Here is a 262,068-nt window from a genome sequence, read left to right as displayed (position 1 = left end):
CATGACCTATACATATATTACACATACATTGGTGCACTGTAGTATAGCATTTTAGCAGTGCCATATAGTGCAGGAGGTGAAAATACATACTTTGTAGCCAAGTAGACCTGAGTTTGAACCAATTATTAGCTGCCTGATCTTGAACCCATGAGATAATTATATAAACACTGTATCTAATGTCGAGCGAGTGCATGTGAAACCAGTGTTCTCACCATTATCACGACATAGTGGTGGTGCCCCTGCCAGAATTGCAAAAGCAAAGAAACTGGTTTTATGATGTCTGCAGATTGTCATGCTTATGTGTGAAAATACGAAAAATAATGTTAGAATGTATATGGCATCTCATTATCATTTATAAATACTTTGAGAAAATTCACGGAATGAAAAGAGCAGAGGATTGTCCCAAGCACATAAAACCCCACCTCTGCTTTTGCTAGTAAATCCCTCATCACCAATTGTTGAAAAAGGAAGGCTTCTCAGGGGAGAAGATGTGTAGAAGGAATACTTATTTGACCTCAGTGGCCTGTGTTTTGCAACCTCAGGGAGTGCTAGAGATGTCTGGGGATTTGCTGTTTTTGGAAGGGGACAGTCTAGTAATTTGAATCTGGGCACTGGGAGCGCCTGAGTTCTAATATCAGATTGGCTAGTGATTCTACCAGAGGCACTTGACGGGTACTCACATTCTGTGCTTGAGATTCCAGTAAACTGGGAACAGCCATTTCTCTGGCCTTGGATGTCTTCCATCCCAGATCTCGCAATGAGATTTAAGATAAAACTTCTTGGAAGCAGCCCACAGTGTTGAATAAGGTAGAAGGTGTGGAGGGCGCTAAATGTGGTACTTACCTTGGGATTGAGTGGGTGTGAGATACCAGTATCCGGTTCTTTCTGTTTGAAGTAAAGTCGGCACTGGCTTCTCAGGGAAAGTATTTTCTTCATGTTTTGTAGAAGTCAAATAACTAGACATGACATTCAGTGGTCAACAATCTATGTTCCTGAATGTCTGAATGCCTGTAAAGATATAGTTACCCCAATTGGTTTAATATTGTTTCAGTGATAGTTACCCCAATTGGTTTAATATTGTTTCAATGAAGTGGCAATTCTAATCCCCTTTGACTGGAGGATGGTAACATTTGCTTAGGTTTGACTCCTGGCAAGGCCCTCAACCCAGCTCAGCTCTGCCCCCAGACCCTTCATCAGGGTTCTGCTCTGCACAGTTACCTGAAGTACCCAAGAAGCTATATTGAATTATGGATTGGAGGCTTCCCTGATTAAACCTGAACTTCTGTTTTACTGAGTCCAACTTCTACAGTGATTCTAGCATAGCTGCAGATTTTCTCTTCAACAATAAACAAAACCTTTTGTTTGACAATCAAAAGTAAGGTTTAGAATGCAAGTAAATTTAAGAGAAGTGGAATGATATTTAAAACCTTTCTCAACAACAGGCTTTAGTAAGGAAAAGATCCCAAGTCTATAGAAGGAAACACTAAATATTTCCTATAGCTCAAAAGTTTAATCATTCATTCTATGAATGTGGAAAGACTCTTGAGAAACAGCTCATTTATTTTAATACATTCTAGAAAGATGACTTTAATAACAACGGCTTTCACTTGTTCTGTTTTACAGCTCAAAAAGCATTCCACATACAGCATATTGCTTGATTCTTACAATGATTTCAGGAGCAGGAAAGGGATGGTATTAACCATTTGCACAAAGGAAAACAATCTTACAGTTAACTAAGGTAGTAAACACCAGAGCTGAGACTCACCTGAAACTCCTGTCCAAATCCCAAGCTCTTACCACCCCATCATTTTTAGTTCAGATTAGGAGAGCATTGTTCAAAACAGCCAAAAAATGCAATCTAAATGTCCATAAACTGATGAATGAATAAATACAATATGGTATACGGCATACCTATACAATGGGATACTGTTTAGCAACACGCTACAACATGGATGAATCTGAAAAACATTAGGTTAGGTGAAAGAAGTCAGACACAAAAGAACACTATTGTATGATTCCAAGTGTATACAATGCCCCGACAAAACAAATATATTGAGACAGAAAACAGATCAGTGGTTGCCTGGGGTTGGAGGTGGGAACAAAAGTTGACTGCACATGGGATCTTTGTGGGATACTGGAAATGTTCTAACTGTACAACTTGGTAAATTTACTGAAAACCATCATTGAACTTTATGCTTACAGTGAGTGAATTTTATGGCATATAAAAGAAACTGAATAAACTGCTTTTTAAAAACAGGAGGCGCACATCTCTCCCTGACAGGCGATGCCGTGTTTACAATCTCACTGAGGTAGCTCAGCTAAACAATGGAATCATCTGGCTCAGAGGGAAGCACTTGGTTCTTGTGCTAGCAGCACATGATTTATTAGTTTTGTTCTGCTGATAAGACCATTAAAAGCAGATGACACAGCATTCAAGGGCAGTGCCATGCTTGCTACCTTCCTTCACCAGTCTGACAGGCCCTCAACCCAGGCAAATGTAGCCTTTCTGCCAACCTCTGACATTGCATGCTGATCATAATACGACTTTCCCATCTCTTATTATCGTTGTTGTTGTTGTTGTTGCTACTTATAAAACATATAGAAAAAAAAACATATAGAAACATACAGATTGGATAGCTAAAGATGAAGGTTTCCTATTCTGCTGGGGGCATGAATTGGCCAGGAATCATGTTGCCATTGGGCTGGGTCTTTTGTAACACCCTTGAAAACTAGCTCTGATTCTCTGGGGAGCCCCAGCGGAAAGGGGAACAGGGAAAAGGGGCTGTGGCATTTGGCAATGAGAGAAGACAAATTTTCAAAAGGTGGTGAATCTCAAGAACACAGGGCAATCCCTGGAGGTAAAAGTCACTGAGGAACTGTGAGTCTGTGAAAGGACAGTGCCTTTGGGTTTCATGATAAAATTGCAAATGAAACAGCTCAGCAGCCAGATAGCAGCTCTCCAGCATTAACTGTCCTGTTACAGGGTATACCGAGTCCCCATATTCCTGGACTTTCACTCTGAATTTATCATTTAGCCCCTCTTCATAGCAGGATGTCAGCTTTTCTACCCTTTAAGACACCACTACCCTGCAGGACTCAGAGTCCAGGATCAGGATAGTAGGCTTGAACCTGAGCCGGGAGCCATCCCAAGGGAAAGATCCATGTCTTGGGAGCAGGCCCTCCATGCACATCCTTCTTCCTGATATCACAGTGAACAAATCTGTCCAAAACGGTAATGTAAACACTCGAGGTAACAAATAACTAATTGCTGGTATGAATGGGAGCTTCAGACCTTCCAGGACACCCCAGGTTCAAATTCCTTTATCAGAACTTTATATAATATATAGCCAATCTGCTCTTGTTTCACAAGTGGAATTCCACACTCACGATCTGCAGCTTAAAATGAAAGACCTGACAAAGTTCAGCTCCTCATTCCTCACTTGGGAATTTTTTCTGGAAATCAGTTTTTATCTTCATGGTTTTCACATTATCCATGCATCTGTCCATCTGCTTGCATGGGACACATTTTTACATGTCTGAATTAGTTCAACAAACGAAAACTGAACCTCCTCTACATAAGGCAAAGCATCAGATGCTCTATTAAAAATTTCTGTCTTTCATCCCATCTGTCTTTCATTTGGGTACATTTTAAAATGACAAATGAGTAAATCTCAAAATGAGAAGCAGCTTGGACTTCTGGTACATAACCACAATTACCACTCACTGGCTGGGTATGCCTCAAGATCAAGAGATTTTTGGAACTTCTCAGGGCCTCAGAACCCACTTCCACCCTTTGTAAAGTGGTAGTGATAGTATCTATTTCACCAAGAGCTGAATTACACACAGTAAGTGGTAGCTACACACAATGATGACATGGAGATCACAGTAGTACATAAGACTGCCTGGCACATTGTATGTGAAAGCATTCTGCGAACAACAAATGTTATACAGTTGCAAGACAACATTTTTATAAATAGCACTAATAATTTTCAATTTGATTCATGGTTACTACCATAGGCAGGCACAGCTTGGAGATTTGCTTAGCTGCCAGGCCTCAGAGCGAAGACTTGATAAGGGTAGCACCAGTTCTCGTCTGAACGCTGTGGCCTGTTTGGTTGTTGTGTGTCCAGAGCCTGACCTTTGCCTGATATTCCCCCAGGAGCTATATGAGACGCTTCTAACACACAGGCGGTAAAGTCGGATGCTCCACTTTCTTAGGGTTCATTACATTAGTTCAGCAGCTTTGTGACAAACTGTCTGCAGGAAATGTTGAGAACCACAATCCTTCTGTGTAAGTGGGAAATATGTTAGATCTCATTCAGAAACGAATCTTGCACCTGTACATTGAAAGGAATTAGATAAGCCTTTAGAAAGGTAGGGGGGAGGCAGGGGTAGAGGAAGGGTAAAAGTGAGGAAACATTTGTTAGCAGTAGATAGATCCTTGACATTTGCAAGAATAAGAGAATTTCCAGTTTCCCAATTTTGCAAATGACACTAACACATAGGATTTCCAGGTTTCCTCATCAGCAAATTGAAGACAATTTAAACAAGAAAGGTACTCATGAAATGAGCAAGAATGCCATCATGAAATACAAACACTTCTGTGTCCAGCTGGGCTTGTTCATTGGTTGGAGACCAAACTCAGGAGATGACTGACCATAAAGCAGGAGCTTCTGGGCCCATGTGAGTATTGGGGTTTACAGGAGTAGCAGAGTGCTGTGGGGGCAGGGCAGGGGAGCTGAGAAGCTGGGTTACAATTAGGCCACCCTTCTCTATAAGCATTTTTGGTAAACTGCCTAAGGGACCTCAGAAGAAAGAAGCTTAAATCACCTAAGACCTAGTAGCTTGTCATGATTCTATTATTGTTTTAAATATAGCTTCACTTTGATAACTAATTCTGTAGTTACAGTTTTAAAATATGATTCTTAAAGAGGCTCTTAAAGAGTCTTAACACTGTATAATCTTCAAGCTCTATAAGACTCATATCTGCTCCTGCTTATACAGTAATTCATCTGGCTTGTTTTTTTATACATACTTCTCGAACACCTTATAACTATGCTAAGCCTTGGTGACAGTGAATGGGGTAGGCATGGCCTTCAGAAAATGCCTTCAGGGCAAAGACCAATTTGAAAGGAGCCATCCCAAGTGGGATGCCGCATGGAATGCAGTTTGTGGGAACTGGGAAAACTAAACTGGCCTCTGGCATCATCAGAAGCCTCTCCTTGGGAGTGTCAAGTAAGACCAGAGCCTGGTAGAAGAAGTAAAGGCATTCCAGGCACAGCAGGCAGCATGGACAATGCTTGGGGACAATGGAGCAAGTGTGGGTGAGCTCAGAAGCACAATGTGAGTGTTGTAGGAAGTGACTTCAATGGCAAGTTGTGATGTAAGCAGGGCCTGGTCCTAGAGGAGACACAGGGCACATTAAAGATATCAAGGACAGTGGGAGCCAGTCAAGGATTTTAAGCAGAGAATGACCCAAGGAGATTTGTGTTTTTAAAAAGTTACTCTGGGGGTTCCTGGGTGGCTCAGTGGTTGAGCGTCTGCCTTTGGCTCAGGTCATGATCCCAGGGTCCTAGGATCGAGTCCCACATTGGGCACACCACAGGAAGCCTGCTTCTCCCTCTGACGGTCTGTGTGTGTGTGTGTGTGTGTGTGTGTGTGTGTGTGTGTGTGTGTGTCTCATGAATAAAGAAATAAAATCTAAAAATAAATAAATAAAAAAGTTACTCAAGAGTAGACTAATCTTGATGAGCACAAAGAGTAATGTTCAGAGTTACTGAATCACTATATTGTACACCTGAAACTAATATAACACTGTAAGTGAACTAAACTGGATTTTTTAAAAAAAATTACTCTATATTGTGAAAAAGGGGAAAATGTCAGTCTTCCAAGAAAATGAGGACAGCAAGACTCAAGTTCAGACAGAGGAGAATAGTCAGAAATGAAGCAGGGGATTCAAGGGTTGTTTAAAGTCCAAGAGTCCAGGCTTGTGATTGAACATACCCATGGTGGCAAGAGAGGGAGCCAAAAGGTAACACACAGGCTCCAGCAATTGAGGGGGTAGGGATGCCACTCGCAGAAATGTGGAGGTCTGCATGTGGGGTAGGGGAAGCCGAAAGAGGGAAATCAAAGTATTAATTTGGGGCAGGTTGAGTGTTAGGTGCAGGCAAGGCATCTAAATGCAGATCGGTTTTAGCTCAATAGAATAACACATCATTGTAAAGCTGGACCTTTCATATCACTGAAACTACTCATATTAAATCTGAGACTGAACAGGGCCTCTTGCAGAATAAAACAAAGGACCTGGAGATATGAGATTTTTCTTAAAAAGGAGATTCATATAATACATTCATTTAACTCTGTTGTGTGGTTATAAATAGAAATACCTATATATTTTGAAATACAAACAATTCCTGAAATTACAAATTCTTCCTGAAATTTGGAAGGTTTTTTTAAAGATTTTATTTATTTATTTGAGAAAGAGAGAGTGTGGGAGCACCAGCAGGAGGAGGCGCAGAGGGAGAAGTAGAAGCAGACTCCCCTCTGAGCAGGGAGCCCAATGCAGGGCTCAATCCCAGGACCCTGAGATCACGACCCGAGCTGAAGGCACCCAGGCACCCCTGAAACTTGGAGGTTATTAAAACAGAAATAATTGGTAGAGCTTCACAACACTTCCAAACATTGAGAGCCAAAAGCACATAAACCACAGGCAAAGTAATTAATTCCAGCCATGCAGAGTGTTAGGCTGACGTAGTTATTACTCACGAGAGGAGGTAGGAGGTCTCCGATGACTGCCTATAAACACTATTTACTCAAATACCAGGTCTGCCGGCAGGGCGGGTATTACAGAGTTTTGAAGGTGCTGATGAGTTTTACTTCTGTTGAGTTTCCATTAATATTAAGATACTTGCTGGGATTAACTGTGGCCTGTATTGAAGAGGTCCAACTATGGCTAGGGAAACATTGAAGTTTTCCATTTAACAGTAGATGATAACAAAGTCCAAAACTCCTTGACATGGCCTTTGAAGTAAAAAGTGTTCAACATTTATATGCGTCTACCATGATGCTGGTGGCTGTTAAAAACAAGAAGAAGAGGAGGAGGAGGAGGAAGGAGGGGCAAGATAGGGGCATTCTATTGGAAATAGTACATGAGCCAGAGTCCGTTTCTGCCCATCCCTATCTCCTCCCCACCCCTATGTGGAATACTGCCCCAGGTTTTATTTTTCTGTTTGCTTTCCTACCCTTGTGCGTTTTCTTAGAGGCTATCTCTGCCTGGAAAGCTCTTTATCAGCTTCTGTGCCTTCTCCAACTCCACCCACGTGGCTGCGTTGCTTCTTCATCTGTACTCCATGTCTCTCCTTTTACTGGCACGGTGACTGAGCTGTCACTGCACTGTGTTACTGTCAGCTGTGTGCCTCTCTCCCAGGAGTGTGAACTTCTGAGGGTAGGGACCAGATCAATTTCTATTTTTCTGTGTGTATTCCTAGCTTCCAGCACAGTACCTATCTACACAGCAGGCACTTGGTAATGTGTATTGAATAAACAAACAAACAAACAAACAAACGATAGCATTTTCAAGAGGAAACGAAAAGAGAAAAGATTGAAAGAGGAAACTCTGTTTTCACTAAAAGGAAATTGCCAATATAATGTGAAATCGTGTATATCTGATTGTGAATCGAAAACCATAAAAATAATTCTCCCCAAAATAGGTATTTTTTAAACAAAAGATGCTAATCATTAAAGGGCTTGGATATTATTGACTCTAAAGGCAATTCTACCCCAAAACACAATGTAATCAAGCGGGAAAAAAATCCTGAAATAGAAAATGCTGATGCCTAGAACGCATTTGATTGGATTTTTTTTCCTCAAGGGAAAAGGTCTTTTTTCCTCAAGGTGGATAAAGTTGCAAAGAAATTTAAATTTCTCATCATACTTAAGTCTGGCCAGGCCCAGTGGCCATGTTTAATTGCTCAGCAGAGTTTCATCCAATGGATTTCAAGTTTGTAGAGAATACTTAGAGAGGGGTCCAGCGAACTAAGATTACCCATGAGTTGTAATTATGATGGCAATCAGAGTGATTTGTAATATATGTACTAGGATATCTAAGGACCATTGTTCTGAAGGTACTGTCCTTGAGAGGCCATAATTTTTTTTTCCAGTGATGCTGTTACAGGGCAAAACTCTTCCAGATTCATTTCCAAAGTCATGTGTCAGCTATCCAAGATTTGAGAGAAGAAACTCACATAAGACTAAATGTATTCTGGGTTGTTCCAATGAGAACACGAAACTATCTGGGGTGATTTTTCAAGAGATAAGTTTCAACGCAATAGAAAAAAAATTTTTTTTAAAGATTTGACCAATCCAACAATGAAATGGGTATTTCCTAATGTATAATTTTCACTGCAAGTGTTCAAGTAAACCCTCGATAACCACTTAAAGAAGTGATGAAGAGAGGATTAATGTATTTCAAAGCCCCTTTGAAAGCTGAGAACCTGTGATTCCAAGAATATCTGGGTAATTATTTTATAGTCACACTAAATGTATATTACAGTCTGCATGCATCAAGCCAGGTGTGTGCTCAAACATCATCTTGTTACAGAGATCTTTATCTATATGAAATATTACACACACACCCCGTCTCCTTTCTTCTCTCTTTCTTTCTCACCTTCTCTCTTTCTTTCTCTCTTTCTCCTTCTCTCTATTTCTCTTCATAGAGCTTTGGTCTGATATGTTTTTGTATTTATTTATTTATTTGTATATTGTTTCCCCTGACTAAAGAATGTAAGCTCCACGAAGGAAGGGATTTGGTTTGTTTTCTTCACTGCTCTAACCTCAGCACCTAAACTGGAATCTGTCATAAAGTGTGTGTTTAATATATTATCAAATTAAAATACTACTAAAATGTTACAGAAAAATTACACACGTGAGAGAGACAGTGAGAGGAAGGAAGGAAGAGAGCAAAAGCCATAATTCCACTATTTTGGGGTACATAATTATAGACTCTTTGTAGTTTCTTCTCATCTCTTTGCTTTCAAAGAAGTTTTTATATAGTTGTAATCATCATTCATCGTTTTAACTAAAACATTTTATACAGCTGAAAAATTCTCATCTCATTCACCAAATGTGACTTATAGTGATTTGATGTCATTTCCAAAAGCCAAACCCATTTTCACATTAAAAAAAGATATGTAGGGATCCCTGGGTGGCGCAGCGGTTTAGCACCTGCCTTTGGCCCAGGGCACGATCCTGGAGACCCGAGATTGAATCCCACGTCGGGCTTCCTGCATGGAGCCTGCTTCTCCCTCTGCCTATGTCTCTGCCTCTCTCTCTCTGTGTGACTATCATGAATAAATAAATTTTAAAAATCTTAAAAAAAAAAAAAAAGATATGTGACCAGTAAGGCTACACAAAAGACATATGCCACAGCCCAAAGAAAACCAACAAACTCACTATTTCTAATTTCATAATCATCTCATCAGTATCATTGAAAAGAGTCATAGTTATTTTTGGAGGCAGAATAGCATCATGAGCTAAGATCATCATAGCCAAAACACTCTAGAAAAAAAAAAAAAAAAGAAGAAGTTGGAGGACTTATACCTCCTGATTTCAACATGGACTACAAAGCTATAGCAATTAAGACAATGTGGTATCAGCATAAAAAATAAACACATAGATCCACAGAACAGAAGTGACTCTCCTGAAACAAGCCCTTACATTATGGCCAATTAATTTTCCACAAAGGCAGCCACGCACTTCAGTAGGGGAAAGTATAGCCTTTTTCCCAAAGAGATGCTAAGCCAATCGGATGCCTGTATGCAAAAAGATGAATTTAGGCCCCTACGTTACACATATGCAAATATAAGGTGATATGGGTAACAGACTTAATTATGAACACCTAAAACTGTAGAACTCTCAGAAGGAAAACATAGGAATGACTTGAATTAGGAAAATATGTCTTAGCTGTAACACCAAGAATTCAAGTGGTAAATGAAGAAAATTGATAAATTGGACTTCATCAAAATTAAAAACATTCACTCTTCAAAAGACACCAGTAGACAACTCAAAATTGCAGAATGGAAGAAAATACCTACAAAGCATATACTTGCTACAGTCCAGAATATATTCTAGAACTCTTACAGGCCAATAAGAAGAAGATGATTGAATTTAAAATGAGTGTAAGATTTGTTCCAAAAAATTTTTATCAAAGGAGAGACGGACACATGAAATGATGCCCAACATCACTAGTTATGGGAGGAATGAAAATTAAAACTGCAGTGAGATATATTTCACACCCACTAAAATTAGGCTATAATCAGAAAGACGGGCAGGAACAAATTAGGATGTGGACAGTCCGGAACTGATGTCATTGCTGATAGGAACGTAAATGGGACAGCCATTTTGGAAAACAGTTTGGCAACTTCTTGAAGAGTTAGATTTAAGTGTGCCCTTTAGCGAAGCAGTTCCTCCATTATGTAGCTACCCAAGAGAAATGAAAACATACGGCTACACAAAGACTTGCATGTAAATGTTCACAGCATTATCTGTAACAACCCAAACCTGGAAACAACCCCAATATTCACCAACTCCTGAATGTAATAAACAAAATAATGGTATATTGCACGTGTTAATAAGTGTATACTTTTATGCACACACATCTGAACAGCTCTTTATCTATCTGTATGCTAAGATGATATATGGATGAAAACCTGTAAATCATTTATATATTTTTCACACTCAAAAGAATATAGACATATATATAATCGCATGTTAGAATCTCTTCAGTTTTCAGCCCAGATACAAATCTGGGTTCAAATTCTAGTTCCACACTTTTTTAGCTCTGTGGTCGTGGGCTAGTTACTTAAGCTCTCTGCGTCTGTACTAATAAAATAAGGATGATGATATACACCTTACAGGACTGTGGCATTAAATGCAATAAAATATATAAAATGCTTAGCACTAATAAGCCATACCCAGTATTATTATTTGTCTTTTTGGAGTTTTATTTTCAAATCTAATTGTTTACTAATACCCTCAGCTGAGGAGAAGGAAGCCATTTCATGAGTGGAGAAAGCCACTTCTGTACGTCTAGCTGTCTGACTTCAAAGTTTTCACTTAAACTCTCAGAGCTTCAGTTTCCAAAATCTGTAAAGGAGGACAATCACCTCGCAGGACTTGATATGATTGGTGCCTTGTAAACTGCAAAATACAATAAAAGTTTAAAGGTGCTGTATTATTACAGCCTTCTGCTACCATCACTGCCACCCACAGTATGTTTCTGGAAGAACCCGAATAACCACTCATAACAGAGTGATGTATAGTCATTTCTCAACCTCTGAGACTATAATCAAAGCATCTTTTCATGGCCCTGGTGGTGGTAGCAAGTCCTTTACAAAATAAGTCTTATGCCCCTGTTGTTTGAATACAAAGTGAGGACTGTGTTACTCCCTATCTGAAGCACTCTCTGCCTGTCCTCATGAGCTATCGGGCTCAGCTAAATATGTCCCTGGCCAGTATGTTAATAATCCCCACTGGTTCTGAGACCTCCATCCACCGCCGATGTGACATTCTTTGTGTTCAAATGTCTAGCTGACGTCTGCTGCTTAAAACAGCCCATGCTTTCACCCCCTCTCTGCATTGTCACGGCCCTGTCTCACCGCTCTTAAAAGGCCACTCCTGGCTCCAGTTGCCGACCAGCCTGCCCACTTGCCTCCCGGCCTGCCTGCCGGCTGCCTCGGATGCCTGCCTCTTCCAGTTCCGTGGGGGTCTAACAAGGCAGGACCATGTCTACCTTTGGCTACAGGAGAGGACTTAGCAAATATGAATCCATCGACGAGGATGAACTTCTGGCTTCCCTGTCAGCTGAGGAGCTGAAGGAGCTAGAGAGGGAGCTGGAAGACATTGAACCCGATCACAGCCTGCCCGTGGGGCTAAGGCAAAAGAGTCTGACCGAGAAAACCCCCACGGGGACGTTCAGCAGAGAGGCACTGATGGCCTATTGGGAAAAGGAGTCCCAAAAACTCCTGGAGAAGGAGAGGCTGGGGGAGTGTGGAAAGGTAGGCTCTCGGGTTTTTCCTTAGCGGCTCCCACCCTCGGCCCCCCACCCCCAACCCAGGAACCTGTTTTCCCTAATGTTACAGCCTGCTTCACTTGCCTTTTCTCATAACCCATTTGCACCTGCTACTGAAAGATTCCTCAGGACCCCCACCCCCACCCCCACCCCGGTGGATCAAAGTATGTAAAACTCTTAGCTGGGATCCTTTGAGTGACTTTAATCAATCAGGATGGAAAATAATCCACAAGCAAGACATGGGTTTAGATATATTGCCAAACATAAGTCTAATTTAGGCTGTAAGTTGCTAATGCGGCATAGTATCTGTGACTGTATAGAGAGAGAGAGAGAGAGAAAGAAAGAGGGAGAGAGAGAGAAAGACATATGTATACATATATGTGTGTAAAGACAGAAGTGAGTATACTCTGGTTGCTTTGACTGTGAGGGTGGCTACAGTAAAAATAATTCTTTGACTTCCAACACCAAGAAGTGAGCGGAGGTGGAAAGGACATGGCAATGAGAGCCGGTTGTTAGGCCTTGAACAGGGAGTCATCTCTGCAGAGTTCTCTTTTCCATCCATCCATCGAGGGAGTTGAATCCAGGATTTCTTTTGTAAATCAAGAACCCCTTTGAGATTTTGATAAGTTAGGGGCCTTCTCCTTAAGAACGGTGTGCTTGTGCATACATACACAAACTTTTACATGGAATTTCAAAATGGCAACACACATCCTGACGCCCACCTGAGGACCCATGTTAGGCACACCTGGTAGGTGACCGCTAAGATTCGTTTCTACTTTATAATGGTGACTCTGAGACCAGGAAATATTCTTCTACTAAAGCTCGGGTCTCTTAAGTTTTGTTTTTTGCCCAGGAAACAGTTCCTTTGAATTTTAGGTTACTTAAAGTTACTTTGATTTTGCCTAATAAGTCATTATCAGAAGAAAGTTCAAAAGACTATGTTCTGGGAAAATAGTAATGGCAATAACAATGTTAATACTGTGTAATAAAGTCCTGAGTTTGTGTGAGAACACAGGTCAGGAGCAACGGTTTAAAACCTCTGGGCTCCACTAGAATCATCTAAAATCAAAATGGTCCGAAGCCAATGGCAAGATTTCCACAGTACTAATCTAGGCACTGTTAGATGATCTTGATGATAGGGTGTGTGGGCCACATTTGTAGCAAGATATGTGTGAGCCTTGTTCATGTCAATCACCACGGGAAGGGCCACTGGGATCAGGCCAGGGTCTGCCAAGGCCACGGTGGCTGTCTACACTGTGGGCAGAAGGGTTGGGGGGGGGAGGCCAGAATTGGGCTGGTCAGTTCCTCCACAACCATGATTCTTAGAGGTCTTTTTTTTTTTTTTCCTGATGTGACAATATGTGTCAAAAGTCTGACAAAATATGTAAAATATAACATTTTTGTTATGGTCCTTAAAGAATTTCCTTGATAAAAAGATGAAAATTGCCACAGAATATTCAGGGAGACTGCTATCGTAGCAGTAACCCAGCAAAGGCATTTTCACGTCTTAGTGTCTTGAGATCAGTGGGAGATCAAGGGCAAAGCTTGTTGTCAGTTATGACGGGACGCATCCTGATCCTGCCAAAGGTTTTGCTGATCCCTGCCAATGTCTTATCAGCTCAATTAGAGAGGCTGTGTGTTGATGAACTTTGATTCCTTTCTCCTGAGTTAACTTTTCTCCCACTGCACTCTCCCAGCTGGCCAGCTGTCTCTGTAGTCACAAGGAGTGCTGAGCAGAAGCCTGGGGATAGAGGGTGTAAACTCATCCCCACCACAGGACAAAGCTCAAGGCAGCTGGCGGGTGGGTGGGGGCTGGAGTGGCCATATAAGGGAAGAGCAGTGCAGAACGGACCAGGAGAAGGAAATGAGGGTCTTTGTTATAAGGCTATTGGCTCTGTAAAGACTTAACAAAAATCATGTTCAGTGCCTATTGAATGACGGACTGTGCCCCTGTGGGTCCACACAGATTATGCTCCCTTAAGCTCCAAGGGGCCTTGGAGACCAGAGGGTCTGGCTCCCCTAACTTGAGTATCTGCTGGGTGACAGGCAGAGAGGCCAGTGAGTTCACTCACAAGATTACAGGGAATTGTCACCTTCTGCACATGAGAACTGAGATGAGGGGAGGTTAAGAAATTGAGTTGAAGTGAACAGCTTATAAGGAGAGCAGACATTCAAAGGAACGTGTGCTGGTGCCGAGATTGCCATTCTCAAAATGTGGGTGCCCAATCCTTCAGCATCACCTGGGAATTTCTCAGAAGTACTCATTCTCGGGCTCCCCCAGGCCTCCGGGGAGTGGCGCCCAGCATTCTGTGGTCTCACGAGCCCCCAGGGGTGATTATGACACACACTACAGTTAAGGACCACGCAACTGTACCATGGCTTCTCTGAGACTTCTCAGAGCTTTACCGACTTGACTACACAGTCAACCAGCTCTTCCAGGGTAGACTCAGAACCAGAACTAAAAATCAAGCACTCTCCCCTCCTTGTTTATGTGATGATGCCAGGGAGGTGATCAGGAGACACGGTTGGCCACCCCTTCTTGTTGCCTTATATATTCCCTAAGAGTGTCAACATTTGCCTTCTCTATACTCACCCCTCAGGCCGCACCCGATCCCCGCCCTCCCACCCCCATTCTGACAAGGATCAAGGTTAACTCCAGAGCAGTGGCAGATAGCAGACCTGAAACAGTACAGTCAGTCCAAATGCCAGATAATACAGGAAGTAGGCAAAGCCTGCTTTTTCACATCCTCTTATTTCCCTCTCTAGATATTCCGGTATCCTCCTAGATGTCCCCCACCTGGGGCAGCTAGCCATCCCAGATTGTCTGGGACTATTCAGGCTTAAGAACTACAAATCCTGCACCCTGGGAAACCCCACAGTCCCAGGCAAGCCAGCACAGTCACCCACCTAGCCCTGGCCTTGTCCTGACTCTCAGTGGCTGGTAGCCAATGTCCATTTAGATCCATTCAGTCAACAAATATTTATAGAACCCCTACCACATGTTCAACACTGTGCTAGGTGAACAAACCAGACACGATCCTTGTCCTCACCCAAATAACAATCTTTTTGGGAAAATGACAAACAAGTAATTAAAATAGGTACCTATTTAGTGGGGGAAGTAGAATGCCACATATGACGAAGAATATGAAGAGATAATGTGAGGAGGCGTCAAAGAAGGCTTTCTGGAAAAAGTGTCATTTGGATGTTACATAACAACTCATCGCTGGATAACAGTCGCAGATAGTCTCTCTCCAACACGTTTTGAGGGAAAAACATCTCTTGAAACCGGAGCCCAAAGGTCTTTTAAAAAGCAAAGGGGATAAAATTTAATAGTGGCATGAAAGGCAATATGTCTTAGATTTTGAGACAGGTAGGTCTCTTTTCTCCAAATATTGAAACAGCTAGAACTTCACACAAACACAGCATGCACGCACTATCCCCCTTCCTCCTGCTCCTGAAGAAGTGAGTAAACAGAGACCAGCCAACCATCCCAGGAGCGGCTGACCCCTGCCCCAGGCCATCACTTGGTGCCTGCCACTCCAAACAAGTGGATAACTGGAGGCTGTTTTGTGGTAGCAACTGGGCAAACAAACCTGGAGACACAGTACAGTGTTTTCCAAAGCTCATTCCACATCTCTCAGGCAGCAGAAGCCCTGGGGGTTAAAAAAAAAAAAGTTGCCAATGTAGAGGGAATGACCTAGGCTTTGGAGAAAAGGGAAGGATTGAGGCTTTAGAGGAGACAAAAGAAAGGACTAAATAGATGGCATTAGGGGAAATTCGACTCTATCAGCAATTTCCAGAATTCTTTTTTTATCAGAAAAGATAGTAAAAAAGAAAGAAAGAAAGAAAGAAAGAAAGAAAGAAAGAAAGAAAGAAAGAAGAAAGAAAGAAAGAAAGAAAGAAAGAAAGAAAGAAAGAAAGAAAGAAAGAAAGAAAGAAGGGGTCACTTGGCATCTTAGTACAAAGTCTCATAAGCAGGAAAAAAGACAGAATTAAGGCTGTGTATGCCCGAAAGTCTTTCATAATTGATACATGGTAAATAATTGAAGACCATCAGGCCGGGGCAATGGCTTGCCTCAAGATTTCCTACTGGTCTCTGCTGTTTCATGCTATGGTTAGAATCTGGCTAGTGCCAGGGGCGATTATCTTTCCCACCCCGTGTCTCCTGCAGCCCGTCTCATTTAACCCTGCGCTAGCTAGCGTGAGCTCTCGAGTCAATGTGCAGCAAAGGGTGACCTGAATGTTTTTCTGCGGAGCTAGGTTGTGACCTGCTGCTGCCATGAGCAAATGGCCCCCTGCCCCCTGGGCTTCCCTTGCCACAGCAGCAACAGACACAGCGCAGCTCTCAGCTGGTGGGGGGGGGGGGTGTCTCTGAGACCCCGAGCCAGGCTCTACCCGAGAGGCACATTAATGTTGGAGAAACGAAGGACGCCCACACTAGCCATCGACCAAGGGCACAGAGCACTGGGCGACTGTCCCATCTGCTACGGGAGGCAAATTTGAGGCAGAGTTTCTGAACTTTAAAAAAGGGAATCCATTTCCATGTTGTGTATTTTTGTTGCCATTTGTTCATTAGAGATGGAGAGCTAAGGAAGGACAGGGGAGGGATTCCAGAGGGGAGGGCTGGATTTGCTCAATTCTAAGCAGACAGGGAGTCAGGGAGTTCTGAACAAGTGGTTAAGGGAATGGAAAATGGGCCGAGGGTGTTCCAAAGCCGAAGTTCCCACTCGTTTGTTCAAACTGGCAAAAACGATTGCAAATGTTAACATAATACGCAGAATTCCGGATATTTATTCCTCAGGAAAGAAAAATGTTTGCCTGCAAACAACCGTTGAAAGTTCTGCAGTGAAGGGTTTACCCTGCTGGCCCCGACCGGGGAGCTCAGAGGCGAGGGCCCAACCTTTGCCTCACCTGCTTTTGTATTATTTGCCACGCGTCGTTTCCCTTTTTTATTTTCCAGGGATACAATCGGCGTAGAAACACCGTTTGGGTTGTAGATGTGAAAGGCAGTGATTTCACATGTCGCAAAAATCATGCGTTACTTTTGTAAGGCTAAAAACCTGGTGCTTAGAAATGACCGAGTTGACGCTGTCGTGCTCTCCAGGTGGCCGAGGAAGAGGACAAGGATGAGAGCGACGAGGAGCTGATGTTCACGGAGACGAACAGCGAGGTCTCCGAGGAGGTGTACACCGAGGAGGAGGAGGACGAGGAGGACGAGGAGGACGGGGAGGACGGGGAGCGCGAGGAGCGCGAGGAGGGGGGGGAGCAGGGAACAGCGGCAAAGGAGAAAAGCATCAACGGAACAGCCAGGCCCGGAAGCGGAAGCGGAAGCGGAAGCGGAAGCGGCGGTTCTGACGACGCCAGGCCCCCGGCGTTTCGGAGCCAAGTAGAGAACGTCCATGTGACCAACGGCCACGGTGGAGGGAGCGCAGAGCCCCCGGCGGCCGCTCACCCCTGCGGGAACCCCACGGCGATCGAGGAGACCCTGGAGAAGATCAGGAACAACGACCCGGACACCACGGAGGTCAACCTGAACAACATCGAGAACATCTCGCCGCAGACCCTCGCCCGCTTCGCCGCCGCGCTCGCGGCCAACACGGCGGTGAGGACCTTCAGCCTCGCCAACACGCGCGCCGACGACAGCGCCGCCGCCGCCATCGCCGACATGCTCCGGGTCAACCGGCACATCACCAGCGTCAACGTGGAGTCCAACTTCCTCACGGGCAAGGGCGTCCTGGCCCTCATGAGGGCCCTGCAGCACAACACGGTGCTCACCGAGCTGCGCTTCCACAACCAGCGCCACATCATGGGCAGCCAGGTGGAGATGGAGATCGTCAAGCTGCTCAGGGACAACACCACGCTGCTGAGGCTGGGCTACCACTTCGAGCTCCCGGGACCAAGAATGAGCATGACGAGCCTCCTCACGAGAAACATGGATAAACAGAGGCAGAAACGGAGGCAGGAGCAAAAACAGCAAGAGGGCTGCGACGGGGGAGCCAACCTGAGGACCAAAGTCTGGCAAAGGGGAACCCCTGGCTCTTCGCCCTACGCGTCTCCCAGGGACTCTCCCTGGTCGTCCCCCAAACTCCCCGCGAAAGGCCACTCGGCGGCGGCGGCGAGGCGTCCTGCGTCCCCCGCGGCGCCCCCCGCGCCCCCGCCGCCCCCGCCCCCGCCGCCCCCGCAGAAGCTGCCGCCGCCCCCGCCCCCGCCCCCGCCGCCCCCGCCGCCCCCGGAGAAGAAACTGATCACGCGAAACATCGCAGAAGTCATCCGACAACAGGAGAGCGCCCAGCGGGCGTTACAGAATGGACAGAAAAAGAAAAAAGGGAAGAAGGTTAAGAAGCAACCAAACAATATCCTAAAGGAGATCAAAAATTCCCTGAGGTCAGTGCAAGAAAAGAAAGCGGAGGAGAGTTCCCGCCCTTCTACGCCCCTGAGGTCAGCTCACGAGAACCTCATGGAAGCTATTCGGGGAAGCAGCATCAAGCAGCTGAGGCGGGTAAGTGTGCCCCAGGGCAGCTTGGGGGCGCACGTGCAGTAAGTGACTGAGCCCCCGTGGCTCGAGGGCACGGGGCGGGGGGGGGGGGGCTCTAGAAATGTTGAGGATGAATGTTTAAGATACTTTGGTATGCAGGAGCGAGCCTCCAGGCCTGGAGCGCGAGGAGCAGGTCAGCAGGGAGCACGTTTCCAACGTCTGAGAAGGGCGCCTGGGCCACCTTCTCAGCACCTCGGTTCTGGAAGGGAGGGCAAGGCCGATTTTAAGACACTCCGGCATGTAAACATCCTGATTTCCTTAATAAGAGAATTGGGGAATAGGATTTACATTCCGAAACAGAGTCATCACTTGGCAAAAATTTTACCGCAGAAGTTGCAAGTGATTTACAACCTCATTTATTTTTTTTTAAAGATTTTGTGTATTTATTCATGATAGACATAGAGAGAGAGAGGCAGAGACACAAGCAGGCTCCACGCAGGCAGGCGCCAAACCGCTGAGCCACCCAGGGGTCCCTACAACCTCTTTATGTTACACAGTCTGAGTATCGAGTATCACACGGCAGTGACCGGTCTATCCGATCCGAGGTTGTCTCAGAGAACCCTGCTAGAGACATGCCCTACAGATATTTTTCACTTTCTCATTTGTGTTGTTTTATTGAAAGAAAATCCCTTATTTTTATAGGTGGAAGTTCCAGAAGCTCTGCGATAAAAACATGATCTTTAAAAAAGGATGAAGAACCATTCGGTGGTATTAAATAAGATGCATTGTGAGATGTTTCTATGATCCCTTCTTCAATTTGAAATGTTTCCTGACTTTAATAATAGCCTTACCTGTTAATCCCAAAAAAGAATTTTAAGAAACAATCGGCATGTTTCTTCTGTAAATATGAAAATAAACTACTTTTTTTTTTATGTTATGAGATTTGTGTTGGCAAAAAGCGGTTTATTTAAAGATGCGCTTATATCTCTGGATATGTTGATAACTCCGAGCTGTAATGAGTTAATGAAATGTGATGTTATTTTTGTAATCCCAATAAATTTGGATTGGAGTTTTTTGGTTTTTTTTTTTTTTAAGAACAAACCAGTTTTTGTGTGTGTGAGTTGATACATCTGTCAGGTATGTATGTAACATTGCCAAATATTAAAACTATTACATTCTCACCCTAAAAGGGTTTGGGTCCTTAGCATTTTCCTTTCTTCGTTGTTTTCATGTCTAAGAAAATTCAATCAGAGCTCTTTCTAAAAAGTCTGAAATAAAAATTTTCCTAAAAGTCTTCTTGGCAGTGAGGTAAGAGCTCTAGAAGACCCCAAAGTGGCCGCTATCATCGTGGATGCATTGATACTAGACCCAGGGTGTCAGCTGACACCCCCACATTCCCCGAAAGGCTGATTTGTACCCAGGAGTCAACTGATTATTTACAACTATTTCTGGAAGAAAAATAAATAAAGGAAAGCTTCTTGGTAGAGGAAATAGTGTTCGGGGAATTCCTAGAACATAAGCCCTGAATTCAGAGCTATCTTGTGGCTGGTACTAAAGGCTCACTGCGCAAGTCTCCCTTTGAACTCTCCTCAGTCCGGTGGGCCTCCGCCGTCTTCTGCCCTACACAGGTGGTGACGCGGACATCCTTGACACACATCCCAGGACAAAGGCACATGCGTTTCTAATCCCCAAATATCATTGGATTCCCACCACCTCTCTCTCACTCAAGGAAGGTCTGAATTCAAATAAGGCCCCAGATTACCCTCATCCCACCCCCGTGCTCCACTCCAGTTTATGAAAGCTATAAATCTCTTCCAAAGTCCTTTGTATTAACTAAGATTAGCAATGTTTCCCCTGTGTCCTGCAGAGTCTAACAGTGCTCCTGGCAAAGCTCTCTGGGCCACCCATTCAATAATTGTTTGTTCTACTTACAAAGCTTTGGATTATCTCCAATCAAGAGGATTGTATGTCACTAGGAAATTTGTCCAAAAGTTCTTGGCTTTGTTTCTTTTAGTCGGTTTCTATCATTCTGCCATTCTCTTAACTCTGTGAGCACCACCTATGTGATGTCTTACGGAGGGTGCCAGAGGCCTGTGAGCTGAGTCAGGACTCTGGCTCCATGTGAAGAGTGATTGACACTTTCTGAGCTATCTGAATTTTCTCATGTATACTTTTCCCCAAAAGGTGAAAAGGTGAAAAACCAAACATAATGTTATAAATAGTCCATGATAAGACAGGTAAGATGTGATCAGATACTACGTGGGTACATTAATCATTCAGGAAAGACTTTGCTAGAATGTTATTTCAGAATACAGCACTGTAAACATTTGAGGTGCTCTGACTCCATTCAGCACAGGACAGGGATTCTTATTTCATCCTTCCTGCAAACTCAGAGATTAGTTCATTCTCTATAAAGAGCTTTCAGCTCACTGGGAGAAGAGTGTACAAGGCCAGATGAAGTGTTTAGGCTGTGATTTATATTTGCACATTAATCTCCTGAAGAACACATCATCCTGATTTGAAACGGGGCCAGGATGCTAAGTCTCACTCTGCGTCGGGAGCCCTGCCGCCCCAGGCATTTATAAGTCAGTGTCAGCACGACGTTGATTTAATACCTGCCCTGATGTTGTTCCGAACCAGAGAAGGGAAGGGGGTAATAACAGGCTACTAGGCCTACGCGGAGATGCACCTACTGAGTAGGGCAAATCCATAGGTTCTGGAAAAGACCTCCTACCCACTGCCTTTCATGACAGAGTTAAAACTATCTTTTCTTTAGTCCTCTGAGGCTTGGAACGTGGAGTTTTATTTTCATTAATCATCAAAGAGCTTGACCTAAGAGACTAAGAATTGAGCTAAGGATTACCGAACTCAGAAATATGGTACCAACGTGAATGCACCTGACAACTCCCACAAAGATTTTCTAAATGCCTACCGTGTTCCAGGAGCTTTTCTGGGTGCTGAGGATATACAGGGAACGAAGGAGATACAAATCTCTCCTCATGTAACTGACATTCTCATCGAGGAAGCTTCCACCATTCCTGCCAGGATCATGCCCTTACTTATCAAGTTCCTGTGTATGAGACACTCTGCTTGGTGCTGGGGGAGACCAAGTCACATTAGAAAGTGTCCCCTATCTCAAAGCAGTGGGAATCCCGAGAGAACAATCCCTTCCCGAATACGTGATAAGAACTGACTTAGAGACAGGTTTAGGGTCCTCTGTGGACACGGAGGAAGCCTAATCACGTAAAGTTAGTGTGAGCAAACTTTTTCTGTAAAGAACTAAGGAGTAAATATTTTAGAGTTTGTGGGCTGTTTGGTTTCTGCCAGAACTAGTTAATTTTGCCCCTGCAGGGCAAAAACAGCCATTGGCAATCTGTGAATGAGAAAGCATGTGTGTGTCCTAATAAACTTTATTTATAGACATTCAAATTTATGTAACATTCCAGAGTTAACGTTCCTCTTTTGATTTTTTCTGACCATTTAAAAATGTAAATGATTTTCTTAGTTCACAGGCTCTACAAAAAATAGGTATTGGATGGATTTGATTTGTGAGCCACAGTTTTCCCTGTGGACCCTTGACCAAAAGCAGTTTGGTCAAGAAAAGTTTCTCAGGGGAGGTGCCTGGGTAGCTCAGTGGGTGAAGTGTCTGACTCGTGATTTTGGCTCAGGTCATGATCTCAGGGTTGTGAGCCCCAAGTTGGGCTCCATGCTGGTTGTGGAGCCTGCTTGGGATTCTCTCTCTGCTCCTTCCCCACCTCTCTCTCTAAAAAAGAAAAGAAAAACAAAACGAGAAAAGAAAAGCTTCTCTGAGACAGCGACACATGATTTTTTATCCAGACTAAAAAATGAGTCAATTGATGGGGTTAGGGAATAAGAAAGGGTACATATTTTTTAAATTTTATTTATTTATTCATGAGAGACACACAGAGAGAGGCAGAGACATAGGCAGAGGGAGAAGCAGGTTTCCTGTGGGGAACTCGATGCAGAACTCGATCCCAGGACACCGGGATCATGCCATGAGCTGAAGACAGACGCTCAACCACTGAACCACCCAGGTGTCCCAGTAAAGAAGGGTATTTAAGTTTGAGGAAACAAGGCAATATATAAAACAATTGAAAATCATAGGGCTTAATGTAATTCTGTAAGAACAAGGATTTGGTAAAGAGTTAATATTTCAGTCTTTTTTTCTAGTATTGATAATTTTGGTGAATTAAAAATAGAACTGTATATTTTCTGTATGGTCTTTTTTTTTTTTTTTTTTTTACAAAAATAGTATGTGATCATTAAGAAAAATCAGAATATACAGTTAAGCAAAAGGACGTAATGAATCCTCATATTCCCACCCACACAGAACAACCACTGATGATCCTTTAGTGTATATCCTTTTAGGTTCTCCTTAAGGCATATCTATATATACAAATTACTATGTTTTCTACAAAAAGGAGAAGATAGCATATATACCATAATATAACCCACTATATTTTATGTAAGAAAGTTCAATAATTGTTGGATATTTAGGTTATTTTGATTAGTCCTCTGATGTTGGATATATAGTTGTGTCAGCCTATCCCTTTGAGTTATTCTGACTTGTGACTCTTTCAGAAGGCCCTTAGAAGAACTGATGAATGATTGACAGCTACAAAGCCATCTGCCAGATGGACAAGAGTGGTGAGCCATCATTGTGGTACACCAAAACTGGAAATTAGGTTTCAACCAAATTGTCATTTTTACCAACTTTCTCTCAGCCAAATTATATGCCTATCTGAACCGCAGATGCATGCATTAGTTAAGATGCTTTCAAAAAAGTTTGTACAATTTTCTACTTCTGAATACAAAAGGCTGGGATGAATTAAGAGTTACAGAAGCCCAACCTGAACAACTTGCTGCAAGTTAAGGAATGTGGACTTAATTATGAAAGTCCTGGGAGCATCAAAGAATTTCAAGAGGAGGAGAGACATGATGTTTATATAGGTTTTCAAAATATGACCTGTGTAACCAAGAGAAGGATGGACTCCATGAAGTCCAAGCTGGTGACAGGAAGACCAGGCAGGAGACCATTGTAATCATTTAAGAGTGAAGTGATACAAATTTGAACTGTGGACACTGCGTAAGTGTAAAGGGGTCCAAACAGATAGAGCAGAGACCAAGAAAGCACCTACTCCACCGAACTTAGTAACTGGGTAGGTGTAGGGCAGGAGGCAATGAAAGGAGCCTATGCTGACACTTGTGTTTGAAAGTTTGCATTGGGATCCCTGGGTGGCGCAGCGATTTGGCGCCTGCCTTTGGCCCAGGGTGTGATCCTGGAGACCCGGGATCGAATCCCACGTCAGGCTCCCGGTGCGTGGAGCCTGCTTCTCCCTCTGCCTATGACTCTACCTCTCTCTCTCTCTCTCTCTGTATGACTATCATAAATAAATAATAAAAAAAATTAAAAAAAAGAAAGTTTGCATTATGCCACTTCGCTTTTATGGAACACATATATTGGTACCCGTTTTCACTGACCAAAGGGACTCCAAAGAGGATTTTTACCTTTACAGAAGTGAGGATAACATGCAGTGTTTGTTTTGCAGCGAGCTGTTACAGAGGCAGCGTGCACCTCAACCACCAAGTCCTCTCCCCAGGACCTGCACTTGGCATCTCAACATCAAGCCTTCTTGGCTTTGAACCATGTCTGTGAGCATCTGTGCTTTATCTCAACTTATTTTGTGCATCTCTTAGGAAGATGTGTAACAGAAGAGCCTCGGAGAGGTTATTTTGTGGGTCTGGGAGTACTCACAAGCTGTTCCATATAAATTAAGTCATTGCTGCTTTGCTTTGGGCCCGTTCTGCTTACGGAGGCTTTTATAGGAATGCTCTGCTTTAGGATAGTGAGGGAAACTTGTGTGTATATTCTGGAAAAGTCAGCTGGAAATCTCATTCCATCTCTGTGACAGGCCATGGTCTTCTGCAAGATTGCTGAGAATTCCTGGGATGGAAGAGTATTCCTGCTCATAGTCCCTGCACCTTGCAAACCCATGGACTTAATGGCCTTGCTCCAAAGTATATTCACCTAATGTGGCAATTGACCTGTGGCAGTCAGCCCTCTCTGCCCTTTTCCACAGACTCAACATTGTATGAACATTTAAGGAGACAAAGGAAGGGTTGACATGGCAGCAACACAAACGACTTCAAATCAAACATGAGACATTACTGCTGTGAAAAGTCCTCTGCCTGACGGTCGGAGATTCCCCCCCTAACCCCCCCCACCCCGCCACTGGCTATTTCGTCCCACTTAGTTGTCTCTGTTTTCTTGCTAGTGTATCACTTCGTCTCCCCCTCAGGCTTCTGCAGCACTACTGTCCTCCTATATTACCCTGAGGAATTCCAGATCCCTTTTGCTCTGCTATGCACAGCAAATTCAGCTGTCTCTGGTCCTCTCCCAAGGTGCAGATCCTATCTACCTTTGCACCTCCAAACTCACGAGTGTGGTACAGATGCCACAAGCCTTTTATTTACCAGGAGCCGCCCCTAGACTTATGGCTGTGAAAAGAATCCCACCCCCCGCCTCCGCCTGCCCCAGAAGATGGCATATGTTCTCCTCAAACAATACAAAAATGCTCAGAGTCACTCACGACCTGTTATCAGGACCGCTGCTCCTGAGCTGGTTTCTTCCAAACTGGCTTCTCTGCTTCGGTGTCTTTAATAGGCTAGAGAGATAATCTTTCCAAAATGCAAGCCCAGTCAAGCAGTCACCTGCTTGAAATTCTTCAGGGGTGGCCCATCTTCTCCAGAATAAAGTTCACATCCCTTAGCATGGCAAACATGGCCCTGATGACCTGTCTGCCTCAGCTTCCATCAAGTGTCCTCATGTACCGTGTGCTCAAGCCACACTGAGCAACCCGCAGCCCACGGAGCAAGTGGTGCCCCCTTGACAAACACTCTTTCAGGAAGACCACTCCCACTCCTTAAGTCTGGTGAGTGCCTCATCCCTCCCCTAAAAGGGGCCTTCCTTGAAACACAAGTAGCATACTGACCCAAGTTGAGAAGGAAAAAAGCATTCTTCAAAAGAGCCTCTGTTCATCTCCCTGTTCTCCTGGATGATCTCATTCAAAGTAAAATACTATTCATACCACATGACCCCCAAATCCAGCACAAATAAAGGCCCCCATGATTCTGAACGCACACATCCACATTGAGACATGATGTTTTTAAAACTGAACCCATCTCCCTCGTTCAACACTTGCTCCTGTTGTAATCTATTTTCCACAGTCTCACAGTACATTTTGCCTTGCATTATATACTACTTGTGTACCTGTCCTGATCTCCCCACTATCTTTACTGGACTGTATATCTGGAGATCGGGGACTGTATCTTATCTTTATGTCTAATAAACACCAAGTACTCAATATATGTATTTGGGTAGACGGAGATAGTAGCTACTCAACAACAATGAAGAGACATGACCATATCTTCTCATCATTCTTCCTACAGTGGCCAACAGTGGTCTGGGATCAAAAAGGAACATGGCTGAGAAATGAAGTTCTAGAGGCAAGATTGGTCCCAGGTTCTAGGACAGGTCAGGACCTACACATGGGAGGCTAAGGGGCTCCAATGAGCACCAAGGGACACCATTTCCTCTGTGCACATTGTAGGGCCACAATTCTAAGAATATTAGTCTCCACTTTCCCTGCGCCTCCTCCCTCAAAGCCTCTGCCCCTTTCCTACATGTCATCTGGGAGCAGTGGTCAGGCTATAGTCACGAGTGGCTCTGCTACCGTTAGGAGTGCATTTGAGCTAGCCAGGGGCGGATAACTGGAAAACGAAAGTCCTGTTCTCTAAATGAATGATCCTGAGGTAAAATTAGCCTGATCTTCAAAATCCTGAAGACAAATTTGCACTCTAAAGCAGAAGTTTTTTACTTTAATACATCACCTATTTGCATATTAGCTATGCTGCACTAATTTTCAGGTGACAAATCACTTGTCCCAGATTGAAACATGATCTAATGGACGCCTGGGTGGTTCAGTGATTGGGTGTCAGCCTTCGGCTCAGGTTGTGATCCCGGAGTCTGGGGACTGAGTCCCACATGGGATTCCCCACAGGGAGCCTGCTTCTCCCTCTGCCTGTGTCTCTGCCTCTGTGCCTCTCATGAATAAATAAATAAAATATTAAAAAAAAGAAACATCGTCTAATTAGCTATATAATTTTTATTATAAACTAAACAGTTTTTTGGCAACACTACTTTTGTGGGGTTATATATTTTGAATTTAAAAAAATTAGACATGTAATTGGAAAGCATACTAATCTGTGGTCAAAATACTGTTGACACTAGCACAAACTGTTAAATTTTCTCTCTTCCTAAATGAAATTTCAGATGATCCATCTGAGTGATCACTGTTACATAAACACAGAAACAGATGATCAAAAGTCAGTCTCAGATTACAATCTGCAAGTTGCCCTCCCTGAATGTATCCTGTATTAATTCCTTTGCAAGCCAGAGGCTGAGGGGTGGCAGCACCCCAGATTAAAAACCAGGCTAAAACCCCAGATTAAAAACCAGGACATCCCAGTGAACATAATCCAACACATGGTTGCTCAGAGGAACTTTTTGCAAACTGCTCGGCAAAAGTGGGAAAAGTAAAGGACATTTTTTTGAACATTTTTTTTGGACATTGGAAGAAAGAGTCAGAGGGGAAAAAAACATGTATTTTTTCATATTTATGATTGCCGTTTTAGAAGTTATCCTTTAGTCTTCTACAGCTTTATTCTATCCACATGGTACCAGTTGGGAGTTGTGGGGCCTACCCAGGAGACCGGCAGAAAGCTGTAAATAGCACATTCAGGAGGAACAAGGTAATACTAACACCTTCATTTATTTTTCTCTCAATGCTGCCAAGAATTTTTTTGTGACTCTTTTTGGAGATACTGACAGGAAGTGGAACAGGAATCTTGATTTGTTGGGATGGGTAACCATGCTTTTACCTCAGAAGCTATTAGTGGTGAACCTTGTTTTTAAAGAAATGCACATTTTTTTTAACATAAGCCAAAAAAAAAAAAAAACCCTACAAAACAAATCCAATTCTGTCTCCACATGTGATATTCATAGATTAAAAATCACCATTGGGATGATAAAAATATGAAATAAGTGAAAAATGCTTAAGGAAAGGAGACATTCAATATACGTATTTGAATAGACGGATTACTTTGGGTTCAAAGTGAGGACTCTGAGGTAATTCCAAATAAATTCTGGTGTCATCATTTATTAAGCATTTGGGATTACTCAAACATGTTAGTTACCTAATCTAATATTTCAAATGGGAAAAAATATTTTAACACTGATGGAAAGCGGAAGGGGGAGTTGGGGATGAGCAAACCAAAGACAAATGATAAAAGTACTATATTTTATTTACTGAATACTCCCAGAATATGAGCCTGTACAAATCTCACAACTTGCTTTGGCTTGCTTCAGTGGCTGCTGTTTTAGCTGCATGATCATAACATATTTTCCTTTCTGTTGAATTTTGCTGTTTTTTGTTTGTTTTCTTCTGGAAAACGGAGAATGACAGCATTTCCCTTTGGACCTTTGCACGTGCATAAGCAGAACAATCCCAAGCCTACATTTGAAGTCAAGCTGTTGGAGTACTCTTTTTATTTCTTACCCAAACTATCACCAATGATTTAATGCACCTGGGAGGCAAGGAACTGGACTGGTTCAAGGCACATCCTCTGTATTAAGACAGATCTAAGTCTGAGGCTCAGCTCTGCCAGGTACCAGCTATTTAACTTTGTGCAAATTGTATAACCTGTTTTATTTGCATTGGCTGAAAAATTGCAACAACTTCCTCATGTAAACTATTTCATGCCATGTCCAACTGCCTGTTTTAAGTGTTCTAATAAATACTGGTTTGTATGAAAATGGGTACTTTATTTTATTCTTTAAAAAAAGAAGGGAGGTATCCCTGGGTGGCTCAGTGGTTCAGCGCCTGCCTTTGGCTCAGGGTGTGATCCTGGAGTCCCAGGATCGAGTCCCACGTCGGGCTCCCTGCATGGAGCCTGCTTCTCCTTCTGCCTGTGTCTCTGCTTCTCTCTGTGTCTCTCATGAATACATAAATAAAATCCTAAGATGAAGATGAAGATAAAATCTTAAGATTTTATGTATTCATGAGAGACGCACAGAGAGGGAGAGAGAGGCAGAGACACAGGTACTGGGAGAAGTAGGCTCATGCAGACAGCCCGATGTGGGACTTGATCCCGGGACTCCAGGATCACGCCCTGAGCTGAAGGCAGGCGCTCAACTGCTGAGCCACCCAGGCGTCCCTAAAATGGATACTTTTAAAATATGACTTTCCTCAAAGGAAAAATAAATGGGCATGGAGTAAGCACTGCCATGGGGCTTTTGGAAGACCCCTTAAGTGGCTTCATCATTATTATCAAAGAGTAGCCCAGCCTGAAATTCGATGAGTGCCCATATTATAGTTCCCCTTGCAGAAAGGAGACAGGGTTGGGGGTGTCTCTCTGAGGAAATCAGAGCAGGAGACACTGGGATTTGCAAACTAAGTGGGCAGGTGTTGACTGTGCTGTCTGGGAAAAGTGTTTATTAGAAAAACACTTGTAGCTATACTGGAATTAAAATTAAACTTAATTTTAAAAAGTGGAAAGAATAAAAAAACCAAAATATTTGCACGGGCTGGTAAATGTATTGCCAATATCTGAATATTTGAACATGGGCCGTATTTCCTATTACACAAAGTCCATGGGATCTTCACTGTGCTATTTCCCAATATCAACTCCCAAGTTTCAAAAACACACACATGTGAACCCAGTTCTCTTCTGTGCATTTTATACTTTCAGCCTCTTTAATTATCTGACAATTACTATTCATTTCTGTGACAAGGGAGAGAAGTAGAAGGGAATGACATGAAACAACAAAAAAATTGTATTGGATAATTTCTAGGAGGGCTAAGCACAAGGGAGGTTATCACTACCATACTAAGAGAAAGAGTAATGCTGGAGGGTGAGTTAAGAGGACAAATGCTTTCAAGAGAAACAGTAACTCAGATGGGGAAAGCAGCCTTCGTAATTTTCTGAAACCTGTTGTTTCAGCATGGTGCAGTAGTTTCTATCTTTGGGGTAGATGCTGTGAAAAATTGTCAATGGGAATTTAAGGCTGGAAACCAAACCAACTTAGGAAAAAATGTTCTGTATTTTGAACTTTACATAGCATCATTTTTGTTTCTCCAAAAGACTTATCAGAACTGCTCTGGTGAGTCAATCAATATCATTGTCAAGGTCATGTTAATTCAGGTCAGTTATTTTGGAAGAAATAGATTATTGTCTATGTGTTACCAGCACGAACATTTCACTGAATAGTAAATTGGATACGGAGAATCTGCACGCCCAAAATGCCATGCCTAATGGTTGGTCCTGTTCCCCAAGTATAAGAGAAAAACCAGCTGTGGAGAAATTCTGACTTAGCATTGACGACTCTTGAAGGATATCCGTATATTTCCTATGTTACATCAGTGACCTACTTAAATTCTTGCTGCATTTATAAATTATACAGCAGTCTATATTAATCAATCCTGCTTTCAGGAGCCTGTAGTCAGCAAATCTTGAAACTAGCCTAAGTTTTCACCATTCAACCCATTGCCAGTCTTGTGAGTAATGATTACAAATATAAATCTTTTCCTTATCTTTTTGTAATTACTCCCAAATTTTCTCAATAGATGTTGAGTGCATAAATGTAAACCTTCTAAGATTCAAGACCTATGGCTAAAATGCTATTTCTCAAACTAAATGGAGGCAGTCAAGTACTTGTGCACTACTCCCCTCCTCCTTGTATCTGGGCAGGTTGTTCTAATTACTGCAGATCAGGGTGGTTCCGTGAATACATTTTGTATACATCAATAGACATAAATGTTCTTGCTCATGCACACTAAGACAATTTCGTAAATAAAATTAAGTGGCTGCAAGGCTACATCTCCAGTGACCTGCTAGAGCAGACCTTGTATTTTGAAACAGGCTTGGAAGTGGCTCACATGCACTGGTAGACACACAAGTGTATCTCCAGCATTCAGCGTCAAGGTTTTTCCAGCCTCCTTTCCTGTTTCACTGATGCTTGCCTTTTGGCCATTCGTTCATAATCACACCTTCTTTCTATTCCTAAACAATGTCAAGATAATTTAATAAACTACAAAAAAAAAAATCTGTTACAAAGCTGGCAGGGGAGGTGGGGAGCCTAATTTCTCCGTAGGTCTTAGCTTTACGTGGCCACGTGACTTTCTGTAATCCTGATCTAGAGATATATTAGTACAGAACAACATATTTGTTTTATTCTGGGGCCTACTTCCCACCTACAGTAACGTTAATTCATTTTAAGGAGTTTGGCTAAATATAGGACATTAGGATAATAACACTTGCATTTAAGTGCACTCCTCTAGCAGCTCCGAAAATAGGATGTCTGGGAATTTTTGAAGACTCGGAAAACATTCCTTGTTCCTGTTCCTTCTTGCTTTACTCGCCAGTTCCTATTAACATTTTTAAAACTTGTGTATTTGAAAGCTTTTTGAGAAAAACTAAAAAAATTCCTTCAGTTTTTACACTGCCCATCCCTATCCTCAATTTTGAAGCTTTATAACAAAATGTGTCTACATAAATCAGCTGTAGCTGCATATGTTGGTAACGTGAAGATACAGCAATGGTTTCCAAATGTTGAAAGCTACTTGCTTTATTATGTCAAGCCATTTGCGTGTGGAGTCATTATTGCAATTCTAACTTACCATGCATCACAAACTAAGACCAAGATACAAAGACAACGCTACAATTGTTAACCAGCCACGTGGTGGGAAGAACACATTTGCCCCCTACAAGTTAGCCTATCTTTTCCAATGACCCTTTGCTTATTGGAGTTCAACTGTCCCATTGGAGTTCAACTGTCTAAATAGAAGTAAGCTTTACAGAGTCAAAACTGAACTCAAATGCAGAATTTACTTGTTTCTCCTTACTTTTCTTCTCAGTGGCATGATTCTTGGCTTAATATTTAGATAGTTGGGAAATAAAAGAAATATCTATGAAAAAATACAGTGATTTCCCATCAAGCCAGTGATTTCTGTTGTTCTGGAAAGCCAAGTATTGCAAGTGGAAAGAGGAGGATGTTGAGAAGGCTCAGGGGCACATGGAGCCAGGCTCTGCAGTCTCATGGCATAAACCACATCAGACTGACCCAGACACGGTGGCTGTAAACTCTTGGGCTCTGGTGCAGACCTAACACAATCATCTGGCTCAGAATCAACTCAAATTTCCTAAATATTTTTAAGCAGCAGGTCCTTACAAACATATTCTATAGCTTCCAAGCATTCAACCAGGGACAAAGCAAGACCACTTAAGTAGAACCATAACGTGCGTGCTCTACTTACCAGTGGCTTAGAAAGAAAATGGTTGCAATTCTAGGATTATGCTTATTAAATCAGACTCTTTCATAATTCCATAATTGTTCATGTTAACTACATCACAGCCTTTGGCAAATATCCACGGCAAAGTTCAGAGAAATCTTTTAAAAAAGGAAAAACAGTTGAATTCTCCATTTGAAGACTGATGTAGATGGAGTTTTAGCTGAATATACAATTAAGAAAAAGCTGGCCCCTCTGCATTTATAGCCTTTTTTTTTTTTTTTTAGAATAAAAAATTTTTTTTGAAGATGTCATTTTAGAAAGAGAGAGAGAGAGAGGACACAGGAGTGGGAGGGCCAGAGCAAGGAGAGAGAATCTCAAGCAGACTCTAAGATGAGAGTGCCTGAAATCATGACCTGAGCCAAAATCAAGAGTCAGACGCTTAAACAACTGGGCCACCTAGGTACACCTGTATCCTTGCTTAATAAATAAACAAAAGCCAAACATCCGATTTCATTAGCTTCTTAACTAGTTATCACTTTTCAAAATGAAGATTTTGACACACTCCATTTTACTTGCTGAATGTTTTCCCAACCCCAAAGACAAAAAGTCTGCTTGCAAAAACAAATTCTTTCTATTCTCTGCCTCCTTAGACTTCCACCCTAACAAAAAAGTAAATAAATAAAATAAAGGTTGTTTCTTCTTAGAGACAGAAGCTGATTTAAGGAGCTAGATCCTTAACAGATCACTATAGAATTGAGACATGAACAAAGGCTTTGCTTAGGTCTCCCTATAGTTAACTGGACCTGATGATGCCTTTTCCTTTCAATTTGTTTCTTTCAACACCACAAGCACTGGAATATAAGCTTTATTTTCCTGCGTTTTTTTTTTCCCCCAGTAAGGGTGAAATACACGCCACTAAATTAGAATCTCCCCTCTCTCACTAATAAGAAAACCAGGAAGTTGGATTGAAAGTGTTCAGTTTGTCCTTGATCTCTTGGAAGAACTCCCAGTCTTTAAATTCACACTGCAGCTGTTGACTGAAAATTATACAGAAAGATTAATACGTTCTCAAACTAATTTTCTGTCAGGCAAGTTGAGTGCTAAAGGCTTACAAAATACTTATGTCTAAATAAAGGCAATACCCTGTTACATCCATAGGAAACTAACACAAATAATTTGAGTGAAGAAAATAAAGCTCAATTTTATTTTAACCCAGTACTAAATGACTGTGTCCTGTGATGACCGAATGCTTGGACAATGTAGGGTGTCCACCATCACTGAGCCAAAATACAATCACATGCTTCAGAGTCAGAGGCCGACTCCTCAAAGCAAGCCAGCTTTCCCAGGCAGAGAGGGGAACAGGATGCTGGTGGCTTCTATCAACACCCAGATGGCAAATGAGAAAGAGTGAAATTTATAGCCATAAATCTTTCAGGAACAAAGTAAATCTGTAATTTATTCATAATTTAAGAATAAATACAGAGGGACCCCTGGGAGGCTCTGTGGTTGAGCATCTGCCTTCAACTCAGGGCCTGATCCCGGGATCTAAGATCGAGTCCCACATTGGGCTCCTTGCAGGAAGCCTGCTTCTTCCTCTGCCTGGGTCTCTCTCTCTCTCTTTGCCTCTCATGAATAAATAAAATCTTAAAAAAAAAATTAAAAAAAAAAACCTTTTTAAATCTTAAAAAAAAAAAATCTTAAAAACGAGGATAATACAGTATTGTGGTGCATGAAAAAAAACAACCGAACTAGTAGTCAGATCTGAATTCTAGTATAGCTCCTTCTAACATCAGGCTTGCCCCTCTACTGAAGAGAGTTGCTTTGATGAAACTCAGCTGTCTTTCAGCTGTGAAATGAGTATTTTAGATTTAAGGAGGAAGGAAATCTACTTTATTACAATTATATTTTAATGTCCATTATCTATTTAGTCTTAATACACAATTGTTTAAATATGATGATATTGATGCTTAAAACTTCTTAGAATCGGGTTTGGATGAAAATCCCCACACATCTAGCCATAATCAAGATAAAAGTGAATTTAGGTCAAGACATGCCAACCAGTCCAAGACAGAAAGCAATGTCAGTATGATACCTGGAAATTCCAGTTCCATAATGTAATTTGATACTGCTAAAATGCAACTTCCTCTTGAAAATTTTAAAAAATTTCTTACTAAAATGTAAGAAATTTTTGTGGTTGTTAAAAAATTAAAGGACTTCAAAATACTAGAAATTTCCCAATATGCAAATATTTGACTAACCTGAAAACACATATAAGCTACTGTTACATTTTACTTAAAATGATTGTGTGCAATTCAGATCTTGATATGTCAATCCTGATGGTGGTACATACGACCAATTTAGATTTACACTGGGCTTGTGTGAAATTAAATACGGCAGCAATAGCTAGGATGACCACTGATATATTAAAAAAAAAAAAAAGCTACAGCTGATTTATGTAGATATGTTTTGTTATAAAGCCAAAATTTTCAATGGACTCCTTCATGCAAGGATACCACATAGCACATGTAGAAGTGAAGGCAGTCGTAGCATTAACTGCAAAGTATGTTCCTTGTCATATTCATAACAGCCAATTTATTATACCTTTTCCCAGTGGGTTCACTAAAAAGCAAAGGTTAAAAAAAATCCATCAATAAAAGTGTGCAATGTAAAATTTTTTTTTTCATAGAGAATTTTCTATTGTACTATAAATAGACTTTATCGCTATACTTGTCCTTTAAGAACGCCATTTCTAAAGGAGAGTAAGTTATTTCAGGAATTTCTCCTTTGATTAGATAAATACAATGCGACAAGGGCAATTCTGATGCATTTGTCTCTCAAAAAAATTTTTTTAAAGTTTGATTAATACATTCTTTAGTGTTCACATTTGCACAATAGAAACAAATTTTTAATAGAACATATTACTGAAATGTTTAAATTCAGCTAAAGCTCTTAGGAGGCGTTTTGTAGCATCCTACACACTAGATTCCATAACTCAGTTTAATCTTCAGACACCCACTTGTCCCAAAGTCAGCGGCACAAAAAATTCTATTTATCAAAACTGAAGTTCCTGTTTAAAGTTCCATCTTGGATACCATTTATTTAAGTCCCACATGAACTGCTATATTTGGCTTTTACTGAAATGACCAGTAAACTTCAGTTTCATTCTGATTTTAGGGAACTTCAACATTTTTGGTATGCCAAAGAGCTTCAGTTTGACCTTGCAATGTGAATGCTCTGTATACCACAGCAGTGGCTTCCAGGGAGCTGCTGAGCAGCTGTCACGTTTCCCAGCAGAACAGGGTGTAGCATTCTTTTTGCTCACTGTGTTTATTTAATGGCACACTCTCTTGGGGCACGCAGTTTGCTGAAGACTTCGACCATCATCATTCACTGCTGTGTGCCCTTTACTGTAGTCTACAGTAAAAAAAAAAATGATTTTTTACCCATTTTAATCTCTTAACAATAAAGAAAAACACAGCTACTTTAGTCTATTTGGGTCAAATTAATTTTATTATGCTCCATGATGAATTGCCACCAGTGCAACATCCTATCACTATACATTTCAAAAAAATTCACATACTAAACAAAATTTCAGTTGATAAATGGAAATGAATGATTGAAAAGTCTTTATGAATCTCACGCATACAATATGTGGCTAGCTGAAATTGTCTATCACGTAGCATTTAGATATAAAAAGCCTCATGCTAGTTTGTTAAATGCGAAGGCTATCGGACAATCATTTAGCTGCAGTATACACAGGAGGCTTTCAGACAACGCGCAGATACAGTGCTGCCCACAGTGCAAGGTGGTGGAAGGCTGAAACATGCAACCGTTACATCTACAGTGGATTTAATCTTCATGCCTGGACTCAACTCCACTGCTGCTGTGTTTCAACCAATAGTAAATTAGACTTTGTGCAACAATAACAGAAAGCCTTTTTTTCTTGAAGAATAAATTCAATTACCTTTAGCAAATTTTATACCCATCTTACATGTTGAAAATTGTGTTACCAACTCAAAGATTTGATATCCTTTCCTTGGAGCTGCTCCTGATAAATATTTATCACACCGAAGTTAGCTGGAAAACCTTGAATTCCTTGGCCAAAAGTTAAGAGAGATCTTAAATTGGCATACCTTAAGGACCTTTCTAGGATATTTAAAATGTTTTTCATTATATCAAAAAAAAGGGAGGATGTTTAATATTTACTTAAAATAATTATAATGTTCTATTTACCATTTGCACAAATTCCTAACTCTATTGGTTAGTAGTTGTCCAGCCTCATCCACACCAGACTCAGTGTCACTGAGTTCAAGCCACAATAAAAATGAGAGTAAGCAGAAAAAGGTTTCTAGCAGCAGAGGGCACTGTTTTCGCAAGAAACAAAAAGTCTAGAATCTTTCCCATGTGTTTAAATTACTCTTGCAAGAAAGGTAACATTCTTTGAATAACTTAACTATCTTACTGTACCACTTACTGCTTTCAGGCAACAAAACCTTTTAAATTATTTCTTATGATAACTAGATGCATGATCACTAGAGATTATGTGATAACTGGTTAAAATTCAAGCCATATCTTGCAGGGCCAGCCTGTCAAGATCATGTCAATACTAGATTTTGGTCGGTACAATTCTAGAGAGCTTAATTTTTAGTTGGATATTGTGATTATAGTATTGAAATACATTTGGAACTACATTCTGTGTATGACTCAATGTGAGAAAAATACGTGTCTGTATTTAAATCAGATCATTTCTCTACCTAAAATTTAAAGTAGGTAGGTCTGGTAATTAGCACTATAAATATGAAAACAACCATCTTTAGGCAGATTAGTGTATTGTAGAGAGGCAAGGAAACCCTAACTTTAACACATCATTTAGTATACATAACAAATGTGCAGGTTGTAAAGTTTTATTTAAAAAAAAAAAAGAATCTATCATTCAGTTATGTATTTCAAGAAATATGACACTGGGACCACTAATCTTTTAAGAAAAATGTAACCCTTCACCTGACATTTGACAAAAACCTTGAGAAATTATTAAAAAAAATTAAATAGCGTAATAGGTTCAGCATTACAGTGTTTACCTTTGCCAGCTAGATTCTATTTGTATGGCTGGTATTTCTGAATACCTCAATCCATACACATTACACAATAAAAATAATTCCACATCATTTTTATAATGTTCTGATTTTTATAGTATATTTAACTAGATACTGAAGTAACCATAATGTACAGCCTCCTTCAGTTCATGTAGAATATTACCCCAAAAGTCCCCCAAACTGCAAAAACTTAATTGTTTAAGAGTAATACCAAAAATATTTTTAAATTTTTGCTAAAAAGAGCCTGCCACATTTGCTATAGCATAAAAATAATCTCAGTCAAGTAAAGGTATGCAAGGTCTCCTTATGATTCCAGCCTCCAAATACCACTTCTGTACAAGAACAGGCAATATTGTTGTAAGAGGTGTGTCACTAATTTTCCCGACTAGTGTCTCTGTAGTGACATAATGTAGAGCATACTGCTACAACTTAAAAAACTCCATCAGTGTAGTGATGTCTAGAGAACTGTGCAATGTGTCAGCTTCAACATTCATGTAGCATGGTGTTCAAAATGAAGGGGCTAAATAAACTAAGGTCTGTATCACTTAAAAAAGAATGTAGTGCTATACTAGATTTTAATAAGAAAATTTAGGTACAGAAAAAGTAGGGTATGAAAATAGTGTTTTCCTTCTGGCATTATAACTAAATTACATTAAGGTTTTTGTCAGTCTCACGTATAATATTTAAACTCCCCTGCTGATGGAATGAAAAATATTCACAAATTAAGTGAGCATCCTGGTGTAAACTTGCACACAATAACAGGGAGTAGCTTTGTAGAGGATTTTGACAAACCTTTACAGATTAAATGAGGTATTGCACAGATTAATAAAAAAAAGCAAAAAAGGCAACAAAAATATACAGCAAATTGGTAGAACATTTACATGATAATTTTACAGAACCCATAGACAGAAAGTAGTGTTTAGTATTTCACCTTAAAAATATATATATATATATAATATATAGATCAGTCTTCCCATTCATCATCATCCTCAAAATCTTCTTCATCATCTTCATCCTCATCTTCATCTAGAAGAAAATCATCAAGATAAACAATCTAAACATATATATATATATATATATATATATATATATATATATAAATAAAATAACATTACATGATTCTTGGATGATTTCTCCAATTATTTAATTTCTGAAATAAAACCATTCGATTGCTGGAGGAATCTGGTTACTAGGACAACTTAAGATGAAACAAATAAAATACACCTAAAGAGTATGATGGTCAGTTGAAGATTACAACAGGAGTTAGAAGACTTGGATTCTAATTCCTTAGTATCTATGTAACAAATTTCAACCAGTGCTTCTTATGTGTAAACCCACATTTAGGTTGGCCTCTGAATTTTCACATATCTCAAATCTAAGAAATGCCCCTTTAATAACTACCTTTAAAGAAAATTTGTAAAAAATACACCTGACAAGATTGTTCAGCTACCAGTTCCTGCTATAATTCCAGCAATAGGAAGGAAACTCACTGACACTAAGCCACTAAGGAAACACAGCAGGCAGTTCAAAAGCCAGCCTCTCTTCCTACCCTCCTATTCTCCCAGCCAGTTCTGTAACTTTAAATACCTCACCTATTTTAACGGCAGGTAAATTTATATTAACAGTCCAGACCTCGCCCTTCGATTCCAGGCTCATAACCAAATGCCTGTACAACATCTACATTTGAATTTTTAGTAAGTATTCAATATTTTAAAAAAACAAACTCCTGATATTTCCTCTCAAACCTTTACTCCTTTCATGCTCATGTCAAAAATCTTGGGGAGTTATCCTTCACTCCTTTCTTTTTTCCAAACCTCACTCCCAATCCATCAGCAAACCCAAAGATCTCCAGATTCAAAATATTTCAAGCATCCAACCCCTGCTCACTGGTGCTACCAATCTGATTCAAACCTCTACTGTCTCTTTCCTGGCTCGTTGCCATTCTTCTGCTAAGGACCTTTCAGTGGCCTCCCATGACACTCATGGCCTCCAAAGCCTCACTACTGGCTTCCTACTACCTCTCACACTTTATTACTTTACTGTTCTTTCCCTCCCTTTCTTACTCAGCCATACTGACCTCACTAATGTTCCTCAACCTTAGGGACTTTGCACTTGCTGTTCTTTCCACCTGAATGAACATGTTTTCTACATGGTTTACTCCCTGAACTCCTTCTGGTCTTCTTGCAAATGTCACATCAGTTATTAGGTCTCATCCTATTTCAAAATGAACTTCCCTCATACATCTTAGAAGTCCCTATATCTCCCTTTTCTGCTTAATTTTTGTCCTCAGTACATAATCATCACTTACCATATATTTTTCTAACTTAATTTTACTGTTTGTCTCTCAATGGAATGCATGCTTTATGGAGGGCAGGATTTTTGTTTTTTTTTTTTTTTTTTTTTTTTTTATTCCACGATAAATATTTGTGGAATGATCTAGCCTATTCTATCTTTATTACATAGTATGAGAAGAAAGAGGTCTATTTAAGGAAAACAAATATTGGTAACAGATCCTAGATATCCACATCCTTACAGAGAAACAAAGAGAAGAAAAATGACACTTACTGAGCACCTACTATGTGCTATGTAATCTGCTGGTTACTTACAGATTATTTTATTCTTCATATCAATCATGATTCATGAATTCTCTCCATACAACACGTGAGAAAATTGAGGTCCACAGAAGGTAAATAATAGATTAATATGAATAAAGAACTGATTCTGGTCCATCATGCTGGGTAAGCTCTTTAGTAAACCTCAAGTATTACATCAGCAAGACCCACTGCTTTCTCTTTTGAAAGTAATATCCACTTATATGGTGGTGCACATATGCTTTATAATGGCCTCAGAATAGGGACTAGTTTATTCAAATAAACCTTTTAGGACATCCCAAAAAAAAGGACACAAAAAACTTTAAGATTCGTTAGCAAATCCCAGAAAACCAGTTTCTCAGCCCTGACTCTCACAAATCAGGGGAACTTGAATTTCTCATGTCACAAGAATGCCACAGGAATGAAATCCAGAATCTCAAGCCTCGTTTAGAAGTTTGCCAGGCATTCTATTAGTATTTCTGATATAGGAGATGAAATTGACATTTTTCTTAAGTCGTTCTTCCAATTTATGGTTATGGCTATGGTGTCCTGGAACTCATTAGGCTTCAGATAGATTAGTCACAGTGGCAACAACTTTTAAAAATTTGCCCTAAAATCCACATCAGTGTTATTCAATAGCAGGGAAAAAGCTAACAGACTATAACAACAACAACAAAAAATAGAAAATAGAACTTCAAATATTAAAATTAAATATACATATACACATGAAAATATACCTGAAGAATGAATGGCTTTGCTCCTTTTCTGCATTACTTCCATTAATGCACCCACAATTCCTGAAGTGGGTGCAGGTGTTGGTGGTGTAGATTCTTGGCCATCAGATACCTTGGGGAAAAAAAAGTTAGCAAAATTTAAAAATAAATTCTTAGCAAAAAAATTTTTGTCTCCAAAGTCTTACTTTTTTAGAATCACTTCCTATTAAAAAAAAAAAAAAAAAAAAAAGAGCAAATAAGCAAATGACAGGATTAACTAAGTTAAAAAGAAATAAATTGCTGTCTTAAAATAATTATTCAAGATATATTTCATTCTCCTTAATGTATAAAGCCACCAACATATTTTATAATTTAGAATAACAAACCTTTCCCTAAATAATACTTGCCCTTACAGCAGCTGATTACTTCTGTTCATTTTCATTTTAGTACACAAAGCCTTAGCTGATGAAACTTTAAAACTATTATCAAGGAATATCATTTTATAAAACTATAATACCCAGATTCCTGGAGTTGTTAAGTGAGAAGGACACTTAAGATGTCTAAGAGCAACTGAAGAGACTTCTGCTCTCCTAGGAAAACTCAGCTTTACTCACAAGCTTTATAACTTTATATACTTACATTCATACCTCATATGAGATTAATATGTAACATTACACACACATAGATATGTGTGTGTGTGTCTGTGTATGTGTATATATAAGCTTTAACTCAAAATAAACTTTCCTTCTCACTGCATATAACTTCTCTTCAAAGAGGTCAGTTAGGTTAGGTAGCTTTCAAAATGTACCTACCTCACAAGGCTTGAACCAACTATCCCTAACTAAAGTACTTCTATCTAGTATAAACTACATTCAAGGGGAAAAAAATCAACCTCAAGGGGTCTCATTAAAATCTAATTTCTGTACAAAATATTCTCTGATCTTAACTCTCATTTAAAAAGAGAGAATACAGAATTCTGTAGAGATTCAGGAAAAAAAATTCGAAAGTACTGCTCTAAGTGTACTTTAACTAAACTGAGCAGTCATTTATACAAAATACTTTTGTTCATTTTGTCTCTGGAATTATATTACTTATGTAATATACTGGTATAATTAAAAATGAAATCACACAGTTGTTTCATTTCAATTCTAAATCATTTTCAAAAGAAAAAAAAGAAAAATTTTCTTAGGGCAAACTTTTTATTTTGGTCTTTACAACTTTTCTCCTAATACTACTACTTGTCTTTCTGGACTTACAGATCTTTTTCTTTTAAAAATATTCAAAGTAATTCTCCATAAGATACTGACTCATTCATTAGTATTTAGGTGTTGGCCTCACGTCAGCATAAGGCCATCAAAGGAGCGCGGCAGCCATAGGCAGAAAGACTCCCTTGAAGAAGCTGGCAATACCAAGCGGGTAGCACGGTAGGAGCACAACACTACCATAAATACGTCTTCTAAAGCACTGACTTGGACACAGTGCTGTTTAGGTACTGTGAACATGGAATTCAAAATATATGTAAGTGAATACCTATACCCTTTCTGTCAGCTCTTTAAGTAAATCTGATCTTATGCTAGTCATTTTCATCATTGAATAAATGATTTATATAGACAGTTTAAAGAAACACAGCTAGAGAAATTTCAACCACAGAATGGTTTCTTAAAAAATGAAATAAAATTATGGTCTCAGATCACATATATAATATGCTAATAATTTACTGACTTATGCCCTTTAGGATATTACTCTGCAGCTAATTTTTTAAAAAAGTGATTATTTAGGGTAAGGATGGCCTATGCTTAGAATGGAACACATTTTTCTCTCTAAAAAATGTAGAGATCTACTTACAAGGTGTTTTGGGCAGGGAGAGAGTGGGATGGGATGGGATGGGATGGGATGGGATGGGAAGAAGTAATGACAGGGAAAATTAATAGGGAATTTAATTCAGCAACTTTTTAAATTAGGAAAAGATGACATGGGATGTGATTTTAAAAAGAGAACACAACTTCATTAAAAATAACAACTTATTAGTCTCAGTAAATGAGAGAAAGAAATAAAAGGTGATTGTGGAAGAGAGAGAAAATAGTAAAGAAAAACAAAAAGGGAAGTTAAGAGTGGCAGATATGGGAATGAGTGACACAGCGGGAGGGGGCACAGATTCTAAGCTACACACTGAAAATGACTCCATTAAAACCTGTTACTCACCTTGGCTGTGGTCATTTTGACACTAATTCTTCCCACTAACAACTATTCAAAATTCTTCAACTGTTCCTGAGAAACCTTTAGTCTAAACTAAAGGGGGAGAGGGAACAGAGATGGCTGCTCACAGGTGGATCACCTGGCAGAAAAAGCTCTAGATACACTTTAAAGAGAGTTTTTAAAATCTGTGCTATGTCAATGTTTAAATGTTTTCATTCAATTAGCTGTGTTCCGTATCCATCATTCTCTTCCTAGCCAAAGCTCTGGAGATTTAGAAAGTTACCATAATTCTCTACGTCACAAAATAATTTTCTATTAAAATCTTCTTTCATCTTCATTTACTCCATAGAAGAACTACCATCCATACTCATCTGAAGCCCCACAGAGCAAATGTTCCTGTTGGAACTAACAGACTACATGTACCCGGAAGGAAGTATGTAAATATAGGCAGTTTAGGTTCTAGAAAAGGGGTCAGCAAACTGCCATGGGCCACATCTAGTCTGTCCTATTTCTGTAGAACTTTTTCAAGTAAACAATTAGTTCTACATTTTTAAATGGCTAGAAGAAGATCAAAAGAAGAATATTTGTGACATGTGAGAATTACATGTAATTCAAATTTCAGTGTCCCTAAGTAAGCTTTATAGAACACAATCATGCCCATTTGATTAGGCACTGTCTATGCTACTGCTTTTATGGCTCAACAGTAGAAATGAGTAGTTGTGACAGAGACCCACATAGCTTGCAAGCCTAAAATATTTATATGTGGTCCTTTAAAAAAAAAAAAAAAAACCATTTTGCCAACTTCTGCCTCACCCAGTACAGAGATTCCAAAATTATCTACTACCACTATCGAAAATTCTATTAGAACTCTTTCAATTCTCTGCAGAACCGGATTCCCTACTAATCTAAATTTCAGAACACAGGAACTTTAGAATACCTTAGTTTCCATAAAGGTAATTAATGGTTTGAACTTACCAAGGTACTTGTAATTCGTTAAAGGCAGGGCTTACTTCTCCACGGTTTAAAGATTTTTCTTTAAATTTAGAGTAAATTTTATTCAGAAGTGAAGCAAACACGTTGTAATATTCCCCTTACATGAAGTTCTAAAACAGGCATGAGGGAACTTTTTCTGGGGTGATATTTCGATTACAAAAGTATGGGTTACACAAGAGTAGGTATCAATGTGTGTGTTTGATGGTATGTAAAACTATCAGAAATTCAAAGGGTTACATGAATGCCAAGAGAAAGAGCAGAAAGTGAATTAAAGACTTTCCAAGTTGTCTTATAAATTACTTTAAAATTCCATAAGACAGATAGTCTAAACTGAAAGGTACAGTTTACTTACAGATTTCAGCTGAATACCCTGTCGTATCTGGTCTAAAAGTGCATCCCTTCCAGAGCAGGATACCGGTCGACTGTTTTGTTCCACTTTTTTTAGCTGAGCACCCTCTCTAATTTGATCTAAGAGAGCTGCTTTGCTTCCTGCAGGAGTTGGAACTTGATGGTCACCATCAGAAGGGAGGCCAGGGGGAGGTGGTGGCCCCGGGGGAGGTGGAGGTGGTGGTGGAGGGGGTGGTGCCGCTGACCCCGCCAATGACAGGGGTGGAGGCGGTGGTGGAGGCCCTGATGGTGCTGAGGAGGGAAGGGCTGGAGGCGGAGGAGGGTACATCCTATTTGGTGGCGGCGGAGGGACTCCTACACCTGGCCTGGACGGAGGCGGTGGTGGTGGTGCAGCTGTGGGAGCTCTAGAAGGTGGTGGTGGAGGAGCGCCTCTCCCCCGGGCAGGAGGGGGAGGAGGGCCGGAACTATGTGGAGGCGGGGGAGGAGGTGGCGGCCCTCCCCTAGAGGGTGGTGGAGGAGGTGGTGCTGAAATAGAAACAGAAAAAAGAAAGCATGCTTTTTCCCTCCACAAACATCATACTGAAAAAAAAAAAAACACCTTACTTCAATGTGTACAAAAAAATGATACAAGAAAAAGAAGGACTCATCTTTGCATTGTATTTGACAAAGTTGGTGAGCACAGATGATACAATTCTATTTAGAAATACTCAACTAAAGATCATCTTTTTGTTTCTTAGCTAAGACTGTAGAATTCGGTTTTTAGGAATCAGCACCACTTCTGACAGTAAAGGAATAAACACTTTCTTATATAATAACAAAAATATCACAACAAAATTAAACAGTTTGGTCAATTAGTCTTATTTAACATTTTAATAAAAATGGGTACCTTCCCTCTTTAAAGAATCGAATTCTTTTAGTTATTTTATAAAATTAATTTACACTCAGAATTAAATAGCTGATGTAGCATAACCTATTAGAATTTATTCAAGTTAATCTGAGCTAAACTCAAATTGAATATTTTTCTTTTAAAAGTTAAACCTTTGCCACCTTGTTTATATTTTGTCTTATATTCTCTAAAAAAATAAAATATATATACTATAATATATAATAATATATATAAAATTCTGTATTTCTATACAATGGTAATTCTAGTGATGGCAGTAAGGGAGGTTGGTTGCTCTGGTAAAATATTCAACTATTTATTCAGGAGACACAATTAACTATTAATACATTAACTGAGAACTTCTACACACTGAAAAGCTGAATTAAAGTTATTAATAAAAAATTAATATTATTCTAGAATTAATGATATTCATGTTCTTTTTCTACTTACGTAAAAATGTAAGATACACTAAGGAAACAAATTCAAAGTACATTTATTACATTTCTGGAGGCATGATTTTACCAACAGTATACACAAATTTAGATAATAATGAACTTCATTATTTTTCCATTCATTTAAAGACTGGATAGAAAAATTAACTATTTTAGAAAAAAAACCATTTTAGGTGTAGAGAAATCCTAGAATTCATAAAAACTATGTATATTTACTGATATAAACTATATTAGTGATGGGTAGTTCTACAATCTTACAAAATACAAATACCAACCTTAATTACAAATAATAACAACTACCTTTAGATGTTCAATAATACAGTGATATCAGAGAGGAGGGATAAAACCCTCATTTCAAAGGAAATACTTTTTATTTTATTTTATTTTTTATTTATTTATGATAGTCACACAGAGAGAGAGAGAGGCAGAGACACAGGCAGAGGGAGAAGCAGGCTCCATGCACCGGGAGCCTGACGTGGGATTCGATCCTGGGTCTCCAGGATCGCGCCCTGGGCCAAAGGCAGGCGCCAAACCGCTGCGCCACCCAGGGATCCCATTTCAAATGAAATAAAATGGTATCTTCCAATTTAATTTGGGACAATCATGGGAAACATGCTATAAAAAATCATAAAAATTAGATAATATATGCAGAAAGACCAATACTCACAGGGTATTGTCTCCCTGCATATAAACTTTTTTTTCTTAAGATTTTTAATTTATTTATTCATTAGAGACACACAGAGAGAGAGGCAGAGACACAGGCAGAGGGAGAAGCAGGCTCCATGCAGGGAGCCTGATATGGGACTCGATCCTGGGACACTGGGATCACACCCTGAGCTGAAGGCAGATGCTCAATCACTGAGCCACCCAGGCGTCCCACCTTGCATATAAAATTTTAAAAGTGGAAATAACATCTATCTGCAAACAGGAGGGTTCCCCTACTTAAATGTCCCCCATCACAGGGTAAAGGTCCTATGATTTACAATTCAAGGCACGCTGGAGGTCTCAGTGTTGCAACTAAGATTTGCTCGATTTTCTCACTGGATCCAAAGTGAGGAGACTTACTAAACTTGTTATAAGCAAAGTCCTTTTCTAACATATTTTGTAATATAAGAGCAAAACCAGGAGGATACGACATAAATATATTATGTATACTCTGAATAAGACAGTACATTAAAGCTTTCAAGCAATTTTAATCAGTCTAAGGTTTATATTTCAAATATTATTTACTTGTTTGTTAATCAAGAGGAAAACACCTACCCTATCCTTCTATAAAAAGCAGTAGTAAATCATTTCTCATGGGCTCACTGAGAACTCTGGATCTACAATCTTTTATATGTAAAATGATGTATTTCTTCAATAGAGAGAATAAAGATTCTTTCAAACTTCCAGTAAATACATTTATTGGAATAATTTGGGCTCTAGCTATTACTCATTTAAATAGACATTAAACCATTGCCTAGGGAAAAGGGAAGACTTAATTGATTGTGAGTAAATTATTAACTGCATCCAGTTTGGGTATAGCACAAGTTCAGCATTTCTATTATCTTGAAAAATGACTGGAAATGGTCTCTATATTTTTATGACAAAAAGCTGTATTAACAACTTTCTATTTTTGTATAATATGTATTATTTCTACATAAAAAGTATCTGAAAAACATGCCATATCTCAACATAAAAATGTGAAAGAATTAAAAAGGAGAGGACAGAACAGATGGCACAAATGTGAGTTAGACATTTACAAGCACAAAAATGCTTGCTAAGCAGACACCACACACACCAAGAGAAAATCTGATGGCCTATAGACTTGCAAAACTTTTAAGTCACCACAAACACCAGAATCAGAGTGACAATAGTTCTTAGATTTCTCAAAAGGAAATAAAGTGAAAAGCATGAAACAAAGGTTACAACAAATAAAACTTACTATCAAAATTTAGTTAAAAAGGAAGAAAGACTGATGATCGTCTTGATGTTATACTACAAAAAAAGCTCACATACTTAAAAATATTATTGCAAATCAACATTAAGAATATAGAGCTCTCTAGATATTTGATATTTACAGGAATTCTAAGCAGAAACTATAAAGCAATATAACATTTAAAAGAAATATAGTATTACAGAATTCGGGAAACTAAAAGAACTGCTCTCATGCACTCTCATCAAAGTAAAGCAAACAGAAAAATGCTATTCAACATAAATTTAAATTTATGAGAATACCAACAACTCCCTGAGTAGGCATTTATAGAACTGTGTATTTATATTTAGTACCCCCTCCCTGACCCAAATTCATGTAAAAATCTAAGTATATTTTATATAGGTTACTCAAATAATGCCAAATGTGAAAAACAATCCCTAGGAATAAGTATAATAAGCAAAAATAAAAACAGTGGTGGCTATGGGTAAGAGGGGTTTTTAAAAAATCCAGATGAAATAGGAGTTCTGACTCATACAGAAATAAATTTTCTCTTTACTTTAGCCTCTATATGGCAAAAACATTCATTTGAGTAGAGGGCAAATAATATCACTGGATATTAGCTTTGGAAGCAGGATAAATGAACTCTTAACTTCTTTGAAAATAAACATATGAAAGCATGCATAATTTAGAGTACTGGGCCAAATAACATTCCACATACAACCACTCCATTGTGATGGACCTATATAGCATATTATTACGAATTAATGGTCTTCAATTGCAAAGAAACACAAAAAACATGTTGGAAATCACAAGTCTACTACTTTTAAAAATCTGAATACATAATTTTACAAAACAAATTTCAAGAGATTTGATTCAGTAGATTTTACAAAGTATATATAATTTTTTAAATAAAATATATTAAGACAACTTCATAAATTTCTTTTTATGCTTCTAAACACATTATATGTTCTGCCTAGAAAACAGTTCCTTAATAAATCATTAGTCTTTTTATTCTTCCTTTAAAAAAACCTTCTATAATGTCATTCTTTGGTATCTAAAAGATTCCACATTGAGAGAGAAGTTCTTGAGTAAGAAAAGAATTTAACTTTGTTCCCAAAGCATGTTTTTCTTAATGCCTGTATTATTTTTTTGTTTTAGGTAACTGAGTTAAGAAAAGACCTTGCTTAAAGCAGCTAGAACAAAAAGCAATCATGATAAAATTTTAAAAACAAACCCAATCACATTAATATAGTCAACTCTTAGTACAGGAATTCAGGTATGACAGCAGGTGTATGCATGACCTACTAAATGTCAGGAATGATTTATAAATTTATAGATTCAGGGAGCTCAGAGAGACGCCCGGTGACATTTGATAGAGTAATGTCAAGGTGCATGGTAACAGTGCACAAAGAGAGAGGCAAGAAACACACTAATAGTAAATGTGACTTACTCTGGGAGAATTTAAAAACAATGGTGCTATGCCCAAGATGTTTTTATTAAAAATCCATAGAATCTGGAAATGTAATTTTTTCAAAAAATAAGATAAATTAGGATCATAGTAGTTTCATTAAAACTAACATTGTGTTTCTACAATAGCAATTTTTGACTGTATGCTTGTTTACGTATCTGTTTCCACACTACAGTATAAGATTTTTGAGGACAGAAACCTTTTATTTACATCTAAATATCCTGAATGAAAACAGTGCTGGCACAAAAACGTTTACAGAATATCTGAATTAATGAAAAGACTGAATGAACATCATTAGTGAAAAAGATATAGGTAAGTCAAATACCTAATTTAAAATGACAGTTAAATTCTGCAGAAAAAATGCTTTGATTAACTAAAGCTTTTGCTCCTCCAACACATAAAATCTAGGAAGAACAAAAGCAATCCCAAATGAATAAGGTGGCAAAAAGATGATACTCATACTGGAAAATTTAATTATTGAGTTTGTATTTTATTGTGGTAATTATTAAGACACAACTAAAATACAAGGTGCTTTAAATAAAATATCAGATCTTAAAAGGATGCAAATTGTATTCTCAAGGTATTAAATGATAAAGTTTATACTTCATCAAGAAAAAAATGTTTGTATTTCAAATTAAACAGGTTTTCATTATTTATATTCTGAAAATACTTATACATCACTGACTAGACAATGATTATTTTTAAATTACTACTTCTGAGCTGTAATAAAAACAACTTTAATGGTGGTTTCTAAGGTTCATTAAGTAAAATACTAGGCAGCTATAATTTTTTATTCTAAAACAGAATAGTCAAAAGATTTTGTATGGATATTCATGAATTTAATATAAGACTTCTTAAATTTTTTTTTTTACGTAGGCTATACACCCAGCATGGGGCTTGAACTCAACTAGAAATCAAGACCTGAGCTGGTATCAGAGTCCGATGCTTAACTGACTGAGCCACACAGGTGCCACCAGGTACCCAATGTAAGACTTTTTAATATTTAAGAAGAAAAATCTTATCAAATTTTTTGGTTACAGCAAAATAATGCAAAGCAGCCAGACCAAACTACTTATCTAAAATTTTAGTATTTTGCTTAAGGAAAGTTCACATGAGTATGTGTAGCTGTCTTCATGAAACTGACCTCAAAAGATTCACAAGAAAAAAAAGATTAGAATACCTCAATAGAAAAAAAATATTACCTTGCCTTCGTAGTTCATTCTTAACAGCTTCTACACCTCCTGTTTTTTCAATGAAGTCATATATAACTTTTGATGTTTCTCGGTCTTTAAGTTGTGCCTCTGAGATTCCACACAAATCAAAAAGATTCTTCAATTCTGGATCCAAATTATTCAGCTACAACAGATAAAATAACTATTAACTATAAAATGTATCCCAATTTTTAAAAACTTAGCACATGATCACATTCAAATTTAGTTCTCACCTGTGCCCTTTATGAAAGTATTTTAAATTTATATATTTTTAACATGGATTATTTATAAGCCAACTAAACTCCCTTATTTAAAAAAAAAATAAAAAAGATAAGAACAAAGAATAATTTTTTCCCTTTTTGTTCCCTAATCTTCAAAAAGAAGGAATCTCACTCATTCATGATTAAGATATCTCTCCAATGTTCACCTATTTCTAAATAAGATTTAAATATAACCACAAATTTAAAAAGTAAATCAACTTGAAAATTTGAGGAAAGGGCCTCCTTACAACCTCAGCATCCTGTACAGAGCCCAACACAAAGAAGCATTCAATAAATGTGGAGTTAACATTGCAGTTATAACAAAAATAAGCAGAAGGATTTCTGCCCCCAATCACAAATCATATTTCTCTTCAAAATAATTTTCCCAAACCTAGATTATCAGTCAAATGGGAAAAACATATTACTTAAGCAACCAAAATAGATAAAAATGTTAAAAACACTTATTTTTGCCAGCAGTTTTGCCTACTTTGCTCATGGTACTATAAATTAAATAATGGCAAAAACTGCCACAAAGAATGAAAAGACCTAGATAATTTAATAACTGGATATTCAAAATTTGATTATAGTACTTTCCAGTAATTTGGCATACATTCCCCTAAAATGATCAGTTAGCAGAACTGATTTTCTTCTCTTGGCTTTTAACACCCAAGAATTTTATATCACGGTATATAAGACTGATTATTTATTTATTTGAGAGAAAGAGAGAACGTCCATGTGCAAGCAGGGAGAGGAGGCAGGGGGAGAGGGAGAGAGAGAACCTTGAGCGGACTCCATGCTGAGCACAGAGCCAACTTGGGATTCAATCTCATGACCCTTAAGATCATTACTGGAGTTGAAACCAAGAGTTGGACTTTTAAGCAACTGAGTCACTCAGGTGCCCCTATGTTATAGTATATAAACCAAAGGAGTATAAAACCTTTGTCTAGGGACACCTGGGTGGCTCAGCAGTTAAGTGTCTGCCTTCAGCTCAGGGTGTGTCCTGGTCCCGGGATCAAGTCCCACATCGGGCTCCCTGCATGAAGCCTCTTTCTACCTCTGCCTCTTATGTGTCTCTCATGAATAAATAAAATCTTTAAAAAAAATGAATTAAAAAATAAAATCTTTGTCTTTAGAGACATAGCCATAAATGACAGAACAACACTAAGACTTCCAACCTCAGTGGAATATATACATAAACACATTCAAATAAATGCTAGAATTCACAAAAAAAGAATAATAATAAAAACCTACACAAAGGCCATAGTATTCCCACATATTTAGAGCAATAACATTTATGGCTTGCAAAGACACTTACATCAAAGCCAGTATTCGGATCCCAACCAACATGTCCAATATGTCTAAAGAAGTAGACAAAAAAATACATATAAATAAAAAACAGAAAATACATAAAAAACATTTAAAGCATAAAATATATGAAATCCAATCCAACCAATAAATTTTGAGCCTGAACTAATAATTCTCACAGACATACTCATATTCAGGGAAAAACTGTGTGAGGAGTCAAGAGGCCAGGATTCTAGCAGTGGTTCTGCTAAATGAATTTTAACATTTTTGCACAATCTTTCTGAGCGTCCATTTCATCAACTGTCAAACTAACAGAAGAATACAAGCATTATATGAGAGGATGAGAGGATAGTTTTGTAATGAGCTAATGAAATGATGTATTGAAAATGCTTAAAATATGTCAGATAAATACCAAAGGTTTGATGCCTACTATAAACTAAATGTTTGTGTCCCCTAACAATTCCTATGTTTACCTAATCCCCAGTGTGATAGTATTTGGAGGCAAGGATTTAGGGAGGTGATTAGGTTTTGAGAGTGGATTCCTCAAGAATGGGATTAGTGCCCTTAAAAAAAAAAAAGGGCCCAGGGAGCTCTCCTGCCCTCTTCCAACGTAAGAGGGAGACAGCCAAAAAAAACAGCTGTCTATTAACCAGGCAGTGGGGACCTCACCAACACTAAATTTTGCCTGTCTCTTCTATAGTCTCCAGAGCTGTAGAAATAAGTTTCTGCTACTTATAAGCCACTCTGTCTATGGTATTCTGTTATAGCAGCCCAAATGAATTAAGGCAGTGCTTCTAAAAAATTTCCAAATACCATTTATAGGAAAAAAGTAAGAAATCATTACGTCCAACAATTATTTAAAGAAACGACTTCCATCTTTCTTTCCTGATGGGTAGAAAAGTAAATAAACTGTAAGATTCATAGAAACTCTAGTGAGCTATAATAGCCTTGGGGGGGGGAGGGGGAGCTTCCACCAAAATCTATAGTGAAAAAGGTATGCAAATAATACATGTAAGGGTTCTCCCAAAGAGAAAACAAAATTTTCTAATAAGGTAAAACTCAAAAGCAGCAATGAGTAAATCAAGATAAGAAAAAGAAAAAGAACTCTCACTGGAAATTGCTTGGTGTTCCAATATCTGCCTTGGTTAATCTCTTCTTTTTAGCTTTTCCTTTTTTCTTTTCTTTGGTATGGGAGATGTTATTGACTTGTGGACCATAAAATCTATTGGTTGTGATTTCTGGATTTTTGATGTCAACTGTTGCCATGGGTAGATTAGGACCTGCAAAACAATATGAAAGGGATATAATTTAAGATAACTATTATATTATTAATATTATTAACATTATATAATTATTATATAATATATAATTATATAATATAAATAATTATATAATATATTAATATTATTATATTAATAACTTATAACAAATATCTTTCTCTGAAGTAGGACCACTTCACATATATATTTAAATTTTGAACTTGCAGGTTAATTTTTTATAAATAAGGATAAAGTACTGCCTAAATTTCAAAAGCCTATCATAAATTCTTAAACATGTTAGCATAGATGTTATTTCAAAGCGAACTTATAACACTAAATTTCATTGAAAATATAAATTTTCAGTAAGAATTGAAATTTAATTGGTCTAATGCCTTAAATTTTGACTATAATAGCCTCACATGCATCATATTACTTGTTGGTAAAGTGGTATGTATCATATAACAATAATAATAAAAATTAAAAAGAGCATATACTTTTTTAAAAAATCTGACAAATCTAATCTTATTTCAATTTTATTACTCCATGAGGGGAAAAAGTACTTATACAATTATTACTACTATATTTTCCAAAACTACCATATGTAAGTCCAATAATATTTTCCCTATCAACATATATGCACATTGACCATTCTAAGTACAGGGCTTAACAAGACTGAAAAATTCTCAAAACACCCATCTTCCACAAAAATCAACAGTGAAAATATCTCAGCATTTTCATATATTATTTAATAGAACCCTTAGGAGTGACACTAAACATAATATACAAAATCTGTTCTAAATTCAGAAAAATATTCTTGGTCTTAAAAGCATGAGAGTCTAAATGAAATGTATTCAATTTAAAAATTCCTTACAAATTTAACTAAATGGTATCACATATTATGTAGAGTCCACTTTAATATAGGATTCTCTGATAAAACCTCTTATCAGACTAAATTTCTGAGATGAGTACGTTAATGACAACTTTTAAAATGTTGGATAAAATGCAACCAAAATTGCACAGAGAAACAGTTAACACAGCAGGTTTGAGACTGCCATCCTTAGGCTTAAAGGTTTGCTTTGAGCTGGCATCCGGAAAATAGAATTCCAAGGTTTTTATCATTCTCTAATAAGATGGGCTAGTTGTGCCTCAACTATTTGTGCTAACAATGTACTTAAGGCTAAATGCCTACTTTTCTTCTGGGAAACTAAAACCTTGGTATGTGCTAGACAAAGGAGGACTATGTGAAAGTAGCACCCAATAAGCTCGGCACTGAATCCCTACTGAGTTTCTCTTTGGGACAACATTTCACATGTGTTGTAACAATTTATTAGTGGAGGAATTATGTGCATCCTTTCTGACTCCAATGGAAGAAGATCATGGCAAAGTTGTGTACGGTTTCCCTCAGACCTAACCCTAGCTGTCTTTCCCTTTGTTGATTTTGTTTTATATCCTTTCACTGTTGTGAATCTTTGCCATGAGTACCTCACTATATGGTCCTATTGAGTTCTTCCAGCAAATCAACCATGGGGTGGTCTTGAGGACTCCTGACACAATCAAAAAATGGCAAACAAAAATCCCAAGAAATTACAGGCTACCGTACATTAGGTGATAACTAAATGCCAATTTGACTTTAACTCAATTTCACTGAAAACCTCGAATGTAGCTTATTCATTAAATTTACCTGAAAGAACAATGTTTAAATGGGTAAATTATATATAACCCATGTTCTTTCAACTCTATTAAAGATGATAGAACTAAAATAAATTTACAAAAGGCATCTTCCACCTTATCGGACAAGTAAACATTTTGGAAAGATTTGTATTTTTAATATCACCAATATTCAGCTATCTTCCCTTCATATTTGAAGTCTACTTATATATAAGTGTCTAAAAGTTCTATTTGTATTTTCATGTAAAATTCCATGGGAAGTTGCTCATATTGGCAAGAGATAAAGAAACTGTTATTTGAGAAAAATGGATGCTAGTGAATAATATGGACAAGATCATTAAAATGAGCTGATTCAGTGTCAAGGAATAATAAAAATAACTGGATCAATAATTAAAGATTAGTTGTGCAATACAGAAGGCTAACTAAATAGTTGATATGCTTAGATTTTTCACATTCGTTCAGGTATCAGATTTCAGTGTTTACTGTAGTTTCACAAAGTAAGGGACTTACTGAGAATTCCCAGAATTCAAGTGTTAGAGGATTAAACTGGTGTCATACTCAAAGGCTTATCTACTGATCTGTTTTTACTTCTCATCTTTCCTTTTCGCCTTCCCTCTAATAATTTAGCTTTACAAATTAGTATCAGCAACACCACCCACAGTAAGATGCTTGCAAATTACTGTTTACTCTTTTATGTTTATACTTAATAGAATTTAAGAAGTAACTTAAGACAGACTTAGAGGAGTATCAGTGAGGCACTCTCCTTATACATTACCACCCCTCCTGAAATAGCTGGTATAAACTATAAAGCAGCAACCAGAATCATCATCAAAAAAAAAAAAAAACTATTACTAGTTTTTAGAAAAAAAATAAAAACATTTTTTATGCCGTTTTAGGTTACATAAAAATTATTATACCATGGATGTTTTAAATGGTAATAGATTTGGGCAAAGTGAAGTTTAGTAGTTGAAATTTCTCGGAAATTTGATAAAGATTCTTGTAAGCCTGATTCACAACTCACTACAGAAAATAATTCAGCTATCTCTAAAGAAAGTTCAAGGCTAAAGAAGACAGGAACCAAACAGAAGTGGTATGCGGAATGAATAATAAAGTTTAATTCACACTGTAGTCAGATTTTTTCCCCTCCTCCCTCTACCCCAAAAGGAGGTGTGGATATACTGTTACACAGCTGCCAAGTAGTTTATAAAGTCTTTGAGTTAGCTATTTAGTGTCATTACACATGAATTTCATTAGTATTGGTTAAAACATTATTTAAGTCTATATAGGAAAATCCAAATTATAGAGATGTACAGAAAATTAACATTATCTGGGAAATTAGAGTGTTTTTCTAAACTTTTCATCTTATAGATAACAACTAAGGATGAGAAGAGTTCAGGTGACACACAATTAGTGACACAAGCAAAGGTGAATTCTGCTACCGTGGTTCCTAGTCCACTACCCTTTCTTTAACTACTGCTGTGCTATTTTACACTAAAGTCAAACTATAAGATGATTGATAATGCTAACTTTACCAATGTTATCATATATCACTTCCTTACCAATTAGTTCTCTCAGTTTATATATTTTAACAGTTCATCATTCAATAAATATTTACTAGTAACTTTCAAAATTTAGGAAAAAAGTTTCCTACATAATTAAGAGATTAGGTACTTGGTTATTTCTGTTGATAATAGTCATTTACTTTAGAATTTGAAGGTGTTCGGAAATAAGTTTAAAATGGTGTTCTAGAGCTCAATTAAATATTTGTTTCAAAAGTGACAAACTAAAAGGATTGACAACCTGTGGAGGCCCAGTCATTTTTTACAAGCTTATGGAAGATTTGGTAATGGAGATACTCTTAATTCACTTCTCGTAGAGATTTATTTCATTTATGAAATTATACTTATCCTAAGAACATATACTAAATACATATATAATGGAGGGGGCTGTTTCCTTTCTTTCTTTCTTTCTCTCTCTCTTTTTCTTTTAAAAAAAAATAAAATAAAATAAACACCCCAAATGACAAATTATCATCTTCTGGTTAAAGACAACTGTCACAGAAAAGGCTTTTTAATATTTTCACTGAACAGCATTTCTAGTTAATTTTAAAACTAAAAGAACAAACTAAAGTCTTCCCCTTAATTACGTAAAAAGCAGAGAACTCTCACCAAGGTAAAATAGTTGAGAAACAGGTGGCCCAGAGGCCTCTGATGTCAAGCAGTCATGAAGCTGAGAACAAATCATTGGAAAGCGTCTAAGCTAAAAGGTGAGACTGACCGATAAAGAAAAAAGAAAGATGTATGAATTAGGAGTTAGTGAGGAAGACACTGAATTGCATTTCAGGAATATATGTTACTTCTACATAAAGTGTCTTTTTAATAGTTACAATTTGAAAAAATCTGCTAAACTGATCATCCAAATGAAGATTTAAGACAAAGCACCTGCATGGACATTGCAAGGTGGTTAAGGTGTCCACTGCACCTCCTAGCAGTGTATCAAATGCAGAAAAGTAATAATGCTGTCCTTAAAACAGAGGTCTTCACATAGTGAAGAGAGCAAGACAAATGACTGCACAGCAGGAAAAAATATTAAAATTTCTATTAATAATTATTTCATCCTTTACTGTGTATGTAATATATTAATACCATATTATATGTATATTTTATAAAGAAATATACAAATGCTGGCAACACATGCCATATAATTTTGCCTTTTAATAATACTATTTTTTTAAACTCTCACTTAATGAAAAGAAGTCTGGAATCATTGTGCCAAAAAGTTAAAACTACAAATCTAAAGATTTAAAATCAAGAGTAATCACACAAAAGTAACTCTCTTTGAGTACCTCTCCAACCAGGAGTAATAAAATTGTGAGACTCCACTGACACATAAAGAATATCCAAACTCATGGTGGGGCCTGGGTGGCTCAGTCAGTTAAGCGTCAGACTCTTGGTTTGGGCTCAGGTCATGATCTATCTTATATCTTAGCACAGTCTGCTTGTCCCTCTCTTTTCCTCCCTTCCCCCTCTGCTCCTCCCACTCAGAGCTCCCTCTCCCTCTCAAATAAAATCTTAAAAAAAAAAATACAAATTCTGTGTATTCATGGATTAGGTGCCTCTTCAGAAGTACATTTTATATGTATTGAAAAGATTAAAATTTTGAGAACTCCATAAAGTATTTATATCGTTAACTTTAATTATATTATTTATACAACATCTGCACTTTAAAACCTCAGATTACTTTCTCATACCACTGCTAGGAAGCCTTCCCCATTGGTACTCAATACCACTTGCAGACTGCAGAATAATAAATTCAAAAGGATTAAAATATTGAGCACACAACAGGGGAAAAAATCTAACACATCGTAAAAGTTCACAGATCAAGGACTTCTGACTCAGCAGCTCCTGCATCCTTTGTCTCTGCCATGTATTAGTTGTGTAACTTAAGGCATGTTATTTACCCTTTCCAGGTCTCAGCTCCTCCTTCAAAACCTTATGGATGTAGCATAGTGATTAAGGGGCCAGGCTGTGAAGTTAAGACTTCTTGAGACTGCATCCTGCTCTACCACTTACTAGTTTTGTGATCCTGAACAAGTACCTACCTGTGCCCATTTGCTCTTCTATAAAATGGGGATAATAGCAGCCACTTCATTAGACTGCTGGGCAGTGCCTGGCTGGTAGTAAATGATCATTAAATAGTAGCTGCTATAATTATTGTTGTCATTGTCGTCTTCATGATAACAAGTATTTAGTAAGTACTATGCTAAGTACTTTGATTACTTCGTTTAATCCCCACAGCAGTCCTATTAAGTATTAAAATTTCCATTTAAAGACAAAGTATATAATACCTAGCACAAAGTAAGCCCTACTGAAGGTAGTCATTTTTTTGAAAAATTATAATAAGGTAAATAATCCAAAACTTAATACAGCAATATTTAGTTCATGTTTTTATAACAGGAAAACAAATTTAAGGACAAAATCAGAAAGCAATGTATCTTTTTAAAAGAAATAAACCCTAACAATCACCAATAGTTGTCATAGATGATATGTTTCCCTGAATAATTCATCTAAATTCTGATGAGAGGATGCAAGATGCTTAAAAAAATAATAAAAATAAAAAAGCCGTATTCTCCATTATAATGTAGGTTCCTGAAGCAATGATTCCTTACATCCAAAGTCAGGGACCTCATTTAAATGTGATGAAAGCTCCGCATCCTCTACCTTCAGAGAAAATATATACACTTAAAAATTTAGCAATTTCAGGGAGGATTTATGAAGTCCAGGATGAGAATCTCTGCCCTAAAGATCTGGGACTTTTCCTTTTTATTTTGGATTTCTGCTTTTACTTTCCAATATACATGTTTGGTTTTTTTAAAATGAATTCTCAATACCTCAAGTGCTCATCATCAAATTAAGGAAGGCTATATACAGCTATTATTAGTTTAAAACACACTATTAAAGTCAGTGCTCATTCTTATAGGGGCCAGTTTCCTATTACCAGTGTGAAATAATATTTTGAAATAAGAAAAAAACATAAATCTTAACATAGGAAATGAACAAGTTGCTACACAAAATTTACCACCTTTAAGGAAGACATTAAGTCAGGATTATACAGATTCTGAACTTAATCAATCAATACAAAATGAAGATATAATAGTGATCATTACCCTCTCTAGTCCTTCTTCATCCTACAAAAAAAGCCAAAGGATAGTATATTTCTAAGAGTCATCTTTGTTATTTTAAAATGACATAATAGTATTTGATGACAGATATTAAACATTAAGTATTAATGTATGATACATGTTTCTAAAGGGATTAAACTACAATCTAAAATCTTCTTGATCAATAATTTGTATCAAAGAGCTTACCATTTGGGGGGTCTCGCCTCTTCTCTGTTTGAAAATAAATTAAAATAGTATTATTAGACATGTAATACAAACATCAACATAAAAATCAATTAATTCACTTAAATTTGGTCTTATTCCTAAGTCAATGTACAAGTGGTTAAGAAAGGTTTCTCTGAGGAACTGACATCTGAATAAAATGAGAGTGAACATTTTTAAAGGCCCTAAGGAGGAACAGCACGAAGGAACATCATAAAGCCTGGACTGGAGTGAGCCAACAGAAGAGTAAAAGGAGATAAATCAGAAGGAGAGCCAGGGACTTGGATCACCACGTAGGGTCCCACAGGCCATGGTAAGGAATATAGACTGTATTCTATATATGATAGGAAGATCCTATAGGGTTTTCAGTAGGGCAAGTGACATAATCTATGTTTTTAAAAGTTAACTTTGGCTACTATGTGGAAAAGAGGTTGTAGGAGGCACTGAGTGACAGCAGGGAGACTAGTGAGGGAGTTACAGTAGTCCAGTTGACCAATGACGGTGGCTTAGATTAGGGGAGCAGCAGAGGCAATGAGAAATAGATTCACATTATGTTTTTGAAAGCAAAGACAACAGATTGACTGGATTTATAAGAGACCATGGTGAACCAGAATGGAGCCCTTTACCAGGTTGGGGAAGATGAGGGGAGGAGTAGGAATGGGTCTAACTGGGGTTAGGGAACATGGATCAAATGTTCCGCTCAGACATGTTACGTTTGAAGGCTATTCTTATGTCCAAATTAAGTAAACAAGCCTGAAGCTTGGGGGAGAGGTCAGCAATGTAGATAAAATTTGGGGAAGCATAAGCATATGGACAGTTTTCAAAGCCACAGGACTGAATGAAAGCACAAGGGTAACGAGAATACTGAGGAACATCTGATCACTGAGGCAGATCAAATAATAATAAAAAGCTATAGCAGATCAGGAAGGAGTAAAACTAGGAGAACTATCAATCTTTTGCACTCTTACATACCAGGTTTGATATCATTTTGGCTTTAAGAAATTCAAAAGTGGTTGAAGAATTTTTTTAAAAATGTAATTTCCACAGATTTTCAAATATGAAACTGTCTAAAATTATAAGAGAAATACCCATAAATAATGATATAATAGTTTATAAATAGATATAAACTAAAATTAATAGGATTTAACTGAGGAACAAGTTAAAAAACCTTGGCAATGGGAAACATAAATTTATTACTCCATCTGGTGGTCTGATGAAGTAACTTTCTAAAATATTTGACATAAGCAAGTCCTATCTATGTCAATGAATGTCAATCTCCCATTTCCCAGGTGATATTATCTCTGCAACCAGAGAGGAAAAACTTCTTAAGCTGATGATAATACAGATATGGAAATATACTGAGATAAATATAAAGTTCAGAGGTTAAGTTCTAAAAAGTAATTTACAAATAAGTCACTATTCTGGCTTGAGAGCCATTCATATGAAAAAAGGGGAAGATCTGGTGAACAAAGAAGAATGGGAGTTACTGGTGTGAGGGTACTGGCTAGAAACATTAGCAGAACAGTGTTTAATCAAATCAAGAGGTGTTTTAACATCAAAGAATAAGTAAGACTAGTTTGTGGAGTACTGTGTTCAAATTTGACCACAGATTTCTCCAAATCTGGACCATGTGAAGAAGACATAAAAATCTCTATAGTGGATTTGGACCACAGTATTCAGGATGATGCATCTATAAACTACACCGTGTGAGGAGTAAGAAACTGAAACTGGTTAAACTAAGAAGTGAAGGCATAACACAATAGATGGCTTCCAATATTAAACGACTCCTGAGAGGAAAAGAAAAATAGACTAATTCTTCGTTGCTCCAAAAGTCAGACTCTATACATCTAAGTAAGAGAGAAGCAAGGCTGGAGTTTGACTTAGCATGAAGTGCTACCCAGTGATGAATCAGCTGTCTCCCTAATGTGATCTTTCTGCTTCGGAAACACCATGCTTTTAAAAGTTTAGGATCTACATAAAACAAAATTCCTGTACCAGCTGAAAGACACCTTTAAGTGCTTTAAGTGACCTTCCTATTTCAAAGTCAATTATTATGTATTTTAAGAAATATTTTTCCTTGTTTTGATTTGGAAATGTCATATATTCTAACTAAAAGGTACCCCAGAGAGCACCATGGCTTAGCACCACATGTCACTGAAATAGGGCACTGAACCATAAATGATTCTGTACCTTTAAACCCTTTCCTAGCATGGAATCAAGTAGTAAATATCCTTGGTCCCAAATAGAAGTAACAAAAAATAGGTCCCTAATAATTCTATGTACTCGTCAATTGAGATATAATAAGAAGGCAATTGTGAGGCAACAACTTAGTTCATTTTATTTTCATTTCTACCTCACCACCCTCTTGGAAACTCATTAAAATAACAATAAAGATGTACAAAATGGAATACATGATTTTACATTCCTGTTTTCTGGATCCAATGTCTTATTTTTTCATGGCTTAGTCCCTCTTGGTGGTAAAGCACATCCTGAAATATACTGATCTTCAGAACTATGGTAACACACACCACCAGATATACAGAAAAACTTTTTAAGGAGTAAACAGCTTGGCTAGTTTTAAGGGGATCTATTTGCTGATCACATCTCCCATATGTTCTTTCTTCTCCTAAAACTGATCTGCTTAGGATGATGATTTTAGAGAGGTTCACCTTTCCTAATCATCCATCTTCCACTTCACAACAGAAAGGCCTAGTACACTGTTGTCAAATATTTCTATATCAATAAATTTAAAATTCTATACTCTCCTGCATCATTCTCTAATTATTTCATATGTATTACAGTCTCATGTGCTAAACTAAGTTCCTTATGGTTTTATAATAGACAACAGTAGAGACAAAATAAAGACAAAACAATGTTCATAGATTGTGTTTGCAACTGCTTATTTGCTTCTATGCTTGCCTAAAAGTCTTTGTTCACAAAGTATTTAATATTCTAAGAATGTAAGAACAATGCCATAAAAATGCAAGAGGCAGTATTTATGGAATGTTACAACAAAAAAAAGATTATTAGAATGAGTTCTTCAGTAAACCTGAAGAAAATTAGTTCTTAATAAAAATATTTCTCTTAAGTAAGGATCAGCACATTTTTGGGGGGGACAGAGAATAAGTATTTTAGGATTTGCGTGCCATATGGTCTTTGTTGTAACTATCCAACTATTGTCGTGACAAAAAAGCAGCCATTAGATGTATTACACAGACAAAATGTAAGTCAATGAGCACAACTGTGTCTCACTAAAACTTTATTTATAAAAATAAGTGGTGGGCCAGATCTGTCCCATGAGCCATACTTTGCCATCTCATGTTTTAAAGAAAAAAAAAAAGTTTACCAGATTTCCTTTGTCGCCGGCCCAACAAGTCTGTAACTGCTTTTCGGAATTTTTTTGCTTCTTCTTCATTGGCAAAATTAAGAGCAACTTGACAAGTCTGAAACATTTTTATTAAAAAAGGCACACAACAAAAAAACATGAATTTAGCTTATTTAATGAAAAAGCTGATAACCAATAAAGTACATTTCTGAAGAAGGAAAGTTGAGTTTATTAAGCAGATAAGCGCTTATTTAGCTTAGTTTTAATTCTATCTGAATTACTTAAGAATGGTAAAGGCATGGAGAAGGCAAAGTAAAAGACTACTATTAGAAAGGCTGGCTCTCATAGTGGACATTCAAATATTAAATGGAATACTCCATCTTCAACAAAAAAAACACAATAGCAAATTGAATTTGATCATTCAACAGAGCTCTGTAAAATAATTTAGATTTTAGAAAAGGCAAACACTGGAAAAGTTGGTCAAATGCAGGTCAGGTCTACCTTTACTAGGTTATATTTTTATTTTACAGCTTAATTGTAGATACTATTTAAATTATTATCTTAATTCAGATAAATTAAAATGTGGAAACACACTGCCATTAACAACAATGGCATTTAATGCACACACACACACACACACACATATATTTATATTTTATTAAGGAAAATGTGAAAAAAACAGCTAGAGAAAAAAATACTTTTTGAAAAGATGTATCATCTAATCCAACCTTGTTTCTCATTATAGAAAATTTAGGAAATACAAATATGAAAATAAAGAAAATTAAAATCACCTATAACCTTGTCACTCGAACAATCCTTGTGAGCATATGGTACGAAAATCTTTCTAACACCTTAAGTATAAGCAATATATTTTTAAAAATCTGTTCTCCCCTTACACACATTTATTGTATTTTAGCACTTTTCTAGGCCATGAACTATTCTTTCTCTCTCTCTCTCTCTCTCTCTCACACACACACACACACACACATTTTGAATTGCAATTTAATATTTAATGTTTAAATGATACTATAGTTTAGTGGGCAATGAAGATTTCATTTTTATAAATAAGAAAACTAAATCCCAAAAAGGTTAAGCTATTTGCCCAAAGACAGAAAGATGATGAAAAAAGAAATTTCTTTTCTACACAGCAAATTATATTTACAGTACTCTTTGAAATCTTTTTTTTTTTTTTTGGCCCTTTAAAATCTTAGCCATTTCTTCCAATTTAGCTATACTATCTATGAAGAAGCTTTGAAAGTAAAATAGTTCTTTTTATTTTATACAGTGTTTGCATAAAAAGCTCATAAATGCTTTCCACAGACAAATGTAAAAACAATAACATTACACAGGGCTATAAAAATATATGACTTACATCTCCAGCAAAGGTATGAAAATATCCTCTAGGACTATTATATACAAAGTTATTGTATAACTCTTGTTCCCACAATAGTTTCCCATCCTAGAAAAAAGTTAAAATAAGAGTTACCAAGAAGAATCTCCAGGAATAAAACAAAATAGATGACTCATATTCAGGGAATTGCTTATATTAACATTAGCTTTTAAATGTACAGAAAACACGTGTATAACATAAATAACATAATTTAATAAGTAATTTCTTAATAAAACAGTAAATTCTGAAGTTTCTTTCGTATAAACTACATATCAAGTTGAGTTTAATTCAGTATGCTAAGATATAATTTCATTAGATTTATATTCCCAAATATAGTTACTCAGTCAAATATAAAACTAAAACAATTACTAGATCATCAATGTTAGACAAGAGTAGAATACTGTTGCACATGCACTGATTATCAATGCATAGTTCCATCAGCAATAGACTGTGTGCTATCAAGTCTTACAGGAACATTTCATGCTCTTTTCCTCAACCCTACAGGTGATGGGAAGGTCAAATATACCTTCTGTACTGTTCATTAATAATCTTTGAATTCCTAACTTTTACACACTGGCCCTCTAATTAAATACTGGTACAAGTAGTTAGTATCAATCATGTGCAGAAAGAGACGGATGATTGAAGTGCCCGAAGGTTAAAAGTATGATTAAGAGACCCATGGATGACTGGACTGTCATATCTACGGCCACAGTAGAAGAAATATAATTAACCTTAATACCAAAGGTGGCTAACTGCAAGTACTCAGCAATGGTTACCTACAATTAGAAATAAGTGGTTAGAGAAATATATAAGTATTACCCTATTTTGAAAGCAAAGTTCTACCTAGACCATGATTTAAAAATATCCAGAATATGCTATACACACATATAATGCAATTCCTTTCTTCTCAGTGGAGTTATATGTGCACTTGATTTCTAAAGAGTGTTTCTCACTAACAATGAGAAATATGTCAAAAAAACTAAGCAGTTTCTTTCAAACTATGCATATGTTCCCTATTTCCTAGAATCACTGCCGGGATGATACTAAGCCACTGATAACAGCAATATGCCACATTTCTCAGCTGTCTTGTAGAATGGAAAAGTGGATGTTAAGAAGCGCTAAGTTACAAAGCACAGTAACTTAACTCTTATTGAATCTCAGGAAAACACTTTGCAATAGACCCAGATGGTTTTCCATTTTATAAATTAATAAGCCAAGGCCCAGAGAAGTAAACAGTTTGGCTACAATCTATCTACCCTTAAGCATCCCCCAGGAGAGTTCAATTTTTGGGGGGGGTAATTATTCCACATATACATATTACAAAAGTCTACCTACAGAAAAGGTTTTAAAAGATAAATGGAGACGTCATCTCTGCAAAAAGGTAATCAACATCAACTATAAGAGATGAATACCTGAGAATGGGCATCCAACCTAGGACAATGTGGATATGTGTTTAAATGTGAGAGATACAAAGCTGTGAAAATCTGAACATACCTATGTTAAGAAACAACATAAGGAAAAACTGGTAGCAAATACATTATTATAGGTATTGTATAAGGCTTTAAACCTAGGCTGAAGTAACTAACAGTACATACTAAACTAAAATATACTTTTATAATTCCCTGAAAGAACTATATATGCTACTCTGTAATGGACAAAATGGAATAAAACAGTATCATCAGAAAAAGAGAACATAGGGAAAGCCCAAGATGTAAAGGTATTTAAAAAACAAACAAATCCTTTAATGTGTGGTGGCAGTTGAAAGATAAAATAGGAAGCTATTAATTCTGGCTTACAACCTATTCCTGTTTGCTTGCAATGCCCAAGTTTCATTACCTAAAACCAAGTTTCATTCTTCTAATATGCAGGATGAATCAAAATTATATATATATAACTACATATATAAATTATAACTGAGGTTAAAAAACCTATTCACCCACCATTTAAATTGGAAACAAAACTCACCTTAATATCAAATATTCTTAAAAAATAAGATCTCTGTGGATTGTCCTTAACAAGACAAGCAACACCGCTACACTTCTTTGACCACATACAGTTACGATCTGCTGCATATAACTGTACCACTGCTGAAGACATAGTCTGAAAAATATAAAATTTATAGCCATTAGGTTCAAAATAACATTCAGATGACCACAGCCCCTGCTGACATCTTCACTGTAACCTCATGAGAGACATTCAACCAGAACCACCCAGCTATGCTGCTCCTAATTTCCTGACCCATAGAAACAAGAAGATAACAAAACATTTATTGTTATTTTAAGCCATTCCTTTTGGAAGTAATTTCTTATGCAGTAACAAATAACACAATAACTACACTAAAAATAACTAAGGAGAACAAACATTTACTGATGCTTAGAACGTGTCAGAAATTGTGTTAAGATTTAGAAATAAAGTTGTTTTGGGCTACTTAACTATGGCTGGGGAATGCCCTCCTCTGATAAGATTCCAAAGAACTGCATGTATATACATGTCTTCTATAATAATAAAGTCAAAAAATGTAAGATCAGTGTATTTTGGGGAACCAAAATTGTATAAAGACCCCTAAGAAATACTGTTCCATGTTTTTAACTTGTGTATACCAAACTCATCTTTGAATTTCAGAGTCATGAATAGGACACAATAGGACACAAAGCAGCAGGAAAATATCCACAAGAGCCATTAAAAAATTATGAAGATAGCTTAGAAATTTTAAAAATGTATATTCTAGGATACTAAGAATGCTGAGTATGACTTTGGCCTGGTCAAAACATACTTTGTTCTTCTGAAAATATAATACATATCATCATTTGCTTGGGTTCTCTGACCCCAAATTCCTAATATTAAAAACTTTTAAAAAAAAAAAGGATTTTACATTCATTATCCAAAGGTATTAAAGACGAGCCAAAGGATTAAAATATCAGATGAGTAAATTTGTTTTCTAAGGCAAATTCATATAAATTACAGCTCTTTTAGTATGATGCTATCAAAATGCATTCATTTCTACAAAAAAAACATAATTAGGATATCAAGAAAAAAAAACATCAAAAAATCCTTTTAGGGGTACCTGGGTGGCCTAGTAGGTTGGGCATCCAACTGCTGATTTCAGTTCATATCATGATCTCAGGGATCTATGGGACACAGACACAAGCTCCCGGCTCTACAGGTTGTCTGCTGGTCTCCCTTTTCCTCTGCCCCTCCCCCATCTCACACATGAGAGTGGGCATGCGCCTCTCTCTCTCAAATACATAAATCTTAAAAAAAAAAAATCCTTTTTTAAAACCAAAAAACAATAAGTAACAGACTGCAAAAGAAATAGCATATTATCAAATACAGTCTGAAATTCCATTATGGGAATTCCCTTACCAAATGTCCAAATGTTAACACACAAAACACTGAATGTATATGTGAACTCAAAAAAAAAGTAACAAAAAGCTAAAAATCCACATTTAAGCATTTATATAAATTTACAACAAATTCTTAAAACATCTGCTTAAGAAATAAAGACCAGTGAAACAGTTCAGTTACATTCCATATAAAAGTGGTTGGCACTATAGACCTTATTCTAAAACAATTTATAAAATTTTAATACTGAAGAAACCACCTTATCACAAGCTATTTTCAGTAACTAGATTTTCAAAATTTTGCTACAGTCATATTATCAGTCTAAGTATGCCTCTTTCACTCCTTTTTATCTTAAACTAGCAGTCTAAAAATTATACAAGGCTATTTCTGATTAATTCAGGAAAATTATAGTGAATGTGAGAATAGCTTACATGTATAAAATTTAATATATAAATGATAGAAATATAAAAACAGTGACTATTCCTTGTGCTCTAGATTGACAGTGGCTTCATTAAGTTTTTAAAAACATTCCTTCCATTCCTTTAAGGCAATTACAGCTCACCAACGCCATTACTTCTTGTCTTTAATAACTGAGAAGATATTATTAAAAAAACAACACAGGGACAAGTGCTTAGGAAAGGAAATCTATTTCTTATTAGCCCAATAAAGTTAGGTTAAAATTTATTAATTAAAAGGAAAAAAGCACTACATCAAGTTCCATAGAAATAGAAACTGTCCTATCTTAACATATTGCTGATATTTCAGTATGAAGTTATTGCAGTAACATATTCATCCTCTCAGAACTTTGTCAAGGGCAGAAATAAGATAAAGGATGAATTCTGGGATGTGAATCTCTCCCACTGTCCTTCCACAGGGCATTTTTATCTCTTGGGCTTACTCAGCACCATCAGGAACTATTTCACTGATTCCCTATGTTAAGTGACTGCTTTTTTCATATTTCTAGAGTACCTTTTTAAATACCTTGTGTAAATCTCATTACATCACAGATCTTATTTTAAAATAGAGTAATTTTCTGTAATTGATTTATTACCCATTAAGCAGACTGTAATTTCCTTAAGCAACTAAATACTTTCTATATTATAGAAAGTATAGTTTCTAGATTATACTTTCACTTTACCTACACTTTGCTCCAACTAAGCAAACATTTGCTAAATTAAAAATTACATATTCTGATTTTGATAATAATACTATGATAAATGCCCTTTATTTAAGGATATACATCTTGGGGATGAATGGGTGGCAGAGTTGATTGATCTGACTCTTGGTTTTGGCTCAGGTCCTGAAGTTTCTCTCTCTCTCTCCCTCTGCCCCCCCCCCCCCCGCCATATAAATAAATCAACAATTTTTTAAGAGGATACACATCTTAAAGTATTATAAAGGGGCATCATATTGGCCATTACTCTCAAGTTGATTCTGAAAATAATAATACGCATATGTATACATAGAAGAAACCCTGGTAAAATGTTATAAATGGTTGACAAATCTGGATGAAAATATGCAGGAATTCTTTGTTACTGCATCTGTAACTTTTCTGTATGAAATTATTTTGAAATTAAAAATATTAAAGCCCATATGATTCACAAAAGCCTAAGACTCTCCACCTACTTGCACAGTCATGACAGCCTTGGGAAGTTGTTTCTCTTCTCAGAGCCAATGCTACATGTACATATATAAACCACCACCCACACTGATCCAAAACTACGAAAACTACCACTTCTTCAAATTCCTTCTATACTGATACAAACTTTGTTAGAACCTTCATCCTGAGTAAGACTTAAATCACAAATATCCACTACTTTTATAGTTCAAATTCTTTACACATTATCACAACCACATTATGTAACAGGTCAGAGTAAGAATTTTAAACCAGGAAAATAGATGCTTCTTTAATAAAAGAGATAGAATCAGCTAATGACAGGAAAAAGACTGGAAAATACTAGGTCTTACAGATCCTTGTTTGACAAACAACTGCCTACAAGTACTAAGGGGACTTATTAAGTGAATTAAGTGAATATTAACTATTATTATTTTAATATTCCAATAAATACACAATATTGTTAAAGGAAATAATCTTTAAAGATATATTTTTAATTAATATCCAAAATACACTGAGTGTGGGAAAAGAAACCACAGGATTGAATAAAGAAATCTTTTTTATGGTCACAATGGCCTAGATTACTAGCCAAAACACTCCAGCTTCTGTGTATGTGTATGTACCCAAATTCCTAAAAATCAAACCAGGAAAATCCATCCTAAGTTTTCTCATTATATAAAGATATTTTAAGTATGTTCCTAAATACTCTGATGATATATTCATGTGAAATGTCCCCTTAGTATCATGAACGTGAAATTTAATTACGAAACATAAAAGGAATTACAAAAGTAAAGAAAAAAATTTGGTTATACGTCAATTAAAAATTGAAAGTACAGAAAAAAATTTGGTTATACTTCAATTAAAAATTGAAAGTTATTTAAACAAGGAATTTGGCAGAATTCTTAATTATGCAGTGATCTCAAGGAGCAATTTTTAAAAACACCTCAATTACATGGCCTCCTAAAAAACCCAATACAGGCGGGGCAAGATGGCTGAGGAGTAGGGTCCCCAAGTCACCTGTCCTCACCAACTTACCTAGATAACTTTCAAATCATCCTGAAAACCTACGAATTCGGCCCGAGATTTAAAGAGAGAACAGCTGGAATACTACAGAGAGACGAGTTCTCGCTTCTATCAAGGTAGGAAAACGGAAAAAAAAATAATAATAATAAAGCATCCAAGGGGGAGGGGCTCTGCGAGGAGCCGGGCTAAGGCCAAGCAGCGAGTGCCCCCAGGACAGGAAAGCCCCAACCCGGAGAAGCAGGAGCTTCACCAAGCAGGAGCTTCACCAATCTTCCCGAAGGGAAAGGTGCTCCCAGGGAGTTGGAGCAGGATCCCAGGAAGGGCGGGGATGCCCTCAGGCTCCCAGGGGCACTAACTGAGGACCTGCGCCCCAGGGGGAGAGCTCGCCACACCGCCAGCACCAGAAAGGGCTGGAGCGCACCCCTGCAGGGTCCTGGGAGGAGCCCAAGCGTCGGTTCCGGCTCCAGCTCCGGCAGCGGCTCTGCACAGAGGGGGCTGCGCAGCTCGGAGCAGCTTGGGCAGCGGCTCAGCTCAGGCGGCAAATCCGCACAGAGGGGGCTGCGCAGCACCGGAAGCACGATTCCAGAGGCACAGGCCCTGGAGCTCAGGGCTCCGCGGGGACACAGCCCAGGATCCAGCGCTACCCCCAGGACAGGCGGAAGCCGGGAGGACACAGGGCAGTGAAGGCGCTCCTGCCACCGGGTGGCCCTGAGCTGTGCAGATCAGTGCCACCCTTCTCTGGCGCATCCAGGCCCCTGCGGACTGGGAGCTGCGGTAGTTACTGTGGGAGCTGACGCCAGGGATGGAGAGCTGGCCACCACCAGTGGTGGTATTCCTCTTGGTGTCACCCTGTGCCTGGGGCTGAGCGGGCCGCCAGGGAGCAGGAGCCTCACAGGATAAACAGCTCCCACTGAGCTGTACACCTGGCAGGGGACTGACTGGGCAGCTCCCCCAGGTGCACACACCTGAGAATCAGCAAACCAGACCAGAAGGAAGGACAGGAGAAGAGAAAGTTCTTAGCCTAGCAGCGCTGGAAAGTTCCAGGGGAAGTCGAGGGATTTACAGTATATAGAATCAGAGGATACCCCCCTTTGTTTTTTTTTGTTTGTCCCACCCCCCTTTTTTCTTTTTTCTCTCTTTTCTCCTTTTTCCAGTACAACTTATTTTTAGCCACTCTGCACTGAGCAAAATGACTAGAAGGAAAAACTCACCACAAAAGAAAGAATCGGAAACAGTCCTCTCTCCCACAGTTACAAAATTTGGATTACAATTCAATGTCAGAAAGCCAATTCAGAAGCACAATTATAAAGCTACTGGTGGCTCTAGAAAAAAGCATAAAGGATTCAAGAGACTTCATGACTGTAGAATTTAGATCTAATCGGGCTGAAATTAAAAACCAATTAAATGAGATGCAATCCAAAGTGGAGGTCCTAATGACAAGGGTTAACGAGATAGAAGAAAGAGTGAGTGACACAGAAGACGAGTTGATGGCAAGGAAGGAAACTGAGGAAAAAAGAGAAAAACAATTAAAACATCATGAGGATAGGATAAGGGAAATAAATGACAGCCTCAGAAGGAAAAATCTACATTTAATTGGGGTTCCTGAGGGCGCCGAAAGGGACAGAGGACCAGAAAGTATATCTGAACAAATCATAGCTGAACTTCCCTAACTTGGGAAGGGAAACAGGCATTCAAATCCAGGAGATAGAGAGACCCCCCCTCCCAAAAAAAATCAATAAAACTTGTTCAATACCTTGACATTTAATAATGAAACTTGGAAATTCCAAAGATAAAAGAAGATCCTTTAAGCAGCAAGAGACAAGGGATCCCTAACCTTTATGAGAAGAAGTATTAGGTTAACAGCAGATCTCTCCACAGAGACCTGGCAGGCCAGAAAGGGCTGGCAGGATATATTCAGGGTCCTAACAGAGAAGAACGTGCAGCCAGGAATACTGTATCCAGCAAGGCTCCCATTCAGAATAGGAGACATAAAGAGCTTCCAAGATAGGCAGAAACAGAAAAAATATGTGACCACCAAACCAGCTCTACAAGAAATATTAAGGGGACTCTGTAAAAGAAAGAGGAAGTCCAAGGAAACAATCCACAAAAACAGGGACTGAATAGGTATCATGATGACACTAAATTCCTATCTTTCAATAGTAACTCTGAACGTGAATGGGCTTAATGACCCCATCAAAAGGCCCAGGGTTACAGAGTGGATAAAAAAGCAAGACCTATCTATTTGCTGTCTACAAGAGACTCATTTCAGACATAAGGATACCTACAGCCTGAAAATAAAAGGTTGGAGAACCATTTACCATTCAAATGGTCCTCAAAAGAAAGCAGGGGTAGCAATTCTTGTATCAGATAAATTAAAGTTTATCCCAAAGACTGTAGTAAGAGATGAAGAGGGACACTCTATCATACTTAAAGCATCTATCCAACAAGAGGCCCTAACAATCATGAATATTTATGCTCCGAATGTGGGAGCCACCAAGCATATCAATTAATAACCAAAGTTAAGACATACTTAGATAATAATACACTTATACTTGGTGACTTGAACACAGCACTTTCTACAATCGACAGATTTTCTAAGCACAACATCTCCAAAGAAACAAGAGCTTTAAATGATACACTGGACCAGATGGATTTCACAGATATTTACAGAACTTTACATCCAAACGAAACTGAATACACATTCTTCTCAAGTGCACATGAAACTTTCTCTAGAATAGACCACATACTGGGTCACAAATCAGCTCTTAACCGCTACCAAAAGATTGGGATCGTCCCCTGCATATTTTCAGACCATAATGCCTTGAAACTAGGACTAAATCACAAGAAGAAGTTTGGAAGGACTTCAAACACATGGAGGTTAAGGACCATCCTGCTAAAAGATGAAAGGGTCAACCAGGAAATTAGAGAAGAATTAAAAAGATCCATGGAAACTAATGAGAATGAAGATAAAACTGTTCAAAATCTTTGGGATACAGCAAATCAGTCCCGAGGGGGGAAATACATCGCAATGCAAGCACCCATCTAAAAACTGGAAAGAACTCAAATACAAAAGCTAACCTTGCACCTAAAGGAGCTGGAGAAAAAACAGCAAATAGATCCTACACCCAGCAGAAGAAGAGCGTTAATAAAGATTCGAGCAGAACTCAATGAAATAGACCAGAACTGTTGAACAGATCAACAAAACCTTGCAAGAGCTGGTTCTCTGAAAAAATTAATAAGATAGATAAACCATTAGCCAGCCTTATTAAAAAGAAGAGAGAAAATACTCAAATTAAAAATCATGAATGAGGGGATCCCTGAGTGGCGCAGTGGTTTGGCGCTTGCCTTTGGCTCAGGGCGCGATCCTGGAGACCCGGGATCGAGTCCCACGTCGGGCTCCCGGTGCATGGAGCCTGCTTCTCCCTCTGCCTGTGTCTCTGCCTCTCTCTCTGTCTCTCTGACTATCATAAATAAATACAAATTTAAAAAAAAAAAAATCATGAATGAGAAAGAAGGGATCACCACCAACACCAAGGAAATAAAACGATTTTATAAACTTATTATGAGCAGCTATACACCAATAAATTAGGCAATCTAGAAGAAATGGACACATTTCTCAAAAACCACAAACTACCAAAACTGGAACAGGAAGAATTAGAAAACCTGAACAGGCTGATAACCAGGGAGGAAATTGAAGCAGTCATCAAAAACCTCCCAAGACACCAAAGTCCCAGGCCAGATGGCTTCCCAGGGGAATTCTATTAAACATTTAAAGAAGAAACCATACCTATTCTACTAAAGCTGTTTGGAAAGATAGAAAGAGATGGAATACTTCCAAACTCGTTCTATGAGGCCAGCATCACCTTAATTCCAAAACCAGGCAAAGACCCCACCAAAAAGGAGAATTACAGACCAATATCCCTGATGAACACAGATTCAAAAATTCTCAACAAGATACTAGCCAATAGGATCCAACAGTACATTAAGAATATTATTCACCATGACCACATGGGATTTATCCCGGGGATGCAAGGCTGGTTCAACATTCGTAGAACAATCAATGTGATTCATCATATCAGCAAGAGAAAAAACAAGAACCATATGATCCTCTCAATAGATGCAGAGAAACCATTTGACAAAATACAGCATCCATTCCTGATCAAAACTTTTCAGAGTGTAGGGATAGAGGGAACATTCCTCAGCATCTTAAAAGCCATCTACAAAAAGCCCACAGCAAATATCATTCTCAATGGGGAAACACTGGGAGCCTTTCCCCTAAGATCAGGAACGAGACAGGGATGTCCACTCTCACCACTGCTATTCAACATAGAAGTCCTAGCCTCAGCAATCAGACAACAAAAAGACATTAAAGGCATTCAAATTGGCAAAGAAGAAGTCAAACTCTCCCTCTTCACAGATGACATGATACTGTACATAGAAAACCCAAAGGACTCCACCCCAAGATTGCTAGAACTCATACAGCAATTCGGTAGTGTGGCAGGATACAAAATCAATGCCCAGAAATCAGTGGCATTTCTATACACTAACAATGAGTCTGAAGAAAGAAATTAAGCAGTCAATCCCATTTACAATTGCACCCAAAATCATAAGATACCTAGGAATAAACCTAACCAAAGAGGTAAAGGATCTATACCCTAAAAACTACAGAACACTTCTGAAAGAAATTGAGGAAGACACAAAGAGATGGAAAAATATTCCATGCTCATGGATTGGAAGAATTAATATTGTGAAAATGTCAATGCTACCCAGGGCAATTTACACATTTAATGCAGTCCCTATCAAAATACCATGGACTTTCTTCAGAGAGTTGGAACAAATCATCTTAAGATTTGTGTGGAATCAGAAAAGACCCTGAATAGCCGGGGGAATATTAAAAAAGAAAACCATAGTTTAGGGCATCACAATGCCAGATTTCAGGTTGTACTACAAAGCTGTGGTCATCAAGACAGTGTGGTACTGGCACAAAAACAGACACATAGATCAATGGAACAGAATAGAGAATCCAGAAGTGGACCCTCAACTTTATGGTCAACTAATATTCGACAAAGCAGGAAAGACTATCCACTAGAAAAAAGACAGTGTCTTCAATAAATGGTGCTGGGGAAACTGGACATCCACATGCAGAAGGATGAAACTAGACCATTCTCTTACACCATACACAAAGATAAACTCAAAATGGATGAAAGATCTTTTTTTTTTTTTTTTTGGATGAAAGATCTAAATGTGAGACAAGATTCCATCAAAATCCTAGAGGAGAACACAGGCAACACCCTTTTTGAATTTGGCCACAGCAACTTCTTGCAAGATACATCCATGAAGGCAAGGGAAACAAAGCAAAAAGAAACTGTTGGGACTTAAGATAAAAAGCTCCTGCACAGCAAAAAAAACAGTCAACAAAACTAAAAGACAACCTACAGAATGGGAGAAGATATTTGCAAATGACCTATCAGATAAAGGGCTAGTACCCAAGATCTAGAAAAAACTTATCTAACTCAACAGCAAAGAAACAAACAATCCAATCATGAAATGGACAAAAGACAAGAACAGAAATTTCACAGAGGAAGACATAGACATGGCCAACAATCACATGAGAAAGTGCTCTGCATCACTTGCCATCAGGGAAATAGAAATCAAAACCACAATGAGATACCACCTCACGCCAGTGAGAATGGGGAAAATTAACAAGACAGGAAACAACAAATGTTGGAAACGATGTGGAGAAAGGGGAACCCTCTTGCACTGTTGGTGGGAATGTGAACTGGTGCAGCCACTCTGGAAAACTGTGTGGAGGTTCCTCAAAGAGTTAAAAATAGAACTGCCCTATGACCCAGCAATTGCACTGCTGGGGATTTACCTCAAAGATACTGATGTAGTGAAACGCCGGGACACCTGCACCCCAATGTTTATAACATCAATGTCCACAATAGCCAAACAGTGGAAGGAACCTCGGTGTCCATGGAAAGATGAATGGATAAAGATTTGGTATATGTATACAATGGAATATTACTCAGCCATTAGAAACGACAACTACCCACCTTTTGCTTTGACGTGGATGGATGTGAAGGGTATCATGCTGAGTGAAATAAGTCAATCAGAAAAGGCCAAACATTATATGGTCTCATTCATTTGGGGAATATAAAAATTAGTGAAAGGGAATAAAGGGGAAAGGAGAGAAAATGAGTGAAAACATCAGTGAGGGTGACAAAACATGAGAGACACCTAATTCTGGGAAATGAACAAGGGTTTGTGGTAGGGGAGGTGGGCGGGGTGTTGGGGTGACTGGGTGATGGGGCACTGAGGGGAGCACTTGGCAGGATGAGCACTGGGTGTTATGCTATAGGTTGGCAAATTGAACTCCAATAAAAAAATAAAAAAATTAGAAATTAAAAACACCCAATACAGAAACCAGCAATTCAAAAAAGAAAAACAACAGTCCTGATTGGTGACTACCAGTGAAAATTATCCAGGAGAAAAAAACACAATTTACTATAGAAAGGAGAGATTTTTTTTTTTTAATCTCTTGGTAACTTTCACAATGAGAACCAGAAAAAGAAAGAAAAATAGAAAAAGGTAGAGATTTAAAAATACATCAAAGACAGAAGACTCCACAAGAAACAGTAATTTTTTAAAAAGCAAAGTTGGAGGATTAGAAGAGGAAGAAGACAAAAGCAGTAACAGAATCTCAACAGTGAATAAAAGTGGTCACGTGGTAACAGTTGCTGTCTTTCAGATCAAGTAGAAATGGTCTTTTAGGCCTAGTAGCTGTTTAAGAAAACGACTGTTAAGGGACATGTTACGTATATTCATTTACCAAATGTTTACTGAGTACCTACTGCATACATGGAACTGTGATGGGGGGCGGGGTGCAAACAAAAGTGAGGTTGAGTAAAAAGATTTATTACACAGACATGATCCTCATGATATGGGGCGTGCAGACGTTAATAACTATTACAAATGCTAAAGGAAAAATTCAATATGCAGGAAAAATATAAAACTTACCCAGCCTGGGAAGGCTTCCTCAAAGTGACAATTTATCTGGAGGATGAAACTGAATGAGTCAGGTGAGCAAAGGAATGAAGAGGCGAGGAAACAGCATTCTTTGCAGACATATCAACAAAACCCTACCTATGGGAAAGTGCTAAAGGAGTTTGGGGAGCTGAGAAAGGGAAGAGTGGCATGGAATGAAGTTAAAGATTTCATACTAAAGTAACATCAAACACAGCTCAATTCTGTGGTTTAGAGATAAATAGCTACGTGTAGTTTGGAAACCCTGTCCAGAGATGTGGTATAGTGGTTTATCATTCCTCTAATGTCGTTTGATTCCTCTTAGTATCCCAGTTCTGGTATACTCTTCTCCCCCAATGACCCTGGGTTTGTCCATATGACTTGCTTTGACTAAGACGACCTCTGCAAATCTTGAAAGAAGGTTGAAAACTACCTGTATCATCTGAGAACTGCTGCACTAAAATCTTGAAGTGCAAGACGATAGGAAGAGCAAGGCCCCTTGCCTTTGCTGAGGCCAGTTCCTATTAGATCTGCAAGCTGAATGCCACTGCATGAGTGAGCACAGGTGACAAACTAACCATCCTGTCAATCCACAGAATCATAAAACATAAATCAATACTGCTTTAAGTCACAGTCTTTAGACGGTTTCTTTGCAGCTATATGTAGGAGATTATTTTTAATATAATAACCTAGAATAAATGGTGCTAGCTCCTTCCTCCCATTCATTTATACTGGGCATATGTTTAAAATTACCAGTAAAGTCACCAAAATTTTTTATCTAAAAATCACAAAAGTTTTAGAGCTATCAACGTACTTTCTTTTTTGGAATCATTTTTAAAATGCATTTTATATCCAAAAGCCTTACTAAAAACTAGGTACTGTACAAGAGACTAGGCTCACTCACTAAACCACTCATAGCCACACATCAATCTCATATGGTGCGTGTGATTTAAAATCATGTATCAGAAAATTGTAAATTATGTGGCAAAGACCTTTAGCATGACCTATCATCAAAATTATAGATGCTAAAACCACAAATTCCAAGGTTTACCATACTCTTAATTTTCTACTTGAAGGATAACCATATATAGATAAAGGTGAGAGTGATACTGATCTCATTACAGACTGATTTATGTTTGCAAGCAGGTGAGAACATTGTGCTAAAAGGGCAGCAAATAGGTATTGGCTTGCTCTCCTCTGCCTCTCCCCTCCCTGCAGGATAAGCAGACCTGCTTTCAAAAGTTTTTCTTCCTTCCTCTTGTCTCCTCTTCCCTTTGTATGCCTCTCTCTTACAGTCAGCAAAACCTATGGTGAAATCTGAAGTGTTCAATTTTCAGGGATCGAAGATGGAGGTGGGAAGGAGGATCCCTAGGATTATGACCTCAGCTGACCGAAGTTTAATATTTACCAGCCAAGACCCATGCCCTGATAACAATATGAGTGTATAAATTATAAACTATATAAAGTATATTATACATAAAATGTTTCAGAAAATATATATCTATAAAATAGTATATATTTTATGTATACAAAACATAAGTATATTCATTATATATTATTACAAAATATACAAAATTTATATATTATACACACACACAAACACACACACGCACACATATATTTTATTCTGCTACCACTTTTCCTGTGCAAATAAATAACAGTTTGGGAAGAGAGGGGAAGAGAAGGTAGGTACTTAACTGCTGGATTTCCGTGTTCCTGAACCCAACACCATTTCTCCATAACTTTTTATTTTTAATTTTTAATCATTTATGATAGTCACAGAGAGAGAGAGAGAGAGAGGCAGAGACACAGGCAGAGGGAGAAGCAGGCTCCATGCACCGGGAGCCTGACGTGGGATTTGATCCCGGGTCTCCAGGATCACGCCCTGGGCCAAAAGGCAGGCGCTAAACCACTGCGCCACCCAGGGATCCCCATTTCTCCATAACTTTATCCAGAATATAATCCAATCCCCTCATTTTATAGAAGAGGTTAATTTATTTGCCAAAAGTCATCTTAGTCAGCTCTGGATGAATTTCACAATCAGATGCTCATTTTATATTCCCTATACACTACTCACTGGTTCATCCCAGGTCCTAATTTGTTATACTTTTGCCCTATCCCATTTAAATGATTATCAAAAAACTATATATCCTTATTATAATTTTATTCCTCTACTGATCCCATTTGGCTTACTTTATTTGGGAGGAGCATAAGGGAAGGTTAGTGGTGGTGGAAAACAGAGGTTTGCTAGTATATGAGAAGAAAGGATCTTTATGAAAAGAAAAACTTCAAACAGATATAAGTTATATGTCCTGGGACAAAGGTAGATTTACCATGAAGTCAATTAGTTTAAGTTTCAGGGTCGTTTACCTGGAAGAGACCCTTACAAAGTTTGGCTCATTCTCCTTTAGGGAGCACATGAGGTAGCAGTAACCCCAACCTCACGCTTAGGGGCTTCTCTCTAGCTATCCTTGAAGGTGATCCTGGTAATTCCATCAAAAATGCATTACTTCAACATCTGTCCCTCTTGGACCAAAAAATGCATCCAGACCCAAACTTTAACCCCAAGGAAAGGGTCTGAATGAGTACTGTCTGGCTCCCTGCTGGAGGTGGCATACTAAAACCAAACTTCAGGAACACTTCTGGGAATGGGGGAGTAGTCCAGTCAATTGAGATAAAAAAAAAAAAAAAACTGGAGTTTTCCCCAGGCAAGAAGCACCCTCTCAATAAAGTGAAGGAAATTAAAGATGTACCACCACCAGTAACTGCTTTCAGGAGATTTCCTTCAGCTTCACAACTATCAACATTTTCATCAAACACACTACAGCAGGAGTCTTTTTCTGTAAAGTGCCACATAGTTAATATTTTAGGCATCGTGGGCTATTTGATCTCTTCTACCTCTGCCCTATGCTGTGTGCAAAAGCAGCCATAGATAATTTGGAGATGCATATGTTCTAATAAAACTTCATTTTCAAACACAAGCAGGCTGGATTTAGTTAATAGGCTATACTTTACCAACCCCTGTTTAAGAGGAAAGGTTCTCTCTTAGAAAACATAAAATTGTTGTCATGTAAAGAGGTGTTCAATGAATTATGTAGCCAAAATAGGAAAAAATATCAAGAAGGTGTATCAGGGTGCATGGGTGGCTCAGTCAACTGTCTGCCTTCAGCTCAGGTCCTGATCCCAGGGTCCTGAGATTAAGACCCACACTGGGGTCCCTGCCACTCAGGGAGTTTGCTTCTCTTCTGCCCCTCCCCCCACTCATTCTCTCACTCACTCTCTCAATAAAATAAAATCTTCAAAAAAAGGGAAGGCGTATCAGTCAATTAATAATAACAGAAATAAGTTATAATAAACTATTTTTCTGGATTTTGTGATGTTTATGGTATTTTTTTGTTGTGATCTTTTCTCATAGTAAGTAAGCCTTCATTTTTATATTTAATTTTGGATTCTCTTTTTTTAAAGAGAACCTCTCCAAATTGTCTAAGGTTCAGGCCACAAAACCTGGATCAGCCTTACTTGGCGTAAGAAAAATCATGCATCAATTGCAGCAACAGGATTCTATATCTTGAAAAAAACAAATTATCTAAGTTAGTATACTCCTTTTGCCTAACCAAACTTAATGTAGTAACCTTTTAACATATAATGACCTTATCCATATAAGAAAACTGTGGCCAAGCAACTTTTAAAAACCCACTCAATAAAAAACATGTGAAAGGTCAATGGCTGTGTGTGTGTGGGGGGGGGGGGGGGGAGATGGGTTGCAAGTCTTTTATAGTCAACCTTCTATCCAAAGTAGAAATCCTTCATCTGATATTCTTAATAGATGATGAAATAACATTTGCTTGAAAGCTTGCTGTAATGGAGAGCTCACAACTCAAGGGGAAAAACTCTTATTGTTGAGCAACTCAGAGAAAATTAATACTGAACCTAAACCTGTTTTCCTGGCAATTTCTACTCATAGGTATTCAATTTTTCATCATTTATTTAAATATCTGTTGAACAGTTGCTAGGCACAGGGCTAGTTACTTTGGCTACAATGCTGCAAAACTGGAGATGTAAACTGTTCCCCACTAATTAAAGCATACTTATGTCTGTGTAGTGGTAGTAACACGTTCACTTCCATAAAGATCCCCAGTAACCCAACTTCTCAGGTCATCTCTTTTTCAGTAAGAATTTATTTTGATCATTCCTCATTTGACCTGACTTACGGATTCTTTATCAGTCTGGTAAAATAAAATAGATAGTTACATGTGGCCTAAACAATGCAGAATATTCACAAAATGATGTAGGAAATAACTTGTTCCCAGTCACAAAAAGAAATGCATGTGCAGCCTCATTCTCCTATGTTACACTGTATACTGAAAACAGATGGGACCTTCTATCTCTAAATCATTCTCTCTCTCACCTCCTGATCTTTTCAATTCTGTGCTCACAAAAACAAAACTCTCTCTCATTTTACCTAATTCTGCCCACTTTTCAAACCTCAGTTCAGATGTCACCTATATTCCCTTCCCTGACTCTCTCAAAAAAGTGTTACAACTTAACCAACTGTTAATATCATATTATTTATGAGAATAAGCAACATGAGCTTGCCTCACAAGACACTAGTTAGTTTCATTCATCAAAAATCAGAAGAAGGAAAAAAAAAAAATCAGAAGAAGGAAGCACTTTTTCTTTCACTGGGCCTCACCAAGAAGATTCTTTTCAAAAGTCAGTGGACTGGTTAGGTAATTAGGGCCTCTCAAACTACACCAATGGTCAGGCTGAACATTTTTTAGTGGACAGGAAATGCTGAAGAATAAAATGAAATACAGAATTAAGTCTATAAGAAGTAAACATACTGAAAAACTTAGAGTTCATTTAAAAAACTACAGGGAACATAGTCAATATTGTATAACATTGTATAGTATCTACACTTTTGGTGGTGAGCATATGTTGTACACACCTGAAACTAACAATGTTGTATGTCAACTATACATCAACATACATACATACATACTTGGAATAGGAAAATTATGATCTCTGATGTAGCTGGTACAAGAGTTTTCCTACTAGTATGCACAAGTACTAATAACAATTCTCTGAAAGGAAGTCCATTTGAATGCTTCCTGGACCATCTGCCATACATCCTCTGCAATAAAGCCTACATACTCAGAAAATAAAGGCAAGCATTACTCAAACAATCTTGCTTATGCAAAACAGTAACAAATCTACAAAATACTGAGATAGAAGTACCTAATCATTAGCAGGGATGAGAAATATTACATAATCAAAGATAATATAACATAGAGAGTGAAAGAAGAGCTACAACTGACCAGCAATAACCCTAAAAAACTTAAGTCTTAACCACAGTCAAAATGAATAAATTCATAAGATGCAGCATGATATGACAATTTGCATCCTACAATAATGATATATTTCCTTTGGAGCAAGGAAACATAGCATGGTAAAATATATGGTACCCAAAACATTCAGAGAGATAACCTAGTTTACCATACAGAAGTTAAACTAAGTTCAGAAATGTGCTTGGTCTATTTAACTAAACTATGGCAAAGGTACATACTTTAGAAAGTCTTCCATCAAAATCACTGGAATACTTCAAATCTTACATTTATTAATTAAGATCTTCAGAACCTAAATATTATTCAAAATCATTCAGGCAACTGGAATTTTTAAGTCATCAAGAAAAATAACCACTCATTAAATTCAGCTATACACTGAGATACAATACAGCAGCTAAAAAAAAAGAAAAAAGAAAAAAAAAAGAATGAAGAGGCTCTAAGTAATGATAAAGAAAGATCCTCAAGTTACACTGCTGTGAGAAGAAGGTAGGCTGTAAAATGAAAGGTATAGTATGTTAACATTTCTGGACAACAGGAGCAAAAATCAATAATTGCCTCAGTATGCATAAAACTGGAAAGGGACACAGTTACTAGATATTTTGTGTATGCATAGGTGTTCTGTCAGGGAAGCTTCCTAGGCAAATGCAAGATAGGTTGGAAAAAAAAAAACTTTGCTTTCATACATTTTGATTTTAAAGCATGTGACTCTTTTAGCTTTTCAAAAAACTAAATATTCATTTGAAAATACACAAAAGAAAGAAAAAGACCTACTTAAGTCATATCATGGCATAAATGTGGAGGGAAAAAGGATCCTTGAATTTCTAGTAGCTTTAAAAAGCCTTCCCCTTAAAAATGAAAAATGAACATTGCTGAAAATAACACACTGCATTAACATAACCTACTATCATATCTGAATGCATAAAGTAATAAAAAAGCAAACTTTGGCTACTATAAAGAGATAGCCTATGTCTGTAATGAAGGCCAAAGTCTATGATTTCTTTCAAAAACTTTCCCTTAGAGTTTTCTGAACTCTTAAACATGATTAATCAAGACAAGCAAGTTTAAATAAAATTCAATTGGCTTTGTCTTCCCTACTTGTTCCTCTATAGGCAGTAACTCATAATTATCCAAATTTTTAAAGTCAAAGGATGTGTGTACATATTACATATTATATATATATTGTATACATTATATATTATATACATACACACATTTAATTTGCTTGACTTTTGTTAAGTACAATCAAGGTGGGGGAAGGACATACAAAGAGAAGGTTTATTGGAGAGTAAAGTGATAGCTTAAATTCAACATACAACCTAACTAAGGACTTTAAATTCAATACTTGAGGCTCTCTCATACATTATGTGTAAGAATTAGAAGAGAAAAAAAGGAAAGGCAAGAACCTTTCTAAAGTTGTTTTTAAGATTTACATGTTATGGTAACCAGGGAAGGGGATATAGGTGATATGGTTCAATATAAATATTGAATCACTATGTTGTACCCTGAAACTAATAGAATATTGTATTTCAATTATTCTTCAGTTTAAAAATTTACACTTTACTAGCAATTTCAGACTTATAGTGTAAAACATTAACAATCTAATCAATAACTTGAAAAACCATTTATTTAGTAAACTAGGTTTTAAATAGTTCCTCAGAAAGCTCAATGTTGCTAGTTTCAAAAGGCATTTTTTACTCAAAATGCACGAACCAATATTTCTAACTCTAGTTATTACTGAATGAACACACCTAACTAGATGTTTGATTGCAACTACCACAAAGGAGAAGGAAGCAGACTGTATTTTTTAAAAAAGGTTGATCATGCTATTTTTTCTTTCAAAAGATCTCTACCATTAGTAAACCATAAACTTGGGAGGCAGGGGAAAATGTTAGGATTTTATATAATTCTACTAATATTACACTAAGTGCTACAAAAGCAAAAACTAATGATTTTCTCTCTAAATGGAATGGGTGGCTTGCATACCATGTAAATATAATAAATATATTTAGTGCTTAAATTATTTGGAAATTAATTAACTTTGAACCAAATAGATTTTACAATGTTACTATCCTCTCCAGGTGAGTGTCTTTTCTAGGTGACTAGGCAGGAGATAGAAGGGTGCTATTTAGGTTCTAGACTCCTTTCTGCTTAATGGAGCTACACTGATAAGGAGGTCAATAGCCACATATAGCTATTTAAAGTTGAAGATTCAGTTCCTTGGTCATACTAGCCACATTTCAAAAGCTCAATAGCTATGGGTGGCTACTTATTAAATGGCATAGAATATGTCCACTATCATAAAAAGCTTCATTGGACAGTACTACTCTGGAAAATCCTAGGGAAGAGATTTTATATAAATACTTTCTTAGAATAAGACATGGAATTTATAAAGTCAAGGGTAGAACAGAGTTGGGATCATCAGACAAGGAATATTCATATTAAAAAGAATTAATAAAATCCTATTTAGTCACAAAATATCTAGCTAATTTAGAGACTAAGTTTGAATAGGGCATTAAATTCAATTTAACAGATATTTATTATATCTGAAAATAGAAAAACAATTAAAGGTTGGTCTCTGTCTTTGATAAATTAATAACCTAGTTAGGGAGATATGTTTAAAAAAATAACAAAGTATGCTATCAAATAAAAATGTACCAAATGAAAGCAGAAACAAAGTGCTCTGGGAAGGCTGAGAAGCAAACCCTGAGTTCTCACTGGGGACAAGGTGAAGTAGAGAATCAGAGATGTCCCAGGGAATAATACGAAGACTAAAGAAAGCACAGACTCTGGGATAGATCCCATCACTTACTTGCTAACTGTTTTTTAGGTGATTATGTATTCCTCCTCCCTATCCATTTCCTGATCAGCAAAATGAGGATAATATTACTAACTTCATTTTTTGTTATAAATTAGTTAATACATGTAAAGTGCTCTGAACAATTTCTTCATCATAGGGCGATTAAAATTGAATAAAATAATACACAGAAAGTGTATTGTAAAATTGCTTGTCATTGTATACACTTATCGAATGTTAATTATTATGACACTGGTATTACCATAGTATCAGTTGCTCTACTTCCAATCAGATCATTTTAAAGCTCTACTACTAGCTTACAGAAACTAATTAGAGGATTATTAATATGTCCTGTTTTCAGCAAATTGGTCAATTAAAAGGAGAACCTAAGCTTGCAAAAACATGAAAGACAACCTTACACCTTTATGGTCTGCAGATCTAGGATCAGAATTATAACTAAAAAAGCACTTCAGTATAGTAAATATTTTTTAAAAGATTTATTTTAGAGACAGCGTGCTTGTGCGCACAGCCGGGGGAGGAGCAGAGGGAGAGGGACAAGCCAACTCCACAGCAAGTGCAGCACTGACTCAGGGCTTGATTACAGGACACTGAGATCATGACCTGAGCCAAAATCAAGAGCTGGACAACTAACTGATTGAGCCACCCAGGCACCCCTAGTAAAGGAAATATTTTTAATGATGGCACCTAAAGCAGGTTTAGGCCAGTGACACACCAAATAAATAATCATGTACTATATCTTAATAAAAATTTCACTAATTTTTATATACATAGTTAACCTATCTTAAGCAGGCACTGCCTGTCCCCGATTCCTAATACTTCTGATGTTAGAGACCCACAGCCTATCTCCCCTGTGCTGAAGCTCAACAGAGATTCTCTCTTAAAAATTCAGAATTCCAAACTGAGTCATAGGACTGAAGGTTGAAGAAAGAGATGACTGGAATTGAGAGAAGTTCCGCCAACTCTTGCTATTGTTCTCACAACTTCCCAGCCTCTTGCTGTTCCCTAAGTTTTATTCAATTCTGTTCCAGGTTCCAAGGGATCTCTGATAGCCAATAAACTCCTTTTTGCTTAAGCCAGCCAGAATTAGTTTCTGTTATTTGTACCAAAGAACCTTAACAATAAACTTGTTAAATTTTTATTTATTTATTTATTTATTTATTTTTTTTTTTTTTTTAAGATTTTATTTATTTATTCATGAGAGACAGAGGGGGAGACGGAGAGGGAGGGAGGGAGAGAGAGAGAGAGAGAGAGAGAGAAGCAGAAACACAGGCAGAGGGAGAAACAGGCTTCATGCAAGGAGCCTGACGCGGGACTTGATCCCAGGTCTCCAGGATCAGGCCCTGGGCTGAAGGTGGCGCTAAACCACTGAGCCACCTGGGCTGCCCCAACTTGTTAAATTTTTATAATAAATACATTCTCATACCTCTGAGTTTTAATGGAAATCAATGAGAAAGGACACTTTTTCCACTGTATGTATATGCACAATTGTATAAATGGGGACCTGAAATTTATACCTTCCTTTGGCCTCAAGTATTTGAAAAGCCTAAGAGGACGTCTGCCTTTATTTTATTTTTATTCTCCATATATTTTTGTCAATTATCTTTTAATGTATAGATTCATGCTCAAAAAACATAGTAGATTCCTATTTGATAAGAATAAGGTCCAACTGTTTGGCAAGGATTCAAGCTCTTTCTTAACCTGAGGCAATTAACAACTTTACCTTCATCTCCTGCTATTAACCCAATATTCATCAGACAGCAACCAAATAATGTGCAGATGCCCATATTACCATATTTCTCATCTTAACATCTTAATGATGTTTGTTTGCTGTATTACCTAAAACTTTTCAAATTCCATATACCTAGTTCAAATATCCAAGTTTTCCCCCTACTTCCTCAAATACTTCTCCCTCTGCATATCCCAGTGTTTCATTTACACATCCAATGAAGCACATTTCATTGAATGACTTGTGATAGATCGCTACATAGGATCTGCTTCACCAATACACCATACATCCTCTGAAACCAAAGGCCACATGTACATAATCTCCAATTATGTACACTTAGCCCCAGCACAGTATTTTAAGTGCATTTTGTACTCATTCATTAGCTCAATTAAATTGTCTTTTTTAGAATATTACTGCTAATTATAAAAATTAATTTAAATACTTTATCAGAAGCCACATGCAGAAGAATGAAACTAGACCATTCTCTTACACCATACACAAAGATAAACTCAAAATGGATGAAAGATCTAAATGTGAGACAAGATTCCATCAAAATCCTAGAGGAGAACACAGGCAACACCCTTTTTGAACTTGGCCACAGCAACTTCTTGTAAGATACATCTATGAAGGCAAGGGAAACAAAGCAAAAAGAAACTATTGGGACTTAAGATAAAAAGCTCCTGCACAGCAAAAGAAACAGTCAACAAAACTAAAAGACAACCTATAGAATGGGAGAAGATATTTGCAAATGACCTATCAGATAAAGGGCTAGTATTCAAGATCTATAAAGAACTTATTAAACTCAACAGCAAAGAAACAAACAATCCAATCATGAAATGGGCAAAAGACATGAACAGAAATTTCACAGAGGAAGACACAGACATGGCCAACAAGCACATGAGAAAATGCTCTCCATCACTTGCCATCAGGGAAATACAAATCAAAACCACAATGAGATACCACCTCACACCAGTGAGAATGGGGAAAATTAACAAGACAGGAAACAACAAATGTTGGAGAGGATGTTGAGAAAGGGGAACCCTCTTGCACTATTGGTGGGAATGTGAACTGGTACAGCCCCTCTGGAAAACTGTGTGGAGGTTCCTCAAAGAGTTAAAAATAGAACTGCCCTATGACCCAGCAATTGCACTGCTGGGGATTTACCCCAAAAATATAGATGCAGTAAAATGCCAGGACACCTGCACCCCAATGTTTATAACATCAATGTCCATAATAGCCAAACTGTGGAAAGAGTCCCGATATCCTTCAACAGATGAATGGATCAAGATATGGTCTATATATACAATAGAATATTAGCCATTACAAACGATGAATACCCACTATTTGCTTCAACATGGATAGAACTGGAGGGTATTATGCTGAGTGAAGTCAATCAGAGAAGGACAAACATTATACGGTTCTCATTTATCTGGGGAATATAAAAATTAGTGAAAGGGAATAAAGGGGAAAGGAGAGAAAATGAGTGAAAATATCAGTGAGGGGGACAGAACAAGAGAGACTCCTAACTCTGGGAAATGAACAAGGGGTCGTGGAAAGGGAGGCGGGTGGGGGGTTTTTGGGTGACAGGCACTGAGGGGGGCACTTGACGAGATGAGCACGTGGGTGTTATGCTTATGTTGGCAAACTGAACTCCAATAAAAAATATACAAAAAAAAAAAACTTTGTCAGAAAGGTAGAAATTGCTAATCTGTAGTATTTACATTATTTTTAGAACAAGTTCTCTTCTTGGCATTTCAATTAGTCATAAATATGAAATGGTGAAAACTCTAAGTTAACGCATCCCCATTCCTAGTATTTTAAAGCCACAAACCACAGGAATTTGCTTCCATCTCAAACTCCATTCATAGAGGCAAGTCTCATTCTTCATCACTGACTTGACTTAGAACCTTTTACATAGTGCCAATATAACAATGATTTGATTATTATAGCTTTATCAAAGTCTTAAAATCAGGTATGGTGCACCTGGTTTTGAGATTCTTTTTTCAAGATTGTTTCGGCTATTCTAGGTCCTCCGAATGTCTACCTAAACTTTAAAAAAGTGTTTTAACTTTTCCTTCTGGGATTTTGATTGGGATTGTGTTAGATCTATTGACCAATTTGGTGAGAGTGGGTATTGTAACAATATTGAGTTTTCCAAGCCATGAACATATCTCAATATTCATGTATTTCTAGGTATTTTCTTCATATGCTATCGTAAATGGTATTATTTAAAATTTTTATTTTCTAATTGCTAACATATACAAGTATGTAGTACATTGACCCTGTATCCTGAAACCTTGCTAAATTCAATTATTAGTTCCAGTAGCTTTTTTTTTTTTTTTACAGATTCTGTAATATTTTTTAGATTCTATAATATTTTTGCATACAACCATGTCTTCTGTGAATAATGGAAGTTTTATTTTTTTTCCTCCCCATCTTTATGCCTTTTATTATTCCTGCCTTATTTACCTAGCTTAGATCTCTAACACAACCTGGAATAGAAGTGGTAAGAATAGACATTCTATCTTTGTTCCTGATACTGGTGGGGGACAGTAGGCTTTTTTCACAGATGTCCCTTTACAAATTGAGGAAGCTGCTGTTTATGCTTAGTTTGCCGGCAACTTTTTATCATGAAGAAGTGTTCGCTTTTGCCAACTTTTCTTTTTTTGCACCTAGTAAGATAATATGATTTTTTTTTTCTATTTTGTTAATGAGGCAAAGTACACTGATGACCCCACTTGGGTCATGATGATTCTTTTTTTTTTTTTTTTTTTTTTAAGATTTTATTTATTTGACAGAGAGCACAAGCAGGGTAGTGGCAGAGGGAAAAGAAAAAGCAGGTTCCCTGCTGAGCAAGGAGCCTGACATAGAGCTTAATCCCAGGACCCCAGGATCATGACCTGAGCTGAAGGCAGACACAAGTGACTGAGCCACCCAGGTGCCCCATGATGATTCTTTTTTATGAATTACAATTATCAAATGGGTAAGGAACTATATGGAAAAAAATGGACCTTTAAAAAAAAAAGATTTATTTATTCACAAGAGACACAGAGAGAGGCAGAGACATAGGCAGAGGGAGGAGAAGCAGACTCCATGCAGGGAGCCTGATGTGGGACTCAATCTCGGGACTCTGGTATCATGCCCTGAGCTGAAGGTAGACGCTCAACCATTGAGCCACACCCAGGCGTCCCAAAAATGGACCTCTAAAGAGGAAAAAAAAAAAAATCAAATGATCATCTCATCTCTTTCTGCACTCCATATAAAACAATTAGAGATTAAAAAATTAGAAATGAAACCTAAATATAAAAAAATTAGAACTACAAGAAACATTTAACTATCATTGCAACCTTGGCATAGGCAAAGACTTCTTAGAATACAAAAAACATTTTCTGGAAAAGAAAAACAAATTATAAATTAGACCTTATCAAAACAAAACAATTCAACCCATCAATAGACATCACTTAGGAAATAATTAGGCAAGCCACAGACTGGGAGAAAATATTTGAAGTAGATAAACGACCTTGTGTCCAAAATATATGAAGTCATTAATAACAGATAACTCACTAAATATATGAATAAGGTTTGAAAAGCTACATAAAAAACAAAGATACTTAAATGGATAATAAACACATGAAAGGTTGTTCAACATCATTACCTGTCAGGAAAATGCAAATAAAAGCCACTCTGAGACACTAATTCACACCTACTAAAATGGCTAAAATCAAAAAGACTGACCATACCAAATGTTGGAGAAGACATGGAACTAGACATCCCATATGTTGTTGGTCGACATGCAAAACAGCATTAGCCACTTAGAGAACTATCTGTTTGTTATAAAATATGTCTTCCTACAATAATGTAATTCTTCTCCTAGGTATTTATCCCAAAGGAAAAAAAAAAAAAAAAACTTGTGTGAGACATAAAAAAACTTGTGCCAGAACATTAACAGAAGCCTTATTTTTAATTGTGCCAAACTGGAAACAACTTAAATATCCATAAATAAGAGAATGCATAAACTGTAATACATTCTTCAATGGAACACTACTGAGCAATAAAAACAAATACCTATGCAATAACACAGAGAAATCTCAAAAACATGCTGAGTGAAAAAAGTCAAAACAGGCAAAAACTAAGCCATAGTGATAGAAATCAAAAAGGGATTGCTAAGGACTGGGGTGGGGGAGGGTGGGGGGGATGGGTAAAGGAGAGGTTAAGAATTAGAAAGTAATTGGCTGGATAGAGACATAGGGAACTTTATAAGGTGTTAGAGATATTCCTAATCTTGGTTTTTCTAGGTGTTCATTACACAAGTGTATCACATGTCAAAATTCATCAATCTTTGTATTTAGGTATATAAAAATTAAGTATACAAAGATTTGTATCTTTGTATTTTATTGTATGTAAATCATACTTCATTTTAAAAGTGAAAAAAATTACCCGTGATGAGTTATTTTTTTTAAGATTTTATTTATTTATTCATAAGAGACACAGAGAGAGAAAGGCAGAGATACAGGCAGAGGGAAAAGCAGGCTCCCTGCAAGGAGCCAGATGTGGGACTCAATTCCGGATCCTGGGATCACACCCTGAGCCGAAGACAGAAGCTCAACCACTGATCTACCCAGGTGTCCCTTGTGATGAGTTTTTAAAACAAACTACCCAACTAATTACTTTTATGTTTGACACAATCTTGTTTGTAAGGTGGCTAGGTAAAGTAAGGGGAAAGTTATTGGTGACAATAAATATTAATGCAACCTTCTTACTTGCTTTATTTGAAAAACCCATAATATCCTACTCCTACAAGGGAGATACATAAAACTTTGATTGTAAAGCACCTGGGCAGCCTGGGTAGCTCAGTGGTTTAGCACTGCCTTCGGCCCAAGGCATGATCCTGGAGACCCAGGATGCAGTCCCATGTCTGGCTCCTTGCATGGAGCCTGCTTCTCCCTCTGCCTGTGTCTCTACCTCTCTGTCTGTTTCTCATGAATAAATAAATAAAATCTGTAAAGCACCTTGTTATATTTACCTTCTCATTCATTCACTTTCATCCTATTTTTATTTTTCCCCAAGATTTTATTTAATTTCAAATTAGTTAGTATATAGTGCAACATTAGTTTAAGGAGTAGAATCTGTTGATTCATCACTTTACCCAGTGCTCATCACCAGCACCCTCCTTAATGCCCAGCACCCATTTACCCAATCCTCCTTCCCTCCACCTTTGGTTTTTTCTCTATAGTTAAGAGTCTCTTATGGCTTGCCTCCCTCTCTGTTTTCACCTTATTTTATTTTCCTTCCCTTCCCCTATGTTCATCTGTTTTGTTTCTTAAATTCCACATGAGTGAAATCATACGGTATTTGTCTTTCTCTTACTGACTTACTTAGCATAATACACTCTAGCTCCATCCACATCATTGTAAAGGGCAAGGATGCCATTCTTTTTTGATGGCTGTGGAATATTCCATTGTCTATGTATAACATATCTTCTTTATCCATTCATCAGCCAATGGACATTTGGACTCCTTAAAATTGAAAAATCTCAGGCAGCTCGGGTGGCTCGGCAGTTTAGCGCCACCTTCAGCCTGGGGCGTGATCGTGGAGCTCCCTGCATGGAGCCTGCTTCTCCCTCTGCCTGTGTCTCTGCCTCTCTCTCTCTCTGTGTCTCTCATGAATAAATAAATAAAATTAAAAATAAATAAAATAAAATAATAAAATAAAATTGAAAATCTCTAATTCTTAGAAAAAGCATATCCAGGACTCAGGAAAACCACATTTAAAAAATCAGAATATTTTTGTGGACTTAAATTTAAAAAGTTATGCTAATACTTGCTTAATATTATTTAGCATCAATAGTCCCATAGGTACAGTTACATAGGAATTGGGCACTTTCAAGAACTATAAAGAATACAATAGATTATCATAATAAAAGGCACAAATTATTGGACAGCACAATTTGGACATATAAAACCAAATTTTAAATGTGCTTATATCCCTTTAAGCAATTCTATTTCTTCAAAATTACCATAGTAAAATAACAGAACAAGTCTGTGAAGATAGATGGAATATATGTATACACACACAAACGATAGGGAGAATGTTAGAAGAAATAAGAAGAAAAAAGAAAATTCACTATCTCTAGGAAACTGGTCAATCTTCCATAATGTGTCTGTCCACTGAAAACAGTATACTCACTGACATGAAAACAATGTCAATAAAAAATTAGTATCTATGTTTGTCTGGGGGTGTTTGTCGAGAGTAAGTACGCCTGTTCATTTATCATTCAGTAATTCAAGAAAAATAAAACCCAGAAAGATATACACAAAAACATTCATGAGTTATTCCTGGGTGATGGGGTTCATAGATGATTTCCATTTTTATCATTATTACCTTGTAAATTGCCTAAGTCTGTGCTGTCCAGTAGAAATATAATGTGACATAGGCAATTTCAAATTTTCTAGTAGCCAGTATGTAAGTAAAAAGTAGATGAAATTAATTTTAATAAATTTTATTTGACTGGATAGGTTTCTTAATCATTTCAGCTTATAACCAATATTACAATCTTTTAAAAAATGTATTTAATCTCTACACCCAACATGGGGCTCAAACTCATCACAACCCAAAGATCAAAAATCACATGCTCTTCTGAAGATCAAGAATCACATGCTTCCTGACTGAGCCAGCTAAGCACTCCAATATTAAAATCCCAATGAAATATTTTGCATTTTTGCACTAAGTCTTAGAAATCCAGTGTGTATCTCACACTTACTGCATATCTCAATTTGAACTAATAATACTTCAAGTGCTCAACATATGTAGCTAATAGCTACCAGTTACATTATCAGGCAGTGAAGGTCTTAATCTTCGTAATAAACACTGTATTTTTAATGAAAAGGAAAAATCATCTTTTAAGCAGTCACTTGACTGCTCTCAGAAACCTTTTTCCAAAGTCTCTCACCTGAATATTACATAATCTTTTGAGTTACTCAAACTGTTTCTAGCATTCTCTGGGAAAATTCTGTTTTTAAAATTGAACAGGTTGGTCTGAGCTTGTGGAAGAAAGAACTACAATACAAAAATTAAATAAAAATGTATATAGGTGGGTGTATGCATAAAGCCAATTCCCTGATTTCCACATGTTCTAATAGTGAATTCCTGGTGGTCAAATTTAATAAATAGTAACTGATTAGCTATATACTATGAACATTATTTTGAGGTCTTTTAATGTGAGATTTAGATCATTCAAAGTATGTTTAATCAAAGAATTAAAATAACTTCTGCTTCGCAAACCTGAGTTCTCAAAACAAGAAAAAGATCATAATCATTAGATGCATCAAACATAGGTTGGAAAAATTAAGGATTCATTCAGTATATCTTTAAATAAACCTGAGAATTTCTATTGGAGCAATTTTCTCCTCCTATTAAAAGAACTGTATCAAAGATCTCCTCAGAAGCCATACAAACGAGAGTGGTTTAAATTCTCTAAAATGCTTAAAGAAAAACCCATCAATCTACAATTCCATATCCAGCAAAACTGTTCTCAAAAGTGGATTAGGTACTTTTTAAGATAAACAGAAATTGAGAGACTTTATTCCCACTAGACAAGAAGCCTACTTGGAAGAAATGTTAAAAAATCCTTTAGAGTGAAGCAAGTGGTACGTCAGAAACTTGAATATACTTGAAAGAAAAAAGTGTTAGAGAAGAAATAAAGGTTAAATAAAATCTTTTATTTTTTTCTTATTTTTAATTGCTCTAATGGGTAACAGCAACAATGTATTCAGTGATTATGGCTTATAGATCAGTGAAATGAATGACAGCAATGTTATAAGGGATGACATGGAGAACTGGGAGTACTCTGTTATAAGGTACCTTTACTACTCATGAGGTTATAGTGTTATTTGATAATGGGCTTTGACTGACTGTAAATGTATATTACACAATACAGGAAAACCACTAAAAATGTTTTTTAGGAAATGCAATTGGTATGTTGAGAGGAAAAAAAATGGAATCATATACTCAATTAAAACCAAACGAAGCATGGGGCACCTGGGTGGCTCAATTGGTTAAGCCTTTGACCCTTGGTTTCAAATCAGGTCATGATCAGGCATTGTAAGATTGAGCTTCACGTTGGGGTTGAGCTGAGCCCAGAGTCTGCTTCAGATTCCCTCTCCCTCTCCCTGATCACACGTGCACATTCTCACTCTCTTGCTAAAATAAATACATAAATAAAATCTTAAAAAGGGGGGGGGAGAGAAAAAAGAAACAAAGAACAGGGCAACAAATAGAAAACAATATAGTAGATATTAATCCAATTATATCAATAATCACTTTAAATGTAAATGGTCTAAATATACCAATAAAAAGATAGTGACTGTCAGAGTGAATTAAAAAATACAGCCAAGTATATGTTGTTTACAAAAAAACCCCACACATTTTAATTATAAAGACACGGATAATTAAAAGAAAAGCAATAGAGAAAAATATACTATGCTAACAGTAAATGGAAAAAAAATAGCTGCAGTAGCTATATTACTCTTGGACAAAGCATGCTTCAGAGCAAGAAAAATTATCAGGAAAAAGAGGGACATTATGATAAGGAGGCCATTTCTCCAGGAATATATAGCAATACTTAATATGTTTGCATTTAACAACAATGCATCAAAATACATGAGGCGAAAGCTGATAGAACTGCAACAAGAAATAGATGAATCTACTATTTAAGCTGGAGAGTACAAAACTCTTGAACCAATAATTGACAGATTTAGCATGCAGAAAATCAGTGAGGACTCCATGCTATTCATCAATCAGCTGGATCTAGTTCACATTTATATAATACTCCATTTAACAACAGCAAAATTCACATTCTTTTCACATTTACATGGAATAATCACCAACGGAGACCCCATTCTGGGCCATAAAGCACTACTTAAATTTAATAGAAGAGGGGGCACCTGCACGGCTCAGTCAGTTAAGCATCTGCCTTTGGCTCAGGTCGTGATTTCCCAAGTGCTGGGACGGAGCCTAGCATTGCTTTTCCCTCTCCTTCTGCTCTCTTTCTCCCCCCCCCCCCTTCACCTCAACCCCCTGCCACTCAATGCTGTTTCTCAAATAAGTAAATAAAATCTTAAAAAAAAACCTTTTTTTTTTAAATAAAAGAACAGAAAACATGCAAAGTATGCTTTCAGACAACAATGTAGAAATCAAAAGAAATTTTGAAAGTATTTAAGGTCTTGAAAATGTTTTAAACATCTGGAACTAAATGAAAATATAACTTATCAAAATTTGTGAAATGCAGCAAAAGCAGTGCTTAGAGGCAAATTTATAGCATTAAGTGAACATATAAGAAAAAAAAGGGAAACAGTCAAATCAAACCATTAAGATGAACTTTATATAGAGCCCAATTGTATCGGAAAATTGGGTAAAGGGTCATTTTAACTTTCGACACTGTATAGTGCAATTGTGTGTGTGTGTGTTTCAAACAATGAGTCTAAGTGGTTATCAGTTTTACACTCTAAAACATCTTTAAATGGCTCATAAATATGATAAAATATTATAAAACTAAAGAATGAGATAACATCTAAAAGTAAATAAAAGAGATCTGCTTTTCATATTGTGGAAGCCACAATATGTCAAATTCTTCCTAAATTAATCTAAAAAACTCAATGCTATTCCAAATCAAAGCAAATATTTTTTGGTGAGGGACAGAGGTAGGAGGTAAGCTCTTGAAAAAATACAAAGCATAGTCATATAAAAATAGCCAGAAGATATTGAAAAGGAGAGTAATGAGGAACTTAATGGTAATCAAACAGTACCATCATTATAAAGCTACATTCATTAAAAATTCTGAATATAAGCAAAGAAATAAACAAATGAAATAAATTTAAGAGACTGCAGAAATACATGTAAGTACGTCCGTCCAGAAATTTAGTAAATAATAAAGGCTGCATTTCAAATAGATCAGAGAAAAAAATTATTCAACAAATGGTATTGGGACAACTAGCCATTTGTAAAAATATAAAGCTAGAATTCTACTATACTTATTTTCCAAAGTCATTTCCAGAAAGATCAAAGAAAAGATGTTCAAAATATAACCAAAAAGCACTAAGAAAATTGAGAAAATATTTTTGCAACTCTAAGCTAGTACAGTATTAAATAAAAACTTGATATAATAAAAAGATTATTATATCTAACTATACAAAACATCAAAACCCATGCAATGACCAGAAACACCAAGTATACTTCTGTCAAAAGATAAATGACTAACTGCCAAAAAACCCTGTAATATACAGTAACTATCCCTAAAAAGTTCTTCAAATTACTAAGAAAAAAAACCAACCCAATAGAAAAAAATGGTCTAAAGACAAGAACAATTCACAGAAGAAATATCATAAACAGACATAAAAGGATATTTAACTTCACTAAAAACTATAAATCAAATAAAATTTTTTTGACCAGTAGAAGTGTCAAAATGGAAATGATTTTTAAATCCTAGTGTTGATGACAATATATGGAGTTTAAAAACAAATGCTTTGGAAGACAATCCAGCAGTACATGTTAATATTTTTAATGTTCACACCCTCTAACTTCACTTCTAAGAATTCACTCTATAGAATTACTTGGAAAGAATACCTAAAAATATATACTTCATTACAGCACTGTTTCTAACAGGCAAAAACTTGGGAGAGTAAAAAAATACCTATTGTTCAGGACTGAATTATGTCTCCTTAAAAGATATACTGAAGTTCTAACACCTGTATCTATCTATGAATGGACCTTACTTTGAAAGAGTGTCTTTATACACAGAAGGCGAGGTGAAAGGTTAAGGCGAGGTCATTAGGGTTGACATTAATCCAATGACTAGTTTCCTTGTAAGAGAAGACACAGACAAGTAGAGAACACCATGTGATTACATAGGTAGAGCTTAGAGTCATGAATCTATAAATCAAAGAACATCAAGGATTGCCAGCAATGCCAGAAACTAGGAGAGAGGCATGGCACAAATTCTCTCAGTGCCTCTAGAAGGAATCAACCCTGCTGACATCTTGATTTCACGGACTGCTAGCTCTCCAAAGAGAGCAAGAATAAATCTGCCTTTCAATAGTTAAAATAAGTTACAAGAAACTAACAAAATAGAGGATGTAGTAATAAAAAGTATGCAACACATATAAATGGAAATATACGATACATTAATACAAATGAAAAAATTAAGTTTCTGAATAGCATGTATTAATACCATTTTTCAGGTAAATTAAAAAGAACATCTTTCTCCTCCAGCTACTCACCGAAATCCACCCTTCTCAAGTGCTGGCCGAGTCAAATATGGGTTAGACTACTTCCCTCTATAATCCTGACCTGTACTGATACCTTCATAGATCAAATTCACATCCAAGGCCTCAATAATCAACATTCTGCAAAGGATTCCAAAAGCTCTACTCCTACAATTCCCGCTATCTAGCCATTACTACCAGGAGTTTCTGCTGCAATCTGGAATTCACACAGCTAACTAAATATTGCCAATTTTTTCTTCACAACATTTCTATAGCCTTGGAATGGCAACTAGATTTCATCCATGTGAACTTGGACTGACTGGCAGTGCCTGCCTGTAGGGATATGCTGAGTACTCGAGACCAGATCTGGACATAGTAGGAAAAAAATGCTATGAGCAATAGGTAGTATCTGCCATGTGCACAAAGACCAAGGATACCTCATAACCCTTTTTTTGCTCCAGATGCTGCTATAATTCAGGTTCCTTAGCCAGGCCAGGTCAGCTGAGATAAGGAATATGAAAATGTTTACTAAATTTTAAGCCATTACTGAATTATTTCCATTATGGTTACAATTTCCAGTTTTCCCCATCTCTAGGTCCTTCCTATCTTTATACTTTTTGAATCAAAAATCTTTTTTTTAAAAAAAAAGAGAGAAGGGGAGGGACAGAGAGTGAGAGAATTTTTAAGATTTTATTTATTTATCCATGAGAGAGACAGAAAGGCAGAAACACAGAGGGAGAAGCAGGCTCCTCACAGGGATCCAATGGATCATGCCCTGAGCCACAGGCAGACGCTGAACCACTGAGCCACCCAGGCGTCCCAAATCAAAAATCTTTTTGACTCCTCACTACTTAAGGACTGAAACTCAATGTCCTCTAAAATCTGGCCTCAATTTACCCTTCAAACTTATCATTCATTATATTCTTAAGCAAATCCCATTCTCATTTCTAGCCAAGCCAGTCTATTTAATATTTCCTACCAGCCTATTTAATATTTCCTAATGCTTCATGCAAATGTTCTACCCTAAACTGACTTACACCTTTCCCTCTATTTGAACTGAGCTGCTTCCTTGTTCCTGACTAAATAAGGGCATGTAAAGTCCTTATGTTCAAGTCCCACAATGATGTATCAAATCCCACTGTGATCTATCTTTCCTCTTTATTATTTAAATCTTTAGTATATAATAGTTTATGAAACATATGTCTTTTTGCATGATTTTTGTCTTCCCCAGCTACTTAATAAGTAACTAAGGTGTAAAGACTAAATAAATCTTCCTTACTATTTTCACATAATCCAAGATACTGAGATGGTGTTATTCTCAGTAAGTCCTTAATACTTGATCATGATGACATTGCATTAATAAAAACAGAGAAAATCATCTGGGTTTCTAACTAGCTCTGTGCATTACATAAAAATCAATCAGCCCCTTTACTACAATGAAAATTTCTTAGGCATTTAAGTATCCCCTAATATTTTATGGCAACAAAAGTATTTGCCATAGTGGAGGGAGAATTTCACTTAAAATTTTTTATCTTGGAACCAAAGACATGATAAACAACTTCACCTCTATTTTAATAATTAAAAATACTAGATAGTTTTTGCTTCTCAACTTGAAAAACATTTCATTGTCCAAAGGTTATGTATGTTTGGCTTATAATTTTGGTCTCATCATTTTTAACAGCATTTTATATTCCTAGATATCTTTCATATTTCCGTTTTCTTTGTAGTTGTCTGGTGCTTAATGAGTACTCTTTTTACACACATTTCTACAGTAATCCTTAGGTCGAGTTAAAAATAAAAATACGTTTAAGAAATCACTATGGCAGAGAAACCAAGTGGCCAAGGAAACTGAAAAAACAAGTAAAAAAACAGAAAGGTATAGTAACTGAACTATGAAGTTACTACAAATCTTTCATTTGATTCTATTTTCTAAAGGAGACTTTTCTAGATTTGCCTCTTCAATATTACTCTAAAGCTAATTATTTGGTCTCTTTAAAAAAGGGTCACAATTCCTCTACACATTAACTCCAAAATGAAACTAATATCTAATTAATTTCACTCTCCTATACTGACATTATAGTCAAAAATCTTCCATAATCTCTAAGAAGATATGATAAATAAAAACAATATATTTCTGTTACGCTATATTTGCAGATAGAGTTAAATACACCAAGCATCTTCTAATTACTAAATAAAACATAACCACTCAAAAATATTAGATTGTTCAGTCATAAACCAATAAGAGTTACCTTTACAGTTAACCATATGTGTTACTGTGGACAGACAAGAACGTATGAATTTGTTTTGCTTCCAAAATATTTACAGTGAAAAGTGACTTCTATACTAATATACTGTACTAATGCTGGGTTCTATAAACTTCTAGACAGATTAATTTACAATTAATTATCTCTATCTGCTCTATTATACCTCAACTTTGAATCAGTCTTTAAAATGACCAAGTCAGTTTACTATAACTGCTCAATCTAAGACAAAAACTTCTAAAAAATCTTTTTTACCTTCTTTCACATGTTTCTCCAAAAACAGCCAGAACACTTTAGAAGTGGCAGGTACTCCAAGTGCTGTACATACATTATAGCATTATTCTCTGAAATCCTTGAGTAAGCCCATTTTATAAATCTAGATATTAAGGCTCACACTGGTTAAGAAATTTCCTTATAAACTAGGAATAACGAGAAATAGGATTTAAAACCCAAATCTGAAAAAAAATAAAAAACCCAAATCTGCTAGATTCTTCTCAATCTCCTCCTATATTTATAATTTACCCCTTATGACCCACACTTTTATATTCACCTTTTTCCTCTGTAGTAGACAAGGTTGCCTTCCCAGCTTTGTATATTCCAAATCTCACAAATATTAATCTTCTCTTTCCATACTCATATCTCACTTCCCTACTCAAATACATTCTCAGCCCTAACTTGCCACCAGTGCTGCTTTAATTCAGGCCTTTATCAAAACAATGATCCATCTAGGCATCTCTCCCTGTAAACCAACTTAAGATTTTAAAACAGAAACTAAGTACCTATTGGACAACTACTGTTACAACCTATATTAGTTCAGCATCTGACTTAAATCATTTTGTTCTAATAAAGGAAGACTTAAGCCCAGATACAACCTGCATCAGAAACTGAAGATTTGGGGATCCCTGGGTGGCTCAGCCGTTTAGTGCCTGCCTTTGGCCCAGGGCGTGATCCCGGAGTCCCGTCATCGGTGGAGTCCCGATCGAGTCCCACATCGGGTTCCCTGCATGGAGCCTGCTTCTCTCTCTGTGTGTGTCTCTGCCTCTCTCTCTCTTTCTCTCTCATGAATAAATAAATATTAAAAAAAAAAATTTGAAGATTTTAATAACCTGACCAAGCAATGAGAAATGCTAAATGAGCTCCTAAGAAATAAAACAGTTAACAATTAATAAGTATTCAGTGATCTGTATGCTAGATATTATAAAAAAAATATAGAAAACTACACAGGCATAAGGTCTAATCTCCCAGAATTATATATACGGTGAGAAAACAAAAAGAAACAAAAGAATATAAGCAAGTTAAAACAAGTGCTGAGCAATCAAAAGAAATGAAGATTAAAGGTGGTTAATAAAAATGACTTCTTGGGGATCCCTGGGTGGCGCAGCGGTTTGGCGCCTGCCTTTGGCCCAGGGCGCGATCCTGGAGACCCGGGATCGAATCCCACATCGGGCTCCCGGTGCATGGAGCCTGCTTCTCCCTCTGCCTGTGTCTCTGCCTCTCTCTCTCTCTGTGTGACTATCATAAATAAATAAAAATTAAAAAAAAAATAAAAAATAAAAAAATAAAATAAAAATGACTTCTTAAGCACCACTAAATCTTGAAACAAAACAGGTGAGCATGGAAAAAAAAAAAAAAAGTAGCAGTCAAGGATACTAACCTCAACCATTTGGACCAAAGATGGATGTAGAGAGCTAGTATGAGATTTTTTTTTTTTCTCAAGCCTTAATTTATTTTTCAGGACTATATATATTTAACTCCACTTGACAAGTTGGCCTATACTCTATAGAAAATTAAGTTAAATCACAGTACATGAAAAAACAACAGAACTACAAAATAAGACCTGATAAATCTTGTTTTTAACTCTTCTTAATTGTCCTAATACTACCAACTAATGAATTACATCAGAACTATTTAAGTGCAAAATATATATTTATTACATAACTTTAATTGAAACCTCAATTTTCACTAAATCTATTTTTTTAAAGATTTATTTATTTACTTATTTATGATAGACAGAGAGAGAGAGAGGTAGAGACACAGGAGGAGGGAGAAGCAGGCTCCATGCCGGGAGCCCGACGTGGGACTCGATCATGGGACTCCAGGATCGTGCCCTGGGCCAAAGGCAGGCGCTAAACCACTGAGCCACCCAGGGATCCCCACTAAATCTATTTTTTATAACTGTGGCAAAATAGATTTAAGATTCATCTCTTCCATGAAACCAATCACCAACCTAGAGTAATATACAAGCATATTTCCATCTAGTAAAGTATGTATGCTTCTGCCTACTTTTTCTGCTGGTGGTTTTACCTTTCTTTGACCTAATTCTCTTCCCTCACCCACTCACTAAACCTAAGGGGAATGAAATCCTGCTAAAGGCTAATTGTCCTGGAATTCCTATCAACAGTGCCTTAATTTAGGCCTTCGTATCTTATGTGCACTATTGTGAAATTACTTGATCTCCTTTGTCTCCACCCTTACAACCCTCAATCCACCTTCTATAGTCCCTTCATCTTTCTCCAAAACTTTCTAAAAGTTGTATCTGATCTTGCGCACTAACTAGTGCAATACTTCCTCAACTGTATCTCTTATACCTATGAAATATACACTGATATCTTAATGGGTTAGAGAAAGTCTGTACTAAAAAAACAACAAAAAAAAAAACCTTTGTTTTAGTTTAACCTTAGCTCACAAAATATACACCTAAAATTGAAGGGAAACATATAAATATTTCAAATGTGTTTCAAGACTACCCTATCAGAAAACAGTAAACTTCAGTTAACTTCATATATGCTAAAGTCTCCTGTTAATAAGCTTGCTAAAAATAGAAATGCCCAAGTTCCAACTCAAACCCACTGAATATTATCTAAGAATTCAGGCTAGCAATATTTGTAATCTCTACAATGTTTCTAATGCATATCTAAGTTTGAGAACCCAAGCAGATACCTTCGTTGCTCCATAACTACTTGCAGGCCCCCGACTTTCCAAGCTATTTCATTCCTCTCATCATAACCTTAAATATTCAGGTATCACCCATCCTAAAACACTTCTCATCCTCTCTCAATCTCCTAAACTTTTGTGAAAAACAGCAACATCCATATATTTAACATAAAGTCCTTCTAATCCACAAAATTAGTCGATAATATCCCTATTTTAGAAATACGAAAACCAATTCTACTACAGGAAGTAAAACAAAAGAAAAACTTGTCCTAAGTGACCAAATCAGTTGGAACTCTGGCAGGCTGACGACAAAGCCAAGATGTTTTACATTGTGACATGCAGCCTCTTACACATTACTCTGAAGCACTTACTCATCAGTTTACATATTTGTTTCCCTTTTTAGACCTAGTAAGTTCCTTGAGGGTAGGCATCAACCCTGATTTTGACCTCAACATTTAGTTACTCAATATTGTTGAGTCAAAGAAGGAATGCAGCTCCTCCAGAACTCGGACTGTAACTATTTGTTTCATTTCTTGAACTCTCAGGGCTCTGAATATACTTCTGTCCTAACAAATTCGGTCTGACTCGTAAATGTTATTGCTGATGTTTTTAATGAGATAATGTATTTCACTATAATTTTAAACTACAAAAAGCGGCATAGTCAGCAAAGAAAAAAAGGATTTTTCAAAACAAAATAGTCTTTACTCTCAAGTAACTGGAGACTTCAAATATTAATCTTCACAATAATTTCATACCACAAGAGTGTGGTTTTAAATGCCAAATTCAAAAGGTAAAGGTGATTAATAATAGAGGACATAAAGATACTGAGCACTGAATACTGATGGCTTATTCAGCAATCCACTTAAGCTAACCAGAAAGCAAGGCTATCTTTCTCAATCACAGTATTCTCTCATATCTTTCATTTTTCTGAAACCAGTAAACATTACAGGTAAGCACAGAGCAATTAGTCAGTGTACTAGTGTTTGAATATAATGTCCTTCCTGCCTAAGCTTAATGTGTCTGGTATGTAAAACGTAAAACAACTATTTCCTTTCTGATACAGATCATATAGCAAATGAAACTAAAACAACAAAATTTTAATTTTTTTTTCATTTGCAGATATTGTAACAGTTTAAAGAGCTGGAGATTCTCCTAAATCGAAAATATACAAAAATTAGTGCTGCTTTAAGAATCTCGCACACTAATTATATCAAGTTTTGGTGGAAAAAAAAAAAGAACTGATTATTCCTTTTGCACCACTTTTTGAAATAAATCAGTAACAAGTAAGAAAAAACCCTTCTAAAACAACAGGATGTAGTGGAAACTACAGCAGACTAGGCATCCAAAGTCCTGGCTTTCTAGTTCTGGTTACACTACTAAACTGCTGTGTGACTTGGGGTTCACTGGCTCAGTTTTCTCATTTGTTCAAAAGCAAGGGAGGGAGGGGACACGGACACACAGGACAGTTGATTGTCTTTAAAACTGTTGCCCAAAATTTTGATTTTAAGCCAGTCCTCTTATTTCATTCTTCTAATCAGTAAAATACGAGACACATCTGAACTGAAGGTAATGATTCAATCTCCAAGAGGATACAAAAAGGCTGACTCCTATAAAGTTAACAATTAACCCATAGAGTAACTTTCCAGAAATTGTCTATCCTAACTTCTTAAACAGATAGATGTAGCCTAGTTTGACATATTTAACACTAAGAGAAGCTGTAAAATGGTACTGCTATGTTGACATTTCAGTAGGGGTTTCCTGGTTTCCAGTGGCACACACTATGCAGGTGCTAAGACGCAATAAGGAGAGACAGGGACCCAAACAGCATTTCAGCAAACTCGACTACAGTTCAACGGAGCCACCGCAGTAAGATGCAGCCAGACGAGGCCTACACCACAGAGCAGAACCTCCCCACCCCCAGAAGTGCCAGCAGCCAATGTAATGAATGCTTCCGTCAACAACACACATTCCCCTTCCCACAGCAGAACTGCTTGCTCCCAACCGGCCATCTGGGGTTGGAACAGGCCGCACAGCACCAACCTAAGAATCACTCTCAGGCCCCAAAAGGCCACGAACTACTAGAGACTGTGGTTCCCCTACGCATGGTCGTGGGGAGAGCAGCACCTCCTCCCACCAATGAAGGGTTAAAAAAAAAAAAAATCAGTGGGGAGGAGAGCAGAAACCAGGCCTGTTGAGGCTGCTGGAGGAAGAAAAAAAAAAAAACAAAAAAACAAAAAACGCCGTTTCTCTGCAATGGGGAGCAGCAACATTCCCTGCCCTCATTCTGAACCGATGCAATCGACTTCATTTTCTCCTGGGATCCTAAACGGGGATCAAAAACCCCCAATCTGGCCCGCTTCATTCATATCCGGGCTTCATTCCCCGATCTACCCACTTCTGAAACCTCTGCCATTGTGGAAGAAGGTAGCCTCCTCCCCACCCCCAGATCAAGCGGCAGGAGGTGAAACAAGGGCCAGTACAGACGCCCGGTTTTTAGGATCCAGCAGCTCGTGCAGGAATAAAATCTCCTCTTGGCCTGAGAGCAAAGTTTGAGCCAGCAGCAAGGGCGCAGACCTGGGCCCGGCCAGGAGGGCTTCCAGGGCGGGCCTGCGGAGGTGACACTTCCCTGCTCGCGGTAGCTTCGGGAGGCGGGGTGCGGCGGCGCGCGGCGGCGCCGGCCCGCACCGCCCGCACCGCCCGCACCCGCCGCGCCGGGCTGGCTGGAGGCCTGGCCGGCGGCCGGACCCTCCCCGCGCCGCTCCCGCCTTCGTCCCCGCTCCCGCTTCCCGGCCCTCGTGCCCGGGCCCGTGAGGTATCGTCGGGGATGGCGACGCGGGTCCCGGCCACTGACCACACATTTCTTGCCGAGGAAGGTGAAGAGAGACTCATTCTCCTGCGGGGTGAGCAGCAAGGACCCCACGTTGGTGACCCTCCGCGGCGGCGGCGGCTGCTGCTGGCCCGAGCTCATGGTTTCGCCGGCGGGGCTGAGCGTCCGGGGCCGTCTGCGGCGAGCAGGCGAGCGCTCTCTCCCCTCTCGGTGACAGGGGTGGGAGGAGGGGAATCAGAGGCGCAGCATCTCGCAGCTCCTCGGGCGCGGGGAGGAGGAGGAGGAGGAGGCCGCGGGGAGGAGGAGCCAACGACGGGCCGCGCAAAGAAAGGGAAGCTCCCGGCTCCCGCCCGGCGAGTCCCAGGCCGGATGGTCGTTGTCCTCGTACTCGGGCGGCTGCGCTAAACTCCCAACTCCTCCTCCAGCCCTCCTCCGGCGGCGGCGGCAGCGGCGGCGGTGGCGGCCGCACAATCCAACATGGCTGCGGGGGCGGACGAGACCACAGGACGCAGGACGCGGGGGAGCGCGCCGGAAACGCGCGGCTGCGGGCCGGGCCCGGGAGAAGCGCCCCCCCCTCCCGCCGCGGCCGGCCTACCGCGCCGGCCCAGGCCCCGCCCGCTTCCGGCCGGGGCGCGGGCTGCGAGGCGCGGGCGGGGGCGGGGATCGCGCGTGCGGGTCCCCGCTCCTGTGCTCCTTTCCGCGGGTTTGGGCCGGGCGGCCGCCGTCTGCCCGAAACAGAAGTGGCCCGCGCGAGTTCTGCGGACGCACACCTTTGCGAAGCGTTTGTGCGGCCCCAGGGCCCCCCTCCCCCGGGATGGCTCTTATGTGGGGGGCGCAGGAGCCGGACGTTCTTACTGCAGGTCCAAAAGATCTGGGGACGGAAGACGGGGAAGCGGTGACGCGCTCCCCTGTGCTCCTGGGTCGGAGCTGCAGGTGCCTGGGGTTTCTCGAACTTTGTGCAGACTTCAGCAGTGGGTGTAGAGGAACACACAGGCCTCTCTCCCGGTGTTGTGAAAGAGCTTGCTGATGGATGTTAACAAAAACCAAACGCACTTAAAATTTTCTGCCGCTCGCCTGGAGTGTTGCGTGGGATGAGTGTATTGAGAACATTTAAATTCAGGCTCTTTTCTCTGGAGAGCCCTGAACATGTTTTTCCCCATCTTGAAAATTGGAAAATATTCTCCCCCCCCCCCCACCTTCTCATCTTTCTATTCCTATTTAATAAAGGTGTAGTATAGAGATAACTAAACCTACTTCTAAGTAGTAAAATTTACCTGGAAAGCATATGGGACATACCTGATAGACGGTGGTTACTCAAACATCACTTGCTCTATAGTCCTTATCTTCCCTTTGCCTATGGTTTGCTTCCCTTCCCTTAGCTAAGGATCAAAAGTGGAGTTGAAATGTGTATTTTTTATCTTTGTGCTATCTAAGCATGAAATTTCAAAAAAACTGTAGCATTTAGAACTCTGTATTTCTTCAAATGTATAGTGGTAAATTGGGGGCATAATCTCTTAGCAGAATTTCTACTTGGGCTATATAGGATGCCGCATGGACTATATATGTCCTATTATGTCAAAATTACAAAACTTTTAAAAACCATAAATCTAGAGACAATCATTTGTTCCTAATACTATCTTTATAATATTAAATACTATTTCATCGTATTATGTTTTTCTTTCTTTTTCTTTTTTTCTTTCTTTCTGTTCTTAGGATTTTATTTATCTGTTCATGACAGACACAGAGAGAGAGAGGCAGAGACACAGGCAGAGGGAGGAGCAGGCTCCATGCAGGGAGCCCGACGTGGGACTCGTGGGACTCGATCGCGGGTCTCCAGGATCACACCCCCAGCTGAAGGCCGCGCTAAAGCACTGAGCCACCGGGGCTGCCCCATATTATATTTTCTAATACTAATTTTGTTCGTTAGTAAAAACTGAAAGGCAGTGATTTTTATGCTAGTATGCCAGCTTTTAAAAGCTTATAAACAACCCAACTCTTTTGAAGATGGGAGACACATGGGAGAGGGCTACAGGAAAAAGCAGGAAACATGGGAGGCTAGTTGAAGGGACAGCAGCTGTGAGCTAACTATTGGGTTCCAATCATTTCACAACCTCTTGTTAGCTTAGACTATGTATTGTTTCAATTGCTTTTTTTTTTTCTTTCAGGAGATATTAAATGGCTTATCTATTTCTAGGTGCAGTTTTCTATTTGCCCCTGTCTTTTTTGTTTAAAAATTATAACCACCATAGACTTTTTTCTCAAGCCCAAATCATTTCTTTAACTTGGACTCAAAATTTGAAATATATTTTGTCCACAAAATTGCAACCTAAGTTCTTATTTTTTACCCCTTTGTTGTTATTTTTGCTTTTCTTTGGCCTTTTTCCAACACCCTGTTCTTAAATGTGGAAAATGTTACCGTGAACATTACGTTGGAAATATGACTTCCTTATTCTTATGAGCATGTGAGCAAGCAACATTTGGGGTTTTCCCTTCTTACCGTGCATACAAGGATTTTATTTTCCCATGTTCACCCCCATACCAAGCAGTAGCAGTTTGATATGTTTCAAAGTTTTAACAAGTCTCTTGTTTCATTCTTGATAGCATATCCTCTGTTTGGCAGAACACAAGACATCTTTCTCTCTGTTTTCTTTGGCAAGTTATTTTCTTATCTCAAATTCTTTTTATCCAGTTTGAGAGATTGGATTTGGTCCAGGAAATAAGAAGGATTCTATTTCCCTTCCATTAAGTATCTTGAAATTTATAAGCTAGGTTAAAAAGACTGTAAGGATTTTATCTTCTTATATGTATAAAATGCATATGCTATATTAAAATGTCTATGAAGATAAGTAAGAATAAGGCAGTTCTTAAATTTAATTTCTTCCATTTGACTTTCCGGCCGAAAATCTATTCTACTTTTATTTTCCTCTTTTTTGCTATGACCCTTTAAGGAAAAGTCCTCATTTTAACAGAAAACATTAGGGTAGCTTATTTATGGAAATGAGGGCATAATTTCAGAAGTATTCCCTGCCATTATCATTATACTTTGCAAATTTCTCTTTTGTTAATCCACTTTTCTTCACAAATATCACTGTTTACATACTGTTACAAGTCCTTCGAAACACTCTGTTCTCCTTACTAATGTTAATAATTTAAAATGTAGTGACACCCATCATTGCAGAGGAATGTGGAGGTAGCCACACACAGGAATCAATTGCATTGAGCAGCCATTGTAGCTATAATTACCAGTACTGACTAGCTGCTTTACTTGGCAGAATGGAGTTTAGAGACAGAACCCCAGCGAACCTGGATACTGCAGGGGTGATGAATGTGATTTCTACCATGCAACCTCCAAGTTCCTTGGGTTTAAAATGCACACGTTGTCTATGTTTAAGTAAATGTTGTTTATAACAATGTTTAAGAGAATTTATCCTAGTACTTTCTCTCATTAAATGTTGCATGTTTTGTTTTTCACCAACTAAAATCTTAAAAAGCAAGCTAGCAAACTATTTTCCCTTCCCTCTTCCTTTTATTTTTATTTTTAGAGAGGGAGCAGGTAGGAGGGACACAGGGAGATGGAGAGAGAATCTTAAGCAGATTCCATACCCAGCACACAGCCCCACACATGGCTCAAATGTCAACCCTGAGATCATGACTCCAGCCAAAATGAAGAGGCAGACAGCATCCTCCCCTCTTTCTCTTAAATTCATTTTGTGTCTAAGCCTCTCTGGAGCTTACCTTTCTAAGAAATAAATTTTATTTATAATTCTGATTTCTTACTGATGTTAGTAGAAAATATTCATGTTAGCAAATTACAGTGATAGTCACTACCACTGTATGGCATAATCTCCAGATAGCTGATACGTACCTTTATTGAAGAAATTATTTAAACATCTAAGTATGTTATAGTTCCCAGGGTGCTGCTTACTGGCTTTTTTCACCACTGCTCTTTAAAGTTAATGATTATTCAGTGGTTCTCAGTTTAATTATTTCAGACAAGAAGGGGAAAACATTGGTTCCTTTATTTAAATGTACTCGATGTCGATCTACCTTGATTGAATTAGTAGACACCTTGGATACTTGTGATGCCGTGTATCCCCATTACCTCATTAAAATTATCCAGGTAAAGGATACAGTCTTCTCTATCATGTAGTGTGTTGTTGTTGGTATACTGATTTTCTATTTCAATAATTTTTGTGTTTTTATCACTCTTCTACTTCAGGCTTCATAATTACTAGTTCTCTTCCCATTTCAGAGTGGAAGTCTAGGCTTGTTTATTTTTTTGATGAGATAATTATTTCATGTCTTCCAGATTCTTTAACGACTCTAAAATCCCTCTCTGTACTATTTTCTAGGTAACCAAATGTATCAGGAATCGATTAGATGCATTTCTGTTGTTTTTATTAATCGGAGACCTCTCTCCCGGAGGCTTCCCCCATACTATGGGAATCTAGACTGTTTCTCTCTCTCTCTCTTTCTCTCTCTCTCTGTCTCTCTCTCTCTCTCTTTTAAAGATTTTCTTTATTTATTAGAGCACGAACAAGGAGAGGAGGGGCAGAGGGGCAGAGAGAGAGGCAGACTCCCGCTGAGCAGGGAGCCCAATGTGGGGCTGAATTCCAGGACCCTGAGATCATGACCCCAGCCAAAGACAGACGCTCACCTAACTGAGCCACCCGGGTGCCCTGTTGCTCTCTTGACTGCATACATGGTTGTTATCTAGGATTTCCCGTCAACCCTTTTATGCGTTGGGCCCTCTGTTTCTGGATCCTACATCATCTACATTGGTTTAATTCCCTTATTTTGGTAGTGTACATCCATTAGTGGTTTCCCTAGGAAAAAAAGTAGTAGAAAGTAAAATTTTTGGACACCTTGCATGTCAGATAATGTCTTATTCTAATCTCACTCTTGACTGATAGTTTAACAGGTTATAGGTTTCAGAATGAAAATCAGTTTTCTTCAAAATTAGAAGGTATTATTCCATTGGTTTCTTTTTTTTTTTTTTAATTTTTATTTAGTTTAATGATAGTCACAGAGAGAGAGAGAGAGAGAGAGAGAGGCAGAGACATAGGCAGAGGGAGAAGGCAGGCTCCACGGCACCGGAGCCCAACGGGGATTCGATCCCGGGTCTCCAGGATCGCGCCCTGGGCCAAAGGCAGGCGCTAAACCGCTGCGCCACCCAGGGGATCCCTTTTCCATGGATTCTAACCTTGATTGAATTAGTAGACACTTGGTACTTGTGATGCCGTGTATCCCATTAACTCATTAAAATATACAGGTAAAGGATACAGTCTTCTCTATCATGTAGTGTGTTGTTGTATTGGATAATGATTTTCTATTTCAATAATTTTTGTGTTTTTATCACTCTTCTACTTCAGGCTTCATTAATTACTAGTTCTCTTCCCATTTCAGAGTGGAAGTCTAGGCTTGTTTATTTTTTTAATGAGATAATTATTTCATGTCTTCCAGATTCTTTAACGACTCTAAAATCCCTCTCTGTACTATTTTCTAGGTAAAACAAATGTATCAGGAATCGATTAGATGCATTTCTGTTGTTTTTATTTTTATTTTTTTTATTTATTTATGATAGTCACAGAGAGAGAGAGAGAGAGAGAGAGAGAGAGAGAGAGAGAGAGAGAGAGAGAGAGAGAGAGAGAGAGAGAGAGAGAGAGAGAGAGAGAGAGAGAGAGAGAGAGAGAGAGAGAGAGCAATGCCCCTGGCCTCCCTCCCCCCCCACCCATGCAAGTTAACTAGGTTTGTCCTTAGAAAGTTAGTCATGGCTAATTGGATTGGTACACTAAGATTATTCACTTTGATGTCATTTATCTATGAATAGCTGCTTAGCCAGTCCATTAAAGAAAACTGTCGTGTGTCATCTTAATATATCATAATATGCTGTCAAAGCCAGTGATATACAAGTTTTCTATTTGGTAAATATAATTACTTTGTACTACTTTGTATGTCTCCTCCGTTATTAGCCTGAAGGCTCTCTGAAAGCTGGAATTGTGTCTTTTTATCTTGTTATTTTCTTATTCTTAATATTGAACCTGTATAGTATTAAATGTGTATTCTTAGATCAAATGATCACCTCTGACTCAAAAAACAAGATATGAATATTTCTCATAAGGTACAAAGATATACATGCTCTGAAATCAAGACAAAAAAAAAACTTACTGACTTGTCCAAACTCTTCCAGACAGTACTAATCATATAGTATTCAAAGAGTATCTAGAAAGAAAATACAATACACAGAAATCTGCATACAACCTAGTGGGAGCAGGGAGAGGGATTGTAACTTACAATAGACAGGGGTGGCCCTCACTGTAGGTGGCCCAGCAAAGTAATTCAAGTCCAGAGTATGAAGTGATTTTTTTTTTCCTGAGCAGTATCCAGGGGCCTAGTTTGGGAGAAATGTGGGATCTGTTTTTAGGGATTTCTAGGAATAATAGATTTTAGCATGAATCAATTGCCAGAAATCAAGATCTGACTTGGTCTGGGAAAGCAACACTGAAAGCAAGTCTAGTACCCAGGTGTATTAAAAACTGAAGTAAGGGGACACCTCAGTGGTTCAGTGGTTGAGGGTCTGCCTTCAGCTCAGGGTGCGATCCTGGGGTTCCTGGGATCAAGTCCCATATCAGGCTCCCCACAGGGAGCCTGCTTCTCCCTCTGCCTATGTCTCTGCCTCTCTCTGTGTCTCTCATGAATAAATAAATAAAATCTTAAAAAAAAAAAAAAAAGTACAAGGACCAGGACAAAAAGTCAGACTGGCCATCCTTAGGAACTAGGAGACATAGACTAGTAGTTCTCAAAATGTGGTTCCTCCAACCAGTGGCAACATAATCACCTGGGAACTTGTTTTAAATACAAATTCTCGGGCCCCATTCTTGAGTTAGAAATTGAATCAGAAACAATGGGGACAGAACCCATGAGTCTATATTTTAAAAAGCCCTTCTGGAGATTATCAAGAGGACATCAAGGGAGTTAAATTTACTACCACCAACAACTACCTTCCTCCCCCTCCTCAGCATATAAGGTATACAGCATTCTATACACTGTATCTGAATCCCATTCCTTTTTGGGGAGGGAACTATAAAAACCACTGGGGTTTATTCTTGTCAGTTTAAGGCCTAGATAATATAGTATTTGTAGGCACAATGTCTTCATTGTTCACATCTGGCAAAATAGCTGCTAGGGCAAATGGATTAGCTATTCCAATCTGAGTACTAATACTAACTGGCCAGGTAATCTTAGTGAAGTCACTTAACTTCTGTATGCTTCCATTTCTGATTTCTGAAATGAAAGGAATGAATTGATAGTTGGTAAGGTCCTTTGCAGCTTAAAATTATATAATCAGTCCCATATTTTTTGGAATGAAAAGATACCCAGCATTTTTTTTAAATGGAAAAAAAGGCAATGCATTAGAGAATATAAGCAATACTATTTTTTTATTACTGCAAATGCCCTTTGGTGGCATAAAAATGAATATATAAGTCTTACAGTAAGCCCACCTCTATTGCAAGAGGGGCTGGTAAGAATTTCAATCCCCTAAGGATAACAATCCTATTTCTAATTATCACAGCAAAAAGGAATGGGTAATTGGTGACTATGGTTTCATGGAAATGTCACTCTAATATGTATCATTTATATTCAAAACTAGATTGTATAAAACTTGATAATTGCTAAATCAGTCATGCTTCTCAATTTCCCACGACTGGGAGTTAATATTATTAGTTGGGTTTTTTTTTTTAGTAGATGAGAAAAACATTGAACAGTCAAGAATTTAGCCAGAGTTAATGGTTATATTATAATAAATGCCTTATTCCATGTTTGGAAATCTTTCAGCTCAAATCATTGTGTTAGAGGACCTTAGCAATTATATAGTTCAAATTCCTCTTTGCCTAAAAATGGAAAAAGCAAAAAAGTGTAAGAATATGTAGATATATTTGGTTTGCTACATAGCAATAGCTGTTGATTAAATGTATCTAAAAATTCCATTGAAATGCAGCATAATATAATGAAAATAATGTAGAAATTATAGTCTGACCTCTATTGATGACCAGCTCTGCAATAGTCAAATTTATTTCACTGTACCTCATTTTTCTCATCTGTAAAATGGAAATAATACCTATCCATGGGATTGTGGTAGGGAGTAAAATTGAAATTATGAGTATAACAGCACCTGCTACCAACGTGGCCTTTAACTGTTGCTCAGAAAATGGTAGCTATTACTACTAGACAGAACTAAAGTGTAAGCACCTCCCACAAAAAAGGATTTTCAAGAATGTTAAACTACTCAGCTATATTTATATGTACTTTATACATATAAACATGTATAACCTGAAAACCCTATAGCATGTAGATCAAATTTTAAAACATTTCCCTGCTATTTTCTCAATTCTCAAATTTCTCATCTAAGAAAAATATTTTTGCCAATCTCATCAAGAACTACAAATTTGCCATTTGTTTTAAGATTGAATCCTTAAATCTTAATATTAGATTACTAATTATATCTTATTATTTAAATCATTACTATCTTTCTCCAGAATCTATTTGTCCTTCTGTAGAGGTTTAAAAATTCCTATAATTACTGCTTGTATTAGACCGGGTTTCCTAGAAGCAGAGTCTGAGATAGGGATTCAGGCACGCATGATTTATGGAGGGACTGTTCTTTGGGAAGCACTCAGTAACAAAATGAAGGAAGCTGCAAGGGGAAAGAGAAATAAGTCTGGCCTTAGCCTCATCCGGAGGATGAGGCTCTGAAGTATAAATTACTGCACAGAAATGTCACCTTGAGGCCAAGAGGATCAGCCTTTTGTGTGTCACATATTTACACACTCAGCCATTGGCTTTGGGAGGAGGGAGCAGTTTATGTGGTGATGTCCACTAGCCAAAAGCAATGTCACGTCTCTGGAGAAGGGAAGCAACTGTGAGTCCTTAGCACTTTCGACACTGGGAGCTGGGTGCATGGATTGGTCAAGGGGATGGGGGAGGTAGGCCAACACTATCGTTCCTTCCTGGAAGGTTTCTAAATCCATGATTTGTCCTTTGCACTCACAGCATGCTGATTAATCATTTCTAGATTTTTATCAGCTGAAATCTAGTTCATGTTCTACAGCCAGGTCGTGGGCCTTGGCACCCAGAGGGGGCACTTTTTGCTAATTCCTACAAAAGCACTGAATAGGCTAGTGACAGCGCTTGAAGCATAAGCTGCAAGTGAAGGGCCTCAGTACAGACTGCTCGGCAGGGCCAGAAAGGCAATACTAACAAATGTTTAAGGAAAAAAAATAATACCTAGATACAAATTTTCCTTTCATCAAAGCCCAACAACTGCTTTTCTCGTTTGAGAAAGCACTTAATCTTGATTTCATCACTTAATCTTGATTTCACGTGTTACCAGTGAAACGCAATCATTTCTTAGTCTCTAAAGCATCTGGAGGTTTATATTTTGTTTGGGTTTAGACTCTTGCCTTTGGCTCTAACTCTGGAGTATTGTGAGACTTCAGAAAAACTTTGGCAATCAAAAACCCACAGAGGGGCACCTGGATGGCTCAGTTGGTTAAGCATCTACCTTAACCTCAGGTCACAATCTCGGGGTCCTGAAATTGAGCTCCGTGGTCAGCTCCCTGCTCAGTGGGAAGTCTGCTTCTCCTTCTTCTTCTCCTTCTCCCCACAACCCCCAACACGTGCTCTCTTTCCTAAATAAATAAAATGAAGAGAAAAGTTAGTGATGCTCATATTAGTCATGGTCTAACTAAGGAATCATAAATGAAGTATTTAAGACAGAATACATTTAACCAGGATATTGTTTCCACAGGTGCTAGGAATGCTGAAAAACCAAAGAGGGAAGAGTAGAAACAGAGATTAGCAGAAAGAGAAAGTCACTAAAATTTCCTCTCAGGAGGAACCAGAGATACCTGGCGTTAGCTGGATCCTCAGCTGGTCTACTCAGTGGAAGCTCTCTACTGTCAGAGAGGACGTCTCCAGAAAAGAAGGGGAGAAATTTCTTGACTTCTCTCTTTCTCTAGTCCTCCAGTCCTGAAAGGGCCTGAACCTAGCTGGAAATCAGCTGATTTGGAATTGAATCTCTGTAGGAGTCACCCCATTACAATAAGAACAGAACAGAGGAAGGGTGATAAATTGGTTTGATAGCAAATTCTTAAAGACAGGTATGATTTATTTGCTAAAATAACCTTAGAAAGTTGTATGTAGCCTCCTAAGTTCCCAGTCCCTATGTCTCTCTCAGAGATAGCAGGATATGTATATATTTCCAAATTCATTTTCTCTTGACTGTATTCTTCTCATTCAGAGTTTCTACTCATTACTAGCTTTTTTTTTTTTTTAAGATTTTTATTTATTTACTCATGAGAGACACAGAGAAGAGAGAGGCAGAGACACTGGCAGAGAAGCAGGCTTTTCGCAGGGAGGCCAATGTGGGACTTGATCCCAGGACCCCAAGATCATGCCCTGAGCCAAAGGCAGACACTCAACCACTGAGCCACTCAGGCGTCCCTCATTACTAGCTTTTAAATAATTTACTGACAATCAGATTCCACATAATATCTTTACTCTTCCATATTTTCCTTTAGCACATACCTGTTCTTCTACAAAAGCTAATGTCCATACTGTCAAGTAGTGGTAGCTATGTTTATATTTTGTGACCTTGCCCTTAGAGAGTCAAATATAAGGTCTAAGACCCTCCCGAACATAGAAAATTGGACCAGGGCTGAACACCTAATCTCAGCTGGGCCAATCAAATTTGTTTCCTGAGATCTGGGAATGATCTGTTCTAGATGCTAGCGCATGGTAATTGCATCAACTGAAGACATATAAATGCAAGGAATGTATGGTAGCCATTTTCTGCTGGAATTTTCAGAGAGAAATCAAAATGAAGCAGATTTACAGAAAGAAGCAAAGATGGGAGCTCATGTGACCCCCAGACAGGGAGATCCAAGAAGAGTAGCCTGTATCGCTGCTAGCAGTCTAGTTCCTAGCTGCGGCCCAGTAGGGCTTCTACTCTTGGATACTGAAGATACCCATTATCCTATATAAATGCCTCTTTTTTTGCCTTATTCCAGGGAAGGGGGAGGTATTATTACCTGTGACTAAAAGATCCTTGCTAAAGCTAACATTTTAACTAATTTAAACAAGGTAGTTTAAAAATTAAGTTACATATTTTGTTTCTCCTATTTCCTTTTCTTCTCCTTTAGGATAGTTAGGAAAATATACACAGTGGAATACTGGGGTTTTTTTTTTAAGACTATATTTATTAGAGAGAGAGAGAATGCAGGTGGGGAGGGGCAGAGGGGGAGAGAGAGAAAGAAGTAGACTCCCTGCTGAGCAGGTAGCCCAATGCAGGGCTCCATCCCAGAACCAGGAGATCATGACTGAACTGAAAGCAGATGCTTAACTAACTGAGCCACCCAGGCGCCCCACTGGTACTTTTTTTTTTTTCATCTGGATGCTTTTCTTACTAAAGCTATTGTATGTTTGTTTGTTATATTCAGTTAGACTGGGACTTGGAACCAACGAAAGAGGAAAGCTTGAATAAGCATCAAAACTGACGTAGTATGTTGATTCGGTTCCTACATAATGATGGTATCTACCTGCATGCACATTATAATGTTCTGATACTCATAAGGAGAATGTGTCACCCTGTCACAATATCCTGTTTTAATGAAGGCTCACACAACATCCTAATCTTCCACAGACTCTCTAAGCACCATTGGATTTACTGGGTCATAAGAGACAAATTGGCAGACCACTTAACCTCAGGCTGAACTTACTGGAGAGCCTTCTTTTTACTTTTTACTTTTTACTTTTTACTTTTTACTTCTTTTTACTTTTTGGCTCCACTCTATAATAGCAGTTTGCAAACATTGGATTAATAAATTGAAATAAGGCATTCAATTATATCTACTGATATAGCCATCCAAAGAAGTCCACCAAGCCTCATTTTTTTACTGGAAAGACATATTAGGAATGGCAACATGTCCTTTATTTTGAAGATGTTTTTACATGTCTTCCTGAAACATCCCTATGGTATCAGACTTTTGTATTTGGTGGTATTCACTTCCCCATCACATCTGACTAAGGCACCTACAATACTTGCAACCTCTTGATCTTCAGGTCAGTTTCAGTGTGATACTATGTTATCCAGAACTAACACAATATCAAGTGGAACGGGAACATGATCCCGGAGATCTAGCCTATGTTTGAGAAATAAACTGATCTGTGAGCCTCACAATATCCCTCCAAAAAATTCCCTTTTGCTTTAGTTATTCAGGGTGAGTTTCTTCTTTGGACCTAGAAGCTTAGATGATTCTAAAATTTCTATCATAAATTTGGTTGCAGGAAACATATCATCAGGGAAGCTGGGTTACTTGAAATTGGTTTTCTGGCTATGATGGGTTTTCAGGCAGTGAACCTGTCATTCATATTTTAAGTTGGGAAATTAGTAGTGAAACAGCATAACATTACTGCCTATGGTTATTACAACCTAGAATCTATCAAGATTCTAGAAAGCTCTAGAGCAGAGGTCAGCAAACTATGGCCGGAGCTCCGTCTGGCCTGCTGCCTGTTTTTATAAATAAAGCTTTATCAGAACATAGCCATGCTCATTCTTTTTAAGTATTGCCTGTGACTGCTTTCATGCTACAATAGCAGAGCTGAGTAGTTGCAACAGAAACCTGTATAACCCACAAAGCCTCAAATATTTACTGTTTAGCCATGCATAGAAAAAGTTTGTTAACCCTTGATCTAGGTAATTAAGTAATTTTTTGTCATCAAATAATAAAGGTATGAATAATTCAATAACTGAGATAGCATTGAATAAATTAACCAGGGAGAATGACAAGCTTTAGTTTATAAATTTCTGCCTCAGAGCATAGCCTGATACTCAGGGACATTCAGTGATAATTCTGAAAAACATCTATCTTGGACTGATAGGACTATAAGACTGAGATAGCCACAAGTGAAGTTCATAATTTTATCCAGGGTTGCTGAACTAATGACTTACGGATTAGAGTATCTTAAATACTTTTTTATTTTATTTTATTTATTCATGAGAGACAGAAAGAGAGGGAGAGAGAGGCAGAGACACAGGCAGAGGGAGAAGCAGGCTCCATGCAGGGAACCCAACGTGGGACTGGATCGTGGGTCTCCAGGATCATGCCCTGGGCTGAAGGCGGTGCTAAACCACTGAGCCACCAGGGCTGCCCCTTTGTAATTATATAGGGATGACTGTTAAAAATACTTATAACAAAGAAACTCACTGGCTATTTTATTGTAAATTTCTTATAAGAACCATTGAACTTAAGATGTTACACTTTTTTGTTTTTATAATAATAAAGACAGCTTGAATTCTATCCTTCCAATGACAACAAAGGTAAATATGCATTATGTCTGGCATCTCTATGCTCACTGAAGCAACATTTTGCCCTTCCTAAAACCTTTTTTTTTTTTAAAATTTTTATTTATTTATGATAGTCACACAGAGAGAGAGAGAGAGAGAGGCAGAGACATAGGCAGAGGGAGAAGCAGGCTCCATGCACCGGGAGCCTGATGTGGGATTCGATCCCGGGTCTCCAGGATCGTGCCCTGGGCCAAAGGCAGGCGCCAAACCACTGCGCCACCCAGGGATCCCCCTAAAACCTTTTATTTGCTGTACTCTACACTGCTCTGTAAACTTGCTGCATCAATGATTCACCTTTTTTTTTCTATATTTTAAGTATTTTCGTCTTCATTGGCTTTCTCCAATCAACATACAAATATGCTCAAATATTTCTCAAATTAAAATTAAAACTACTCTGTTACTATCCTCTATCTCTCCTTTTCTTTCTTTCTTTTTTTTAAAAAAATTATTTCTTTATTCATGAGAGACACACAGAGAGAGGCAGAGACATTGGCAGAGGGAGAACCAGGTTCCCTGCGGGGAGCCCAATGCAAGACTCAATTCCAGGACCCTGGGATCATGACCTGAGTCAAAGGCAGATGCTAAACCACTGAGCCGCCCAGGTGCCCCTGTATCTCTCCTTTCACAGTCAAGTTTCTAAAAAGTGTTCTGTTCATTCACTGTCCCTATTCTTTCCTTTCTACCCCTAACATTCCAGTGACTAAGTTCACCAGTGACTTAGTAACTACTAAATCCCTCCCAAATGTATTAGTTATGTGACATATTGGGAGAATCTGACATTTTCTCTTCTTTGTAAAGGCTCTCTATTGTCAGTCAATAATTATCTATCTCTCCCACGAGTATGATCACTCACTTTATTTTCTCTGTGGGCTTTGCATCTTAAAAATATTGATCCAACCAGAGTTCTATCATTTTCCTTCTTTTCTTTGGCCTCAAATATAGTAGGAGTTCTAACAAGATCTGGTGAATAGATTAATTCTAATTTGTTCATCCTATTTGTCAGAATAACATAAGCAAGCATTTATTGAGCACTAATTACATGCCAGACACCTTACTGAGTGCTTTAAATACATTCTCATTTAATTTAATTCTTTCTTGGCTTATGGGAAATATTTTTAACATTGCTTTTCAGATTTAGACAACTTGAGGAAGTCAGTGAGAGAAAAATTGGATTCAAAGCTGGTTATTTTGACAGATAGCCTATACCCTTAACCGTGACACTTTTAATGCCCATGACTTTTTACTGTCATCTTTTTTTAAAATATTTTATTTATTTATTCATGAGAGACACAGAGAGAGGCAGAGACATAGGCAGGGGGAGGAGAAGCAGGCTCCATGCAGGAGCCCAATGTGGGACTTGATCTTGGAACTCCAGGATCACATCCTGAACCAAAGGCAGATGCTCAACCACTGAGCCACCCAGGCATCCCTTTACTGTCATCTTTGTGATTCTTATATATCTCTCCAGACTTTTCTCCTGAGCCCCAAACCTGTATTTTCAACTTATCAGCTCCTCCAAGTCACCATGCACAAATCTGAACTCATAATCTTTGCTCCAAGTCTTTCCTCTTTAGGTGTTCCCTATCTTTGTGAATAGCACTGTCATATACTCTTCCCCAATTAGAAACTTCAAAATCATCTGCCCTTCTATCCCTCACACTGTCTCTGTCCTCTAAACTTCACTCACCATATCATGTCAATTTTACCTCCTTTAAGCTCTCTGTCCATCACCGCTTTCATCTCTCCTGCCTGTGCCCCAAATCAGGCCATTCATGACTGCCTTTATAGTCTCCCTGTGTTTAGCCTCACTGCCCTCCCCCAATTCATCCTGCACATTATTGCCAGCAAGCACATAAGAAGCTCATCGTGCTACCCTCCCTATTAAAAATACTTCAGAGGTTCCTCATTGCTTACAGAGTAAGATTTAAGTTCCTTGCTCAGATGTCTGAGGCCCTTCAGTAGCTCTCTCTACCCACCTATTCGGCCTCCTGCTCTGATGGCTCCTCCTTCCCATCCTTCCTCCCCTTTTTCCTCTCCCCCCTCCTCCTTCTCTCCCTCCTCCCCTTACACCGCATGCTTCATTAGTATTACAATGGCCTAAACAGGCCACATTTCTTATACCTTATTCCCTCTGCTTGGAATGTCCTCTCTCCTGTTCCTTTGTTTGTGTGGCCAGCTTTCCTTCAACAACCAGGTCAAGTATTGACCACTTTTGTGAAACCTTTACTGAATTTCCCAGGGGAGGTGTCCCTTGCTCCTCTGTGCCCAGTTGCAATTTGCGTGCAGTTCCACCATAGCTTAAAATGAGTTAAACGTGTTTGTACTTACTTGTTTCCTCATTTGATTCTAAAGAGATTGATCCTGTATTTTTACATGCATATTGTAGACTTTTCTTATACATGCTTCCCCTACTGCCTGGCACAGTCTCAATAAATATTTCTTGATTAACAATTGACAATTTCATAAACAAAGAAAACAAAACTTTCTTTTGAAAATAACTCTTGGGACGCCTGGGTGATTCAGTGGTTGAGCATCTGCTTTTGGCTCAGAGGGATCCAGTCTGGGACTGGGATCCAGTCCAATATCTGGCTCCCCACAGGGAGCTTGTTTCTCTCTCTGCCTATTTCTCTGCCTCTCTCTCTCTGTGTCTTTTATGAGTAAATAAATAAAATCTTTAAAAAAAAAGAAAATGACTTTTAATGACCAAAACACATTCAATAATAGAACTAGATTGCGCAGGAATCATATACTTATATAATTTGAATATATTTCCGCTGCAAAAAATGCAACATCATAGATTTAGAAGCTAATCATTTTGAACATTTTATTCATCATTCAAAATATATATTAGTCAAAACATTTGTCAATGTCCAGAGAAAATTTTTGTATCTTATTTCTTTTGTATTAACAAAGTCACAAGTGGTAAATAAAGAAAATGAGTTGTCACTCTGAAGGTGAATAAAGATGATAACCAAGTGGTGATGCTGCCTAGATAGAACAATCTTCTTGCTTTCTAAGCAAGTCGGGGCAGGGGTAGGGAAGAAAGACAAGGTCCATATAGGTAAAGAGAGAAATTGACAGTATACAATTGTCAGGGATACAATATGTTAGGCATTTTTGCAAGTCAAGGGTTTAAAACATAATCATTATGTGGAGAAATCACTGCTCTTAACATACGACAGTACTGGGTATCTGTTAATTCTATGGGGAACATGGTAAGAAAGGGACTTAAAGTCGTTTTCCCTAAATTTTGCCCTTGATACCCTTCTCAGTTTTCATAAATTTCTCAAAAGCAATAACTGCTAAAGAAATAGTTTGTCTTTTCAAAATTAATCCATTAGGTGGCAAATATTTATATGGGTAGAAGAAAACATAACTTTTCAATATTGAAATGCTCAAAAACTAAGACTGAGAAGAATAACCACTTTTGCTGTCCCTCTTTCTGGAGTCAGCATTTCTTCAGCTAATTTGCTACCAAAATAGTGCAGGTCTTTATCTTCATCTTCATATTTCTTTAAACCAAGGCTACAACTGAAGCAAACAATATGCTCTTCCTGCTTCCTTAGTGTAGCAAAACATTGTTCCAAGGAGGTTTCTTCTCTGGGCATGCTCTGTCACTGTCTCCTGTGAGGTCAGGTTTCATTTTTTTTATCATTCTCCTTTTCCTTTAGCTATTTTCATTTCCTTCCAAAGATATGTTTTCCAAGGCCAACTCCTGATATTTCTCTCATTTGCCTGTTGCTGTTGTTCCATGATATTATTCACTCTTTTCTCGACAAATGGATTCTTAATTTTCTCACTCTCCAGTTCCTGTTCCTATAGTTCCTGGTTCACAGCATCTACTAAATTTGAATTAATAATAATTCCTATTCTGTTCTGAAAGACATTATGTTGATATTTTACCTATTATGAAAAGATCCTAGTTGTAGTTGCTACAGAACTCTTCGTGTTACAAAAAGTCTTTTCTTGGGATCCCTGGGTGGCGCAGTGGTTTGGCGCCTGCCTTTGGCCCAGGGCGCAATCCTGGAGACCTGGGATCGAGTCCCACATCGGGCTCCCGGTGCATGGAGCCTGCTTCTTCCTCTGCCTGTGTCTCTGCCTCTCTCTCTCTCTCTCTCTCTCTGTGACTATCATAAATGAATAAATTGAAAAAAAATTTTTAAAAAAAGTCTTTTCTTTTTGTCATCAATAATAGTTGCCTCTGTTCTCTTGATTTTAAAGGCATGTGAGTCTGCCCTTAATTAGAAATATAGGACATCAATACTCCAAAACCACCTCAGGCAGCAAAACCATAATTTTTTGCTATTCAGCTACTCTCAAACCCAGTAAGAAATGTGAAATTTAGAAAAGTTTTCAATGGAAATGCTCCCCATTGAAACCCCTAGGTAACCTAACTTTTATTTTGGCATTAAATTAGATCCCTGGAAGGCTAGAGTTGTACCACATTAACTTAAACCACTTGTGGGATCAGAATACACTAAGTTATAGTTCCAAAAGCACTATGTTATAGTTTAAAAACTATTGATTTCAATAGAGGATTGTTATAACAAAAACTATTATGAATTCACTTTCATATTGATTATAAAATTATTGTTTGGGATGTTTTCCTTAAGTACTATGAGTTTAACAGGCTCTCTATAAAAGTGCTTACTGAGAAATTTCTTTTAGAATTTAGTTGCAGAAAATAGGCTCCCCAAAAGTGTTGACATAATTGCTCTTTTCTGATAATAGCTGTAAAATAATGTATTTCTACCCTATCCCCCAAAGCCCCACCTGCTCCACTCAGGCTAGTAGGATACTCAGAGGAAAATTTGATGTCATATGAACACTCAGTGTTTTTAAAATTTCCAACATTTGCCTGATACCTTTGTGATGTTTGCCATCTCCTCACCCTCCCACAAGAATTTATAATCTCACTTTAATCAGATCTTCTTTTTTCTTTTGCTTTAACAAATGTATTTTAAAAGAACACTTGGGTTTGATGCACTAGCTATCACACTAAGGTAAATATTAAGCTGTTACAATAAAAAGCTACTCTATGCATCATGCTTAAAATCATCTCACACACTACTGGTGGTATAATTTTATCCATTGGAAAACATTGAACTGCTTTAACTTTTAGGATTGGCTTATTTTGGTTCTGATTTTCTATTAATAACCTCATTGTATATATTTTTTGCTGCCTCAAAATAACTTGCTAAAAGGGACCCAACTGCAAGTGATAGAATTCGAAGTGCAAAGAGCTCATGCAAAAAAAAAAAGAGAGAGAGAGAGAGAGAGAGAGAGAGAGAGAGAAAAGATTGGATTTATTGGTTCTCATAATTGAAAAGATCAAGACAGACTTCTTAAGGTGTAGGTGGATTTAGAGCTCATTGATGTTGGTAGGTCCCAGCCTACCGACTTCATTCTCCACATTTCATCGTTATTCTATGTAGCTACAGTTCCTGGGCAGGTTCTATCCATGTGTTGGCTCACCGAAGCTCTAGGACTTAGCACCTAACAGCTTAGCAATTTAAGAAAATCTGCACTGCTCTTTTCCCCCAATCTGAGCAAAAGTCTTCAGTCTGTCTCTCATTGCCCCATGGTCACATGTTCCTTACTTACCACTGTGGCATGCAGTGTGCAGTGTTCTAACAGGGAAAGGTTGGATCATGCACCTAGGGAGATGGATCAGTTCCACCCACACCACATATGCTTGTAGCAAGGTAGATAGTTTCTAAAGTAAAAGAGGGGTAGTGGTAAAAGAGCTGCTATGGACTCCATGTTTGTGTTGGCTTATCCCATGAAACTTTAGAGCTAAAATGGCCTTGTAGAATATTCCCATGATGATGTCAAATAGTTACAGGATGTAAGCCACCACAAAAAGTCCATGATTTTGAGTGAGATGGCTCTTTATATTTGGAGCAATCCCTTTAGAGGCCGGCAGCTGAAAGCTGTTGGCCAATAGCCCTTCCAGGAGCTGGGGTAACACGTCCTCCTGAGATGGGGACCAGAGTGACTCATCACAATGTCTACCACAGTTAACCATCTCAAAGTTATAAGATGCAAATATCTGTCTACTTCATAATTTATATAGTCCTTTTGCAAATAATCTCATGGTGTATAACAGCTATCACAAAACCACAAGGGAATGAGTTTTGAAGGGAAAAAGGTGACCATTTACTAATCTCAGATAAAGTGTGATAGGCAGATTTTTGGATTTCATAGACCAATGAAATTGCCCTTAAAAATTGAGATGACAGGGGATCCCTGGGTGGCGCAGCGGTTTAGCGCCTGCCTTTGGCCCAGGGCGCGATCCTGGAGACCCGGGATCGAATCCCACATCAGGCTCCCGGTGCATGGAGCCTGCTTCTCCCTCTGCCTGTGTCTCTGCCTCTCTCTCTCTCTCTCACTGTGTGCCTATCATAAATAAATAAAAATTTAAAAAAAAATTGAGATGACAAACATAAGGTTACCAGATTTTATATTTACCAAGTAAGAATTTTTTTTAATATGATCACTAAAGAAACAGTGTATTTTAAACTAAAAGTTAGGATGGACACAATACCAGGATAAAGTACTACTTAAGTTTAAATAAATATACCTTCATAAAAATGTACTGTATTGTTATTTGTCTTATCATGGACAGGAGAAAAGTATGTCACCAATAGTGTGACTGTGAACTGGTATTAGGAATCATTACCATACATGACATAAAACAAATAGACAAAAAACTTCAGAAGTTCCATGTAGGATACCAGGAAAAACTTTGTAGGAAAGCTGACATTTAAATCTGGACAGTTCTGGAAAGCTATGTAGCATGATGAGTCAGGGAAGAGGTTTCAGGTTAAGTGAAGAATGTGGGCAAAGACATGGAGATTGAAAAGATAGGGTGTAATCACATAATGAAATGTAGTAATCCTGCTCAGGAGGGACATTAGTCATATAGAAGAGTGTTGAGCAATGAAACTAAAGTATGTTGGGACTTGATTATTCAGTAAGCAATAGAGAAATATTAGAGGTTTTTGAGCTAGGAATGTACATGATTATATTTGTGCCTTAAAAAAAAACTTCTTAGTAAATAGCTTTTATTCATGAAATATGCTTAAAATGGATTATATGGTGGAGATTCTGTGTCTTGTTATAAAGCTATTGTTGTAGTCGGCGAAAGGTAAAAGGAAGCCACAGATTAGGAATGTGGCATTGAGAATATTAAGGAGGAAATGGATGTGGAAATAGAATAGGAACGGAATCAACAGGATTTGGCCATGTATTGAATATAAGAGCTTAACGAGAAGGAAGAGAAAGATAGTGGGTAGTTCCATTAATGGAAAAATGAAAGTGGGCAAGAGACAGATTTTGAAAAAAAAGATAAAACGTTCAGTTGCAGGCATCATGAATTTAAATAATTTGCTTTAGGAAGAGTAGGCTGGAGAGAAAGTCTATTTCTAAAAATGCTTTTTCTTGTTTGCTATTATACTGTGAATTGTTTGGCTTCACCCAACAACTAAATAAAGGTAGTCTTTGCTCTGATATGAATCTTGTTCATATCAGAACCATTTCCTCACTCCTCACTGAGATCAAATCTCAGTCAACATGGTACCATGCAAAATGAGAGCTGCCTGTAGGTAGATTTCAATAACTATATCAGGGTTGCTGTACCTCAGCACTTGGTGTTTTGAACTGGATAATTCTTTTTTTGGAGGGCTATCCTATATATATCTTTTGTATGATGTTTGGCAGCATCCATGTCCTCTACCCACTGGATGCCAGTAGCATCCTCCATTGTGACAGTCAAAAAATATTCCCAGATATTGCTAAATATTGCCTTCGGAGTAAAAATAGCCCTAGTGGAGAACCACTGTGATATATGCACAAGTAGGTATAGATGTACAAATAATAAATTGACCTTTATAGTGAGAGATGAACCTCCTTATTTTTGATCCATGTTGTAATTGATGGTAAAATGCCCAGTTGACAGTATGACGACCACTCCATGACATTTCTGTCCTCATTACGTCTACACAAAGACTAAACTTTGTTGAACGACCACTGAAGAAATGTATTGAATTTATCCCTCATACTTCTGTGTCTTTACTCATGGATTCATAGTTATTTGCTCTAAAAAGGAGAGAAATCAATGTTTTTGAACTTCAGGGGGATCTGTCAGCTGCTCCTCTCACACACACTTCTACAGCCATTACTTATATTTGAAATTGTATTTGATTTCAGTCTACCCAAGTTGCTATTCTCTTTACCTCATCGTCCATGGATGTTTGTAATCCTGTATTTTTCCCCCATATAAATTCAAGTAATAGAGTTAGGCTATAATGCTTCACCTTTCTGCTAGTACAGTAGTTGCAATTTAGAAACCTTTGGTTGTTATAATACTTTGGCATTTCTGTTATGGGTACTTTGTATGTGATACCAATTACTTGGATTTGGAGTTAAGTCGCTAAGACCAGAAGCAGAGTGGTTAGTAGGTACAATCCATGGTAACAGCAACATCCAGTTAGAGGTCAGGCAACAGTGGGTACCAACATCTAAAAGTGGGGCATCTCGATGGATGGCAAGAACATAATCAGACATGTGATACTCTGACATCTAGATGCAGTTGCCGTTTGAGAGGCTGATGCACAAATAAGCCTTCCAACCATTACAATGTTGTTTCTGGTACAAAATTTCAAACCCAGAGGCTGAAGTGGTGGGAATGAGCAACTAGGCAAAACAATGGGACTGAAGCTAAGAATTCCAGTGGTTTGAACTATATGGTAAAAACTGTCATTTACGGAATGGTAAATGAAACCAGAAGTACGATATCTTTGGAACAAAATTATAAAAGATTGGCTTAAAACCAAGCTTAGCCTTATGAAAATTGTTCACTGCCTAAAATCAGAATAAGGTGCCATGGGGTGGGCAGATCAAAGGGCGCAGAGGACTATCTATCAACTGATGACCCACAGAAGCTGATTAGCTGATATTACAGTTAAAAAACTAGATTAGACAGCAAGCTACACAACACCCATGAAAAAAGAATGAATCCCAACTATTGATGACACACCATGATGTCTCCTAAGATTCACTGGTTGTCATGATTTGGTTTTCTTTTTTTCTATGACATTAAAACCTATATTCTCTCAGTAAAATATTTTTATGATGCATTAAGCCTATTCTTAACTATGGAAGCTACGGGACATCTTTAGTCATTTTTCCTGATTCTTGCTCAGACTTATTCTTTGTTTCTTCAGATTTTACAATCAATTAAGAAGTTTTTGCTGTTAATAGAAAAAATGGCCCATGTGCTCTTCTTGGATGAGTTTCTCTTTGTTAGGAAAGAACTATGCAAAGAACTATGCAAACTGTGATTTATCAGATTTCAGTCTAGTTTTACATTTTGAAAAATTAGATATTTACTATTTTAGTAATTTAGTAATTGTATTTAGGAATAATAAGTTTGCTTTGTTATTCTTTTTAATTCTTTCCCTCTTTTTTTAAAATTTTATTTATTTATTCATGAGAGACACACAGAGAGAAAGAGAGGGATGCAGAGACACAGACAGAGGGAGAAGCAGACTCCATGCAGGGAGCCCGACGTGAGACTCGATCCCGGGACTCCAGGATCGGGCCCGGGTCAAAGGCAGGCGCTAAACCGCTGAGCCACCTAGGGATCCCCTCTTTCCCTCTTTTTAATGGAAAATTAAGATACATATAACCTGATCACTACATGAGATTACATTATTAGTTTATAAATTTCATATTAATTTGTATTAGTTCAATTTTATACTAGTTCAAAAAAAAAACCAAAAGGATAACCACAGTGGATGTTATATGCTCTTGGGGTAAATTTCATCACAGAGAATGTTTTTAGGTAGCATGCATTTCTCTCATGGTATTAGCTTTCAACAACTCAGTTTTACCAGTGTATATGTGTTCTTTATATCAACCAACTCATTGTTTGAATCAGATCTTTATTGTTTGCTTTACTTAAATCCCTCAAGCTTGTGATTCAGAGTTCACAGAAATCTCAATCTAGATGAGAATTTTTAATTGTTCAAATTGAGTTTCCCTCTTTTTTTTAGCAACATTCATTCTTTGTTTTAACCTCTCCCCTCAAGTTATCTGCTTTTTTAAAAAAATTTATTCATGAGGAACACAGAGAGAGAGGCAGAGACATAGGCAGAGGGAGAAGCAGGCTCCCTCCAGGGAGCCTGATGCAGGACTTGATCCGGGGACCCCAGGATCATGCCCTGAGCCAAATGTAGATGCTCAACCACTGAGTCACCCAGGTGCCCCCCTCTGCTTTTTATTAATGAATTCATTTAGTCAATCAATAAATCTAAATTCATCCATCCATGCATCAAACACTTGTCTCACCCTGTGTCATGCATGGCAGTTAGCTAGGCAGAGGACAATCAAGGGGAATGAGACATGGCCTCGCAAGCCGGATTCTTGCCCCTCTGCTTTGCTTGCTCCGTGGCTTGCCCTTCAATTGGTGAGCAAATTCTGTCAATTCTGCCACTTTTCCTGCTAAATCTGTCCCTTGTTGCTCCTACCAGTCTCCATTAACATCACCCTGGATCAGGTGTCTTTATCCTTGTCATCGGGAGAACCGCAACGGCTAATTACTGAAAACACTCTTTCTCTGATTCATATTCAACTCTGCAGTCCTAGGATCTTCCTGAAATGCCAGTCAGATCTTGTCACAAGATACTCAAAACCCCATCAGTATCTTCTGGTCCCCTTACAATGACGTCCCAATCTTTAATTCTTTTCCTGATCTGGTTCACATATATCTCATCTGTCTGATCCCTTGGCACTCCTCCCTAAACTCTGCAGTAACCTGAACATGTGCTATTTCATCTTTGGGTCTTCTGATGAGCTTTCCCTTCTGACTCTTCACCTTGACATTCTTTATCTCCCCACCTCCTTCACCACCCTTTCCCTAGCTAATTCCAACTCATATTTAATGTCTCAGCTTTGCTATCTCTACTTCCAGGTAGCTTTCTCTGGGTCCGGTATCTCTTCTATGTGTACCTTTACCAGGGACAGTATTGAAATTGCTTCTCATCTTTTCCTGTTGTCCTTTATATCCCTGCCTTCTTGTTTTTATGTCTCATCTTGTCTTTGTAAGAGATGGGGAAATGTCTATGTCACTCCATATACCCGGAAACTAGCTTAGTGCTTGTTAGATTGTATGGGATAAATAAGTACTTGTTGAATTAATGAATTAATGAATTAATGAATGATAGATCAAGAGAACACCCCAAACAAACATTTCAAATATTTTCAGAAAATACTTACAGGGAAGCTTGGCTGGCTCAGTCGGTGGAGTGTAAAACTCTTGATCTCAGGGCTTGAGTTTGAGCCCCACATTAGGTGTAGAGATTTACTCTTAAAATTTTTTCGTAAATACTTTTTAAAATTAAAATTAAAATATAAAAACAGAATATATATAAATCTTTTAAAAATGCCATTAGTGTCCATTTTCTATACCCCATACTAGGACAATAAATAGAAAATAACCAATAATAACATGGTTGTTAGTTCTCACATCTGAAATAACACAAAAAAGTAAATACAGGAACAGAGTCACTATGCTTTGTGTCATATATAAAATGCTGAATGCAGCCCATTTGTGACAGGAACTTATATTTAGACTTTTTAATTCTAGTCTCTGGATTTTGTTTTCTTTTTTCTCCCCATTAAGTGACCCACAAAAAGACCCCCTCCCCTTTGAAAAATCATTCTCTATACAAATCTATAAAATAGTAAACTTCCCTAGGCAACTGATAAAATGGAAAGCCACTCAACCAGGAGTGGAAGATTCACAGCAATACAGAAATATAGAGGGGACCACATCTATCTCAAGTGCAGGTGCATACCCGCCAGGTCACTTGATTCATCTAGAAAATTAGAGGAGTTGGATCACCTAATACTTACTGCTCTATAGTACATCTTAAATAGGAATTAACCTACAAGTTTTCAACACATATAAAAGTTTCGTGAAAATATCTACTTCATAAAGTAAGACATATTTATATATGTATCTGCATTTGAATTACTGTAAATTGTGGGTAAATCCTTCTATGACAGGAATGTCAGCTTTAAACTGGACAGGGTCCACTGTTGGAACTTTTGAAAACTAGTAGGACAGGCCTAAGAAGAATCTGGTTTTTATGGGTGGGTTTCCATGAGGATTTTTGTTTTGCACTATAGGAAGTCTGAGGAAGTTTTATGCCTGGGTCCCTGGGAGCTAGAAACAAATGTTTTGGAGTGCAACCTGTCTCTTGATTCACCTCTCATTGAATCCGAGCCTCTTGGAGAGAAGGGCTTTGGGTGGAAGCTGAAGGAGCATTTTCATAAGATAAGACAAGGTTTGGGAGAGGAACATTTTCTACATTTTGGAGGACACTTTGCCATCTAGGCACAATGAGTTTTTACCGGAATGTGGTACCATTTCTGATCCTTCAGCTTAAGATTTGGGATGCACTGGGAGACACAGCTTTTGACAGTGACCATATATCCCTTCAACCAGCTTCTCAAGGGAGATTGAAAAAGGGATGGGTGTGAATACAGGCAAGACACCCCTGGAGACTTTGAAAAAAAATACTGTGGTGAAGAATTTTGCAACAGACAGTTGTCCCATGAAGTACAAAGGAAAACAACAAGCTCATTAAATTTGATTAATTGCTATTAGTAACAACTCCTTTGTATTCCCAGGATGATGAGACTGGGGAAAATTTGGGTTAAATTTACAAAAAGGTCACATGGATGCAGTGTCTAAGGCCTTAGTACACTGCCTAGTGCTATTTTTATGGAAGAAATTCTCCCCCATTCTCCCATCACCTTCCCATGCTCTGTGCAAAATTGTAGCCACAGGCCATAGCGGTCTATTGTGTACTTGAAATGTGGCTGATCTGAATTGATCATGTAAAATACATGCTGATTTCTGAGGCTTGGTATGCTTCTTTTTACTTTTTTAAATGTAGCTACAGGAAAATTAAAAATTATATATATATATGGCTTACATTATTTTTCCATTAGATAAGACTACAATAATGAATATTTAGACACTAAATCATATGCCATTTATCTTATTTTTTTGTTGTTGTTTCAAGTTTTTACTTAAATTTTAGTTAATTAACATGTAGTATAACATTGGTATCAGGAGTAGAATTTAGTGATTCATCACTTACATACAACATCCAGTGCTCATCACAACAAGCGCTGTCCTTAATCTCCATCACCCATTTAACCCATCCCCCTCCCTCCTCCTCCCCTCCAGCTATGTTCAGTTTGTTCTCTATAGTTAAGAGTCTCTCTTATGGTTTGCCTCGATCTCTCTCTTTTTTCATTTATTTTACTTTTTAATTCATTCATGAAAAATTTTTTAGCTTGGTAAAATTATAAGGTCCTGGAGGATAGGTTCTAAATTTCTATTTTTTCATTTTTCCACATACTTAAAGCACTGATAGCATGTGATAGTTTTTACTGTACCCTTATGGATTTAAATTGATTCAAAAGACTATCCATTTATTTCCATAAATCTGTGAGCTACTTTTAGATTGTGTCCCAGATAAGTGTATTTTGATCATAAACAGAACAACTTTATGTTGTTATAAAAAGTATTCAGTTCAGAAAATGTGCTAATGAATAACAGAATTATTTTAACTCCATCATGAACTCATTTTTCCATCTCTTGTTTTATACTCTAAAACAGGAATTTTAAGAAAGAAATTAGGGCAATTTTCTTTATTAATGTGTTTATTTCTATAAGCCTTTGATAATTTGATATAAGTGGGAGGATGTTAGCTAAATTTCTAAAATTCCAAATTATGATTTTTATTTTTAAATATTTATTTGGAAATAACTTTCCTACAGAAGATTTATAAGAATAGCATAACCTTCAATTAGATTCATCATTTATATTTTGCCACATTTGCTTTAATACTCCATATCTATCATCTATCTATCCATATTTTTTATTTTTTCATGAATCACATAAGGTAGTTGCAGACATTTTCTTTCTTTATCCCCAAAATACTTCAGTTAGTATTTCCTGAGAACAAGGATATTCTCCTATAAAAATCATAGCACAATGATCAAATTCATGAAATTTAACATAATTCAACGCAATTATCTATTATATAATACATATTTATATTTCACCAATTTTCTCTATGTTATTCCCTGCTCTCCTCCTCATCTAGGATCTGATTCAGGAACATGCATTGTATTTAACTGCCTTGTCTTTTTAAGCTGCCTTTAATTTGGAACTATTCTCTAGCCTTTTTTGTTTTTTAATTTCATAACAACGATATTTTTAAGAGCCTGAGCTAATTGTTTTGTACTGCATCCTTTGATATGAGTTTGCAAGTGATTATAAGCAGGTTATGAATCTTTTGACAGGAGTACAACACAAGTGATGCTGTGACTTTCTCATCTTAGGCACCACATCAGGAGAACATGTCAGTTTCCCATTTTGGTGATACATTGATAAATGTGGTGTCCACTAGGCTTTTCCACTGTAAAATTACAAATGCAATCACAAAAAAATTTACAACTTTTAAAATTAATTTGTAATTCATAAATAATTAGGACAGATACTTTAACTAAATACCTATTCCACCCATATTTTTAGCCTATGTTGATGATTCTTTTTTTTTTTTTTTTTAAGATTTTATTTACTTATTCATGAGAGATACAGAGAGAAAGGCAAAGACATAGGCAGAGGGAGAAGCAGGCTCCATGCAGGGAGCCTGACATGGGACTCGATCCCGGGTCTCTAGGATCACACCCTGGCCAAAGGTGGCACTAAACCACTGAGCCTGGGCTGCCCTATATTGATGATTCTTATCTGAACTAACTCTACTTCATATTCAACCAAAACAATATACCTCAGTAGAGTAAATGCAGAAAAAGATATGAGAATCCAGATGAATTCTATCAAGCAGACAGTAAGAGATTTGTGAAAATGTAGAATAATGCTACTCTTCTCCACTAGTTTATTTATGGTTTGGAGAATTAAGTTATTTCCATACAAATATGTTATTCATGTTAATGAGTTATAGGTTTGTGATTCCACATTTCAACTAACCTTTATTATTTTAAAATGAATTAAATACATTTTTCAATTTCTCACTATTAATTTCTGACATAGTAAACATCAATAAATATAACTCATATAAACCAAAGCTCTATGAGATCCTCTGTAAGTTTGAGCGTGTAATGGTGCCTTGAGAACAGAAAGCTTGAAGACCGTTGTCTAAGACCAAATGACATGCTGATATCAGTGCTATACTCTGGAAATTTCTTAGGACAGTGTCCATGACATGGAACTGAAACTAAAATTCTAGGAGTAAGTTTACCTTTTAGACAAAAGTATCTTCAGTATAGGCCTGAGTTTTTCCACAGAAAATTCTTATCTTTTAGAGGTATGTAATGTAATATTAAGAGGTAAAGTAATATGATGTCTGAAATTGGTTTTAAAATAATACAAATGACGATAATGGTAGCTGTGGTAGTGTTGGTGTCAGTGCTAGTGGCGTGGCGGGGGGATGGTGGTGGCGGCGGCGGTGGTGGCAATTGGCAGCAGCAGTGGTGGCATGGTGGTGGATGTGGTGGTAAGGAGGGTATAGATGAAATAAAATTGTGCGGTTAACCACTGAAGCTGTGCAATTGCTACCTGGAGGTTCATTATAAAATCCTATTTTGAGTTGGCTTGAAGATTTTCAAAGCAAAAGTTGTTTTAAAGTCTTCATCTCTAGATAAGCTTTTTAGTGGTATAGGCTTAGGAGAGACTCAAGCTTAATTGCCTGAAATGTCATAATTATTTAAAACACGTTAATTATAGTTTCATGGATTTATGTAATACCTTTCTTCTGAAGAGTTCAAACTCACTAACCTTGGCTGGTTTTTTAAACATGGATACTCATTATCTATTTCTTTGACATTTTGAACCCCTTAAAGAAGTTTGCAAAGTACGAACAAGCATGTTGAGTACACAGCAAAAACGATCATTCAATAAGTAGTATTGTGTTTTTGGAATTAGTTGCAATAAACTAAATGATGCTTGCATGCAGATTGTGTTGTTCTCTTTAAAAGTGTAGATCCTAAAATCAGATAGATCTGAGTTTGATTCCTGGTTCTGCTACTTTACAATACTTACAATAACATTAACAATAATAGAAATAATATACTAACAAAGCCAACATTTATTGTGCTTAATATGTTACAGATTTTGTGCTAAATCCTTACATTAGTTTAGTCATTGAAGCCTTACAACAATACTATAAGTCACTTTTGTTTTAAAGTTTATTTATCTTTTTCCAGTAATCTCTCTACTCAAAGTGGGGCTTGAACTCACAATCTTGAAATCATGACCTGAATGGAAACCAAGAGTTCAACACTTAACTGACTGAGCCACCCAAGTGCCCCAGTTTAGTTTTTCTTTTTTTGAAAGTGTATTCCAAAAGAAAACTAATCCTACAAGATTAGGGTGACCATACATCCTGGATTGCCCGGCATAATCCCAGTTTACAACTCTTATCCTGGCATAATTAACAGCTCTCTCTTTTGTTCCCAAAATTGTCCCAGTTTAGGCAACAAATTACATGGTCACCCTTTATGTAAGATCTTTGCTGATGGAACAATTCCTTGGTCAAATAAGTTTGGGAAATGAATCTATCCTGCTCTTAGAGATTTATAACACATACTAGCATTTGAGAAGTCATATAAGACAGAAACTTTGTTTAAATCAATGTTTGCTTAATTTACTTCATTATGGAGTTCCTTTTGTTCCAATAAAACATATTAACATCCCACAGAACATACTTAAAACTAATTTAGTCATATTCAGAATTTTTAAAAGCCAGATTTTTGACTAATAGTTGCAATTACTTTTTATCATATATAAATAAATACAAAAAAGGCTTTAGATTTATTTATTCCAGAGAGAGATGTTGGGTGAAGAGGGGCAGAGAGAGAGAGAGGGAGACAAGCAGACTCCCTGATGAGCAGGCAGGGAGCAGGCTTTATTCCAAGACCCTGAGATCATGACATGATTTGAAACCAAGAGTCAGGTGCTTAACCAACTGGGCTCCCCAGGCACCCATAAATACAAGATTTTTATGTAATCAAACTCTCTGCCTTTTTCTAGAGTATAGCAGTAACATGAACAGATACCTACTTAAACATTTTTCTTTTATTCATGATCAGAAAATCTGAATTTCAGCTCTGAAATTCTGATTCACTTCAGTAAATACTTATCATATGTCTTTTCTACATCAAGTGCTAGCCTAACGCTGATAATCCAAAGATGAATCAGACATGATCATTATCCTCAAGTTGCACATAAATAAATGGATTGATTTGCCTCCTCTATGCAGGGACTTTTCTATTTTTGGTTGGTTGGTTGTTTTTTAAAATTGTATTTCTAGTTAGTTCTTGCCAAAGATTTCCAAAACCCTATAAATGTTAGTGGGGTTAATCTAGCAGTAAAGTACAGATGATTGCATTAGGTGCTATTTGCTTGAAACGGAAGTATATACAAAATGACTTCCAAAGCCTGAAGGAGCTGGGGAACCAAAGAAAAAGGCTAAGAAGTACAGCTTGACAGGAAATATTTTATTAAGGGGACTTATGAACAGAGGCAGGTCTTGTGTGGCCACAAGATGAGATCTCCACAACCCCACCTCCCATAAGACCTGCTTTTATAGCCCTACAGATTAGCGAGTACATGCTGGGGGACCACCCTGGAGGGGAATGCTTGAGAATATATATGTGTCACAGTCATATCTCCAGAGCAGATCAAGGACATTATGCCTTAAGTATGTACTTAAGGGTGTGGTTAAACAAAAGAAAAGAATGGTGGTGGTGGGGGGGGAACGCTGTGTTCAGGAAGGCTTCAGGTCATGGAGCAGTCATGGCAGATTTATCCAGGATGGTTTTAATCTGGTTCACATAACAGGTATAAACAAAGTGACATTAAAACACAGTACCTGCTCACCTCTACCCAATGTCACTGTAAAGGATTTTACTGAGGAGGTGCTATGTGAGCAGAGAAGGTTAAAATGACAGGCAGAGGTAGAAGTATTTCCAGGCAAAGAGAATTGTTTGTAGAAAGAAGAAATACCAGAAAAACCCATGATTCACACTGCTGGGAGTAGGCAAGGGTGCCGAGGGGACAAATAGAAATTTAAAGATAATTGGGAACAAAATATGAAGGCTCTTTAAATACTAGTTAAGGATTTTGAGGAAATTACCTATGATTCCCATGACTATGACTTTATGACACAAGTGAGTACACTTCAGTGTTAGAGGGCTAATTCTTTAAGATCCTGAAAAGGAACTTTCACAGGTATGTTAAAGTTCTACCAATGAGATAAAATACGGTGAATCACCACTGTGCACAATAGCATTTGACCACTCTTTCAATACAGTAATTGTCATAAACTGTGTTTATAAGCTAATCTTTTTTTTTTTTTTAAGATTTTATTTATTCATGAGAGATAAAGAGAAAGAGGCAGAGGGAGAAGCAGGTTCCCCACAGGGAGCCTGATACGGGACTTGATCCTAGAACCCTGGTATTACAACCTGAGCCAAAGGCAGATGCTCAACCCCTGAGCCACCCAGGAGCCCCAGGCTAATCTTGTTATTTTAGCAAGAACTTTCCAGGTATCTGACTGCTGTGTATATGTGACTGTGTCCATGTAACAGCAGCAGAGTATATTTGTAAGAGGGTTTAATTCTGTGGTTTAAATGTTATTTACTTTAGTCTCCCATCTGTATCATAAATAATTATACTGGTATTTTCAAGTATGTCCAGCTTTGATTTTTTTCAAATTCTTTAATTTCAGTCTATTTATTAAAATAACAAGGAAAAATACTAAAAGAAAGCACACACACACAATGAAAAAATAAAATTAAAATGTTGCCAGATGAATGATTTTAACATATTAGTCAGAAATTTAGCACACTTGCTGTGTACTACATAAATAGCAATAGTAATTGAGAATCTTACATTTTTCACCAGTTGAAAAGCTGCTTAATTCAATTACAAAGTGTGACATAAGCCCCACACTGACCTCACTTAATGACTAACCAAATAAAAACAGAAGTTTAGAGGTTTCACAGCTGCTGACAGAGTCCGTGGAAAGAATTATTTTGGAATATTCTTACTGTTGCTAAAGAAGGGAATTAAAGAGGTCAGAAATAAGAAACCAGGAAGAAAACAAGCCTGTCAGCATTCAAAACTGATTACTAGGGAATTACTTTGTGGTTAAAAATCCACAGTGTTTCAGCAACTTTGTTTAGGAATGTTTATCCCAGAGGACTTTCCTTGCATGTATTTTGCTACAAATAACTTTGCTTACCTTAACTCTATCAAGAGCCTTATAAGCCACAACTGCTTAGATTTGAATTTGCCAATTTTCACAACAGCTACCCACTCCATTGAAAACCAAGAGACTTTCAGGATGTGGGAGGGGCCCTGGCAATCACTGGGTCCAATTATGTGGTTGCCCCTTTTGTTATGATTCACATCTTAGAAGGAGTCAGATCATGAGCCACAGTGTCCACCATTTGCAACTAGGAGCCTGTTAATTGTGTAGAGGACCTTTATGTTGAGTGTAACAAAGGGACAGATGTTGTTTTTCTAACCTAAACCAGTTACTTTACTTTCATTCTTTCATTTGCTTTAATATTTGTGGAATAAACAATTACTGAAACATTTAATATATTGAATTCTTTGAACAAATGAAAGACTCACTTGGATTGGATAGCCACGAGCCTGTTTTGGGGGATGGGGTGGGTAGTGGGGCAGCACATCAACTGAGATTCAGGGGATCTACACTCCATTTTCTACTTATTTACTGTCAGATTACCCTTGTCTAAAATAAGTTAATTTCCTCAGTAGTAGCTTCATAATCTTTAAAATGGAGGTGATGATGCCTTATAATGATGTGGAGATCAAGAGAGATCGTGTATGCCCAAGCAGTTCTTTAAAATAATAATTTGCTATATTGCCTCAATTCCTCTCCTTCCCATAAACACATTTTAACTTCTCAAAGTGCCTTGAACTCAGAGTCAGATTAAGGCGTGGCATGGACAAATTCAGCCCAGTGCCAACCTATAAAAGTGCTGCACAGCCCTGGATTATGTTGGTAATACGTTGCCAGATAATGCAGGCTTTGACCTGTCATCCTTGGCCAAACTTCATTTCTGCCAAAAGAGGCAAGCCCTTCAGTGGAAATAAAAATCTAAAACAAAACTCCCCTTGCTAGAATTAGCTATCTATGCTCAACTTTCTTGCAAACAAGCAGTTACAAACAGCCACAATTCCAAGGTCCACAATGCAGGTCACAATGCCGCTTACTGGGGACATAATCAATCTTTTTATTTAAAATTGTAATCTCAGGATCTGTATCCAACTAAGTGGTCACATTCTTTCAGAACATTGACCATGCTCTGACCAATAGATGTCAATCAGTAAAGGAATTTATTTCTATGTCAAATTTTTATTAATATAATTTTCCATACCCTCTAAATAAATGCCCAACAAGTAGTTTTTATATATTAGTTAAAAGAGATGCCAAATCATTCCCCTGCTCAGGTTTTCTTGCGCTGCTGTGTTTTCCCACATATTTCCATCTACACACATGCTGTCTTTACTTCATTTTGTTCACTACTCATCTTTTTTTTTCTTTTAAAGATGTTATTGATTTATTCATGACAGACACAGAAAGAGAGAGGCTAAGACATAGGCAGAGAGAGAAGCAGGCTCCGTGCAGGGAGCCCGATGTGGGACTCGATCCAGGTACTCCAGGATCATACCCTGAGCCAAAGGCAGATGCGCTTAAACGCTGAGCCACCCAGGAGTCCCTACTACTCATCTTTTGAATCAATCAAAAAACCAATTCTATATGGTGCTTTCCTTTCTCCCTCTTAGCTCCCTAGCGGATTTTGATATTTTCTTGATTCTAAGGTATCAACTTTTTTGCTAAATCAAAGCACACAAGTAGAATATTAAAGATATGCATCAGTTTAAGACATGTGACATTTAAGACATTTCCAATACGAAAATGTTAAAGTGATCAAACACATTTTTAAAAGCTAGAAAATACCGTAGTTGCTTACTACTATGAGCACATAGTATCCACTCTATTTTAGTACTTATCACACTGTATGTGTTATAAGGGATACAAATTTGCCACGTGAGACTTGTACAAAACAAAAAATCAAAGTAAGGTGCACCCGGGTGGCTCAGTTGGTTAAGTGTCTAACTCTTAATCTCAGCTCAGGTCTTGATCTCAGGGTTGTAAGTACAAGCCCCATGTTAAAAAAAAATAAAATAAATCTTGTCTGAATTCCCTTGTCAACACATCTGTTTGTTCATTTATTTATTTAACAATTTTATTTATTTATTCGTGAGAGACACAGAGAGAGAGGCAGAGACATAGGCAGAGGGAGAAGCAGGCTCCATGCAGGGAGCCCGATGTGGGACTCGATCCCTGGTCTCCAGGATCATACCCCGGGCCGAAGGCAGACGCTCAACCTCTGAGCCACCCAGGCATCCCAGCACCTTTAATATTAATCACTAGAGAGTCCTTCTTTGAGGTTGTTCATGATTCCCCAGGAGTATTGTATAGTTCATTCTGCATCATCATGGAGAAAGGATTCTTGACTTGAGTTCATTCTTGTCGCCCAGTTGTCATGTCCATTGCTCAAGCCCATGTCGCCTACTGGAAGGTAGGCTACTCCGTTGCTTGTGTAGTGCCCTTTCTACAACTCAGACCCAGGGCTTGCAAGGCTATAGCTGTAGAGACTGAACCACCAGCCACTGATATGCACTCCTTACCACCGGTCATTCCACCTACTGGGATTCTGATTGGATATAGGACCCATGTCCTTACCCACTTCAGGAATTCAATTCCAAACAATAATTCAATTTCTCTATCCACTCTCCTTCTGAGATAATTCAATATAATCTTCCTCAATGGGCCTGAATCCCAAACAGTTAAATTTTCTGAATTGTTGTGTTTGTGTATTTTGGGTGAGGGAGGGGCAGCTGCCATATAAAGAGAAAATAGACCTTATCTTTTCAGGTACAAGTTAGGAAAGGAGACCATTTATTTTACTATGACAAGCTGACTAAATTTGCAGGGAAAATTAAAATGATATTAAACAAAAATAAAGATTTACCAGTTGGTTTGGTGTTTGTGTCTACTCCCATAAACAGTGGTCTTTTTGAGGGTAGGGGCTAGGTTTTCATCATGGATGGATCTTTAGCATTCAACATAGTGCTACTATATGTTATCAATCAATCAAAATTGGATCAATGAACACAGTATACTGTGGATTATTATTCTTATCTTCTAGAGTGATTCTGGTTTTAGGATTTTTAGATGCATTAAAATGTAAAACTAGAACTGAAGAACAAATCTCTATCCTCCAGTCATACCATTTTGATGAGCTTACCCCCAAGGTACAAGGAATATTGGATGTCAAACACATTGAATTAGAATTTTAAAATTCTTCGATCTAAAATAGATTTCAGCTCTGCTTTTTTCCCCTAAGAAGTCATTGTATTTCTGTGATACTCTGTCTATTTACATAATGTGAAGTTAGTAAAGTGTTCCAAATTTGGATGGAAAGTACACATTGTTCATTGGGGGCACAGAAATATCTTTGAAAGTGAAATATTTGATAAGTACACAGACATATGTACTTTGCTTTTGTTACAATTTTAGCAGTGAGTTTATATCACTGATAAATATCAGGAACATGTCATGGGAGAACAAGGAAGTACCTTGGTTACTGTATAGTCACCAGAGTACACTTCAAAGCCTGTGCGATTTTACTACCTCTGTTCACAAAATTCCTTCACTTAAAATGTCATTTTAAGCCAACTCTCAAACTCAGAGCTAAAGCCCAGGCTGCTACTGTTCATTCCTTTACTACCTAATAAATGCTTACCGCCAGACCACTACCATACATAAAAGGTTACAGTCACTCTGATAGAAGTTTCTTTTAGGACTTGTATTGCACAAATTGGAGAGAATAACTTAAAGCCCAGAATGACCAAAATGACCTAAAAGTTTATTTATTCACCATGTATTTATAAAGACATCCTAGGCAAGGACCTAGAGCAGGCTCTGATGAAAACACTGATTTATCAGTAACTGTTACCTTCAAGAAGACTTTTTGTCAGGGCGGGAATAACAGAAACACACACAAACTATAATTCTGGACATAAAGTGATGAATACTAAAAGAGGAACAGAGTTCAATGGAGGTTGTAACCACTTTCAACTAGAGGCATTGGACATTTCAGTACAGAAGGGTCATTGAACTGGGCCTAAAAGAATAGGTCACCTCCCATCTGGACAAAGGATGACTGGGAAGGCAGGTATTTCTAATGCAGGATATGTCTTGAGCAAAGACACACATTCAGTCCCCAAAGGCAGATCTGCTACCCTAGATAATAGCATACATTCTTGTTTCATCCTATTTCCTATGTGGGTATATTAAGTGTGCATATTTCACAGATATAATGGAAGGTATTATTATGAAATGCACTCTGTATTTGCTCCATATTAATTTATTCTGTCTGGGAAGCCCCGTGGGTGAAGTATGCATGCACTCATTTCATTCTCACAACTCTTCTCTTATCCCTAGGTTGCTGATCTTATGCTTCTCTTTCCTTCTGGACAGTAGAGAAAAATCCTTTAGGGTCCCATGATCAGAGATACTTCAACAGTTAAGCCCTTTAGGTCCCTGCCTTCTGCTTTCATTGCCTATTCAAGCTGAGGGAGAGAAGGGAAATGTCAGGGAAGATCAAGCACAGCCTCTTGCTGCCACTACTCCTTTTGACATTTGGGCAAACTACCAGCTCAGGCCTGTTCTTTCATAGCTTTTCATAGGTTCTGAGGTCCCTGTCTCCAGACCAACCTCCTTTGGGGGATTCCAGTTCCATAGACCGATTTCTGGATGCCTGAATACAACATGTGAACCAGGTTTGAGTGCTCTTTTACGGATCCTGGGAGCATGCAAAACAAGATGTATGTCTGGGCATCTGTTTCAGTCCTTGGGAGCATTCTGTGACGGTCACAAAACTCCTGGAACATTCTGTCACCCAAAGCTGTGCTATCAGGGGCATACAGAGGACCTTATGTCATGCTCCGACTTTGACCTACTCTAAAATATTCCTTAAAGCAACTAGTGTCTGCTACATGGTAAGCTACTAGTAAACATAATTCCCCTTTGTCTTCTTTGCCAAAGAATAATTTGATGTATTTGGTGAATAGTTAGCTATAAAATATATTTGATCTTTATGCCAACCTAACTGTTTTTGTAGGGAAAAAATTCTGTGATCCAGAATCCTCTGGGTCGTGTTAAACAGAGCATCTCAGGACTTGGGAGCTTACTATCAATGTAGCCTACACAATTATAAGCATGATTGGGTTTTATTTTATTTTGTTTTGTTAATATTTTACTTATTTATTCATGAGAGACATAGAGAGAGAGGCAGAGAAAAAGGCAGAGGAAAAAGCAGGCTCTTCGCAGGGAGCCCGATGTAGGACTCCATTCGCAGACCCTGGAATCATACCCTTAGCTGAAGGCAGACGCCCAACCACTGAGCCACCCAGGCATCCCGCATGACTGGCTTAATCAGAAAAACTATTAGTAGAATGTATAATAGTTACCAGGGAAGAGACATGGCCCCATACCATGTTGAGAGCCATTTCAGTTTGGACCCCAAGAAGCAAATGGAGAAGAATAAAATGAGTTCCTCCAGTGCCATGTGACAGAGACACATAGGGTAGGATGCTCAGGTTAAGAGTAAAGAGCCAAGAAAATAAATAAAAACCTTCCCCACAGTTTATAAGTAAATCAGGAAGTCAACTGTTTGCAAACTATATTATAGGGAAATGAAGCCTCTATAAAGCTTGTATTAAAATGAATTTTGAACTTTTGCCAATGCAAAGAATAAATACTATTTAAAACCCTGTAAGACACTGAAGAAAAGATGTAACAATTCAAACGGGGAATGGTATGGAGGTAGACATCATGGGAGAACAGAAAATGATTGGCAAAGCTGGGACAGTTGAGGAAGAAGTATCCAGATCTGACCAAACCTGGGAATATTCCTTATGTCATTCTGGCTTGAAAATTCTCACAAAATCTTTAAAGAAGAAAATCTGGGAATTAATTTTAAAAATCCACTTAGGTGATGTTTATGGATATATTATGAGCCTTTCACATTGTTATTTGTTTAATCTTTAAAACAACCACATGGTGCCACTTTATAGATAAACAAACTGAGGCATAACTTGCCCCAAAACACAGGGCAAGGAACAGAGAATTTAAAAATCAGGTAGTCTTGATTAAAGATAGAGTTATCATATGATGTAGTAATTTCACTCCTAGGGCCTACTAACTCTGTTCCAAGAGAAATGAAAACATATCCACATAAAAATGTGTGCACTAATATTTATAGCTGCATTATTAATAATAGCCAAAAGATGGAAATAATTCAAAAGTCCAAGGACAACTGGGTGGCTAAGTGGTTGAGCATCTGCCTTTGGCCTGGAGCATGATCCTGGGATCCTGGGATTGTGTCCTTCATCAGGCTCCCCACAGGGAGTCTGCTTCTCCCTCTGCCTATGTCTCTGCATCTCTCTCTCTCTGTCTTTCATGAATAAATAAATAAATCTTAAAAAAATAATTCAAAAGTTCATTGATAGGTGAATGGATGAACAAAATGTAGTATATCCATACAAAGGAAATTATTCAGCATGAAACAATGAAGTGCTGATATGTACTATAACATGGATGAACTTTGGAAACATAATGCTAAGAGAAAGAAGCCAGTTATAGAGATCACTTATTGTATTATTCCATTTGTATGAAATGTCCAAAATAGGCAACTCTGTAGAGACAGAAAGTAAATTAGTAATTGCTTAGGGTGAAAGGCATGGGAATTAGAAGTGAGAGCTGAGGGATAATAGAATCTCAGAAAATTGGGAATCTGGTTCAAGAGTCTGGGCTTTCAACCTTTGGGCTATGCCATCTCTCTTGACCACAGAAGCCTGCTGACCAGAAATTTTGGCTATATATACTCAGATACTTTAAAATACACGTGGGTTGGGGGCACCTGGGTGGCTCAGTTGGTTAAGTGTCTGCCTTCAGCTTAGGTTAATGATCCCACATGGGGTCCTGGGATTGAGCCCTAAGTCTGGCTCTCTGCTCAGTGGGGAGTCTGCTTCTCCTTCTCCCTCTGTGCTCTCTCTCTTGTTCCCTCTCTTAAGTAAATAAACAAAATCTTAAAAAAAATATATGGGGGCATCTGCATGGCTCAGTCAGTTGAGTGTCTGCTGGGATTGAGCCCTGCATTTGACTCCCTGCTCAGCGGGGAATCTGCTTCTCCCTCTCCCTTTGACCGTCCTCACTGCTTGTTCTCTCTCTCTCTCTCTCTCTCTCTCTCTCTCTCTCTGTCTCTCAAGTGAATAAGTGAAATCCTTAGGAAAAAAAATACAACATATGGTTTTGAGATGCATGGGGGAAAAGTCAACTAAAAAGAAATCTTAAAGAAGTCTGGCTTGATAAGGCTCAATGATAAATGAGTGGATAGCTTGTACCCTTCCCTTCCTATGTAAAATGTCTACTATTCTCTTTTTGCTGCTGAACATCACAGAAAATATGAGATAAAAGTATCAGGGTAGAATTCCAGATCAGATTTATTACACTGTTGCTCTATTTAACGAAGTTAACCTTTCAAAAATGTCCAAATTGAACTCCAAACTTAACCTCGCAAGGAAGCAATCTTCAAGTTGTGAAAAAATGTCAGCTAAGTAAATGGATACTTTAAAACTGAAAAGCTGAAAACTTTTTTATTTCTCTTGCCTTTGTCAAAAAAAGAAAAATTTAACAATTATTTCTCATACTGACCAATAAACAGGTATGAAGGAAGGCCCCCATTGGCGCTTTACTAATAATTGGAAGCCAGTACTCAGTGCCTGGGCCTGGCATGTGTAAACTGTCTAAAATTACCAAGATACTAGACTCTTTGATGATAATAGTCTCAGGTTGTAAATAACCCTCTCATCATCACCAAGGCTGCTTTAATTGACCTGCGTTTCATGTGAACAAACATCAGTCAGAAATGGTAATACGAAAAGGCACATACCATGCATTTGTCCCTGTTTTCTCAGATGAGGATTTGATTCCTCAGGTCTCAATTCTAAAGCTCCCAAAAAGTCTCATTTGAAAACCTGATTATGTCTATGGCAATAATAATTTTAAAAAGCACCCGCAATACACATTCAGTGATTCTCCACATTCTTCTTTCTTACCCACCAGATGGTGCTGCTTCCTCACATTTCCTAAATATATCAATTTAGTTCTTACTACGTTAGGTTTTAGGTACCCCATGTTCATATTCAAATTTGCACATTTCTCTTATTCCACATTCTGTAATGTAATAAAGAATTCTGTAAATGGAAACCTGTCAGTGTAAGTGAAAAGCTGGGTGCTTGACTTTTTAAGTCACTCTTATATTTAAACCAGAAGAAAGGCCAAGTAAGTGGTCACAAGCGAGTAGTGGTGACAGAAACCACACAATCACTAGAGATCCTACGTTTCTACTTGCATGGGTATCTTATTCCCAACATGGGTAAGAATAGATGTGTTCTCATCACATAAACACTACTTCATTAAAAGCAAAATAGAAGGCAGCTCCCGTGGCCCAGCGGTTTAGCGCCACCTTCGGCCGGGGGTGTGATCCTGGAGACCCAGAATCGTGGCCCACAGTCGGGCTCCCTGCATGGAGCCTGCTTCTCCCTCTACCTGTATCTCTTTCTCTTTGTATCTGTCATGAATAAATAAATAAAATCTTTTAAAAAAATAGATTACCTGCAACGACCTTAGAACTGTAACTTGGTCTTTTTTTTTTAAGATTTTTTTTTTAAATTCATGAGAGACACAGAGAGAGGGGCAGAGACACAGGCAGAGGAGAGGGAGAAGCAGGCTCCATGCAGGGAACCCAATGTGGGATTCCATCCCAGGACCCTGGGATCACAACCTGAGCCGAAGGCAGACGTTCAACCACTGAACTGCCCAGGCGTCCCATGTAATTTTACCTTTAATAAAGATTTACAAAGCTCTTGAAATATTCTTCCCCAGTCACAAAATGTAAAGCAGTCTCTAAAACAAGGATAATATTTATTTTGAACCTAAAAGCAACCTTGGAAATGAAAGATCTGAAATTAGGAGGGGGTAGGTGCTGGATGTGTGGATCAGGGTTCATAGGGCTGTGACAGATACAGAGCGAACATTCCATTCGCTCTCCTACTCTTCCTGGCTCCCTTGCAATTGGGTGAGTATAAAGGACTTGTTCTTAGTGGACATAAGTGTATTATTTGCAGGCTGAGAAAGTCAAAAGCCCATGAGAGTTTCTCAAGTATCTTTCTTCCCCTGACAAAATACTAAGGAAGGTGTATGCCCAGGATGGTGAAGCTAACAAAATGGTGGCAGCTTCATCTCTGTGTGGATCTCTGTGTGGACCAGAAAGTCTGTCAGCTCAAATGGGAGATGTAATGGAAACAGAAAATAAATTTTTGTTCTATTAAGCTACTGAGATTTTGGGTTGATCATAACACTTGAGCATTTGCCCAGAACAATGCCAGCTTGCTTCCTGCTCTGTGGCTTTCTTACATCATTCCTAAGCAATATATTAAATTGATTATGTTTCAGATTATTTGCTTTTTTGGGCTTTTGTTAGAATGTAAATTTTTAAGTTGATCTGTCTTCATCCATGTTACATACTGGAATCCTTGACTTTTATTTTCCTTTCTTTGTAAGTATTAACTACAAAAATTTCAAGAGAAAGCATTTTAGCATGAGTTTTGTAGACAGAATGGTTGGAGTCCCAATAATGTAATTTGATAATTTGTATTATAAATTAAAAAGTAAAAATATCTTCATAAGTATCAGTTTCTTCCCTAAAATAGAAGTAATAAGATCACTGGACATATAAATTTGATGTGAAGATTGATTGAATCAAATAGTAATTATGAGTACTTTAAAAAAATTGAGAATATAATTTTCTTTTTTGCTTTTCTGAGCTCATGACTTTCATCTTGGTTTTAAGGAAGCTTCCCTTTGTGTTAAGATGAATTTAAAATTTGTTATAGTAGCAATGCAAATGGAATAAATTAAAATTCGAGGCACCTGGGTGGCTTAGTGGTTGAACATCTGCTTTCGGCTCAGGTCGTGATCCCAGGGTCCTGGGATCGAGTCCTGCAGCTGGCTCCCCACAGGGAGCCTGCTTCTCCCTCTGCCTATGTCTCTGCCTCTCTCTCTGTGTCTCTCGTGAATAAATAAATGAAATCTTGAAAAAGAATAAATAATAAATTAAAATTCTGCTTTCATATGCTTTAAATATGAATTGTGCAGCAAGATAATAGCCATGTTAGCTTGAAGGATATTTGGCTAAGCAGTTCTCCAGCAATAGAGAGATGTCACTCCTACCTATGATTGCCAGGCCTTCTCTCGGATAAGATACATTCCTTTTTGAACTAAGGAGAATAATGGGAAGAAGAAGAGAGTAAGAAAATAAGATTGAGGGGAGCAGATGTCTCTGTACTTTTCCCTCTGTGGGTTTTGGCTCTGGCCTAGAGCTAAGCATTCTTTAAGTGAGAAGAACACTGAGAGCAGAGGAGTACTTTTCCCTCCTATTCACCATTTGAGATTCTGGAAGGAAGCAAACATGCTGGCTGCCATACACCAATTTTAAGCAGAGTCATCTAAAAATGGACTATGGTCACGTAGCTTTCCTAGGCTGCCTCTGATTCTATGTGGTATGCATTGACCCCAAGTTATTGAGCATCAGACTGGAGAGCATGCCAGAAGGAGTCACCTTAGCAGAGCAACAGGCCTAGTGGCCAGGATGTTAGAAGAGACTCAGATCAAATAGAAAGCACAGCCAGATCTAGAGCAGGGACCTGGACCAGCGGGACATAATGAGATTTAGCCACCCAGGAGTTATTACCATGAAACTAGACAAGCCAAATGACAGCTGCGCCCAACTTAAACTTCAGCCTTAAATACCTCCAAAGGTAGGCAATATCCTGGTAGATAAAGAATATTACATTACAAACCAGAAGAAGCAAAAGACCTTACACTCAAGATCTTTGCTTTTTTTCCTGCTGCCAAGAGGTTGTTTAAGCTCCCCTTATGTACCCCTACATGAAAGGACACCACTCTTGGTGAGAGATGTAGAAAAATGAAGGAGGCCATAGAAAGATTGAGCACTTTTATTCTATAGAAAGGAACATAATACTTTTAAAGATGTTGGATTTGATTGCATTTAAATGGAATTAAACAGTTAATTTGTTTTTTTAATTCAGAACTAGAGGGGTTAAACTGAAGACCAAAATAGTTGTAGACAAAATCAATGAATCCAGGCATCACCCCATCCATTCTTTTCCAGAAACCAATGAAAAATTTAAAAGCATAAAAGAAATCCAGGCAATCCCCTGGTTAAAATCCTTTCATGACTTTTTATGACTTTTAGAATAAAATCTAAACCTGTCACCTTCAACAACAAAGCCCTACATGGTTTGGTCTCTGCTTGGCGCTGTTACTTCATCTCTCACCTTTCTTCTTCCCCCGGTACAAACCATACAGGACTCCTTGCTACTTCTCAGTCATGCCAGGACTTTCGCACATGTCCCCTGTGTCTGAAATTCTCTTTCTCTGGATCTTTACAAAACTAGCTCCTTTATAGTCTAAATACGTCTCATCTCAAATATCACTTTCAAAAGACTTTACTGACTATCCCAGGTATTCTTTATCAAATGTTTATCTTCATTATAATATTTGTCACAATATATAACTATTTTGATTTTGAAATTCTGCTTACCTGTTTATTGCCAGTGTTCTCCCAGTAGGCTCTGTGGGAGGCAAGAATCTTTTCTATTCACTGTTGTATCCCCATTACCTAGAGCCATTAGCTATACATAGAAGGGTTCAACAAATATTTGCTGAAAGAAGGAAGGAAGGAAGGAAGGAAGGAAGGAAGGAAGGAAGGAAGGAAGATATGAAATGCTCCCAAGTCCAAACCACTAATAAAGTTCATTATGATTAATGTAATATATCTTAACCTATTTTCTTTCTTTTTTTTTTTTTTTAGATTTTATTTATTTATTCATGAGAGACACAGATAGAGAGGCAGAGACTTAGGCAGAGGGAGAAACAAGCTCGCTGCAGGGAGCCCGATGTGGGACTTGATCCCAGAACTGCAGGATCACACCCTGAGCCAAGGTAGACACTCAACTGGGGAGCCACCCAGGCGTCTCCTTTAACCTATTTTCTACTATATAAGTCAAGATTAAGCCATTTATTATTTATAATGAAACTGGAACTTACTTGCTTTTTACAGTCATTGTCTATTCTGAACTAATTTCACATGAAATTTTATTAATCTTGATTATTGAATTGATTTATCAAATGCAGTAGTGCTATTTGTCAAATATTTTCAGGTTCCTGCCTTCAGATAAATGGTAGTAGTATACTTTTGGTCCCTTTTTTGGTTGGGTGGGGCCAGGTGACTAGTTCTAGCTAATAAGTAATGAACAGTGATGGAAGTGGTGTGTGTCATCCTCAAGCTGGAGCATATAATTACTGATACAAGATGTTTCAAAGATTTCTTTTCTTCTGCCATAGGTTCACCAGAAAAAGTTGCAGTCTTTATGCTACTTTTATTTTTATATGTTCTTTAAATGTTTTTCCCCGATTAAATTTTGATGAATGTATGTATTTTTGCTGCATTTTGTAAAGCCACTATTTCAACATGTCTTGGAAATATATATATTTAAAATTTTTATTGTTAAAATATAGTTGACATATCATATATTAGTTTCAAGTGCACAACATAGTGATTTGGTAACTCTATATATTATGCAATGCTAATCACAGTTAGAGATAGACAATAAATGTGATATTTAAGTAAATTATATAGTATGTTGCAAGGTAATAAATACCATGGAAAAGAGAAAATGTAAGGAGAATGAGAAGTCTGGGATTGGGAAGAGGTGGTCAGGGTAGGCCTTACCAGGATAGTAAAGTACAAGCAAAGTATTGAAGAAGGAATAGGACTGAGCTGGGCAGATATCTGAGGCCAGGCTACCCCAGGCTGGAGTGGATTCACGAGAGGCATGATTCTCAATGCTTTAGTCTCAGGACTCTTTTATACTCTTAAAATATGTTAAAGACCCCAAAGATCTTTCATTTTATTGTTGACCATTCATTTTATTGTTGACCATTGAGATCGCATGAAAAGATCCTGAGGACTTACAGAGATCCCTAGGTCATCCTTTGAGAACCACTGAGCTGCAGCAAAGTCCCTGAGGGTGTGGCCTGGTCTGTTGCCGGGACTTCAAGGATGCTGATGTGACCAGAGAGAGGTCTTTGGGGGAGATGGGAGAGGAGTCAGAGAGGAAACTGTGACCAAATCATATATGGCTTACTAGGATGCTATAAAACCTTAATCTACTCTGAGGGGCATGGAGACCATTGAAAAATTATGAGCAGAAGAGTGGCATGATCTGACAAGTTTTTAGCAGGACGCTGTGGTTGCTGTGTTGCAACTAGACTGGACAAAGCAAGAGAACAAGGTGAGAGACTGGCAAGAGGCTGCTGCAATAGTTCAGTGAGGGTGCCCTCATTGGTCAGTCAGCTCTGAAAGCATCAGCAAACTCATCACAAGCTCCTTTAGTACCCGTTATATTAATGCTATTTCCCTTTGATCCGCATTCAATGTACTATTCTCTCCTCTTCCTTTCTCTAAGCCTTATGTAGACACTGTTGTTCCTTAATTGCACATTTCCTTTAATTTTCTTGTTAAAAGGCAATGCAGAAAAATTTTTTTATTTTTATAGCTCCTTTTTAGCCAATATTTTCAATTCCCTATTCTTTTATCAGTAAGATCATTTTTCTAGGTCTTTTAAAAAAATACAGTACTTTCAAAGGCAATTATGAATCCTTTTGTTAACACTTTTGTTAATCATTTCCCATTTATTCATTTGGCTCTGTGTTTTTTGTTCATTTTGTTCTTTTTATCAGACATATTTTTCTACAAACAAGGGTCTTGCATTTTAAACTAGGTCTGTCTTTGATTTCAATTCTAATATGAATTTTTTTCTCAATATATTTAGTGGTATGTGAATTCATTATAAAGTAAAAACAGAAGTTCCTTCTCTTTTGATACTTAAAAATCAAGTAAGTCTATCATCTGCTATGATTCAATTAGAATGTAGTCACTATTTCTCTGCATTTAAAAAATTCTTTCTAGTGTAATACTCATTTTTAATGTCAATGTTATTTTGAAATATCATTTATTATGCCACATTGTTTTTTATGCCTATTTCATCCACTAGATTGTAAACTCCTTGAAAAAATAGGCTTCACTAATCTTCCTTTACCTATTACCTATTTATTTCCTTACGCTTTGTTGGCTTATAATAATATACTCAATTATGGCATTTGTTCATATTATTTCTCATTTCATTTTTGGCTTCCATACTGAAGCACTTGGAAAAAAAAATTTTTTTTAAAGTAGTCTCTATCCCCAATGTGGGGCTTGAACTCATAACCCCTAGATCAAGAGTTGCATGCTGCACAGATGGAAACTACCAGGGGCCCCTGCACTTGAAAAAAACTTATAAAACTTATTAAAAATTTCTAAAACTTAATTATTAAAAGTCTTTTTCAAATTTAAGTGGAATTAAGTGGAGGTGGGAGTAGTATTGGGAGTTATTAATCCAGGGAAGAAATTTTGGTCGATTTTCTATCTGTGGACCTTAACAGTGTCACAAAAATAGATGAGATATTTCAGTGCACGCATTAGCTTCAACTAATGACTATATGGGACCTTTTCCCTCCTGGGAACAAAGAGTAAAAAAGTATAAATCACTTAATTGAAGATGGCTAACAATTCTACCCTTTTATTACTTAAAAATATGTATTTAAAAATATGTAAAATATGTAAAAACTGCGTATTCCTGGGGTGCCTGGGCGGCTCAGTCAGTTAAGTGTCTGCTTTGGGCTCAGGTCATGATCTCAGGGTTCTGGAATCTGGTCTTGAGATCGAGCCCCACCTGGGGCTCTCTATTGATGGGGATGGGGAGGTTCTGCTTCTTTTCGCTCGCTCTTTCTTTCTTCTTTCTTTTTTCTCTCTTGCACTTGCTCTCTCTCAAATAAATTAAATATTTTTAAAACCCTGCTTATTCCTACTCAGTTTAACTCATATAAAAGTTAATCAAAGTATCATATATAATTGACATCAATTTTATTGCGTGTTTGATCTTATGATTTTTTTTTTGCAATTGCAATTCCTCCATTTTGTAGGCTAAGTAGAAAGTTTTAAATAACCTTCCTTCCTTCCTTCCTTCCTTCCTTCCTTCCTTCCTCCCTTTCATTTCCTCATCTGCATCCTCCCTCTCTTGCTCCCCCAAAGGAAGAGAAGAAATAACCAATATCAATGGTGAATGGCGTTGCAGAAGCAAACACTAAAAACCAGCTTCACAGTCTGGAGAGATGCTGTGCCTCCTCCCGGTAGTTTCCGGTGCTCTCTACACATTCATAGAAACTTCTCTAGTAACAAATTGTAGAAATGATCCTTGAAAGTATAGTCTTTAAAATTTTTATTTTAGGTATTGTGTGTCTCCTGAGTATACATAGGGCAATTGCTACATATGTAGGGTGTCTATAAAATTTATTGTCTGAATTGGGAAGTTTTGAGAATTAAAAGGTGGCATTGCTATTAACCACCTGGGAACAATGGGTATAAACCATGACTGTGCCCAGCAAACCAGAATGTGTGGTCACCCTATAGACTGATGAAGTGTTAGGCTTTTATGTCCTTGAGGGGAAGGAATTTTCTAGAATGGTATGGAAAAGAAACCACCTTTATCCTTTCCCTCATCCCTCCCAAGGAGAGGAGGAGTGATTTTGCTGATTGATGAGTTTGGGAGAAGAAACAGAGTATGTAATCTCCAAGTATAACTACTGCCAAAGCAACCAATGTAATGCTTTATACCTCTAAAAATAAAGATTTCTCCAGATGCTTACTGCAGAAGTTTCTGACATTATATAAAATAATATTTTTTTTTGCTTGATAATTCTAATTTTAAATGTCCATATGGACTTTTGGAAAACTAAATTTAAGCATATCCCTTTCTTTACCGTAGCTCCCTCTACTGTAAATCTTTTCATATGTTCAGGTAATATGTTCTTCAAGAAAGCTTTCCTATTTTTACACATCACCCAAGAATGCCTTCTCTGTTTCAGAGAATCCTGTTTAATTAAATTTAAATTGAACTCTTATCTTTTTGCATCCACTAGCTTTTTTATTTAGGTAATAAGTCAGGTTTAATTTACTTTATTTTGTGTATTATTGAGCTACATTTATTAGTAATCTAAAATTTTTTTAAAAGATTTTTTTTTAAGTAATCTCTACACCCAACGTGGGGTTCGAATTTACAACTCTGAGATCAAGAGTCACATGCCCTATGGACTGAGCCAGTCAGGCACCCCATATTATTAATAAACATTATAAAATTTCAACTAAATCATAGAGATCAAGTTGGGGTGATCTCTTTTTTTCTTTTTTATTTATTTTTTTTCAAAGATTTTATTTATTTATTCATGAGAGACACAGAGAGAGAAGCAGAGACACACAGGCAGGGAGAGAAGCAAGCTCTCCAAAGGGAGCCTGATGCAGGACTCGATCCTGGGACCCTGGGATCACACCCCGAGCCAAAGGCAGTTGCTCAACCAGTGAGTCACCCAGACGTCTCTTTTTCTTTCTTTCTTTCTTTTTTTTTTTTAAGACTTCCCTGCGAAGGAGTATAGCTTGTTTGTTACTTTTGAGCTTGGTATAGATCTTTCTATGATACTGAATCTTTAATGTTAAAGATAAAATCAAAAGACACCAAAGGCAAAACCAAAGAATAACAAATACCTATTTCTCAACTGCTTGCAAAGATGAGAGTGGTTTAATAAATAATCATGAAAGAAGCAGTGCTATTCCACATATATCTTTTATATTAGGACATCTACAGTTGTTTACCGCTCTCTTACGCCTCTCTCTTAAATCTCTCAAAACCAGCCTTTCTGTTACTTCAGGACTAAAAGACACCAAGTTCCACGCACCTAATTATTTACTAGGACTTCAAATTGAGTGTCAATCTCTTCCTTTAGCTCTTCAGGAGTATATTGAGTTGAGTACCCCGACATTGAGAAGCCTGTACCAATTAGGCATTCCTTCTTGAGAATGGCTCCCCCTCCACTCCAGCTGAAAGAGCTTGAGCAGGAGATATCGAGAGGTCACAGGGAAACTGTACTCAAGTCTAAGGAACAATACTGCTTTCACTCAATTAATTTCCTCATAAACCCCTTCATATTTTGAAACTAGTCAACATCTAACTGCCTCAGCAAGTTGCCTTTCCTTGGTGTTCATCTTCTACCTTCCTTCCTTAAATAACAAGGCCCCTCATTTTTAGGTACACTATACTGTCCTCCAAAATTCTGTGATTTTTGTTTTTTCTTTCTGTTGTTGAATATTTTCTCCCTTTGATTTTGAGATTATCCTCAAAATTCTGTCTTCAGGTCTCATCTCTTTTCTGTAGATATTTCCCTCCTTTGTGTTAACCACCATGTCAACGCAGAAGACTGCCAATTCTACACCCCTAGAAAAATTCATAACTGCTTGCCAGATGTCACCATCTTAACATATCTACACCTCAAAAAGCAATGTCTGTTACCCTTTGTATGTGCCCTTTGTCTTCCTTCCTCTGTATCTTTCTTCTTGTGATTCCCTCCATCTGGAGTCCCTTTGCAATTTCAGCCTGTTCAAATTCTGCTGGCAAGTTAAGCCTTAAGTATCATCTCCAGCACAAAGCTTATCCAGTTTTTCCTTCTTTTTTTTTTTTTTTTTAAAGATTTTATTTATTTAATTAGAGAGAGAGAGCATGCATGGGGAATGGCAACAGGGAGGAAGAGGGACAAACAGACTCCAAGCTAATCATGAAGCCTGATGTGGGGCTCAATCCTAAGACTCTGAGATCAGGACTCAAGCTGAAACCAAGAATCAGATGCTAACCAACTGTGCCACCCAAGTGTCCCTTATCCAGATTTCTTTAACCACATCTGATGTCTTCATGTTTTGAATTCATGAGGCATTCCAGGTATGTCTAACTTAGAGAACTGGATTTTATTCCACATAATTTGTAGGTTATTTATATAATCATCTTATACTATAATTCATAAGTTAGTCCTACTATATACTATATACGTTAGTGTAGCTTTCCTCCATCTATAGCTAAGCTGATTATCCTCACAAGCTACCATCTGCCTGATGTGAATAAAGCACAGAAGTAAATGGCATATATGACATGACATTGTTTTTCTAAAGAAATGTATGATAGTAGGGTTATGCACGTATTTTTCCTGACTTCATCTACCACTGAGGATAGATGTTTCATATGTGAAATAATACACAGAACCCCAGGGCTCTGATATCCCTCATGTGGATGATCAACATTTCATTCTGATTGCCCTCTCCAATTTTTACCTTGTGGATTCCTAGAGGAAGGGAGAAGAAAGATTCTCACTTAATCAGCCCTTCATATTCCTTCCGTTCAAGCATCGTATGCTCTTACATTGTGACCTAGTTTGCTCAAGGGTCTGGTCCCTGCCCTTTCCTGCATGGTCACCAATCTATTCCAGACCACTACAAACTGATCCTTTTATCTCTATCCTGGTAGGTGAGAATCTTGTCTGAATTCCACAGGAGAACTATAGGTCCCTACAATGGTGGGAAACAGGGCTTTTGAGTAAAGGACAGGAAGGGCTAGGTAGGGAGAGACAGGTAGAGGTCTATGGGATCAGGCTCACAGAAATCATAAATGCAGACGTGTAAGAAAACCAGAGGTTTGGGAACACACTAGATCACCCTGCCCTGTGTGTCAAGGGAGGCGTGGTGGTAGTCTTTTTTAGGACAGTCACTTGTGACCAACAAAGAATAACCAGATGCTAAAAAGAAAGTAAGGCATTAATGATGTTATCACTAGTCCTCACTCAAACCAAGACATCACAAGAATAAAGCCACAGGCTCCTTGGTCAATTCTAAATAAAGACTGTCAGTGGAGGCCCACATTAGAAATCCTGTTGGGACCTCTCTCAATCCTGAGAGCTTTTTCTGTATCTTTGCTTAATAAAACTGTTGCTTTACTCACTCTCCTTTGTCCATGAGATTCACTCTTCGACTCTGGAGACAAGAACCTTACTCTCCTGCCTTACTTTCTCCTATCTCACAACTCCTATATCCAGAGCATGCAGGCTTCTGAAGGAGCCAAGAAGAGCTCGGGAGATGGTCAAGCCCAATCTTACACAATCATCGTACCTGTTCCCTCCAATCTTTGGATGCTGAAGTTCAATCTACCTAGCCTTCAAGACTATTATACCTTTTGGGGCACATGACTGACTCAGTCAGAAGAGTGTGAGACTCTTGATCTTGGGATCTTAAGTTCAAAACCCATGTTGGGCTAGAGCTTACTTAAAGAGAAAAAAAGAAGGAGAAAGAAAGAAGAGAGAAGAAAGAAAGAAAGAAAGAAAGAAAGAAAGAAAGAAAGAAAGAAAAGAGAAGAAAGAATGAAAGAAAGAAAGAAAGAAAGAAGAAAGAAAGAAAGAAAAGAAAGAAAAGAAAGAAAAGAAAGAAAAGAAAGAAAGAAAGAAAGAAAGAAAGAAAAGAGACTAGTATACCTCCCTTGTATTTCCCTCCATGACCCTCCCTCTAGCCATCTCTTTCAGGGAACCTGAATTAATCTAACTGAATTTACAAATTAGAAGCCTATCTGCAAGGGAGATTCATGTTTTCTTCCACAGTCCTGGGCTTCATAAAGATCAGAAAACATGTCTTCTGGACTTCTGTTCCAGTGTCCCTATCTCTGATATTAAGTGTCTGCTCTACCAGGAGCTCACAGAGAGCCCAGGTATCCAGACTGCCTGATGCTACACTCTAGTGGAACAGAGTCTCTGCTCATACAAATGTGGACTAACATTTAGAGGAATCTCTGTAAAAGTGCACAGAAAAATATTATTTTGAGGGTAATGTAAATAAAATCAATCTGAATTTTTCTTTATATTCTTCCATATTCAGTACAATAATCGTTAATTTTATAAGAAAGCAGCTGTTTTTTTAAAAAGAAAAAAGTTAGCACTTGTATCTTTCTGCCTGGTATTTTAATTGAGATGTATATTTCCCTAGCCTCCCCTATTCCCAGTCTATGCACATACTCACACGCACACATCTGTGTATATATACACAGGTCCCCACACACATTAGCCTGAGTTCTTGGACCTAAGAGACAATTTGAATCAACCTTTAACATCAAGCATGGTGTTGTGAATGTGGTAAACTGTCAAAATTCATCAAATCCAAACGTTAGTATCTCTATAAACTTTGGTGCAATGAACCAAATGTTTGCATACCCCTAAAATACATAGATTAAAATCCTAATCATTAATGTGATGGTATTAGGAGGTAAAACCTGCTAATTCATGGGTGGAGCTCTCATGAATGGGATTAGTGTCCTTATAAAAGGGACCCCAGAGAGTTTTCTCACCTTTTTTTTTTGTAAGATTTTTTTTATTTATTCATGAGAGACACAGAGAGAGAGACAGAGACACAGGCAGAGGGAGAAGCAGGCTCCATGCAGGGAGCCTGACGTGGGATTTGATCCCCAGTCTCCAGGATCAGGCCCTGGGCTGAAGGTAGTGCTAAACCGCTGAGCACCTCCCCCCCCCCCCCCCCCCCCCCCCACGCTGCCCTTTTCTCACCTTCTTTTTGCTGTGTAAGGCTACAATGAGAAATTGCCATTCTACAGCCTGGAAGAAGAACTTCACTGCAACCTGAGGGTGCTTGTATTCTGAGGGTGATCTCAGACTTTCAGCCTCCAGAACTGTGAGAAAAAAAATCTCTGTTGATAAACCACCTAGTCTATGACATTTTGTTATTGCAGCCAGAACTCACTAAGCTATTTGGCCATAGCTGAGACATTATTGATCTCTTTATGTTAGTGAACTTTTACCAGGCCTTATAATTTTTTGCCTTAAGCATAATAATTTCACAGATTAGGAATATAATCTATTCTCACGTCCAGAGGTGAGGGTGGGTTTTCCTAACCAGGATCTCAGAGACAAGTCTCTTCTTCTTCTTCGTCGTCTTCTTCGTGCATTTATTTATTTATTTATTTATTTATTTATTTATTTATTTATTTTAATTTGGGAGAGAGAACAGAGCACAAGTGGGAGAGAGGGGCAGATGGAGAGGAAGAAGTGGAATCCCTGCAGGGCAGAGATACTAAGCAGGAGGACTCCATCACAGAACCCTGAGATCATGACCTGAGCCAAAGGCCGATGTCTAACTGACAAAGCCACTCAGAGACAAGTCCCTTCTTAATCTCTGGCCTCTCTTCCCCAAGTAGTTTGGAAAGGTGGAGACAGTATAAGTCAGTAGATGCACTGTTATGTAGTAAATGGCAAGGGTAGAGAAATCACAAGTCCATTTATTTGGGTCTCTGATAATATATCTCAATGCAGATTAATAACTTTTCTTTGTAGCAGTCTTACACAAGTTTTCAATCTTTAATTACATTCTCTAGCTATTTCCTTCTGGTGAATAGAAATACACCAGACTTATATATTAATCTTATATCCAGCTACCTGTTAAACTCTGCTATTTTTTTTTTTCAATTCTTTGTGGATCCTTTTGAGCTTTCTACATAAGCAGTAATGTCTGAATATGGCAGTTTTACTTTCCTATTATGTCTGTAAAAGCAGGGGAGTGAATAAACAGAATTATACTGTTGTTGTAAAGTTATTACATTTGTGAAGCGTGGAGTATAAAAATGTCAAGTGGAAAGTGAGAATTGAAAAATGGGAAACAGAAACTGTCAGGTATAAAAGGTAAAGTGTGAATAGTGATAATATTGACAGTAAATAGACATTGATGAGCTAAGTAATCCTATTGTTAGTTGTAGAACAAACATTAGCAACATAATAAGAAGAGATATGGCTAAGAAGCCAGTAGATAAAATGGAATGAGAAAAAAAAAAATTCAGGTAATCCAAAAGAAGGCAAGAAAGGCCTAACAGATCAACAAAAAAGAGAAGATGTAGAATGAAAATAAGTAGCCATATTAGAAACTTAAATCAACTATGCTGATAATTACATTATGTGGAAATGGACTAAACACCTTTTAACAGGCAGAAATTGTTGGACTGTGTTAAAAAAAAAAAAAAAGCAAGTCTCAACTGTGTGCTACCTACAGGAGAAACACTTTATTTTTCTAAATATATATATATATGCTTAGATTTTATTTATTTATTTGAGAGAGAAAGACAGCATGTGCAGGAGAGGCAGAGGGGAGAGGGAGATAGAGAATCTCAAGCAGACTCTACATTGAGGGTGGAGTCTGAGATAGGGCTGGATCCTAGAACCCTGAGATCAGGATCTGAGCAGAAATCAAGGGTGGACACTTAACTGACTGCACTACCCAGGTGCCCCAGGAAAAACATTTTAGATAAAAAAGATACAGACAGCCTGGAAATAAGAGGAAGGGAAAAGATACGGTGCTATGAAAACAGTAAGCATAAGAAAACTGGAGAAGCTATATTAATATCAAAATAGACTTCCTAACAGAGTACTGTAAAAGATAAAGAGGTTATTACATAAAATAAAAGGAACAAAAAAATAGGAAGACATAGCAATGTAAAATATGCATCCACCTGTTATATTATGATTTATAGTAAGAAATGTTATTGATCTTTGCTTGTCATTGCCCTTTTTGGCCAGAACTGCTAAAACCCTTGCAATTTCCCTTGAGGAGAGGATGAAAGGTGTCTCTTGTTATGGTAATGAGGTGACTTTGGAGGCACCTAAGGTAGGGGGCTGGTTACCAGGGGAACCAGTCAATGATGAGAGGGGTTGGAGTATTCAGTCCTGCAAGTTTAGAGAGCAGTTCTCAAGGATTCAGCTTGAGGCTATAAAAGCCTCAGCCCAGTGCTCCTTGTGTTTAAGAAACGGGAAGGGACAAGATAGTCCAGCTATTCCATATGAAGTCCTTTCGTTGCTGATGCTATGGTTGTTCTACAGTTACCCCTGCTCTGGACCTTTTTTGGGGAAAATAATGCTGTTCTGAAGTGGCTCTAAAACCATAATGGCCTGCATAAGTAAATCCAAGTTTATGCTTCAAGATGACAAAATTGAGATCTAAGGACAACCAATCACAAACAGCCAACTAGGCCTTTAAGCTCTAGCCAATCAATAATTGCCTTGCTTTACTTTCACCTTCACCCCATAAAAGTCTTTCCCAGAGCTCCTATCAGAGTTCTTTTAAGCACTTCTAGTTTGGTGCTGCCCAATTCAAATTGGTTTTTACTCAAAAGAACTCTTAAAATTTTAAATATGCCTCAGTTTCTCTCTTAACAGTTCACATAATTTCTTTTACCCAAATTTAAAGCCTGTATGATAAATAGCAACTTCCCTACTTATTTCTGGGGAAAGTATAAATCTCATAAGCTTTTCAGAGAATTTTGTTACTTCCCTCTTTTTTGGTACAGAAATTTAAATAACTTGAATTTGACTTAGGTTGTCATTTCATTAGAAATTGGAAATATGGGTGATTTTGAGCAAAATACTCTATTGAATCAAATCTGCTTTAATCACTCTTTCTCTTCTTTTTCGTTTTACAGAACTATAGCTCTTTCTCTGAGAAAATAAAAACCATAAATAACTGGCAGGTAAGAAAAATAAAAAGTACAAAACCTATTCTAAATGCTTTCAACAGGGCTCCAATTTTCACTCAAACAAGACCTCAGCTTGAGAGAAAATTTCATCTTTGCCCGAATGGCCCACAACGTATTTTAAGAGGTTCTAAAGAATAGTCACAAACTTTTTTTTTTTTTTAACTGGATGCCTGCCCTCAGGCCAATGCTTTATTTTATTTTTAATACTTTATTTATTTATTTGAGATAGAGCAAGAGAGTATGTGCAGGGGTAGGCGAGCGGTAGGAGAGGGAGAGGAAGAAGCAGGCTCCTCACTGAGCAGGGAGCCTGATGAAGAGTGGGGATCAAGCCCCGAGCTGAAGGCACTTAACTGACTGAACCACCTAGGTCCCCCTCATTTCTTTTTTTAATTTAAAATAATCTCTATACCTAACCTGGGGCTTGAACTCAGGACCTGGAGATCAAGAGTTACATGTACTGCCGACTGAGTTAGCCAGGTTCCCCTAAACTTTTGTTGGTTTAAAATTATAAACCCCAGAGAGATTTTTTTACTAGATCCTAAGTTAATAATGTATTATCATAACAAGCTTAGTGATTAGTCATTTTATCATGTATAAAAAAATACATATCTCTGGGAGACATCACAAGACTTGCTATCATTGAGTGGAAAGAATAAAATCCCCAATCATAATGAATTTAGACTCTAATATATGTACACATACACACCTATATTTGGAACCATCTTATTAAGTCCACATTTCAGTTGAAGAAAATGTATAACAAAAGCATGGTAAAACCATATCTTTTCTCACCTTTGACACAGTTCTTGGCAGAATTGAAAACAGAGACCACAGAACCCTGAATGCTATTGGCAAAATGATCCCCTGTCCCCCTACTTCTCACTATAAATACCTAAGATACCAATAACAAGTAGGTTATCATTGGAACTGATTATTAACCTCCGTTTAAAAGCCCATCAGAACTCATTCCGTCATGCCTTTAATGCATAAAACCCAAACTCCCAGGTTATTTTTATCACTTGTATTTTCCTCTCTGTATCGTCTCATTGAGCCAAATTCATATCACTCCCTGGTCTGGCAAAACTGTCCGTTATGTCCTCTGTAACTGAGAATCTGCAATCAAGAAAATCTCCTACATCATACAAAGGATTCAGGCAGCCACACAGCTTTTCTCCACCCAGTCCAGACCTTCATCCACAGTTTTTATAGTCAGGGGCATGGTGGTGAGGTCAAAGGGCAGTTATCTAAAGTGGTGCCACCTGCACATCATAGGCTCTCTACTAGTTATCTAATGTGGAGCCTTCTAGGCACCGCTTTAGGGAGATTAGAACAAGTCTTCCCATGTTCCAGGCAGGGCTTACATTAACTTCCATGGGGCCTGGAACAATAGCCCCAAAGGAGGCATGAACAAGATGGAGCACCGAAGATGGAGTCAGTGTCATCAGCACTCCTACAGATTCGTTGAACAAAAAACAAAGTGCATGTAGGTATGTGTATATATGCATGTATGTAGGTTATAAGTCAGAAAATTTCGATCTAGCTTTATATTCTGAGTAATAAAAATCGCTAAAAAATGAAATGAAATCTCAGTAAGCATCATGGGGAAAGAATTAATTATATTTAAAAATTCATTCTGTTTAATAATGCATAATTTTGTTTCTATAATAGAAGTTAATTACAAAATGCATGCCAGGGCCCAAGATAATGCCAAAGTCTTTACAAACTAAGGTGCTATTTTGCCAGAGTTAACATATGATTTTGGCTGGCATCATTTCTTGCATTTAATATATTAAATAAAGAAAGCAAGAACTACACAAGATGTATGACTCTCAAAAAGATACTGAGTCGAATTACATCAGAGAAAAATCTGTGATTCCTTTATGTAAAAATATACACGATAAAATAATTTTGATATATAACTTCAACTCTACTGCTTTCTAAATGAGATCTCATTGGCTGGAATGTGTCATTTATTAGGCAGTCTTTGTATTCTGGGAAGATTCTTTGGCAGTTTTTAGTCAACTGACTATTTAGAAGGGATTTTAAAGAGCGAAGTTTCATTGGGATTTAACTGCTGAAAAGACAGTCTAATATCTTGATGAGAAAACCATGAATTTAAAGAACTAATACATGTTTTAAGGTTTATTTATGTTCCTGAGAGAAGACAGCACCAAATCCATAGTCAATAGCAGGTAAATGTCATGTCTGTTTTGTATTCTAGCCTGTGCTAAATCCAAGGATGATTGCTTTCTTTTATAAACAAAACAGATAAAGAAGTAGACAAATCTTTGAGGAGGCCAGTGCATTTCAAATAGCAAGAAAAGTATTGCTTATTGCTGATATTGGTTCTTTTTAATTCTAATTAATAGTTGTTAAAATGTCAATATTTGTTAAATTTTAACAGGGCATATTCTTGGTCACTTTTTCAGTAATCAAGGAGCTATGGCAAACCATTCATACTTTTATTTCCTAGTTTCCCTTACAACCAAAGTTTTGTCTATACAGGATGGCTTATATCAATGTAGTCAAGAATAATAGGAAATTAAAACCAGAATACCTCACAGGTAGAGTTGACATAACTGAGAATTTGTGTGAAGATTTTTACTTTAGTTTTTATTCACTGGACTTTGTTTTCACATTTCTAGTGTTAAAAAAAAGTTTCATTTTCTCTCCCCTTGTTCAAATGAAACTATAAATTAGGCCTAGATATCAATAAACCTCATAAATCTATTAAAAAAAATTGGTCTATCATTTAAAGAATAGCTTGAACACCACTGTGAGTTTACTTCATTTGCTACTCACTGTGTAATATGAAACTAAAGGGGCATTTGACTCCATCATGTCTAATGATTTTTCCTTTTCTTATTTTTAAGGAGACTGCTGTAATGGTGAAAAAATGTGTAACCCATGGGTAGCTTGGTTAGGAGTGCTGTTGCCCTTGATCAAGTTCACTCATTCAGTCCTCAAACCAGCACTGCCTCCAGTGATCAAGAACCAACCTTTCAACATTTTCTGGGCTGTCCCAACAATGCAGTGTCAACATTTCTTCAACGTGGATTTGAATCTCCAGTTATTTAATATTATATCAAATCCTTTAGAGACTCAGAGGGGATCAACAATTGCCATATTTTATCCAAATGAATTAGGGTATTATCCTTATTTCTCTCAAGATGGAAAACCCTTTAATGGAGGGATACCACAGAATATAAGTATTCCTAAACACCTCAAGAAGACAACTGATGACATTGCAAAAGTTGTCTCTTGGTGGAGATCAGAAGGTCTTATTATCATTGACTGGGAGAGCTGGAAACCTCAATGGGATAGAAATTGGGGCAATAGACTAATATATAAAAACCACTCCTTAGCCTTCACTAGAAACCTCCATCCTGACTGGTCAGAAATGAAAGTGAAAACAGTTGCCCAACAGGAATTTGAAAATTCTGGGAAGAATCTTATGAGCACCACTCTCACACTGGCTTTAGAAATGAGACCAAAGTGCTTATGGGGCTTTTATCTTTACCCAGACTGCTACAATTATGATTATAGGATAAATCCACAAATGTACACAGGTAAATGCCCAGATGATGAAATTTTACGCAATGACCAACTCCAGTGGCTTTGGGAAAAAAGCACAGCACTTTATACTTCAATATATTTGGATAAAATATTGAAGTCAAGTTTAAATGCTCTGAAATTTGTTCATTATCGAGTTAGGGAAGCCATGAGGATTGCTGAAATGGCTAGACATGACTATGTTTTGCCAGTTTTTATTTTTTCCAGACCATTTTATGTGCATAGTATTGAAGCTTTGTCACAGGTAAGAAAAAGTACATTCACCTAAAAATAGAAATTTAGTACAATGACTATATAAAATCTGTGAAAAAATGTTTCAGTATAATATAATTATTTCCCTTAATAATAGAACACTATTTTATTATTAAAGGTATAGATTTCTTCAAATGTCAAGCTAATTCTGAAATAGTATCACTGACAATTAGATGTTTACTTGGTTTTAAGATGATGATTCTTATCAGCTTAGCATTTTCAGGGTTTTCCTGCAGAACAGTTGTTAGGCTTGAGTTAAATGATGCAACAGATTAATTTTAGCCCTGCAGAAATTTCAGAATCAGCTTTTTAATGTGAAATAGTAGCAGCAATTTTTCAAATCTAAAGCATACAGAATAAACTTGGGTAAATTATTAAGCAATTAGTTTCTGTTTTACTGCCTTTTTATGTTTTAATTAAGTTCATTGCAAAATAGTAGATTCTATTGATTTTATGTTTAAGAGTCTACAAAGTGATCTAGTGGCCAGTGTCCAGGTGTTAAAAATGGTTTATGAAACAGATATTTAGTCCTTAGACTTGACACAGAGTAGGAAGCATAAAGAGGTTGGAATGAGCTGGTTTGGAAGATAATGGCTTGAAGACACTTGGAAGTATTCAAGCTTTAGCTAGATTGTCATTTAGATAGAACATTGTTATAGGACTTCAATCATTGGATAAATAGATAACAAAAGCTTGAAATTTCCATCCATACCTGTGAGCCCACAGCTCTCTTATCCCACTACCCAACACAGACTCAGGGCCATTGGATAGACTTCTTAGACCACTTGTCTGAAATGAGGAAACTTAAAAGCAGTATCAATTCTTCCTCAAATATTTCAGAATAAATATCTATTGACCCAAATGCTATTGGTTAGACTTGACATTTCTATCATTGAAGGATTACTCATTAGTGGGTTGTTCATTCAATAAGTTTAGGAGGAAAACAATCACAGCATTTTGACAAAAAGCTGGAGGATCTCAGAAGTGTCTAATCCACCTCTCACCCAAACATGGATTCTTACCTGGCCTCTGCTTCAACACTTTTTAATGGGGCTCTCCCTATTCCAGAAGAAAAACTGCCATTTGGGGACAAGGTTAATTCACTGAAAGTTCTTGAGTATGTTCAGTCTACCCTGCCCCTGGAAAACTTCATACCATTAATTCTACTTCTACCTTCTGGTGCAATCTAGAATAAATAAATCCTTTTTTCAAAAGTCAGGTCTCCAGGTATTTGAATACATCAGTTATACCTAACCAAGTCTTCTCAATAAGTTGTTCCTCAAGTAATGGGTCTCAACTCATTGAGACTCTCAAGTGACTCTCAAGTCACTTTCTGAAATCCTTTTAGGAAAAAGACTGGGTTATATTTATTATTCCAAAATTATTTATTGAGTGACTATACTGTGTTATTATATTATTAATAATAACAGTAATAATATTATTAATGTTAATAATAATAATGTAGAAACTAATAATAGTCCATACAGTTAGATAGTTTGTCTTGATAGAAAATGACAGAATGAGGGTGCCTGGGTGGCTCAGTTGGTTAAGTGTCTGCCTTCAGCTCAGGTCATGATCCCAAAGTCCTAAGGTAAAGTTCCTCATCAGGCTCCTTGCTCGGGTGGGAGCCTGCTTCTCTCTCTCCCTCTGCCTGCCTCTCTCCTTGCTTATGCTCTCTCTCTCTCTCTCTCTCTCTCTGTCAAATAAATGAATAAAATCTTAAGAAAAGAAAGACAATGAGAGAATGATATGAGCCACATTTTAATGAAAGTCTTGTTCATAACCTTTTTTTGTGTGTGTGTGCTATTAGACTTCTGATGTAAATTACGGGCTAAGTATCACCTCTGAGCTCTACTTCAGAAATCAATAGACCACATACTCTACTCACTAAAAACCAAAGAATTAATCTGAGTATTATAATGAAACATTTTCATACTATGCTATTGCCTTCATCAATCAACAAATGATATGGGTCTTCTTTCTCTATTGTCTAAATAATGTAACTTTTCAATGAAATAATTTAAAATACCAACTCTGTTTGATATTTTCTTTCAGAAGTGTCTCAATTTAAGTGAGAGACTTGATTTACATTTAAGGAATGTGATACTAGCTAATAAAATAAAAGGATGGTTTCCTTTCTTGTTGTATTACCTATATAAATTACAGAAAATAAGCCCTTGTATTACTGGAGACATCCCAAAATGCCAGGATGCCTTGTAGTGGCATGGCCGTTTTCTCATCCTAATTTTTGAACATTGTGTCTTTGCACCAGATCTCTGGTTCTCCATACCTTGGAGGGAGGGGAACAATGAAGATTCCTTCATCTATCATCTTCTCTGTTCCATCTCCCCTTATTCCTTGCTTCTTTGTTCTTAATCTATAATCATAAACATAATGTCCTCAGGTCTTGGTAAATTGTACTACTACTTAATCACCCAGCTTGAGAGTCATTTGTATCCTCCCTTCTTTTTCCATTATCCAATAGATAACAAAATCTTAATTTTCAAATCACTTTCAGCCTGTCCCCTCTGCTTTATAAGGACTGACATTGCCTTTGTTGAGACCCTCATCATTTCTCATTGAGCAGTGTCCATCACTTCCTAATAGGTGTCCCTTGCTACCATGTTGACTTCCTCCTCCAATACATGTTTTATGTGACAGCCAAAAACATCTATCGAAGTTGCAAATTTGTGGCTTTCCGGTACTAAAACTTTTTTCATAGTCCTAATAATTTAAAATAGCATAAAATAATTCTTTGTATTTAGATCCTACTTATATACAAAGATTCAGATTCTTTCACTTCTTCCAAATCCCCTGTGCTTTACCGTAAGAGTTTCTGGCAGCTCTCTGAGTTGACTGTATTTTTCTACATTGGAAACTCTGCCCTTATTATTCCTACTGTACACAAAATTCTGCTCTCTCTAATCAGTCTTACAAATTTTTACTAATTTCCAAAGACATATCTGAAATCTGAACTCCTGAAGGAAGCTTTACCAGACTCCTCCATATAGCATTAGCAGTACCTCTAATCTATACGTCTAGTGGGACAATATAGAACTTAATTTGTTACACTATAATTACTTGTTTTTTATCACAGCAAACTTTGTTCTCATTATTATTATTATTATTATTATTATTATTATTCAGTGTTAGAGGTAGTATAACATCAAAGTTAAGAGTTCCAGCAAATTAGGGGCGCCTGGGTAGCTCAGAGATTGAGCGTGGGCCTTTGGCTCAAGGTGTGATTCTGGGATCCAGGATCGAGTCCCACATCCGGTTCCTAGCAGGGAGCCTGCTTCTCCCTCTACCTATGTCTCTGCCTCTCTGCCTTTGTCTCTGCCTCTCTCTCTGTTTCTCATAAATAAATAAATCTTAAAAAAAAAAAAGAGTTCCAGCAAATTATAATTACTTGTTTATATGTCTGCTTCAACCATCACACTAAGAGCTCCGTTGAGGACAGGAACTGGAATCTATTTCATTTTTATATTCTCAGTGTCTAGAAAACTGCCTGGAACATTATAAATATTTATCAAATCAAACTAAGTATCCAAGGCAGAATTACTTTTTCTAAGTCTGCTCTACAGCCCATCATTTCAGAAACAAGGATAACATTATCAAAGTGTTTTTCACCACTATTGATGGGTTGAGTCTTATCACTGAAATGTCAATGCCTAAATTTAGTTTGGCAGAAACTATTTGTGGTACTTCTCTTTTTTAGGAAGATTTAGTACATACAATTGGTGAGAGTGCCGCATTGGGGGCAGCAGGAGTAATATTGTGGGGAGGATTTGAATATTCTGATTCAAAGGTAAGCAGTGATTTCTCTGTCAGCATCGTGAATATATGCTAGATATTGTTTTTTGTTTTAATTTTTCACATCAGAGGCAAATAGTTATCTGCTCGCATGACTTTAAGTTTAAGGAATATAGGGATTAATATTGCTTGAGCACCAACTCTGTACCAACCACTCTGTTTAGCAGTAGCATGGAAAGAGCACAGGTTTTCCATTCAGACATCCCTAAAGGAGAACTCAATTTTCATGTTCTAGAAGTGTAATCTTGGGCAAATCAATTAACCTTGCTGAGTCTCAGTTTCTCCACCTAAAAATAATAACTACTCTGCAGGGATTTCAGTAAATGCAATGATATAATTTATATGTGACAAAGAGAAAGAATACTAAATTTAAAAAATATTATTTCATCTACACTAAGGAGGATGGCTTTTCTAAAAATGGCTCTTTATTGCCTGATTAATAATGATAGAAATGCTCGTGGGAGGAAAAATTATATGTATACAAAGGTTTATTAACAATCTGCTCTTGAGAGTAGTGCATACACAAAATAACTATTATTTTCCACAACTGACTTTGAACATGTTCTATTGGTTACCTGTCACACTACCTAAGTGAAAATTCTGAGCCACAGCTTTTCCTCACTTCAAGGTATGAACAGATAGTCTCATTTTCAGTTATTAAAACATCCAGTCTCATAAAACATAAAAACAGCCAGCATTTTTCATTCAGCATGACATGAATCAGAATCAGCATGGTGGAGCTGGTAAGAGTAGGAGGCCTGAGGTTGGGTTGCTTGGGGTCCAGTGCTTGCTTTTTGTCACCTGCTAGCCATGTGACCTTGAGCAACTCGTTGACTCTACAATTTCTTTATCCATAAAATAGGGAAAGTAATAGTATCTGTCTCATTGAGCCATTATGAGAATTGCATCATAACATATATAAAGCACTTAAAACAGTGCCTGGGGTGGCATATGTGCCAGGTTTGTGTTGGCTATTATTATCTGGGTTAACATTTCCAGTCCTTTGTCCACACACCCCACATTTAGGTCCTAGGTATGGGGAAGAGGAATATGGGGCAATTTCTTTGTTCATTTGCTTTAAGGATGGGTGTGGGAGACTGGATTGGGGAGGAGACAAAGCGGGCAATGTGATTTTTATTTATTTGGAGGCATTTATAACTATTTTTGTTTTTCGAAGTTCTTCTCCCACATGGGGTCTAGTTCTTTCTCTCATGAGGGGTCACTGCGGTTTGGTTAGAGACACCCCCACTTTGCACACACACCCACCCCCCCAGGGCTTTGGTCCTGAGGCACTGGAAAGAGGAAACTGGCATATTCTCAGATGGGGAAGGCTGCCAGAGTTACAGGCTGGCAAGAGGATCAGGAGATCAGATTGGAGCGTAAGTTTGAAATGCTTGTGAAGCATGCAGGTGGAGATGTCACATAGGTAGGTGGGTATGCAATTGGTTCAGGGATAAAGTCTGGGAAATACACATTTGGGAATTCTATTTAAAGCAAGGATATAGGGTGGAAATATCCAGAGAAGTACAGCTAGAGAAGAGAAGGGGTCTAAGAATTAAGCCTAAAGTACTCCTGTGCTCAGAGGCAGGAAAGATGAGCAGGCGCTAGTAGAGGGCACTATGAAGGAACATTCAGTGAGGTAGAAAAAAGCCAGGAGGGTATGATGTTCTGGAAGTTGGGACAGAACAGGAGATGCCTAAGTTGAACTGGATTGTATTTACCTGTGTTCTCTGCTCTCCGTGATTACAGTCTTCCCCCAATCGCTTTCTCTCTCCCTTTTTTATTCAATAGTTTGCTTGTTTTTATTTTATTCCATCTGTCCTGAAAAACTCCTCAGATAAGGAGTCTTATTTTGATTAAAAATAGCATTTTACCCTAAATATAACATGAAGCTAGCTTAGATTGATGTCCCTGGACCAAAAACATTACACACAGGATTTTCAGCACTTGTTCCTGCCCAAAGTGATACCTTGTTTAACCACCTGTCTTTAGGAGCTTTATTCTGCTTATGCCTTTCCACTGGAACCCTGTAAGTCCTTAGGAGATGCATTCACAGTGCTGGTGCCTCTTCTCATTGAGGAAACATCCCACTGTTTTACATTAATTGGACTTTAATTATGGGCCAGTGTTCATATTGATCAAAATAATTGAAGTGCTAACAGAGAATTCAATGTATTTTATTAATAGATCTACCAGGATTTTCCCAAGGTTCTTTCGATATGGATCAGGCAGGAATTTATCAAGGTTGTAGCCAGATTCTTTTGGGCTAGCTGATGATATCATGTCAATTAGTCCAGGCTATCCTAGCAAGACCAACAGGAGAAAATGTATCCTAAAGTCACATCAGTGACATGTAATGGCAACTTGTGAGAAGACTACCTTCCTCACTATCATTGGACCCTATATGCTAACACAGGTGACTTGGACATTTGGTTATAAATAATGATCTTTTATATTGTACCTACTACACCCTGACTGATAGATAAAGTATGCTGTATTTATACCATAAATACCGAATCACAGCTAAAATGAAAAAACAGACCTATATATATCAACATGAAACAAAAATCTTGAAAATGTTAAGTTTAAAAGGCAAGTTACAGAAAATAAAAATCTCTAATGATATAAATTTATGTGAAAGTTTAAAAACAAGATAATATTATAACTGCTCATAATTACATATATGTGTGAAGATTATATATATATATATACATATATATATATATAAAGTTATAAAAACATGGATGCAAAGACTACCCCCCCTTGACTTCAGGAGGACTGTTACATTGGTTGAGGTAGGGAGATGAATGGCATAACTTGGCAGTCTTAGAAAAATCTGACCTATAATATTAATGTATATTAAGTATTGGTGCTGAAGATATTTCACAATTAAAGTTAAATTTAAAATAATCCTACCATATTAGTGATGATCTTTTCAAAGTGTTACTACAACTATCTCTTTATATTAATTCCCAGTTAAGGACCTGGGTCTTCCTCCTCAGCTCTACCAAATACAGGTTTCAGGTATGAGTACTACCTGCATAACAGAACCACATTTTAAGAGTGATGTAAATGGATCTCTGTTTGTCCTACAGGAGACCTGCTTATCTGTGCAAAAGTCCATCCAAGGGCCATTGGGCCATTATGCTGTTAATGTGACATCTGCAGCCAAATTCTGCAGTCAAAGTCTATGTAACAATAATGGAAGGTGTATCCGAAAAACACCTGAATCCTCCTCCTATCTGCATATGCCTGAAAGTAGCACTAAGAAATACATCCTAAATAAGAGTTTCAGATTCATCATTTCTTCAACCAGTAAACTGAAGACAACAAAGGTCATGAAGAATGGATTTGTGTGTCATTGCTATTATGGCTGGCAGGGAGAATCTTGTCAGCAACCCTCTTCAGATATCTTGAGAGGGAAGAATAAGGCTCCTAGGACTAGCTTTATTGTACCAGTTTTTCTCAGCATGATCTTATCTATGATTCTATGGAATGTTATCACCTCCTCTTACAACGTCAATTTTTCCTTGAAATACTGAAGAGTAAAAAAGGCTGCTTTTCTTTCCTTTAACGTTAAGATACTCCTAAAATATTATTGGCTTTAAAGTAAAAATAATTTTTTAAAGGGATCATTGGCTCCATTCCTTGCTAGAGGGATTATTTTATTGGGTGCTTCTTTCATGCTAGGCACTAGGGATGGGGAAGTGAGTGCACGGAAGTCCCCACCCCTGGGGAACTGAGATTTATGGGAGAAACTGAACAATAATAAGTAAACAATAAATAAATACATATATATTCGATGAAGGTAAGAGGGTGGAAAATAATAAAGCAGGGTGAAAGGAGAAGGGGTGTGTGGAGGAGCACTGGAAAGTATATGTAGACAAATAAGCCCCCTGTGAGAGGACCTGAAGACAGAAGCAGACCGCTAATTACATCTATGTTCTTGGAATGGGGAATATCGAAGAGCAAAGGCAAAAACCAGTAAGTGGGGGATGCCTGGATGGCTTAGCGGTTGAGTGTCTGCCTTCAGCTCAGGGCCTGATCCTACTCAGAAGATTGAGTCGCCAATTGGGCTCCCTCCGAGGAGCCTACTTCTCCCTCTGCCTATGTCTCTGCCTCACTCTGTATGCCTCATGAATAAATAAATAGAATCTAAATAAAACAAACAAAAACAAAACAAAACAAAACAAAAAAACAAACAAAAAACCATTAAGTGGGAGCAGAAGTGGAATAATTCTGGACATAAAGAAGGCCAGTGTGGCTGCTGCAGGAGGAAGAAGAGGGGAAGTGGAGAGTAAGGTCATTAACTTTGTAAGAGCTAAGAGTCTGAAGAAAGGTACCTTTTTTTTTTTTTCTTAATAAAGACAAATTTCTGGAGGAAAGCTGGTCAAATAAGATATAATATCTACATTTAAAAAATAAAGACACAAGTTGGATAGAAACAAGAGCATCTTTCAGGAGTAGATGGATATTGTTACAATGTTCTTGAGACTCCCAATCATTTATAACAAATTGGAAACTTTAAATTAGGTCATATGGAATATGGCACACACAATAAGCTAAAGAAGGCAAACAGTATGTTCTAGCTACTTGGTGCTCCAGGGATTGGGAATTTCTAAGTAATTCTAGTGACCTCAGGATACCAAGTCATAGGGCAAGAGGGAATCTATACTGAATTCTGTTGGGTTCAATTTTATCAGAAGTATCACTAGAGCTCTTAGAAATTGATTTGGCAATCATCCTTATCAGAAGGTAAATCTTAGTAGACTCCTATAAAATGGAATTTGTATAAGAAATTCTTTGATATTTGTTGCTTTCTTAAAGTATACTATATCTAAGCAATTCATTTCCTTTTAACTCTTGATGCATGGTAAATGATTTGAAAAATTCATTTGGTCACTTGGGCTGACCCAGTTATAATCCAGATTAATGTCTTTTATAAAGGCTCAAAAGAGATTAATAGTATTAATAAGTCTGACACTTTCCAAATACTGCATTTTCACATGTATGAAATGTGGCATATATAGAGAGTGTGGATAGGTCGATCATACTCAGATTTGGACTTCATTTATTGATTTGTTCATTCATTTTCAGGAGAAGTAGAAGTTGAGGCAGTGAAATAGAGTAAATCGGATTGAGAGCTATTTGTTAAATTCCTCTATTTTGTTAGTATTCTGCTACACCAAGGCTGAAATTACAACCATTCAATCCCTTTACCCAAACAGGAAATAGTTGTTTTTTTTGTTTTTGTTTTTTGTTTTTTGTTTTTGTTTTTTTGGAAATGACTATCAAAGTTGGTACAAGGCATGATAAGTGAAAAGGAATGGCTTTATCCTTACAATGATGTTTTAAACTTTATTCTACCAAGGTTTTGATATGCAATGAATCCCCCTAAAGCAGGAAAAGGCAAATATTAATAAGTTTTGAAAAATATTTTATTTATTTATTCATGAGAGACAGAGAGAGAGGCAGAGACACAGGCAGAGGGAGAAGCAGGCTCCACGCAGGGATCCCAGTGTGGGACTCGATCCTGGGACTCCAAGATCAAGCCCTAGGTGGAAGATAGGCACTAAACCGCTGAGCCACCCAGGGATCCCCTATTAATAAGTTTTATCACCAGTTTGAAAATGAAGAAAGTAAGATAAGGAGAGAATAAAAGGTATAGCCAATTTTACCTACTGATCAAGAAATAAAAAGTATAGGATACACATCACTGCTCTCTACTGTTTAAACTTACAGTGCCTCCAAAATAATCTGGGAATAAAAATTAAGGTAGATGAAAGAGAAAGGGAAAACATATAGATAATACATTGAAAAAAACCAGGAAACATCCCAAATCTATAACTCAGAGAAAATCATTTTTCTCTGAATACAGAATGTTAAATTTTATGCCAGTTAAAATTATTTTAAATATTTTATTTATTCGTGAGATATACAGAGTAAGAGGCAGAGACATAGGCAGAGGGAGAAGTATAAGTCCCATGCAGGACCCGAACCGAAGACCCCAGGATCACAAGCAAGCCAAAGGCAGACACTCAACAACTGAGTCACCCAAGAGTCCCTTTATGTCACTTAAATTTAATAGCAAGCAAAAGAAACTAAGACCAAAGGAACTACCATATTTATAATAACTGATTCTTCAAAACTTTGTTTTGTAAAAAAAAAAAAAATTGCTCAAGTTAAAAACAAACTATAGATAGAGGGAGGGGCAAGACGGCGAAGAGTAGGGTCCCCAAATCACCTGTCCCCAACAAATTACCTAGATAACCTTCAAATCATCCTGAAAATCTACGAATTCGGCCTGAGATTTAAAGAGAGACCAGCTGGAATGCTACAGTGAGAAGAGTTCGCGCTTCTATCAAGGTAGGAAGACAGGGAAAAAGAAATAAAGACACAAAAGGCCTCCAAGGGGGAGGGGCCCCGCGAGGAGCCGGGCTGAGGCCGGGGGATTGTCCCCAGGACAGGAGAGCCCCGGCCCGGAGGAGCAGGAGCTGCACCGACTTTCCCCACGGAAAGGGGCTCGCAGGGAGTTAGAGCAGGACCCAGGAGGGCGGGGATGCCCTCGGGCTCCCGGGGACACTAACAGGCACCTGCGCCCCGGGGAGATGCGCCGAGCTCCCTAAGGGCTGCAGCAGGCAGGGCGGGTCCCGGAGCAGCTCGGAGGGGCTTGGGCGGCGGCTCCGCGGAGGGGGCTGCGGGGCTGCGGGGCGGGAGCGAATCCAACAGCGCAGGCCCCGGAGCACAGGGCGCCGGGACACAGCCCAGGATCCGGCCTCCCCCAGGGACAGGCAGAGGCCGGGAGGGCCCAGGACAGCAAGGACGCTCCTGCCTGGAACTGAGCAGATCAGCGGCCGGCCCAGGAGCCCCCAGGCCCTGCAGACGGAGAGCCCCGGAGCTACTGCGGGAGCTGACTCCAGGGTCCCAGAGCTGCCCCCGCCGCTGTGGCTTCCTCCCGGGGCCTCACGGGGTGAACAACCCCCACTGAGCCCTGCACCAGGCAGGGGCAGAGCAGCTCCCCCAAGTGCTAACACCTGAGAATCAGCACAGCAGGCCCCTCCCCCAGAAGACCAGCGACACGGACCAGTTCCAAGGGAAGTCAAGGGACTTAAAGTATACAGAATCGGAAGATACTCCCCCGTGTTTTTTTGTTTGTTTGTTTGTTTTTTGTTTTTTGTTTTGTTTTGTGCTTTTTTTTTCTTTCTTCTTGATTTCTAATTGCTTCCCCCACCCCACCCCCCTTTTTCTTTCTTTTTTCTCCTTTCTTTTTCTTTCTTTTTCTTCTCTTTTTCCCCCTTTTTTTCTTCTTTCTCTTTTTTCTTTTTCTCTTTTCTTTCCTTCTCTCTCTTTTTCTCCTTTTCCCAATACAACTTGTTTCTGGCCACTCTGCACTGAGCAAAATGACTAGAAGGAAAACCTCACCTCAAAAAAAAAAGAATCAGAAACAGCCCTCTCTCCCACAGAGTTACAAAATCTGGATTACAATTCAATGTCAGAAAGCCAATTCAGAAGCACTATTATACAGCTACTGGTGGCTCTAGAAAAAACCATAAAGGACTCAAGAGACTTCATGACTGCAGAATTTAGATCCAATCAGGCAGAAATTAAAAATCAATTAAATGAGATGCAATCCAAGCTAGAAGTCCTAAGGACGAGGCTTAACGAGGTGGAAGAACGAGTGAGTGACATAGAAGACAAGTTGATGGCAAAGAGGGAAACTGAGGAAAAAAGAGACAGGCAATTAAAAGACCATGAGGATAGATTAAGGGAAATAAATGACAGCCTGAGGAAGAAAAACCTACGTTTAATTGGGGTTCCCGAGGGCGCCGAAAGGGCCAGAGGGCCAGAATATATATTTGAACAAATCCTAGCTGAAAACTTTCCTAATCTGGGAAGGGAAACAGGCATTCAGATCCAGGAAATAGAGAGATCCCCCCCCTAAAATCAACAAAAACCGTTCAACACCTCGACATTTAATAGTGAAGCTTGCAAATTCCAAAGATAAGGAGAAGATCCTTAAAGCAGCAAGAGAAAAAAAGTCCCTGACTTTTATGGGGAGGAATATTAGGGTAACAGCAGACCTCTCCACAGAGACCTGGCAGGCCAGAAAGGGCTGGCAGGATATATTCAGGATCCTAAATGAGAAGAACATGCAACCAAGAATACTCTATCCAGCAAGGCTCTCATTCAAAATGGAAGGAGAGATAAAGAGCTTCCAAGACAGGCAAGAACTGAAAGAATATGTAACCTCCAAACCAGCTCTGCAAGAAATTTTAAGGGGGACTCTTAAAATTCCCCTTTAAGAAGAAGTTCAGTGGAACAATCCACAAAAACAAGGACTGAATAGATATCATGATGACACTAAACTCATATCTGTCAATAGTAACTCTGAACGTGAAGGGGCTTAATGACCCCATCAAAAGGCGCAGGGTTTCAGACTGGATAAAAAAGCAGGACCCATCTATTTGCTGTCTACAAGAGACTCATTTTAGACAGAAGGACACCTACAACCTGAAAATAAGAGGTTGGAGAACCATTTACCATTCAAATGGTCCTCAAAAGAAAGCAGGGGTAGCCATCTTTATATCAGATAAATTAAAATTTACCCCGAAGACTATAGTGAGAGATGAAGAGGGACACTATCTCATACTCAAAGGATCTATCCAACAAGAGGACTTAACAATCCTCAATATATATGCCCCGAATGTGGGAGCTGCCAAATATTTAAACCAATTAATAACCAAACTGAAGAAATACTTTGATAATAATACACTTATACTTGGTGACTTCAATCTAGCTCTTTCTATACTAGATAGGTCTTCAAAGCACAACATCTCCAAAGAAACGAGAGCTTTAAATGATACACTGGACCAGATGGATTTCGCAGATATCTACAGAACTTTACATCCAAACTCAACTGAATACACATTCTTCTCAAGTGCACATGGAACTTTCTCCAGAATAGACCATATACTGGGTCACAAATCGGGTCTGAACCGATACCAAAAGATCAGGATAGTCCCCTGTATATTCTCCGACCATAATGCCTTGAAATTAGAACTAAATCACAACAAGAAGTTTGGAAGGACCACAAACACGTGGAGGTTAAGGACCATCCTGCTAAAAGATTAAAAGGTCAACCAGGAAATTAAGGAAGAATTAAAAAGATTCATGGAAACTAATGAGAATGAAGATACAACCATTCAAAATCTTTGGGATGCAGCAAAAGCAGTCCTGAGGGGGAAATACATCGCAATACAAGCATGCATTCAAAAACTGGAAAGAACTCAAATTCAAAAGCTCACCTTACACATAAAGGAACTAGAGAAAAAGCAACAAATGGACCCCACCCCCAGCAGAAGAAGACAATTAATTAAAATTCGAGCAGAACTAAATGAAATCGAGACCAAAAGAACTGTGGAACAGATCAACAGAACCAGGAGTTGGTTCCTTGAAAGAATTAATAAGATACATAAACCATTAGCCAACCTTATTAAAAAGAAGAGAGAGAAGACTCAAATTAATAAAATCATGAATGAGAAAGGAGAGATCACTACCAACACCAAGGAAATACAAACTATTTTAAAAACATATTACGAACAGCTGTACGCCAATAAATTAGGCAATCTAGAAGAAATGCATTCCTGGAAAGCCACAAACTACCAAAACTGGAGCAGGAAGAAATAGAAAACCTGAACAGGCCAATAACCAGGGAGGAAATTGAAGCAGTCATCAAAAACCTCCCAAGACACAAGAGTCCAGGGCCAGATGGCTTCCCAGGGGATTCTATCAAACGTTTAAAGAAGAAATCATACCTATTCTACTAAAGCTGTTCAGAAAGATAGAAAGAGATGGAGTACTTCCAAATTCGTTCTATGAGGCCAGCATCACCTTAATTCCAAAACCTGACAAAGACCCCACCAAAAAGGAGAATTACAGACCAATATCCCTGATGAACATGGATGCAAAAATTCTAAACAAGATACTAGCCAATAGGATCCAACAACACATTAAGAAAATTATTCACCATGACCAAATAGGATTTATCCCCGGACACAAGGCTGGTTTAACACTCGTAAAACCATCAATGTGATTCATCATATCAGCAAGAGAAAAACCAAGAACCATATGATACTCTCATTAGATGCAGAGAAAGAATTTGACAAAATACAGCATCCATTCCTGATCAAAACCCTTCAGAGTGTTGGGATAGAGGGAACTTTCCTCAACATCTTAAAAGCCATTTACGAAAAGCCCACAGCAAATATCATTCTCATTGGGGAAGCACTGGGAGCCTTTCCCCTAAGATCAGGAACAAGACAGGGATGTCCACTCTCACCACTGCTGTTCAACATAGTTCTGGAAGTCCTCGTCTCAGCAATCAGACAACAAAAAGACATTAAAGGCATTCAAATTGGCAAAGAAGAAGTCAAACTCTCCCTCTTCGCCGATGACATGATACTCTACATAGAAAACCCAAAAGCCTCCACCCCAAGATTGCTAGAACTCATACAGCAATTTGGTAGCGTGGCAGGATACAAAATCAATGCCCAGAAATCAATGGCATTTCTATACACTAACAATGAGACTGAAGAAAGAGAAATTAAGGAGTCAATCCCATTTACAATTGCACCCAAAAGCATAAGATACCTAGGAATAAACCTAACCAAAGAGGTGAACGATCTATACCCTAAAAACTATAGAACACTTCTGAAAGAAATTGAGGAAGACACAAAGAGATGGAAAAATATTCCATGCTCATGGATTGGCAGAATTAATATTGTGAAAATGTCAATGTTACCCAGGGCAATTTACACGTTTAATGCAATCCCTATCAAAATACCATGGGCTTTCTTCAGAGAGTTAGAACAAATTATTTTAAGATTTGTGTGGAATCAGAAAAGACCCCGAATAGCCAGGGGAATTTTAAAAAAGAAAACCATAGCTGGGGGCATCACAATGCCAGATTTCAGGTTGTACTACAAAGCTGTGGTCATCAAGACAGTGTGGTCCTGGCACAAAAACAGACACATAGATCAATGGAACAGAATAGAGAACCCAGAAGTGGACCCTGAACTTTATGGTCATCTAATATTCGATAAAGGAGGAAAGACTATCCATTGGAAGAAAGACAGTCTCTTCAATAAATGGTGCTGGGAAAATTGGACATCCACATGCAGAAGAATGAAACTGGACCACTCTCTTTCACCATACACAAAGATCAACTCAAAATGGATGAGAGATCTAAATGTGAGACAAGAGTCCATCAAAATCCTAGAGGAGAACACAGGCAACACCCTCTTTGAACTTGGCCACAGTAACTTCTTGCAAGATACATCCACAAAGGCAAAAGAAACAAAAGCAAAAATGAACTATTGGGACTTCATCAAGATAAGAAGCTTTTGCACAGCAAAGGATACAGTCAACAATACTAAAAGACAACCTACAGAATGGGAGAAGATATTTGCAAATGACATATCAGATAAAGGGCTAGTTTCCAAAATCTATAAAGAGCTTATTAAACTCAACACCAAAGAAGCAAACAATCCAATCATGAAATGGGCAAAAGACATGAAGAGAAATCTCACAGAGGAAGACATGGACATGGCCAACATGCACATGAGAAAATGCTCTGCATCACTTGCCATCAGGGAAATACAAATCAAAACCACAATGAGATACCACCTCACACCAGTGAGAATGGGGAAAATTAACAAGGCAGGAAACCACAAATGTTGGAGAGGATGCGGAGAAAAGGGAACCCTCTTACACTGTTGGTGGGAATGTGAACTGGTGCAGCCACTCTGGAAAACTGTGTGGAGGTTCCTCAAAGAGTTAAAAATAGACCTGCCCTACGACCCAGCAATTGCACTGCTGGGGATTTACCCCAAAGATTCAGATGCAATGAAACGTCGGGACACCTGCACCCCGATGTTTCTATCAGCAATGGCCACAATAGCCAAACTGTGGAAGGAGCCTCGGTGTCCATCCAAAGACGAATGGTAAAGAAGATGTGGTTTATGTATACAATGGAATATTACTCAGCAATTAGAAACGACAAATACCCACCATTTGCTTCAACGTGGATGGAACTGGAGGGTATTATGCTGAGTGAAATAAGTCAATCGGAGAAGGACAAACAGTGTATGTTCTCATTCATTTGGGGAATATGAATAATAGTGAAAGGGAATATAAAGGAAGGGAGAAGAAATGTTGGGAAATATCAGGAAGGGAGACAGAACATAAAGACTCCTAACTCGGGGAAACGAACTAGGGGTGGTGGAAGGGGAGGAGGGCGGGTGTTGGAGGGGAATGGGTGACGGGCACTGAGATGGACACTTGACGGGATGAGCACTGGGTGTTTCTCTGTATGTTGATAAATTGAACACCAATAAAAATTAATTAAAAAAAACAAACTATAATATTTTGCTTTGTTGTAATTTATTTTGACTTACATAATTTTGGGTTTCCAAACTATAATACTTAGTCAACCATCTCATAAAGATGGGAAGTCATCAATTACGTCCAATCCAAAGACAAAAACGCACCTCTCTATATTCCTTGTAAAAGATCAAAATTTAACTCTATTCCTCTGCTATGATAATTCATCAAGAGACATTAATAAAGGATACAGCAATAAAAATAGCTTATAAGTACTACAAATCACTTTAGTAAATGAAACATATTTTCCCAGATGATAAGTAGTCCCCATTAGAAACCCAAAAAGCATCCATTTCTCTCCTGAATAGCCTGAACAATGACACTTTGTCTCTTCAGGGAAGTGTTGTTTCTTACCACTCATTAATCGTTCAAAAATCACAGTACCTTTTCTTTGGACCCAAACTTTTTGATCACATTCTTGTTTTTTTCCAGTCTCTTAATTGTTTCACACCACAAATGGATGGAATGTGTGTCTTCATCTCAGAAACAGAATGTTGTCATTATACTTTCTGGTCCTCAGTAAATTCACGTCATCATCTTCATTTTAAATTAGAGATATTCTTTCAAGGCCTTGTGGCTTTCCCATTTAATTTAGACTCTTATCTTTAGCTCAGGATAATTTTCTTGCATTATTTTTCCATGGTTTCCTTTCTTCCATTCTCTCTATCCATTTATGAAAGTACTATTAGATGGATCTTAGGTCCAGATCTACACTAGATGTTGTTTTCCTTTCCAGGATTCTGAGTCTTTGTCTTTTTTCCTTTGTATTATAGATTTGCCCACCTTTTCTTCTAGGATATTAGTTAAGTTTCATCATACTTTTAATTCCAAAGAACTCTTTATTGGGTGTGGAAGGAAATCACTCCTTTTTTCATAATAGCCTTGTTTTGGTTTGTGGATTTGATAGCTTCCTGAATCTCTCTGAGAATATCAATTGGATTTTTTTTTAATTGTAGCTATTGTTAAGTGTAATATTCTGTTCCACTGTCTCTAAGATCAGTTGTTCCCTTTATTAATTTCTTCTCTTCCATACTGTTCATGTGTATTGAATGTTTGGCGATCCTTGGTCATCTATTTCTATTCATGAAGGACCAGCATGATAAAAAATACTATCACAGGGATTTCCCTTCCCCCCATTTCTCTGGGCATATTTACTTAACTAGATTCTTATGTGGGATAGGAGAATGGACTGTATGTGGACAGTGAAAGGGGCTGAGGCATGTTCAGAATCTGACAAATCAGATTCTGTCTGGAGCATGTAATTAGAAAGTAGGCAAGTCTGGAAGGAGCCCTCATAATTATCAAGGTAAAGAGAAACTTATCCTGGATGAAGAGTATAATTCTTTAGGGGCTGAATAGCCTTTCTTTTTTTATCCCCTTCAGGCCCAGTAGGGAGACCAGTTCATCTCTGCTTTTGTAGTTGGTCCAATTGCTAAACTCTGAATTCTACCTGGGAAGATCTTTATATTTAAATGTCCTGGGGTCATGGGGCACCTGGCTGGCTCAGTCAGAAGAACATTTGACTCTTGATCTCTGTATTGTGAGTTCAAGCCCCACATGGGGTGTAGAGATCACTAAAAGAAATAAGTAAATAAATAAAATAAAAATAAATGTCTTGAGGTCAAACACCTTTGCTACTTGTCATTCTACATACTCTGTGAAGTTGAATGGTCTGACTGGCTCTGCTACACCAGAAGAAATATTTACTTGATTGCTCTGATAATGAGTCCTGAACATACTTCATCTTTGGGATCTCTTATCTCTGCACTTAGGATTTCTCTCTCCAAAGGAAGGGAATAGTTCATACCTCTGCAATTAAATTTTTTTAAAAAATTTAAATTTCTGATTCAATTTCATGTTTTCAGTCTTTGGATCATCTCACCACTTCTTGTTTCAGGTTTATATTATATTCTTTTCTAAGGGCATACGCTGAAAATGATGCAGTAAACACATGTGCTTAGTTCTAGTAAATTAATGTTATATTTACTCAGGATGATGGCTAATGCCTTGTTAAGGGTTAAGACAGCCCATTAGAATCTATTTTTAAAATAATATATATTGTAGTACACATAGATTTGACCTCCTTTTTTCTCTTTAATCTGGAAATCTTTTAAATATAGTTTTCTTTACCTCTCTATTTTCCAACTAAAGTCTCAATCAAAGTTTTCTTTCTTTCTTAAGTCAGTGAATTTAAGTTGGGTGTTTTCAGAAAGCAATTGTCACTTCTACCAATATGCTTTCAAGAGAGTCTGAGTTTGGTTTGAAAGAGATTTAATGCAAGCCTCCAGTTTAACTTGGAGGACTGAGTCACCCTTGTAATGACATGTTTCTCTGAACCACCACAGGGCATCCTTTGCCACTCAATCTCTGCCTGGCATCAGGTGACTAAAGAGCCAGCAGGAGAACAAAAGAAAGGTAAAATATACTTTCTATCCTGTTGGGAAAAATTTAAGGATTATTTTTAGAAATACGCTCTCTTAGGGGAGTTAGAAGGAAACTTACTTTGTTCCTTGGAATACCCAATTTCTTTTCTGGACTAACTTATTTACTTCTTATATACTTTACTTTTCAAAATGTGAGCTTGCTTTTATTTATTTATTTATATCTGTCACTGATAGTTTAAGTTAAATTTCAGTTAGTTTTTTATTTGTTATAAATTTATATTTGAAAATGATTCTTATTAAAGACTTATTTCTCTTCTACATGCACAATTTCTTTGAAAAGTAGCTTTTTGCAGTATGTTGGGTTATTATAACCTAATACTTACCTTTTCATAATATCAGAATGTATTCCCTGAAGTAGATTAGAAAACTAACTGTAAATAAGCCACAGGAGAGACACTATTATTTTAATATTTTTAGTAACATAGCTGTGAGGAATTCCTCAAGCTAACTTTATATACCTAAACATTTTCTTTAGAACATAAGTGCATTTCTTGATTGGATAAAATCGATTTTATTTTTGCTCAATTTTTAATGAAGGATATTTTTAAAGATATGTTCCATAGTTATTATCATAACTACCATGATGGGCAATATTAGAAGACTGTTATTTAGAAAAGGAAATTCAGTTTTTAGGAAATATATGGCATTTAAAAGGGTTCAAAAATGGATTTTTTTTTTTTTTTGGTTACACAAATGGGTTTTAAGTTTTGTTTTCAAATACTAATAATGGGATGAATACTTAGAGATGACAATCAACAGCACTTCAAATAAGAAAATCTCTCAGTAATTGGGAAGAAGATATTTACATAGATAAGTAGATTTAGATTTCCAGAAAAGAAAGAACAAATACCAAAATGATAAAAGAAGATAAATCTTAAACCATTTGATCCAGAGACAGGAAATCTTAAAGTCAAGAAATCTCCCAATTATGGGGAAAAAAGTTGTCTACTTCAGTGGCTACATATATCAAAGGTAAGGTGAAAGATTTGAAAAATTATGAGGTGAATAAGGTAATGTAGGCAATAAAATTGGTGTCTCTAAAACCTTTGCCAGGTCCTGAATCATTAACTTAAGTCTAGAACCATTGTTAATTGAGATACTTATCTTACAGGTAGATACTCACATTGTAGTGATAGCTAAGAAAGTTTAGTTACATGATTTATTTCAGCCTTGTTTGTAAATTCAGTTTGATGACAGAGGAAAGATATCTTGCTGAAGTATTCACAGATTCTTAACATTTAAGTGGAGTCACAAGCAAAGAATTGAAATGGTGTTAAATGGAGAAAGTTAAGAAAAACTAGAAAATAAGTTATAAAAAATTCTTGTGCAAAGATTCAGGTTTCATATTCTTTATGATTTTTTTGAGAATTATAATGCATACCATATTGTCTTAGCAATAAGCTTCTTTGTTGGAAAAATCTTTATCAAGTTCAGTAGACTTATATTTATACTTACATCATCATCTATAATTACTTGTTTGTTGAAATATTAGTGTCCTTGGTTTTAGCACAAACCTTGACTTTTTCTATGTATAATAGAAGTATAAATGCTGTGAATTTCTAACAGGAACAATTTCCAGTTGTCTTTTTGACGGAACAAAGCCTTTCACCTGAGCACCGGTCTAGTGTTCATTATAGGTCCAAATGAATGAATTCCATTTTCCCTCTTATCAAGTATATTTGAAAAATCCTGCTCTTCAAGGAGCACTATATCTTAGACATATTCTACTGGATGGCTCCAGAATTGGCTACTATTCTAGGCTGGCACTGCTCTGCCTCCGTCATAGGCATTCCAGAACAACCTTGCTGCATCCTTAGTCCAACCCAGAACCTGCAAGTGGAACATTTCTGCAGTTCCCCATTCATAGGAGACCCTCTCAAGGTTACATTTGGAAATTAAAATCTATTTCCTAATATTTTCAAGGTATATGGTTTGCATAATTAGATTGCATGCAATTATGGCCTTGAATAAATAACCTTATTTTTTAAAAATTAAAGTCTGTGTATGAAAAAGTATTTATGCCATATTTATTGTTAACTTTCATGACTGAGAAACTCAGTTAACTTTTTGTTATTGTTTGCTATTGTTTTGTTATTGAAAGTTATTGTTAAATTTCATGACTGCAGAAACTCAGCTTTCTTTATTAATCTCCAAATGTAACAGAGTTCTCATTTTTTATGAATGGGCAACCAAAGTAGAGAACACGTTCTCTAATGATCTGTTTAAAATATATGCAAATTGTTGATTAGTTATATACTAGTGTTTCAACAGTTTATAATTATTTTATTAAGAAACAAAGCATAATCCACTTGTTTGCACAACAATACGTACTATTTATTATTCAAACTTGATGGAAATTAGCTTAACTGGCAGGGTCAGTTGCAATCAAGAGCGCATCATTCATCCAGCAGGTGCACCTGGAGTGAAAGCCCTAGCCTTAGAAGGAGCTATGAGATAGCTCTGTAGCTCCTTATACAAGATCCAAACCTAAAGAGTGAAAAAAATACAGGTGAACATGACTTCATCGGCTCTTACTTTTATTATATGCCACAATCTTTTCAGATAATTTTGATGAGCTTGACAGTTTATCATAAAGTTTAGCAACAGTTGATGGAGATATTTCAGGTAGGAAACATTAGTTGCAATGCCAAAGGGCACTGCAAACTCAGGTGTAATTCAGTTGAATACCAGAAGATTAGACCATAGTAATGATATGTCCGGAGAGCAATCCAATTCAGAGAGATAGGCATCTTGAATAGAAAATCTGTCCTGTGTGAAAATGCCAGCAAGAGGGCTAGAGTTGCAGCGAGGCATGGGGAAGGGTGATGGGCAATATTCTATCCCATATTCATACATTTTAAAGATTAAAATGAAATTTTAATTTTCAACAGCCAAGACCTCAGCTCATCGGCAGAGAATAAACATCTATATTGTGTTTGGATTTATAAAATGCTATCATTACTTATCATCACTACTCCCCCCAAAAGACAGTATTGTGACACACAGGAAAGGCTATTAGAAACAATAAAAATTAAAATTAAATAGGTAAGACCATGAAACTTTTTCTAGTGTGTTGAATGGTAACTAGCCCTGGAGTCTAAGTTTTTATCTTTCTTTTTTTTTTTTAAGATTTTATTTATTTATTCATGAGAGACAGAGAGAGCGAGAGAGAGAGAGAGAGAGAGAGAGAGGCAGAGACACAGGCAGAGGGAGAAGTAGGCTCCATGCAGGGAGCCGGATGCGGGACTCGATCCCAGGACTCCAAGATCACGCCCTGGGCTGAAGGCAGCGCTAAACCTCTGAGCCACCCATGCTGCCCATGGAGTCTAAGATTTTAAACTCTGCTGCATACTGGCTTCTGTTATATTACACTGAAATTTCCTTATTTTGTCTTGTAAAATAACACAAAAGGATAGCTGAGAATTTTTTTTAAAAGCAGTAAGAATTGAGAAAGGATTTATTACAGGAAAGTGTGAGGAAGAATAAAAAGAAATAAAAAATAATGCCGTGAACATCTGAAGAATTAAAAAACTGTAGGAATTTAGGCTTTGTCAAAAAAGTCTAATTGGATAAAATATAATGGAATTGAAGTGCTTAGGAAAATTCAAGGAAAAATGATCTGAAGTTGAATAGGTAAAATGCAGCTACCTGAGTTTTAATTTGAAATTATGCTAGATAAATAAATGAAACTAATATATAGTCAAGGAAGTAAGGAGAACCAAAGCATCTTTTTCATATTCAATTTCTCCAGGCACTTTTATTGTTCTAACTAGAATTTTGCATTGTTTACAATCAGACAAGGCCTATTACTCTACAGCATATTTTTCCACTTGTAATAAGTAACAAACTCATGTTGTGCACCACATTTTGTGGTGCGTAATAATACTAATCATTTTCTTCAAGCCTATCTTCTGTGTTTCTACTGAGCATCTCCTAAACCATTAACCCCATTAGTTTTTCGTTACCATAGATAATTAACCAAGCTATAATTAGCCACATGTCAGAATAGAGTGGTAACTTAAAACTGGATGATGGTATTCACTTCCACTACAAAAAAAAAAAAAAAAAAAAAAAGAAAAAGGAGGAGGGGGCTTTCTTATTTCCTGAAAAGGGCATTTCTTGCCAGATTTCAGCAGAGCATAGCATTTTCTCAAATAACTTCATAAAGAAATAATCTTTGTAATAAAACCCAACTCAGATGTTACCTTTTCAGGAAGCCAAGCCTGATTCCTTAAAGTCAGAATCAATTTGTATCTTCCTTTTTTGTTTGTTTCAAGAGAACTTTACCAGTTTTTTAATTCAAACAATGGTTTTGAATAACTGGTACATTAACATAGGACAAAATCCCAACAGAAGTTGCCGCTCAAAGAAATTTCACCTACTCTTTCCCTCTACCACCAACTATCCTTCCTAGAGGCAAGCAACATAATTCTTGAGTGTGCCTCCAGATGCATTCCTTAGTACTCAAATTACATACATATGCATGCACAAATAAATATAAACACATTCCTTTCTCAGAAAAATAATGGCAGCATTCTATACACATCTCGCTTTTTAAAAATGTTAAATATGTGTACGGATATGTATATAAAACAAAATATACCTTAAAGAATAATTATGGTATCATGAATATCCATATCAATATGTAGAAGCAACTTCATCTTTTGCTATAATTGCATAGTATTCCATTTTGTGGAAATCCACAGTTTAACCACTTCCTTAATAATGGCCATCTGTTCCCAACTTAATAATTATAGGCAATGCTACTATGAATAACATAGAAGCAGAATTTCTAAGTAAAAAGTTTTATGCATTTGTAATTCAGACAGAAATTTCCAGTTATCTGTTTCCATCGGGAATGCATCATAGTTCTTTACTCTTTCCTCATTACAGTTTGGAGTCTATGCCTGCATATTTCACCTTGCTCAGATTTTTACCTGGCTGAAATATGTATGCCGTACAGAGAGAGGGGTGCCAGCTGGAAAGCTAGGCCAACCCTAATTTCCCCCAAGGTATTGCTGTCAGGACTCAGAATATGAAATTACGCCATTAAATTAAATCACAACTTTGTGATCTGGCTACAACCTCTGGCCTCTCGTGTGCCTGTCCTTCCACTCCAGCCCTGTATCCTGACATTCCCATCTAGTATCTGGAGAACGCAGATCAAACTCTCCTGTGTAAATATGGCTCAGGTCCTCAGGCCTGAGGTTGGGCCTCCGCTCCCAGTTCCTGTGTACCCTGCCTGGTCTGCCACCCAGCTCTTCCAGTCAATGGCTTGGCTCATATCTTGGGGGGAAAGAGGTGTTTTCAATTATCATCTTGACTATGGACACAGAAAGGACTTAAGTTAACATTTCACAAACCATTAGATTGCTTTACAGTTCAAAAACTTTAATTAGAAAGCTGAAGATTCAAATCAACCTAATGTTATTTTAAGGAGCTTAGTTAAAAACAGGTTGACAGAGAGAACATTTTATTCAAAATGTGGTCCTAAGACTTTGTGTGCTTTTCCAAGAAAGCTGTTGATCTTGGCTGCAAGAAATTTCAAGTCCTAAAGGAAAGTAATAACTTTTTGACAAAGACTAAGTATATACTCTTGCATAAAGACAATTATATTCTCTTTCAGATCACATTTCTCAAAACAGAAATTGTTCTTGCTTCATAAAAAATATGGCCTTCCCCCCCAAAGAGTGAATTTTCCATTAGCACGAGTGACACTGAAATAGTCGTTTTTATGTACTTAACAGAACTTAAGCTTATATTTTAGGGAGACTGGCAGGGAAGCATTTTCATACAATCAAAATAATCCAGGAGTTTTAAAATTTGTTCTGATGGAGGGACATCGTGCTCTTTGATAAAGGCATGAAATAGAGTTGTAATAAAACGAGTACATAATGATGAATTTGGGGATTTAAAGAGACATTATCACATAGTGGATTATATTATAAACCAAGTTTAAGAGATATTGGCACCAAGTTTTTAAGATAAATATATGGGAAAAACTTAAGTGAGAAACTTCTATCCATTACAGTATATTTTTTTCTTCTGCTGGAACATCCAGCTTTCACAGTATTGATATTTCACAATACTGATGAGAGAAGAACTTAATCATTAGGAGAAGACACTGATTGAAAGTCTAAGTCAATTGACAATGACTAAGGCAGTAACATCCTTCAAAGGAAAGAATAGATGCCTATTATTGGCTTTGCTTTAATGAGATTTTATTAGAAAGCAGGTCAGCAATTAGCTCTACAGAGCTGAGGGTACAGCTTTGAACTAAGTGGTTCTGCTGTATCTTCCATTCTTTTTTTTTTTTTCAAGATTTATTTATTTATTCATGAGAGATACACACAGAGAGAGGCAGAGACACAGGCAGAGGGAGAAGCAGGTTCCTCACAGGAAGCCTGATGTGGGACTCGATCTGGATTCTGGGATCATGACCAGAGCCCAACCGCTGAGCCACCCCGGCGTCCCTATATCTTCCATTCTGATAAATATTTATGCATATATTTGTATTACTGGCAACAAAATTTCACTTTGGTCAAACCTTTCCTGAAAGGCTTGGAAATAAAACACTGCATTTTAAAATTTCTCCCCCAAATGGGGTTCACTGGGATCCCCACCTAGGGATCATGACCTTCAGGATACTCTTTTAAATCTTACTGATTGGGGGGGGATCCCTGGGTGGCCCAGTGGTTTGGCACCTGCCTTTGGCCCAGGGCGCGATCCTCGAGTCTCAGGATTGAGTCCCGTGTCAGGCTCCCAGCGTGGGGCCTGCTTCTCCCTCTCTCTGTGTCTCTGCCTCTCTCTCTCTCTCTCTCTCTCTCTCTCTCTGAATAAATTTAAAAAATAAATAAATAAATAAATCTTACTGATTTAGGGGCAGACACTTGGCATCTTAAAGTTTTGATAACAAAATCTCAATATCATGAAAAAAAGAAACAAGAGTTGTAGATCTGGAAAATTAATTCCTCCTACCAATACATTGAGATGGGTGTGGGTATGTATGTGTTTAAAAGCCTTCCCAGAGTCTTCCGTCTATTTAGAATTTAGAGTTGCAGTCAAAATTAAAACAAAACTAGCAGGATTAATTTATAGATTTATAATATTATTATATTTCTCTTCTGGTGATTGATACAAATACTGTAAAATTCTGAATATCTGGGTTGCAGCACTCTCATCTCTATCCTGGATTATTGCAAGAGCCTCCTGTTGGGCTTCCTGCTGCTTCTCTTTTGTGCTCTTTCCCTTCTGGGCTTGCCTAACAGAGCAGCCAGAGGAATCCAGTTAAACCCAATTCAGACCAGGTCATTGTTCTCTCAAAACCTTCTTTTTTTTTTTTTTTTTGCACGGCCCGGGGCCCTCCCCCTCTCAAAACCTTCTAATTCTTTCCCATCTCACTTAGAATGAAAGCCAGAGTCCCAGCAAAGCTCTACAAGACCCTCACACTTACCTCTCTCTTTTACCTGGCCACCAGTTTCTTTGAAGTTCTTCAAACATGGCAGGCATCCTCCTGCCTCAGGGCCTTTGCACCTATGTGCCTCCCATGCTTTCTCAGATATCCTTCAGGCTTACTTCTTTTCTCTTGTAGATCAGTGAGGCCTTCCCATCTACAATGAATCCCTGCCTTTTTTTTTTCCATTACAACTTTCCAATGTACTATACATTTTATGTACTCATCCTGTTTATCATTTGTCTCCCCTGAAAAGGTTTAAACCTTAGAGGGCAGGGTTTTTTGTTTGCTTTGTTCACTATTGTATTCCTAGTACTTACCGTGGGAAGCCTGGTATATAGGTGCTCAATAAATATTTCTTGAACACTAAGTACTGCCTTCACACAGGTGTCAATGCCCCGAAGACTACCTGGACCACACCTACAGTTGAATGAGTTGGGTTTATTACATGTTACAGCAAGGGAAAACGTGCAGCATGAGGAACTGTGAGGTTTCTCAGTAAGAGGGTATCAGCAAGAGCCTGGGAATAGAACTTCAGTTTTAGTTGGGTCATCTGGCAGAGGGTCTAAGGAAATGGATGTTTGGTCCATTGGATGCTGTCAAAAAGCCGGAGCATATCTATAATTGGGTAAAGAACAGCAGTTGTTCATTCAGCAAGAGAGAGGGATGTTCGGTATTGTCTGGGGGGCACGCTGACCTTGTTTTTATCTGTGCTTGGGCAAAATGAAAACGTGGCCTTGCTTTGTTTCATTTTGTCACAGCCTGAGATCAAACTTGTTTGAGGTTGGTATTCTGTGAAATTGTTAGTCTAACAGGAGAATAACATGGCATGGCTCTAAGTGCCTCCAGCTTCTGAAATCTGGATGTTGCTTTTGTTTTTTCCCCTTAAATGTATCACAAGCAGCTACACACTTGTGGAGGAGTGAGTGGAGAAATAGGTGTAAGGAGAGGATAGAAACTTCTCTGTTCTCTGCAGACTCTTGTAAGTCCACATGTCGAGCCTGTCTCACAGGGGACCCCCCTTTTTCACCATCCTCCACGTCGGAATGGGGTGAGGACTGAGGCCTGCTCAGTGTAAGGCAGTCCCCCCTTTTCTGTTATCTTTGTCACATTCCCCACTAGTGGGCTAAACAAGTCAGAGCAGTTTCAGCTAAGCCTTCCTCCTGGTGGCTCTTCTTTCTACTGCGGGAGGGGTTTGAGGAGAAAGCTACCTCCCTTTCCTCTCAGGTTTTCAGGGTTGTGTCACTTTGCTGGGAGTCATTTGTTCAGGGGCTTTCAAAATACCTTCACAGAACTTTCCATGGTGAGGGGAGGGAACTAGTCCTTCGTATATGTTCCCAGAACAAACCCTATTCCCACAAAGAGAAAACTAGGTGATAAAATCTAGGGGGGACATCCAAGTTAAACTCCTCACTTATCCCCACCTCCGATATCTTGCCCCCAACGCTTCCTAAAATTCCACCAATTAGAGATTTGCTTAAAGAAGCAAACCTTCCTGGGATGATTGTAAGGAAGCAAAGAAGGGTGTTGCTACTGGTGACTCCTGGTTCAGTGTAACTGCACAGACAAGAGACAGGTGGAGCTGGGCAGTGAGGATTTGAGTGGTTCACAGCGGTTCTGAGGCCAAGGGCACGTTTGGAAGGGCAGGCATGGGGAGGTTCCCTGATGCAGAAAGGAGGGTGGGAGAAGCAGCCAGCCAATGATTGCACAGTGCAGGCAGGGGACCCTAAAACTTGCTGACAGGTGCCGAGTGAAGGGATCTCCTCTCAGCGAGCTATGTTTAATTAGGTGAATGACAGAAGGTGCACCAGCACCCTGTCCTGCATGCGCAGGAAGCAGAAAGCTGAGACCAAACAGGTGACACAGGCACTGAATTGTCCTTTTTTTTTTTTTTTTTTTTTTTGCTTGTATTTGTTGTGTAAAGCTGCACATTTTATTAGGAGTTCTAGGGACACCTGGGTGGCTCAGTGGTTTAGCACCGCCTTCAGCTCAGGTCGTGATCCTGGGGTCCTGGGATCGAGCCCGCATGGGGCTCCCTGCCAGCAGCCTGCTTCTTTCTCTGCCTGTGTCTCTGCCTCTCTCTCTCTGTGTCTCTCATGAATAAATAAATAAAATCTTAAACAAAAAAAAGGAGTTCTGCCTACCACCTGCCATGGAAAGTGCACCTCCCATCCATCCACCAGAATCTGGGGAATAAGGAGGAGAGAATCGCTTGGTAACTTTGTAATGAATGGGCGAGGATTTCTGAGGCAGTAATGAGGGGGTTGACCAAAGGGAAAACAGTAATCAGTGGAAAGCAGTGTTTTGAATAAAACTCAAAGCAGAAAGTGTTCTGATAGGTTAGATTTTTATATATACATATATAGCCTTCTCTAACATAAAGTGAATTTTAACTTTAGCAAAAGCTTTTTCTCCTCTATTGACGAAAACATATGCAGATAAATCCATTTTTCTTATCTTGAGGCAGACTGTAAAAAAATCAAAGATAAGGAACATTTTAAGGACCATGATTCTTATCGTATTCATAAAATTATATTCCCTTTAAAATACCATTCTCCTGGGGCGCGTGGGTGGTGAAGCTGGTTAAACATCTGCCTTCTGCTCAGGTAGTGATCCCAGAGTCCTGGGATCACCCGGCATCAGGCTCCCTGCTCAGTGGGGAGCCTACTTCTCCCTCTCCCTCTGTGCATCCCCCTGCTTGTGTTCTTTCTCTCTCTGTGTCAAATAAATAAAATCTTTTAAAAAGAAAATACCATTCTTTTCAAATCATAATTTATACCTTCAGTATAACATATATGTTAATAAGTGAGGTAATCTTACCCATCTTTGTGCTATGGAGGAATACAGATATTTATTCAATTTATGGATGAAGAAAATATCTACCTCCATAGCACTTGAAAACTGATATTTTTGTATCTATCCATTTACTTAGTACTCCTTAAATGTCTTTGAATAAAGCTTTACATATTATTTTAGTAATTGGCCTGTTCAGATTTTCTAGTTTTCATAAATTATTTTATTTATTTTTTCGTAAAGTATTTTAAATTTTGGTTTTACTCCGTGTTCTAGACCTAAAAAATGTTATACAGTTTAGCTGGTGACATCTAGTGGTGAAAAATGATGAGTACATACAACATGCAGTGCTTGCAGCTTTGCTGATGGAAATATTCAAAAACCACAGATTCCATGGAAAAAAAACCTATGTCAGTCGGAGTTTCTAGTTGTAACCAATCAAAACAAAATCTCACTGATTTGAGCCAAAAAGTGCTGTCCCAGGAGGACAATGTTGCCACTTAACACCAACACCATGGATATGTGGTTCTGGATGCCCCAATAGGAGCTGCCACTCCTGGACATGGGAATTTCTGGCACCACCACCTTTCAGGTTCTTTGGTTCTTAAGATGTCAATTCAAAGTCTAGGGTAGGAAGAAAGGCACACACACACACACACACACACACACACACACACAAACAAGGTCTAGAGTAGGATGGATCTTGGCCACTAACACATATGGGTACCCTAGCTGCAAGGGAGCCTATGTAAGCATCTGGACGTTTGGGCTTACTTAATGAAACAATAAAAAGTTATTATAAGATTAAATGAGATGACTATTTGATAAAGTACTTAATCTTGGTGCCCAGAATTTGATGAGTTTTCCAGAATGATAGTTGATACAATTCTACATTTTTATTCAATCGTGAGCTTTTTTTGAGGTTAAGGACCACATCTTGTTCATTTTATATTCTGGACATAGGGTATGAAGTTCTGTGAGTGTTTTTCGTTTTTTGTTTTGTTTTGTTTTTGTTTTTGTTTTTTAGATTTTTAAAATTTATTCATGAGAGACACAGACAGAGAGGCAGAGACATAGGCAGAGGGGAGAAGCTGGGAGCCTGATATGGGACTCGATTCCAGGAACCCAGGATCACTACCTGAGCTGAAGGCATATGCTCAATCACTGAGCCACCCAGGCATCCCAGTTCCATGAATATTTATTAAATTGCACTGCTTGCCTCTGAATAGAAGCAAGCTTCTATTCTACCCTTGCTTCTATATCTCAATTTATGTATAGTCCTCTTTCAAACCTTTAAAAAAAAAGCACTTTAAAATAGAAATATATACCAATAATAATAATATCCATCCAGTATTTAAATTTTTTTCCTCCAAATTATCACTAATAGAAAATTACATCTCCCTACAGGTCTTCCACAGTACATTAATGCAGAAGATAAGATTTTATCTTATGAAAGTATTATCTGATGGACAATTAAGGCTTTGTGTTGTTCAACCAATACATCTCACATCATGGCTGCTCATATTCTTCATTCTGAAGTCTATCTCTTCTCTAAAACCTGCCCGGCTTCCAATTTATCAAAGGAAACCTTTTATAGCTGCTTGGAATGCCCCAACGGATCAGTGTTTGATAAAATACAATATAGGATTAAATTTGAAAATGTTTCAGGTTATTGGAAGCCCACTGGCCAAGGCCAGGGGGCAAAATATCACTATATTTTATGTCAACAGATTGGGGTACTATCCATGGTATACATCACAGGGGGTTCCCATTAATGGGGGTCTCCCCCAGAACATAAGTTTGCAAGTGCATCTAGAAAAAGCTGACCAAGATATTAATTATTACATCCCTGCTGAAGATTTCAATGGACTTGCTGTTATAGACTGGGAATACTGGCGACCTCAGTGGGCCCGTAACTGGAACACAAAAGATGTCTACAGACAGAAGTCAAGAAAACTGATTTCTGACATGCAAGAGAATGTATCAGCTACTGATATTGAATATTTAGCCAAAGCAACCTTTGAAGAAAGTGCAAAAGCTTTCATGAAGGAAACCATTGAATTGGGAATTAAGAGTAGACCCAAGGGCCTCTGGGGTTATTATTTATATCCTGATTGCCACAATTATAATGTTTATGCCCCGAATTATACTGGGTCATGCCCAGAAGAGGAAGTTTTGAGAAACAATGAGCTCTCTTGGCTCTGGAATAGTAGTGCTGCTTTATATCCTTCTATTGGTGTCAGAAAATCTCTTGAAAACAATGAAAACATTTTGCGCTTCTCGCGATTTCGAGTGCATGAATCCCTGAGGATCTCCACCATGACATCCCATGATTACGCTCTGCCTATCTTTGTCTACACAAGGCTAGGCTACAGAAATGAGCCCTTATTTTTTCTTTCTAAGGTAAGACATCCCTTGCAAAGATGGGGAGATTTCCATCCTGTTCTTAAAAGAGACTTTTTTTTTCTTCAAGGTTTTATCTATTTATTTGAGAGACTGAGAGCACAAGCAGGGCGAGGAGCAGAAGGAGAGGGAGAAACAGACTCCTGCTGAGCAGGGAACCCCATACAGGGTTGATTGCAGAACCCTGATGTCATGACCTTAGCCAGAGGCTGATGCTTAGCCTACTGAGCCACCAAGATGCCCCTAAAACAGACATTTCTTTGTTAATTCTCTTCTTTGAAGAATTCCCAATTATGCTCTTTCCTTTTTTTTTAATTTTTTTTTTTTTTTATTTATTTATGATAGTCACAGAGAGAGAGAGAGGCAGAGACACAGGCAGAGGGAGAAGCAGGCTCCATGCACCGGGAGCCCGACGTGGGATTCGATCCTGGGTCTCCAGGATCGCGCCCTGGGCCAAAGGCAGGCGCCAAACCTCTGCGCCACCCAGGGATCCCAATTATGCTCTTTCCTAAGAGCATAATTGTTCCTAAACTACCATCCACTTAGACTCTTTATTTATGCCAACTGAATCTTAATTATTTATCATTCTTTTAAGGAACATGGTATGGAAGGAAGGTTAGAAGGCAATAAGAACAACTCCTCCCCACTTTCCTCCCCAACTTTGATGGTGCTCCCTCATGATTGGCCTTTATTGGAGCAGGTAGTGGTGGACCAGCTGGAAAGTCAGAGAGGGGATTTTAAAATGGAGTAGTTTGCTCACACATGTGGAAGTGTAATTGGAAGTGTTCTTGCTTCTGGCCTCACCATCTAATATCAAGAGGAAAATGTTTTCTTTGTAATGTGTAATACCGGTTTTGATAAAAGGTACAAGAGAGGCACAACAATGTGAATACATGTAACACTACTGAACTATACACTTAGAAATGGTGAAGGTTGGGATCCCTGGGTGGCGCAGTGGTTTAGCGCCTGCCTTTGGCCCAGGGTGTGATCCTGGAGACCCGGGATCAAATCCCACATCGGGCTCCCAGTGCATGGAGCCTGCTTCTCCCTCGGCCTGAGTCTCTGCCTCTCTCTCTCTCTCTCTCTCTGTGTGACTATCATAAATAAAAAAAAAAAAAAAATGGTGAAGGTAGTAAATTTTATATGTCTTTTTACCACAATTAAATAGTTCTTAAAAATTAAAAAAAATTTTTAAAGGCATAGGGGCATTACAAATCTGCAAAAAGTAGGTGGATCTATAGATTTAGCCATCTGGTTTATTCTTGACTCTATGACCATAGCTAATGGAAAGTTGGTAAGAATGGTGCAAGTTTTTAAATTCCATCATAAATTCATCACCAGTCCATGATTTTGCAATCCTAGGTTAAAACTTACAAATACAAGTTTTAGTCTATTTATTTTACTATTGTAGCCAAAGACCTCCCATAAACCACAAGGGTAACTTTTAAAATAGATGAACTTTTGGCCCAATTATCTCTCCCTTCTTCTCCCCTTGCTACTCTACTCACTCAGATGGAAACTTCTAGAAATAAAAACTTAAAAGCAGATGACACTCTAGTGGTTGGACTTGGATAATTATGTGTAGACTTACTATGTTAAGAAGAGCTGAGACTCGTTCAGGCTTTTACATGGGTGGTATAGTGGTATTTTAAGATATTATTGGATACTATGGGCTTATCACATTTCTTCCTTCTCCACCATTACAAGTTTCAATTCATCAGTGTGTCTTAAAATATAAAGATGTTCTGACTGTGAGGCACCCAAGGGAGAAGGCTCATCCAGATGAGGATGTTAGTATGACCAATAGGTATCTATGGAGCATATAGGGAGTACAGCTTAATCCTCAGAGGAAGAAAAGGCACAGATGTATCGGGATTTGGTAAATGCTAAGCCTTGGACACCATTGATGAGGTCAGTAAGAAAAAAAAGTCTTTATTGTGAACTGATATTTGTACTTCCAGAAAAGTCAGCAACAAATGATTAATAACGATAGGAAATCAATACTACCCAGGAGGTTTAAAAAGTTCTCTAGAACTTCTTGACCCTGGAACTGAAAGTTAAATACTACTTCCTTCTATGAAACTTCTTTACATTTTATATTTGGCTTAAACAAATTTCTATCTTTGATGATAATACATTTACTTTTGAAAGAAATAATAAACTTTAAAGGATGAAGTGTTCATATTGAAAGATTAGTTTAGACTACTGGTACATTGTGCACATTCTATAAACCTAGATAAGCTTCCTTGAGTAGCTATAACCTCAGAAATGTTTCTGTTCCAAAGAAATAAGGAACAAAGGTTAGGGTCTCATTAAGAAACAGCTCTCAGGCAGCCCTGGTGGCTTAGCCGTTTAGCGCCGCCTTCAGCCCAGGGTGTGATTCTGGAGACTCCGGATCGAGTCCCGCGTCAAGCTCCCAGCATGGAGCCTGGTTCTCTCTCTGTATCTCTAATAAATAAAAAATATTAAAAAAAAAAAAAAAAAAAAGAAGAAGCAGCTCTCTTTGACAGGCCCAGGAATCATTCTGTAACATTCTGAAAACTTTCTGAATGGGAAGGTATTTCCAAATATTTCAAACCATCAGTTCAGCCACCATTTTACTCTACCCTCTGTAAAAATATGCCCACAAAATTTTTGAAACCTTTTGAAACGATATTCATTTACACCAAATCATAAATGACAAATAATGGCTTCCATTTCTAATCTTCCCCAAGATAGCTGCACTTTATTTTTAAGATTTTTTATTTTTAAGTAATCTCTATACCCATTGTGGGGCTCGAACTTAACAAACCTGAAGTCAAGAGTCATATGTTTCACTGGCTGAGCCAGAGTAGTGGTGTATGTGTGTGTTTGCACAAGTATATACAAACATATATAGTTAGGATTACAAAAATGATTTAACAATAAGTAGCAAATTTCCTCACCTATCCAGACCTCAGTACCTCAGTGTCTTAAGATATACAACGAGGCACTATTACCTGTCCTACCTACCTAGCGGTAATACTATGAAAATCAAATGAGAAAATTTGAGACGCTACAAAAATATATGTAATATAGAGTTTCTGATTCAGCATGGTAAGAAGCTTGGAAATTGCCACTCCATCCTAACAAGTGAAAAACTAAACAGACTGAAAAATCAAAGCTTCATAAAAAAAAGAAAAAAGAAAAAGAAAAATCAACTCTTTTTAGATTCATGAGGACACAAGACAAATTCCTGCCCTCAAAATTTGAGAGGCAGACAGGTGAATACAGAGAATCACAACTTACTAGATCAGAAATCTCTGTGGGAACCACTGCCAGAGTAGGGAAATCTGAATTACAATTGATGAGTTGCTAGAGACTCAGTGAAGACAAATCTGAGAAATAAAAACTCCAGGGGACTCAGTCATGGGTGGGTATGTACTTTTGTGAGTTTTCCCTCTAAAAGCTTATCAGGTGCTCACAATGAATATCAGAGAAAAATCTTATGCATCTAGCAGGGGGCAGGAGAAAAAGAACTGTTTTGAATACTCAACAACATTCTGTTCTTCTTAACAAGGTCTGCCCTCAGGAGAAACTATTTAACCAGAGCCAAACCTACTGGGGACTTAGCAGAGCCTAAGTGAAGGGGGCGGGGGTGGGGGGTGGGGGGGTGGAATAAATACTCAACTCCAGTTGGCTCCAGTCTCCCACTTGCAAGGGAAATGCCCTGCTCTAGCCCCATCTAGCCAGCCTATCTCACCTAAGAAGGGGCTAGACCAAATTAGAGCCTGCAGGGCCTTAACACTGTATTGCTTTGCCTGGTCTTGGGATCTAAATGACACAAACCCCCTCCGGGTCCCTGTGGAGGCAAAGTCCTCAGGGGAGTGTTGCAAACAGGGAAGAGAATTTAGCTAAGAGGAATGCAAGGTATTCTTTACATTCGGAGAAGAAAAATTTCTGGGCCATGTACGGATGGCTGGTTTGTGTGCATGTGACCTTAGTTGACTTTGATTAAACAGCTTCTGTTGGCTATTTCTAGGCTGTCATCAAAATAATATCCTATTTGGGAAAATTCAAGCTTTTCCTTAAAAATATTTAGTATGCTCTTCCATGTGAATATGGAGTATAACTTTGAGCCTTGGTTTATTCAATATCTATTTTACTCTGAGAACTAAAGAATCATCCTATTATATTGAACTCAACCTCGAATCCTAATCCCTGGCATGCTGTTTTATAGCCAAATGAATAATGAACTCTATTGTCTTCAATCTAGCAAGATCTAATCAGTACTATTGGAGAAAGTGCTGCCTTGGGAGCTGCAGGCATTGTTATCTGGGGAGACATGAATTTAACTTCGTCTGAGGTAAGGCAGTACCTTGAAGGTATAGTTAATATTATTTAAAGTATTTGCTCTTTTTTTTTTATAGCTAACTCCAGTTGGAGCTCTCATGGCTCCCACAATAAACCAGCTTTAGACTTCAAGTCCAAATCAGTGCCTAATACATAGAAGGAGCTCAATAGTATTATTAACTTTTGTTAAGATAGTAATCATATTACTGACATTTGTAGACTATTATGTGCTGGGATTGTGCTAATTGCTTTTTGTTTTGGATGTGCTCACTTACTGGTCATAATAACCCTTATGCGGTAGGGTTATTTATTTATAAATGAAACAAAAGAGGAAATCCAACTAGGGTAAATAGCTAGTTAGGCGAGTTAATGGCATTAACTGCAGTTTGACTGGAGCCCTTGCATTTAACTACTACATACAATGTGTCATATCCTATTTTGAGAAGAAGAAACAGATGGTAACTTTTTAATCTCCGCATTGAATCTATTTTTTCTTTATGGAGAAGTTAGCTGAAAATTAATAGCATTTAAAATGAGACCTATATAGTTCTTCTCAAATTTCTCCCAGCTCAGATATTATTTACCCTAATAAATCTTTCTAGTTTTCCCCAATCCACATTAGTCACAGCCTCTTCTGTATTTCCAGATGCTGTTTGTTTATATCTCTATAATACGATATGTTTGCCTGGAATTGTAATGCTCGTATCCTCAACACTTTTTGTTAAATTGAATTTTTTGCAAGTTCATGATGATCTGATATTATTCTTAGGATTGCACAGGCTCAATTTGTTGCTGTCAAGGTACCTGTCATGAAACTGTGACAATATAAGGTTAAAGTTTCCTCTGTCTAATATAAGAATTTGGTAGAAGTGGGGAGAATCAATTCCTGACCCTCTAGGTGTGACATTCCCTCCCCCAGCCCATGCGGCTCAAGAGAGGAGCTCCATCAGGATGCTGAGTGCACAAACCAGGTGGCCTCTGTTTAGAACACATAATCGGAACCACAAAAAAATGACCCAGTCAGCCTTCCAGGCTTTCCTGTGTTTCAATTGTGTACAGATGTCCAGAATCCAGGGCAGTTGATATTTGAGCATAAATAACAGGAAAATCTAGGAAGCTACAGGTTGCCACTTAACAATTAACTGGTAGAATATGAGAATTCAGGTTCCTACACAACCCTGAAAGGTGGCCAGAGGACAGCAACTCTGGCATGATTTCTAATTTGGGTTTGTTCTTTTTTTCACATTCCATTAATGTGGGGGGCCAGAAGGAGAAAAAAAAGATGTAAATGGAAAGAAGGCAAGGTCATCATATGCTGACTCTGGGACCCATTGACAAGTTCAGTTGCTTAGCCCTAGTGTAACCTATTCTCCATCTCCTGCCTCTTGGACTTGCATCCTTTCTTTTTTCTTTTTTCTTTTTTCCCTGGAAGGATTATATTTATTTATTCATGAGAGAGAAGCAGAGACATAGGCAGAGGGAGAAGCAGACTCCCTGTGGGAAGCCTGATGTGGGACTCAATCCCAGGACTCTGGGGTCACACCCTGGGCTGAAGGCAGATGCTGAATCACTGAGCCACCCAGGTGCCCCCTTGCAGCTTTCCTGATCAGGTTCCCTGTGTTGCAGCATCTGAGCCTAAGAGATCAACAACAGGAGCCAAATGTTAGGTTTCACTCAGGTCCAAAGAACTGCCTTGTGGGCCCAAATGCTCTAACCCTTTTAGTGCCAAAACCCACTAAGACCCATTTGTTTCTACATTTCTAGGGCAACTGTACAAAGGTGAAGCAGTATGTGAGTTCTGACTTAGGACACTACATAGTCAATGTGACCAGAGCGGCTGAGGTGTGCAGCCTTCACCTGTGCAGGAGTAACGGGAGATGCATAAGGAAGGTATGGAAAGCTCCTGATTACCTGCACTTGAACCCTGCAAGTTACCACATAGAGGCCTCCAAGGATGGAGAATTTATTGTGAAAGGAAAAGCATCTGATATGGACCTGGAAGCGTTGGAGGAGAAGTTTTCCTGTCACTGTTATCAGGGATACGAAGGAGCCGACTGTAGAGGAACAAAGACGGCTGACGGCTGCTCTGGGGTTTTCTCTTTTTCTAGCTCACTAATAACACTATGCCTGCTGGTTTTAGCAGGTTATCAGAGTATCTGGTCATGACATAATTGAGTTTAAATGGAACTGTGTGCCCTCTAGAGTAGTCACTTAAAGAAAAGATGAAACTTAGGACTTTTTTTTTTTTCTCTTATGAAATACATTGAAAAGGTAGCATAAGTAGACATTATGTACGTCACTTAACATAAACAAGAGCATATTGCTTTATTTGGCCCTGATTTGGTTAAGAAACCAGATCCAGGAATAAAATCAGTGCAGTCCTCTTCCTTACTGGAATGTTTAAGCTGTATTCAAACTAGACCCATATATTTTAGTCTTTATATGAACATATGTGTATGTACATATACATATTAAATTATTGATTTCAAAGCCTGTGGGTGTTTTTTTGTTTGTTTGTTTGTTTTGCCTAGAAATGTATTAAGGACAGATTGCTAAGCAATTATCTGAATCAATGGAAGAAGTCACCTCAGGGTATGAACTGGTCACTCGGTCTACTGAAAAGGACCAAATGCAAAGTTCCTTGTCCCAGCCTTAGGTTCACACTGGGCTTCTGTTCCCCACCTGAGCTCACTGAGTGCAAAACTAGGTCCTGATGTAGCTTCTCATGGGAGGTGCAGAGGCTGAGGCAAATGGAACTGTTTTCAACTCATTGCAAAGCCATCTATTCCAATATGGGGCTTCTCTTTTCCACTATGAGTCCTTCTTTCACAGACCGTGGCAATTTAAACACCGTAAAAGGCTTCAGGATAGTATTCACGTTTGCCTAGGCTGACATTGCTCTAAATCCAGAAATTGATGTCATGCTAATAAAAATGTAGTTTGTGTCTTTTGCAACAAAAATCATCACTAAAAATATATTTAATAAACATTTAAGGGACCCAGAAGTGCCATTGAGAAGGGGTTCTACCAAAAATATTTGATATTTTGGTTCCCACATGTAAGTTTTTAAGCAGTGGTTTAGAGTCAGTTTGAATCTAATTTAAATCATGCTTTCATTACTCAACTGGATGTGCAACTCTAGGTAAGTTATTTATATTTCCCATTTTCTCATCTGAAATTTGGTAATACAGTTCTCAGCTCAGTGGATTCTCAAAAGTAAATGGAATAGCACATCCCATGCATACTTTGGCTCTTATACATGTTGCTAATCTTCAACTATCTTCCCTTAATCATCAAAGTAACAGAAACACTTAGAATAAAACAAAGTCTTGACCAATTTCCTCGTTCTTCTTCTTCTTCTTTTTTTTTTTTTTGAAGATTTTTTACTTTATTCATGAGAGACCCAGAGAGAGACAGAGACCCAGGCAAAAGGAGAAGCAGGCTACATGCAGGCAGCCCAATGCGGAACTTGACCCCAGGATCCTGGAATTACAACCTGAGCCAAAGGCAGATAGATGCTCAACCACTAAGCCAGCCAGGCGTCCCCAATTTCCTCTTTCTGATGTTATGTTTTCTTTTTTTAAAAGATTTTATTTATTTAGTCATGAGAGACACACAGAGAGAGGAAGAGATGCAGGCTCCATGAAGGGAGCCCGATGTGGGACTTGATTCTGGGACCCCAGGGTCACGCCCTGGGCCAAAGGCAGGTGCTAAACTGTTGAGCCATCCAGGGATCCCCGTTATGTTCTATTTATAAACCACTTATGCGTTGTTGAGAGGCATGTTCTACCCCTGGAGAAAATCTACTTAGAAGGTAAACCCTAGATACATATAATGCTATAATAGAAGGCATCTTTTCTCTTTTCTAGGAAACCTTTCAATCCAAGTGTGCTGTTTTTAGCTCTGGGTCCAGCTTGTCAGACTAATGGACATGGTTAAGGTCTAATTTCTAAATGTGAAATACAAGTGAAAACAAAAAACTTTTACAATACTATGAATGAGAGGTATCATTGCATAAACTTTTAAAAATTTTATTTTTTATATCAAAGATGATATAATCACATAGAAAACTTAGAAAATAGAAAAATAAGGAAAGTCACAAATAATCACTCTTGACATATTGGCAACTTTTGGTGTATTTCTAGCCTTCTAAAGAGTTTTTTTTTTTTTTTACATGATTGTAATACAAATCATGCATAATTTTGTGTCCTGTGTTTTTCACTTAACCATGCTATAAGCAGACTTCGTACTATTTCATAATCTTCATAAATGTTATTTGAATGTCATCTTTAAAGCCACATAATAATCTATCGACTGGATGGAGCAAAATTTCATCAACCATTTTCCATAAGTTTGTTTGTTTGTTTGTTTATTTGAAAGAGACAGAGAGGAGGCAAGGGGCAGAGGGAGAAGGAGAGGGTGAATCCCAGGCACATTCCCCGCTGACCAGGGAGCCTGATGTGGTTCTCCATCTCATGACTCCAAGACCATTACCTGAGCCAAAATCAAGAGTAAGAAGCTTAGGACTGAGCCACCCAGGTGCCCCCCATAAATTTTAATTTTTAAATGTCAAGCTTTTACCGTTTAGTCACTTCATCAGAGAATACTTTCCAGATCACCCTCCTAATTCATTAATTCACCTAATAATCAGTTTTTACATTCATCAATTTATTAAGCATTACTTCTTATCAGGCACTGTTGAAATGTATGCTTGAACAAAACAGAGGCTTGTCTTCCCAGAATTTACATTTTAGCTGGAAGAGACAGATATTAAATATATAAATAAGCAATTTATATCAAATATTAGCTCTTTTTATCTTTTGGCCTGTAGTATTTATCATCATCTGACAATGGTGTATATTACATATTTGTTTATTTCTGTCTTCCCTTACTAGAATGTAAACTAGAAAAATGAGGACTTCATTATGTTCAGTATTTGCTAGAATACTACTTGCTATAGTGCCTAGCACATAGTATGTGTCCTAAGTATTTTGAATGAATGAGTCATTCAATGGTTCAGTAACTTGAATCAATGGCAGCTACATTATTTATGATAAGGGTTGTTTTTTTTTTTTAAATTCTACACATTAATAGTAAGATATTGCCAAACCATACTCAAATACTCAAGCATTAGTGTTCTATTCTAATCCTAGAACGTTAGCTCTTGAAATCTGTAGTTTAACTCCTCTGTTGAAGAACTCAGGCCTAAAGAGAATGAATCACTTGGCAAAGTCAAAGAGCCAGTTTGTAAAAGAACCGAATCTGGTGGTGGGGATGGGTGAAGTAGGTAATGAGCATTAAAGAGTACATTTATCATGATGAGCACTAATTGTTGAATCACTATATTGTACCCCTGAAACTAATACAACACTGTATTTTAACTATAGTGGAATTAAAATAAAAAACTTAAAAAAAAAAATACTCCTCTAACTCCCCCCCCCCCCCCTTGGCAAAAGGAAAAGTTTTCTTTCCTTTTTGAAAAGGAAAGAGTTTGGAGTTGCTGAGTTTTCTTTCCAACCTAACTGGTTGTAATGGAATCCAAATATATTCTTTCAGCTTTTGACCATGAATGTAATGCATTTTTAAAATTTAATTTGGCCTACTATTTCTAATCATGTTCAATCAAACTCCAGATATTCCAGTCGTAGATTCTCTGTTTAATTTGGCTTACTTCTGCTGGAAAGGAAATCTACTTCCTGAGCTGCTTAATGACCATAGCTTCTTTAGATTGTCCTAACTTCCCTTTATGGAAACAGCAAGGTACTTATCCTCTCTAATCTGCAATATTCTATTTTATAAAAGGGAGATAATAATGGTTTCTTTTGTCCTTTTATACTGACTTAATGAAATCAAGTAGGTAAAATACTTAGCATAAAACCTGGCACATAAAAAACTCCTAACAAATGTTAACTATTATTATCAAGTACTTTCAATATGGGTCTTCATAAAAGCTGTGACAAGCAATATTATCTCTATTTTGAAGAAAAAGTTACATATGATTCAGAGTATTGAAATGACTACTTAATATTGCAAAGAAGTATCCAGGCCTTGAGCCCTTTTTTGGGAAACTTGTTTTTCTTTTTAAGATATTTTATTTATTCATTTGAGAGAGACAGAGAGAGAGAGAGGGCACAAAAAGGGGGGAGCGCCAGAAGAAGAGGGAGAAGCAGACTCCCCACTGAGCAGGGTGGCCAATGCAGATGCAGGGCTCAATCCCAGGACCCAGGACCCCAGGATCATGACCTGAGTGAAAGGCAGATGCTTAACCAACTGAGCCACCAGGTGCCCCTTCTTGGGGCATTTAAGAAACTTAAATTAGTTATCTTTTCATCAGATCTCAGCAGAATACAGGAGATTTATTTGTACCAAATTTCTTTATACTAATCTATAGATATATAACCTACAAATATACTGATTCTGGTATCAGGTATTCAGTGCTTTTTTTGACCCCATGTAAGAAAAATGGTTAAATTAATCTACTAGCAATGTACCCTTAGCTTGCATACTCTAAATATCATTTACATATAAAAGAAACCAAGTTCTCTTAAGTAAATGTCCGATTTTAGGTCTAAGAAGGAAATGTACGCAATAATCAGAAATATCTTGTTATACTACTAAGCAGGGATGCTATCAAACATCACTAGAATTGTATCAAAAATACTCACTAGTCAACTTAGAGTCTTCTGCTGCCAAATGTGGGAAAATTCAAGAGTCATTAAAGAAGTGCAATCCATGAAGTCAAAATGATATTAAAGAAAAACCTTCATTGATCACCTTTGAAGAATATTAAGGAACCAACTTATTACTTTGAAAACTGTTAAATACAAGGGAAAAACCAACCATTTATTATCCATATCGTATATGAACTCTATACACCTCAGGGTAACCAAAGAGTGGAGGAAGGAAATATTCAAGGGAATAAATGAAGAAAGTATGAGACTATCGGAATATAACTATTTTGCAATTCCTAATGAATTAATGAATAAGGCACAGATCATCACGGCTGCTAACATCATGATAAAAGATAAAGCCAGACATTACATACCACCTAACCAAAGTATGTAACACTAGCTAAGGATAAATCCTTCTAGAAATCAACAGAAATCTGATCAGGTATCTTCAAATTCACAAGAAACATTAGGAACAAAGGAAAATGCAGAACAACATGACAGGGATATAATAATCAAAATTCAGCTCTTAAGGAGCTTTATAGGACAAATAATCAGTTTTATCAACAAATAAATTGCAAAAAAATAAATGAAGGAGAATGAACCCACCTGTATATCAACATAGGGCTTGTTAAGTGAATTATAGCAGATCTAGACAATGGGATAAGATTCAGTTCTAAAAGGAAATGAGGAACTTCTCTGTATGCTGTCAAAGGATCTCTAAAATACAACTGTCTTGTTTGGGTTTCATTTTCACTTCTATCTAATCATATTGGAGGCAACTCATGACCTTATACATTAGAAATGTATTTCCAAAAATAAAAAGAAAAAAAGAAATGTATTTCCATCATGTTTTATTTTATTTTATTATTTTTTTTTTGCAATCACAAGAGGGTTTATTTACAAGCTCGAGCCTAGGTCCAAGTACACCCAACTCAGCAGAGCAGGGATTTGGACCATCATGTTTTAGATACACTTTCTGGGTATAGCTAAACTAATCTAAAATTTCTTAAGATCTAGTGGTTATGGAACTCTAAAAGGATCCAAATACAAAAGCCAAAATTGACCAACTAACCAGCATAAGCCATTATTAAGTCATGTACCTCAAATATAAAGTAATAAATAGGTTCTATTCAATATTTTTTAGAAATTTGCTTATTCTAAATCTTGGGCAGCAGCTCTATTATTAGAATTCAAAATGATAGAATAAATTTCAATAATGGGAAAAATAAATGTATCAAAGTGAATCTTAATATTGTGCTTTTTGTTTCTACTAGAGAACTAAATGTATAAACTTACTGCTTCCTCTGTCTTTAATGCTAATTTTAAGAACTTGGAAAATTTTTAATATTGCTGAACATTTGTTTATGAACTTGACACTTTGTTATTCTCTGCAGATCCAGGAACCATTAATTTTTCACTTCAATGAAATTCACTTCAAATCCCTTTTGTTATGGAAACTTAGAACAGAGTACATACTCCATTCTTTGTATTCGGAAAATAAAAATCTTAGGTCACCATTGAGACTGCTTATTGCATTCTGTTATATTAAGATACTAAGAGAAGTAATTTTCTGCAATCAAATTTATTGCTACACCCAAAATAACACAATTCCTTTGTCAAGGAAAAAATAAATAATAAATATTATTTTTCTACCATATTGCCTATTGCACTGTTTATACACCTAAGTGTACAAGGATGCTATACTCTTTCACCTAGGAGCACTTATTGATTTTAAATTAATTTGTTTGTATTCTTAGAATCTATATTTCCCTCTGGGCACATGAAATCTGTCCTTACTCTCTTTAAAAAATATTAATTTATTTTGCCCTTTGGAGGTAGACAGTGCAAGATTCTCTTCCACAAAGAACACAGGGACTAAATATTGTCAAACTCACTACCTGATCATCTCAAGATAGTACATGACATTCTAGCTATTGCCTCTGAATTCCAGGCAGCACAATGGAAGAAAGTCCAAATAAAGCAAACACAACAAATCTCTGTTAATGTATATTTCCCAGAAACCATCTGGGGAAATAATGCATTAGTTTATATCCTTTGGTAGAATTTGATCACTCAACTCCATTTAGCAGCAAGGAAGACTGGCAAATGTGGTCTTTATTATTCCTGACAGCCATTTGGCTAGACCATTAAAAAATGGAACAGGAGATTGGGAAATAATGAATAATCTATGCAACTACTACATCCTGGATAGTGGACGCTTTTTTCATTTAATTTTTTCCTTCTGCTACTCACTAAAATTTCCTGAAAAGCAGGGACATCTTATTCACCATTGTATCTCTAGATCAAACTCAGACCAGACACACAGGAAGTACCTGAAAAATATTTGTTAAAACAATAAATAATAACTTGCTAGCCAGAGACGCATATTAAAATCATTTGGGGAGCCAACCCAAAACAAGCATTCTTGGGCCTTCTAGCTACTGTGGTGTCAAAAGTCTTGAACTTACATGCATATTCTGAAAAAGCTCCCCAATCAACTCTCATGTGTATTCCCAGTGAGAAAAACATTAAGCTAAATAATAAGAGAAGAAAAAGTAATGTAATCTTTTAAAAAACATTAATTGGAGTTCTGCTTCACAACCTAGGTGGTACTGACCGCAAACAGATTGTTCTTAAGAATTGTGAAAGCCATAATGTGGGAATGCTTTCCTCTCTCTACTTCTCCCTTCTTTCTTCTTTTCTTTCTTTTTTTTTTTTTTTAACTTTTATTTATTTATGATAGTCACAGAGAGAGAGAGAGAGAGAGAGCGAGGCAGAGACACAGGCAGAGGGAGAAGCAGGCTCCATGCACCGGGAGCCCGATGTGGGATTCGATCCCGGGTCTCCAGGATCGCGCCCTGGGCCAAAGGCAGGCGCCAAACCGCTGCGCCACCCAGGGATCCCTCTTCTTTTCTTTCTCCTTTCTTTTCTTGTTTCCTTCCTTCCTTCCTTCCTTCCTTCCTTCCTTCCTTCCTTCCTTCCTTCCTTCCTGTTAAATTGCATTTCTGTCCAGTATTTTACTTCTTTTCATTTTAATTTCCCAAATTAAACATGATTACTATTTTTATTATATATAGACACTTTAGCTTTACTTATGTATTTACCTTTGATTCCCTCATTTTACATTTTTATATATCAAATTTCTGTCTAGGATCACTTTCCTTTTTACTGAGGATCATCTTTTATAGTTCCATTAGTGAAAGTCTACTGGGGGAGAACTCTCTATGTTTTTAATTTGATAATTTCTTAATTTTACCCTTAATTTAGAAAGTTAGTCTCAGTGGGTATAAATGTATAGATTGATGGTTATTTTCCCTTAGCATTTTGTAGATCCTTATCATAGTTTCTTATTGTTTTTGGTGATAAAACTGCTTTCTTTCTTTTTCTTTTTCTTTCTTTTTTTTTTTTTTTTGATAAAACTGCTTTCTATCTAATTGCCTTCCTTTGTAAGTAATCTGGCCCATTTTACAAGTCTAATTTTGGAGTTCTGTAGTTTTGGTTTAGGGTCTAAATGGTTTTTTTTTTCTGCTTATCCTGCTTATCATTTGATAGTTTTTGCTTAATCATTTTTATTATTCCATATTGCTACTTTTTAGCCTTTTATACATATTTAATATTTAATATTTGATATTTATAATTCTTGAATATTAGGAGATTGTATATTTAATGTTTCTTATTCTTGCTAACCTTAATAATAATACCATATTTATTTGTGTGTTTAGCAATTTTTCATAATGAATTCATATTTTCTTGATTTTAATCTGTGAGAATTCTAAGTGTCAAAAATTTGGGTTGCTTTCTTATACAGGGGATTTTTTAAAAATTGTACAACTTAATTGAGATATAATTCACATATTATATAATTCATCAAAGTATTCATTTCAGTGGTTTTTACTATATTCACAGAGTTGTGCATTCATTACCCCATTAAATTTTAGAATATTTTTATCACTCCCCCCAAAACTACAAACCCTTTAGCAGTCACTCTTCATTATTCCCCAATTCCCCCATCTAATCCTAGGGAATCACTCATCTACATACATGACATGCCTGAAAGTGACAGGTAGAAGTCAGCCCCAAATTAGTTAATGCTCTGTTCTAGAAAAGTCTTCACCATTAAACGAGTCATAAGAGTTTTTCAAATGCTCTCAGCTTGATTCTTATAAGATAAAATTTTACTTCACAAGAGGATTAAGAATGGCATTTCCCCCTGTTTGTATTCTCTCATTTTCTCATATAAAGAAATAAATAAAATCTTTAAGAAAAAAAATAACATTTCCTTTGTGGAGCCTATATCCTCCAAGAAAAAATATTCTGAGATGCTAATGAGAGTCAATATCAGGGGCTATTTTCCAGTTGCTCCAGAAATACAGCAAAGATGTTCTTTATTAGCAATAGTACAAGGTTAAATCTTGTATTCCTTAGCCAAGACCAAACATCCCCTTTTCAATCACCTTTCATAGACTTCCAGAGTTTAACCTATAGTTATTTACTTGGCTTTCAACTTATTCAAAACTGACTTTCTCCAGAACTTTGTCACCATTGGGGTTGATTGTCAAAATCCAGGAAGAGGTAAGGGAGAGGAGAAAACAAATTGTACATGAGTAATCACTAGTGACTAGGTCAGGGTGAACTAAATTGTCCTGACTGGGTAGATTCCTTCTGTTGCCTAGTTTAATAATTAATCACAAGTAAATAATAAGATTTCCACACTGAAATCAAATGTTGCGTTTGAACTTCCCTATTCTTTCTTTTCATTGGTCCTTGAACCATATATTATTAACAGACACTGGCAACGCTCACACAGGCCCCCCTAGGTCCCTTATATAATCGGTTGTGTATCTTGTTCCCATAGTTAGTGTGCCATTCACTGTGGTTTTGCTTCCCTCAGCCCTTACCTGGATCCCTTGAGTGAGCAAGCTTATGCTGCCCTCCTCAGGACCTCGTTGAAATTGCATCATTTCTTGGCTACAACTTCTGCTTCTTTTATTCTCCTTAAGCGTTTTTTTCCTGAGAAAACTTCCTTAATAAATCACTGCACATGAAACTTTATCTTAAGTTAGCTGCTAGGGAACCTGACCCAAAATTCTTTTGTTCTCCAAATATTTAGAGACAAGCATAAAGAAGGAAGCTTACCTTTTATGTGGATATAATATCACAGCAAGTTAAAACACGAATTGGAGAACACATTAGAACATGTGACAAAGTGCTAATTGTTCTATATAAAGAACTCTTAAACAGATCAATTCAAAACAATGCAAACCGGGACGCCTGGGTGGCTCAGCGGTTGAGTGTCTGCCTTCCCCCCAGGGCGTTATCCTGGAGTTCTGGGATCCAGTCTCACATCGTGCTCCCTGTATGGAGCCTGCTTCTCTCTCTGCCTATGTCTTTGCCTCTCCTTCTCTGCGTCTCTCATGAATAAATAAATAATCTTTAAAAAAAAAAAAAAAGATGTAAACCTCACATGGGAAAAGGACATAGAAAATCACAGCAAAGAAACTATGAAATGGCCCAATTTCTTAAATAAAAGAAATTGTGATTAAAATGACAATGAGATGCCATTTTTACATCTCCTAGGTTGGCAAAGTCTTTATAAAGTATAACAATACAATGTTAGTTTGGATATGGGGAAATCAGGCTTCTCAATTCTTGGAGAGAGTGTTAACTGATATAATCTCTTTAAGAGTCAACATGGTATATTTCACTTAAACGTGGACAAGGCTTACCTTTTCAACCCCCATTGCTATCTTTCTCATTCTTCTTTCAGGTTTTATAATAGCATTTGCTATAGTCTCAATATTTGTGTCCTCTCAAAATTCATAAGTTGAAATCCCAACGTGGTGGTATTAGGAAGTGGAGTCCTTGGGAGGTGCTTAGGTCAAGAGGGTGGAGTCTTCATGAATGGGATTACTGCCCTTATGAAAAAGCCCACACAGAGTTTATTAGCCTTCTTCCACTATGTAAGGATACAAAGAGAAGTCTGCAACCCGGAAGAGAGCCAACACCTAACTATACTGACACCTCGACCTTAGACTTCCTAGCCCTGACAACCGTAAGAAATAGATTTCTGTTGTATATAAGTGACTTACTCTGTGCTATTTTGTTATAGCAATCCAAATGGATAAAGACAGCATTTATCATTCTGAAATCATTTGCTTGTTTACTTGCTTATTGTCTCCTCACACTAAAGCTCTACAAGAGCCGAGACTGGCCTAAGTGGTGTCTTCCATGCCTGTGCTTGACTTGTAATAAATGCTCCACTTAAAATAGTTGAATCAGGGTGCCTGACTGGCTCAGTTGGTGGAGTGTGTGACTCTTAATCTCAGGGTTGAAAGTTCAAGCCCCACAATGGATGTGGAGATTAAAAATAAAATATTTTAAAAAATAAAATAGTTAATTACTTCATTTATTAAGTATTACTTAATTTATTGATTCAACTAAGTAATCAGCACCTATAGTATAGCTGGAGATGCCCCAATGAATCTAGAACATCTCAATATTCTTCTGTAGTATCTGAAATTCTTAGGCAAATAATTAAGACACTAGGGAGCTTATTAAACTAAAAAAATCTAAATAGAAGTAAATTGACTAAGGAATCGGAGCAATAGGAAGTTGTAACTGAGGTTGTGAGCCAGGTAAGATCAGAATCATGAGGTAATCTTAATTAATTGCAAGCAAGTAGATGGCAGACCTTGGTAGTAGTGTCAGAAGCTTTACTTGGGTTGCAGAGCTTATGGCCAAGAGATGTTTTAAGATAAAGTACAAAGGAGAAACCAGAATTAAAACCAAAGCAGGCAGAGTACTACAGTGTTCACTAGAATGTTCTAAGCAGAGAGGTGAAAACCAGGGCACAGGAGAATATCCTTCAGGCATCAGAACAAATCAAGCGATGAGAAGCTGTGGGGTACAGCCAGAGCCTATGGAGGGCCCATGAGTGCAGGCATAGAAGAGTTAAGGGGAATATATGACATTATTTCTAGATGAAGAGGGAGGCATTAGAGGTGCCAGCAAATTTAGGCAGATTATGACAAAAATAATGGAGACCCCCCCTTTTTGCCACAGGTAGGAATATGGAAAGGGGCTGGGCTGAGGTGTGGAACAATTCTGTCGCTTCGGACACTATCCTATATTTGACTACAGACACCAGTGCTGCAAGAGACTGAACCTCCAGCCATGCCTCTTTGGGCTGTTTCTGGAGTTCTCTCCCTAAAAATTTAAAATTTGAGTCTAAATCTTTGAAGATAGTCAGAAACTTCTCGCATGTCACCCTTTTTTAATGAAACAAATCTCATGAACTGAAGAAGGCACCTGGGCCACACAGCAACTGGTTTATTTTCCTCATCTGAACTGCTGACGTAAGGCCCTCCAGGACTTTGGCAATAGAGTATATTGGTTCTGAAATCTGAATCTAAGGGATTCAACTGAAACTTGCCTGTCTGAAGTAAAAAATAAAGTTGTGTAGCATGTATAAAACAGACAAAACTTGTGCCTACCTCTGAGGGTTATTATTGGGAAGAAATGTGTTAATATGTATACAGTGTCTAGAGAGAGAAGGGAAGAAGGGAAAGGGAGGGAAGGAAAGGAAGAAAATTAAAATGTTAGTGACTATTCAACTCTCTTCTTAGATTTGGGACTGAAGCTAGACTCAAGCCAGTGCCATTTGTCCTCTGTTATCTCAGTGTGCTTTATATGACAAAGATGTAGGCTCAATGCTGATGGGCACAGACTTCACCCTCTCTACATTGTACTTTTCTGAGAAAGTTATATGTCAAGGCTGTATTTTATCACTGTTGGCAAAGTTAGAAGGTAATATACATTAACCAGGAAATAAAAGACCCCCATAAATAATTCAAATATACTTCTAATTTAGATAAATTGTTAGTCTTTTAGTTTAAAGGACTTCTTATTCTAACTTCTCAGGTCCTATAATGTGGAAAGTTAGTAACTATGAACACAGCATTTCCACTTACCTGTTCAAAACTGAGTAAATGAGGTCAAAACAAAACATAATTTGCTACCTTCATACCACGTATCATTCAGAGTGAATGAACAAAAAACAATAGTTGTGCAAAAATTAATAGAAAGGGTAAAGTTATCTAAACCCAAAGCAGACAAGTGGTTTAGGAGTAAGAGCACTGCAAATGGGGCCTAACTGCATACCATTTTTTTTTTGAAGATTTTATTTATTTATTCATGAAAAACACACACACACACAGAGGCAGAGACATAGGTAAAGGGAGAAGCAGACTCCTTGCAGGGAGCCTGATGTGGGACTTGATCCCAGGACCTTGGGATCCTGACCTGAGCCAAAGGCAGATGCTCAACCATTGAGCCACCTACATACCCCTAACTGCACACCTTTTCATGTCTATAATAATAGTGACTTGTCCACTAGAGGACGTTGTAAAGAGCAAGATCTTCAGAATTAACTAGAACTCCGTTGGTGGGCAAGTTATCTAATTTTTGCTAATGCTTAATCCTCATTTAGAAAATGAGGATGATAATTCTTACCCCAGAGTGTTATGGAGATGTTCAAATACCATAATTAATTGTTAACTAAAAATCATTAGGTGGCTTCATAATTACTTGTTGATTGTCTGATTTTAAAGATTGCTTGAAAGAAATTGCTTTTCCGTAAACAGTCTCTTAACGACATTTTGCTGAAAGGCTTGCTGTATTCATGTTAACATTTAATATATAACAAATATTGCACATTTGTGTAAAGCAGTTTAGGCGACCAATAAATATTACTTATATCTTGGATTTTTAAAACCGTAGCTATTGCTTGTTAAGAATGAAAAGCAAATAAGCGATACACAATTGAATAAAAACAATATTTTTTCTTAAAATTATAAACATTCACTAAGTAACTAAAGTACTAATTAGATTCAACCTCGAGAGACTCACTGCCCTATAATTATGTTGACAAGTGAACACGTGCCTTGGAAGTTTCTTCCTAAATCTTTGAAGTTATTTTGTTATCTATCTATTCTGTTTTGTGCTTGTTTGTTTTGGTAGCAAAATACTAGGTTTTATAAAGATCTTATCCCCATCCCCTAAACTCATACTTGGCCCATCCCCCAACTTCATAGTTGGTCCAAACTCTTCAAAAGTTCTAAAGCAGAATTTCTGCTCCAGAAATTCTGATTTCCCCATTCTCTCAGAATTCCTTTTTTTCTTGAGCCCTCTCCCAGTCGGTGAGTCTTAGGGACACTCCCATCCCGTCATAAATTAGGCAGATCCTAGTTGTTCGTCACTCTGAGTTCCTGTTTCCCTTGTCTCAGGTGAGAATCATAGGGTACTTCTGCTCTCCTCTGATCTTGGTGAAGAGACAAGTACAACTGCCTGCTCTTCTCATTTTACAAGGGTAAATGTGCTCAGGCTTTTATGGAATAGTGTATGGGGGCAGAAATAACTATAAATATTAATGGATCTTTACAATGTTATTCGAAGATTGACTTTGTAGTTAAGTTTTCTTTTTGGATAGCATCTGTCACACATTTTGATATATGTGATATGTTAGATGTACTGCTTATTTTAATAACAACAGTAATGATTATTTGTATTTGTAGATGTAATAAGCATGCTAATAGCCAAAAGAAATTTGATACTGAGAAATAATTTTGTTAACTATTGTATCTTTGAGTTTTGGTAACTGCTCTTTTTCTTTTATGAAATGGAAGCGGAGCCACCTCGTTTGGCCAAACTAATATATAATCACCCAACATTGTAGAGATATCTGAATCCTACATTAATAATTTTTGCCATTATTCATTTTAAATGTTATTTATTTGCCACTTACTTATTCCACTAATCCAATATAAAGGCTGAAAACTGTCTGGATAATTACATTTGACAAGCTAGAAAAATATTTCCATCAGGCTGAGAGAAGAGTTTGAAGTCTGAGCTTGAAGAGGTTGCTTTCTTAGTGGACTCCTCCATAAGATGCCAGGAAGTAGTCACAGCCAAATTAATGCAAGGCACACTAAGGCTAGAGCCAGTCTGATCTGCTGAGAGAGTTATTGATCCATGAAGACTTTCTCATGTAGGTTTCCTCTCAGATCATGCTATGTGCTGATGAATGCCATTGGTAGGCACAGCAACATCATCAGATCTGGCTCCATGGAGGCATGAATTTGTTGAGTATCTCACGTCCACCAGAATAAATCCATAATGCTTTTTTATTTAGAGTAAAAATATAATATATATATATATATTTTTTTTTTTTAAATTTCCTAGGGAAGCTTTAAAGCTAGCAGGCCTATGAATCATGAAATAGTCTTGGACTTTGCCTCCGTTTGTCACGCTTTTCCCTGCCTTTCACACAAAAGAGGGTGGAGGCAAGAGATAATATTATTTTTTTTTTTTAAATTTTTTATTTATTTATGATAGTCACAGAGAGAGAGAGAGAGGCAGAGACACAGGCGGAGGGAGAAGCAGGCTCCATGCACCGGGAGCCTGATGTGGGATTCGATCCCGGGTCTCCAGGATCGCGCCCTGGGCCAAAGGCAGGCGCCAAACCGCTGCGCCACCCAGGGATCCCCAAGAGATAATATTATTAATAACAACAGGAACAACTTAATGTTTATTTGGTATTTACTCTGTGTCAGTTGTATGGTAGAAAGAAGAACTTGCCTTTACCCTCTTAGATTCTGCACCTGGAGCCTGTGAGTTGAGCTGACAAAAGACAGATTAACAGGAGAAAAATATATAGACTTTATTTAACATTTTTACAGGCACATGGAAGCTGTTATGGTAGTTTAGTCATTTATGGACATTAAAGAGTCTTCAAACAGATCAGAATTCTATTCTGGGTGCTGAAGAGATTAAATTATTGAGATTTGAGAACTTGACTAAGGCCCACTCAATAAGAAAGGGCTTGTTCTCGATATTGAAAACCCAGGTGCATCAGACTCCAAGGCTTCTGCCATCTGAAGTGCCTTGAACTGTTCCACGGTAAAAAATACATTTTATGTTATGACCAAGAGGACAAATTTGTAAATATATAACTGACACATATGGTTCATAAAATAATGTGTTTTACTGCACGTGCTGATTGGTATTCTCTTGCTTCCAATTCTGTCCTGCCCTGTTCTATCCTAGCTTAGCCATTCCACTCTATGATAATCGATTTCACTTCTTTTTTAAAAAGTGCTCATTACAATCAGTTAAATCAGTTTTATGCCTCACCAATAGTCCATGGTCTGAACTTTAGGGGAAAAACATCCTAGGAATAGGCCTATGGAACATCACTTTCTTGGATAATCATGTTCACAACTACTCTCCATTTTTGCCCAAAATGCATCTAAAATACTGGGATGATGTTTAGCCCTTGCTCTGCAGTGCATTTTTTCCTTGAACTAGAAGCATGTGATCTCCTTGGAGGCCAAACAGCAGCAACCTCCCAAACTGTAGGTGAAGATAAGGGGGCACTTTGACTGTAAATACAACTTTTACTGAGTTTCTACAATTTGAAGTAAATTTTGCAGCTATGATTCTTCCTCTTCCTTTCTGCCTTTTTCACTGACCACAATCTTTATTTTTTTAATTTAAAAATATTTTACTTATTTATTCATGAGAGACACACACACACACACACAGAGAGGCAGAGACACAGGCATAGGGAGAAACAGGCTCCATGCAGGGAGACCGACGTGGGACTCAATCCTGGGTCTCCAGGATCACGGCCTGGGCTGAAGGCGGCACTAAACCACTGAACCACCAGGACTGCCCACTGACCACAATCTTTAAAGGAGAGTTAGAGTCTGGCTATTTCCCCAAAACTTGTCCATATCATCTAAAAATTTCAGTATCTGCAGTAAACATTTCTTTGGTGTTCTTGGACTAGGAATTAATAATCCCTAAATTTTTTTAGAGGTAGTCCTAGTCTAATTACATATTTTGACTTTTCCAATTGCTAGAAGTCAAAAACAACTGACACCTTGCACCTTACTTTAGATGTCATTCTTATAGTCTGGGATAAATGCAAATGAACCATCACAAGCAAGATTTCATAATATAAATAGTGCACTCTATATATTTGTATAGCTTCTTGTAAAAAATACTTCATAGGTATCATTTCACATATTATCCCCACATCCCTGTGAGTGAGATTGATCCAGGTACCACCAATATATTTCTAAAGAGTTAATACCTAAAGATTGAATAATTTGAATCTTCCAGCTATCCAGTGCTTATCCCATCAAGTGCCCTCCTTAGTGCCCTTCACCCAGTTACTCCCCCCACTCTCCTCCCCTTTTGCCACTCTGTTTCCCAGAATTAGGATTCTCTTATGGTTTGTCTTTCTCTCTAATTTTAACCCACTCAAGATCTGAGCTCCTTAATCCCTTTAGCTGTGAGTGTCTCCATCCTTCAGGTCCTACTGGCAGATGGAAGACTCAGTTAAGATAGAGAGAAAAAAATTAAAAGTGAATGTAAGAAGAGGAGAGAAGAATCAACTGCAAAAAGAGTCACCACTAAATGTTACTAATGATACTCTGTGGCATATTTGTTCTACTCTTGAGCTATAGCACATCATTAATTGGAAAGAATGGTAGCAGTTAGAGACCATCCTGAGAGGATGGGATTAGACTTGAATTAGTAATATTAAAAATCCCTGCTAATTATAATCTCTAAGATAAATCTTACTATTCATACCACAATGTGAGGTCAAAGTAGCCATTGTTACTTCTTTAACTCTTATAACTCCTTATCTTGTTAATGTTTAAGATAAAATAAATTGGATTTTATCCAATAGGTAAACCTGTGCTTTGGAAGAATAATAGGAAATTAAAAATAATTTAGTGAAACTGAAAAAAAGGAAAAAATAATCTGATCAAAGAATTAATTGATGGATAGATTCACTCATTCACCCATACAGTTGAGTACTTATGGACCTTCTACTATGTATCAGACACAGTACTGGGAACTGGGGACATAGTAGTGAGCTCATAGTTTAGTGAGAAAGATATTTGTTTCAAATGTGAATAAAAACCGTGACTGGTACTAAGAAATGAGTACAATTTTTCTGAGAGCCTGAACACATTTACACTCACCTTGGTGGCAATCAGAAATGAACACTTCAATAGTCAGATGTGTTTGGAATGGCTACACAGTGGGAGCAGTCATTGAGAGAGGTATCTCTAGGCTCAGAATAGATTTTTAATGATCCAGGGCAAAAAGACTTATACAAGACATGCAAGGCAGGATCCCATTAGAATGAAACATGTATAATTCTCATATGGAATTCATACTGCCCATAAGAAATGTCACCACAAAACTCTCCTTCTTCAAAGGAACAAGGATTTTCGTGTGGATAATTAAAGATTTGAGTTTTATTTTACTTTAGATCCTGGCTAAAAAGCTGGCCTAGACTGAATTATCACACATTCCTCGGAAGTGGAGAAAAAGATGAATAGCTTGGGAAGACATTTGCTTGCCTGAAACTTCAACCATAGTTTTGCTTTCACAAAATGTGCATTCTTAAGGTAGACTGTAGAACATGTATTTTTAGGAAGAAAGGTATCAAATCAACTTAAAAACTCTGACAAGATTTTTGAACCAGTCTTCTTCTCAAGAAAAAAAAAATCAGTCTGCATCCTAAGAGCCTGGTATCTCTATAGGCACCAAATATCGTAAATTGATAAGAAGTAAAACACCTTGTACTGTCTTTGAAATTGAGCTCATATGTTTTTATTCAATGACATTTATCTTCAGCATTTGCAAATGTGCTTAATCACATTTGATGCAGTTGGATCCCTATTGCCTTTACTTTTATGAGCAAATAGGTGCTCTCTGTATTAGACTATAGTGGCCATTTGAATCTTTAATATAATCCCACATGTAGATTTAGTAACTATGACTTTGATAATTCAGAGAAATAAAACCCAAAAAGTCATCTGGCTGATCAAGGAAAGAGAATCATTAGTTTGCTAACAGAAGACCAATTGTAAACTCCTAGCTCGTGTTACAACTGGCATACCTTCGTGAACTTCATTGTGCACGGCACTGGTTATCATGGAGGTGCTTGTTACTCCTAAACTTTGGAGCGGTACTAAGGCCTTTTGCCAATTTGTGCTAGGCAGCTGAGACACCGTAATTACAGAAGAACTAGGATTGGTCTCAGGTTTAAGATGGGGGGATGTGGGGTTGACTGGAAGTCATTACTTGCATTACTAAGCTCAGTCTGGGGCTTGACAAATGGCATTGCAGAAAGTAACCCCAGCGAAGCTATTGTGTTTCTAACTAGCTCAAATTTAGAGACTCCTTAAGACTTTATTCAATTATTGAAGTAGTTAGTTTCGTCCTATCTGGTTGTGTTGGTGCTTCATGTTTGGCTATAAAAGACATAATTGTCTTCTGAGTAATGTTTGAACTCTGTGGCTTCTGGATGCTTTTGTTTGAACATTTTCATCTTAAAGTGATGCCATAAGCCATGATTTTGAGTTTCCTGAAGTTCAGAGTACATTGGGTTCATTTACCTAATTATATGATTAACTCATCCAGGGTACACAATAGTGGAGACTGACAAAGATTCTCTATTGACCATGACAATCAGGCTGGTTGACCTCTCTTTCTGACAAATCCTCAAATGGTGGGCTTCTGTATCCTTCCTGTAGAATCTAGTTCTGGCAAGAACCCTGGTAAGTCAGTTTAGCAAGGAGTCCCATCCTCCATATCTGGTCATCTTGGAAATCTGATTAGGTTTCCTGTCTTCCACTGTTCCCCTAGTGCTTGCCTCATCAAGGCAAGAATCCTGTTAGGTCAGCTTAGCCAAATTTTCCCTTGCCCCTGATGTTCCATCTTAGCAATTTTCTATCCACAGACCCTCCACTTCGCCTTTTGGCTATAAAGTCCCACTTTTTCTTTTTGTATTTGGAATTGAGTTCAGTTCTACATTGCAGTCTCTTTCCCCTACTGTTCTGGTTTTTCTTTGACAGCTCTGTGGATTCTGGATGGTGTGTTTTGGTTTTTGTTCAAGCACTTTCTTTTAAAAATGTCACTATTAGCTGTAATTTTGAGTTTATTGGAATTTAAAGTATATCAAGCTCATTCATTCAATTAATGAAGTAACTCACGTATGTATCTATTGAGTATAAGTCAAGTGACTTGGAAATTTGAAAAACAGCCCTATCCTCAAATTAAGGGTATAATGTGTACATTCTATAATAAGGCCTCTGGAGTCTACAGAGATATTATAGACACAGAATGTTATTACAGGCACATTCACCTTCTTTCCAAAGGAATTTTCTTCTAAGACTAGGCTGAATTGTTTTCTTATTTTCAATTAAACACTCTTGCTATTGAACTATTTTGCATTTTCAAAAGGTGAAATATTAATATCTTTCACAAAATATCAATATAACTTGCTTAAGGCCTCAATATCTAGAATTGATGTTTAATAATCCTATGGTTTTCTAGCTTCTTAGATCTATGACTTTCTAATTATATCATGGCCCAACAGGACAAAATTTTATTGCATAACATCAACATGTATAAATTACATCTCTATGTTCTACTACAGCAATTAAATAAAGTTTGATTTTGGGAACTGCTTTTGAAGGATTTTATTTGTTTGGTTCTTTTTTTTTTTTTTTTAATCTCCCCTCTCCTTTCCCACCTTAGGGGATTCAGAAAATTAGGATTTTTCTCTAACAAATGTCAAACCCGGCTTTCTTAATCACTTTGAAAATATAAATTCTTTTTTAATTTTGTGAGGAGAAATTACTTTTACAGCAAATGCTGTGTACTTCCTTGAAACCAGTTCATTCTTCATCTCTATTATACTACAGAAATCTTTTGTTAATTTAACAAAATGCTTTAACAATCAAAACAACTGCAATTAGGACTTGTTTTACCTGGGTTCTTAAAGTTTATAGCATTTTTTGTTAATATGACATCTTTACCAATCTTTTTTGCTACTATAAGGCTCTTGAATTTGCGAGGATGTAAAGCTCAAGTATACACACCCTCCCTCCATCACACAGTAACATCTCAAAAGATTAAGTCTTCCCTTAATTGACTGGGCAAAGAGCTGCCTTTTCTCACCCAACACGTTGAATACTGATGAGCAATTATCTGGAGCAATTTCTGGAGCAGATCTGATATTTCAGAGGAAACTTTTACAATTCTGCCCCAACAATAAGTTGTTTTTTTTCTTTCTACTGCATAGTGTGATAGGGAAAATCAAATATGGGTATCTGTGAAAAAGAATGAGAAGTTCTATAATGTGCCATGTTTTTAAATCTACCTCTTTAGTGGAAATTGTTTGGCACTTAGTGGTTAGTAGTAGATATACAGATTAAGAATGAGCAGCTTCTTTTTCTTTCTTTCTTTTTTTTTTTTTTAAGATTTTATTTTTAAGTAATCTCTACACCCAACATGGGACTCAAATTTACAACCCCAAGATCAAGGGTCACATACTCTAAGGACTGAACCAGCCAGGAGCCCCAAGAATGAGCAATTTCTTTAGCCTTGAGGAGCTCCAGCCTGTGCAAAAACTATCTGTGGGAGACACTGACAAAGTTACGAATGAAGCAGAAGGAACAAAGTAGAGTAATAATAATGATAATAATAACAAAGGAAAAGGAGAAGGAAGAAGGAATTGATGGAATGCCACCAAAAATAGTATTAACTTCTCTTGTTTAATCAAGTTTATCATCATATCCATTTCTGGCCAAGTTATTTATAAAACATCATAGCGGGATCCCTGGGTGGCTCAGCAGTTTGGCGCCTGCCTTTGGCCCAGGGCGCGATCCTGGAGACCCGGGATCGAGTCCCACGTCGGGCTCCCGGTGCATGGAGTCTGCTTCTCCCTCTGCCTGTGTCTCTGCCTCTCATTCTCTCTCTCTCTGTGACTATCATGAATAAATAAAAATTAAAAAAAATAAATAAAAAAATAAAACATCATAGCTTAATAAGAAATTTCCTACAAAAAAAAAAGAAAAAAAAGAAAAGAAAACTTGCTTGAAGGCTCTTTTCTTTCCTGAAAGCATGAATAAATTTTTACTTTAAGAGAAAATTGCACATGGATTTTTCTGCTTTGGGGACTATTATGCTGGTCTCTTATTTTAAGTTTGCTCAGAAATCAGCTCAGATCCAGTATAACTTGTAACTGGAGGTAGAAGTCAGCCTTTGAGTTGAAATTAGAGACCAAGTAATACTTCAGAAATGAAACATAGTCTACCAAATGTAATTAGTATACAAGGGTTACAAAGGTAATAAATTTGGGGCTGGCTGCTCACTTGAAGTTTTGTTTTCTTATTTTTTGATATTCAAGAATGATTCCCAAAGTATTTATGGAGGTAATCTAGATACATTAAAGTTACCTTTAGCATCCTGAGGCTAGAGGCTATTTGGTGAATATTGTAACTGTAACCTTTATCATGCTCAGTTGTTCTGAGGCCAGTAGGGTACAAGTAACAGGGACCTAAGAAGTGCTGTGGAATATCTTCAACCTTGGGACTCTCCACTCTGGCCCTCCCTTCAGTCCTAATTTCGCTCTCACTAAAGTTATAATCTTGGCTTTATCAGTTTTTGTACACATTTCTGAATTTCACCTTGACATTGATAATAATAATTTATATTCAAAATCTATAATAGTAAGAGGATAGTATATGAATTCAGTTCTTAATTCCATTGAGGTAATATATACGTAGACTCCTTCTAGGAAATGAGAATAGCAGAAGAGTGGGTTCTGAAGACAGTCCTATGACTTGACTTCTCCATCTGTTAATTATGATTTTCTAGAAATAAAGCATTTGTAGTAGAAAAGAAGAGGCTAGAATTAAACCAAGAAATTTAGCTGTTTTGTTTGGCTTTTTCTGTCTTGATTGCCCTTACCTCAAAAATCCCAACCACAGCTCCTTCGAAAAGTAAAATGAGGGGCGCCTAGGCAGCTTAGCTGGTCAAGTGAGCAACTCATGATTTTGGCTCAGGTTGTGATCTCATGGGTCATTAGATTGAGCCTCATCGGGCTCCACTCATTCAGTAGTCTGCTTGGGATACTCTCTCTCTCTCTTTCTCTCTTTCTCTCTCTCTCTCTCCCCTTCTGCCCCTCCCACTGAGTGAGCAATTAGGCACTTGTGTGTATGCTCTCTCTCTCTTCCTCTCTCTCTCTCTCTCTCTCTCTCTAAAAGAAGAAAAAAAAAAGTTAAAACAAGAACACCCTGAACAAGCATCCTAATGAATAAACAATAAGAAGGTGGATGATTATATTCTTCTTCCCACTAAGGAGAAATTGAACTTCAAATCTCTTTTGGCAAACAAAAGGCTAGCCTTAAGTTTTATTTTTCTCCTCAGTTTTTATTTGAGAAACTATATGGTAGCTGAATGAAAGAAAATTAGAAGATCAAAAACATGTAATGGACTCTCAGGAAATATGAATATTCTTTTACATCCCTGGATATTCTTTAATTCCTTAAGCATGTGCTTATGTTTCTGTATATCTCAAAAAACTGCTTGTTTTCAGTAACATCAAGGCAAGGAGCTAGTTGGTCCTTAGTACTTTAGGCAAGCATCTTTACATGTTATTTAGCGATCTTTATAACTAGCTCTGATGCCTGCACAAATTCCTTCAAGCTAAAATACTGTATTTATTTAACCATCTCATCATTGGGTGGTGAAGTTGCTTTTAGTATTTTCTAGTCATAGATGCTACAATACATAGTGGTGAATGACACATTTTAAGTATCTATATCTATCTATATCATTTTTATTACAAAATAATTTAGGACAAATTCTCAGATAAAACATTCCTGTTTCAAAGGTTCTAGCTAACGTGTTGTAATGATAAAATTTCTTTATAAGAGTAAGAGTTAAGTAAGATTTTGGATGTCTTCAAATCTTGAGCTTTTAAATTTATTTTGAGGTAAAACAATCTTTTTTTTTAAGGAATGTTAATGACTTGCCAGTGCTCTAGGAAGATGTTAAAACCAACAGGCAGGGTGCCTGGGTGGCTCAGTCGATTAAGCGTCTACCTTTAGCTGGGGTCATCATCCTAGGGTCCTAGGATTGAGTCCTGCACTGGGCTCCCTGCTCAGCAGCAAGTCTTTATTCACCTTCTGCCCCTCGCCCCTGCTCATGCTTTCTCCCTCTCTCTCTCTCTGTCTCTCTCTGTCTCTCTCTGTCTCTTTCTCTCTCTCAAATAAATAAATACAAATCTTAAAAAAAAAAAAAAAAAGCCAACAGGCTTCTAGCCTGGGCACCACTGAAGACAAGCTGAGTGGTTGGACCCTGAAAGGACTTCTGGGCAAATACTATTGTTAGGAATTGGGAAGATACTCAAGGCTTAGCAGGAGGACTTTAGGAAGCATTTATCCAGACAATGGGCAAGAAGGACACTTGCAAAGCAACCTAGTTGATCTAAATTGAGAACAAACGTTATACACACTACTGGAGAGATGTTAATCATATGGAATTAAGTCAGGTAAGATTTTCTAGGGAGAGGAGATTCTTGTGTAAAGTCTCTAGTAGATCCTCTCAATGAGGATGCCTTTCTAGATGCTAACCCAGGTCTGCCCCCAATTCTGTGCCCCAAGACTTTGTCTAAAGATGTATTAAGAAGAGATACTTTGTTTCATAAAAATATTTACATATTTTTGTGCCTATACATAAGTTTTGTGTACGTATATATAGAGATACAGATATCTATAAGTATAGTGCATATTTAACTTATCTTTTACTCCATTACTTTGAGATATGATGGAGCACTATTCCAAATAACACTTAAACTTGTTCCTCAGTAGGAGATTTGGGTTAATTCAATAGTTTTGAGCACACTTTTGATATATTACTTCTGGTAGAAGTGACTTTTGCTTCCTCCTCTAGGTGCCCCCCTTCAAAAAAAAAAGATGAAATCTCATAATTCTATGATAGGTTATTTTCAATTTTTGGCATGCTACTATAAAATGGTCTTTCAAGTAATAACAAACAAAAATGAGAGCTTCAACTGGAATTTTATTTAACAGGTCCTTGGCACAGCATCCTACAGAAGCAGAAAGGCAAAGGGAAAAAATAGCTACCTTCACCTCTCTGTAGTCTCAGTAATGATTTGGAAAGATGAGACAAGTGTTAGCTATAACATGATTTGTATCACACAGAGGAGAAAATAATTTTATTGATTCAAACACAGGAGTTCTCCAACTTTAAAAATTGAATTTAACTCCTACACTTAAAGTTGAAAACTTGGTAAAGTTTAAAGTCTTGATACAGAAACATAGTGTAACAATATATTCTATTTATTATTTTTTTCCACTTACAGATGAAGCAACTTGCAAAACATTCTTGAAACATGAAGTAAGAAGAATAATATTTAAAAGTAACGTGATCGTTATACCTCTTTATCCATCAAAGTGGCTTCATTCCACTATCTCTCTTCTGTGCATGAAATATTGGATAAGCCAAAGTGTTTGGGAAGAAATCTTCATAGTCATTAATCTTTGCAATGGGAGTTCTCAGGTTCCAGAATATCTTCTTTAGGAGCTTTTTGGGGTCCAGTGGAACAACCCAAGCAGTATTCATCTTCCTTCTGATTCCACGTTGCTTGACTCAAGAGTTCAGAGCACCCCCTTTCATCCCAAATGTTTCTTTCCTCTGGGGCTGGAATGCCCCCACTGAACTTTGTGCTAAAAGGTTTAACGTGCAGCTAGATCTGAACCTTTTCTCTCTGATAGGAAGCCCTCTAAAAACCGTCGTAGGACAAGGCATTGCAATATTTTATGCTGACAGACTGGGCTACTATCCCCACATAAATAAAACGACTGGCAAACATGTGAATGGAGGAATCCCCCAATTGGGATCCTTAAAAAAGCACTTGGACAAAGCCAAGAAAGATATTTCCCATTACATAGGAACAGACAGCATGGGCTTGGCTGTCATTGACTGGGACTACTGGAGGCCTAACTGGGCAAGAAACTGGAGACCTAAACATATATACAAGGAACAGTCTATTGACTTGGCTCAGCAACAACATATACACCTTAATCTCACAGAGGTCACCCAGATAGCCCAGGCAGATTTTGAAAAGGCAGCAAGGTGTTTCATGCAAGAGACTTTAAAGTTGGGAAAGTTCCTTCGGCCAAATTATTTATGGGGTTTTTATCTTTATCCTGATTGCTACAATTATAATTATAAAAATCCCAATTACAATGGAAGTTGCTATGATATAGAACAGAGAAGAAATGATGAGATCGACTGGTTGTGGAAGGAAAGTACAGCCCTTTTCCCATCCATTTATTTGAAGAGCAAACTAAAATCTTCTCCATTCACTGCTCTTTATGTCCGCAATCGTGTTTTGGAAGCCATTCGGGTTTCTAAAGTAAAAGATATTAAACATCCACTTCCGATCTTTGTATATGCCCGTCCAGTTTTTACTGATATGTTGCTGACATATCTTACAGAGGTGAGTAAATCAAGGCATGAGGCCTATGAACTAGTGTCCACAAAAGGTGTTTAGTGGAATCCAATATCATTTTCAAAGGGAGTGAGATTTAGCTTTTAATATCCTTTAGGAATATTCACATTGGTGACTGTACATTATACGCATATGAAAAAGAATATATTTCATTTTAATGTAATCATATAATATCTTAAGAACAATAAAAAACTAGGTAGAGTAGACAATATAGTAACTCAGGTCCTTTTTTTTTTTGCTTTCATGGGTTTTGCTCTTTTGTCAATAGAAGCAATTAAAACAATAACAGAAAAATCTGTATTTTGTTATAGTAGCATAGTGGTGGCAACAAGGATAGAAATAAATAGTGGGGAAGACTTAAATTATTATTGTTGAGCCAGAATTCTTAGCTTTGGTGTTATTTTCTTATGCATAGTATTTCTATTTTATTTCTGTTAACTCTTTTTGTCACATTCGCCAGGATGATCTTGTGAATACAATCGGTGAATCAGTTTCTCTAGGTGTCTCTGGAGTAATAATGTGGGGAAGCCTCAATTTAACCCAAAATGTGGTAAGTTGAATTGATAGGAAATAGATGAAAACATTTCCACTTTTAATGTGTTTGAGGATTGTTGTGGTACTGAATAATAAAATAAGTACTATGCTTGGCACATAGTGGTAGGTGCTTAATTAATACTGGTTGCATTAAACTATCCTTCCTTTGTGTGGTTATGTTATAAAGCAGAAAATATTGTACCTGTTTTCCAATGAGGAAACAGAAATTCAGTGAAATTGATTGAAATTCTCTAGGCTATCTGGCTAGTAAGTGGCAAAAACAGGACTACAACCTCAGTTTTCTGACACGATGTTTGTTTTTTTGTGATATGTCTCATCTTAAAAAGCCTATGAACTGGCCAATGAAAGAATAGTCAATTCTTTTATTCATTCAATTACTATTTATTAAGCACTTACTTTACTTATTCATTTAGTTATTCAGTGGAAGTTTATTACAAGGGCCAGCAATGATGGCCATGGGCCAAATCTGACCTACTTGCTTTTGTACAGCTCATAGGCTAAGAATGATTTTACCTTTTTAAATAGATGGGGAAAAGCCCCAAAATGATAGTATTTAAAATATGTGAGAATTCTGTAAGATTTAAATTTCGGCGTCTATTAGTAAAGTTCTATTGGAGTATAGGCATGCTCCTTAGTTTCAGTGTCTATGGCTGCTTTTGCAGTATAAAGAAATAATTGAATAGTTATGGCAGAGACTGTATCATTCAAAATCCCAAAATATTTACTGTCTGCCCCTTTACAGAAAATGTTTGCTGACCACTTGGTTTATTGAACATCTCTTTTGATTAAGTGCCAGATAATTCTTTAAGTGCTAAAAAATGTAGCAGTGAACAAAGCAAAGTCCTATCACCACGAAGCTCCATCTTTACAAGTGGAAATGCAACATATACAGATAGAATATATTAGGTAGTGATAAGTGTGATAGAGAGCAATGAAGCAGTGTAGCCAGGATAAAGAGAGATAAAATGGTGATACTTAAGATAGGGCAGTCACAGAAGGCCTCTCTGATGAGGTGCAGTTGGAACAGAGACCTGATGGAAATCAGGGACCAAGATGATAAGTGCAATAGCCTTCAGGCTGGAATGTGCTTGTCAAGAAAGACCGAGAAGGTCAGCATGACTGGAGTACAGTAAGCAAGGAAGACAGGGGTAAGAGGTGTGGTCCGCAAGAAGACAGAGGGTCAGATGTAGGACTTCATGGGCCACCAGGGGGCTTTCACTCTGACATGGAAGGCCTGAGAGGAAGAGTTGCAATCTCAAACATTTCTTATTTAGCTGAGCTCAAGATCCATGGTGGAGGGGCAAGAGCAGAAGCAGGAAGAGAAAGCAGTTGAAGGTTTGTGAATATGAATGTGGTATGTGAATATAACCCAAAAGTAGAACTGAGAGGACTGACTGAGGGATTGGATGAGTAGGTTGGATAAAAGAAGTGATTAAGATGACTGAGGCTTTTGGTTTGAAAGGCTTGCCTCTGAGATGGGAAAGAGTTTAGGAGAAATGGTTTGGTGGGGTTGGGCAGGGAGGAAGCAAAAAGAGCCAGGCAGGAGTGGGGAAGGGGTGCATAGGCAACTGGGAATTTTTGAAAATATTACTAAATTGTTCAAAATTTCTCTAAGGGAGATGAAAAGGAATGAATGCTTCTTTATTTTCCACAGGTTATATTTAGTATTATCTATTTTAAGTAAAATTTTGAATAAAACTTGTTTTGTTAGGGAAAAAATGGTATTTTTTTTCTGTATAGATGACTTGCTTTCATTTTCACATAATGCACTTTCTTTAGCTCAAAAAGATTTTAAGTATCACCACCTAATCCTTTCCCTCTTCCTTCATTTTCTTCCTTGTTTAGTTCTCTATAACAGGTCTTTCTTCCTCACCTCTTCAATCTTCTTGATTCAAACAAGAGTAAAGCTGTCACATGGCCACTACTGAATTGGAGCTCAACTTTTGCTTCTCTAACAGATGTGGAAATACTAGTGAGTTAGCTGCCATTGAGAATATTCTATGAAGCTCATGGTCCAGGGGTCTTATTCTAGGACCTATAGAGAAGACACTTCATACAACACTCTAAGACCAGAAGAGACCTTTTGTCTCTTGTCCTTCAATAGACTCATTGTATTGTTAACTCATTTCTAAAAGTACTCAGCAGTAGTCCCCATTATGAGATTCTTCCAAGTAATCTGAGTTCTACTACTTATTGGTAGAACTCTATTATCTCTGGCTTGATCACCAATAAAGAGAAATAACATAAAATAGAAGTTAGGAGAAAGGGATATGTCCCTTTTGCAAAATCTTTCATGTCAGAAAATCATTTAAAAATTATAATTCTCCTGAATATATTCCTGATTATCATTCACTGTTTCTCAAATATGTAAACACTCTTCTCAAGGGTCTTGTAATTCTTTAATGGAATAATTTATAAATTCTTCATATACTTCCTTTTTTATTTTTTTCCAGAACTGAGAACTCCACCCTTATTCTGATGAGGAATGAATCAGGCATTCCCCAATTAGTAGTATGGTGTGACATACTATTTCATTGTCACATATGGTTTTTCTTTTGTTATTGCACTTTAATATTAAATTTACCTTCTTCTCTCATGACTCTCAGATAATCTTTAGCATTGTTCATGCAGGGACAGTTCTTCAATTTAAATATGGTTATTGTCTACCTAATGACACTATCTTGAAATTGCCCCCTGTGGTCTCTGTTTTATATATTTCTGCTACTTTTGAATGCTAGTTCTATCATTGCTTCCCCCTTTTTCATTCTTTTTTTTTTTTTTATTAATTTTTTTTTAATTTTTTATTTATTTATGATAGTCACAGAGAGAGAGAGAGAGGCAGAGACACAGGCGGAGGGAGAAGCAGGCTCCATGCACCGGGAGCCTGATGTGGGATTCGATCCCGGGTCTCCAGGATCGCGCCCTGGGCCAAAGGCAGGCGCCAAACCGCTGCGCCACCCAGGGATCCCGCTTCCCCCTTTTTCTATGTCATTTGTAATCAATAGAATCATGGATTACTCATCTTATTTCCTCTGATTCGTTGACAACTTGAGAAACTGGTAACTACAGGTTTAAAGACTGAAATTGACTTAAAACAGTTGTTATCCAATGTCAGCAAACTATTTACACCCATTCCATTTTATCAGATCCATTGATGTGACAAGCAGCTTCTACTGGTCTCAGCTCATGAGACCTGATTGTTGAATATTTGGAAATTTTGTGAACTGGTTGTTAAACAGAACCATTATTAAAACTTAAATTACAAAAACTTAGAATGGAATAAATACTGTTAAAAACAAAAGTAATAAATACTCAAAATGTATTCATTATGTATTTCACTACCATCCATAATCTTGAGGTTATGTATATCTAGTGTATCTATATAAGTGGAAATAGTATGTAATGATGTGCTTCTCCATACCATACTACCATTATGAGTTCTTGATTCCCAATCATCAGTAATGTTAAGTTGACAGCTTAAAATTGACCATGGCAGATGTATTTGCACCATGGATATTGACAAACATTGTAAACCAGGCCTTATCTTTAAGAAAGCCAGTTTCATATCCTTCCAAAGACTACATCTTGTATAGGCTAATCATTCTCAAACCATACTCATCCTTTACTCCTCTTTCTGCCCAGCTCTTGTCCCTGTGGTCACCCAGATTGTCATCTGAACTTCGTATAAATTCTCATATATTGTGGCCCTGGGGATACACTGTTGAAGAATATTGACAAAGTCTCTGCAGTCATGGAGTTTATATTAATGTTGGCTGGATAGAAAAAATAAACAAGAGAAATATGTGATGTGATAAGTACTACGCAGAGAATTAAAATAAAAAGATGTGAGAAAGTAGATAGGAAAGGTGTCTGAGGTTTAATTAAAGCTGCAGTCTGAATGACAAGGTAAAGTGACTATGTTAAAAATTAGAGGAAAGAACATTCCAAGCAGGGAAACAAGTAAGTGCAGTTTGAAATGAACTTGCCATGCTTAAGAAACAACTAGGCACAGTGGGTAAGGGAGGGGTGTTCAAGAGGAAGGAAGGGTTACCTCACATGAGGCTGTATTAAAACAGGAGAAATGGAATTTTGTTATAAACACTATGTAAAACTAGGATTAAGAAGAGGTTTTCGGGATGCCTGGGTGGCTCACTGGTTGAGCGTCTGCCTTCGGCTCAGGGCGTGATCCCAGGACTCTGGGATAGTTCTGTAGTTTAGAAGTCTGGGATGGGGCAGTCCCGGTGGCGCAGCAGTTTGGCGCCGCCTGCAGCCCGGGATGTGATCCTGGAGACTCGGGATCGAGTCCCGCGTCGGGCTCCCTGCGTGGAGCCTGCTTCTCCCTCTGCCTGTGTCTCTGCCATTCTCTCGTTCTCTCTGAATGAATAAATAAATAAATCTTAAAAAAAAAAAAAAGAAGTCTGGCATGGGTCTTATTGGGCTACAATAAAAATGTTGGTAGGGTTGCATTCCTTTCCAGGGGATGATCTTCTCTTACCTATTTGGGTTGTTGGTAGAATTCATTTCCTTATGGTGGTAGCAACAAGATGTCTGTTTTCTGGCAGGCTATGGCTAAGGTCATTTCTGCTTCTAGAGGTCACTACATTCTTTAGTTCTTGGCCCTCCCTTCTAGCTTCAAAGCCAGCAATGCTCGATTGAGTCTCCTTTACCTTTGAATTTGTTCTCTTTCTTCCATCTCATTTTTTTTTAATCCCAGCCAAAAAAGTTTCTACATTTCTAAAGGACTCACAAGATAAGGTTGAGCCCAGCCAGATAACTCAAGATAATCTCTCCATCTGAAGATCCATACTCTTATCTGTAATAATATGTGTAATATTCCTTTTGCCATGCAAGGTAGCATAGTCACAGCTTCCGGGGCATTAGGGAATGGACATTCTTGGAAGGCCCTATTCTTCCTACCATCGATGGTGTCACCTCAAGGAATATAACGAGATAGATTCAAGTGTAAGCTGCCAAGATTCCTCTACTTGCCTTCTGATCTACTACCACCTTCCTTTGGTTTGCTGGAGGATTAGCACAGCCATCTCACTCAATGGAACTATGGATTATGAAAGAAGGGAGTGACTATCTTCTGTGTTGTTAAAAAGACAGCATCCCAGTTTTAGAATGCACCAGTATTGAGATGAATCATTTTAGTTATTAATCACTCAAGCTTTGCCAAATAAGTACATTTGCAAAAGAGTTGTCGTAATTCACCCATGACTTAAACTATACATAACATTTAACATAAAGGATACTCAGTTGAACCTGTGTAGTTATTTTGAGCTAGAAGTTGAGAAATCTTTCTCATGCTGTTTAAACTTGTCCTACAAAATGATTCTTATTACCTTAATTTATAATTTCTTGAGGGCTAACCAATGATATGCTGGGCCTTGTGCTAAACACTTTTATATACATTGTATCTTTTCATCTCACAACAACCCTATGAGGTAAGTGCTATAATTATCCATATTTTACAAATGGTGAAGCTGAAGCATAACCCAGTTAATTGACTTGCCCAAGGTCACCCAGATAGGAAACTAAGACTCAGAAAGCTTGTGAGATTCCCAAGAGTCACACAGCTAGTCATCAATGGAACTGTGACCAATCAGGCCAGATGGGCCCCAGAGACCATTCTCTAACCACTCTATCATTCTGTCTTATTAGTTTATGAGTTATTGAAGAAGCCCAAGGCTAGGTTGAAGTTAAGGTTCAACTGGTCAATTATTCAGTGGCATGAAATGGCATGTGACACTTACTTACAAATGTTACAAAAACAGAATAATCTTGCTAGATAAATTTTAAAAAGGTAAACTGTTTCCTATCTCTTGCTGGGTTCTGTTTTATCATGCTTCCTTAGAAATTGCATATCATAGTGAATTAATTCACATACTTGTCTCTTGATATTCTAACCTTCTTATACTCTTACAGCAAATTTGCACAGAGCTAGACACTTACATAAAGAATAAGCTGAATCCTTACATAATCAACGTCACTCTAGCAGCCAAAATGTGTAGCCAAGTGCTTTGCCAGGATGAAGGATTGTGTATAAGGAAACATTGGAATTCAAATGACTATCTTCACCTGAACCCAGTGAATTTTGCTATTCAACTTGAGAGAAGTGGAAGATACACAGTACAAGGGAAACCCACACTTGAAGACCTGCAGCAATTTTCCAAAAAATTTTATTGTGCTTGTTATGCTAATACACACTGTAGAGAAAGAGTCGACATGACTGACATTCGTACTATTAAAGTATGCGTGGGCGAAGATGTTTGTATAGATGTCTATCTAAACTTAGTACCCAGTGGTCACCTCCCTGTCTGGAAGGGGAAATATGTCACTTCAAGCAATATCTTCTCTGTCATGCCACCTGCTACAGGACCTCCATGTGTTCCTGGTAGAGATCTCAACAGGTGCCTCAAAGCCAGATTTATAGTAGAAGATAACTCCAAAACCACTCAAACGGGCTATCAGAGTATATATATTAAAAATAAGAAACAATAAACCTATTCAAGTATAAGTTCTGTGTTTATTAAATTTTCTGTCTAATGACATTGTTTTAATATCTTTTACATTTCTATATTCAATAGTTTAGCTAGCTTCGATTTTTCTTAGGCAAGTAATAATAACTATACACTTGAAGATTTATTTTTGAGATATGAATCAAAACTCATGGCTGAGATAGTATTTTGATTTTTTGAGCACAGATTGCTTTTTCATGATCAAATTGAATTTGAGATGATTATTAATTGATACACCAAAGATGTTGGCTAGGACTTTTAATTTTCAAAATTGTAGTCAGGAAAGTGTTACTCTTCTGAGTAATGAAATGAAATAGTAATGAATGAATGAATAGTAATGAAATCTATTGATACTACATTTTGCTTTTGAAAATCAAATAGAATATTATTAATATTGCATAGAATTAGTTTCGTAAGATGATATCCAATTTTGTATTTTCTCATTGCCATGAGCCTTTAGCAAATATCTCACATGCCATGAGGTATATACAGAACTAACAGGTATCTGCTATATTCTTGGTTTTATCTATAAAAGACTGATTATAAAAGTGTCTATAACACTTAGAGATCTAGTTTCCTTCTGAGAAAAATAAAGATTTAAATAATTCTAGTTTACTGCAAATGAATGTCCTTATAAGTAGTTCTTAATTTGCAACAAAAACATCATGAAATTATTATGGTAACAAAGCTTATCTTTTAAAATATAATATCCCAAGTGTACCTGTCTGGCTGAGCACAGAACTATAGGTTTTAGGGATTTCATCTTGATAATTTCTTCAAGTTATGTTTTATAAAAAGGTGATTTAAAAAGTGATTAGCCTGTCAACCCTGTACATGGTTTAAAGGTATTCCAAATAAATATTAAAAAAATAGTCCAGTTTTTCTTACACTTTTGATGGTCTTTGACAACCTTGTATCTTCAAATGGCCTTATTTTATCTGAGCACCCATTCACATCCTTCATCAAGTATTTATTCAGTGTTCACTCTCTGCCAGGTTCAGTATTAACTGTCACAGATTCAAGGTGACATTAGCATGATTCTTGTCTCAGTGAGTTTATTGTATATTTGAAGAAGACAGAAATTTGAAAATGGCAATGTGATATAAATGCTATTATAGAAGTTCAGCCTGTTCTGGCATACAAATAAGAATTTGGAGGTGTCAGAGAAAATTTCAAGGATGTCATGAAAGAGATGATGTGTCCACTACTCAGAAGACTGAATAGCAATTAGTGCAGAGACACAAGACAAAGGGAACTTCAGAAACATGGAACATTGAGTGTGGTCTTTATAGTGGTATACAGTAGATGATGGGCCAAATGGTGAAAGCTTTGTTCCACCATACTAAGAAGTTTGGAGTTTACGAGGAAGACACTCCCAAACTTTTTAACCTGCCCTGTTTTCCCATGCATACCTGTCACAACATGACTCATTTATCTATTTTTACTCCCCATCAGCTTCCTATAATGTAAGCATCATGAGGACAGTTGTTGGGTCTATTTTACTTGCTGCCATACCCACAGTGTGATGAACAGTATCTGGGACTTAATAGGAGCCTACTAATTATTTACTAAGCGAATAAAAGCCAAGAGGGAGCCACAAAAGAATTGTAAGTGTGAGAGTCGTCATGGCCACTTTTTATAATTGGGGCCCTCCTGGATCAATGCTGCCTTTTTCCTTAGCTCTGTCCTTTGTTATCTGCTCCAATCACAATTCTATGGTCAAAGCCGTGTTTTCATAAGTAAGCCATGAAAAGAGACAATTTGTTTTTTTTTTTTTATAAGTTTATTTATTTATTTTTTAATTTTTATGATAGTCACAGAGAGAGAGAGAGAGAGAGAGAGAGAGAGAGAGAGGCAGAGACACAGGCAGAGGGAGAAGCAGGCTCCATGCACCGGGAGCCCGACGTGGGATTCGATCCCGGGTCTCCAGGATCGCGCCCTGGGCCAAAGGCAGGCGCTAAACCACTGCGCCACCCAGGGATCCCGAAAAGAGACAATTTGATAATGATCTGGAAAGGATACTATATATGGACTAGTTTAGTTTACTTAGAATACATAAATGGCTGTCAAGTGACCAGGACTTAGAAATAATAGAAGCTGCAAGGCAAACTGGAAAAGGCATGGATTCTGGAGTTTGACAGCTTTAAGGGCAAATCCCAGTCCCCAACAGTTATGAGCTATTCAAGCCTGAGAGAAGTAACCTTCTATATAACAGCAAAAATACATACTTTTTAGGGTTCTTGGGAGGATTGACTAATATAACACATGGAAAGCATTTGACTTTAGAAGTAACTCTGCAGGGATCCCTGGGTGGCGCAGTGGTTCGGCGCTTGCTTTTGGCCCAGGGTGCGGTCCTGGAGACCCGGGATCGAATCCCACATCGGGCTCCCGGTGCATGGAGCCTGCTTCTCCCTCTGCCTATGTCTCTGCCTCTCTCTCTCTCTCTGTGACTATCATAAATAAAAAAAAAAAAAAAAAAGAAGAAGAAGTAACTCTGTAAACATTTGTAGGAGAAAGGAGATGGATATGTTTTTATTGGGTATGAGATGTTATCTGTATTGCTGTCTTCTGGTGAAATGTCAAAACAGTAGACTTGCACCATGGCAGACTTGGCTATGAACCCAATTAAGAAATGAGACTACTAAATAGAAAAAGAGAATTGGCACAAATAATTTATATAATACACAACTTTATATACCATCAAGTTTACAAAACCAAAGTTGGATTTCCACTTAGATCCAATATTTTCACCAGGGATCATGTTTGTATCTGAGGTACAAGAATAATTTGGTATCCCTGCTCTTCAGGAGCTTGCACATTGATAAAGATGATATATCAGCCAAAACTGTGCACAGAATGAGGCATATGCAGAAATTGTAAAAAATGAAGAACTATAAAAAACATAGTTTCATCCTGTTAACACAACATACTAAAAGAATTGAGCATTTTAGCTTCAAAATATATGGAATTCATTTGTTAGATACAGACTACACCCTAAACTCTCAAGTGTCATACAAAATATCTCCCTGGTACAGCAGAAGGCTCAGCTCCAAAGGTGTTAATGAAGATAACTGCTTCTATTTTTGAAAGTGAATTTGAAAGAAGTATAGATATAGACTATTGAGTTTATTATATAAATACACTAAATGTTGTTGGAAGAAAATAGATGTTTACTAAGAGATCATGAATAATCATTTAAGCATACCTACTGAGTAGTGATAAAGACATGGAATTTAAAAAAAAAGCTCTTGGCAGTGAAGTTGGATATATATACACATTTGGGAATATTAAGTATTGTATTCTTAATATAGCAAACATTACGCTGACAAAAGTGACTAACAGGAAAATGATAGCCCATAGGAATACAAGGACAAAATGGAGAGCAGAAGTCCACAAAATGAGAAATATTTCCAAAATGTTTTTGGTAAAATGTTTATTTGGTAATTAAGTAATAGTGAAAGAAATTTCTCACACTTTTCTATAAATTGGCTCCTGGCAAAGTAATAGTGATATTTACATGGTGTCTGACCTACTGAGGAAGAGGATGGGTAGGCACAGTTTATTTTGTAACTAGATATTTCAGAACTGTGAGGACATTTATTTGCCATGTAACTTCACACTGCAATGAAAGTGCAATGATTTCTGGTTTATATCCTTTCCACCCCACTCCCAGAGAAGCTCAGTGAAGGCACAGCTGTGTGCTTGGATTCTATGACATAGCACAATTCTTGGCACAGAGTAGGTGCTCAGAAAAAGTTGAAAAAAATGTTGCAATGACTTGAGCAAAATTGCTATTGATTGAAAGTGAATTTGATAAATTCCTAATTCAGTTGGTTAGCTACTGTGATTGAATGTATTTTTTCCATTTGCTTGAAGATATTTACTTTTGAAACACTTCATTTGAAATTATTTTTGACTTTGGAAATGCTCTCCATCACGTTCCTCTGTTTCTTTGGGTATACGTCAACAATGATCTTACTCCTAAATTTCTGCCTGATAAGTCCAAGGTAATAGTGTGTTAATTATGTTTTTTTTATTTTCTGTATATTAGGATGTTTTGACATCTTAACATACCTGTCAGGGAGAGACTGCCCCCATCCCCAGGGCGAGATAATTCTTAGAGATCACAAAGGGCATGTTATTTGATAAGCAAACCAACCATGCCAGAGCCCTACCTCCCCTATCTGGTCCATATGCCCCAGAAGGCAATATTCCCTTGTTTTTATCATCCCAGGACTAGGTCTCTAGGCAACTAGAGATCACCTCTATAGCCCTGTTGGGGTTCAGGACACATTACTCCAAAATATGGCTCCTTGGCATATTGAATATTTTAAGCTAAAGGATTTTGAGAAAGTGGCAGAAGCAGAAAGTTCACTCTGATCTCCTCTCACATTGCCCTTCTTACCACAAAACCATCATGTGAAAGATGTCTTCTGTATACCTGGACAAAAGGATCATCCTTGGGATCCCTGGGTGGCGCAGCGGTTTAGCGCCTGCCTTTGGCCCAGGGCGCGATCCTGGAGACCCGGGATCGAATCCCACGTCGGGCTCCCGGTGCATGGAGCCTGCTTCTGCCTCTGCCTGTGTCTCTGCCTCTCTCTCTCTCTGTTTGTCTGACTATCATAAATAAATAAAAAATTAAAAAAAAAAAAAAAGGATCATCCTTGTCTCCAAAGACAAAGAGATGCCAAGAAGAATCCAAACCAACAGGCTTTGCTAAGTTTCCCCTAGTTTCTATAATTAGCACATTCTCTTTACTCTTTATCCTCTTATTTCCATACTACTTCCCATCCTTCATCAAACCTATAATGAAAATACACAGGTCTAACTTTTTTGGGGTCTTTTCCTTATGAAGGCTCCTGTGTCCCATAAATCTTATATTAAATTAATTTGTATGCTTTGCTCCTGTAATCTGTCAGTTTAATTTTCAGATCCAGTCAAGGACCCTACAATAATAGAGAATTTTTTCCTCTCTGCAGTCCAAGGCCTGCTGAAATTATTCAAACTAGCCAGTCGTCAACTGTTCAACCTACCCTTGAACACAAACCTATGCCTTGTGGTTCTCAAGGACACTCCAATAAAGGCTTTCCTCTCTCTCCTGGTCTGCTTCCTGTCCAAAATCTGGTGTTCCTCATATGTTCCTCTGTGTCACCTTCATTTTTACATTTTTAAAAAGATTTTATTTATTTGCGAGAAAGAGAAAGAGCATGCGCACGTGTGCAGGAATGGGGGAGGGGCAGAGAGAATGGGAGAAGCAGACTTCCACTGAGTAGGTTGCCCAATGTGGGTCTCCATCCCAGGACCCTGGGATCACAACCTGAGCCGAAACCAGATGCTTCGCTGACTGAGCCGCGCAGATGCCCCCTCTGTGTCACCTTTATAAATTGAGACGCCAGCACAGAACAAACGGGAAAGTAGAAATGCTTTTCTCTTTGTTCATATCTTGTTTTTATCATGAGTTCTTCTGTAGTAAGTTCATACTCTACATATTAACTGAAATGAGCAATATGTCCATTAAAGTGTGTTTTTTGGACTAACTGTGAAGGAGCATCTCTCATTAAGAGGTAATTTTTGGAAAGGACTTTTTGAATTATGGTACCTAATGAATGGCAGCTTCCTTTGAACTCAGCAAATACTGCAATCTTGACCTTGGGTGTAGGGTTCATATTCCAGAACTCAGAGGCTTATCTACCAGTGTTCCCCAGGTAAGAATACCAGGCTTCACATTATGTTCCACTTGCAAAACTGCCAGGATTGCTTCCACACAATCATTCTGCACAAGATACTAACATTTTGATGACACTGAAATTTGACATGGTGTGACTAAAGAATTTGAAAATCCACATCAAACCATCCATAAAATTGAAAACCTGGATACTGCACTCTTCTCTTTCTTCCTCTGCTTGCAATCCAAGAGAGAGGGAAGGAAGGAGGTAGGGAGAGAAGGTAGAGGAAAAGGAAAAGCACTCACTGCCCAGATGTCACAAATATCACAAGTGTCACTTCCTCCTCCTTGTCCCCTTGCCTCAGATTCCCTTTAAGAAGCAAAGCAGATGAAGCAAAATGGCAGTATTGTTTGGGATGTGCCAAATCCAGTCTGCTATGTACCCACAGGTTATAATACAAAGTCACTAAGATCTTAAGGTCAGCTCTTCAAGGCATTAAATTTCCTGTGAGGAACAAGGAAAATGTTTTGTTTAGACCTTACTTCTCTATGTCTGTAAAAGCACTCAAACTGATTCAAATAATTATGGTACATTTTTAAGCTCTAATAACTTTTTTTTTGAAAGCCATAGACCGTCTATCTTCCTATAACTACATCAGGAGGGAAAAAAAATGAAAGAATCCATTGGTAGGAAGAAAAAGCAGGAGTCTTCTAGGGTCTGGCATTTGATGAGACAGATATTTAGTTACTGGGCATTTCCATTGTTTTTCCATGGCAGCACATACCGCAGAGACTTGGGAGCACACATGCCTGACACCAGGTTACTCTTATGTTCCAGAACTATGTTCCTTGCAGAGCTGTTGTTGCCACAGTAGTTAACTGTACCCCAGACAAGTGGGGTTGCTGGTCTGTTCCTACAGATCTTTATCTCAGTTTTCATCCAAAGGAGGACACTGCCATGTGCTTTCAGGAACAGGCTTTTGTCCAAGGTTCCTGGTTCTGTTGGCAACATCCTGCTCAACAAAACTTTTATCATAAACAGCTTGAGATATGATGACTGATTTTGACCAGAGGAACATGGTAGCAAGCATTGAAAGGACAAGTAGTCATTTTGCTTTGACAACAGGATGATTCTTTCTGCACTTGATAGGATGATAAGGAACCTGGCAGCCCTGATCTGGTGGTTTTTACCATAGTGGCATTGTAATAACTTTGGGTTATTTCATATGGGAAATAACCAAAAGTTATTACAATGGGGCCAGGGAATCAATGTAATTTTCTTCCATGTTGGAAATGAAGATACAAAACCAAGTGCTCTGTGGAGACACACTCTCCCCACAATCATTTCTTCCCACATCTTGGCCCCTGACGTTAGTTAGGGCACGGGACTCCCATTTCCTGTGACTCCAATAATTTTTTAAATGTAAACATTTGTCTAACCTTTTATATTAGGTTGGTTTAAAATCTATTTTGTTCTTATAAAGTCATTGCTGCTCATGGTGAAATAATGCAAAGTTACACAGTGGGAAACTAAAAATCCTCTTCCCTCCTCCCTCTGCCAGTGATAATCCCTGGTTATAGTTTCTTGTATGTTATTCCAGAAATTTCCTAGTCATGTGGAAGCAAATGTTTGTGCATATTGTTAAAAGATAAACTGAGGTATATTAGAATTATTAAGAGCTTATTTGAGCAAAAACTGATTCAAATCATGTAGCACCAAGCCAGAAGTGACAAGGAGTGCTCCACAGACAGGGAAAAGGCTTATACAGAGAAAGAAGGGAAGCAAAGAAAGGAACTTATTGACTGGTCAAAGCTTTGAGCATAGTTGGCTGTTTGTGATTGGTTGTACTTAGTATTTTGATTTTTAACTTTGAGGCATTTATAGGTTTAGATTTTGGTTTGCCTCTATAAGCTGCCACAGCAATAGAGCCACATCAGTCTAAGTGGCCCTTTGTTTAATTAATGTAACAGTATATTTAACACAAATAGGGCTATGGTGTTAACTTGCTTTTCCCACGTGACAATATATTTGGAATATCTGTAGTTAACCACACTGTACTCCACTGTGCCCTCTATGACAATTTTTTTAAAGTTCTTATTGATGAAAATGTCCTTTTCTGAAGATTTTTTTCTCTGTCAAAAATGTTGGAGTTAGCATTTGTATGTATGTATGTATATGTGTGTATATGTATGTATATATATATATATGTGTGTGTGTATATGTGTATATATATATGCACACTTTTGCCAGGATGAAATGGAATTGCTAATGGAAAGTATATATACATTTCAATTCAGATAGACATTGTGGAATTATCTTCTAAAAAGTTTGTTCCAATTAAGGATCTCAGCAATTTAATTTTGGGGAATACGATATTCAGTAAGATGTATTTATAATAGTTCTTTACTTAAAAAGAATAAGTAGGTTTAATTTGATTGAAAACAAATTATCTACTTCTGGCGCAATGCACAATGTGTTGCACTGGTAACAAACATTATCAAAATAAAGTTAATACCTCTGGGGGTTTCTGTCTTGTGCCTGATATGCCATGCTTCTTATTAGACTCCACAAAATTCTAACACATTGTATTAATACAACTATGTTCACTTACTTGGTTTCCAATTATTTCATTATAGCACATTTTTAATAACAAACATCAGATTAGGAGGTAGAACATACAGTTTTTACTGAAAGATATTTCTTCCCCCAAACCAACCTGCTAATGTTAGATAATAGATATAGAGACAAGGATGGGCTTGGGTTAACATACAATTATGTAATTTTGGGAGAACAAACCATAATGGATAGTTTCATTTTCTCTTATAGGTTTTAATTGAAGATCAGAGGTATAAAAAAAGATTTCTGGATTAATCATTTTATAAAAGTAGCAACAATCACGAAGTTTGTGATATGTAGTATACAAATATTTTTGAAAGTTGAGAAGCCAAAAGTATACTTTTTGCATCATACAGAAAACATTAGTCCTTAAATGGCGAAAGACGATTTTAGTGACTAATAATTTTAGTGATGTCATGTCCCATATGAAATTGAGAACTACCCTTGCTGAAATTGTCAATCACTGCCTTAGAAGCCTTCATAAATAAGAAGAGATTCCATTTGTCACCCAACATTTGTGTGTTTTATATACAACTTCCCACTTAATTTTTTTCTCCAATGAAGAAACAGCCTTAGATTAAGTGACTTCCCAAGATCACATAAGTACAGCTGCAAAGAAGGCCCTAGTGCTTTGACTTCCAACCCTGTATTTTTCTACCATTCTACCATGTTCTACCATTAAAAAATACTTCCCTCCCATAAGGTTATGAGATGAGATAACATGGCACACAGACCTTGGAACTACTTCGGATTTCTTCTTTTTACCCCATAGCAGCATCTGACCATGAGTCTCTGCCAACTACTGAGAACTTTTCTGACTGCTAGACCCAGGGTGCAGGTGATCAAGGGCCACTTAATTTCATATATATTTTAAATATATAGTTTTCATGAATTAAAGGAGAAACTGTCATTCAAAGAAAAAGGAAGCCCCAGTATCAGGACACACAGCGATAAACTTTCCATTTACACCAGCAGGGGGCAGTAGGATAACAGTGTCAATCCCAAGGCTTTTTCAACAATACCGTCTCTGTCCTTGAAGCCTTTCAGTTTCAGCAAACAGAAATGGTAACTGGTCACATGCTAGCCCATTATGTCACCAGAAGAAAATCAGTCGTCTTATCTTTCTGCTAAAACATGGGGTATTTAGATGGCTAAAAACAGAATATAAATAATTGCTGGTTTGTGATTACTTTAGAATTTTTGTCTTTGAGTGATGATGCTTTAAAAATTTGCTTACTTATAAAACTGATTGAAAAGGGATTTTTTACCTTCAAGCAACAAATTTTTTGGTGGATATTTTGGCAGTGAGGAAAATGGTGGGTGGGGAAAGTAAGTGATTATATCTTTCCCACAATTGCTTTATGTATTCTTAATAGATAAGCTGAATGATTTTTTTTAAAACATAGATTCTGATATACTAGCTGTGAAACAACATTTGAGAGAGACCTAAAGAGAGACAGAGACAGAGAGAAAGAGAGGCAGAGATGGAAGGAGACTGAGATGAAAAGAGCACCAAGGAATTGCTCAAGTACAGGGAGGTGTGGAATTCGGTGGAAGGGGAGTTAAGGCTGGAGAGGTAGACAGGAGTCGTATATGAGGGTCTTCTGGGCTATGTTAATGAACTCCAAATTAATCTTTTAGGCAGGCCTGAAATGGTCAGGTTTGTGTTTTAAATCTGTGGAGAAGTTAAGGTGAGGAGATGAGCCTGGAAAACTAGTTAAACAAGGCTGTTGCTATTATCTAGAGCAGAGATGATGATGTCTTGAATGAGGCAAGTATGAGGGATGGATAAAGGAGGGTAGAAATAAAAATCAATAGATTGCTGGGGTTTTCGAGGGTTAGGAAAAACAAGGAACCTAATGTGACACCAGGTTTCTTCCTGGACAATATCATCCACTCCTGAGAAGGGAGTGGGGCGGGGGCAGCAGTGTGGGGGGCTCATTTGAGCATGTTGTATCAGAGGTGACTCTGGGGAATCCAGATAGTTTTCTGTTGTTGTTTTTATTTTTGTTTTTAAGCCATATGATTTGGATGCATAAGAGAGAATTAATGTCATTAATAATAAATAATAATAGTTGGAGAAACATAGTATGCCTAATAGTTTGAGAAGATAGTTATCTGGAAGCAGACTACCTGAGTTCGAGTTCCAGGTCCATCATTTGCTGACTGTGAGTTTGAGCAAGTTACATAACTTCTCTCTTAGTTTCCTCATTTGTTTTAAGAATTAAGTAAGTTAATTCATGTAAAGCTTTTAGATCTGAACATGGCAGGTGGTAAGCACCATATGCCAGTTTGTTATATTGTTGTTATTTTTATTTAATTTCTCATTTATGGGACACCCGCTCTGGGCCCTAGCTGTGCTAAGGGCTAATAGGCAATTTTCTCACCTAACTCTCGGTAACACCCTGTGATGTGGTACACTTAACTCTTGGTAACACCCTGTGATGATGATACTGTTGGGACCTTAAGAAACTCAGAGCTCAGGAAGGCTGATGAGATTTTCCAAAGCAATCCACTGGGAAATAAAGGGTGGAGCCAGGATGCAAACTCAATCCTAAAGGACAACAGGAGCCCAAGCCCATTAAGATGATACTTGAAATCATAAAAGTGTGTAAAGGGAGAGGAGCCAGAAAACCCATCGTTCCTCCATAGCTGGGAATAAGGGCAGAAAAAAGCAACTAAAGACTCATAGTGCAAGAAGCAGAAACAGGTTAGTCAAGTGGATTGTAGCTGGAGCTCAGTAAGGTAAGGATTTATTTTTCAGGCTGCTCTCGTAATTCCTCCTCTGCCTCTATCCCTAATATTGAGATTTTACATTTTACACTTCTGTGCATGAAAAAAAATTACTAAGTAGACGCACGAATCTTGACTCCTGTACCAGAGGCCTCACATTATCCAATAGACATAAAGTATGATGAAGGCACTTAAAACTTTGAAGCTCAGAGCTGCTGATCTATGTTAGGTCCTAAGAGCTTTCTCCTTCCCTAGGCAGTGGTTACAGGGATTAATAATCATATCTGCTTCTGTGTCCCAGCTTAGTGTTACTTCCAGGATGTATTCTAGCCTATATTCACTATCTTTGCCTGGAGGTCCTGGGACTTATCCTATATATATGTGCTAGTTTGCTAGGGCTTGCACAACAAAGTACCATGGACTGGGCAGTTTTAACTACATAAATTTATTTTATCACAGTTCTGAAGGGTAGAAGTCCAAGGTCAAGGTGTCAGCAGAGTTGGTTCCTTCCAAGGGGCATAAGGGACAAGATCTGTTCCAGGTCTCTCTCCTTGGCTGGTAGGTGGCCATCTCCTCTCCTTGTCTTCCATCTGTCCCTGTATACGTCCAAATTTCCTCTTCGTATAAGGATACTAGTCATATTAGATTAGAAGCCACCCTAATGACCTCATTTTAACTTGATTACATCTGTAAAGATCTTGTCTACAAATAAAGTCAAATTCTGAGGTACTAGGAGGAGAACTTCAATATGAATTTTGGAGGAACATAATTTGGCCCATAACAATATCAATACCCTAATGATGTTAACTATAATTGTTACAGACTTTGACTTTGAATCCAGTATGGAAATGCAGTACAAGTAAAGAAACATTCTACTCCACCATTTTGTGATATCAACAAAAGGAAACAAATTTTCATTTTACATCCTCCCAGTCAGATCTTCCTTTTCCAATTCATAAGATATTTAATAAAGTAGCTTTCAGGGCACCTGGGTGGTGCCGTGGTTGGACTCTTGGTCTTGGCTCAGGTCATAATCTCAAAGTCGTGAGATCAAGACCTGTGTCAGGATCCACACTCAGCACAGAGTCTGCTTAAGATGCTCTTTCCTCTGCCCCCCGCCCCACCTGCACTCTCTCTCTCTCAAAATAAATAAATACAACCTTTTTTTAAAAAAAAAAAAAAAGAAGAAGAAGAAGAAGAAGCTTTCTTTGTTTTCTTGATTAAGGAAAAAGATTTGCACTCATTTTAAAATAAAAAATCATGTGTTTACATGCTCATTCAGCCTTTTCTGTCTCTTGTAGTCAACATCCTTTAGGGAATGGGACAGCCATGACTACCATGACCATCATACTAGGTATTAAGTGCAGTCACTCTCCCAGGTGCTGTGGAAAGAGAGGTGGGTTACAAAGATTCTCTGACCTCAAGATATTTATAATTTCATACTATTAATTTTAACCCTCCTTGCATCATAGAGGCTTGGTAATCTGGTAAGAGCTAGAGCTTCTCTTCCTAGAGATATTTATATATTATGATAAACAAAAGTATGTATACAGCTGATTTTGTTACATTAGATCAAAATACTTTCATATGCAGAATTGTGCTTTTTTCATCATTCTTTGCATGTAAAATTAATTTAAGGCAACACTCTTAAAAAAATAGGAAGCAGGAAAGAAAGAAATCCAATGTATGCAAATAAAATTAAGCCATAAACTTTGTCTTTGTTAAAAAAATAAATTTCAATGAAAAGGCATCTCTCCCTTGGCTTAATGAGAAGCTAAAATTACTGAGTGGTCTCTGGCATGGTCTCTACACATATACTTTCCTGTACACTTTGTTTTGATGGTAACATACACTAAAAAGCTGAGCTCACAACAGCGTGTGGTAACAAACAGAATCAGCTCATGTTCACAGATAACACAATGGTCTTATGACAAGAGAACACCAAGATATTCCAAGATTATTTGATATGGACAGTGGATTTATGTGGTTTAATTTCTGTTGGCTTCACATCACTGAAGTTTCATCTTCAGCAAGGGGATGCTGTTGATGTCAGCAAAGGGAAGATTAAGAATTCATGTTTCAATTTTCAGGTTGTCTGATCAGAAGTACTTTAAGAGTTGCAGAGTTTCAAGTTGTCTGCATATTTCTGTATCACAGATTTGTAAAAGGGAAGAAGTTCATATTCTGCTTTCATTTCGTGAAAAAACATTTTGAAAAGGCAATGATTCAAGGTGCTGGTGGAAACAAATTGATACCTTGCAGACCCAGAGAAAGGAACGGGTGTAGAGCTTACAGCATCAAGATATGTCCTCTAAGCTGTGTTACCAAGCACCACAGGTGTTCCATCTATTCACAAAGTGCCCAATGAGTTACATTTGCTGAATAAACTTTTCAGCATTTCAAAGATATCAATGGACTTGAAATTTCTGAAGGGACTTTCTAAATAGGAATTTATTTTTGAAGGCATCAGCTGGCTGCATAAAGAAGCTTCCAATTCCTCCATCATATGCCTCAAAATATTTTTAAAAAGTCAACCATCATGGAATAATTTCATTTTTTTGAGGCACAGCTTTAACTTGTCTCTTCTGCTCCAAACCACACCCTTAACTTGACCATTTCTGGGGTACCCAGATTTTACCATTTACTTTGTTGCTATTTTAAGAGTAGGCTGACTCATCAGGGCAGACTAAATTTTGGGAAAGTCTTGCCTTTTCAACTCTAGTCTTCTTAGAAAAGATCTACACTAGTAAATTTTTGGAACAAAAATTATGAGATACTTCTTCAGCATTTTTGGCTTCATGCTTCTTTCACTGACAAGAATGGTGTCATGCAAAAGGACTAGGGCTTTGGTGTTCTATCACACACAGTGAGAACCAAAGCCAAAAGATGTTTGACATTTCTTCCTTATTATTTTCTTTGACATTTTCTAATTTAAGTCAATCCTGAAGTAAACAAAGACAGATGCTCATCATCATAATGATGGCACATATTTTTTAATTTCTACCAATAGAAAGCTGTTCTGACATATGACAACACTGATGAGTATACAGTGCATGTGTATAGGAGCAGCCACAATAGACATTGAAAAAATGGATTCACCAAGGTATTTTGGAGGAAGCACATAAAAAATTACTGTTGTGGATGTATGTATGCATTTCTGACCCCATGTATGTTCACACGCACATCCATATGCCTGATTCACAGACCTCCCTCTAATGCCCTCCTGTGGAGCACTGGTAGAAATGAGTGGGCAGTATCTTCAACAAAACCCAAATTCCAGTGTGACTACAGAAGGATGTGAGCCCAATGGTGGGAGAGACCACTTTCCTGGTAGTGTTAGAAAAGAAAAGACCCCGATAAGATAACATTGGAGCGACAACTTAAAGACTGAGTAGATCTTTAGGTTGAGAGGAGAACAAAGGACAGAAACTGAAAATGGAGATGCCATAACCAAGGAACTTCCAGTACTGTGGGTGGACAGCTCTAAGAAGCTAAGAGTTATGTTGGAAATGTTTAACTATCAAGACAGAGAAAATTACATAGGCTTGAATTTTAACTCTGCTGTTTTTCTGTGTAACCTAGATAAGTTTCATAAAGTTCTTTTACCTCTGTTTCCTCATTTTTAATGTGGGGATGGCAGTTTAAAGTCAAATTGTGCTGGGATGTTGTATTTGTCCAAATAAGATTTCTTTAAACCCTCCTTGCCATACCAAGTACATGAATACCCTATGAAAGTGGATACAGCCCCCCTCCCCTTCATTTAGGGTCAATAGCAATAGCGATAATAATAAGGAGTAGAATGAGTCTGTATTCTGTGCAAGTGTTGTATTAAGTGTTTTACATGACATGTATCATCATGTTTTGCTTCATAACACTTGATGCAGAGCTCTCACTGTGTCTGTGATGCAGAACCAGGTTAAAATAGTTTAAAAGGCATAGCCAAAATTTCTTAGAGAGCAGCTGTAGAGCCAGCCCTTAAATCAGGCTCTTTGCTCTACCTCTTCTGCCTTAAATGTCCTATAGCTAGTCTTCTTCAATTGTCTCCAATGATCACCATGCCTGGATTCACCTTCTCTGGCCAGCCCCTCAGGTTGATGCTTCCTTTGAATGGTCTGTTCATATTTGATTGACTTCTTTCCATGAGGCTGCTTCTCAGACCATCGTGGGTGCTCACGTGTCTGTGTGCAGGTGACACATGCCACCACTTCACCTGGATTCGAGGGACATGCATCTGCCAGGGCCCCATACTGCAGGTCCCTGTATTTCTGTGAAAGGGAATTGCGTGCACTATTGAGTTACTGTCAGGCCCATCTTAAATGCTTTCTCCTTGAATATGCTGGAAATGAGTGCCCCTGTTACCTCTGAGTGACATAAAATCATATTGAGCAGGAGTGGTGACTGCTCTGCTCTTACTTATATGTTCAGAAAACTGACCCTGGGGAGGGCAGAGAACAAGAGGAAGAAAAAGGAACACCAAAAAAATAAAGCACATTTTCTAAAAAGGTGCTCATGGAATGGAGGCTAGGTGTTTCTCTGGGATCTGTACAAACACATGCTGGGTTTTTCATTTCTTCTAAGGAATTTTGTCAGGTTATCAACCATGGAGTTTGTTCTGCCTGAGGGAAATGACTCCAGCTGGGTCTAGCTTGATTGAACTGTTTACATTTCTGAATTTCCTCCCTCATATCTTCCTCTGTCAAACAAGGAAACTCAAAGTTAGAAGAAGAAAGTATCTTAGTTGATATTTTAGTCTGTTTGGGCTGCTATAATAAAATTCCACAGATGGGGTAGCTTATAAACAACAGGAATGTATTGCCCCCAGCTCTGGAGGCTGGGAAGTCTAAGATCAATCCACCAGCATGGTTGTGTTTTGGTGAAGGCTTCTTCCTGACTCACACCTTGCACTTTCTCACTGTCTCTACTTGTGGAAGGGCTAAGAGATCTCTCTGGAGCCTCTTTTGTAAGAACACTAATTTCAGTCATGAGGGCTCCACCCTCATGACCTAAGCAACTCCTAAAGGCTCTACTACCTGATATCCATCATCTGTGGGAATTAGGATTTCTTCATCTGAATTCGAGGGGGACACAAACATTGAAGCCGTGCCAGTTAATTTCTGCCATTTTTGTTCATTTAGGTTGATTCTGTGAAGTAACAAGGGAAAGACAATAAGGAATAGAAGCAGAAGATTAATCTTGAGACTTGCCAAGTTCAACTTCCTGACCACCCCACCAGTCTCAAGATTTGGAGTAAGGGTACTGTCATCCACAGTCCCGTAAACTTCCCAGATTGCTTTCTGATTCCAATTTGAAAACAGTGTCTCATGCTCTCTGCCACAGTGGATTTAATCTTTCCTCCTGCTTTAGATAGTATGTTGTAAGTCACCCAGATGGACCCTCTGGGTAGCATCATCTGCTTTTCTTAGTGTCCCTCACCCACATTTTGACTAGACAATATATTTTGAGCTACATTGTATGTCACAGGCATATTTAGAGGTATAAATTAGCAACTGATTTCTTTCAATCAAATAACCTAACAGAAACTTTTGCCTGAAATCTCACAGATTACTTCTTTATTGTAAAAAAATAATATTCATACACATTCTGGCATATATTAACCATTGGGTCTCCTCCATGAAAGCCTCCAACTGAGAAAGTCAGAATAAAGAAAATGCTACATTTATATTCAAAGCATTGTGGACACAAGAAAGAGCACAGTGCTAATAGCTCCTTGCATTATGGCTGCATCTGAAGTGACAGCTGACCACACTGCAGTTGAATTTCAGTCCATTCCTACCTCAAGGAAGTTGTAGCAAAAGCCCAGTCCTAAGAGCTTGTTATGAGATGCCATGTTTACAATAAAAATGTGCAGCCATGCTGTCAAGGCTGCTTCCTCTGCCTGAGACCAGACAGGTTCTCAAAACACTTCAGGAGCTTTTAATGAGTCCTCACAAATCCCCTGTGAAGTGGAACATTTTTCATCTGCCTCAAAGCAGGAGGTAAAACATTTGTTTGACTTGCTTAAGGTCACAGAGAAATAAAGAGGCAGAGAGAGCCAGGGCAGATAGAAAGAAGAACTGAGCTGGATGTTGAAACAATCTGTATTATTCCCAGAGTCAAAGAGGTGGGCACAGGTGGGATGCAGCAAGGCTATGGGTGTTTTTCACAATGTCATTACTGCAACTCAGGGGGATGCTGAAAGTATGCCATGTGCCTTTCCTTGCACTGAGAAGGCACCAGAGAATGAGGTGAGAGGAGGAAGGGGCAGCATGGGGATAGAGGAAGAAAGAAGGATCTTTCTTCTTGGGTACAGGGCAGGTAGAGACACAGGGCTAAATGTAAAGTGATAGGGATGGGGGCTGCCAAGTAAGAAAAAAGGCAGGGAAAGGTTTGTTTTGTGTCTGGGTCTTCATTTATGCAGGTGACTGAGTGACTATATGGAGAGGTCAATACCATTGAGAGAAAAGGTTAATGTGATTCAGTTCTACTAGGAACAAGAGGCACAGCTTACCACACACGGACACATGAGGAACTGCAGGTTTTTGTTGGGAAGCAGAGGCAGGAGTAGGTGTGGTGGGGGGGAGGGTAGCACCTAGGTTATGCCCTTGGGGTTTCTGTGGAAAAGGCAAGGCAGGGCAGGGTAAATAGTTTGGGATTGGCTAGTTTGAATACTTTTGGTAGGCTTGGGGCTATAGGGGTGGTCTCTAATTGCCTGGTACCTAGTCCTGGGATGATTAAGACAGGGGAATATTGACTCCTGGGGTGTCCAGAGAAGAAAGAGGAAGTAGGACTCTACATTGATTCATTTGCATATCATACAGCATGCCCTCTGCTATCTCTAAGGATTAGCTTGCCCTGGGAGGAGCAGTCTCCCCAGCCAGAAAGGTGTTTTAAGATGTCAAAACATAATAATATACAGAAAATAAGAAAACATGATTAATTCACCATTACCTTGGATTTATGAGGCAGGAATTACTTCATATTTATGACAAGAATTTCTTCTCTAATATAAGAATGTTAATAAATGTCTATGTGACACATATGATTATCATGAGAACAAAATAACATAAGGGACAATAGATGAGAAAACACATGTTTTGACATAGGCTGCAGGGTCTCCCAGAGAGTCTTCCTCCTCCACTCTCTGCTGTCATCAGGAGGCTCTGCCCAAGAAAAAGGAGCCCTTTGGTAACCACACATGGCACCTGGAAGAGTGACCACCGTGAGCCAATCAATGCCACCCATCTTAAGATGTGTTATGGCAGTTCACAAGTCCATCAGATGAAGATATATATCAAAATGGAGCAAAATGTGAAGAAAAGATAGACGTATGTCTAACTTCATCATTCTTGCCACATAACTAGCTAGCATGGATGTGAATCAGGCAGATGTGGGTTTAAGATCTGGATGCACATTTCTGAGCCATGGACCCAGGGTTAGTGTTAACTCCTCCCTAAGCCTCCTTCACCCATACAATCAGGAAATTGTGATGAGGATTACATGAGATAGAGCATAAAAGACTTTAGTCAGCTTAAAAAAAAAAAAGAATTTAGTGAGATGCATGACATAGAGGAAGTGCTTCTTGATTATAATAATATTAATAATTTATTAATAATCACAAAAAGTAACTCATTAGCTGACTTATTTTGTTTTTTTTGTTTTTTTTAAATTTTTATTTATTTATGATAGTAACACACAGAGAGAGAGAGAGAGAGAGAGAGAGAGAGAGGGGCAGAGACACAGGCAGAGGGAGAAGCAGGCTCCATGCACCGGGAGCCCGACGTGGGATTCGATGTGGGATTCGATCCCGGGTCTCCAAGATCGCGCCCTGGGCCAAAGGCAGGCGCTAAACCGCTGCGCCACCCAGGGATCCCAGCTGACTTATTATTATTATTATTACTAGTGTTATTCCTGAGTTTGTATATAATTTCTGCCTTATCATTGCTAATAATGTCCTCAATTATATTTCCTGGGTGAAGTTTGTTATCCCCATTTAATAAACACTGAGTGCTTTAGGATTAAAGATGTGTATTTCAGGATGAGTGGGAGACCTTGAAATTACTAATGCCTGTGACAGGGGTACGATTACTCTTTCTCCCAAAGTATCAGCTCCTAGAGTGTGAGAAAAGCTGCCAGCCATCCCCTAAATGTTGATGAGAATGTCATCCACACTAGGAATCTGCTCAACTATATCCCATTCTCTGAGAAAATTATTCCATTGGAAAGACATTCTCAATATTAGATCTGTTGCGTTTTCAGAGATCATTTCTATCTTGATAGCTGACTAGTTGTCCCTCCAGTGATCCGACAGCAATGACACTCTACAAAGTAGGTTCCTCAAAAAGGATGTCCCTTGGCCCATCTTCATACCACTGAGGGGCCTCTGAAGAGTAATATTTGAACAAGGAATGCCTTTGTTATTGGCCAACATGCTTGTGAAGCCTGTCTTATTTTTCCATCAAACTCAAATGAGGATGCAGTAATACATATTCCCTAGAGAGATGAGATCAAAACAGTAAGTTCCACAACCTGTTGAACATATGAAGTACTAAATTTTTCATTTTAGATTCAAAGAAGACCATAGAATATAATTCCTACTAAAAAGTGTAATGTTAGAAAATTAAGCAATAAAAACCAGCTCTGAAGAAAAGATGCTATTCACAAAATTTGTTTAGGTTATAGAAGTAAGGTAAATAAAAAAATAAGGATGATACATTTAAAAATGATATATGATAAATGGAGTAATGAAAATTACCTTAAAAAACAGCAAATTATATCTGGAATAAGACTGGTATGCTAATAAATGTCCTGCCTAATCAGAAATATGTAGAGTTAAGTCAGGTAATTATCTTAGCTGAAATTCAGTGATTTTTTTTGGATTATCTAGCTTACAGCTCTATCAATTCCTTTTTTTCTCTTATCAATTCCTAATCGATTTCACAATTGATGACTATTACTGTATTTTTTTTCTTTTTTCCTTTTTATAATAATTGTCTTATTGAAGTATAACAATACATTCAGAAAGGGATACAGATCATACATCGACAGTTCAAAGCATTCTCATATTGAAACACTTTAGTGTTTCTAATTTTAATGTAGCCTGATTTATTAGTCTTTTTCTCTCAGGTAGAGCTTTTTCTGTACTGCTTAAGAAATCTTTGCCTAGACCAGGGTCATTAATAAATTCTATGTTATTCTAGGAATGGCCTGGGTGGTTCAGTCAGTTGAGCATCCAACTCTTGATTTTGGCTCTGGTTATGATCTTGGGGTTGTGAGCTTGAGCCTCATGTTGGGCTCCATGCTGAACATGGAGTCTGCTTGGGATTGTTTCCCTCCTTCTTTCTCTGCCCCTCCCCCCATGCTCTCTGTCTCTGTCTCTCTCTCTCAAAGGAAAAGTCTACAGTTATCCTCTAGAAATTCTATTGTTTTACCTCTTAGATTTCGACCTGCCATCTATTTAGCATTTATTATTTTCTTTGGTGAAAGGTAGAGTCAAGGTTCATTGGTTATCCTTTTTAGATGTCTGATTTTACCAGTACCATTTGTTAAGGCCATTGTTGTTCTTCAGTGTCACTTTATACAACTTGTTTTAAATAGTCCTAATCAAATAGAGTAAAGCCTGAGAAAAATGTTTTATTTTCCACCACATATGCACCTTTTTGTTATGTACCTGGAATCCATGATAAAAGATTTCTCTAATTTTGTTGTTGTTGTTATTAAAGCAGACTTTTTTTAAAGATGCATTTTAATGATCTTTAAGCCAAGACCACCACAAGACTCCACCACAGTCTTGGATTTTTGCCATAGTCTTGAGTAAGCAACTTAAATTGGTTTTTGCTCTGCTTTTGTTTCTTTTTAAATAATTGTCAGGAAATGAAAGGGATAATGCTTGAGGTCAAACTTCTTTCCCAAGATAAATATTTTTGCTGAAAAAAATCTGTACTTCCATAAAAAGAAAAAAAAAAAGCAGACTTCTCAGTGAAACATAACTGGAGGATTCTGTTCCTTAGGTTATGGAAAAATTTGATATCCAAGGCAATCTTGATTTTCAAGGTTAAAGAAAATCACACACTTTGCTTAGATGCCAAGGGAGGTAGCCTGATAGAGTGACAGAGTTAAAAGAGCACTGGACTCAGAGCCATGCTCCTGGTTTCCCATTCCTGCTCTATAACTAGATATTTTTCCTACTCTTTTTCATTTCCTTCTTTCATATAATTAAGGGTTCCTGGCCAGTACTTTTTTTTTCCCTTGCTGTGACTGTCACATGTGTTTCATTGTGCAACCTACACTGATGTGTATGCCTGTCACTTTGTCACTGTCTGGTCTCCGTTTATTACTTTCGTTACCTACTATTCAGGAAGCTTTCCTGAAGACAAGAAAATAAAAGAAAAAACTTTATCCTCTGTAACTTATTAAGCATAATTTTCAAGTTACTATTATTAAAAACTCACTTGTAACCACATGAAGCTGAGAACTTGTAATAGTCTATAATTCCTCATGGACCCTGCTCATTTTTTTTTCTCAATTTTTGTTACCAAAAATCCTAGACACTCTTGGCTTTTCCTGCAATACAAAGAGTACTGATTTTTTTCCAACAGTCCTAAGGAAATTTATAGTTTCTTACATGTCCTTAGCGAATTCCACCTTATAACCAAAGGCATGTATTTATTTACCTAGAACTTAAAGATAAAAGATAAATTTGTGACTCTGGAACAGAGAAATTAATTTACAACCTGTAACACCATATTTCATTGAATCTAATATTCCATCCAATGTAGGCAGCAGCAGCATTTTAAGTTCCACTAAGAAAGAAGAAAAAGTTCTCAATTAAACCATAAATGAAAAAGAAATAAACCATAAATGATCAATTGTAAGATATATCTTAATAAAAAATATTAGAGGGCATAAAAATGTCTTGGATCTATGAAATACAGTAATCATATTAGTTCTCTAAATGATTTACTGCATCATATATAAGAGAAAAAAAATAGTGGTATGAGCATGATAATTCCCAAACTGTTTTGTTAGAACTTCCAGGGGATTCCTGGATGCCTCCCCTTGCCTGCTGAACCGGAGTACTGGGGAGTGGGTCCAAGGAATGAATGTATGTTAAAACAAATCTGCCAACTAGTTTACCAACACTCCTTGCTTGGCTCTGCTGGTCATTTATATTTAGGGACTTTTGGAATGGAGGAAGCCTATTTCTGATCTTTGGCTTTTATCTCTATTCCTCTGCTGCTGTTGCCAAATCTCTAGAACCAGCAGTAGGTGATATCAGTGGAAGAGCTACCTGATATGTTGCTGGATTTTTTCTCTTCTGTAAAAAGAAAATAGACTGATGGACTACTGCTGCTCATATTTTCAAAAAATAGGGATGTGAATACTATTAGTACTAAAATTGATTCTTGGCAAAAAGTTAAAAATGAGTATTAAGCTGATGGGTTGGTATTTTAGAAAGGAATAAGTTGATCACAAGAACCATATGATAGATTTGATAACTAAATTAACCTATTTTTTCTTTTTTCTATTTTCCCATAACTATCTAGTAGGTTATCAGGGAATGATATAAACATAGTGTACTGTCAATGCAGCAAGCCATTTGACAAGCCTCCTAGGATATCCTTGAAGGCTTGATGAATTATGTACTGGATAATATTAAGTGAATTCATTTCAAGGAGTGCCAGATAAAGAAACCAAGTTTTTACCCTTGACCCTATCTTATTTTTCTTTTTCACAAATGATTCGCTTGAAGACATAGTAACATGTTTGTCCAATTTGAATGTGACCAAAGGTAAGAGAGGGCTCACTAGCACTACAATCAATCAAAAATTGGCTGTATGATCTTGACATGCTGGGAAATCAAGGAAAAAAAAAAAAACAACAAAAAACTGTGAGCTTTCATATTTTGGTTAAAAAACATAATTCAAACAGGTACTGTATGTGTACAGAAGAGATATCTGAACATCTAGAGCACTTTAATTGATCTGAAGTGTATCATAATTTTAAGGTATGATGTCATTGTTGAAAAGCTTAAAGTATTAGCATGCTACAAAGAAGCTCACCAGTTCCCTTAATAGAATGACTCATTTCCCAGGCTAGGCCATGGACAGAGAGTCTCCAGATAGGGATGAGCAGTTAGACATCACAGCTTTTCTCTTTTCTCTTATCCTTATCTCTTATCCAGAGATTACACTGGCACAAGCTATAATTTAAGGGAAGTCACCAGGAAATGAGGGAATTTCCACAAAAAGACTACCCTACGCAATCAGCTTCTAGGAATGGCTCTTCTAAACAACAGAACCAGGGCTTGCCTCAAGACCCCCTGTGTGTGTGACCCTCTGCCCAACCACAGCATTGTTTCCTTGCTAACCATTCAGTTACCTCCCTGTATGGTATCTAATTTCCCCAGCAACCAAGACACCTCCAAACATCTCCAAAGATCCTGAGTGGAGTGAGGAAAATGATCCATTTCTTTCACATGATAGGCCCCCTTCCAGGTCTTAATTCTATTCCCAGCATGTGTCTTTTCCATGGACAACTGACATTGGGAATGACTACTTCTTCACAATGAGATCCTAGTTTCTACTCTTGTGATTGGCATGAGAGTACACTTTGACCTCAACAGGACAAGTGTGTCCTAAGATAGTTCAACATTGGTACGAGATACACACATATGGGCAGAACAGAGATGTCCTGCCTATCAAACTATAGTAGTAGCTGCATGAAGAACTTATGTCTCTGATTTTGTAATATATCAAATCTTGAGTGCTAAAGTCAATTCTGCATATCAAGAAGAGAAACTTTGACAAGCAACTCAGGTTGAAGAAACTGAAGGAGTGAAGCTTGCAGAGTAATCCAGTGAGATTTGACAGCTTTCTTTAAATACCATTTAGGTGAAGAAGCACCGGAAGGATGTCTGAACTTAAGGTTTATTCTACTCAAAGATCTCCGATTCTCTGATTTGTTCTATATTGTTCTAAATAGAAGTACTAAGACCCATGAGCATAAGATACAGGGAAGCCAACTTTGGTTCAATATGATTAAAAACAAAAACTCTTCAATATTTAGGACTGTCCCTATAAGAAAAGACTGCCCTATGATGTGTGCTGTCTATTGTTTAGTCTAAGAATAGTTCTGGAAGGACCACTGGTTACTGAGTGGTAAATATACAGGGTCTGCAGCTGGATTGCTTAGTTCAAATCCTAGATCCACATTTAATACCTTTGACGTTGGGCATGTTATTCAAACTCTCTATTTCTCAATTTCTTTAGCTGTATCATGCAAATAACAATAAGGTTGTTAGGGGATAAAATAAGTTGTAATTGAAAAATTCTTAGAACAATGGAAGGCAAATATTAAACACAGTAATTATTCGGTATTAAGTTCCCTATTTTGTGATTCTAATCTTAGCTATTTTCAATGTTCCTGACATTCTTAACAGATAAGAAAGAGTCCGTTAATATAATATTCAAAGAGGGCAAATGCTTGGTTGATTGGCTTATTTGACTGTGTGCTATGATTTAAATGCCAATTTGGTAGAAATATGGAACAGATATTAAACTAAGTTTAGCTCTTATAAAAACAACTTATAATTTGGTGCTTTTTAGGTGACTGAGTTACATTTGGTTTAGCATTAAGAAAAAAATTAAGCACAAGATTAGTAAATTCTAAAACAAATAAGCATCACAGAATTGTATAAGTAAATAAATTTTTTTCCAAACTAGTTTCTAAGCTTATAAATAAACATACATCATTTAATATAGTTTACCAAAAAATGGAATCATATACACTGATTTGCAGTTTACTTTTTTAAATAAAGTAAGACAATTTTTAAGAGTAGTTTCAGGTTCAACAACAAAATTGAGGGAAAGGTATGGAGATTTCTCACACACCCACCACCACTATACACACACACACACACACACACACACACACACACACACACACACATGCACACAGCCTCCTGCATCACCAACGTCCTTCATCAGAGTAGCACATCAAATGAAGGTCTCAGAAAACCAGTTCTTCAAACTCTGAGCCTATGCCCAGTTGGGATGTTAGCTGTTTGGTATTTTTTTAAAAGATTTTATTTATTTATTCCCAAACTGTAGGTGAAGATAAGGGGG

The 262,068-nt window shown here is 37.7% G+C and overlaps 5 protein-coding genes, 1 non-coding gene and 1 pseudogene across 11 annotated transcripts; 4 read left to right on the top strand and 3 right to left on the bottom strand.

Moving 5' to 3' along the window:
- The first annotated feature begins 11,665 nt into the window (after positions 1-11,665).
- LMOD2 (leiomodin 2) lies at positions 11,666-19,614 on the top strand. Its single transcript, XM_041728212.1, has 3 exons — positions 11,666-12,053; positions 17,172-18,566; positions 19,245-19,614. Exons 1-3 carry the CDS (start codon positions 11,781-11,783, stop codon positions 19,269-19,271), a joined length of 1,695 nt encoding a protein of 564 aa, XP_041584146.1. The 5' UTR covers positions 11,666-11,780; the 3' UTR covers positions 19,272-19,614.
- Positions 19,615-35,399: 15,785 nt separating this feature from the next.
- Positions 35,400-106,521, bottom strand: WASL (WASP like actin nucleation promoting factor). The gene is made up of 11 exons (XM_041727462.1): positions 106,061-106,521; positions 65,830-65,964; positions 63,847-63,933; positions 62,496-62,592; positions 59,135-59,158; positions 52,452-52,620; positions 51,351-51,393; positions 49,767-49,920; positions 43,851-44,371; positions 40,334-40,442; positions 35,400-38,031 (listed from the first exon to the last, which is right to left on the bottom strand). Exons 1-11 carry the CDS (start codon positions 106,175-106,177, stop codon positions 37,970-37,972), a joined length of 1,518 nt encoding a protein of 505 aa, XP_041583396.1. The 5' UTR covers positions 106,178-106,521; the 3' UTR covers positions 35,400-37,969.
- On the top strand, positions 106,176-107,809 carry LOC121475014 (serine/arginine repetitive matrix protein 3-like). The gene is made up of 3 exons (XM_041728154.1): positions 106,176-106,199; positions 106,254-106,969; positions 107,750-107,809. The coding sequence occupies exons 1-3, from the start codon at positions 106,176-106,178 to the stop codon at positions 107,769-107,771; spliced, it is 762 nt and encodes a 253-aa protein (XP_041584088.1). The 3' UTR covers positions 107,772-107,809.
- Positions 107,810-107,821: 12 nt separating this feature from the next.
- Positions 107,822-203,974, top strand: HYAL4 (hyaluronidase 4). Of its 5 annotated transcripts, none has more exons than XM_041727459.1 (7): positions 107,822-110,156; positions 162,235-162,282; positions 163,643-163,775; positions 165,162-166,105; positions 196,465-197,460; positions 201,695-201,784; positions 203,536-203,974. In XM_041727459.1, exons 4-7 carry the CDS (start codon positions 165,185-165,187, stop codon positions 203,935-203,937), a joined length of 2,409 nt encoding a protein of 802 aa, XP_041583393.1. In that variant the 5' UTR covers positions 107,822-110,156; positions 162,235-162,282; positions 163,643-163,775; positions 165,162-165,184; the 3' UTR covers positions 203,938-203,974. The 5 variants fall into 5 exon arrangements, with proteins under 5 accessions (XP_041583393.1, XP_041583391.1, XP_041583392.1 ...); XM_041727457.1 differs by having other exon boundaries at positions 163,639-163,775; XM_041727458.1 differs by lacking the exon at positions 163,643-163,775.
- Positions 153,899-154,114, bottom strand: LOC121475161. The gene has a single exon (XR_005983636.1). It is a non-coding gene; the product is annotated as a small nucleolar RNA U3 (small nucleolar RNA).
- A 10,424-nt stretch (positions 203,975-214,398) lies between the features above and the next one.
- SPAM1 (sperm adhesion molecule 1) lies at positions 214,399-236,913 on the top strand. Of its 2 annotated transcripts, none has more exons than XM_041727958.1 (4): positions 214,399-214,494; positions 228,703-229,842; positions 230,315-230,404; positions 236,338-236,913. In XM_041727958.1, exons 2-4 carry the CDS (start codon positions 228,886-228,888, stop codon positions 236,911-236,913), a joined length of 1,623 nt encoding a protein of 540 aa, XP_041583892.1. In that variant the 5' UTR covers positions 214,399-214,494; positions 228,703-228,885. The 2 variants fall into 2 exon arrangements, with proteins under 2 accessions (XP_041583892.1, XP_041583893.1); XM_041727959.1 differs by lacking the exon at positions 214,399-214,494 and adding an exon at positions 217,773-217,809.
- Positions 236,914-243,340: 6,427 nt separating this feature from the next.
- LOC121474539 lies at positions 243,341-243,881 on the bottom strand (annotated as a pseudogene).
- Positions 243,882-262,068: the final 18,187 nt, after the last annotated feature.

Source organism: Vulpes lagopus, chromosome 13 (genome assembly GCF_018345385.1).
Source record: "Vulpes lagopus strain Blue_001 chromosome 13, ASM1834538v1, whole genome shotgun sequence".
NCBI lineage: Eukaryota > Metazoa > Chordata > Mammalia > Carnivora > Canidae > Vulpes > Vulpes lagopus.
Note: the sequence above shows the minus strand (reverse complement) of the source record. Positions and strands in the feature narration are given on the sequence as shown.

What these genes read in the sequence shown, in the direction of transcription:
- SPAM1 (XM_041727958.1), top strand. Translation starts at nt 228,886, where the DNA reads ATGGGAGTTCTCAGGTTCCAGAATATCTTCTTTAGGAGCTTTTTGGGG. An exon ending in TGCTGACATATCTTACAGAG is followed by an intron (nt 229,843 to 230,314) that starts GTGAGTAAATCA and finishes CACATTCGCCAG; the next exon opens with GATGATCTTGTGAATACAAT. An exon ending in TCAATTTAACCCAAAATGTG is followed by an intron (nt 230,405 to 236,337) that starts GTAAGTTGAATT and finishes ATACTCTTACAG; the next exon opens with CAAATTTGCACAGAGCTAGA.
- HYAL4 (XM_041727458.1), top strand. Translation starts at nt 165,185, where the DNA reads ATGTGTAACCCATGGGTAGCTTGGTTAGGAGTGCTGTTGCCCTTGATC. An exon ending in GTATTGAAGCTTTGTCACAG is followed by an intron (nt 166,106 to 196,464) that starts GTAAGAAAAAGT and finishes ATCTCCCTACAG; the next exon opens with GTCTTCCACAGTACATTAAT. An exon ending in CCTTATTTTTTCTTTCTAAG is followed by an intron (nt 197,461 to 201,694) that starts GTAAGACATCCC and finishes TCTTCAATCTAG; the next exon opens with CAAGATCTAATCAGTACTAT.
- LMOD2 (XM_041728212.1), top strand. Translation starts at nt 11,781, where the DNA reads ATGTCTACCTTTGGCTACAGGAGAGGACTTAGCAAATATGAATCCATC. An exon ending in GGCTGGGGGAGTGTGGAAAG is followed by an intron (nt 12,054 to 17,171) that starts GTAGGCTCTCGG and finishes CGTGCTCTCCAG; the next exon opens with GTGGCCGAGGAAGAGGACAA. An exon ending in GCATCAAGCAGCTGAGGCGG is followed by an intron (nt 18,567 to 19,244) that starts GTAAGTGTGCCC and finishes TTATTTTTATAG; the next exon opens with GTGGAAGTTCCAGAAGCTCT.
- LOC121475014 (XM_041728154.1), top strand. Translation starts at nt 106,176, where the DNA reads ATGGTTTCGCCGGCGGGGCTGAGC. An exon ending in TTTCGCCGGCGGGGCTGAGC is followed by an intron (nt 106,200 to 106,253) that starts GTCCGGGGCCGT and finishes TCTCGGTGACAG; the next exon opens with GGGTGGGAGGAGGGGAATCA. An exon ending in CTCCTGGGTCGGAGCTGCAG is followed by an intron (nt 106,970 to 107,749) that starts GTGCCTGGGGTT and finishes TTCTGTTCTTAG; the next exon opens with GATTTTATTTATCTGTTCAT.
- WASL (XM_041727462.1), bottom strand. Translation starts at nt 106,177, where the DNA reads ATGAGCTCGGGCCAGCAGCAGCCGCCGCCGCCGCGGAGGGTCACCAAC. An exon ending in TTCATACCTTTGCTGGAGAT is followed by an intron (nt 62,593 to 63,846) that starts GTAAGTCATATA and finishes AAAATGTTTCAG; the next exon opens with ACTTGTCAAGTTGCTCTTAA. An exon ending in GAGGCGAGACCCCCCAAATG is followed by an intron (nt 52,621 to 59,134) that starts GTAAGCTCTTTG and finishes ATTGTTTTGCAG; the next exon opens with GTCCTAATCTACCCATGGCA.